The 288,358-nt window shown below is 42.3% G+C and overlaps 4 protein-coding genes, 1 non-coding gene and 3 pseudogenes across 10 annotated transcripts; 3 read left to right on the plus strand and 5 right to left on the minus strand.

Moving 5' to 3' along the window:
* Nucleotides 1–69,496: 69,496 nt before the first annotated feature.
* Nucleotides 69,497–77,355, minus strand: LOC110289841 (ribosome biogenesis protein NSA2 homolog pseudogene; annotated as a pseudogene).
* Nucleotides 77,356–86,697: 9,342 nt separating this feature from the next.
* On the minus strand, nt 86,698–138,014 carry Spag6 (sperm associated antigen 6). Its single transcript, XM_021154982.3, has 11 exons — nt 137,843–138,014; nt 137,674–137,769; nt 125,490–125,656; nt 120,362–120,545; nt 105,102–105,307; nt 104,066–104,239; nt 102,964–103,116; nt 99,108–99,299; nt 93,452–93,568; nt 90,722–90,867; nt 86,698–86,978 (listed from the first exon to the last, which is right to left on the minus strand). The coding sequence occupies exons 1-11, from the start codon at nt 137,865–137,867 to the stop codon at nt 86,909–86,911; spliced, it is 1,530 nt and encodes a 509-aa protein (XP_021010641.1). The 5' UTR covers nt 137,868–138,014; the 3' UTR covers nt 86,698–86,908.
* A 12,273-nt stretch (nt 138,015–150,287) lies between these two features.
* Nucleotides 150,288–159,948, minus strand: Bmi1 (BMI1 proto-oncogene, polycomb ring finger). Of its 3 annotated transcripts, none has more exons than XM_021151002.3 (10): nt 159,454–159,948; nt 155,014–155,144; nt 154,618–154,714; nt 154,043–154,098; nt 153,905–153,955; nt 153,653–153,761; nt 153,530–153,569; nt 153,153–153,251; nt 152,850–152,930; nt 150,288–152,764 (listed from the first exon to the last, which is right to left on the minus strand). In XM_021151002.3, exons 2-10 carry the CDS (start codon nt 155,123–155,125, stop codon nt 152,435–152,437), a joined length of 975 nt encoding a protein of 324 aa, XP_021006661.1. In that variant the 5' UTR covers nt 155,126–155,144; nt 159,454–159,948; the 3' UTR covers nt 150,288–152,434. The 3 variants fall into 3 exon arrangements, with proteins under 3 accessions (XP_021006661.1, XP_021006668.1, XP_085691277.1); XM_021151009.3 differs by lacking the exon at nt 159,454–159,948 and adding an exon at nt 159,092–159,235; XM_085835151.1 differs by lacking the exon at nt 159,454–159,948 and adding an exon at nt 155,859–155,925.
* A 755-nt stretch (nt 159,949–160,703) lies between these two features.
* Nucleotides 160,704–164,510, minus strand: Commd3 (COMM domain containing 3). The gene is made up of 8 exons (XM_021150995.3): nt 164,321–164,510; nt 162,929–163,040; nt 162,749–162,812; nt 162,621–162,655; nt 162,225–162,285; nt 162,082–162,138; nt 161,937–161,996; nt 160,704–161,071 (listed from the first exon to the last, which is right to left on the minus strand). Exons 1-8 carry the CDS (start codon nt 164,457–164,459, stop codon nt 161,012–161,014), a joined length of 588 nt encoding a protein of 195 aa, XP_021006654.2. The 5' UTR covers nt 164,460–164,510; the 3' UTR covers nt 160,704–161,011.
* A 22,468-nt stretch (nt 164,511–186,978) lies between these two features.
* LOC110290551 (ATP synthase F(0) complex subunit f, mitochondrial pseudogene) lies at nt 186,979–187,295 on the plus strand (annotated as a pseudogene).
* Nucleotides 187,296–194,117: 6,822 nt separating this feature from the next.
* Nucleotides 194,118–197,607, plus strand: LOC110289793 (beta-alanine-activating enzyme-like; annotated as a pseudogene).
* A 1,885-nt stretch (nt 197,608–199,492) lies between these two features.
* Nucleotides 199,493–233,826, minus strand: LOC147005964 (uncharacterized). 4 transcript variants are annotated; one of them, XR_015046563.1, is made up of 4 exons: nt 229,815–229,888; nt 215,618–215,675; nt 213,820–213,941; nt 199,493–200,889 (listed from the first exon to the last, which is right to left on the minus strand). XR_015046563.1 is itself a non-coding variant. In XM_085835153.1 (4 exons), the coding sequence occupies exons 1-4, from the start codon at nt 231,018–231,020 to the stop codon at nt 200,817–200,819; spliced, it is 603 nt and encodes a 200-aa protein (XP_085691279.1). In that variant the 5' UTR covers nt 231,021–233,826; the 3' UTR covers nt 199,493–200,816. The 4 variants fall into 4 exon arrangements, 2 of the variants coding, with proteins under 2 accessions (XP_085691279.1, XP_085691280.1); XM_085835153.1 differs by lacking the exon at nt 229,815–229,888 and adding an exon at nt 230,646–233,826 and having other exon boundaries at nt 213,845–213,941; XM_085835154.1 differs by having other exon boundaries at nt 213,845–213,941; nt 229,815–229,882.
* A 19,865-nt stretch (nt 233,827–253,691) lies between these two features.
* Nucleotides 253,692–253,765, plus strand: Trnan-guu (transfer RNA asparagine (anticodon GUU)). Its single transcript has one exon. It is a non-coding gene; the product is annotated as a tRNA-Asn (tRNA).
* The last annotated feature ends 34,593 nt before the right edge of the window (nt 253,766–288,358 follow it).

Raw genomic sequence — 288,358 nt, forward strand, 5'->3', positions numbered from 1 at the left:
ATTAGCTAATGGTTTTAAAAAATATATGCTGTCTGTACACAATGGGAGTTCTATTCCACAGTAATAAAATGAAACTGTCATTTACAGGGAATGCAAGGGAATTGTAGACTACATTAAGTGAGTCAAGTCAGTCTCAGACAATACATCTTCTCATTCGCAGAGTCAGCCTTTGAAAGAATATTATTCTAGAAGAGGGATGGGAAAGGAGACCACTGGGAAGGAAGGGAATGACTCGATGATTGGAGGGTGAATATGACCAAAATATGTGTTATTCTTGAAAACGTCATAATGATTCTGGTTATTTTGTACAGCGAATATGTGCTAGTCAAAAGGAGAGGATAGGGGTTGGCAAGCTGGCTCAGCGGGTGAAGCACTTGCTGCCAAGCCTGTTGACCTGGGTTCAATCCCTGGAAACCACATGTGAGGTAAGAAAACTGACTTTTGCAGGTTGTTGCACAGGGTTGCCCTTGATATGGGTGTGTACCTCAGCCTGCTGGTCTCTGTGCTTCCCAGCCATCAGAAGGTAAACAGGCTTCCTACCAATGACACATAGACCCAAGGTATCAGGGCCCAGTAGCCATGAAACCAGGAGCTGAAATGTACCTTGTCTCATTTTAAGGTGACAGCCTCTGATGTTTGTCCCAGAAATGGGAGCCTGGCCCACACCTCCACAGCTCTTGGCTTAGCCGCTCACCAGCCTGCCTTGGAATCCCTTTGTTCCTTTCTGTGTTATCGTCTGTAGTCAGGTGGGCACAGAGCGAGTGCACCAGGGAGAGAGGAGGCACTCAACCTAGTTCCTTTCTGAAAGAAAACCCCATTGGATACAGTGGGTACCTTTCTATCAGACTGAATGTCCCCCAGAAATTTGTTCTGTCTGTTCATCACATGGGAACTACCAAGGAGCAGTTAAATGCCACCATCTGTAATTTTCTATTTTAAACACTGTTCAGCTAAACTTCATAAATGAGGAAACAAAAGATGATAATTTCACAGTCCGGGCTGCAGTAAATCTGTCTTATAAAATCCCACACTTGTTGCTGGAAGAGGTGTGACAAGTGAAGAACAATAAGGTGCAGCGTGACTTTAGTTAGCTATGGAGGCTTACACCTGGGCTCTGCGGGGAGATCAAGGAAGGGTGAGAAGAGGTTTTGAAAGTTGAAGTCATGTAGATGGTACTTGTTTTGAGATAATTATTTTTGGATAGTGATCCAATGGCAGCACTGGTCCCAGTTGGCTTGGTCGTTATGAGGCAGATGTACTGTGTGTGTACGGTTGTGGTAGGTTGCTAGTGTTGTGGTTAGTCGTTCTCACAGGGGTATATTATGAAAGCCCCTTCTTTATGCTCTCCTCGCTCCAGTTTGCTAGGGTCCACCAGGAGTTTCTCTGTTTTCATACTGCCTTGTTTCACAAAACCTTAGACTGGAGAATCTGAGTGAGTTATTTAAGGTCACTATGGTGGCATAGCCAAGGTTAAAACTCAGCGCTGTTCCCATTCAGACTGGATGTCTGTCTCATGTACGGTGGTAGACTTGGGCCTCTCATAGCCTGGGATCCCACCCTCACTCTAAGGAGAGTACATCTACAGTATCACACATTTCCCTACCGTTTCCCTTTAGTCCAACAGTCAGTAATTTAATTTTTGTTTTTTCTAAATCAGGGAGTCTCATTTTAAGTTTATTTTTCTGCTGCTGTGATTAAAATACTCTCCAAAGCAACTAAGGGGGCGAAGGCTCTTTCTTCTCTGGCTCATGGTTTGAGGCTCCAGTCCGTCATGGAGACGGGAGCCTGACTCATGCACAATCAGGAAGCAGAGTGGTGAATGCGCACGGCGAATCTGGTCCCTTTCTCCACTTATTCAATCCAAGGGGGACACACAGAGTAGGCAGGTCTCCCTGCCTCGATGAACGCAATCGAGATAATATTCCCCTGGCACACCCAAAGGCCCATCTCCCAGATGATTCTGGATCCTGTCACACTGACAACACTCATTAATCATCTTTCTGAAGAATATAAAAATAGTCCTAAGCCTACTGAATGTCAGTGTCTAGAGGCAGAACTTAGATATGGCATAAGTGGTTGGTTGGGCTTGGTAACCACTGACTTACCTACCCCATTCTCACTGACTGCTCTGTGTGTGTGTGTGTGTGTGTGTGTGTGTGTGTGTGTGTGTGTGTGTGTTTTCATGTGTATGTGTGGGTTCACATGCATATGTGGATGTCAGAGGACAACACTGGCTATCATTCCACAGGAGCAGGAGTTAATCACCTTAATGTTTGAGGCAGGGTGTGTTAATGGGATCTCAGGCTCACTTCTTAGGCTACATTACCTAGGCCAACAAACTCTAAGAGCTGTTTCCACTTACCCAGTGCTGGGGCTACAAACAAACCCACCACTCCTGGCAAGAACTTTGCCAACATCTACCCCAGCCCACTCATCACACCTTTCAAACACTTTTTCTAATGTGCATCTTTCTCTTTCCCTTTTTTCTAGACCTTCTCTTAATCTATGAATAAAACAGCTTTTTTGTCGATTATAACAGAAACCAGAAAAGCCCTGGCAGAGGGCTATACCAACCCACTGTTTTTTTTTTAAATCATTAATAAAGTTTTATCAAAACATATTCCTGTCCATTCATACAGTATTTTCTATGGCTTCTCTCAGACTGCAACAACAAAGTTCACGACTGAGGCAGAGACATCGCAGCCACAGTACCTAAAGCATTCATTCCCCATGTGCCCTTGACAGGAGAAGTTTGTTCAGCTCCAAAGCAGAACTCATTTAAGTATTCCAGTGTCATCCCTTCAAAACCAGGGACACAGATGGCCACTCCTTCATTTACTTCTTATCTGTCATATGACAGAAAACAGAGTTTGAAAAAAGCATCAAAGTCTGCCAGCAAGGTTCCACATTAGTAGTTGTTGTGTTTAGTTGTTGTGAATAAGGAGTATGTATTACCACTCTGGCATTAATGTGCATAGTGATTAACTCTGGTGGGTGGCTATTCTGACACCCACTGGCTTTCTCATTGCAGTGATAAAGGAGAATTATTCTTTTTTTAAAAAAAGACAAGAGAAAATGAAACTAACTCCTAATGTTTGGCAAGCCTTCATGCGAGCCACCATCTCTCTCCTGAAACTCCCTTTCATGTCTTTTCCTAACTCACACACCCACTGTAGTTAGATTTCCTGTCTTCAGCACATTCACGATATAAGACTCCATATCCTTACTACATATGTGTATGTCACATCCCAAGATTGCCGGATCTTGCAATCATATATCTCCCTGGCCCCAGAAACCTGCATGGACCATGGAGAACTCAGACTTTCTGTCCAGAGATACAGTTCCTCATGCTTGCACTAACGCTGGCCCAACTTCTTACTGAAGGGATAGGGAAAGTGACTTTGGGGTTCCTATGCTGAAAGCCACTTAGAAAGGATCTTAAATATAAACTGTTCAGTCCATTTGTTAACACACTACAAAAACAGATGGTTATGCTTGTTAACATATATGACATCTTATATTCTTATGAAATAATTTATATATACATATATGTGTGCATATAGAGAGGGAAAAACTAATGCAAATAGAAAAAACTAATATATATCCACTAATCTACATGTCACACACACACACACACACACACACACGTCAGTTTTTTCTTGATGCCCAGGCTTGTTCACCTGCTAGAAAAATGCTGTGCTCCTCTATCACGCAGTCTCTCTTATACTTTATTATTATTATTATTATTATTATTATTATTATTATTATTCCTCAGGAAGTTCTGGTTAAGGCTTTCCTAGCAACTCGTGTGTCCACTTTTCTCCCTAGTTCCGCTGTGATGGTGGGTAGGATGCATTCGGTGAGCACTCCCCCTCCTACTGCACTGGCAGTTAGTCAAGTAACCTGTGAGTCCAGTACACTACACAGCGTCAGAAACACCGCGTTCCAGGCAGCAACTGCTTCCTGATTTGCCACACTTCTGCCTTTTGAACGTGATGTCTGATCCAGCAGGAAGTGGGTTTTCTGCTTAGCTTCTGAGTACGGCCCTCCTAATCCCAGCTCCCTTTTCTAATTGATGAAGATGAGTTCCTGAAAATCAGCAGGTCTATGTTTCTATAAATAGCCACATGGAGTAAACAGAACATATGGCCACCGTGAATACAGACACTCTTCAGGGCTGGCCACGTTGACAACCTTCCTGTTGTCAAGCTCTCGGTTCAGCCAAATTCAGGATAGTCAGTGAACCATACCTTTGTTCTTTTGACGGTTTCTCACTTGGACTTAAATCTGGGAATTAGGACAAATCTAGTCCCACAATCCCAAATGCCGATTCCATGCAACAAGCAAAAAGATAGATATCCCCTACTGTGTTTCCTTGGGAAGTGCTCCAGATGCTTGTCAGGCTGTTCCATAGCAAGAGCAGGAAGCACAGTTGGATGGTGTAGTAAAGACCCGTGAGCTCGCCCCAGGATCCCTGTGTGCCACTGTGGCTGCTGCTGCCACTGTGCTACCTCTATCAACACCAACGGAAAACAGCCTTTGCCATTAGGGACACAGAGCAGCACTACCCTTGGACTTTGTTGAGTAAAGAGGACATCTACCTCAAAGAGGTGGGAGAGGTCATGGAGAACCCATGACAGTATGTGACCTCTGACCGATTCTTGGGACATGAGAAGAGAAAATGCAGTCGGGGCTCAGGTGCATGGCTCACTGGGGTAAAATGCTTGCTGTTCAAGCCTGGTGGCCAGGTTTGACCCCTAGAGTCCACATAGAAAGCCAGCTATAGTGGTGTGCCTCTGTAATCCCAGCACTCCTGTCTGAAAGCTTATGGCCAGCTAATTTACAGTACACAGCACATGGATAGAAACAATAAGAGAGACCTTGCCCCAAAACAAGGTTGGAAGATGAGAAGCAACTCCCAGTTGTCTGACTTCCATATTATAAATGATTTTGATGACTTAAAAAAATGTCAATACTGAGTTGTATATTTTAAAATAAATTTTATTAGTTTAATAAATAAAATAAGCATGTACCCAACAGTCAACATAATTAATTAATTAATTAAAAATAAATAAATGAAAGAAGAATAGAGTCAGATCTTGGCCAATAGTCTAGCCACGCTCTGTGAAGACATAAAAATGTGGAGCCCATATGCAGCTGTACCACTCTGGGGGCTGTGTCTGAGGCCAGCCTGCTAATACACAGGCCAAGATGGCACTGTGAGTGCGTTCAAGAACTCCATGGCTTGCAAATGATGGAGAGTTTGTATATCAAAAGCAAAGATTCTCTGAAAATCCATGTGCCTGTGGAATTATACCACTAAGAACACTTGTCATAATCAACTGTGACAGCACTCTGGACATCAACCAGAAGCTCGCAGCAGTTTATAAGGCTGGGTCAAGGACTGTTGACACCCAAGGAACACTGAGGGCTTTTTGTTTTATTTTCTGTCCTCCATGTTCCCCTCCATACAGCCCACAACACCCCTGAAAACAAACATTCTCACAGCACCAATAACTGAAACCAGAACCCACTGGAGGAGACAAAATAGATTTGCAGCTCTCCAGAGACATGCACACATACACAAGCATATACATGCAAACATGCATATACATGTATGTGTGCTACATATGCATTGAGTCATATGTAGACAGGCGATAGATAGGCAGACAGGTAATCTGTGCGGTGGGGTATCCATTGAGGACTGTGGAAATTCCCACCATTATCCTGAAGAGCTAGAAGGCTACTTATATGCAGTGAGGATAACAAAGTTTCAAGTGGATGGAATATTGAATATATGTGCCAAAAAAACACAGAGCCTTTCAGGAGTCTCAAGGCATGTAAGGGAAAGTTTGTTCAGTCCTTAGCTGGTCATTACTCTAAGTGAGGAAGGGCAGCAGCTGTGCACACGAAGGACAGAGGTTAGAAAAATTAATCCGAGGGACTGTGAGCATAGCTCAGTGGTAGGGCTGGCACTCATCCACCTTGTGCCAAGCCGAGAGTTCTATCCACCACTGCAGAAACAAAAATAGAACCTGAAGTAAAGTCACCATATCTCAGCACTGGGCTGGCAGTCCCAGCCGTGAGGACCAGGCCACAAAGGGAAATGGGGCATCAAATCAGATAAAGGGAAGTTGTTTTCATGGTTGTTTTCTGGGGAACATTTCACTGACTGGATGAGATACTTGGACTGGGAAGTGATGGAATATGGGTCTCTATATACTCTATACTGTATATACTCTAGCGTGTCCATGAGGGCATCCGTTGGAGCATTCGCTCTCTCACCCCTGTTTTAGGAATTTACATCACTAAATTAAAAAGTCAGCATGAGGCTCCAAGATCCAGGAGCATAACTTGCCTTCCCTGCTCATTTCTAACTGCATGGCACTGAGGAATAGGCCAGAATAGTTCCTCATGCCAATCTATGATCATAGCATTGCAGAAGCTAAGGCAGGAGGGTTGTGAGTTCTAGTGCAGCCTGTGCTTAAGTAGGACCCTGTCAGCCTTAGTTAGGGTTTCTATTGCTGCAATAAGACCAAAATGCCATGACCAAAAGCAAGTTGGGGAGGAAAGGATTCATTTGGCTTCCACTTCCACATTGCTGTTCATCACCAAAGGAAGTCAGGACAGGAGCTCACACAGAGCAGGAACCTGGAAGCAGAAGCTGATGCAGATGGAGGGTGCTGCTTACTGACTTACTTCCCATGGCTTGCTCAGCCTGCTTGCTTATAGAACCCAGAACCACCAGCCCAGGGATGGCCCCACCCACAATGGGCTGTGCTCTCCCCCACTGATCACTAATTGAGACAATGCGTTACAGCAGATCCCAAGGAGGCATTTCCTCTCTGGTGACTCCAACTTGTGTCAAGTTGACACAAAACCAGCCAGTAATGTCTTAGAAACAAAACCAAGTATTCCTAGAAACAGTAAAAGTTCCATTTATTGGAGCCTGCTCTAGAGTAGAGAGAAACACTCAGTGCTGACCATTTAAGGGACATGCAAAGGACACAGAGGACATGAAGATGTCCATCCCAGGTCCAAGTTAAGTAAAATTTTCCTTCTTACATATGAACTTCTGCAGGTGTGGGAAGAAGTACAAAAGGCCTTTTAAGCCTCAGTATTTATAGCAGATGTTGTAGCTTCATCTAGAGTAAAAATCTTACCTCTACCTTCTCCGCAACCCAGGCAGATTTCATAAATCTGGCAACACCTGGGCACCAACTGGTTGCTGGTTGGACAGTCTCAGAGCTAGTCTGAATCGCAGGAGTCAGGGGTGGGACCAGATGTCAACCTACCTCCTCATTAGCTTTGTATTGATGTCCCTTCAGCACTTAACAACCTGTGAAAATAAGATGGTGAGACTATCCCCTACAAACCTCCCACCCTCTTCTCCTTCCTCGTTTTTATTTCTCACTTTTTTATTTATTTATTTGTTATTCCTCAACCATAATTCTCACAGGGCCAAGAACAAGCCAGACATGTGAATCAGATGTCAACAGCAGCTCCATGTCCACAGACAGCAGCCATAACAATCAGCAGAGGGATGGGGCTGAGTAGGAGACTGTGTCTAGGCTGTCAGGCAGGTGTCCCAGACACTTGTAAAACCAGAACTAACAGGACATGCTGCCAAGACAGGAGATCTCTAAATAAATGGGAAAGGCCGACCTCAGGACGTGATTAGGCAGCATGTCCATCAGAACCTCATTTAACAAACCTTTATTAGGTTTCTATTATGTGTTAAGCTGTGTATGAATTGGTGACAATGTGGAAGTCAGCAAACCAAGGGAGCTTCCAAGCCAGCATGCTGGGTAACTCCAGCCTTGTGCCATAAGGCTCAGGCCCTCTGCCTGCTGCCTGCATTTACACAACCTTAAGAGGACAGACTTGGGTTCGTTTAAATCTCAGCTTGAATTCCAGCCCTGTGACTGTGGGTGGTCTTCAGAGCTTGAGTTTCATGCTCCTGGAAAGGGACCATTATGTAGATCACATGGTTTTGCTGGCAATGAAATAAGATTGTTGAATGTCAAGCCTTAGCACATGGCGGTGTTCCTGTCTCCCAGATTGTTCAGGACTGTGGGGTTGCACCAGAATCCTTTATTGATGCCTTGAAGATGAGTGACTGCATCCTCACGCCGTCATCTGACATGTCAGGTGGGTGGGATGCTATACAGGCTATCTGGTTCTGACATCTGTTGATGCTCCTTCCTGTTGTGAATGATATTATCAGGAAATTGTCCTTCCTTCTCATCGATCCTTTCTCTCTGACTTATATTTTCACTCTGCTTTGTGAAGATAAAGTTTCACTATAGAGTTGAAGCTAGGCTGGTGCTATGTAACTCAGGATGACTTTGAACTCTCTGCTTCCACATGCTGGGGTTGTAGGCAAGTTCACTGTGTTGAATCTTTACCTTCACATGGTGTCTCTGAGTAAGACTCACTGTGTTTGCCTTAAAATACCAGTTCAGAATTGTAGCCAGACTTTGGCTACATTGTGGGTTATTCTTTCTTCCATCCTTCTCTATCTGTCTTTTCGTACCCTTGGAACTGCCTAACAGTAGATAGGAGAGAAAATGGGATGGAAGAGAAAGGGGACGATGATTACTACTTCCTGCTGAATAGGGAGTGTTGAGTTTCAAGGGGCAAGTTTGAGCTTTTCCTTCAGGATACCTAATTTCTTCTTTTCGTCCCTTCCCACACAACCATTTGACAAACCACAACCAACAGCATCCAACCACCAACCAGTCAAACAGCCCCCACTATCGGAGCTCTAGAATTTATATATCCTTCAAAAAGTCCCCAGAATTCCAACGTCACACATTCACATATTATCTGCAGCTGACAAAAATCACACCCTTGTTAAAGCATGAGGCAAATCATAGTCAGCTGCTGCCCCTTATCCCATACCTGGGATTAAAATGAAAACACAGTCTTTATCATTTATTTATTTATTTATTGTGGTTCCATGTGGGAGAGGTTTATTGTGTAGAGATAGAGGGGCAGCAAAGCAGGTAGAAGGGCAGAGAGGAGGAAAAAGAGAGAAAGAGGGGGAAGAGAAGAAAGAGAGAGAGAGGAGGGGGTGATCCCCTAATTTATACGGAAAATGGTGTCACACCAGTAAGGGTGGGAACTGAGCCAAGTGGATTGTGGGATTGAGGGCTGTTGGCCTGGCAACACAGGTCAAGGGTTACATAGTTAGGCTGGGGCTTGGAGTGTCCTGGTGCTAACATCCCTCCCTTCTTGTTATTATAAAAAGAAGGGGAGAAAAAGAGAGGGGAAACCAATGGTGTAGAGGGAATAAGGGCGTTGTGTCTCTTAAGCTACTTCCCACTGTTTAGGGGCGTCGTCACTTTTCAGGGTATATCTGGTCTTCACCATCAGAATTTGGTAATTGTCTGTGGGCAACAGCTGGTAATCCTGTAACAGGAGCTGATTAACAGTTTGGTTAGAATTTTTTTGTACTCCTTGCTGAAGGAATATAGAGACGAGATTAATAAGACAAGGGGCGATTGAGACATATTTTCTCTGAATGTGGATAGTACTTACTGGAGAACTGGTCTGAGCTTTGCAGTAGAGCTTACCAGCAACTCCTGTTTCCCACCTGGGATCCCATGGGTCTCGAATGTAGAAAAAGAGTATCTTGCAGAATCGATAGAAGAAATGATCAATCCATGTCCCTAGAATGTGTATCTCACAAGACCAATATGGGCAGCCCCATACTCATCTGGCCATTTTCTGCAATAATCTTTTGTCTGGTCAAAGAGAAAACAGGTATAGAGGTCATAATATGCGGATGGAGTAACAGATCTGCCGGAGTGAAGCCTCATTCTCTAGAATGGGAGACAAGACGGGTGGTCTTGATGTCTTCCAGAGCTTAACAGGGCACGGTCCTGTTAGGGTCGATGTGTATGAAGAAGAATCATCTTTAGGTGGGGGAATGAAGGGTTTCGGGTGAGACAGGTGGACCCAATGAGAGAGTCCCTCCAGCTTGGCAGCTGTAGGAGTTACAAGGATTACCTTAAAAGGGCCCTGCCATTTAGGAGAAAGTGGTGAAGGCTGATGACCTGGAGGAGATAAAAGGACTTGGTGTCCAATATTAACAGGTAGTGGGCAGGAAACAAAGTGTGGTTGAGGTAGGTGATGGTCAGCAAAGTTCCATAGGAGCGAACGGAGATGAGAAAGTATTGGGGTAAGCAAATGATCTGGGAGGGGAGAGTGCTTGGGTGAAAGGCCAGGAGTTAGGACTGGACGTCCGTACATGAGTTCGAAAGGTGAGATGAGGAGAGGTCGCTTGGGGAGAGCTCACGGTCTGAAAAGAGCCAGGGGCAGGAGCTTTACCCAATCAAGATGAAGTTCCTGTGACAGTTTAACAAGAGTAGTTCTTAAGGAGCGGTTAGTTCTTTCTACCTTGTCTGAAGATTGAGGGCGGTAAGGGATGTGTAAGTGCCAGGGGATGTCTAGGGCCTTAGAGAGGATCTGAGAAACTTGGGAGGTAAATTCAGGTCGGTTGTCTAATTGGAGAGAGAGCGGGACACCCAATCGAGGTGATGATCTCTCGGAGGAGAAGATCAGAGACTGTCTGAGCCCTTTTGTTAGTTGTGGGAAATGTTTTCAAAGAAACCAAAATTCTCACTACACAAAACCATTGTCTGGAGTTCCCATTTGCTTATAGGTAAACTGGCTTGTGTTCTAGAAGAGAGGTCTTTTCAGACACACATCATAAACAGTGATGAGGTTTGGACATTTTACAACCAATGAAACAGACTTAGAAAGAAGAGCTCTGGAGGAAAATGGGGAAGCAAGGGCAGGTGTTCGTCCCACACCAGCCTTCCAATTGGAAGATTCTAGAAGGTAGATGACACAGAAACTCCCAGCTACAGTGACAGAAGACCAACCTTGAGTACAATGTAGTTATTCATCACCCTGGTGGACTTTCTCTTGAGATAAGAGTTTTGCCTGAAGATTTCACACCACCACCATGTGAGATGTTGTGTGTGTGTGTGTGTGTGTGTATCTTCAAGTTGCCTCATCAACCTAACATCTTTCTGTCATCTCATTAATGGCTTCTAGGGTCACTCTTCTACAAAGGTAAACTGCATGCAGACCCTCTGCCAAAGTTCTCCTCAGTGGATCTACAACATAAATTATTAAAATAAGCTGCATTTGATAGGAATTCAGGAAAGCTCATGGCAACTGTGCCTTGTTTTGGACTGATACGAGAATGAAGGGAGTTCTTGGATGAACTCCCAGCTTCTCGGATGCTGTGACTAAGTAATCCTTAGGCGTAACTATTAAGGACTTCAAGAAGGAAAACATTTTCAAAGGTAAAAGACAAAATAGCACATGGAGGGGCAAAGGCCAATCCGATTGCATTAGGAGTAGAGTCAAGGTCGAAAAGAGGAAGTTCAGGGTCAGAAATTTCACCTTTTTCCTTGTGGCTTAAATTGGGCCATCCTTCTCACCTGCCTAGGGTGTCCTTCCCCAGAGCCTAACCTGTTCACCCACCGTGGAGAATCCCACTAGGCAAACGTCAGGCCTATCAACAAGGTCAGCTCTCTCAACCCACTACAAAATTATCTTCGTCAAAATTCCAAGTGCAAATTAGTTAGGAGCATGTTTTGTAGCCTAAAAGCAAGAGTTAAGATACAAATAAAAGCAGCACGGACACTGAGAATGTGAAGGTATCTGGAACCAAGAGTTTACAGAGGGCTTTGGCTGAACGATGCGGTGAGAAATGCATCTCCTGTGCAGTATCCTCCAGGCTCTGTGGTTCACCAGAGAGTCACATAAATCATGCTTGGCTTGCTCTGTGGGGTGTGAATGCCATTAAGGCCCTTAAAGGCTTTTTTATTTTTTAATTAAGTGATCCTTTTAGGACATATTCATCAACTTAACCAGAAGTCTCCACCTCAGACTCGTTTGGGGAGGGGAGCTTCCTTCAAGAAAAAAACACAGTGAACAACATTTTTGTGATGACAAAACCATTTCCTTAATCTGTCTGTCCAGCCATCCAAACCAGGCACCTTTCCCCATGCCTGCCTAGGTGCTGGGAGCTCCTCCAAGGAACTTCTCTTCCACCCACACCTTCTTTCTTCCCGTGTGTGTGTGTGTGTGTGTGTGTGTTTTGCATACACTTGTTAGTGTGCATGTGTGCAAGTGCCCACCTGCCTAGGCTAGGGGTTGGCAACCTCTGTCTTTTCTCAATCATGTTCCACCTTTATTTTTTGAGATAGAGTCTCTTACGGAGGATGAGGCTCTGAGACTAATTGATTAAAACCTGCCTGTGTGTTCCGAGCTTCAGGGATACCTGTCTCCATCCCTGAGCTTCGGGGGTACCTTCTCCATCCCTGTAGTCCTGGGTTCCAGGCACTCACACACCTCCCATATGTGGGTGCTGGGTATCCAAACTCAGAGTCCAGTGTTTATCTGGTATGGCTTGGCTGACTGGGCCATTTCCCAGCCTCTCCCCCCAGTTCCTAAAGACCTTAAATTGTGTCTCTTATGCACAAAGTTACTACTATGTGCTTTGCACTAATATAGTTGCTCAGCTTACAGCTTTCTCTGAGAAATATCAGAACTTTTAGTGAAACAGCAGTCCATTTATACCCTAATTCTAGAATGTTTTTGCAATGATGTCGTGCTCAGAGCTGAAGCAGACTTCACCTCGCTTGACCGCCAGCTGAGGTTCACCTGTGTGTGAGTCTCCGCTGAAAGCCTCTGCCTGGCCAGGTCTGCTTAGTCTCCCAGCACCTATCACATGCTCTTTCGAAAATGTGCTTACCAGAAAAACCCCACTTTTCTTTCATAATTCCTCAAATTAGGAGAAATAATTCACGATGCATGAAATCTGCCATAATAGGATTACTTCCTAAGCAATGAAACATTTTCCCACTTTAACCCCAGGATGGGAATCCCAGCCAAACGTGGCTTTCAAATGGAGCAGTATTCTAACACAATGATGCCTTAATGTCTCTGGGCAGCCTTCGCTTGGGTGAACTTGAAAACGGCTCTTTATCTGCAAATATTAAAGCAGCCTTCGCAGAGATGGAGTTGCACCTCATGCGTCTGTTTTCCTTTAGCTTTACTTGTAATTAAACAATTAATTTGGCTTCGACTTTTTAATTTTTATCTGTTTGGCCAGTGCGTGCCCATTTGCACATGCTCACACAGGCTCAGGAGCGGCACAGCATTGGGTATGGTGTCTGACCACGCCACAGCCTAGTTAAGGCAGAGTCTCCTGTTGTTTCGCTGTGTGTGGTCCATGCTAGCTGGCCCTGGAGCTTCCAGAGAGTCTCCTGCCTTCACCTCCCATCTCCTTATGGGAATGCTTACGGATGTACTCCAACACACTTTATGTAAATTCTAGAGATTGAACTCAGGTCACCCGGCTGCACAGCTCCATATCCTCAGCCTTTGTTTAGGCTTTTTATGGCATCTCTGAAATCTGAGGTAATTCTCCTGCCTCAGCCTCTCAAGTACCAGAATTGCCACCATGCTCACTGCTCTTTCTTTGTTTTTTCCTCTTTTGTTTGTTTGTGTTTGTATTTGTCTTAAGTTGGAAAGCTCTAGGATGTTGTCTTAGCTGCACAAGCTGGAACCTTCTTCTTCCATTAACAGATTTGTCTATTTTTAATTGACTTAAGTCTTGGAAATTTCAGCCTCACTAAAAACCATCCATCCACACCCCTTCCCATTCCTTGCCAGGGATTTCAAGTTACACATCAGTGTGTGCTCACTTTCTTTCCTCAGTCTGTACACTCTCTCTCCATACTTACTATTCAAGTTGTATTTTTCAGGCATGTTGGAAATGCAAAGCAGTTTGGCCAGTCAGATTAATAACCACGATGAGTTTGGAAAGAGGAATTAATCACAGGAAACATAGTGAGAATTCTGGAATTTTGATGTCTTTAAAATACACACACACACAGAGAGAGAGAGAGAGGGAGGGAGAAATAAGAACACATTTTTTGTTTTAATCCCAGGTGTGGGGACTGGGGGCTGCTTCGAAGCAGCCAACTATAATTTGCCTCCTGCCCTTGCTGAGGCGTAGTTTTGCCAGCTACTGAGAGTTTCTGTGATTTCAAGATGTTTAAAATTCTGAGAACTAAAGCCGGGCGTGGTGGCGCACGCCTTTAGTCCCAGCACTCGGGAGGCAGAGGCAGGCGGATTTCTGAGTTCGAGGCCAGCCTGGTCTACAAAGTGAGTGCCAGGACAGCCAGGGCTACACAGAGAAACCCTGTCTCGAAAAACCAAAAAAAAAAAAAAAAAAAAAAAATCTGAGAACTTTTCAGAAGGTACATAAATGTCCCAATTGGTGGGCTGAGTGGTTGTTGGTCATTTGGGGGGGGGGGTGTAAATAGTTGTGCTCAAAGAAGAAACAAAAATGAATTAGATTTAGACATCTCCCCTTCCCTCTTCCCCTCCCTCCCCTCTATCCTTCTTTCTTTCCTATCTGGTGATGGGGGTAAAAAAGAAGAACCCACAATGTAGCAAAGACAAGATTCCGAAACTCACTGTTTTTAACCTCCTGGTGATGACTTGGAATATCCACACATGGTGAGCATTCCTTTGATAAGAATCTAAACACACCTCCAAGAAAGTTTGTTCTTGTGTTTGTTGTATAGGCTGCAACTTTAGCAAGGACATTCTTGCTAATGAACAATAACTACTACCTGTGTTTAATGTTGATTTTTATCAACACGCATGTCCCTGGCCTCTGGCTTAAATTTTTCTGTGTCCTGTGTGATAACCCTTTATGCTTTGTTAGTACTTTAACAAGCTCTATTACCTTTATGTGTAACTTTTGTTTTGTGTTTTGTTTTGTTTTGTTTTGTTTTGTTTTGAGACAAGGTTTGTCTGCATAGCCCTGGCTGTCCTGGCACTTGCTTTGTAGACCAGTCTGGCTTCAAATTCACAGAGATCCCTCTGCCTCTGCCTCCCAAGTGCTAGGATTAACAGCATGTGCCCCCATGCCCAGGTCTATGTGAAACTATTACTAAAAGTTCCTCATAGCTCTCTTGAATAGGTGAGTTCCCTGATTTACAAGCAAGTGGGACAGACAAAAGTAAAGGGTTTCCTAACTGTGAAAATCCTTTCCCCAGAGGGACAGGTTGCAATTCCCCTGTCCCTGTTTCTACCTCCTGCTAGAACACCCTCCCTTTAGGACAAAGAGTCTTATTAACCCAGGAATTGATGTTGCTATTCCAATATTACCATAAAGGTCACTTTTCTTAATGGGGAAAGGACACATTTGCATAGAGACCTCTAAGTCTACTGTCCTTTGAACAGGGCCAGGAGCTAAACAAAAGCTTTTGTGAGCAGAATAATCTCGAGGGACTTCAGAATCCTTGTCTTTCTTTCCTATCTTATCTATCCTGAATATACAGCCCAGACCACAGGATACAAATGCAGTTGTCAACTCAGGACAGCTTGCTGTTACTCTAAATACCACAGGAGCAGTATGAAGGGGGTGGGGGATGGGAAGCTGGTAAGGAGGCAGAAATACTATTTACTATAAAGCATCCCTTGCATTCCTTTCTTGCACCCCCATTTCTGGAATTCCTGTTTCTGAAGGGGTGGGGGGAGGGAGACAGGATGGCTTGTGTGGTGTATAAAAAGGAGCCAATGTCCATACCATCATTCTGAGCTCCAAGGTTGAGTTTGAGCTTATCCCTGCTGGCAGAAAACAATCCCTTCCGACGATAAACATCACTGGAAAACACCACAAACTTGTCTTTCCAGCAGTAGCCGTCATGCACAGAGGTGCTGTCAACCCCCTGAGAAGCCTAGGAACATTCGTCTCCCCTCAGCTGTCCTCACTCACATTGATTGCCCACCAGCCTCCAGGACAGGCCTGGATTGGCTCCCAGCATTGGAAACTCTTTCCCATGATGGCTCTTTTATGCTCTTGGCAGGCATGTACAATAACCAGCAGAGAGAGAAATTCTGCCTGCAAGGGAAAATTAAAACCCTAACGTGACTGCACTGGCCCAGAATGGGGTTTTACATGTTAAGCTTGCTCAAGACTTATGTTAAAACCAACCTTGCAAAAGAAGCTTAAAGAAAAAAAAAAGTCTATGGAGCTGCCAAAAGGCAGACAACGTCTTTACTGTCCAGGTGACAGTGGGTTTGGACAACTGAAATGACCTGGTACAAACAAACTGGCATTTCCCCATCCAGTTATCCATCTCCTCTCCCTCTTCTCTGTTTACCTTAGTTTATATTCTTTCTGTCTTAAACTTGGGTGCAGTGATCTATCAAAGTGATATTTGTTAATCCAACCAATGTCATTGGAATTACTTTTTTATTAAGTGTGGACTATATGTGTAAGTGTTCTTTCCTCACCGTTTCTCCAGGCCTTTCTGCAAGACCTGACATCGTCACTGATCCCACCAGGACCTCTGACTGCCCTCGTTCGCCTTTGTCATATTTCATGACACCTACTCTGCAGGTCAGGCTTCCCTTCCAGGGCCTTGCTGCTCTCTGCACCTGCCTTGCCCTGGAGTCAACTTCTCAGATCTGGGACTACTTCTGAGGAAATCCCTCTTGCCATGCACAAAAATACTGTCTAACTTTCCCCAAGTGGCTAATTAGCCCACCAGTGTCCACTTTCTCAATCACTTCCTGTCAGGGCAATCGTCAGATTTGCTGAAAAAAGCAATCATTTCCATATAATCTCTCCTGCCCTCCTCTGCCCTGCATGTGCCTCTTTTCTCCTTTAGTTGTACTCATTGCCTTACAGCCCACAGGCCTCCTGCCTCCTGGAAGGCAGGAGGCAGCAGTCATTGTGGCAGTAATGAGTTTTCCTGCTTGCATGGTACCTCAGATGCCTGGTAAGTGACAAAGCACAATGCATACGGAAGGAAAATAAAACCGAAACTGGGCAAAACTCAATAACCACCGTCAAGGAAGATGGAGGCTGGCCAGCTGTTTCACATTCAGGGTGAAGACAGGAGAGAAAGGAAGTCAAGGGAAAGGCAAGACTTTCCAATAAACACCACACAGGGGCTGAGGCCACAGGGGAACCTCAACCCGGGAGGACCCAGGCTGCTCCAAGCACAGGCTTCTGACCAGGGCTCACGGACTCCTTCCTGAACTGTGGCTTCCTCAAGGTCGTCTGAGTTCACGTTTTCTGTTTGTTCTAACAATTTATAAGCAGTGGACAATGGTGACAACCGCTGGGGTCAGAGAGGCTGGGGGCCACTTGGCCTTCACTTCCTTGTCCCCAGCAGCTCCTCGCTGTGTAAGGCTGTGTGAACAAGGAACAAGTGGTAGACTAGCCTTGCTCTTCTTTCCCACAGGTTTTGGACAGAGGAACATGAGGTCGGGATTTCTTGCTATACTATGTGACGGTGATTATTCCCTGCAGATATGGCGGGTTTGAGGAGGAAGGCTGTGTGCACCTTGTGAGGGTGTATCAAAATGCATTAATGTACAAGGCAGCATTCCTGTTCTCAGAAGGACCCAACCTTCGACTCACACCATCTTGGAACCCAGTCCAAAGGGGCTCCCACCACTTCTTTCAAGGAACCTGTGAGCCTCTAAGTGACGCTTTGCTCACAGAGAGTAGCCTTGAATGGGCAGAGCTATATCTTCTAAGCCCTTTGTCCGCTAAGCCTTCCCTAGGTTCCTCCTGGGTCACTGTACTGATTGATTCTTCTTATTCCCATCCCCCAATATTCGTGTGTGTGTGTGTGTGTGTGTGTGTGTGTGTGTGTGTGTGTGTCTGTACACATGCATGTTTGCACGTGTGGGGGCGGTAAATGTTCACATATGTTCACATGGATCTAGAGGCCTGCGGCGGTTCATGTCTAGACTCACCCTCAGTTGCTTTTCCACTTTTTTCTTTGAGGCAGGAAGGTTCCTTCAATCAAACTTGGAGCTCTTGGACATGGCTGGTCCTGCTAGCCAGATTGCTCTCAGGAAGGCCCTGTCTCAACTACAAGAGGCTAAAATTACAGATGGGCCTCCAGACTCACTCAATATTTTCATGGGTTCTGAGGATCTGAGGTCCTCATGCGTGCCAGGCAAGTGCTTTAACCACGAAGCTGCCTCCCCGGCCCTGTGCGGATGTTTCTTTGTCTGTTGGATAACTAGTGCGGTGTGGAGGTTTCTTTGTCTGTTGGATAACTAATGTGGTGCATAAAGCTGGATTTGCTCTGCAACATCTTTGCTCCATCCACTGATGAGGGCCTGGGAGGAGAGAAAGAAGTCAAGTCTGAGAAGACCATACAACATCAGAAATAGAGTCAAGCTATTGACAAACACTCGAGGAAACAATCTTAGGGAGCACAGGTCAGTCAGCTGCTGGAGGAGGTGTGGGACCACAGGCAGCCCACACTGATACTACTGTAGGTGTCTGTGGCAGCTTCAGAGCTGCCATAGTTCCCTGTCGTCACCCGCATTTGTCTGTCAGAATCTTTCCCTACAATGCTGACCTCATCCCCTTTACTACCTCATTAAACAGACATAACTAAATGACTCTGCCCCGACCTCAGAGTCTAGCCAGAGCCCTTGCATATAGTGAGGCTTTGAAGTACTTTGGAAGGAAGGAAGGAAGGAAGAAAGGAAGGAAGGAAGGAAGGAAGAAAGGGCCTTGTCATAGAGAGAGGTGAAGCCCGGACTTCCACAGTTCTGCCATTCCACAGTCTGGAGCAATATGAGCCACTGTTTTTCTTCCAAATGCAAATCAAGGTTCCTTCAGAGAGAGAGAGAGCAATCACACCACTTTGAAGGAAGGCTGAGGCATGTTATAGGAGACCGTGAGCCTCATCAACTGGAAACCATGTCAGGTCTTAAGAGTCATGCCTTCATTTTGCCAGTAAACAATTTTATGCTCAGTGCTGGGTGTTGGGACTCAAACATGTGAACACTTCGTTCTTCTACTTTCTAAACTTGGAGTTGAAAGAAGTCAGAGAAAGAGAGAGGGAGAGAAGAAAATGGAAGGGACCACATAAAAATGGGGACCAGTTTGGCCTGGGGTGGGCAGGAACTCACTGGGAGGCTGCCCCCTTGAGGGAGCAGTGCGAATCCACACAATCAGAACAGGGGCCATCTGGAGCAAAGGTTTCTTGACAGATTCCAAAAATCTTGTGCAATCCACAGAGTGGCTAAAGTTCAACCTTTGGAAACGGCACATGTTGGTGAGGACGCTGCACGGCTGAAATGTTCAATCACTGCAATCACTGGTGGGGAAACTGAGCAATCGTACAGTCACCCTGGGGAACCATTTGCAAGATTCTTATAAAGTCAAATACACATTTGCCTATGACACAGAAGTCCTAGTAGGTGCTTAGCAGAGGATTTAAAACACATGCTCACAGAGAGACATACACAGACGTGTTCTTAGCTTGAAATAGCCAAGGCACAGGAAATAACCCTGCTGCCTGTCACCTGAAGCACAAGAGTTACTTTATGGCCACAGAGTAGAATACTACCAAGCCAAAAAAAAAAAAAAAAGAAAAAGAAAAGAAAGACCAAAAACAACAACAACAACAACAAAACACTTCTCATTAGACAAATCATGCATAATTATCAAAAGATTATGGCAAGACAAAAGAATCCTGGCTTCATACACTGTGGTTCCATTGTATGAAATTCTCTGCCAAAACAATGACAAGATTACAAAGACACAGAGCAGATCAGTAGTCAGCCAGGGCTGGAGACAAGAGAAGAGAGGAGAAATCAAAGGAACATGGGTGAAAATCTCTAAACTCTGAATCTGGGGTGAAAGTTCCATGGATGACCACATCTGCTAGGACTTACTGAAATGTACACCGAACATCAGAGCAGATTTTGTATGGAAATTTGACTCCAAGTAATCAGATTACTAACGGAAGTCTCATGTGTCTGCGGAGAATGCACTTTATCTAGGAGTCTCTGGGAACCAGGAGAAAACATCACAAGCAGGGATGAGATGGGAGGTGTGTGCTGCAGAAGAAGAGTAAACTGACAAGCTGGGTGTGGCAACCCTGGCCTGTAATCCCAGAATGTAGTGGGAGGGCTGAGAGCACACACGCACGCATGCACACATGCACACACATGGATATATAGCTCAGTGGTAAAGGCTCACACAGTATGCACAAGACCCTATGTTCATCTCCTGAAGTTTTGATAGCCCCAACCTAGCCTTGGCTTTTTAGAGTATGAAAGGCCAGTTCATATCCAGTTTGCTTTCTCTCCTTCCCCAGAATACTGAGCCCACAACCAAAGCAGCTCCGTGAACTTCCAGTGCTGACAGGTTGCAGGAAATATCTTCATTTCTTTTTCAGGCCCTTCACTATGTGCTAGGAAAGACATTGTGTCATAGCCTGCCGGTGGTTGTAATGATGGGGAAGACAGAAATTTAAAAACAAATGGTCTGTTTGACAGACAGTTCTGACAGGGGACAGGGAGCATGGGGCACAAGGACTCGTTGCTGTGCTTTGCATGGCTTCAGGGACAGACCTGACTGGGGTGGTGAGGGAATGGAGAAAGACAGACATGGAGATGCACAGGAAAGCTGGGTCAGGGTGGACTGGACTCTGATGGAGAAGCCCCGGCAGCACCCTGGAAGCTCAGAGTGTGTATTACATGAGTGGAGCAGAAGGGCTGGGTTATTGCATACAGATAAACAAGGTGGCAGGATTTATGGTGTAAAGTTGGAGGTAGGATTAGTCAGTCTGGGTAGGAGAATTTCCTACAGTCCATAAATGTTGGGGGGAGAAGACTGTAGTGGAAATCTATTTTCTGTACACACTACCAACATGTACACTGGGGCCACAGAAAGGCTTTGCCATCTGTCCCTTCTTTGAGCCACATCCTGGAAGGTGGGAGAAGGCTTTGCCATTTTCCCATGGGTCTAAGACTGAAGTCTTTAACATGGCTATGTCCATGCCAACAGCACACATCCACTCAGGGCCTCCCCTTGCTCCCCACACCTTGTGGCTAGTGTCTCTTCTTTGTCACCTCACAGTTTCCAAGACAGTCTGAGTGGATCCAGCTACACAATGACTCTTTCGCAATGGAACCAGATGCTACATCTCACAAATCAATCTAAGCCATGGCTGGATAGAATTGAAATTTACATGTCCTTAAGGGGGTGAAGGGAGGGGATGTAAGCATGTCCCTGCTTGTGTTTCTCTGGCTGTTTCTTCCTAATTCAATACCCAACATAAGCGTTTGCTAGAGGCGAGCGCAGTGGATGGGCGGTATAGTACACAGCCCTGGCAGGCATGAGGCGTGAGGACCGAGGTTCTATTTGTAGCATGGCGCACACCCATTGAAATGTTTGCTAGCTTTGCTTTTCATGGTACTGCCTGAACCACTTAATGAAAATCTTGGGGCCTTTGGTTAGATGATACTAAACACATTCTGCTGCTGCTGGGTTTAGACCAGAGGAGGCCAGGTACAGGCTCCATCCACCTGAGATGGCTGATGTGAGTCCAGCAGACCAGGATGCATTCCGGGTGCAATGCTGCAGGTGGAGCCACTGGATAGTGAGTCTTTCTGAACTCATTTTCATAAACCTGTAGATCACTGCTTTCTCTAACACAGGCAGCTGAAAGCTGAAACTTGCTAACTGTGCTCTGACATTTCACAGCACGCTAAGGTTTCTCCACTAATTTGTCATCACAGTCTTACAAGTATATTGACTTCCCAGAGTTTACAACCAAGACTAGCACACTTTTCAGACATGTTTACCCAAACCTACTAAACTTTTCAGAATTTATGCCTACAACTCAGTTAAAGAGACTTTGCTCAGGAGGTGTTGTATAAGGAAAAGCACTTAAGTGCTCATTTCTGGGATGTTCCTTATTTGAGAAGACTGAGTGACCTATAATCCCTGATGATTCTACTTGTCTGCATCTTCAAGGAAGGTTCTCTAACTTTGTTAATGACTTTAGTGTATGAATGACCTTAGTGCTGCTGCTGCTGCTGCTACTGTTCTAGGGTGGTGGGATGATTCTCACTTGCTAAGCAAGCCTCTAAGCCCTGACATGAAGCCACAGTCACATGCTGACATTCCCAATGCCATTCACGATTTGAATGTTTTTTTTTTTTCTTCAAGAACAAATTTGCAGCCTGGAAAGATAGTTCAGTGGTTATGAGCTCTGGCTGCTCTTATAGAGGTCATGCCCCCCCCCCATGGTAGGTACATACTTCTGGCCTATGTGGGGACCAGACATACATATGATACATAGGCATACATTCAGGTAAAACACTCATACACATTTAAAAATATATATATGTTCTAAAGAATCAATTTGCATAAGTTTTTTCTATGGTTTGAATTGTCTGTCAAAAGTTCATGTGCTGGAAACTTAATCCCCAGAGGTAAGAGCCCTTGGGTGGTAATCAGTCCTAGGAGGATGGAGACAGTGTCCTCCAGGCTACATAGGAACAGGAAGAGAAAGTGAGCTGGCTGCTTCCTCTCTCTCACCCTGTCCTGCTGGCAGTGCCTTCTGTTATACTGCACTGAAGCAAAGGCCCAGATGCCAAGTCACGCTCTTAAACTTCTCAGCCTTCAGAACCAAGAGGGAAAAAAAATAAAACAGCAAAACCCTCCATTCTATATACATTACCAGGTCTAAGGTATTTTGTGATAGCAACAGCAAATGGACTAAGATTCTTTTACAGTATGAATTGTCATTTTATTAGTAGTAGATTAAAAATAAGTTGATTTTTCCAGTACCAAACTAGCATTTTTAAAACACCGGGGTTATCACTTCCTTTATAGCTATACTCAAAGGGTCTGAGGTTCAGAAGCTCAATGAGTAGATCAATGGGCTGACAGGCAGAAAATCTCCAGGAACTGCCAGGCAAGCCCCAGAAGCAAAATGGGTCTGATGTCATGCAAGGTTTGCCATCAACCTAGGCAAGTCAGCGCTAGACAACTGCCCTCTGCTCAGCTCATCAGACTGCTAAACTGAGAGTCAAAGCCAAGGAAGAAGCTAGGGCAACAGTGGACCCCAGAGACAGATAAATTCAGATTTCCAATCCAAGCCATGAAAGGTTTTCTGGAAGTTCCCTGACTAGAGACAGGTTTGCTATGGTTTAGACACCTGGCCAATTGCTTAGAATCTAGATGTAATCATTAAATGAATACTTCATGAGCACCCATCAGGTGATGGGTATCATGCCAGGAACCACAGATGAAGAACCAGACAGATGACCTCCTGCCTTCACGTACCTTGAATTATGTAAATTTTGTCTTCTATCTCTGGAACTCGAGTGTGGCTATATTTTGATCAGGTGTGTTTTATTTTTGCATTGGATTTCTGTGGTCTTTGGGTTGGTAATACTTTGGGGCTTGTAGTTAGTAACTGGGACCATTTAGACATACTGGGTATCATTACTAACAGAAAATGGATAGTGTAGCTGGTCTTTGTTACTTTGTGGGTTCATTCTTCCGTCCTTCTCCACTCCTTTTCTTCCACTCTTAACCCCAGATAATAGAGAAAAAATGATAGAGATGAAAGAAAAGAGATCCCTGAATAAGGTCAGGAGTCAGAAATGGGGTGACATTATTGTTAGACAATTTACTGCTGATTAGGGGTGTCGAGTGCCTTGGGATAAGTTTGATCTTCGCTGTCAGGATATCTAATTTCTTTTTGTTTCTTCTTTGTATATAACTGCTTAACAAACAACAAACAAACAAGAACCCACTATTGTGGCTCTAGCATTTATGTAATCTCTCAAAAGTTTCCAGAATTCCAAACGTCACACAGTCTCAAAAACTATCTGCAGCTAGCAAAAGCTTGCCTCTGCCAAAGCATGAAGTAAATGCTAGTCAGCTGCTGTGGACAGTCTGAAGCAGGCCTATAGCCCTACACCTGGGATTAAAATGAAAACATTGTATAATATTTCTGTGATTTTTAAAGAAACCTAAACTCCCAGATTCTTACTACAGATAGCCCTCTCATGTTTGAATTGTACAATGTGTCTTGAGTTGGGGTGAGTTCCTGACCCTCTGTACACTGCTCAAAGGTCTGCCAGATCTATTACAGTCCCTTGGGACAGCAGCTCTGTGTACTGTTCTTCCTGCAGCACACAGTCTCTGTGGACAATGCGTGTCTAGTAAACGTTTGCTGTACGGCTGGCTGAGAGTAGGGCACTCACCCCAGTCAGCTTTCCTTTTCACAAACATCTCTGCTTTACCTCCTCCTTCCTCTCCTGACTCTGCAGCAAATTTAGTGTGGCCATTTCTACTTTCCCATTGTGGTGGTCAGACAGCAGGAGTCAGCACCAGAATGAGCACATCTTTAGAAGAGAGACAGGAGCTGAGTCTTTCCTAGCTGACTTGCAAGCGTCTGTCTGGAGTGGAACCCTTCATTACGTGAATGATGTAATGGGGTGGATTTTCAAGTGCCTGACACTTCCATGATGAGTCTCATAAGCCCAGCTTCTTTCACAGGTGCGATCCCTGACTGACTCAAAACATCCTACAAATCAAAGGGATATTTGGGCGCAGTCTGATGACACATGGCTTTTTGAGATTTCACGGTGCTGCCTCTCTTCTAGTCCCAGGGGACTGGCCTGGGTCTGAATTCTGTGTTCAAACTACTGTTTCTGAAGTGGCTCATGATTTATCTGACAGGCTCTGTCATTTGGCTGTCGGTGACGGGTTTGTGAGGGAAGCTACACAGTGACTTTCCGTGCTTCCTTGGCATTTAGAATTTGACAGTGAATTTGCTCATGTATTTTCCCCTGGAAATATTTGCCCGGTGTTTCTGAACTGGGAGCCTCTGTTCTCTTAGGCCAGACACTTCGGGGATTAACAAGCTGACAGTGATCTTGTGCAGTGCTTTTCCACCTGCCTCAGCCTTGCAAGTCTAAGAGAACTGAACAAGTTCTGAAATTACTGGCACCTTTCCACCTCGTGGTTGTTCCAAAGCAGTTGCAAATATTGACTAAAGATATGTCCTGGGAAAGTATTGAGGCAGGATGCAAAGGTACACGAGGGATGCCCTGCCTCTCACATGACACTGTCAAACAGTTGGTGCCCAAGAAATGTTAGCTATCCCTGTTTCCAAGAGAAAAGCAATGAGGAACAGCATGGAGAGTTGATGGAGGCTGTGCTAAGTCCACAGAGAACTGAGTAACCAAAGGTGCTGCCTAGAGGAGGGGTCAGATGGGGCTGAGCCGTGGGTAGAAGGTGATACAGGCAGGCAAAGACTAGTGATTACAGCCTGCACCAGCCAGTTCACTATCATTTTAAAGAGTGTCAGATTCCTAAATAAACACACAGGAACCAGATAGTAATAATAAAAATCTTCTCTGGGGATGCAGTGCAGTGGTAGAGTGCTTGCCCAGGATTAGTAATGGCCAGAGTTCAAGTCCCAGAACCTGGGCGGTGGCAGGGGGCAGGAAGATCAATAATAAAAATTACATCAGTAGTTTCAATCCACGTGACAATTAAGACCAGATTTTAATTCACACTTGTCCTGTTTTGTTTTTACACTGGATTCCAGTCCCTGCCCCCAACTCTCTTACCTTATTCCAACCTTCGTATTATTTCCATGTAGAAGTTCTCAGGCATCTAACATAAACAAACTTGTATCTGGGCCAACTAGGGACTTGTCTCGGTTCCACTAACACCAATAGAGAAGAGACAAAACCTGTGAGGCTAGGCTAAGTTAAAATGGAGCTAACGAGCTGTGTGGAGTGTCCAGGGAGGAGCGGTGTTTGGTTGTGCCAGCCTGGGGTCCTGAGTTCTGATCTGTGACACCCACTTAAAGTGAGGTAAGTGCCTGTACCCCAGCACTGTGGACACAAACATAGTTCATGGGGCTCACTGGCTAGGCAATCTAATGGAAACACCAAGCTTCAGGTTCGGGGAGAGACCTTGCCTCAAGGGAATAAGACATAGTGTGATGTCCCATGTCCTCCCCTATGGTTCTCTACTATCTGCATAATAATGGTGAGACATGCACACACACATGCTCACTCACACACACATATACACAGACGTGTATACATGCATGCAAGTGCACATGCAGACACAAACACATATACATATGAGCGCACATGCAGATACATTGCACACATGTACACACATACACAAGTACAAGCACATAAGTGTACATGCAGATATACACACATGCACACTCATACATGTGCATAGGCACACATGCACACAGACACATATGCATTCACAGATATACGTAAGCACACATGCGCGTGCACACACACACACACACACACATATGAAAGAGCAAGCTAATAACTCCCACCAAAACAGATTATTCAGAAGATGAACCCCTGGCACAGAGCTGACATGTAGGGTGTGCTCTACTTGATGACAGCCATTTCTGCTTGGATGGCCGATTCCTCGGATTTAGCAAGCATAGAGTGACAGGCAGATGTTTTGTACAGTGGACGCTTATGATAGGCATGTGATAAATGTTCACTGAGTGAATGGCTGGATTAATTAAACAAGGTCTTTTCACTCCATTTAAAAGCTACCATCTATGAAATCAATATGGCATAGTTTTACAGCTTAGAAACACTGGAGGTTTATTATTTGGGGGTGGGGGAAATCCATAGTGCTGGATACTATAATTTACATGGCCTCTAAAAGATGAGCAAATAGTTCTGTTGTTTTATAGCAAAGACTGGCTGGTAAGCTCTTATATGTGAGGAACTCATTCATAATCAAGAGGACAATGGCTATTCAAATGCAACCAACTGAGGCTTCTGGATTCCAATTTGAAGAATTAGGAGTTTAATTGGTTTTCTCCTCCACTAAGGGCTTTTCTGAACCTTTGTTATAAGCAACAGACTCCCACCTCACCCCGTCCAATCCTTCCATTGGAAGGTGGCCAGGTGAAGCTTTAAAAATGGAAACCACAGGTTTGTTTAAAATAAACCCGCTTTCTTAGAAAGATTCACCACCCAGAAGCAAAGGGCTTCCCAGCTCCTCTTCTCCCAAAAAGGAATTTGGAAGCTGGTTTAATATATGCATGTTGTGATTTTTCAAAGACACTTTGAACCCGGGGCATATGGCAACTTGTTTGCACATTATAGGGAGTGTCTCAGGGAAGGCATCAACATTGAAGGGCCAAGGATAAACAGAGTTTATAACACACACACACACACGCAACTCACACAAGCATGCACACACGCACTCACACTCACAGACAGGTGGTAAATGTGCTCCTGGACTGATGTCTTGAATTCTGGGCATATGGATTATATTAATTTCACAGTTCAAGAACTTCCTGTTTTCTGAAGCTACTGTGCTTTGAACTCCATAATAGTATCCACAAAGTATAAAATATAACTAACTCACTTGTGATTATTTTAAGATTTATTTTCATTTTATTTTATGGGTATGAGTGTTTTGCCTGCATATATGTATTCACACCCCATGTTCACGTCCATGAAGGCCAGAGGAGGACATCAAATCCACTGGAACTGGAGTTACAGGTGGTTGTGGGCCACCATGTGGATGCTGGGAACCAAACTCAGGGCCTCTGCAAGGGAATCAGGTGCTCTAACCACTAAGCCATCTTTCAGCACCCTCATGGACTTGCATTGTGAGAAGCTTTGCTCATATCCAGTGAGGACACAAATGATCTGGGTGTAAAGCTGTGGAAAGAACGACGGCCTCTGGGGTCATCAAGGACTTCTGCTGGCCATTTCTTTGCCAGGCCACAAAAGAGTGAACAGAAACGCATGGCTGTGATTTCTGGGCCCCTCACAAGTAGGCCCTGCTCTGAAACCATCTGCTTCTCCTCTACTTCTTTTTATAGATAGAAGCTTTCAAGATGGCCAAAGACACCTTTGTCTAGCATCGGAAAAGAAAGGTCAGGGATTATTTGTGTGGTATGTTGACAACCCCCATCAGTCCATGACATTTCTAACATCGGATGTCACTCTCAGCCGCTCTGGAAAATTCAAGAGAATCTTGGCAGGGATGTGAATGTCTACACACTAAGGAGGGGACAGGAACTCTACATGAGAAACCATTCTCACCAGGCTACTTCTCTAACTCCTGGGCTTTGGGAACTACATAGGGATGGGATGCTGGCTAATTTTAAGTCAACTTGACAGAGACTAGAATCATCTCAGAGGATGGAACTCCAATTGAGAAAATGCCTCCATAAGATTGGCTATAGGCAAGCTTTTAGATCATTTTCTTAATTAATGATTCATGTTAAAAGGCCCAGCCCACCATGAGTAGGGCCACCACTTATTATGTTAGATTCTATAAAATGTTAGGTTGCACAAATAAGTAGCGACCCTCCATGGCCTCCTCATTAGTTCTTGCCTCTAGGTTCCTGTGCTGTTTGAATTCCCATCCTATGGACTATAGATGGATAAATGTAAGCCAAATAAATCCTGTCCTTCCCAAGTCACTTTGGTCATGGCGATGCATCAGAGCAATAGTAACCAAAACCAAGACAAAACATCTGAAACCCCTCTGGAAATGTGTTGTAAAAGACTGGCTAAGGAAACTGAGGAGACAGCCAGTCAGTAAATGCATCCCTACCAGCATGAGGGCTGGACTTTGGCCCTAGCACCCATTTAAAGCCTGAGGTGGGGTTTGGCAGTTGTAGCCCCAGCACCTGGAACACGGAGGTAGGGGGATCATTGCAGCCTGCTAGTGAGCAACCAAGTCCCAGTGAGAGAGCCTGTCTCAAAAAGACGAAGATGTATGGCTTCTGAAGAAAGGCACTCCGGGCCCAACACACACACACACACACACACACACACAGGAGAATCACATGGGAAGATTGTCTCCATAAAAAAATTCAGTGTGTGTGTGTACTAAAATGCCCAACTGCAAGGCATATAGTCAAAAAGTTTCACTTTAAATTTTAAAAGAGCTGGGTGTGTGTCTTAGTCAGGGTTTCTATTCCTGCACAAACATCATGACCAAGAAGCAAGTTGGGGAGGAAAGGGTTTATTCAGCTTACACTTCCATACTGCTGTTCATCACCAAAGGAAGTCAGGACTGGAACTCAAGCAGGTCAGAAAGCAGGAGCTGATGCAGAGGCCATGGAGGGATGTTCTTTACTGGCTTGCCTCCCCTGGCTTACTCAGCCTACTCTCTTATAGAACCAAGACTACCAGCCCAGGGATGGTCCCACCCACAAGGGGCCTTTCCCCCTTGATCACTAATTGAGAAAATGCCTTACAGTTGGATCTCATGGAGGCATTTCCTCAACTGAAGCTCCTTTCTCTGTGATAACTCCAGCTGTGTCAAGTTGACACAAAAATAGCCATTTCAATTGACCCCTTGTCAACTTGACACACAAACACATCACTAGTAAGCCTCAACCCTTACATTCTTATTCATCCCCAAGATCTAAATAACTTTAAAAGTCCCACAGTCTTTACATATTCTTAAAATTTCAACCTCTTTAAAATATCCATCTCTTTTAAAATCCAAAGTCTTTTTACAATTAAAAGTCTCTTAACTGTGGGCTCCACTAAAACAGTTTCTTCCTTCAAGAGGGAAATTATCAGGGCACAGTCACAATCAAAGCAAAAATCAATCTTCAACCGTCCAACATCTGGGATCCAACTCACGATCTTCTGGGCTCCTCCAAGGCCTTGGGTCACTTCTCCAGCCATGCCCTTTGTAGCACACACGTCGTCCTCTGGGCTCCAGATGCCTGTACTCCACTGCTGCTGCTGCTCTTGGTGGTCATCTCATGGTACTGGCATCTCCAAAACACTGCATGACCCCTTCAGTCCTGGGCCTTCAATTACAACTGAGGCTGCACCTTCACCAATGGCCTTCCATGGCCTCTCACAGTGCCGAGCCTCAGCTCCTCTGCATGACCCCTTCATGCCTTCAAAACCAGTACCACCTGGGTGACCCTTACACATTACCAAGTCCCGCTGCAGAAGGAGTAAAACCTTGCCTATCTCTGGAACACAGCCTCTTTGTGCTTTCAGAAAACACTTCCCAGAAGATGTCACCTCAACAATGCTGGTCTCTTCTTAATCACCGCTAATTTCTTAGCTCCAGCTAACCAGCATCAATAGTCCCAGTAATGCAAAGTTTTTGCTTTAGTAGTTCTGGTATCTTGTTAATCACAGCTGATTCTTCAGCCCCAGCTAACCAGAACTACAAAATCTTCACAATCAAAACAGCAATGGCCCTGAAAAGTGTCTTTAATTTTCCCTCTGAAATTTCACAAACCAGACCTCCATCTTCTGCACTGTTCTCAACATTATCTTCCAAGCTCCTACACAACATCTGACAGAGCTCTTAACAACGAATGGCTCTTCAAGCCCAAAGTTCCAAAGTCCTTCCACAGTCCTCCCCAAAACATGGTCAGGTTGTCACAGGAATACCCCACTCTGCTGGTACCAATTTGTCTTAGTCAGGGTTTCTATTCCTGCACAAACATCATGACCAAGAAGCAAGTTGCGGAGGAAAGGGTTTATTCGGCTTACACTTCCATACTGCTGTTCATCACCAAAGGAAGTCAGGACTGGAACTCAAGCAGGTCAGAAAGCAGGAGCTGATGCAGAGGCCATGGAGGGATGTTCTTTACTGGCTTGCCTCCCCTGGCTTACTCAGCCTACTCTCTTATAGAACCAAGACTACCAGCCCAGGGATGGTCCCACCCACAAGGGGCCTTTCCCCCTTGATCACTAATTGAGAAAATGCCTTACAGTTGGATCTCATGGAGGCATTTCCTCAACTGAAGCTCCTTTCTCTGTGATAACTCCAGCTGTGTCAAGTTGACACAAAAATAGCCAGTACAGTGTGGTAGCGCACGCCTTTAATACCAGCACTCTGGAGGCAGAGGCAGGTGGATTTCTGAGTTCGAGGCCAGACTGGTCTACAAAGTGAGTTCCAGGACAGTCAAAGCTATACAGAGAAACCCTGTCTTGAAAAACCAAAAAAAAAAAAAAGGAAAGGAAAAAAGAAATTACTGACACATTTTTTTCACCCTAGTAAACCTTAATAAGTAGGGCATAAAAGATCATGTAAAGTCCCCCAGAGGCTGCCTGGGACACTACCTCACATATCACTTTTTTGTTTCTGTCCATTTTGGGAAAGTATAGACATGATAAATACATTGGAGTTGACAAGAAAATGTATCCTTTCTCCAAGACCCATGAGATGTATCATTACCATGCTTTGCTTTAAAATGCTTTACAACCAAAGACACCAAAACAAAAGGGAGACATGTCTACACTGGGTTCTATTAAATGAAATGTAAACTGCTGTTTCTAGGTGGTGGTGGGGATATTAACACTCTCAAGCTTTAGTTTCATGGTTCTATTTATTTATGACTTCAGTGGTTCAAAAAAAATGACAAAAATATGCACCTGGCTTCAACCAAGTTCAAGCCTGACTTGGTAACATTGAGATAGATTCCTCTCTAAATAATTTCATAATTATCGATTCTAATTAGTTTTGAAAAATAATACCACATAATCAAATTGCCATTGAACTTAGCAACCAGCACTGTAGAACTTATCCTTTAGATTGTGAGTCTACTTTTTTAAGTGGAGCCTACAGGGCTAGAGAGATGCCTTAGCAGTTAAGGGCACTTGCTGCTCTTCCAGAGGTCCTAAGTTCAGTTTGCAGCAACCACAACCATCACAACTCCAGCTCCAGGGGGTCTGTGCCTCTGTGCTCCACCCATGTGCACATCCTCACCTGCAGACATACATCTAATATGTCTGCATAGTAACAAAGCATAATAAATCTTGAAAAAAAATGGAGCCTACAAATATTTCAAGGCCAACTACAAGTGTAAGATACTGTTTTTTAACTACGATAAAGGAGAAATAACATTATACATAAAATATCATGAAATCATTCAAATTCATTCAGAAAACATTGGCACTAACAGATAAACGGTCAGAGTCTGTTCACAACAATTCACATACAAGACAAATTCACAAACATCTGGAAAAAATCATATTGGTTCTTATTTGATCAAAGAAACATTTGTGTAGAACAAGCCCCAGAGGCAATTTTGTGCTTACCACATATCATCTTCTTAAAGTAATGACACAATCCAGTGTGGCAAGGCAACGGTGAAACTAGATTTTCTCCTTATTTTGAGAAAATCTATTCTCCACGGCCATGCCAGCACAAAGCCATGTGGTGGGCACAGGCAGAACCGGAAAGACTTGTTTCTACCCTGGAATTTGGTCAATAAGAACTATGAGTATGTATAACAGGCTCAGTAGCCAAAGGGCACAGTGCCTTGGAGCAGGCTTGCAAGAGAGATTCCTAAATGTAAGCTTGGCCACTTCCTGGGCCTGCCACCACCAGGCTGTGCCTCAGTTTCAGAATTTGTAAAAGGATATTAATAAACCTAACGCCTGTGACCTTTGTTCTCCTTGGGTGAGATCATATGTGCTCTTAAATGTCTTAGCAGAGTGCCGGTGCAGAGGACTTAATGCTTGGCAGCCTCCGTTGTCACTACCCATTAAAGACCAAAAACTGGCTTTTGAAGCAACTTAATTTTTCATTTTCAGGGACATAGCTTATTTACTATATTATGGTAAACCATCAAAAGGGTTGGCACAGCCGTTTTCTTAATAATCTATAGAAATAATGAGATGTTTATATAATAGGGTATTAAATAAAATAGCAAACAATATGCTTATTCTTACAAAAATGATTCACGTTTAAGTGCATTGTTTGAGAGAACAAAAACAGTCATCCGAGAGTAGATGGATTGTGGCTGATTGAACATTATTTTAATAATGGCGTATTTCCATTTAATGAAGTAGTATGCTAACATCAGGCCAGGCAAAAAATGACTGCGCACTCAAGCACACCCTTGGCATTTTAAATAAGTCAAGTGCATTTTATAAAACAGGAAAAAAAAAAAAACCTCAATTGCTTTCTTATTCATTCCCATCTAATTAATTAAGAGTGTTTCTCCCTTAGAAAGCCCTCTACTCTTATCAAACTAGCATTTTAGAAGCCAGATCGTGCTGGGCAGTGGTGGCGCATGCCTTAATCCCAGCACTTGGGAGGCAGAGACAGGCGGATTTCTGAGTTCGAGGCCAGCCTGGTCTACAAAGTGAGTTCCAGGACAGCCAGGGCTACACAGAGAAACCCTGTCTCAAAAAACCAAAAAACAAACAAACAAACAAAAAAGAAGAAGAAAGAAGAAGAAGAAGCCAGAATCGTTCTGTTAGTGGCATAGTGCTCCACTGAGAAGCAAAGAAAAATCCTTGCTCTTGCTTTGAGAGGTATGGAGACATAAGAAGAGTTCTGAACCATCTTAAGGAAATAAACTGGTCTTCTTCTAGTCTTCCTAACAACTGACATCAGGAAACAATGAAACAGATGTACCTTTTAGGAAGTATTATGGAGGAAATGTTACACATAACCAATCGATTCCCCACTGGATCTCTGTTTCTTAACATGTCAAAAAGAGCCAGTCAAGCCGGGAGTGGTGGCTCAAGCCTTTAATCCCAGCACTCGGGAGGCAGAGGCAGGCCTGGTCTACAAAGTGAGTGCCAGGACAGCCAGGGCTACACAGAGAAACCCTGTCTCAGAAAGAAAAAGAGCCAGTCAAATCCGTAGCTCAGGGTTATTGGGGGAAGAAAAGAGAAATGCGCCCAAAGCCCAGTGCTTGGTGCTGTGCATGCGAAAGACAACTTTTCGTTTGTTTTGTTTTTCTGCACCCATTTCCTGGAAAAGATAACATGCTCTATCTAACTTCTTAGGGAGTGGAGGAATTAATGAAGCAATGTGTAAAGAAAAAAGGAGAAAAGAGGGAAAAAAGTAGGTGTTTTGGAATATAAAGCACTCGAAGCTTACAGAATAGTTTACTAAAAACAGCGTGCTGGTTCTGTTGTCATTGTTCATCAAGAGGGAACCTCACTTAAGGAAACTCCTTCACCAGATTGGCCTGTAGACAAGTCTATAATCATGTTCTTGATTACTACTTGCTGTGAGAAGTCCCTGACCACTGTGGGTGGTGTCACCCCTAGGCAGGTGGTCCTCCTGGTTTGTATAAGGAAGATAATTGGGCAAGCCACGAGGAACAAGCCACTGAGCACCATTCCCCCCATGGCGTCTTCTCAAGAGCATGAGTTGAGTTCTATGCTCTGAGTTCCGGTCCTGACTTCTTTTCATGATGAACGTTAAGATGAAATAAACTTTTCTCCTCCATTTTGCTTTTGGTCATGGTGTTTATCACAGCAATGGAAAGCAAGCTTGAATAAGTGGATTCAGAGGATTAAAGACAATACGTATGTGCTTTACAAATATTTTGAACAAAAACGAGGCATATGTCTGAGCAAGAGTCATCCACTCTCAGTGTCTCCATTCCCAATGCCTTTTGTTTTTCTTTTGGTTCCAGGATGCTCTGCTCTACTTTCTCCTTGCTTGTTAAGATATCCTTATCCCTCATCCTTTCCTCTGGTTTAATTAACCCAACTGACGTGAGATATTAAATACTAAATGGGGAGTAGTAAGTAAGCCTTACATTTGGGTCACCCAGCCAGATTCTGCATGGCAACTCTTCCCTGAACTCTGGGACGTGTTTGGGTGACCCTCTGCTCAGGCACCACTCTAGGAATCCCAGATCTCGGCATTGTAGGAAGAAAAAAAGGGGAAAAATGCCTGAAAGGTGTTCTCGTGTTCAGACAAATCAAACCTACGCCACAAGTGAAGTTCCTTGGACGCAGTGGCCACAACTTTGCTGAAACTGGTTTCCTCTATTTGACATCCTGTGCTAGTTCACAAGTGAGAAAACCAATCAAATCCTGACTTACCAATATTAAAGAATATCTCCCAGTCTCAATTTCCCCACCTTTAAAGCAGAGAGTACCAGGACTGAAAGGATGGCTCGCCAGTTAAGAACAGATACTCCTCTTGCAGAGGGCTCCTGTTTGGTTCCCTGTATCCATTACGAGTTATATAGCCTATAACTCCAGCTCCAGGAGATTTGACCTCTGACTTCCAGCTTACCTGTAGTCACACGCACAACAAACTCACATGCACACGCAAATGATTAGAATTAAAAATAAACCTAAAGGTATATTTTTAAAGACTGTCCATAAAAAGCTCCATAGGGTTAAACTGAGTGGCTATGTGTGAGGTGCTCAGCAGAGCGTGTGCAGTAAGCAAGCGCTCAGCAGAGCGTGTGCAGTAAGCAAGCGCTCAGCAGAGTGTGTGCAGTAAGCAAGCGCTCAGCAGAGTGTGTGCAGTAAGCGTTTAGGCTCACTTTGGTGAACAGAAGCTGAAGACTTGCTGTCATGTATATAGAAGTATTTTGCAAAAATGTTCAAACTTCCCATTGCATATACCCACTTCCTTCTTCTACAGTCTCCTCCCTCATCCCACTATTTTTCATGACAGCAGGCTGAGGACCTGGGACACTATAAGCAGCATATAGGAAAACCTAATCAAGAGAGACTATATTAATTCTCTCAGTTCCCAGGCTTGTCGTCTTAAGCCTCCACCAGGTGTGAGGTGTAGATGAGTGTCGGTTCTCAGAGTGTGCATGGAGGGTGTATAAATGCAGGCATTGTGACAAATCCAAGACAAGTGAATATATACATAGCGCACCCTGAAGCTTCACAGTGGAGCCAGGTCCATTGCCCAGGCCTACATTCAGTCAGAGATTCATCTTGGAAAGATGCAGTGTAAAGCCTTCAGTCCTAAAACTGACAGTGATTTCCAGTCAGTCCTTTGCTTTACAGTGTGGCCAGAGCCCACACTCCACCTACCTCTGAAAGCAACCCCTCCCTTCCTGTGGCCTCTGCTTCATCTGTCTGAGTTAAAAGCAGCATTTGCAAGATGCAAAAGTTGGTTCCACCTGAAGTCCTACAACAATGGAGGTAGTGCAAAGGCTGGATAAGGCAGCAAGAGTTCTTGGTTGGTCCAGTTCTCCATGGTACCACAAAGCCAAGCCCAGCCAGGCTCACCCAGCCCATGACAGACATAGCAACTTTCTGGGCCCTGTTCTAGTATTGCATCAACTTGGGGTTAAGTCTGGGATCTCAGAATTCAAAAGACAGCTTTCAGAGCCTTTTACTGCCAGGGAAGATAACTTGTGGGTAGGGTTTCTCAGAGACAAGTGCAAGTTGGTACATGACTTTGATTTTTATCAAGTTAAACTATGCAATACAAAATGCCAAGGGGACAGGCGGATGTGTAAGTATGGATGTGGGTGAGTACGAGAGAGAGAAAAGGTGTATGCGTGAGAGATAGCTAAAGACTATCATTAATGGAGAAATATTCTTTTCTCTCAGCCTTGTGCAACTATTCTTGGTTGAAATAAAAGACCGATCAAGAAAAGCCTAGAAAACTCCCACTGGGTTTCCAGCTGGAGAACAAGAGGCTTTTGTGGCTGCCTGTTCTCATTATTCCCGCCTTCACTCACTGCAGCAGAAAAGGCGGTGGGGAGCAAGAGTCCCTCCAGAAAGGCTCTGTCCTGATTCGGAGCCCAGAACCCCTTCAGAGGAGGCTGAGGCACATTCTCATACTGTTGCTCTGGGTCACTTGACATTGGTATTGAGCATCTGAAAAGTGCGGGATAGTAATTTTTTTAAACCTGCCTGCCCGCCCAAATGCCCATCAACTGCCCCCCCCCCACATCTGTCTTGCTCCACCCACATCTGTCTTGCTCTATGCTCAGTCTGGCTCCTGCTCATCATGTAGCTTCTTTCCCATTCTGGGGGCCTCAGGTTGGGTGGTAGCACAGGTAGGAAGTGACAAAGCCAAAGCTGGTCTGCTGCAGTTCTTCAGACTTCCTGTCTAACCACCCAAGACAGGTTTCCCAGCTCTGGGCCTGGGCCAAATATTTGCTGCTGGTCTAGAGGCTATGTCAGTGGTTCACAACCCTTTGGGCCAACCTCTGTCTCCACAAATGTTTACAGTATGATTAATAACAGTAGCAGAATTACAGTTATGAAGTAGCAACGAAAATAATGTTATGGCTGGGTCACCACATTGTGAGAAACTGGATTAAAGGGGAGGTTGAGAACCACTGGTCTATGTGAATTATATAGGAAATGTTAGTTTTGCCAAAAAGTAAAGCTGATCTTGCCTCTAAAACCCCACCAGAAACTACCTACCTACTGTAGCTAGTCCTGAAGTATCTGAAGTGGATGCCTTTCTGGTGATTTCAGTAGATGGTTGGGCTTTGGGAAACCCCAGTGACTGCCACTTTGACCACTAATCTTTCAGATTGTGAAAGTTTCCTATAATTGGACTTCTGTGACACATCTGCATTTTTAACTAAAATATATTCACTGCTAATTTATCTACTGGGGAATACTACCTAAATTCTTAGTGTTTTGAACATTACTTTTGATGCAACTCAAATCATGTAAATATACAATTATATTTAATATTTTGCTTCATTTTTTTGAAGCAGGGTCGACATAGCCCAGACTGTCCTCTAATTTGCAGTCCTCCTGTCTCACCCAGAGTGCTAGGATTACATGAATATGCATGCTATTGTGCCCCTTTAGCAGTTACATTTGTAAACGATCCTGATCGCATGAGCACAGACGCAATCTATCTGCCTTAGGCAGCTGTTTGTGGGTACCCAGGAGCTAAAATCAACTGAATTACAGCTGCTTCTCATAGACTTTGACAGTGCCTTAGAAATCAAAGTCAGGTCTGCACCAGGACAAAGCAGACCTTCTAAAGCACATCAGGAATACTGTTCTCCGCGGTTTGCTGACCTCCCCTGAATTAGCAAGGCTGGGCGCTGGTGATTAGGGTCCTCCTGAGGTCCCCACCCCCCTAGTCCATAGAGGAAAAACTGCAGAGCTAAGGTGCTAGAGGGACCAATAGACTGCGCTGCAGAAGCCAGGCGCACTCTATAGCCAGGGGACTGAACTAGAGAAGATCTGGGCATTGCCCACCAGTGCAGAACTGGATGTCCAGCTTGTTTATCAAACACCTTGACACCTTGGACCTAAGCTTAAGCTTCAGCATCGTGGATCTCGAGCGCTGGAAGGACAGTGAACTGCAAGCTACCAGGACCTCTCTCTCATCCCACCTGCGGCCCAGGGAAGAAAGCTCAGAGCCCTCAGCTCCAGGTACCCCCCCCCCCTTTCTTGACACAGAATTCTAGAAGCACCCCGAAGAACCCTGGCAAGGAGCGGGCTGCGCAGGTATGGACAAGGGTGGTGTCCCAGTGCAGCCAGATCAAGTAAACCCACGGGAGCCTGCCTGCCACAGTGGAGCGGTGTGGGCTGCTTTCCCGGTGAGGGGATGGAGAGTCCCTTCCTTTGAGTCAGATGTCGTCAAGTCATTTGCTGGGCGAATTCCGTGCCCCACAAGGGCCATCCTTATCTGACAAACCCCTATAGGCTACTGGGAATTTAGGAAAAAGATAGAGGCAGAATCCTTTGGTAGGAGGGAATACCAGGTTCAGGGAAAGGGAACGGAAGACTGCCCCGAACTTAGGCATCCAGTGTAAGGAGAGGCATCATTGCTCTAAGGATGATTTTAAACCGCGCAGAGGCGCAGCATATGGTTTCCAGGTTTGGCGGCACAACACAGACTTTGAGCCGAAGGGGCCTCCAGACAGGGAAACTAAATAATCCCGATTTAGAGAGGCCTGAGTAGCAGGAGGCTGGATTTTTGGGTAAGCTACAATTAAGAGAAGATAATTAAGCCGGGAGCCGTGCAGCTTATTAATATTTATAGCCCGGAGTGCGAGGGCTTTCGCCACCCAGGAGAGGAACCCGAGCCTCCCAGGCCAGGGGCTTCGCAATGACTGGGAATGAGAAAGGGCGACGAGCAAAATGGGGTGAATCTGTCTCTGCGCTTCTCCCTTAATTACCGGAGCAGAAAAGTCAGTCGGGAGAGAAGGTGGTCGAATGACTCTGTCTCAGGGGCTGCGAAGAGAAATGACTATCTCCAGTCCGGGCCCCATCTCTTCCTTCAGGACCCCAACCGTGCCTCCAAGTGTCCCTTACTCCCGGGATTGAGGGCTAGTAAAGGAAACGATTTTGTAACGAAGATTCCGGGAGAATTTTCTTTTCCTCCCAGCCTTAACGTCACGCCGCAGGGGACACGGTGATTAAGTGCTGTCCTGGCTGAGAGATGGCCCTGCAAGCCCACCCTTTGGCCTCGAACTTGCTCAAGTACAGTGTGTGGGATTCAGGGAGGCAGATCCTGCCCGCCCCCCACGGGGCCCGCAGGATCCCGGAGGGTCGCTGCGAGTCAGGTCTTTGATTCCCGTACCGCTGCGGTGGCAGGAGGAGGGGCTTCAACCGGTACTCCGACCTTCCCTGCGGTCTGCTGCCCGCGAGACACCGTGCCACCCACCACTGAGGACGAAGTAGGGAGCTTCAGCAATTTGCACTAAACGTAATTTCTGCTACTCTTGAGCCCGGATGGATGGAGGTGGGTGGAGGAGGGGCGGATGCCCTGAGCCTTTGCTCTCCACCCCCCTCTCCTCCCCTTGCTAGCCTCCAGCGGCCTCCGCAGTAGCAGCCTTGGTGTCTGGTGCAGATCGATTCTCCGTAATAAACGCGGGGTTCCGCGGGGGGCGCCACTGCGGTTCCCATGGCAACCTTTGCTTCACTGCAGTCCAGGACTCCTGGTCACCCGTGCTAAATAATCTGAGGATGGAGCTGTTTGCGGTGACTGCCGTAGCGGCCAGCCTCTTCCTACTCCTGCTTTTCCTGGTCTTCATCTCGGTCTACGTTGGCTCTAATCCTGGCCCACAACCTCTGTCCCAAAGCTGTTAATTGAAGAAGAAAGGGGGTGGCGATTTGTCCTTGTCACGAGGCGTGGTCCTGATGGAGCTGCGTACTGCAAAAGATTCTCCCAAGGAAGACGCATCTCTACCCAGGCCAGATGTGGAGACACCAGACATTCTTGGAGAGATGTGCCCAGCTCGTCCAAGCTGATTAGCATTGAGACCAGCGAAGGATGAGGAAGGATTCCTGTGTGTCCCTGTGTGTCAAGGGGAAGATCGACGGGATTTAATTATGATGATTGTGGGTTATAGCATAAAGGCTTGCTTAACAAAGAGATGTCGATGGCATAAGTGAGTTATTTTTACACATCTGTATACACACACCAGAAAAGGAAATGTTTTGGTAGGCACAAGTTAATTTTCTCTCTATAAAAACGTGCAGTTCACGGATGGTGGATTTTAAGCACGTGTTGGTGATGTTAATTTACAGTAATGATTATTCTGTTCTGAAAATGAAATCATACCATCTCTTTTTTGCCATACCACACCTTTTAACATTAGCCTGGATACATAATAGCGTAGCTCTAGCGACCATCTCAGCTGTTGTATCAAAGGAGAGTGATCCTGGTAGAGGAGTATTTATTCTGCAACAATGACAAATAAAATTTGAAAACAAAAACCCCTTCTCTGGCTACTTCACACTGGCTGAAATAATGTACTCTAGTATTTTATGTTCATTTTCTCGACTTTCATTCAATGTCCTCACAAATGACACATCATCATGGTCCTTCTTATTCATGTTTTTATTTTTAGAAGCAAACCTTTAAAAAATTCAGATTAGTTGTAGACTTAGAGAAAAGTTGCTGAGTCCCCCACTGCCCTGCCTTCAAGGTTTCCCATCCTCAGCATTAGTCATGATTAACTACATTGGTATGGGGGCATTTGTCACCACTAATGAACTAACGTTAACACGTCATTATTAACCACGCTTCATATTTCATTGGATTTCATTAACTTTTCACTTCCTTTTTCTATTTTTGGATCCCATTCAGGCTACATCACATTATGGTTAGTTCTCCTGTCTCCTTCAAGAAGCTGAGAGAGCTTTGTTGTTTATGACCTTGAGAGTCAGAATAATTTCTTGCATCGATAGAAGTATGATTTACATAGTGACATGCAAATGGCTCAAAATACAGTCGCATGACTTTTAACCAGTGAGTCCACCTAAGTTACCCTTGTACAGAGAACATCAAACCCAGTGTTTAGAATATTGTCTCACATATTTGCAGTTGTATTTGTGATGTCTTCCCATTCATAATCACAATCCCATAACTGTTTTCTCAGCCTCTTTCAAGTCCATCCTACTATGCAAAATTGCTCAATTTCCAAGGATGTTAAAAAGCTATTAACCTGATGGTAGCTTAATGAGTATTGATCATTTACTTTGAATAATAATCTTTTGGAAACAATTTTAGGCTACTGACCTCTGTTCTAAAACACCAACCACCCCCCACTCCCAACCCTTACGGATCCCAGACAGGCAGCTTGAAACCAGGAAAATCCAGAAGCCAGTCGGAGAAGCTCACAGGATTGATGGGTGATTTTAACAACAGCCTCCTTGGCTTGTAGTTTTTAATATTGAAGCAATAATTAATGCATTTATTCATGCACAGCTCTTGGGGGACTTGTTTTTAAGTACCACATCTGTAATTTTGTCATAGCTTGCTGGCTTTCCTAATTGTTATAAAAAAAAAAGCACATTTTCTTAACTCTTGAGACTTTGAGGCGTGAGATAAACAGCAAAGATGTATTTTTCAGAGATACAAACCAACAGAACTGGCATTTAACAATGAAGAAAGCAGTCACCATTGCCATAACATCATTGTGAGCACGGCTGCTGGAATCCAGAGTGTGACACACTCTAAGCGGATAATAATGAAAGCCTGCATTAATAGGCTCCGATTGCTCCTCACTACTGTGGTGTCACTACACAGCTTTCCTTGTTGGCAATACAAAGTAGCGGCATCCAAAACCACAAAACAACAAAGCTATGCTTTTACCACTCACCAACAGCTGCTGTTTATGTTGATGTTTTGTTAAAAATTGATAAAATAAAATAAAATAAAAAGAAAGGTAAGAATGCCACCACACACCTGCCCGGGATGTGAGGTGCAGACTCTCTGACCAAATTCAGGTGAAGCTGGTCAGGCCAGGTTTTCCTCAGTAGATTCCAGAAACTTCCCTGTAGAAGGTGATTTATTTCTTCCTACCTTTTTAAGTCAGGTGGTATTTATGCCAACACATTTCTGGCCTACATTTTCTCTCCCATCCCACAGTTAAAAGCAAAACCAGCCAAGGTTACAAAGTTGATACTCTATGGGCTGTCAGGAGAAAAACAGATTAGTATTTTGCTATGACAGAAGCTTTAAAAAAAATCTTTGTAATTTAGCATTAGAGTAGGCATAGTCTGTCTACACCACAAATTTCAGTTCTTATGCAGATCAAATAACATAAATAAATGCCTTCCAGGATGATAGTTTGGGAAGGAAAGAGAAAATAAAATTTTGAGGAGTAATGCTTTCTTAGTGAATTTCCATTTATTTAATCGTGGCTGAAAAGGAGAACATTAAACACTGTAGCATGTGCTATTTTGTTGGTTGTTTGAAATTGGGTAACAATCAGAAATAATAAAGTATCTGTGCATGTGCATGGATATACACATACAGATACATACACCAGAAATAAAATTCTGATTTTGCCCTGCATGCCCCCCAAATCACATATCTTAGCTGTTGTCCCCCATGGTCTGAGATCCAGCTGGAATGTAGATTTGATCACATACACACCAGTACACAACACTGATGAGCAAGTGTGCACCCTGGAGAAAAACAGCCAATCCACATCTGGTACCTCCAACCAACTTGGGAGACCCTAAGCATGTCTGTTCTCATGTAATCAAAGTTTAATTTATTTTATGTGCACGAGTGTTTTGGCAACATGTATATCTGTGTACCAGGTCACACAGAGGTCAGAAGAGTCTGCTAGGATCCTTGGAACTGGAATTACAGATGGTTGTGAGACACCAGGTAGGTACTGGGAATTGCACCTGGTCCTTTGCAAGAGCAACAACTGGTCTTCTGAGAGAGAAACAATTGCTCTAGACCACTCAGCCATCTCTCCAGTCCCTACGCATGTCTTTTAACTGCTCTGTGTCCCAGTATCCTCAACTGTGAAACAGGGTTAATAATACATAAATTTCATACAGTTGTTAGGATCAAATAAAAGATTCAGGGTGAAGCAGCTAACAGCTAAGAAGCTCTACCTAAGCCGGGCGTGGTGGCTCATGCCTTTAATCCCAGCACTTGGAAGGCAGAGGCAGGTGAATTTCTGAGTTTGAGTCCAGCCTGGTTTACAGAGTGAGTTCCAGGTCAGCCAGGACTACACAGAAAAACACTGTCTTGAAAAACAAAAACAGACAAACAGAAGAAGAAGAAGAAGAAGAAGAAGAAGAAGAAGAAGAAGAAGAAGAAGAAGAAGAAGAAGAAGAAGAAGAAGAAGAAGAAGAAGAAGAAAGGAGGAAGGAGGAAGAGGAGGAGCTCTCCCTAAGTTATTCTGTTGTTTAAAATCCCCCCTATAGCCAGACAGCATATCCTATGGTACATCTTACTGGAAAGAGAACAAACAGGCGCTCTATGTTTGAGCTGCCTCATCTGTGCATTTTAACAAGCTCTTATTTCTGGCCACTAATATTCACAACATTACATTAAATGTAAATTTAATTGTAGGCAAACTTGTCCAAAGTCTCATGTGCAAAAACTACCATTACATTCAGGCCCTGAGCAAGGCTACTCCAGGAGCACAGAGCACAAGACCTCAAATTATCTTCTACTCAATTGACTCTACTTCACTCAATTGACTCTACTTCGTGTAAACCATGTGTCAGGCTCTATTGGGAACTGGCTAGTCATAGATAAAACTCAGCCCCTCAAGAAGTTTCCAGTGAATTAGGGGAAGAGATAAAAGTCCATTTTAAGTCAGTGTGCACAGGATAAGCTGGGTCTGCCCACACACAGCATTTAGCTCTGTGACCTTGAGGGGAGCATGTGAACAGAAAGACCTCCCAAGGGAGGAGCATAAGGTGATGTGGAGGCAGAGCCATGGTGCTCATGCAGGTGAGGAGAGAATCTGACCCCAGAAGGGGATGTGGAGAGAGGGCATGTAATTTCAAAGACCAAAGAGGTGAATTCTAATCATAACCAAATGAGAATGAAGGAGACGGGCAGGAAGGCCCAGGTTTCTGATTTAGCGTGCTGGCTGGCTGCTTTGACTGAAGAGAACAGGGTTGGGGGGGAAGATGTTCAATGGGATTTCAGACTCAGGTTTTCAGTGACTGGGGACATACAAGTAGGAGTGCCCAGGGGATGGGAAGGTGCAGGGTTATAAGGTAGGAGAGACCGTACCATTTATGTAGGAGGCTACCAAGAAGGGGCCATTGTGACCATAGGAAACAGGGACAGCAAACCCAAAGAGAGCAGCAGATGTGTGCTCCCAGGTGTCCACTGAGGTCACATGAAACCACAGGCTCCAGAATCGATAAATCAATAGAGAGTACCAAGAATTGTCTATGAGCCAACCAATCTCCCAGGAAAAATCCCAGCAGGTTAAGGAGATTGAAGATATAAAAGTATAGCAGAATGAGAAGCACAAAGGCTGCTGCAAGCCTTTCTAGGATATCTTAGTCAATCCCCGATTCTTGCCTTAATTCTTTTAGGCCAGGATAGTTTCCTATGAAAATAGATCCTTGGTTTCAGTCCCCGGGAAGTCTCAAAGAGAAAGGTCCTCTTCTGACCACCCTGGCACCAGGCACACACGGTGCACATACATACATGTCTGCAGAACACTCATACATGTATAATAATAAAAAATAAAATAATTTAAAGGCTCTCAGTGACTAAAATATTAATACTAAACTTCAAATAATAGAGCTCTGATTTTCTTTCAAGACAAATGTTAAAGAAGACGTCTGTATAAAGTCACTGGAAACCATCTGGGCAAACAGTGGGTAGTATAAAATTGTACCTCACTTTCTGGCGGAATTTTTTTTTTCTGAATTAGGTGGCTGCTCTGATCTATTTTTCAGGTTGCTCATGGACAGATCCACCACAATTTGTATGATTAGAAAAACAAAAAGAACCCAGGCACTCACGTCTAAGCAAACTATTTACTAAGTATGGGTTTTGTGCTGGGCTCAGAGCTCAGTCTGAGAAAAAGCCAAAGGACAAACCAGCAAACAGGGGACTGTATTGTAGCCTCAGGGAGCTGGCTAAGGAAATAAAGACCCAAGCAGACAATGGTGACATCGTGCAGCAAAACTTGGATGGGGACACCTAGCTGTTGACCCTTGTTATCCAGAAAGACAGGGCAAGAGACATCATCCAGTAGGCTCCCTATTGTCACAGCACTGGCTCACAGGGGTCAAACTTTGCAGCTGTTTCCATCAAAGAATATGGCTCAGAATCAAACAGAGTTCACGGGGAACGTGGTTTGTGGATGTGTTATGGTGCTGGCACTGTGTGTCTAGCGTGTGAAAGCCCTGGGCTCAATCTCCAAGTTAGGCACGGTGCACATTCCACAGTTCTAGCACTTGGGTGGCTAAAACAGATCAAAAGTTTCAGGTGAGTGAGAGGCAGACAGACAGACACAGAGACAGAGACAGAGACAGAGACAGAGACAGAGACAGAGACAGAGACAGAGAGAGAAAGACATACAAAGAGGTTAGAAAAGAAAACTAAGGGAAAACTTGTGCTGCTTGACAACAGACATATTGCAAGCTACTTATGCAGTGGTCAGGTTAGGACTGATCTAAAAACAAAACCATTTGCCTGTTCTCTCTCTCTCTCTTTCTCTTTCTCTTTCTCTTTCTCTCTCTCTCTCTCTCTCTCTCTCTCTCCCCTCTCTCTCTCTCTTTCTGTGTGTGTGTGTGTGTGTTGCCAGAGGTAAAAGTATACGCTGGGCAAGCACTCTGCCACTCCGAGCCTCAGTCCCACTTATGGAGGCTAAACCTTTGATGCCATTGATGTAACCAAGTCTCTTTGTCCTTGTGGAGAAAACATTAGAGTTGTTGTCAGAGTTAAATGTTAACCTTTGTAAGTCAGCTACTATAGGGTATGAACGGCTCTTAGGCCAGCATCTAAAGTTTCTGAAGTCAGGGCATAATAAAAAGGAATAGATGCAGTTTGATTTATGTGGAAAGGTAGAATTAGTATCCTGGATTTTTTTTTTTCTTTTAATCTATTATAGATTTCTCATGGAAATCATTTACTAGAAGCCCGACCTTTTAGAAATCTACATCGAAGGGTACGTGGGCAAAATAATATGATATCCAAAACCTGTTTAAAATAATGTAGTGCAGCTGGAATGTAGTTCAGTGCTAGAGCACTTGCCTAGCTCACTCAAAGCCTTGGGTTCAAGTTTTATTGCCACAAACAGAGATAAGTAAAACAGTTCATTGCTGCAGCTCAGTGGAAGGATGTGTGCTTAGCACACTTACAGTACAGTGTCTAGCACCACAGTGACACCAGGCAGTAATAATGATGAAGATCTGAGTGGGCTGGAGAAGGAGAGTACGTACAAACATCTTCATGCTAATTGATGCCGAAGCTAGAATACAGGTAGATGGAGCCTCGCTATAGTGTGCTATTTTTATATATGCATGAACTTGTATAAAAAAATTAAAAGACAAGTTTGGAGAGATGGCTCAGTGGTTAAAAACACTTGACTGCTCTTCCATAAGTCCTGAGTTCAGTTCCCAGCAACCACATGGTGGCTCACAATCATCTGTAATAGAATCTAATTCTGTTTTCTGGTGTGCATGAAGACATAGCACTCATACACATAGAACATATGGAAAAAAACTTAAACAATGTTTACAAGTTAAAAGACAACAATAATAAATTCATTATATATATATATATATATATATATATATATATATATATGTAGTCTGGCAGAGTGTGTATGTCCAATTTTCTTTTCAGAGCTGGAAAGCATGCATGTCTGTCAACCTGAGGCAGAATCCCATCGCTACAGCCACTCTTCACTGTAATAAATGGTTGTGGAGTCAAAATGGTGGCAGCTTGTTATCCTGGAGATGATATGTAAGTGTGAGAGAGAATCAACCCAAGGAAACCTACTAGGCACTCTTGGCCTTGGGGAGAGTCTGCCACGAGGGTCAGGGGTACAGATGACTCCAGAATTTCCAGATTATGTTAAGGATCCTTAGAGACAAAATCTGGGAGAATCATCTTTACTCTGAGTCCAACTATTTACTGGACCTCATGACCCAGGTAGGTGGTGATTGGTAGCTAGGCAATATGATTCTCTTATCAGGAAGACAGACCCTGGGCAAAGGTCTTTCCTGTTAAACCACTTCCCAACAGGTCACAACCCAGAACTAAGCCCAAGCCCCACTTCCTAGACATGGACTCTATTTCTACAGAGGTCCAGTAGCAATTTTAGAGACCAAGAAAACTATCGTGTGGCTGAGAAATCAACCTCTGAGCACCACTAAGTCCATCCCTACCTTCAGAGTGATTTTGGTTAAGTCATTCCATCTGGTGATTTATGTGACAGATGAAGGTTTCTCTGAAAAAGTCCTATGCATTAGCTCCACAGCAGACCCGGCCACTCCTCTTACCCAGTGGGTTTGGCTGTGCTCCCCATTCCTTGATCTGTTTGGTGGGTTGTCCTAGGCAAGCCATTTCACCTATGTATCTTCATTCTCCTTTAAAAACCTGTCTCCTCCTGTTTGAAAAACAGGAGCTGGACAGGTGGCTCAGTGGTTCCGAACTGGCTGTTCATCCAGAGGAATTGGGTTCAATCCCCAGTTCCTACACGGCAGCTCTCAACTGCCTGTAACTCCAGTTCACACCAATGTACATAAAATAAAATTAAATAAATTTTAAATAAATTTTTTTTAAAAAAATTGAAAAGCAGAATAAGACCTGAGGATATCCCCTTCCAGTCGGCACCAGAGCTGGGCCACCTTTGGTGCAAACTTGGCGGAGAGTCCAAAGGTCCCCAGAGAACTCACCATCCCCCCCAGGCGCCCTAGCATGCCCAGGATCTTAGGATCACTGGTGAGTAGAACACAACATCTGTTCCAACACAACCAGGAGAGCCTGGAGCCAGCAGGAGCAGGGACACAAGAACCCAGTCTGACCAGTGGCTCTGGTTCCTTCCAGTTGGCACTGGTCTACTTTGGTTTCGAACTCAGCAGACAGCTCCATGTTCCCCAGAGGAGGTACCACTTCCAGGCTCTCTAACATGCCCAGGAAGCAACAATCACTTTTCCTTAATATCTCTTAATATCAATGGACTCAATTCCCCAATAAAAATACCTAGACTAACAGACTGGATACATAAACAGGACCCATTTTGCTGCATACAGGAAACCCACCTAAGTGACAAAGACAGGCACTACCTCAGAGTCAAAGGCTGGAAAACAATTTTCCAAGCAAATGGTTTCAAGAAACAAGCTGGAGTAGCCATTCTAATATCGAATAAAATCGACTTAAAAACCCAAAGTTATCAAAAAAAGATAATGAGGGACACTTCATACTCAGCAAAGGTAAAATCTACCAAGAAGAACTCTCAATTCTGAACATCTATGCTCCAAATGCAGGAATATCGACCTTCATTAAAGAAACTTTAGTAAAGCTGAAAGCACACACTGCACCTACACAATAATAGTGGGAGACTTCAACACCCGACTTTCATCAATGGATAGATCCTGGAAACAGAAACTAAACAGAAACACATTGAAACAAACAGAAGTTATGAAACAAATGGATTTAACAGATATCTACAGAATGTTTTATCCTAAAACAAGAGGATATACCTTCTTCTCAGCACCTCATGGTACCTTCTCCAAAACTGACCATATAATTGGTCACAAGACAGGCCTCAACAAATACAAAAATACTGAAATTATCCCATGCATCCTATCAGATCACCATGGACTAAGGCTGATCTTCAATTACAACATAAATAATAGAAAGCCAACAACAGAATCTGAGGAAATCCAAAACATCATCAGATCCTACTTTGTAGTAAGGCTATACTCAACAAATCTGGAAAACCTGGATGAAGTGGACAATTTTCTAGACAGATACCAGGTAGCAAAGTTAAATCAGGATCAGATTAATGTTCTAAACAGTCCCATGTCTCCTAAAGAAATAGAAGCAGTCATTAATAGTCTCCCAACTAAAATAAGCCCAGGATCAGATGGGTTCTACCAGACCTTCAAAGAAGACCGAATTCCAAGACTCCTCAAACTATTCCACAAAATAGAAACAGAAGGTACTCTACTCAATTCATTCTATGAAGCCACAATTACTATGATACCTTAACCACACAAAGACCCAACAAAGAAAGAGAACTTCAGGCCAATTTCCCTTATGAATATCAATGCAAAACTACTCAATAAAATTCTGGCAAATTGAATCCAAGAACACATCAAAATGATCATCCATCATGATCAAATAGACTTCATCCCAGGGATGCAGGGATGGTTTAGTATAAGGAAATCCATCAAAGTAATCCACTATATAAACAAATTCAAAGACAAAAACCTCATGATCATCTCATTAGATGCTGAGAAAGCATTTGACAAAATCTAACACCCATTCATGATAAAAGTCTTGGAAAGGTCAGAAATTCAAGGCCCATACCTAAACATGATAAAAGCAATCTACAGCAAACTAGTAGCCAACATCAAAGTAAATGGAGAAAAGCTTGAAGCAATTCCACTAAACTCAGGGACTAGACAAGGTTGTCCACTCTCTCACTCCCTATTCAATATAGTACTTGAAGTCCTAGCCAGAGCAATTAGACAATAAAAGGAGAGCAAGGGGATACAAATTGGAAAGGAAGAAGTCAAAATATCACTATTTGAAGATGATATGGTAGTATATATAAGTGACCCCAAAAATTCCACCAGAGAACTCCTAAACCTGATAAACAACTTCAGTGAAGTAGCTGGATATAAAATTAACTCAAACAAATTAGTGGCCTTTCTCTACACAAAGAATAAACAGGCTGAGAAAGAAATTAGGGAAACAACACCCTTCACAATAGGCACAAATAATATAAAATACCTTGGTGTGACTCTAACCAAACAAGTGAAAGATCTGTATGATAAGAACTTCAAGTCTCTGAAGAAAGAAATTGAAGAAGACCTCAGAAGATGGAAAGATCTCCCATGCTCATTGATTGGCAGGATTAATATAGTAAAAATGGCCATCTTGCTAAAAGCAATCTACAGATTCAATGCAATCCCCATCAAAATTCCAACTCAATTCTTCACAGAGTTAGAAAGGGCAATTTGCAAATTCATCTGGAATAACAAAAAAATCTAGGATAGCAAAAACAATTCTCAACAATAAAAGTATCTCTAGTGGAATCACCATCCCTGACCTCAAGCTGTATTACAGAGCCATAATGATAAAAACTGCATGGTACTGGAACAGTGACAGATAGGTAGATCAATGGAATAGAATTGAAGACCCAGAAATGAACCCACACACCTATGGTCACTTGATCATTGAAAAGGGAGCTAAAACCATCCAGTGGAAAAAAAGACAGCATTTTCAACAAATGGTGCTAGCATGTAGAAGAAATCGAATTTGATCCATTCTTATCTCCTTGTACAATGCTCAAGTATAAGTGGATCAAGGAACTCCACATAAAACCAGAGACACTGAAACTTATAGAGGAGAAAGTTGGGAAGACCCTCTAAGATATGAGCATAGGGGAAAAGTTCCTGAAAAGAGCACCAGTGGCTTGTGCTGTAAGAGCAATAATTGACAAATGAGACTTCATAAAATTGCAAAGCTTTTGTAAGGCAAAGGACACTCTCAATAAGATAAAATGGCAACCAACCGACTGGGAAAAGATCTTTACCAGTCCTAAATCAGATATGGGGCTAATAATCAATATATATAAAGACTCAAGAAGTTGGACTCCAGAAAACCAAATAACCATATTAAAATATTGGGTACAAAGCTAAACAAAGAATTCTCAACTGAGGAATACTGAAGGGCTGAGAAGCACTTGAAAAAATGTTCAACATCCTTAATCATCAGGGAAATGTAAATAAAAACCACCCTGAGATTCAACCTCACACCAGTCAGAATGGCTAAGATGAAAAACTCAGGTGATAGCAGATGCTGGAGAAGATGTGGAGAAAGAGTAACACTCCTCCATTGCTGATGGGATTGCAAGATGGTACAACCACTCTGAAAATCAGTTTGGCAGTTTCTCCGAAAATTGGACATAGTACTACTGGAAGATCCAGCAATTCCACTCCTGGGCATATACCCAGAAGATGTTCCAACATGTAATAAGGAAACATGCTCCACTATGTTCATAGAAGCCTTATTTATAATAGCCAGAAGCTGGAAAGAACCCAGATGTCCCTCAACAGAGGAATGGATACAGAAAATGTGTTACATTAACACAATGGAGTATTACTCAGCTATTAAAAACAATGAATTCATCTAATTCTTGGACAAATGGATAGATCTGGAGGATATCATCCTAAGTGAGGTAGCCCAACCACAAAAGAACACTCACTGCTAAGTGGATATTGGCCCAGAAGCTCAGAATACCCAAGATACAATTTTCAAAACACATGAAACTCAAGGAGAAAGAAGACCAAAGTGTGGATACTTTGATCCTTCTTAGAAGGGGGAAACAAAATACCCATTGAAGGAGTTACAGAGACAAAGTTCAAAGCAGAGACTGAAGGAATGACCATCCAGAGACTGCCCCACCTGGGGATCCATCCCATATACAACCACCAAACCCAGACACTATTGTGGATGCCAACAAAAGCTTACTGACAGGAGCCTGATATAGCTGTCTCCTGTGAGGCTCTTCCAGTGCCTGACAAATACAGAAGTGGATGCTCACAGTCATCAACTGGACATGGAGCACAGGGTCCCTAAGGAAGGAGCTATAGAAAGTACCCAAGGAGCTGAAGGGGTTTACAGCCCCATAGGAGGAACAACAATATGAACTAACTAGTACCCCCAGAGCTCCCAGGGACTAAACCACCAATCAAAGAAACCACATGGTGGGACTCATGGCTCTAATTGCATATGTAGCAGAGCATGGCCTAGTAGGTCATCTATGGGATGAGAGGCCCTTGGTCTTGTGAATGTTCTAAGCCCCAGTATAGGGGAATGCCAGAGCCAGGAAGCAGGAGTGAGGGGAGAGGGGAGAGGATAGGAAATTTTTGGAGGGAAAACTAGGAAAGGGGATAACATTTGAAATGTAAATAAAGAAAATATCTAATTTTTAAAAAAAGAAAAAAATCTCATACAAAGAGATTGTCAGGGCCAATGGAGAAGAGGAGAGTAGAGGATGGATACTCACTGGGCACACTGTTCCAGGGCAAGCTCTACAGATCTGCTGTATAGCACTGTGGCAATAAATGCAACAGTGTGTCAGTTGTCCATGTTAAAGTCTGTCTAGAGGTAAAAATCACTTCAAGTGTTCTTGCTGCAATAAAATAAAAACTAATAGAAGTTTGAATTCTTCTACACAGTATCCAACAAAATAATGTATGCACAAAAATATTAAAGATTTTTATGTCTTGCCTTTGAAAGACGCCCAAGAAAAAAAGAAAATAAATGTGTTAGGCATTTTGATTAGTCTCTATGGAATGATTCTCTCTTTAGAGTTAAAAAAAAATGTAATCATCCAGTTGGTGGTGCTGCATGCCTTTGATCCCAGCATTTCGGAGGCAGAAGCAGGTGGATCTCTGTGAGTTTGAGGCCAGCCTGGTCTACAGAGCTAGTTTCAAAAGAGCCAGAATTAAAACAGAGAATTCCCCCACCCCGCTCTCTCTCTCTGTATATATATAAATATATATATATATATATATATATATATACATATATATACACACATGCATATATACACATGCATATATACAGATATATACATATATACATGCATATATATGCATATATATACATATACATATATATACACATGCATATATATACACATACATATATATGTGTGTGTGTACATGCACATGTGTGTGTAAAAAGTGTTTTTACACATGTCTAAATCTCTATAGACTATATGTGTATATATAAGAATACATATATACATATATATAATCTATCTATATATAATATATATATAATCTATAAAATGGAGGCATGTATAGAAAAAATTTTATTACATTTATTTGCTTATTTTGTGTGTGTGTATGTGTGTGTGTCAAGGAGGTCTTGGGTGGAAGCTCAAGTATAGCTTTGAGAATTTATTCTGTCTTTCCATCATGTGGATCCCAGGCATCTAACTCAGGTTGTCAGCCTTGCTCGAAAGTACCATAACATTGTAACCCATCTCACTAGCCCACTAGGAAAAATATATTTATGAATTCATACAAAATTAATAATGATTTCTCTTAGGTGATTTCTTAAATTTTCTTTATTGTGAAGCTATTTCCATTTAAAATAAAGAACTCATATGCAAAAAAAAACCTGAGGATATATAAAACTTGATGATATATAAAATCTGTGGATATGTAAGACCTGAGGATATGCAACAAAGAATGCCTGGGTGACTCTGGGCATGGGAATAGGAGACTTTCCAAGGCCAACTCCATCCTTGATCTCTGCCACTTATTTCTTTCTCCCTTCATAACTCCTCCTTTTTAAAGAGTGTCACCAGCCAAACTAAGGGTTGGTTTCAGAGAGTCTTATGAAGGCCATCTCCTCAAATTTCCAATAATTAACTCCCTTTTCAGTTTCTGTGTATTAAGTAAATACCTAACATGTACCATAGAGTATGGCTTTTGCCTTTAGCAAATGCCTGAAAGCACACCTACACCACTCTGAGAACTCTCTCTGTCTCTCTCTGTGTCTGTCTGTCTGTCTGTCTGTGTGTTCACTTGAAAATAGTAATGTAAATCTTGCCTTTTGTTTTCAGGATATTTGATGCTTATTAGGTTAACTGGAGTATTAATTATGGAATATGTCTTCTCTGGCACCCACAGCATGTGCTGGCTCTGGAGGGTAATGCGCATTTCTGCTCCTAAGCTTCTCAAAGAGCAGAGGCCACTAAGAACACTGGGGTTGAGTCATGCACACATCATGAGAATCTGTGTGAACATGAGGGTGAGGGATGGGTGGAATCCCCCTTGAGTCCAAAGGGCAATTGGGAGCTATGGGAAGTTCTAGAGAAGTGAGAACATTTTTGGAGTTTTCTAGTTCATGGTTTATTTTTAGTTATTTTGTTGGTCTATAAAAGTAACATCAGAACCGGTATAATGGCTCTTCAGGTAAGGCAACTGCTGCACCATCCTTACCTGAGTTTGATCCCTGAAACTGAGTTCAATTTCCTTCATGGGGAAGAAAGAACCAATTCTACCAAGTTGTCATCTGACCTCCACATGGCACTGTGCCACCCACTCCCAGGAAAATGATGATGATTAGAAATAAAAATTTAAAGGTAATTTTAAAAGTCACATCAGAGTGTGACACAGTATCCTTGATGACTGTGCAGTGACGTGACCAGAGTAGCCTGAAGCCTACTAAAACTATGCTAGCTTTAAACAGAGAAACAAACAAGCTACAGGTGATCTAGCCAATGAACATTAAAAATTACAGTTAGGGATGGCTAGTGGCCCATACCTGTCTTGAGCTACAGAATGACATCAAGTCCAGCCAAAGCAACTTAGTAAGACCCTGTCTTAAAATCAAAAGTGAAAAGAAGGTCGGGATTAACATAGTAGTAAAACACTTGCTTAAAATTTATGAGGCCCTAGGTTCAATTCCAAGTACTAGGAAAAACAAAAATTAAAAACCAGTGTTTTGGTTAGGGGTGTAGCTCAGAGGTGAAATGCTTGCCTAACAAGAGTAAGGTCCTGGGTTCATGCCCTAACACATACACACATACACACACACACACACACACACACACACAATCAGTGGAACATCTTACACACAATCAGTGGGACATCTTGCTCCTTTCCTGAAAACACAGCAAATACTAGTTATGGAGAGGTAACTAGAAGTTCAAGAAATTTGTAAAATAATATATTTCTTTGTAATATTTGCCATCATTTGTAAAATTATTAAAAGAAAACATAATAAGTGTCAAAATTCCAGCAACACTTTGTAGACTCCTATAGAGAAATTCAGAGGAGAGATATGCATAAAAATGTTAGAACCCCCAATCTGAGAATACCTGTGTCAACGAGCCTCACCAGCCAGATTCCTGCTGCTCTGCACATGTAAGCAGTGCTCCCTAGGCCAACCCACAAGTGCTATTAGTGCTCACACAATCCCCTTGCTCTCTCAGCATGAGTTGGGACCCTGCTTATCCCCAATCCCCCCCACCTCCCCCCCTTCACCCCTCCCCACCCCCACACCATCCCAGATTCTTTGAAAAGTTTCTGGGACTTGGTGCGTGATTGGTTCAGGGTATTGGGAGCTGTCTTCTTTGGCTACCATTTTGCTGTGGAATTTTCTTCTCTCCCTTCTTTTAATAGCCTGACCCTTGTGGCCTGAAGGGCACACCTGACCATATATTTCGAGTGTGTGTGTGTGTGTGTATTGTGTTTGATTCTTTAAACATTTTAGAAAATGTCTGTGCCTGTCTTTTCTTGGTTTCATTTTGTTTTGCTTTATATTTTAGTTTGACTTTGGTGTCCATCTACTCCTGAACTGCATCCTGGTCTGATCTTTATGTTTTATCATTCCTCACATTGTCTGGTGAGCAGTAGGAATTGATAGTACTGTGAACCCACAGAAAGAGTGGTCATCTAGAGAGTCAGCTCCACACTGGGCAGATGTCAGTGTCTTAGAGTGCCTGGTCCTCACACGGTCTCATTCTCCCCAGATTGGCCATACTCATAAACAAAGCATTCGAGGGGAGGTGGGAAGCACATTCAACCGGAGTTCACTGACCCTTGGGAATGTGAAGGATTTCTTTAAGCATCTGCCTTTGAAAAATTAAACACAATAGTGTTTTCATTATGAATCTAATATATTTGTATCATAAAACCTGGCAATTTTAATGATAAAATTAAAGTGGAGTACAGAAACTTTTTATTATCATTGTATAATCTCTTGATTGCCTAAAAAGACACTAGCTCTGTGTCTCACTCTTGAATATGTGTTTAATATGAGCTGGGGCCCAGGTTGAATAGACACTGAGCCTGGGCCAAGCTCGGGGAGCCTGGGAAGGGATCTCGTGCAGGCTCAGGAGGCAGTTTCCAGCCTTCCTAGGTTTTTCTCATTTACCACTGCCAAGGCCTGCAAACTCTCCTTTAAGTCATGCACCATGGGTTAACATGCTGGCCAAACACGGTGCATTTCTCTTTTAGTGGGGACACTGATTTTGAGATTCCCTGGGTACTCTTAACAAAAAATCCCAGTGGCTGCAGCTGTAATCTCACATGATACACATCAGAAACATGACCAAATAATCAGGGCTCCTGGGAATGGGATCTTGTTGGGTATGAGGAGTCTTCAGGGACATAAAAGGAGGGTGTGTAGCCTTAAATAACATAGGTGCTCATAGAAGAAAAGACAGAACGGTCATCCTGGCAGGAGACAGCCATGTGCACAGGCCATGACCAGGCAGGATGCACTGGCCAATATGTTGCTCCGACCTCAGTGGTGCAAGAGCAGATGGGGAGCTGAGTCCTCCCTGAAATTGCCCACAGATTTGAGTGCTCTGTCTTAAGACACTGAAGAGCTACCAGAGGAGGAACCCAGGTTACTGCCGGTCTGTGTTAACCCTCTTTCTCTTCCCTCCTCCCCAATCTCCCTTCCACCCTTCTTTCAGTCCCCCTCTTTCTTTTGCTAGCACTGGAGATCAGACCCAGGGCTTCTGTGTGCTGGGAAGCACTGAGTTACATCCCACCCAGCCTTATGCATGACATGATTGGCTCCATGGCATAGCCCCCATGCCTGTTAGCAATGCAGCACAAACATCTTCTTTTATTAGTTTGAGTTATTTTCACTACCAGATGGTCTCACTCAACCCCTTCCTCATAATCAGATATTTCAATTGTTTCTCGTTATGATAAACTAGATTGGGGTCATTTTGTATATATATGTTTTCCCTGCTATATAAAAGTAACCCTATATCAGGACATGTGTCTAGCCACCACACCAGTTTTATGGGACAATATTGGTTCCCTTTACTATTTGATGAGCAAGAAACCGTTATCCTTTATTTCCAGTTTATATCCTTCTAGTGACTTGTAAAATTTAATATGTCGTCATATTTTCCAACAAGCATTCTTAGGGCAATAGATAAAGTTATAAAGTAATTTAGTGAAGAGATTAAAAAAATATCAATTGGTATTTTATACCCCAGTAAATCTGTGGCCTATGGAGACCAGCAGAACAATTATAGACTCAGCAGTTCTTCTATAAAGCCATCTTATTATTTAAAAAATCAATGTGTTTTCTACAGGCTAAATAAATTGTTCTTTGGAAGGAAGACATTAAGAGAAGCCACTAAACTTTATAGACATGTACTGATGGTGACCAAGTACCTATGTGATTTAGACGACACCATCTCTTGTTTATATGGTTCAGGCACAAATCTATGCCTAAGCCACTGTCCTTATATTTCAGAGCTTCCCCGTTCTAAGAACAACCACAACTACATTTGTTTTATTGACCACAGGGAAGTGTAACACGCCCCTGGAGGGATAGCTCAGGGCAGCGCTCCTCTGGCTTTAAAACAATGACTTCTCTGATCAGCTTCTCGCAGGAAAAACGGTGTTTTCCAGTCCATTAGAGTGAACCCCCAAATCAATTTACAACTGTATTGCTGAAAAGCTCTGAGCAAGACTGCTGTCAGACTCCACTTCAAAGCCCAGCTTCTGAGGGGGGATTTCACTCCCTCCAGCTGCCTCCAGGATAGGACCCTCCTCTTAAAAGATTTGTTTGAAATTTACGTAAAATCCATTTGCTTCCCAGGGAAATAACTGCTATCTCCGAGTGAAAGCCAGGCCTTAGGTGGAGCAGCCTCCTCTGGTATGACTGGCACTGCCCCATTTATGGAAAGGTTCATGTGAGGCAATCCAGCCTTCTTCCTGGGGACGGTTACCAGAGGGTCCTGAAGAGGGAATGGAAAACCCTATGGAAAATCACAAAGCTAGTTAGGCACATGCAATAAAGTCAGAATATAGACTCTCCTGTACTCAGAGACTCTCTGACTCAAAGATCCTGTGGAAACTGCTAACTGAACTGCCCACAGAGAAAGCCACTGTAATCCACACTTCAGCATGGTTGGAAAGACTCTTGCTTCCTTGTGGTCTCTTCCCTGGTGTTGGGGACCTCTCCTTCTGAGGTGTAGAGGTCCAGGTAAGCACACACACACACACACACACACACACACACACACACACACTATCCATGTCTCTTTCCTTGGAGTCCTAAGAGCCTGGGGTCACCAGCTCAATGACTGTTTAATACCCTTGTAAAATCTGGTCACTTGGTACCTGAATTTCGGAAGGGTGTCAGAATTCTAGGTAACCCTCCAAACTAAAATCCAAGCACGATTACTAGTTTAAGTCAGTCAGTTCCAAGTTAGCAGAAGCTTTTGGGACATGGCAGAATGTTGTTTTTATCGTGGACTCTCCAGATTTGGGGTAATCTCAAGATGCGTCAGAGTGGAGGAGAAAAGGACAGGTTTCTGGACCCTTCTATATGGAAACACGGTGTGGCCGGTCAGACCCACTTTGAATTTACGATTGTTTTCAACAGGTATGTCACTGAGCAGAGTGGTCGGAGGGGGTGCGAAAGTCTTTTGACATGTGTTCTGCCACAGGACACAGGGATTGTTCATTTAGTGCGTGCTTACTGTTCCATTCTGAGATCCTGAGGCTGGACGCCACTCAGAGGAGGGAGCCGATGGGGCAGGAACAGCACAAAGGAGGGATAATTAATCAGGTCGTTACTTGGCACACGGCCAGAGGTTCCCTGGCAACAGGAATCCTTCAGCTGTCAGCAATCAGAACGCAGGCAGCTTTCAATTACCGCAGCCATTGGAGGGGGCAGTGACGTGGGGAATCTGAACCAGCTGAGAATCCCTCCAAATCAGTTCCCTTACCTTCAGAAGGATTTGTGCGCGCGCGCACAGTTTCCTCCTCCCTCATTGTCTTCACCCAAGGCCAAGGTAAAACCAATCTGCCTTCCTTAGGCACACACCAGTTGATAAGAAGGTTGGCCAAAGGAAACTGGTTCCCACATGAAACACTCCTGAAGGGTCATCTACTCAGGGATTACGGAGAATTTTATAGAAGTAAGTTCATAGACTCACAGAGCTAGAAAGCACCAGCAGATCTTTTACTTTAAACTCTGTTTTTGCAGATGGAGAAATGGCAACTGAGTCAGTTGCCCAAGAACCTGTGGACTCCAGGTCCATTCAGCTCTTACCATTTTGTTGCCAAGAATCTCCCTTCCTGTTCCTTTAACTCCCTCCTGTCTGTTCCTTTAACTAGGTGTGGTGTCAGCTCAAGAGCCACTTACAGGTCTGTGGTCATTCAGCGCACCGAAGGAGCATTAAAAACCTTTTCAATGTGGATATAGTGTTATATACCTATAGCCTGACACTCAGGGGCAGAGGCCGGAGGATCATGACATTGAGACTAGCCTGAGCAACATAATGACACTTTCTCTAAAAATAAAATAGAATAAAATAAAATAAAACAAAACAAAATATTCCAGGCCAACTACAGGTGCAACCTGAGCACCAGAGTTTAAATTTCATTCAAAGGGGACAAAGTTGCGAATCACCATTGAGAATGCTCATCTTTTCTTCCACTAGCTACACAGTCTCAGGCAAACCCTCTCAGGCTCCCATTCCTCGGTTCCTCTGTAATGAAGTGCTGAGGATGACAGCTTCATACTTTACTTGAGCTGTTGAAAGGATTAAATGGTCTAACACAGAGAAAATACCTAAAACGGTTCTTAATGCCTAAACAATATTATATAAAGATGGTCTGTTGCTATTACTGCCAGGCCTGCTAATATTATCATATGAGAGCGCCTGGTGTGGGTGTGTAAAGACTTTGTGCTAAATAGGGAGCCCTTCTGAAATGCTGGCTTCAGACTTCTCGCCCAACAAAAGATCCAAGGTGTGGAAGCAAGCTGGGGGCAGGGGGAACATCAGCTGTTAAAAATAGATTCACTGCTAACTTGATAAAGGAGAAAGGGAACATTTTAATAGGTTGGACTCCAGAACTATGAGAGATACATTTTGATTATATACAAAGCATCTAACATGGAATTCTGTAATAGCAGCCTGAGTCAAGACACCCGTTTTTAAAATTAACAAATAGATACATTAATGGACAGCCTTCAGAAATTAACTTTGTTCTTTTTAACAAAACAGGGACCAGTTTTGTTTTAGGAAGACAGGTATGCCATTTAAAAAGTCAAGTCAAACTCCAGGGATTATTAACAAGCACTTCTTACAAAAATGCCAGCATCTTTTAAGAAAACGTACAGGGGGAAAAAGTGCATTTGGTAAGAACATATAAAGCATAGATTTTAAAATTATACATGCTTAAAGATTCCAGAATTTAGTTCACTTCTACTAGTAACAAAATAATTTCAAATTGATTTGTAATTTTCAGATCTTTCTGTTTTTGACAAGAGTGGCTATGTAGCCCAGGCTGCCCTGGAACTCCCAATGCCCTGGTCATCTTCCTGAATGTTAGGAATATAGGAGTGTATAATCATGCTCTCTAAGTGAGAGACCATAATCGTGAACCCACCAATGAGTTTGTACTTAGCAGATCTCATACTGGAAACTTGCCAGGAGCCTAGGCCCTTGCCCTTAGAGTTTACAGTAACCTCAATGTTCCAGAAAAGTCAACCAGGCTGGGTGCATAAACTGGAACCAGGATAAATGAGCTGGCGAGTCCTACAGAATCCAGACACAGAGAAGCAGATGATAAACAAAGCAGCAATTCCCAAATGTTTTCTCTAGACATGACTAGAGCTGGCTCCTGCAGAACACTCTACACACTTGCCACCTTTATCACCCGAGTGCTGGGGGAAAGATGTGTGGTAGCACTTTCCCAACCCTACTGGCCATCCTCCCCTAGCAAAACCCAGCAAGAGTGCTAAACCTGAGCCTAGAATTTGATAAGTAACCTTGTAACTGCAAAGCCACAGTCTCTGTATCTCGGTCCCTTTGCTTGTGTGTATCAGAATTAAATTAGATAACACATATAATGCTCGTGGGCATGGGATAGCCATCAGCTATGGTTTAGTACATGCTTGTCCAGTTGTTTGGCTGGAACCTCATCACTCTCAATCTGGATAAGACCACACCAGGAAAATGTTCCTCTAAGGCAGTGGAAAGGCAAACAGGTCCCAGCAGGCTGGGTACAGGGGAACAGGGAGAGGTGTGGTTTTTATATCTGGAGAGTCTATCTTCTACAACCATCCCATGTGTGTGTGAGTGTGTGTGTGTGTGTGTGTGTGTGTGTTCCACTTGGTTCCAGTGTTTTGGCTTTTCTCCATTGTTGGTTGGGTTTTCCATTTACTCTAGGGCCCACACAGGGAAACTGCATCAACCTGACCGATTGATTGGTTCTTACATTTCAACCTCAGTTTCCCTCACCTTGCTTACAGGGTTTGGTTTCCTTCCTCTTTCCCTTGTTAAGTGTAATTCTCTGCCTCCAGATGCAGACCTGTTCTCAAACATTTCCCTTAAATAGTTATTGGATAATCACACTTGGTCAGTTCCAAAAAGTGAGCCTGGGAAACACTGGTAAGCAGCATGGCTTGAGAAGGTTAGACAAGTTGCAGGACACCAGCACTTGAACGATTTGTTGAGAGCAACAGTGTTTATATAACTCTACTAGGGTTAAGGAGCCCTGGAGACTAATGAACGAGTTCTCTGATGGGGCTTACAATGTCAACGAGAAAATGACTAATGCTATAGGATAACGGCTGGAGAGATGGCTCAGCCAGAAAAGTGCTTGCCTTGCAAGTGTGGGGACCTGAATCTGGTGCCCAGAACAAATGTGAAAGGAAGGAAGGAAGGAAGGAAGGAAGGAAGGAAGGAAGGAAGGAAGGAAGGAAGGAGGGAGGGGGGAAGAGCATGATGACACGATGGCAAGGTATAATGCCTGTTCAGTGAGAAACCCTACTTCAAGAGAGAGAAAAAGGTGGATAGTGACTAAGGAATGGTACCTGAAGTTTTTGCCCTTCACATGCACACATTTGTATCTATCCACCCATGAACACACACACACACACACACACACATACGTACTTATGCACACACGCACACTAGGAGAAAACAATAAATCCAGACAGCCCACTTCTGACTGCCTGCTCTGCCTGCCACTTACAGGCTGGTGAGCCACCCACTTCTCTGAGCCTTGCTTTCCTCACTAGTGAAGCAGAGAGCGGCCATACTCCTCTTGACAGACATTAGGAATCTCTGGAAAGCACTTAGCTGTTAGCTGGCAAAGCGTCTGGTTACTGGTAAGAAGTGCTTTCCAAATAACTTACAAACGAAACTGTAACATAAAAACACCATTTGGTCATTTAAATCCATGCTTTGTGCCAACCATTCAGAGTCTACACCTGAGGGCTTGGGCTGGAGAACACAGGGCAAAGTGCCTTACCTGGGGTTTCTGAGGGCAAGTCAGATACAAGTAAGGATTGTTCTTTTACACACAATCTTTGGGTTTTGGGAAAACAGTTGTCAGTTACAAGCTTGGACACAGTGTGAGGTTGAGGCAAGTCAATGTTCTAAGTAAGCAACACTGTGCAAAGGGACATAAGTAATTTTTCCCAGAGTGCTGTGCACATTCCGTCACCACGCCTTGTTTAACTGCAGTGATAAGCACCTTAGGACACTCAGCTTAACTTGTAGGACTTTGAACTTTGTAGGCGTGAACAAGCTTCACTACCTATTACAAATGTTGGCGAGTGTGCCAGGAGACCGTTTTCCCAGTTTGCTTTGCACTGAAAGACTGCCTGCAACAACTATCGTTAAAAAACGTTACATCTCCTCAGAGGGTAGGCTACTCTGAAAAAGACATATGTTCCTGATTGGCTTGCTAATTTGAGCACAGGTAAGAAATCACACATATCCTTATGTGAAACGAAAACCTTTTCCCAGTGAGGGGAGAACCCATCCTTTTAGTTGTATAATGTAAACGGTTCCTGTTCCACACCAGGAGCTTTTCAGGGCTTTGCCACATTTTTCTGTTTGCCACACTTCAGTAAGAAGCTCAAAGCACACATTAACTTGCCCACTGTGGTGATGCCTTACGTGTGAGCATGCAACTCCTCTCCAGCCTCAGTCCCTACCTCAGCCCATCCTATTCTTGCCCAAGTCCTCCTCCCGTAGGCCTTTGAGGCAAAGTCTAGATATGATATCATTTTATTTGTAAACATTACAAGCAAAACAATTGATAACTCATGCCACCAAATTGGCAATGTTCAGATTTCTAAATGTCTCATGATATCATAATTTTTTTTTAAAAATCAGAATTCTGGGGCTGGAGAGATAGATGGCTCAGCAGTTGAGAGCACTTTCTGCTCTTGCAGAGCACCCAGGTTAGGGTCCCATAACCATCTGTTACCTCAGTTCTGGGGGATATGAGACCCTCTTCTGACTTTGCCAGCACCAGGCCTCCCATGGTTCATATACATACACACAGGCAAAACACCAATGCACATAAAATAAAATAATCTCAACATACAAAAAAACAAAACAAAAAACAACAACAACAAAACAAACAAACCAGGATCCAAATAAAGTGTACTCTTTGCAACTGATGTCTATGTCTCCTGTGTCTCCTTTGTTCTCCAATCCTCCTCTAGCTCTTGTCCACTTGCAATTAGTTTTGTTCAAGAAAGGTAGTTGCTTGTCTTAAAACATTTTTCCCTTAGGATTTTGCTGACAGTATCCTGATGGATACAGTCACCATCTTCTGTAACCCATCTTCTAGGAATTGGTAGTTGGATGCTTGAGCCACCGGTAAGATTTTTAAGCATTTTCCTTGACTTTTTATTCTCCTTTTATTCATTCAACTTTTGCTCAATATTTACTACCTGTTTATCTCTGCATGTTGCTATGGAAACAAAAGTGAAGCAGAAACTTGGAAGACAGTCAAGGGATACAAACAGAAATACAGTTGATGTATTTGGTGTCTTCCTTTTCCTTTTCTTCCTCTTCCTCCTATTCCTTCTTGATGTTAAAGTTTAAAATCACTGCTAAGGCAGTCTCAAATGGGAGTAGCTTCTAAAATCTTATAAGCCTCCATAAACTGGTGAATTTCTTCATATAAACCTCAGCTCATCTTTCCACAAGAGTGTTTCTCTCACCCATAGTTTCCCTAACTATAATGAGTCTTATAATAGGCCATAACCAAATGCTATGAAAATAGCAAAATCTCTCTCTCTCTCTCTCTCTCTCTCTCTCTCTCTCTCTCTCTCTCTCTCTCTCTCTCTCCCAACAAAAAGTCCTAAGGCAGAAATAGTGTTTCTCTTGACTTCCAAATGATAAGCAAGCTAATCGTATGCAATCAGGCCTACAATAGAGAACCTGACACACATGAGAGACATGCAAGTATTTTTGCGGAGGATCCGTCAGTCATAAAAACGAAGAGTCCTCTTACTTCTGCATGGCTTTCCCATCTGTTTATGACTCATGCTCTGTCATCCAGGAAACGGTTTTATTTTATATGGAGACAGTGAGGCAGGAGGATGTGAAACTGTCACAGATCCACACAGCTCATTACATATGAGGTGAGGACTCTTGGTCCCCAAGCCGGGAATTCTTTATTTAATATTGTACCTCTAATGCCAGAACACTGTGGAAGAGGGAAAGAATTTGATACATTTTTTAAGCCTATAAAGTGGAAGGTAAAAAAGATTCTGTAATGTTCAAACTGAGGAAACAGTTTCAAAATTAAAATTTAGATGAATTTATGGTAACTATAAGGAAACAGTATGAAAAGGAAGCACAGAGATGTGGGAAGACTATCTGAATAATTAGGTAATTTTTCCCTCAAGATGGGATTTCTCTGTGTAACAGCCCTGGAATTTACTTTGTAAATCAGGCTGGCCTCAAAAATCACAGAGAACCACCTGTCTTTGCCTCCCAAGGGCTGGGGTTAAAGACATCTGCCACCACATCCAGTTTATTCCTGTGGTCAGAAAGAAACTCAGTTGGTCCTCAAAGGAAGACGATGCAGGAAACCTCACAGCATTGGCTAACTCCTGCTTTGTACCTGCTATCCCAAGATCCAGTACTAAACCAAGAGCCCTTCATTAGCCCACAGTTCTTAGGGTTAGGAATCAAGGCATGGGGTAGTGAAGATAGCGCTTTTCTGGCCCACATGGTCTTTGACTAAGGTACCTTACCTGTGACTATGCAGCCAAGATGGCTTCAATTACACGCCTAAGGATTTTAGTGCTGTTGAGTAAGACGTCTTTATTCCCCTCTGTTTCTCTTCCTCCTCCCACATCCCTGTGCATACATACCCCTCTTAATTTTGTGATGTAGCTCATTTTTATGTAACAGCTGTGTTCCACATGGGTAGAATACATCATACAGCGTCATTTCCATTGCATTATGTTGGCCAAGCCAGGCTAGAGTGCCTTCCTAGATTCAAGAGTTGGAGAACAGACCCCACTTCTAATGGAAGAATGCAAAAATAGGCACACTGCAAAAAGAATACGTTAGGCAGAGTCAAAGTATCCAGACACCAGAAAGTAGTATATATGAAGGTTTTATGTGCTTAAATATTTGTATGCACGTGTGCATGTGTGTGGAGGACGGAGTTTTATGCCCAGTTTCTTTCTCAATTGCTTCTCCATGGTAGATTTTGAGGCAGGGTCTCTCTTTCAGTAGGTCAGGCTGGATGGCCAGCAAATCCCACGAATGCTCCTGTTGCTGCTTCTCCAGCACTGTGATTTTTATGTGGGTGGTAAGGATCCAGACTCAGTTTCTTGTGTTTGGAACAGCAAGCTTTTTATCTACTGAGTCATCCCCTGCCCCTGGAGCCTTTATATAAATTTCAGAAAAGCAAGCTAATCAATAATGGCAGGAAACAGATCACAGGTTGTTTGAGACTGATGGGTGGGGATCACGAGCAAAGGGGCACGATCGAACTTTGGAAGTGATAAAAATGCTCTGAACATTGATTGCTGTGGTGTCCCCATAGACACACACATTTAATGTGTGCTTTTACAGTAATTTTACATTTTTAAAGCAAGGGGGATTGGTGAAACTATCTTCCTAAATTAACCACTGCACATTAAAACTTAGATCTTAGAGAACTTTAGAAGGTTCTTCCATCGCGTTTTAATTTATGGATAAGCCACCTGTGAGTCCACTAACGACGCGCACCTATAATCCCAGCCCGTGTACCGTAGAGACGGGGGGACTGAGCTTGAGAACGCCTGTTCTAAACGTGCCTCTGAGCTACCCATGGCATGGCTTCCCGAAGTGGCTGTTCCGTGTAGTATTCTAGATGTTTTATAACAAGAACAGCACCAGGACTCTAATTCCACTGATTTGAAATTAACTGGTCCAGAGCAGCCTAGGAACCAGTATTTTTTTAAAGGCCTCCCAAGTGATTCTCCTATGCCAGCCAACACTGAGACTCACCAGCATGGTCAGTAATCCATCTCTGACCTCACTGTTTGGAAAATTGCAAAAGGAAGGTTGGGAAGAGACCACCTGACCTCCTCCTTTTAGTCCAAAGACAATGAGCAGGGAAACAGAGATCGTGCAGAAAAATGTCTCAGCAAATCTGAAATAAAATCCCTGTAAACAGGCAATGGGGGAGGAGGAGAATTGTACTTAATCTATGGTCCTCAGAGAACATTGAGGGCAGCAAGTACTTCAGAGTAAAGGGAGAAAACTTAGAGCAAACAACAAGTGGCAGAAAATCAAGGACAGTGCAGCTAAGATAAATTAAGACTGACCGTTCCTTCCTGCTGAGCGATACACTAGGATCTCCGCACACAACCCAGACCTCTAAGCTAGTATTATTTACTACTTTCTAAAAATTTTCCTAAAAGTCTGTGAAAGTGGTTTATGCCTGCGATCGCAGCACCTGGAGACTAAGGCAGAAGAAGGTTGCTGCGAATTTGAGTCCAGGCTGAGCTGCCCTGTGAGACTCTGTCAAGAGACAGAGACCTGGAGAGGGAGAGGAAGGGAGAATGAGGGAGGAAAGGAAGAAAATCAATAATGAGGGCATCTATTTTACATGCTCTATGTTGCTATTTTCCACATTATGTTTGTAGGGTATTTTAAAGTTGGCTGTGATCAAAGTTTAGGTGAAAAAAAACGTTCTTACAGAAGGATAGAAGTTGACTAGGTAGTAATTTTTTCCATTCACACCACAGCCAACTGAAAGAATATTCAGACTTTATAAAAAAGAAAACTTGAAAAAATAATGCTTTTGCTACAAGTTAGCTTTTTAAATGGCCATTTTCTTTGTTTTATTTCATCACATTTTATTTCATAAATTTATATTCTGAATGAACTGAGAGACAGGAAATAGGAAAGAAAAAAAAAACCTAGTGAAGAGGCCCAGCCAGTCAAGAAGGCAGATGGCAAATTAATGATTAAAATAGAGGAAAAGTACAGTGATAATGCAATGCTGTTGGAGAGCAGGGAGACCTTTGTCTGCTCCCTGCTGTACCTGTGGCACCGGTGACAATCCCTGACACTACTGGATGTTCACTGGTTACATAGTTCACTGGTTAGATACACTTGAAAGCATGACCTCAAAAGATGTCTCTAGTGTTCCATATTAGGGTGCCATAATTACTGGAATGATTGTGACATTAATACATGAAATCTTAAATTTACTTCTTATGGAGAGATCATCTGGTAGGAATTACAAGCCTGTCCAGCCAAGCTGCAGATTTTGCCAAACCAAAACTTCCAAAGAAATACAAATTGATACAGGAGAATTCCTTGTGGGTAGCTGCCTAGTCTGAGATTGGGGGGAGGGGATCCCATTTAAATACTTCATGTCATTTTTCTCTAAACTAAGGAGGTTCGCCCAGTTTCCAACCAATGTTGTCTTCGAAGACTCACAATGGCTGGCCGTGAACACTCCTGGCAGTGCCACAGACTGGAGGGAACTCTCTAACTGCACATCAGTGAAGCACAGTGTGGGCTTCCGTTTTCCTTGTGCACATTGGGTGAGTTCACATCAGAGTCCCGAGACTGAGAAGAAGCAGAGAGGAGAGAGATCTTTTTCTTCCTTTGAAAAATGAAATGGCAAACTGGGCTACCTTTGACTCGAGAACTCATCAGCTTCTCCTTAGACTCATAAGGAGTCAAAAAGTAAAAGCGAGTTAAGAACCATTTCCCTTGTGTCCTGTGGTATTTTTATCCTCAACTCACAGGACCTTTAAGTAATGCTTTTTTTTTTTTTAACTTGCTGATTCAGCAAATATCTGCAATGCTGTATATATTGCCAAATAACATACTAGGCTCCAGGGAAAAAAGTGAACTCCTGGTGTTTGTTTGTTTGTTTGTTTTTGGTTTTGTTTTTTTAGTAGGTTTATAGGAAGGAGAGAACCCAATAAGCAAATACATAAACTGTATGCAAAAGGTTTAAAATGTCATGACTGGCGAAAAGAAGTTCTAAAGCCAACCTTGAGCTCACATTCTGCCTTGCTGGTATTATTTATTTGCTATTACTTACTTGTTTTCTCATTCCTGACAGGTTGTATGCACAAATAGATGATGACTTCTTAGACTTCAATTTCTTCCCACGTTTGCTTTGGATAGTCTTAAATCATAGGACCCCTAAACCTAATTCTAACACAGGTCAATTCCCTCCCCTAGGCTCCAAGGTCACATTGCTTCTGCCAAGGGTTGCACACCAACCCGAGGAGGCCTCATATTCTTTTTTCTTTTCTTTTCTTTTCTTTTCTTTTCTTTTCTTTTCTTTTCTTTTCTTTTCTCTTCTCTTCTCTTCTCTCTTCTTTTTTCCTTTCCTTTTTTTTCTTTTCCCCCTCTCTTTTCTTTTCTTCCCTCCCTCCTTCCCTCCCTTCCCTTTCCTTCCTTCCTTCCTTCCTTCCTTCCTTCCTTCCTTCCTTCCTTCCTTCCTTCCTCCCTTCCCTTCCCTTCCTCTCTTTCTTTCTTTCTTTCTTTCTTTCTTTCTTTCTTTCTTTCTTTCTTTCTTTCTTTCTTTCTTTCTTTCTTTCTTTTCTCCTGACACAAGATGATGCAAAGAGCCAGAAAACTAGCTTCTGTACGCAATTTTGAGCACAAGAAAACAATAAAACCCAAAGATCAAAACCCTAAAGAGGACAACGGCCAGTGGCTCAAAGCTAAAGGAGAAGGTGGTGCACAATCCAAACCCACGCTCCAGCCTTTGGCCTCCTTCCGCCCCGGGAAGGCCGACAGACAAAGCCACCCGGTGAGCCCGTGAGCAGGGGAACAATGCCCTGGCGCTCGGCACAAAACGAAAGTCCGCCGCGGGGCCCGCGAGGGGAGGGCAGGCCGGGGCGCCTTGGGCCCACGCGTCTCGACCGGAACTCCCGACGCTATGCAAGCTGACACCGCGCAGAACAAGGTCAGCTCCGTGCAGCGCGCGGCGGCAGCGCGGCCACCCCTGCTCCCGGGAAGCCCAGCGACGACATCGGGAAAGGCGCCCACGGAGAGCTTACGAGCCCCGAGCCAAGCGCCCGGCCGGGAAGTAGAGCCGTCCGCGCGCGGAGGGAAACGCCGGGTGTAGTGCGGTTGTCCTTGCTCTAATAAGCATGCTGCTCCCGGAACCGCTGCATTAGACCGAGTTCGGGTTATTTTCCGGCCAGGGTTCTGCCTTCTGTGAGCCTGAGAATCCGTCATCTGCGCACTCCAGTGGCCCAGCGGCCGCCCAGCTGGAATCCTTGGTCTTGGAGGAAGTCGCGGGGTGTCCCTAGAGTGTGGTGATTCCAGCTTCGGGACGCTCTGGGTCTGTTCTGGTCAGGATGGTGAGGAGTAGTGAGGATAATGCAGGTAACACTGTCTAAAAGCACATCACACCCTCAAGAAGAGACCTAGCATTAACTCAGTGTTAATACAGGTAACGACTCACACGGATCTGAAAACATAACATGAGAAAAATCACAGAAAAGATCATGACCAACTAGAGTCCATGTTTAAAAGCTGTAAACAAAGCATTTGCCTGGCCAGAAAACGAAAGTAGTACACTGCAGGCTGGACAATAACTTTATAGCTCAAACGCAGTGGTGGTTACATCACAGTTGCCACAATTCACAGAACTGTAATCTAAAGGTATTTAAAGTTTATTCTGCTCAAACTGTAAGTAAAATAATGTCCTCAAAAGTTGGCTGAAGTAGGGTGTGCGTTTTGGGGAGAAGCTGCTGCTAGGGGGTAGGTGACTGAGAGACAAGCTGATAGGAAAAAATATTTACTGCTTAGGAAATGAAATGTGAGCCTTAAAAGCATCCTTCTCAGAACTAAGTCCTCTTAGAGTAGATGCACTCCAACAATAGGAAGCAATTATCCTAAAGAACAATATGGCAATGTTGTTGCCTAAAGAACAACGAGAGCAATTGATGCACTTCTCCAGATTTACTTAGCCCCACCAACCTCACCACCACCTCTGCTTCGGTATCCAGGGCTGGCCTTTCTGCTGAGGGTTCCACTCCTGTTCCCTCCCTGCCAGATAACCCCCAACAAATGAGGGTAAAGATTCAACCCTGCTCCCTTATAGGGGCCCTGATAGTGGAATATTCTGCCTCTATCTGCCCAAGGCCCCAGCGCAAGGTGAGTTAGAACAGTATGAGACAAACCTTCACAGAGGCAGAAAACAAGCACTACCCGGCATATCAGTCTCTACTACGGACACTCCCAAGGCTTGAGCTTTGCCTGAAAGCTGCAGAACGAACAGTCAGCTGTACTTTCTCATAAGTGTTCACTAACGTGCTACTTTGTATCTGTTTTCCTTTCTGTTTCTCCTTGCTCTTGATGCCCTGGGATTCCATCTTCTCGTCAAATCTTAGCACTTAAAATTGCCCTCAAGGTTAGCTTTTCTTTGGCAGTGTTTGGGTGTTACGTATACTTTCCTAAAGATTTCACAACCATGACAAACTATTTTTTTTTCTCTCTCTCTGTTTTGGCTCTGGATTACTGTCTCATTAAAGTGCTAGTTTAGAAGGCAATCGGTTGAGATCATTGCCAAATATTTGGGCTTGGGAGAGAGATAAAAGTTTGGGCTTCTATTTATTTGGTTTCTATTGGTGTTTCCTCATATGAGCTAATTCCTAGATCATAGGCTCTTACATGCTTTCAACATTTGGAAGTATGAAAAGTTGAGATGCATGTTTGTGTAAAACAAAAATACTTTCAATTATGCTTATAAAACTGTTAATCTGGATCTCTAATTATATGTTTTTAGTGCATCTTCACAAAGCTGTTTTGCTTGTTGTAAAATCACTAGGAGAAGATAAATTATGAGCCTTTTACCGCAACCTCTAGCTCACAGTGCTTTGCAAAACAATTTTTCTTGACACTATTTTAAATATAAGAGCATTAGGTTCATGATTTTAATAATAATTGCACTGGTTTGTGGCAACATGTTTATTGAAGATTCATCAGACACATTCTGCCTCCCACCTGGCTTGCCAATCATCTGTAATTTGATCAACAGTAATTCGAGATGGGACTCACTAGGGTCAGATGTTAAATAGAACATTTCCACTTTCTAACCACAAAATCCTCCCTCTCTTGGCCACTTAAAACCTGTTACATAATCTGCAAACACATGAATGTAATGATTTCTGCTGCAGGCCTTGGTAAAGATCACATACCTGCAAACTTGCTTTCATATTGCAGTTTACTGCTTAAAATTCTAGCCTTGAACGCCACTTAAAATACATAATCTGCTTTCATCTACATCTGTAGTTAGTGAATTGGTGTTTGCAATGAAAACTTTTTTCTCTTATTGTGTTTACAATTTTTAATATTTGCACTTGAAAACCATTCCATCTGAATTTAATTATGACAAAAAAATGAAGCAAGGCTGTACAGATAATGTGTTCATTTTCAAAGAAAGAAAAAGACATTTAAGGATATCTTAGGTTATTCATATCTATGCAATATCAAACGTTATTTTAATAAAGGAACCGAAGAGTACCTCCTTAATTTATGGCTGCTAGTTCTTCCCAAATTTATGAGTATAGACAGTGTTCAGCAACCATGCAGTTTTATACTTACAAAATAGGCACTGGCCTCAGTAGTAGGTCAAAAGCTGGCTGCAATTGTGTCCCATTACTCAAACACTTTTAGAATTCTTATGCCTCTAGTGTCTGAGCCACATTATTTTAAATGACATGTTCAGTGTTAACAAATCTCCCCCCACTCGGAGCAGATCAAACTGTTAGAAACATCTGAAGGTCACTTGCAACCACAGCTAGCTTACCGGCATTGTTTAACAGGTGAGATTTCAATGAGAAGGAAGGAAATTGAATGAACTGAGCAGCACATAAAACACAACAACCAAATCATCATCGTCATCGTCATCATCATTATCATCATCAAGAAAGGACTGAAGAATGATTGCATGAGAAATGGATGAATTAGAGGCCAATAAAATGGATCAATTCAAAAAGAAAGGTCAAGAAGGAGAAATCCCTGAAAATTTTTTTAATGAAATATACAGAGCATAAATAAAACTACAAAACACAAAGGAGACAGCAGTGACAAGGAGTATGTTTTTAAATTACATTAATTATAATTAATTATTAATTATAATTACTATGTAATTATATTTTTTAGTACAATTGCATGAATGAATCACAATTTTTCACTCCCTAATTGGTAACCAATTAGACTGTTATCCAGTATTTCTGCCATCACATAGCAGTGGAATGTCTTTGCTCATTATTTAGGAGAAGGCATCATTGAATGTCTTTACCTATTAGTTGGACTGATGCCTAATAATGAAAATAAATTTCAGTATCTGAGTATGTATTTCTAAGCCTTTATCTAGAAGGGTAGAATTTGTATCAATTTGAAAGCATATGTAAAAAACATGTGGAAGGTTTGAAGGTGGTGGATGGACGAGTGCCATTTTATTCTTTCCTCTACTTCTGTTCTCGTCTTAAAATTTTTATACTTAATTAAAGAACCATAGAAGCATTTTCATTAAAATCAAATATGAGGATACCTGTTATCACTGTTATTTGAAATTATGTTGAAATACCTAAAAAGATAGAATGTAAATAACAGGGAGACTATTTCAAAGCGATGGGGAAATGCTTTTATTTGTAGGTCATTCTTTTGCCTATAAAATCTTAGAAACCTAGTTGAAAAGCTACTGTAGAATATTGAAGAGAGGCTTGAGAGACGGTTTTAGTGGATAAAAGTGTTTGCTGTGTAAATATGGGAACCTGCGTCTGAATCTCCAGCACCCAGGTAAAAAAGCCAGGTGTGTGTGTGTGTGTGTGTGTGTGTGTGCTCATGTAACTGCAGCACCGAAAGCAGACACAGGCAGGTCCTAGGAGCATTTTTAGCCAGCCAGCCTATCTAAACGGGCAGGCTTCAGGTTCAGTGAAAGACTCCATGGAAAGAAATAAGGTAGGGTTGTAGAATGGGACAGCGGACCGACATCCTCCTCTAGCCTCTATGGGTGTATACACAGGTGTGTACATCTATACAAATGCACACCCACATAGAATGCGAGCATACACCATATACATAGATACATAGATATCTACGTATATGCATTTATGTATGTGTGTGTATATATATGTTACATATAAAAAGGTTTTCCAGTGATTTACCAATTAACTGCTTAAAAAGATTCTATGCAAAATAATAAAATGATCCTATTCACACATAAATAATGTTGGCAAAAACTGAAAGAGATCTATACCCGCAAAGGAAAGGGAGGCAAAGTTATGAATAGGTTATGATATATATGGTCCTAGGTAAATATTTGCAATTTTAACCAAAAAAATCCAGTGGGACAGGTTTGAATTGAAACAATAACTATCTGAAGGAAAAAAAAACAGAGTAACCAGGATAGATCTGATCATGAAGAATAACAGGGATATTCACTGTACCAGATATTAATACATATTATAAAGCCATAATAATTACAGCAATATTGAATTACTGAAAAAAGGTTGACAAACAGATTGATATTTTGGAGTAGATAGCTCTGAATTCAATATGCCAGTAAATGAAGCATCACTAATGGGGAGGGCATGGATTATCAACAAGCAGTACTAGGAATACTGGCCAGTCACTGGAGGGACTCTGAATGCATCTTCATCCATACTGAAATCCATCTCAGGTTAAAGAGGGAGGTATAAAACAGAAGCTGTCATGGAAGAGAAATACACCACAAAATTATGGAAGAAATAGATGTATACATAGAATTGTTTAGATCAGATCAGCTATGCCAAAAGTCATAAGTAATAAGTTGTAACATGAGTATTTGTGAGGAATATCAAGAGAGGTAGCATTTACATCTTAGAGTCTTCTGGAAAACTTTTTGAACAGTACATCATGTATCTATATATCAGTTTATGAAGGTCACTTAGAAGAGCGTTTATCTGGAAGGTTCGCTCATCCCAGTATTTTTTTTTTTGAATGCTCAAATTTTTGTTGTCTGTAGATTTTGTTTATTTGTATATTTTGTTGTTTGTATACTTTGCTTTTTCTCAACTCATTTCTCTTCTACAGGGTAGCATTTAGGTTGTAAGTGCTTCTTTCTCCAGTTTCTTTTTCAAAAATGTCCCTGAGACGTTGTGCTTTCCTTCACTCTCTGGAAGAGCGTTAAGTTTTTACAGTTATCCTGAGATCTATAAAACGACAATAATGTAAACGATATGGAGACTATTGCATGGCAGTGAAAAACATCTTATATTACGACAATACTTTGGCCTACAAAACTCTACAGGCCCACTTTGTCTTTTTGTAATCCCATCTCCCAGACTAGAAAGGAAGGTTTCTGTGTGTCTGCATGTGCACACATATACTTTTTAAGCACAAATCGATAGCAAAGTGAAAAACCAACATAAACAAGCCATGAAATATGTTCAGTGATGAAGCCAAGGGAGTGAGGATTATTCTAAACCAGTGTGCTCACATCTTGCAGCTCTGGCCCTTACCTGCCACAGACTGCATGCAGGGGCTACAGCTTAACTGTAGCACCATCCAAATAAGAACAGTCCCAGAAGCCTTAGGCAAAACAGACCAGACCGACCCCTAAGAGGAAGTGCCCCGACTTCAGGGGAACCCTCCCTGAGCCCTGCCTTGGTGTTGGCACTTGCAGGGAACTGAGACTGTTGTAAGCATCTTCTGACCATGTGGTCCACAGGATCACCCCGTGTAACCACTGCCAAACACGCCTAGCATTTATGTAGTTTCATTGTCTCTATTTTCTATATTTATGGGACTGAAGTACAGAGAAGCAAAGCACCTCGCTATAGCTCACTCAGATGGAAAATGGTGGATAAGTCTGTGGTTTGAGCTTTTGTAGGAGCTCTTATGATCCTCGAAACTTGGTGAGGGAGTCAAGAAAAATAGCATTCCCAATTTCTACCAAGACAGTGCAGGCAGGAATGGGTTATCGGGATTAATACATTTTTGTTCAGTGATCAGAAAGAAAGAGCAGAACAAGGAAAGACATAAGGAGTGACTGGAGGGAAAACAAGGCTTGCGAAGCCCAGGTCAGAGGGGAAAGTGCTCTGAACTTTTAATAGATGAAAAACTTGCTCCATACAGGGGAAGAGGACGGGCAGATGGGGGTCGGGGGTGGGAAGTGGGAGGATACCCTGAGTTCAGTGAGAACGAAGACCATGCCAGTCCTAGAACTCTCAGGTCCAGAGCAGTGTAGCTCTTAGACAGTACATGATCACACCCACACTGTTTCCCGTTGTTTTTGGGAGTCTACCTTCTTGAAATATTAGCTCCTGTGTGGTATCGCTGCTTATGTATCGCTCCCTCATTGTGTGCAACTGTTTATCTAAGACACTTGTTAATTTATATCTCTGCTTATTTACAGAGGCTGTGTTAGTTTAGTTGAATGGAAACCACCACGATGAAGTTTCAGTTGCGCAGCAGGATTTTTACCTACTTTCGAAATGTAAGTGTGGTACTGAAGCCGCTTTTAGAGTTGTAGAACTAAAGCGGTAACTTTTGGCCTCAGAACTTGCTGCTTGATTTTTAAATCACATTTTGAAAAAAAAGGTTCTGAAATATTCTAGAAGTGACCTTCCAAGAAACATGCATCTGATGACAAATGTATACATTTGATAAAGTCCTTGTGTTAAGATTGTCACTTACTTGATTTTCATCTGGCTAATTTGATAGGTATCTAAACTGATGCATTGTTAAAAAGACTTTAGTTCTTTGTAATTTAAAATTGATGCTTATCTGTCAGATAGAAGGTGAATTTGTATACCTCTTTTATGTTTCAACATTGTCCAAAAGTTTTGCTTAAAAGTATGTCCCTATCAGATTTATCATTACAAATATAGTCTTTTTAGTAGTAACACATTTTTATAAATAACTTCTGTAAATGAATAGAAGTTTTAAATCCTCTCCCAAAGTAGCGAACTCCACATAATAAACTCTCCCCCAACTTGTCCTCTAAACACATGAAAGGTCTTTGGTGACTTACAGCAATCAAACAAGTTCTTAGTATTTCATCTCATACCCCTTTTGGAGGTTTTGTTGTTATGGAGGAGTTGTTTTGTTTTTTATTTTTTGGGTTTTTTTCTGTTTGTTTTTTTTTTAACTGGGCAGTGTTTTATTTTCCTTTACAACTTAATAAATACTTTTTGATGACTGCACAAAGGATACGGCTGCTCGGTAATTCAGAAAGATCCCAGTGACTGTATTTTCCTGACAGTGTGTGGTCTTCAGTGTTGAGTGGAATGAGTTGTGTGAATGACGTCACTGTCAAACCAGCAAGACCAGCATTTATGCACCCATCGCTTTCAGGATTGTTGGTAACTTGGGCAGACTTTCCCCAAATAACCTTGCCTCCTTGTGTCACAAGGCCCATCTCTCTCACATTCACTTCAGTAACTGTGCCTTTGGTGATCATACCCAGGGTTGTATATAATGGGGATGATGGATTCTTTTTCACACCGAGTATAGGCAGGCAAAAGGCAGCTTTCAGCTCAGGGTGTGTGACATGGGATTTTTTGAAATGTAGACCCATTGGCCTAATGAACCTTTCATATTTAGGTGGTTTTCTTGTAAAGCCATCACCAACAGAGCAGACTTTAGTAACCATTCTCTTTCATGCCTCCTTTCTTCTTTCTCCTGTTTGAATAACTTCCAATACTTCTGTTTCTCCTTGGGCACGAACTTTGGGTAGAGGGAACTCCCGTTTTCCCACCTTTTCTTTCCATTTCTTCTTAATCATGTTGGAAAGTACTTTTGCTCTGGACTGCCCCTCTCTGTCCAGCAGATAGGTGGGGACTGCTCCCTGTGGAGTCTTCCCATCATCCTTCGGCTTGGTGTTTTTCTTTTCATGCATCTTAATAGTCTTTTTCATTTGTATTTTCTCGGCATGGCACTGTTTATGGTAGAGCTTAGCCTTCAGGCCAATCTTTTCTTTTTTTTTCCTTCTTTGAATGTTCACTGGCCTCTTGACCTTCTTTCTCTTTTTCTCATGGTAGTTCAGACAATATTCATATCATTTGCAGTGCAATTCAATATATTCATTTTGTGGCATGATGACACCCACAGAGTAGCCATCCACAACCTCCCTGGTCCCAAAAAAACTCTTAATTTCTGGGTGTCACTGGTACATGAGCCTGCCTCTTTTGTTTTGTTTTTTTTTTTGTTGTTGTTGTTGTTTTGTTTTGTTTTGTTTTGTTTGAAGATTTTTAAGACTTAAATATTTGGCTATGTCGGGGGGGGGATGATAAAGGGCACTCTTAATCCATGGATATAACAACCTTGTTAATATTTCTTTTTTTAATTGCTAATCTGGCATGAATGTACACAGATGATTCATTCAGTGAGAATTTGGATGCTGGTGGAAATCCAGGTGAGTTGAAAGAAAGACCTGGAACTTGTGGGGAAATGCTGTCAGCAAAAGAAAAGACTTCACACTTGCAGGAAAACAAACCCAGCCAACTTGAACTATTTTTCAAGTTTCAAGTTGAATATTTAAAACTGCTAAAGGCCAGTAACACATAGCACCAGGGTGGGGAGGCAGGGAAGCCAAGGGTGAAAAGTTTCTAAGCCAACTATTAAATACATGTAACTCGCTGACTAGAGTGCCCATGTGGGATTTTAATTACTAGGACATCTGTTTAGGGAAGTGTACTACTAAATAGGGATCAAATACAGAGATCAAATTACGTGTGGAGGGGAGTGGAGATGACATTCAGATGAGTCAGTTAGGAGCGCTATCAGCCAGGGGAAAATCAGTCCTGGCTTTACATCTCACCAACAGAGAAGCAATTAGTTTAGATTCAGGGCTGGTTAGCATCCTCCGTCATGAATTTAATTAAATAACCCTCAAGTGGCAGAAAACAGAACAAACCACTGTATTTAACCATCAGTAAGACACGCAGCATAGAGATGACCCAAGTCCCTCTTCTTTCTCCTCTCCCTACATAAACTCCTAGTGGTTTTTCTTTCCTTTCCTAACTTAGTCTTTTCTTCCCAAAGGCCTCCAGGGAATTAATTGGAATTGATGGTTTAAAACAGAGAAACAGAATTTAACACTAAAATCTTTGCAAAGAGGTAATTTTAAAAATGGAAGAAAATAAAAAAGATGCAAGGATTGAGTCACCATGAGTGCCTTCCTTACGCTCAATACAAAAGCTGATCAATTCACAGGAATTGTGACTTTTATTGATTTTTTTTTTCGGAGACAGGGTTTCTCTGTATAGCCCTGGCTATCCTGGAACTTACTCTGTAGACCAGGATGGCCTCAAACTCAGAAATCCGCCTGCCTCCGCCTCCCAAGTGCTGGAATAAAAGGTGTGTGCCACCACTGCTGGCAATGATTTTTTTTTAACATAACTCAGACCTACCTGCTTAGGAATGGCACCACCCACAGTGGACTGAATACTTCATCAATCAGTAATTAAGAGAATGCCCTATAGACCTGCCTGCAGGCCAACACGATGGAGACAATTTCTCTGTTGAGATTCACAAACTAAACAGCACAGGCAGCTAAGCTTTAACTCTCCAACCCAGCCATTTTTTATTCTGTTTTAAACGTTTACCCCTCTATACCCTTGTCTTGCCTCTAGAACATGAAGTTTTATTGACTGTCTTCATAAATGTCAGGATAGGACCACTGGATAGTACATTAACCTCATCCTGTTGAGATAATTACATACACTTTTCTTCTGGTATTATCTGACTTCTCTTATTTTGGGATCCTATCCTTATTTCTGTCAAGGAGCCCCCATTCTATAACTACCTCTCTTCCAGTGAGCCCTACATACAGAGACAGTCTCCACTGAGATCCTTGGTAATGTTACCCTTTTGAATGTATTTTATCACCATGGTATGTCCTGGTATATCTCTACAGATCGCACCTGACTGGTCAGTTTTCCATCCTTACATAGTATGACCCTTGGAGCTGTTAGTACCATTTATCACACTACTGTGACAGTTGTAACATTTCAAAAATTTGAACAACAGGCTATTTGTTTCCTCTAGGTTTCCATAACCCACCCTGGCACCCGTGGTCTTTGCCAGCGACAAATCCTTTATCCCGATAAGAGTTCCCGCTGTGAATGAATGTGTATGTAATGCTACCCAATATTCTCTGTGATTGTAGTACTAGCAAGGTATGACAATAAGTCAGAATTTTCCCTTTGTGTGCAATCATCACTACAATAAGGACTTCCTGCAAGAACAGAGACCTGCTCTATCGCAGCCTAGGTAACCTGGGGAATCAGAGCACAGCACAATTGCTTTCCTACCTGCTGGCTCGACCACTAGAAGATGGTGTCAGATCCCCTGGATCTAGAGTTACACATGGTTTTGAGCCCCAGAAGGAGATGCTAGTTTAACGTTGGTCTTCTACACAAGTAACAGCATCCTGCAACTGCTGACTCATCTCTCCAGCCCCTCACTTAGTATCTCAGCAAACTTTAACTATGGGCTTACTATAGAATATTCTTTTTGGTCAAGTGGGAGATGACGGAAAGTGTCAATTCCTTTTATTGAGATTTAATTTGAATTTTTAATTTCTTAGGTTAATTTATTTATACCCAGTGTTGCCTGAAATGCTTTTCTAATTAGCACTTCACGGAAGTCTGAAGAGCAGTGAGCAGACGCTCATGGATGGCTATGAGTCCAGCATTGCAGTTCATTGTTTACACAAAGGCACCGGTATAGCCTGGGTGTCATGGTTAAGCCATGGACATCATAAATTTGCATATTTACAAAGAGAATTTTCCAGCAGATGGCAGTCAAGTGTCTTATTTTAACAAAATAATATTATTACAACAAGGTGTGCCAATGGAAATAAAATGTCTTGAGGATTGGTCAGCCTTTTCAACTCAAAGCCATGTAGACTGATGGTGGCTTCCTGCCCTGCCAAGTCCTGTGTTTCTTCAGCCTCATTTAACCCTCAGAGGTGAATGAAAGAGATGCTGTTGGTAAATTGCCCACAGACTCACTAGGAGGAGCACAGTAGTTTGGGGATTCTCATGTGGACTTGGTCTCCTTAAACCTCTAGTTCCTTCTACACTACACTATTTTAGAAGACGAAAGCGTCAGAACATGAAGATATTTGGCTGGCCATAGTGAGAAAGTTGACTCAGCCTAAATCAGTCAGGCATCAGAGGCCCTGGTGCCTCTCAACCCAGCCTGCTGCTCCTTCTGCATGCTGCATGCTTGCTAGAGTGCTGGCAACACTGGGAGCTGGAGAGAACAGAGCAATAACACAGTTTACATTACTCTATACCTGCCACAGAAATATGTAAAATGAAGAACTCAATATAGGTTGCAGTCATTCACGAGCTGCTGGACATCTTCATATCCAGCAAACTTTGAATACACATTTACCATCAGTAATATATGTTTTATATTTTAGTATAACTTTTTTCCAAAAAAATCTATATTTATACTAGACCATTTTATGGTGGTGGTATAGTAATATTCTTGACCCAGCATTCAGCTAAAATTACTATAGAAAATATGCCAATTGTGAATAAAAAAATTCAGAAATAAATATTTTTTATGCTGATTCCTAGATTAATCACTGAGGATTTCCCTTATGCCCACTTAGAGAAAAATGAAAACTGTGCTCTATAAAACAAAGGAACTGCTGTGCCTCTGGGAATTTTATTTTAAAATTCATGAATAACATGGACACATTTTCCCTGCTTTTTCTAACTGTGCAAGGCTTAGGAAGTACTTGAAGCTCTGCTAACTTCTTAATAGCACACCTCCCTGGGTTCTCAGATGTGGGATGTGTTGCTCCCTTCCTTCCACCTTTCACACCATCAGTGACCTTTACAAACAAAGCCTTGCAGTCTTTAAAGCAGTACCACTGACTGGGTTTAACTTTATAGCCTACGGGACTGATTAAAAACAAAATGATGTCTTCATATTTTACCAAAATCTAATTTTAAAACTCAAAAGGTTTTGAAGCAATTGGAAAATACAACAGCTATAGATACAGAGTTGTAACTTGATCCTGCCAATCTCTGCGAAGGTAACTACAAATGAAGTTTTCTCCACATCAAAGTTAGGGGCCAAATAAGCCCTAACATTGCTAGCATTTCTCTTAAAGGGACTGTTCCAGAAAATTCATCTCTTCAAGGTCGGTTTCTAAATGACTTCTTAGAGAGATGGCCTCACGTTGGGATTTAATGACAGGGTTTATATTAAGAGCTGAATTTCTAGCAAATCTTTGATTCATTGGTTGGTTTGTTGTTGTTGTGTTTGTTGTTGTTGTGTTGTGTTTTGGTTTTGGAGAGGAGACAGTTAGAGAAGCATGCCCTGTGACTGTGGGGCTGTCGTTTGTTTTCACATCTAAGTTAAACAGGACTGCTTTGTGCTCTGTGCTTGATGGATGGTTTGCTCCTTCTGGGAAAGTGTGCACGCCAGAAAACTCCACGACGGCAGGAAAGCAGTTCGGTTCTATCATAAATCATCGGGCTTAAACCCCACACACCTAAGAATGAGGACCGAGAGACACTTCACAACTGTTGGTCACAATGTCTAGCTTTGTCCCACAAATCATACGAAGCCTGTGGAATGAAGAGTTACAACATTGTTACCTGCTTCCGTCTAGGTTGTCTCCTGAACATCTTATGATAGGCTGAATGCATGTGCTTGCTCGTCCTTAGTCTAACCGACTGGTGACTAGAACTCAGGCCTCAGTTTCCCTTTCAGAAAGGTACGACTCAATCTCTTCCCACAACAGGTGAGGGAGCTTTGTCTGCAAAGAGGTCTGGCCAATTCCATCCCTGAAGCTCCAGCAGTAATTAACGCTCACATAAGAGGAATTCTTATAGAAACTTAAAGCTTAAATAAACCACAGGAAGCGAGTGGCAGGAAGGGGTTAGTCTGTACAGACAATTGGCGTTGACCAAACTCAAACCAGCAGTGAAAATGCCCGAGAATATCATCAGTGGCAGAAATTATTTTTGCTTTGACACAAAAAGGCTTTTTAAATGCTATATTTAAAAAAAAAGTTTTACATTGCTTAAAGTGTCTTGTAAAGAAACATTTTATACAGCCAGGTATGGTGGCATATCCCCTAGAGCCAGTACTTCGAAGGCAGAGGCAAGCAGTCCTCTCAAGAGTTGGAGGCCAGCCTGGTCAACACAGTGAGTTCCAGGACAGCCAGGGCTACATGATAGACCCTGCCTCAAACAAAAGAAACATAACTTAAAATGTCCTAATCCCATCTGAGCAAATTAGGAACATCTGGCAGGACAGTTATTATTTTATTCCTACTATAGTACTCCTTGATGAGGGAAAAATGATGTATAAAGTAAAAAGTGCAACGGCAAGGTAGAATGGAGTAACAAGAAATGAGAAGAAACTCACCACCCAATATCTAAAGCCACTGTAGCCGAGGTAACTTAACTTCTGTCACCATCGTGTCTGTCCCAGAGCTGCTGCTGCTGTGCTTGGTTTTGTTGGCTTACTTTGTGTGTGTCACACAGGGCTTTCTCTCTCTCTCTCTCTCTCTCTCTCTCTCTCTCTCTCTCTCTCTCTCTCTCTCTCTCTCTCTCTCTCATTATTTATTTTTATTTTTTAGATATTATCTTTATTTACATTTCAAATGTTATCCCCTCTCCTAGTTTCCTCTCTGAAAATCCTCTATTCCCTCCTCCCTCCCCCTGCTCCCTAACCCACTCACTCCCATTCCTGGTCCTGGCATTCCCCTATACTGGGGCCTAGAGCCTTCACAGGACCAAGGGCCTCTCTTCCCACTGATTACCGAGCACGCCATCCTCTGCTACATATGCAGCTAGAGCCACAAGTTCCACCATGTGTTTTCTTTGATTGGTGGTTTAGTTCCAAGGAGCTCTGGGGGTACATTAGTTCATATTGATGTTCTTCCTATGGGACTTCAAACCCCTTCAGCTCCATGGGTACTTTCTCTGGCTCCTTCATTGGGGACCTCATTTCTGCATTTGCCAGGCACTGGTAGAGCCTCACAGGAGACAGCTATATCAGACTCCTGTCAGTACGCTCTTATTGACATCTGCCTAGTGTCTGGGTTTGGTGGTTGTTTATGGGATAGATCCCCAAGTGGGGCAGTCTCTGGATGGTCATTCCTTCAGTCTCCTGCCATGGGTATTTTGTTCCCCCATTCTAAGAAGAAACGAAGTATCTACACTTTGGTCTTCCTTCTTCTTGAGTTTCATGTGTTTTGGAGATTGTATCTTGGGTATTCTAAGATTCTGGGCTAATATCCACGTATCAGTGAGTGTATATCATGTGTTCTTTTGTGATTGGGTTACCTCATTCAGGATGATATCCTCCAGATCCATATATTTGCCTAAGAATTTCATAAATTCATTGTTTTAATAGCTGAGTAGTACTCCATTGTGTAAATGTACCACAGTTTCTGTGTCCATTCCTTTGTTGAGGGACATCTGGGTTCTTTCCAGCTTCTGGCTATTATAAATAAGGCTGCTATGAACATAGTGGAGCATGTGTCCTTACTACATGTTGGAGCATCTCCTGGGTATATGCCCAGGAGTAGAATTGCTGGATCTGCCAGTAGTACTATGTCCAGTTTTCTGAGGAACCGCCAAACTGATTTACAGAGTGGTTGTACAAGCTTGCACTCCCACCAGCAATAGAGGAATGTTCCTCTTTCTCCACATCCTCGCCAGCATCTGCTGTCACCTGAATTGAACTGCCATTCTGACTAGTGTGAGGTAGAATCTCAGAGTTGTTTTGATTTGCATTTCCCTGATGATTAAGGATGTTGAACATTTTTTAGGTGCTTCTCAGCCATTGGGTATTCCTCAGTTGAGAATTCTTTGTTTAGCTCTGTACCCCATTTTTTAATAGGGTTATTTGACTTTCTGGAGTCCAACTTCTTGAGGTCTTTATATATATTGGATATTAGTCCCCTATCAGATTTAGGATTGGTAAAGATCCTTTCCCAATCTGTTGGTGGCCTTTTTGTCTTACTGACAGTGTCTTTTGCCTTACAGAAGCTTTGCAACTTTATGAAGTCTCATTTGTCGATTCTCAATCTTACAGCACAAGCCATTGCTGTTCTGTTCAGGAATTTTCCCCCTGTGCCCATATCTTTGAGGCTTTCCCCCACTTTCTCCTCTGTTTCAGTGTCTCTGGTTTTTATGTGGAGTTCCTTGATCCACTTAGACTTGAGCTTTGTACAAGAAGATAAGAATGGATCAATTTGCATTCTTCTACATGATAACCACCAGTTGTGCCAGCACCATTTGTTGAAAATACTGTCTTTTTTCTACTGGATGGTTTTAGCTCCTTTTTTCAATGATCAAGTGACCATAGGTGTATGGGTTCATTTCTGGGTCTTCAATTCTATTCCATTGATCTACCTATCTGTCACTGTTCCAGTACCATGCAGTTTTTTTTTTTTATCACAATTTCTCTGTAATACAGCTTGAGGTCAGGCATGGTGATTCCACCAGAGATTCTTTTATTGTTGAGAATAGTTTTTGCTATCCTAGATTTTTTGTTATTCCAGGTGAATTTGCAAATTGCCGTTTCTAATTCGTTGAAGAATTGAGTTGGAATTTTGATGGGGATTGCATTGAATCTGTAGATTGCTTTCAGAAAAACGGCCATTTTTAATATATTAATCCTGCCAATCCATGAGCATGGGAGATCTTTCCATCTTCTGAGATCTTCTTCGATTTCTTTCTTCAGAGACTTGAAGTTCTTATCATACAGATCTTTCACTTCCTTAGAGTCACACCAAGGTATTTTATATTATTTGTCACACAGGTTCTTAATCTGTCACAGAGAACCTGAAATCCTGTGTTGTCAGCTCCCCTGTGTTGAGACATCAGAGTTAAAAATACTCTTAATTAAGAATGATGCAAGCTACTCTTTATTTCCTCGGGTCCTTAAATGGCTTTGTAAGACAAACTAGACAGGGAGGAAAAAAGAAAGGGAAGCTACAAAACCAGGAATAAATATTATATTCTCCTATGTAATGTGTCTAAGAAATTGCTGTAAAGAAACAAAATGGACTAAGAAATATGAATGAAGTCAGGGGTGTACATTGTACATACATAACCATGAGCTCCATCCTCGGTGCCACCACAGAAAGGAAATCACTAGGTATTCTGGTCTGGCCTAAGTTAAAAAAAAAAAAAAAAAAAAAAGGAATAAGAGATGGGAGATTGGTTGCTGGTTGTGAAGAAGTCTTGAAAGATGCAACAAAGCTGTTTGTATGGCAGAGGTAAATACAAGAAATGGGTGCTTTCCCTCTGAGGAAACATAAATGGAGTCCAAGAAGGAAACTTTCAGGTTTTCAGGGACCATCGTATTGTAAGAACTTCCTGGGCTACCCTGTTCCTCTCTGTTCTTCAGGCCTCGAAGAAGTCCTTCTCAAGGAATAAACCTTTAGGGGCTAGTAAAAGATAGCTCAGTGGTTAAGAGCCCTGGCTGCTTGCTCTTCCAGAGGAACCTAGTTCAATTCCCAGAACCTACATGATGCCTTACAACCATCTGTAACTCTAAATCCCGGGCATCTGAAGTCCTCTTCTGCCTCTGTGGGCACCAGGCATGCCCTTGGTACACAGACATACACGAAGATAAAACACTGACACACATAAATTAAAAAGAGATATATCCTGTCATGCCCAAAGATATAGGCATAACAACCAAGATATGTGACTCTAAACAAAGGTTCCTAAGGTGAGAGGGGTATTGGATAGGTAGAGAAAATTTGGGGAAAAAAATGGTTTTGCAATGCTTTCTTTAGTGTTCAATTGGACTCTACTTTGACCCCATTACAATTTCCTAAGTGAAATGTGTTAAGTCTGAGGCTGCTGCTAATATTCTCAAATTATACCTTAAATCCCTGAATACGTAAATTCTGAAAGTTGGGAAAGTGAACCTGGGAAAAGGGAATTCTAAGGACATATTTTCTGTATCTGCAACCTTGAACAGGAATCAAGACACCCCCCACTCCCCTCCGTGGGAATGGAGAGCTGGATTGTCAGGGTGCAGGAAGGCAAGAAACAACGTCATGCAGGGTAAGAAGAAAACAGTTCCAGACCAGGAATAGAGAGGAGGGCTTTCCCAGACTCTCAGGAAAAAGGCAGGTGAACTATCTGCAGATCTCTTGAGCTGATTCAGTGCTCTTAAGTGGCCACACACAACTCCTTTCTCAGGGCCTGGTACCCCCATACCCACCCCATCCCCAGTCATCATTTCTCTCTCCACACTCTTTTCTGTCTTTCTGTGAAACCGGCAAGGTCAGGTTTCCTTACCTATTTGATCTGTGAGGACGTAACTAAAGGTTTTCAAACAGCATGTCTCATTTACATCCAGTCGCAAGGATGTGTGTGTTGTGTTGTGTTTATGTGTTTTGTAGAAAAATAAATACCTTAAAACCCTGTATTGCCTTTTAAGTTTTTCTTTATTCATCCAAATGATTATAACTAGTCTTTTCATACATTGGAGCTAATAATTTCTAAAGGATTACATAAATATAGAGAACATTAAAACATTTCACATCGAAGAAAGCTAGGGTGTACTTGTTTCAGACATTTTAGAAAGATCTTTAACAATTGTTATCCTTACTCTCCTGTGAATCTGAGTATTGTAATATACTCCGTTCAGTTAATAAGCGGCTGATAGCTGTCGATCCTCTGCAGAAGTATGTCTGAGTATCCAGGAGAATAGTACCTGAAAAAGAAAATTTGCTATCAAATATATGAAAATTTTTCATACATTAGGAACCAAAGAGTCTATGTAAAGAACTTATTAAAATAACGTATGGGGCTGGTGAGAAATAACTTATGGTAAGTCCATCCCTGAAGCCCATATGGGTAGTAGAAAGAGAAGCAACCCAACAAGCTGACTTCCACATGCATGCTGTGGTGCACATGCACACACACATGAACAAATGTAACGTGTTTTAAACTAAATCATTGTATGAGTGAAACTTCACATATGTTCCAGTAGTGCTAGTGCATAAAGTTAGAACATGAAGAAAGAGATCCCAGCTGGCAGTGCTATACTAGACACTGAAACCCTTGAGGATTATGACCAAGGACATAGTTCCAAGCATCCCTTCAATCCAGTGGTAATATTTCAGAGACATTCTTGTTATCATATCAGATGAATGCTGGGACTTAAGGATCACAGCTAATAAATGTCTTCTATATATTAGAGTATACAGTCTCTTATTGCTAATCAACTTCTGTATTTCAATTATCTTAGAAATCATGTTTTAATGTATAGTTGGATCAGAACCTGTCATAATTCACATGGAAAACAATTGAACAAACACTCATATAAAATAGAAAATTAACCATCTTCATTGCTTCTTGGGCATACATAATACCGTAATACATTACATTTCCAGATTTCTAAATTGAGCATCTTATAAAATACTTAGTATAAAATATTAAATATATGAATAGTGTATATGAATAGTGATATGTTGTGGAAAGAATTTACATTTACATATAAACAAGCCAAATAAAATCTTATACATGTTAATGCTGGAACTTGTCCTTTGTTAGGTATCTTTATGCCTTTCTCAAGTTTGGAGGGCAAAACAGAGCTGTATTTTCTTTAATAGTGTCCCTTGTTCATAATCAAAGTCAAACAGAACACACACACACACACACAAAGAATGTTCTTCTTCCTGCACTCATGTGTGCACACACATACATATGCACATATTTAAATAAAAATAAAATTTTAGCTATGTGAGGTAGCACATGACTTGACTCCCAGCACTCAGGAGGTAAAGACAGGTGGATCTCTGTGAGTTTAACACCACCCTAGTCTAATAGCAAGTTCCAGATCAGCTAAGGCCACATAGCAAGCCTTGTCTCAAAAAACAATCATCAAAAAGCCACCAAATCTTGAAAAATTAGTTTCAAAGTGGGCTTATTAGTCTGGCATTGAGGAACTGGCCATTGTCTTTCAAAGTCTGAGTTAGTGCAGTTGTTAAAGCTAACCCCACTTTCATTGGCTCCTCATAAATGTGGTGGACACAAGACAGGTAGTTTTAAAATCTTTAAAAATGTGCTCCTTAAAATGATAGCCACTAGTCACATAGGGCTAAAGAACACTAGAAATATAGCTACTAAGCTTAAGAAACTAAATTTTAAATTTTAACTTCAAAACTGACAAATCAACTCTTGGAAAACACAAAACATTTTTGGAATCATTTGTGAGTCTGTTTTTCCCATGTTAGTTTCATATGATCTAAATTGAACCCAAATATTTCCAATGAGATTTACCACCTGGATTAAGATATGCTAGAAGTAACAAAATATTATACAAATGTAAAATAACTAATTTTATATTTATTACAAGTTAAAATTATAAGAGTTAGATAATTGGAGTCTTAAAAAATTATTAAAACATATTTGCCCTTTCATTTTACTTTCTTAAATGTGACCTAACAGAAAATTGGAAATTATACATGTGGCTCATATTATATTTTTACTGGACATTGTTAAACTAAAAGTCGCACTATATTAATCAGGATGTATCTATAATTCTTGAGGCTTTACTAGACTCCTTTCCAAGCTTACTGCCATTGCCAAATGTCCTTCACCAAAGACCTCAGAGACTTCATAGTCGCTAGGACTCCCAGCAACCAAGAAGTGACTAAACATCCCCAGATCATCAACAGAGCAGGCACTTAGAATTGCCCAGCCCCTAATAGCTGCAACCAACTCCATGTGTGTCTCAAAATACAGACCCATAAATAAAGATATCAAGTTATTAATTTACCATGAGAAAGACCTCGTTCCAGCTACTATGGTGGTAAGGAATTTAAAAGTAGTTTCCTATTAGGAAAAGCTATGTAACTCCAGCTTAACAATAAAAGGCATTTTTAATACATTGCAATAATTTTATATTTGTAAATTTGGAATGAGCACTTTGCTTACTATGCATTTATTATTAAAACAAATAGCAAAAGATAAGTGCCCAAGTACTACTATATAATGTCTCTAATATGATTATAAGATTAAATTTGATTTACCTAATAATGCTACTTAATCTCAAGAGGAAAAAAGTGATAACAGAGAGAGCCCAAAAGGGACAATAAGACGTGTTGCCTGCATTGGACTCTAACTCATTTAAGCCCTTTGATTATGATGTCATGTGATTCTAAATAGGTAATAACATTTACAAACACAGAAATTCTAGCTTAAAGAATGAAATAATTGTCTTCAAGGTCACTTAGGAAATAAACTGCGATAGGAACCTAGGTCTGTCTGACACACCACAGGAGCTGAGTTCCTCAAAGAGTAACAACAGCAGCTAAGTGAGAAACTCCTTCCCTGGAGCTGTCACAGTCAGTGCTAAGCTAAGCCATCTCAAATGGCCTTTAGTGTAAGCAGATGAACCCTAGCCCAGACTGGGAGGAAGCTGGGTTCTGAATGGAGTGTTTCCTTCCTGGGGGCCTTTAGCTTGCCCTTTGTTTTCTCCATTCTTATTTTATTTTGTTTTTCAGAACAGTGAATTGAAAGTTATCTTAAGATTACACAAAATAGTATTCTTCCTAAATGCACACACATCCATGTACAATGGCAAACTTTAATAAAATGTTTTGTTGTATAGCTTTTGTTAGTCATGTGTGTTTATATATGTTATGACATACTACTCCTTTGACATCATATACTAATGTACTAATATTTTTAAACTAGCTTATTAGAATTGTTTCAAGTTCTCATAAGCCTCTCAAGAATGTATAACTTGGTCTGGAGAGATGGCTCAGCAGTTAGAAGCACACACTGCTCTTGCAAAGGACCCACGTAGGAACCTGTGTCCAGGGGATCTGTCTGGGGGCACCTGTACTCATGTGCACATACACAGACATAGAATTGTAAGATTCTAAAAAGAACTCAAGCCAGGCTTAGTAGCACATGGCTCTAATCCCAGTACTTGAGAGGAGAGGTTAATAGGGAAGGGTTAGTGAATGTCTAATCTATATATCAAGATCATCTCAAACAACAAAATGTACAGTTGCCTCCCCCTCCTCTTTCTCCTTCTCTTCCTCCTCTTCATCCCCCTCCTTTTTCTTCTTTTGTACGTATGTTATATGCACTGTGTGTGTGTGTGTTCTATGCACATGTGATGTGTATGGACATAAGCACATCACTCACCTCCTTGGTTTTGGGGACAGAATATCTCAGTGAATCAGTCACATTGACATCAGTTATCTGGCTGGCTTTTCAGCTCCCATGTTCTAGCTGTATCTGCCTCTAATACCTTGGCTATGTGTGGCCCAGGTTCTACATGGGTGTAGGGATTCACACTTGAGCCCTCTTGCTTACATACCAAGCATTTATCATTGAGCCATATCTCCAGCCCCCCAAAGTCTACATTTTGACACAGATATGGAAACAAAAAAAAAAGTGGTTTGTAATATGGAGCTGCTTAACATCAATTTTTCTCACCTTACTATTTCCTCTGGGTAGCAGCTGTTGATGTTGTTGATATACTCTTGGAGGATGGAACCAGGTTCTGCTTTTATCTCTTGGATCTTTTTAAGTCCACCACTTGTTACAAAAAGCCTACGAGCTTTGCTGTCATGTGGCAGCACCTTGAGGATAGAAACAGATACAAATGTAATTTTTACTTTTCCAAGTCAGGTTATTTCTCTTCAAAAGTTATATTGTATCAGAATTAATGCAGAAGAGAACTTTTCAGTCAGTACCTATACCTTAAACAGGTGATGATTTGAAGTAAAATACATTATTTTTCAAAGTACATTAACCCTCATATAGTAGAGACCAAATAAAGGTATGTGGTGAGTAATGCTGGTGGAGACCTACTCATACCTAAAGCTGCATGGATCTGAAGTCTCCCTGCTCTCCACAGAAGTGAAAGCAAGCTCGGTAACAAGGAAGAGAAGGGCCCCTCCCATCATCTCCTAAATACATCTCCAAGTTCCAGACTCACGAGGCTTTACCCCAAGCTTTGTCTCCAGAACATCAGAACGTGAAAGCTATGTGATCGTTTGCATTTCCCACTGAGGAAACATCCCTTTACCTGGTTAATTCTTACCCACTGTTTAATACTCAGCTTGAGTAGTATTTCCTTTAAGAAAGTACAGGCTGGGTATGGTGGCATACATCTGTATCTCAGCAGACAAAGGCCAGAGGATCATGAGCTAATCGGATTATGAACTAAAGGTCAATCCAGACCATATAATGACACCCTATCTTTAAAAGACGAAGGTAGTTCAATGATAACATTTGACAAGCATGTACAGGTCCCTGGGTTTGATTCAAAGCACTGGAGATAGAGGTGGGGGGATGAAGGAGGAGAAATGAGAGATAGAGGGGAGAAGGAGGCAGGAATAAAATGACCTTGTTTATAATAAATAGCATTAAAACTGACTACTCGACTGAGTTTGTTTTCTCTCATTAACTGAAGAAACTTTAGTTGGCTTTAACCACACGACGTTTTGTTTGCTTGTTTTCTTATTATTGGGGGTGGGCACACGTGCCACAATGTGCACATGGAATCGGAAAACAACTCTGTCAAATTGGTCCTCTCTCCATCTTCACAGGCTCCAGGGACAGCACTGTGGTGAAGCCTGGGTGGCAAGTGTCTGTGCTTACTCAGACAGCTCACCAGCCCCAACCTGGGCCGTTGTTTTAACATTCTATCCATATTAGAGGGTTGCACAAGCTATAACACATGGATGGAAGCCAGGAGACAACTTGCAGGGATTGGCTCTCTCCAGTCACCAGGTGGGTTCCTGATCACATGCGAATTGGCAGGTGAGATGGGAACACATTTACCTGCTGCGTCATGTCACTAGGCCCAAATGTCCTGCCTTTTAAAAACAGTTTTTGCTTTCATTTGGGGTATTTTTATGTTCCTTAGATTGAGCTAAACTCTTACCATATGCTACTCATTTAATCTCTACAACCATCTATAGAGAAAGTACCCTTAATCTGGTCTAATGTGTAATCAAAGGTTTAGAGGGTCAAGACTTTCCTTAGAACTAGAGGTGTAACTTAGAATATGGTTATAGTTGTATTCCAAGCTAGAGCAGCCGCCATGTGTGTGGCTTTAAGTGCCATCCTCAGTACCAAAAACAAGACAAAAAACGTGAAGCAGCAGAAAGGAGGCTAGGCACTGTAGCACATGATTGTACAGGTCCCAACTCCTTTCATTTGTTTCTTGGGTTTGTTGTTTTTTATTTTTGTTTGTTTGTTTGCTTGCTTGCTTGCTTGCTTATTTTTGAGAGGGTCTCAATTTGCAGCCCTGTCTAGTCTCCAACTCTCTGTGTAGATCAGGCTGGCTTCAAATATACAGAGATCCACCTGCCTCTGCCTCAGTCTACATGGTAATAATTTATTTTTCATAATGTGTGTAGTGTTTTGTACTTAATTCTGTGTACCATGTACATGCGACCATGGAGACCAGAAGAGGCCATGGATTCCCTGGGAATGGAGTTATAGGCAGTTGTGAGCTGCTGTGTGGGTGCTGGGAATTGAAGCCAGGTTGGAGGAACAGGCAGTATTCTTAAAAGCCGAGGCATATCCACAGTCCCTGCTGACTCTGCTTTACGTCAGATGTGCAGAGTATAGTTTGACCATTCTGACTGTTAGTATTGTAGCATGGTCGCTCTCTCCATCCTTTTCTGTCAGATCTGCCTTCTTGGCTCTGCACTCTGGCAGCTCAACCTTCTGCACTACTGTCAATCTGCAATGATCTATAAAGCATGCCAGTTACATTTGGTAAACTGTTCATAAAAAGTCACTGTGTGCCAGATGACTGAAAGCATCTCCAGTACAGAGTTTCTAAAATGTGTTTCAGTGGCTCAAAGACCATTTTCCTTTTCTAAAGAAGTTCCTATGCTAAAAGCGAGACTAAAGGACCCTGAAAACTACTAAAAGGTAGGTTCCAGCATAAACCGTCTAGAGAGTGAGGTTTCCTACATGTCACCTTCTTCTTGCCTTCTATATTGTTTATATTGTACAGAAGTTGAGAACTACATGACAAAGGATGAAGTGGCTCATTTGTCTGTGACCTGTATCAACTGAGATTGGTGAGAACTGAGTCTTAAACAGTAAAGCCCAGAGCCAGCCTTACAGAAGGAATCAAACAAGCAAGCTCACAGATGTTGTTCGTGTTCTTCCCTTTTCCCAGGCTATGAGAGAGCTTCTCACCTTACTGAACTGCCCAGCCACATACTTCAGGATATTGGGAGGCGCGTCATAGAGAAACGGCTCAAGCGCTGGGAGGTAGGTGCATTTTTGGATGATATTCTTTATGGCCTTTTTACTCTGTTGAGATACAAAGCAAAATAAATAAAAATCTTGGCAACTCATGTCTCATGGAATTTGAAAATGAAATCAGTTTCTAACAGTTATTTCATTTTTAAACAATTTTCTGCATAACTTAACAGCTGAGCCATCACCCCAGCCCCTGTAGAACCTTTATAAGGATCTTAAAGTCAGAGAGGCAGGGTACACAGGTCTCCATTTCTCAACACTGAGGGACTATTTTGACTGATACTATCAGTTTTACCAACTGTCTTCTGTTAAACTTTTAACTATGTGGTGAATTATGGAGTTCTTAAATATACATGACATTAAAACTATAAAGCAGGACTGGAGAATGGCTCGAAGTATAAGGGTACTAGTTGCTTCTTCAGAGGTCCTGAGTTCAGTTCCCAGGAACCACATGGTGGCTCACAACCGTCTGTACTGGGACCTGATGCCCTCTTCTGGGTGCATGAAAACAGATCACTCATAGACATAAAAATAAACATTAAAAATCTACAAAGTTAAAAAACTATAAAGTGTACTTATTTACTGTAAACTAACATGTATTAGAATAAATAAATACATATCTATACATTTATGGCTATTAAACAGATAACTAAAGCATTGCATTTGTTTTGATCAACAATATAAGATTATAATTATTACAAAATATATACAATAATATATAATTATTTCTCTATTTAAAGCTATTCATATTGTATAAACAGCCATATATAATATATATATGGTATAGGTACTCTATACTATCTAAACAAGTTCATTTTACATAGACACATTGATAAATGTCTAGTGTGTGAATTACTCAGTGTGCATTTGTAGACACTGCTATAGCTCATGGATAGAAATTGATCCATTTTCAAGTAGAAGCAAAACAGAATCTACTCAACTGTCCAATCAACTGTCAAATGAGAATCACTCCCAAAACCTAAATACCACATGTACCATTCCTACCTCCATTCCCCACTTGGCTTTTCCTGCTTTCAAACTGATACAGTATTGCTGTCACAGCTGTAATCAAGGCTGACGGGCCTCACTGTGACAGAGAGCACTGCTGCAGCCATGGCCAGCTCTGGTGCGGTTTCTTTGCATGACATGTACTTGTTTGCCCATAGCCAATTCTCTCTAGAATCCCACATCTTGGGTGTGGTGAGCATCCAGGCTACCTTAGGTAGCCTTGAGTCCTCTGAAGTCAGAGCACGCCTGCCCTTCTGCTTTTGTTACTGTGTGTCTGACAATGCTCTTGAAATGAAGGACCATTTTGATTTTATGTCATGGCCTTTATACATGACAACTGTAGTCAGCAAAACTTTTGTCCTATTTGTGCTATCATAAATGATCTCTTGGATTTTAGGTTTTCTTTAGTGAAGCCAGAGTAAGGAGTCTTATACAGCCTCCATTGCTGCATAGGTCAACTAAAGAATTGAGAAAGGTAGCCCACAAGCAGTGTGAATTGAAGAGAAACTCCAGTTTCCAACACACCTGATTATACTGCCCCTTTGTAAATCATCTTCAGACCATGGTGACCTTAGCAGACCAAGACATTTAACTTAACTGCTATTGCTAACAAGGCCAAATAGCTGTAATGGCGCAAATTATATCAATCGTAGCTCACAGACAGCCCTGCTCCTACTCAGACCATTCCAAGTGGATGGTGACTGATCAAGTCATTAGTCCAGGGCTCTAAAAAGAAATCTAAGAACCTCAGAAGTTCATCGAGTTTCCTCTCCTTAGTCTGAAAGACATACACGTATTTCATAACTATCCTCTTAGATAGGAATGGATGTTATGAAAATCAACTATATTGTCCTACATGAAAGAACTATTAGTTACTTAAGGTTTTGCTTACCTGCCTACCTCTGACCTGTGAAAATTAACACTCAAATGACCCTATTTAAAAATAGGCAGGACTGGAAGTATAGCTCAGTGACAGGGGCTTGCCTACCATGTAGAAGGCCTTGAGATCGATACCAATTTTCAATTTAAATTGAACATTTAAATTCAAATTTAAATCCACAAACAGCCAGGAAGTATATGAAAATATATTCAACACTATTGGCCATTAAGCAAATGAAAATCAAAAGTACGCACTGGGATAGTTATAGGTGTAGTAAAAGAATAGAATGAATAAATAAAATTTATTATTAGCAAGTATGTGCAAAAATTGGTTATATAAGAAAACAGTTCAGGGGCTGGTGAGATGGCTCAGCAGGTAAGAGCACCTGACTGCTCTTCCAAAGGTCCTGAGTTCAAATCCCAGAAACCACATGGTGGCTCACAACCATCCGTAATGAGATCTGACTCCCTCTTCTGGTGCGGCTGAAGACAGCAACGGTGTACTTACATGTAATAAATAAATAAATCTTAAAAAAAAAAAAAAAGAAAACAGTTCAGTAGTTCCTTAAATTGCACTTCTGGAAATATAACGAAAAGAAATGCAGGCATGCCTCCAGCTCAGAGACATGACAAACATGCCTGATACTCCAGTCCAGCCAGCAGCCTGAGTTTGCTCTCCAGATGGAAGGAGAGAATAGATTCCAACGAGTTGGCCTCTGATCTCCACATACAGCCGTGGCTCATGTGTCCATGCACACACACTACTGGTAAGTTTTTAAAAATTAAAACAAAATACATTCACATGAAAACATGTGCGAATAGATAAAGAGTTTAAGTAGCGCAGTGTCTCATCAACTGGTGAATGATAAACAATGGAATATTATCCAGCAACAGAGAGGATCAAAAGGCTGATATGCACTACAGAGGAGTCTTATAAGTCAGGTTAGGGGCTGGAAAGACAGCTCAGTAGTTAATCGTGGCTGTTCTTCCAGAGGACCCAGGTTCAATTCCCACCACCCACACCACCGTGTGGCTCACAATGATTGCAATTCCAGTTCTAGGGTATCTGAAGCCCTCTCCTGGCCTCCATGGACACCAGGTGCACATGGTACACAGACTACATGCAGGCAAGACAGCCATCCACATTAAACAACAAGCTAACAAAACTCCTTCAGATCAGACACAAAAGGTCGTGGATATTATATCAGCTCATAGGGACAGGAAGAAAATTAACAGTTGCCTGGGAGCAGAAGAGATCTGGAGGGACAATTGATGGAGGGAAAAACTTTTAAAATCAGCTTGTGGTGATGATTTTACAATCTGTAAGTAGACTAAAAACCATCGGATCTTATACTTTAAGTGGGTAAGATATGTAAGTTATATCTCAATAAAGCTACTAAAATGCAATGGGAAGTATGACCATGAGAACAGGAGATCTATATGGGGTTACTGCCTTCGACAGTTTTATAAGGATTCATATGTTAACATAAGCTAAAGCACTTCAGCGGGATGCTCTAAAGAAAACATATTGGATGATGTTGTCAGATAACAGACTTTTCACTCTTCATTAGAATAGCATAGGGGCAGCAAACAGCGACTATACAGGCATCATTCCAAGAGGTTGCTCATTGGCTCTCCCTCATTAGGACCAATTAGCCAATGCTTACTGAAGCTGACATGCCTTTGAGACAAAATGAACCTTGAGCTAGCTTTATTCTTAGAAAGCTGCCACAGAGTAACAAATGGGAAGTGCCACTAGACAGCTGCTAATGCTTTTGGATACACATTTTCTCAGTGAGCTAGTGTTAAATCAAACAGGCTTGAGAGACTTCACTGGACACTCCAAGAGACCCTGGAGAAGAACAAGAGTGACATTCCTACAGTAAGAAGTGATTCAGATGAACAACAAGCATTGGGAAGGTTTTGTTGCCAGGGAAATTACTAAAGGTTCTCTTTTTACATTTAATGCTCTGTGTATTTCCCAAAAGTAAATACTGTATCAAAAGAAACTTCATTTCTATTACTTGGCCTAATAAAACCACCTAGGATGATTTTAAAAGATAATCTTACTTTTAAAATAAGTTTTTTCAATTAATTTTTCTCCATGGATATTTGTACAATTTAATGTCACGGTGGTTCATGTAAAAAAAACACTCTATGGGCAGGGGAGCTGGCTTAGTGACTGAGGGTTTATGTGCTTAGCATGTTCAAGTTCTCCAGTTAACCTCCACACCACTTAGAAGTAAAAACTATACAAGGTGATCTATACATTGTAATCACTGTAAAAACTATCCAATGCTACGTAAGGGCCACTTTGCCAGGTTTTCTCGAGCTCTCAGTACTGTTAATTGCATTATTAATCAGCTAGCCTTGGACAAATCAGACCTCAAATGGGTCTGGGATTTCTCAGCAGAAAGCCGAAGAACCAGACACCTGCTTAACTGGAGAAGACTGGGGAGGGCCCAGTGCGGATCTCCTTCTGTCAGCCAGATATTGATTATGCAGGTTATCTGACTGCGACGGTCATGGGAGGGAAGCCCTGATTCTATGTAAGCATTGCTTTGATCTGGAAAGTCTCACAACTTGAACAATCCATTTGCAGAAAACTAGTATGTAAATATAACCAAATAAAGAAAGTCACTTTGATAAAACTTAGCAAAGGGAATTTTCTACCTTGTTATCCGAAGCTGCATGTCAGCAAATGGGGTTCACTCTTCATTAATTCACTCATTAACTAGATTTCAATGCCCTCTACTATTCATTTGGTTTTGGGTTGTAATTACATTTATCATTTATTTTGTGTGTATGGGAGGGTGCAAGCTTATGCCTGCAGCAAGTGTGTGGGACTCAGTGGACACTTAGCCTGAGCCAGATTCTCTCCTTCCCCCATGTGAGTCCTGAGGATGGCCTTCAGTGTGGATAGATCCCCTTCACCCTCCAAGCCCTGGAGTGGCCATGCTTATCTTACTTACTTTGACTTACTCTCTTTGCTGTAATTAACTTGTCAGTTAAAAGACCGCCATATTTCCCTAATATGTATTCTAGAAAATATTTTTCTTTCCTTGAAATTACAGAATAATTAAACAGTTCACACTACTTAATATGCCAGTTTCATAAATCACCCTCGTAGCCAGTAGTATTTTTTTATAATTTGCCTTTGAAAAGATGCATGACTCAAAAAAATTTAATTTTGTGAATCTTAAACATTTCAAAAAGAAAAAAGACACAGAATTAAAAGATCAGACAATCTTGAAATTAAGAAAAGTAAATTATATCTTCGGTAATATTTTCTAACAAGTTATATCTTTGAAAAACAATTTAAATTCTTTTGAACTCAGTTTTTTTTCTTTCTGTAAAATGTATAGAATGCTCTCTAGCAAACCCAAATTCAAAAAAATTCTGTTTTTCTTCCATTCCTATTTCATAGAAAAGGTCCACAGCAATATAGAATGTAAAAACCAGACATTCACTTTACATCCAAGTATTTGCCTGTACAAAATTTCCTTGAAAAGCTCCCTGACCCTGGTGACAAGGGTGACCAGGTTTCAGAGATAAGATTCTCCATTCTCCTGACAGATTTGTATTGCTTGACTGAGAAAAGTGACACAGTCCATCAGGAAAACCATGCATTAGAACCACATATTTTAAAGAATGAGACAGTGTCTACCCCGTCTTCCTAATCCTGTTAAAAGCAAGCACGTACTTTCACCTGCAGGTCCTCAGAGCTCTCTGGGGACATGTACAAAGCCAGCAGCACTGGCAACGTGTTTGTGATGGCGACAGCCCGAGCATGTTCTGGAGTGTGCCTCCCAACCTGCCCTAGGGCCCAGGCAGCCGCAGCCTTAATATGATCTTCCGGTTCTTCTGACAGGCAGTCTGACAACTGGGGTACACCCTGCAGTGGGGATCAAAAGAGCAAGTGCTATAAATCTAGAGCGGGATTAAAGTCCTCCCTGTGTCTCAGGCATTAAAAGAAATCATTTCAGCCTTGATCTCCTCTCTCCTCCTCTCCTCTCTCCTCCTCTCCTCTCTCCTCCTCTCCTCTCTCCTCCTCTCCCCTCTCCTCTCTCCTCCTCTCCCCTCTCTCCTCTCCCCTCTCCCCCCTCCCCCCTCCCCCTTCCCCCCTCCCCCCTCCCCTCTCCCCTCTCCCCTCTCCCCTCTCCCCTCTCCCCTCTCCCCTCTCCTCTCTCCTCTCTCCTCTCTCTCTTTCTCTCTCTCTCTCTAAATGGTTCAATAAATGCCCCTACCACAAGGGCAGCCATTTCTTAAGTCAATAGAATGATGAGAGCTACAATACCTTAATTACCTGTAACAATCCAACTTAAATAAGAATGTCTCTACTAGCTTCTACCCCCCAAATAGAGGGCCATTTAAGCAAACAACAGAGATGCCTCAGACCAGGCAAAACCAGATTCTACTGGGACAAACTAAAAACTTTCCTTTCCTTTAAAAAGTTAAGGACTGAGGACAGCTCTCAGTTCAACCCTCAGTGACATACATACCCTGAGTACAGTGAATCTAAAAGTAAAATAACTACTGCAAGCTGAACCTCAGATGACTATGAACAAGAATCCACTCTAGGGGGCTGGTGAGATGGCTCAGTGGGTAAGAGCACCCAACTGCTCTTCCGAAGGTCAGGAGTTCAAATCCCAGCAACCACATGGTGGCTCACAACCATCTGTAACAAGATCTGGTGCCCTCTTCTGGAGTGTCTGAAGACAGCTACAGTGTACTTACATATAATAAATAAATAAATCTTTTAAAAAAGAATCCACTCTAAGAGCCTTTACATGGGCCGTACTTCACTAATATCCCCCGAAGCACAACCCACACGTCCAGTCGGCTTGATCTACTTTATAAGGACAGTTCTGCTCATTGTCACAGGCCAGATGTGACCAGATTGCTTTTGTTACACAGGTGGCATGTGTGTGCATTTTGCGTTTTAGACTCCAATTTTGTTTAAATAATAAAAACATCATCAAAAGTCCTCAGAAAATTTTAAAGATCTAGGGAAAAAAAATGAAACATATTAGGGGGCTGGAAAGATGGCTCCGTGGTTAAGATCACTGCCTGCTCTTCCAGAGGATCTGGGTTCAATTCCCAGCACACACAGTAGCTCACAGATGTCTTTAATCCCAATATCTGACACAGACATACTTGTAGGCAAAACACCAATGCACATAAAAATAAGTAAACTTTAAAAATAAAATAAACATATTAATTTTTAATTCTAGATTCTGTATAAGGCATAATTTTATAATTAGAGACAATGTAATTATTTCAAATGTAGTACTGTGAAAACCCGTATCACATGTTAATGCTGCATGGCAAAGGTCAAGACCATCACGCATGCCTTCCACAGAGCCTCTTAATCAGCCTTGCCTTGCCTTGCCTTGCCTTGCCTTGCCTTGCCTTGCCTTTCCTCTTTCCTTCCCTTTCCTCTTTCCTTTCCTTTCTCCTTTCCTCCTTTTTCCTTTCCTTTCCTTTCCTTTCCTTTCCTTTCCTTTCCTTTCCTTTCCTTTCCTTTCCTTTCCTTTCCTTTCCTTTCCTTTCCTTTCTCCTTTCCTTTCCTTTCTCCTTTCTTTTCCTTTTCCACTTTCCCTTTTCCCCTCTCCCCCTTTTTTCCCTTTTTCCCTTTTTCCCTTTTTTCCCTTTTTCCTTTTCCTTTTCTTCCCTCTCCCCTCCCTCTCCCCTCTCTCCCTCTCCCCTCTCTCTCCCCTCTCTCTTCCCTCCCTCTCCCCTCCCTCTCCCCTCCCCTCTCCCCCTCCCCTCTCCCCCCTCCCCTCTCCCCCCTCCCCTCTCCCCCCTCCCCTCTCCCCCCTCCCCTCTTCCCTCCTCTCCCCTCCCCTCCCCTCCTCTCCTCTCCTTTCCTTTCTTTTTCCCCCTTTTCCCCCCTTCCCCCCTTTTTCCCCTCCTTTTCCCTCTTCTCCCTCTTCCCTCTTCTCCCTCCTCCCTCTTCTCTCTCTTCCCTCTTCTCCCTCCCCCCTCCTCTCCCCTCTTCCTCCCCACCTTCCTCCCCTCCCCCTCCCCTCCTCTTCCCCTACCCCTACCTCTACCCCTTCCCCTTCCCTTCCCCTTCCCTTTCCTTTTCCTTTTCCCTTTCCCTTTCCTTTTCTGTCTGTCTGTCTGTCTGTCTGTCTTTTGGCTCAGTTTCCTAAAACTCACCGTGTTTCTATATCCTGTGAGGATGGAGTGACTTGGTAAGCAGCCCACGCTTTTAGGACAAAGATTGAGGAAGAGAGGACCAACAGACAGTCCTTGCCTTCACCCCAAACTCCACATTACCGGCCCCAACTGTGAATGCACAAATGAGGCCAGGAACGTCAATGTGCTTCACAGAGGCAACAGAAAGCCAGAAATCGTAGACATTATCAGCTGTCCCTGAAGCCCCTTGGAGGACAAGGAGGAAATGCCTCTCATTGCTGTGTGATTTGCCTCAGACCTCCGCCTCGACCTTAATGCTCAAAGAACTGAAAGCCAAGCCAGTGAGAGAGAAAGCCAGGCAGCACTCCTCACTGAAGGAGTCCTGGCCAGATTCAGTAGGATACATAGGGTGCACAGATAACTGCAGCCCATCTCTTCATTATGATGAGGCATATTCCTGACAAAGGAGCCAAGGATCAAAACCCCAGGCACATCCCTAATGACTCCTCCAAAAGCACCAGTACTGCCCTGGTCATTCTGCAGTCACAGGAGAACAAAAGAAACTCAGTACAGAGAGGGCTCAGTACAGGGAGCATCCGTGTGGAATGGGTAGAAAATCAAGATCTGGGGCTCCTTTGTGTTCGGAGGATTAGCAAGGAGGGGAAAAAAATCCCCATTTCTGTTTAACCAACAGAGCAGGTTTTCTATGCTGATAAGAGTCCTGCCCCCTAGAGGGCTGCTGCACACAGTGTGAGCTCAACTCAATCTTTGAAGTGGTCTTCAGGAAATCCATATCTGTATTCCAATACATTTTGTGAGTACCTACTAAGGGCCACAGCTACACTATAGAGAGGGTCCATACAAAGCTGTAAATTGAGAAAAAGATAAATTTCTAGAACATAACAAGAAACGTGCTGCTGCTTGCTGTGAGCCTCTGAGAGCCTGGCTGCATCTGAAAAGAGAGCCAGCCAGCACCATCTTCTGACCCAGAAGCTAGCCAGCACCATCTTCTGACCCAGATGACAGCAGTGGAGGGATACACAGACCTCTGGGTGCACGGACGTGACTAATGGAGAAGTCATTTAAAGGAAGTTCTTAGCTAGAGTGTTTTTAAGTATGCACAGTTAGTCCTTCAAGATATACATTTACATTATAATTAAAGAGAGATTACAGTAATACTCAATAAAAATTCAATATTAGATATAGAAAGCTTTACATATTTTACAACTCACACCTTTTGTCAAAGATTCCCCCCCCCCCGAAAACATAGTAATAAACGCTGACATACATAAGCAGTAAAACAACTGAACACATTTAGGCAATTCTTTTACTGTGTCCAGTTATGTTTGCTATCCTGGTGTCAGCCTATGGTTCTACCATGAAATCGAGGAGAAACGAAGCATGCGCCAGCTAACCTTGGAGATGATCACCGCCATGGCCAGGTTCTCAGAATGAGCAGCGACGTAACCCAGCATCATGATGCCAGGCAGCCGTATGTTCCCTTTGCAGGACCCGATGCAGTCGATCACGGCAGCCACACCTCCGGCATTAACAATCAGCTGTGAGAGCTGGGAGAACAGAGCAAGACCCCAGACAGCACAAGATGGCTTTTAGATATGACTCAATCACGCTCTGTTTAGTACTTAAAACTACCTGGTAAAGGTGAATACCACTCTAGGAGGGCATTGCATCTATTAAAGAAATGTTCAAGTATAATAAGTTGCCATTCACAATGTCTAAGTATAAGGATGAATCAATGTCCAAAGACATCAGACTTGACATCTGACCTAATTACCCACACACCGACCGTGATTACTAGCTGAGTGCACTTCAGTTCTGGAAAATCTCAACTATGTAGAGATGTTGGATGAAATTTACTTTAACATGTAATGAAATAAAAAATAGATTAGTCAAAATACACACAGGAAACAGAAACTTCAAAATCAACACAGGCTTGGTTTGTCTCTCTTTTGCACCTAAAAACTCAGAGTAAAAAAATCACATTAGAACAGCTAGCTATCTAGTGCCACAGCAGGCTAGGGAGCCTCTGTGGTTGGTCCCAACCTACAGAGCCAAAATCATTCCCATGCTCCCAGCTGTCATAAAATGATAAGAATGATCGAGGCTTGGAGTCTTCCCACAATCCAGAAATAGAAAGCTAGCAATAATTAGAAACTTTATTTTAAACTCAAATGTCATTAATACAACTCAGTGGATCTCAAATGGAGGTGATTTTGTACTCTACAGAACATTTGACCACATTTGGAGTCAGGTTTCATTGTCTCCTGGGGGGAGGGGTGTCGATGTCATCAAGGAACGCTGGTGAGCATCCACTCTACCACCTACAGTCACATCATCCAAAATGCCTGCAGTGCTGAGGACGAGGAGCAGTGGCCTCATTAGTCTGCACCGAGCAAGCTCAGGCTTCATAGACAAACTGCAGTTAATTTAAAAAACCAAACTGAATTTAACTTCGTCTTGAGGCCTGTGTTTTGTTTGGGTTTGCTTTGCTCTTACCTCTGGTGTATGTTTTGCGATCTCTCTAATCAAAGTACAAGCGTTCTTCTTCACGAAGTCGTCTTTGTCCTTCAGACAGGTGAGAACAACTGGGAAAATCTCTGCCTCCACAACCATCTCTGCCAGGTCCACAGAGTGCTTCGCGATGTGACTCAGAGCTGAGAGGACCTGTTGCTAATAAGCAAAAAATATAAAGTGAAGCAAAATGTTACAGATCCACTAGTCCACCTCAGAGCTCAGATGTACCTTAGCTTTATAATAGTCTAAGTTCTTTATCAGAAAACAAAGCAACATAGATATTTAGCACAAGCTAAGATTTCTGAGCTGTTGGACTTTCATATCTTAGTCACAAACTCCATTTTTTTTTTTTTTTTTTTTTTTTTAGATTTTTCCATTAGGTCTCTGAGTACTTTAAAACCTTTTACATGTAATTAAAATGTAGGGCCTTTAGGTAAATATCCCTTCTTAATCACATACTTAGGTTGCTAATTTGATATGTGTGGTATGTAATACAATAACAAGCAGAATTAATGTCTTTATGGCATGCTGTTGGTACCATCTGAAATAACTTCCCATCTGCTTAGCTAGTGTTAATATTTTAAGAACTATCCATATGTAGCCGTATAACTGGTAAATTTAGAAAGCTACCGGAGGACTGATAAGCATGGCCATTTTCATAAGAAATTCAAATGTTCTAGTGATGGGCTAGAAAACCTTTCGGCCCTGTTTTCAGTCCAAGACTATCCCAACTGAGTTATTTGGGGCAGGCCAATGCCTTATTTTAATTATTAATGTTAATACCAATGCTACCTGGAATCTTCATCATTGCACACAGATTTCTAAATAACATCTTAAATGTGACACCCAAAGCATTATTTCCATGTTAAAAGACCCAAAACATGATATATTCATGTCTGCGTCCCATGGTATTTGCTAATTGTTTTTCCTTATAACACTAGTCTGTTACACATCTTCATTGTCTTGGATTTTTAGAGCACTGGCTTGTCTGTCATCTCTGGACCTCAGTTGTAAATACCTTCAGTTTCTCATCAGGGTTGAGGATCATCTGGGCTAAGTGAGCAATAGCTCCTACATCCACCACCGTCTGTGCTAACTCTGGTGAATGCTTTGAAATATCACTGAGGGCCGAGGCAGCGATCCTTTTCAAAGCAGTCTCCGGCTCCTGGATACAGAGGACTAAAAGAGGAACAGCTCCCGCATCCACCACAGCTTGTGACAGTTCTGTGGGTCCAAGAAAAGTAATTAAGTGAGTATGGGTGACTGACCCTTGTGCAAGCCATCCTTCACCCTGACAGATACAGCAAAGAAAAAAGGGGAGGGTGCACTTCACTCTCTCGACATCTGCATTTCAAATCAGCCTTTCTGGTTTCATAAACCATGCGGGCCAATCCTGAGCTGAAAAGAACACAGGTCAATAGATGGACCTCCATTTACATGAACACATTTGAGGTAGATTAGGCTGAAATGGCTTGTTATTCTTTTTTTTTTTTTTTTTAAGAGAGTAAGCAGATGTCAGCTGTTTAAGCGCTGGCAATTCTGCACTTCTCAATAGGCAAGCATTTTATGCATGGTTTACAATAACAGAGAAAATTAAAGTACCAAAAATTTACCAACCACACTAATGAGGCAGTATTTTGTGCTATTTATGTGAGTATCCATTAGCATGACTCGTGGACCAATAGTGTCTATTGTTAAATTCCTTTCATCTTCTAATACTTTGAAAATATTTTCAAAAATACTTTATACAAAATAAAAGGCTGCCTTTTCATTGTATTCTAAAATACTTTCAAAAATGAAGTTTACAACTTATCAGCATACTTTCGTATTAATACTACTATTAAGATAAAGGGGCATATTTATCTTAACCATGCTATACAGAGAATGAACAAATAGAATGCTGATTTACTTACAAGTCCAAGAATAGCAACAAGAAAATAATAACGTTACACTTCAAAGAATGAAAGATATTAAGCAGAACCTTAAAATGTACCCTCAGCAAGTGCCATCTGAGAAGAGGAAAGCTCCATCCCATGACACATTCTAATTAATCCCAGCACTTGGGAGGCAGAGGCAGGTGGATTTCTGAGTTGTAAGCCAGCCTGGTCCACAGAGTGAGTTCCAGGACAGCCAGGGTTACACAGAGAAATCCTGTCTCAAAAAAATTATCATAATTATCTTAGAAGATTCAATAATGTATAAACATTTTATTTATTCTCTCACTAAACAGGTATTAATGGAAGGTTATTATATGGCAGGCTCATTTAACTCTGGAACCTGTGACATACTTCTACAAATTAATAGTACATTCATTAGCAAATGTTTTAATTTTTAAAAAAAGACCTGGTGTTATATGATATAAATAGGAAGCTTATATACAATCTCAAAAAACCCGAAATAAAAGGATTTTTTTTCAAATATAATATCAGAAAGATTTGGATATCACATGGCAATGTAGTATGTTCCTCAGAAGTGTCTCTGGCCTGCTGTTGCATCAACCAGAAGATGGACAGGGCAGCAGGCACAGAAGCCAATCCCCATTTCTCTCCCATACCCACCCACCCAAGGGAGATGAAGACAATGTAAAGTGCGGTGTGTGTCATTTCTAAACATAACACTCAAATTTCCTGTTAATTAATAGGTTCCTGAGGGATTCAGCCTGACCCAGATTATACGGGTGTTTATGGTAATATCCATTGGTATGTGTCTACCGGAATTTAGTGGGCATGAGGGTAAATCCTGTCAACTTGACACCCAGGAGCAGAGCTCCAAGAGCTGGTGAAGGTTTGTTTAGATTAAGGCTAGCCTCTGAGGATGTCTGAAACGGATTGTCTTGATTAAGTTACTTGGTGTGGGAAGACCTGGTTTGATGGCAGACAGTCCCATTCCCTCAGCACAGGGATCCTGGGCACTATAAGACAACTGAGTCTGCAAAGTGAGCACCACCCCAAATGACCTCATTCATTCCTCTCTGCTCTTGACTGTGGGTGTAACATGGACAGTTCTCTCAAGTTCCTGTCACTGTGACTGCCCTGCTGGGATGCTTGGAACCAGGAACTGGGAGCCTTGAATAAACCCTTTCTCCCTCACATTTTTTCACAGAAACAGAAAAGAAACTAAGGCAACAGGCCAGATGCTTATCTACAGAAGGTGGAAAGATTAATCCACTTCTGAGTTTTCACTCTCACGGTTATAGGAGTAATGAGCATACAGTATAATTCAACTCTTTAATGGAAATATTAAGCAATCCCCAGCTAAGTAAATAAGCCATTGACAGCAAAAACTCAAGGTTCTTTCTACAAAGCATCTATGTTAGATTTATGCCTATTTTCACATTGAAATGTTGGGGTGACAACCCAAACGGTGAACCGTTAGTAATAAAGCAGACTGTCCTAAAAAGCTACCTAGCTCCCCCAAACTGCTCTGCAACCTCTGAAATCAGTGCTGTTAAATATGAGGAGACTGGAAGGTCCCTGGAGAAAGATTTGCAAGATGAGGAAGTTTCCAAGGGCCTGCACTAGGCCTGGCAGACAACAAGTGTGTATATCCCATGGTGCTGGGGTCAAACAAACAAACAAACAAACAAATTCTGGGTTCTCCATGACACCGCCCAGCTTGGAATTGCCCTGACTCTGAACTTTATGTCTTCTGACATAAATTTCTTTTAAAAGTTCTTATTTCTTAAGTCCCCATGGTCAATGCTCAGCAACCAACAGCTAAAACCACCCAGATCTACAATTCTTGCCTCTCCTATGCTTGCAGTATGTGTCAGGTGTTCAGAGAGTGCTTACTGCCAGCTGGAACCCTGGCTGGATTTGGAGGAAGCAGAGCAGAATTCAATCCTTGTTCTAGACTAGAACTTGCTCCAGGTGAATGCAGGAAAAGACCACTACAAGCTCAGAGTCGGGCCAGACCTTGGGTCTGTGGCACATCAAGGGACCCAGAAGCTTCATTCCAGGAAGCACTTCCCACCTACCCCCTCCTCTCCCGCCCCTCCTTTTCCTTTGCTGGTCTACTCTACAAAAGAAAAGCAGTGAGAACCAAACATTCCGAAACTATGTACATCTAGAACTTCTCCTATGAGAAATGCCAGAAAGCTCGTTTTGTTTATTTTGTGTGTGGGTGTCTGGCCTGCATGTATGTCAGTGTACTGTATTCACACCAGGTGCCAAAGGAGACCAGGAAGAAATGTCACATCACTTGGAACTGGAGTTACTAGGACTCAAACCTGGGTCCTTTGAAAGAGCAGTCAGTAACTACTGAGCCATCTCTCCTCAGGGAGCTCATTTCAAAACTATTTTAGAACCCAGCTTTTGGCTTAAGTTAGCATGCTTATGAAGGCAATGATCAGTACAGAGATGCTCACTGAAGATGGTTTCAAAAATAAACAAGTAGTTTGAGTGTGCTAGGGAATGCCTTTAACCCCAGAACTCAACAGGCAAGAGGCAGGCAAAGCTCTGTGCATTCTAGACTAGCCTCATCTACATAGTGAGTTCTAGGTCAGACAGGGCTACATAGTAAAACCTTATCTCAAAAAAAAAAAAATCAATTTTTTAAGAGTAGCCAAGAAGTTTATCTTCAGTACTTGAAAATATCTTAGGCTCATCTTAAATGTTAAATTAATCTTTAAAATTAATTTATAAACAATATTCTATTATATATTACTATATAATTATGATGTAACATATATTATATAACAATTATATAATATGTAACTATATAATATAATAATACATAACAGTATAATAACATTATTATGTATATATCTTATTGGTATGGTGGTGCACTTCTGTGATGCGGATTTGGGAAGGTAGTTAGTCCAAGGTCACCCTCAGCTCTGTAGCAAGTTTGAGGCTAGCCTAGGCTACATGAAATCCTGTGTTTATTGACATTCTATTCATAATAGCTAGGAAATGGAATCAGCCTGGAAGTCCATCAACTGAATAGATAATGAAAATATAATGAATATGCAAAATGTAATTTTATTGGATTTGCAAGTTATTATATGAAATTGAAAAAATATATTCAGTCAGGTAATCAGACAAATGAAAACAAACACTTCCTGCCAAGCCTAGTGGCACATACCTTTCTTTAATCCCAGCTCTTGGAAGGCAGAGGCAAGTGGATCTCTGTGACTTTGAAACCAGCCTGGTCTACACAGTGAGTTCCAGGACAGCCAGGGCTACATAGAGAGACCATGCCTCAAAAACAGAACAAAACAACAAACAAACAAACACTTTATGTTCCTGCTCATCTATGAACTGTCTTAGAGAGGAAAGGATTTATTTTTGCTAATACTTCCATATCATTATTTATCATTAAAGAAAGTCAGGACAGGAACTCAGAGCAGGAACCTGGAGGCAGGAGTTGAGGCCATGAAGGAGTTGTGTTTAAAGGCTTGTCCATCATGGCTTCTTCATCCTGCTTTCTTATAGAACCCAAGACCACAAAACCAAAGATGGTACCACCCACAATGGCCTGGACCCCCTTTAGTTAAGAAAGTGTCCTGTATCTGGATCTTATGGAGGCATTTTCTCAGCTGAGCTTCCCTCCTTTGAGATAACTCTAGCTTGTGTCGAGTTGACATAAAAGCAGCCAGCACAGGACCCTAGCTTCAAATCTCTAATTTTGTGTATTTAACTTAGAAACAAGCTGTTCTTTCCTACCAGTTTTGATGAGCCAGAAGATACACACTCAGCCCTTAATCTCACTTCTTAACTATGCATTAAGACGTTGTCTATTAGCGTGGTGGCTCACACCTTTAATCCCAGCATTTGGGAGCAGAGGCAGGTAGATTTCTGAGTTCAAGGGCAGCCTGGTCTACAGAGTGAGTTCCAGGACAGCCAGGGCTATACAGAGAAACCCTGTCTCAAAAAACCAAAAAAAAAAAAGTTGTCTATTTGGACCAAAGGTGGTAAATGCAATGGCTATAGGACCCAGGCAAAACAACTTGAAAACATAAAGCCCGGAGAAGTATGGAAAGCAGGGCACTTGGGAGCAATGGCGAAGAGGAAGCCACTATCTATGAGGGACGGCAGTTCCCAACCTTAGCTCTGTGTGACTGACTGTGTGAGAATATAGACAGGCTGTTGTCAGGCCATTCTAAACTGGAGTGCCTTGACCTTTAAGTGTGATCATCTTTTTTTAAGGAACGCTGTATGGTACAGCATAATGCTGCCAAATAAAACATCCACCTGAGATTAGGCTTCAAACTGAGCCAGCATTTTACAACCTCAGGCTTAAGTCTTATGCCTTCTTAAATGACCTGGGCAGAGGCTTTCCAGATATGGAAATATGATGTTCTTTCTACCTTTACTTCTTACGTTTATGTTCAGGGGACTCATAAAGGAAGAATCACCACAGTGATGATATAAGAAAAAAACTAAGGAAGAAATCAAGAAATGAGGGAATGTTCGACAACAAAGGGGCGGAGCTGATCTGGAAATGACCACTCACTGGTTTTCCTGCTCACTCGTGGTACATAGAGAAGTATCTGAGCCAAATGAAGTGATTCTGAGAACTCAGACTAAAAAGTACGCTAACTTAAGAGGCTTTCAAAATGAGTAAAGGAAGGGGAAAAAATGTGTGTGTGTGTGTGTGTGTGTGTGTGTGTGTGTGTGCGCACACACACCATTAGCATACAAACTCAGCAACTCCTCTGGAACCCTAATTTCTTTAACTTTGCTTATTTTATTTCCAAGTCCTGTAAAGATATATTTTAACCTGTTTTCTTATAAAAGCACCAGAAGTCACAATCCAATAACTTGCACTATTTCAATTTTAAAATGGGGTGGCTGGATTTTGCTCTAACCATAAAAATAAAATACATAGCTATACCATTTCCAAACTTTCATTTGTTTGTTTGTTTGTTTGAGACAGAGTCTTGTGTATCCCAAGCTCGTGGCCTCATGATGTTGATGACCTTAAACTTCTGATTCTCCTGCTTGAGCCTCAGAGTGCTAGTTAGCGTAGCATCCCGTTTCACAGCACTGCTGGAGATCCACGCTCGGCATATGCTAAGCAAGCCCTCTACTAACTGAATTGTATCTCCATCCCACTTAAAACTTTGAAGAAAGCAATATAGAACATATATTGAGAACATATTCTTACATTAATAATAATCTGACAGCCCACTCAACCAATTTATCATAATTAGGTGAAATTTTAATTTAAAATAAAAACAAGCTTTATTCCCAAAACTTCAGCTCTTCCAAGAAAAATTAATTTAGACTTGGTCTAACCCAGCTGTTTACTTTTTTGTTGTTGTTATCTACTACTATGTAATAGATCTCACCAAACTTAGAAGCCTAAAGCATTTAGGGACTCAAACCTTTTACTAGGCTACAGTTGAGGGGTCAGCTTCACCAGATGACTGCTTCAGTCAACTGAAATTTACTTCCAAGTACACTCATGAGTCTTGGGAGGAACTTGCCCTGGGCTTTCCAATGGGCCATCTAAGGAAGGTATATCTAAAATGATGACCCAGAACACAGGATCCAATACAAACCCTGCACTCTGTCATAACAAAGCTTGAAAGTTACAAAATACCAAGTCTGTTGGGGCAGACCACACAGGATGCGCCCAGTAGGAAACAGACACCACTGGGGTGGCTCCCATGGCAACCTGGTCTTCACCTACACAATTGAGACTTGCCACATCCAGAGCCAACACTCCCTCCATTTGGCTATAACTTTGAGCTGATTGGTTGATATCTCAATTTGCAGATAGAAATGGGAACAGCACAGAGAGGAATTTTCTGTGCATTATGAAAAGGTTTGGTGCGATTTTTCTTTTTCCTCCTACTTACAAATGTTACTGTCTTTCCATCCTTCCCATCTCCCATTCCTCTGCTAGAGCTTCATAGTGATCCGTTCAGCTCTAACATACAGATCGAATGATAGTTTAAGGAACAACATAGATACATACATTTGCTTCCAAGGCAAAATGATTTAGGCTCCTTTAAAAACTCATGAGTCAATCAAGTCATTGATCTGAAGATAATGGGGCATTAGTGAGAAATTATAGTTAGCTGGTTTGGACGGAGCAGGTTAACACTTACATGGGCTTCTATATAAAGTGGCCTGACAACATGGTGTGGGAAAGTTAAGAAATGGAAACCAACTTAGACAAAGAAGAATCCTGGCTAATAGCCTGCAGGACAGTAAGCACCCTCAGCCCCAGCCACCACCACCACCACCCCCCCCCCCCCGCCATCACCACTTTAGCCTCTGACTCTGCAGCTGAGACTAAAGCCAAGCTCCTGCACAGGTCCAGAGTGCCCAAGAGAAAAGGAGCCAGAACGGTAAATTAAGTGAAATCCGATCTTTATAAAATGCATTTTTTTATATCTACAAGTTTTTTCATGTTATCTGCTTGCATGGTTGGGATTTCACTTAGCTTATAATGTTAAGAACAAAATCTTTATTATAGGAAATGCCAATCAGACTTTATTGGTATGCATTTTTGCTTCAGTCCAGTGTTAGGTAGAGTCCAGTCTTATAGAAACCCAGGGGGATGGAGAAGACTGTACAAAGTTTACAAGGTTCTGACGGAACTTTCTATGGAACCAGGGCAAGGCGGAAGGCAGACGAAAGACAAACAGTAAAACACTAGAGATTAGAAAGGTCACACAGATGCCAGGCATGGTGGTGCACACCTTTAATCCCAGCATGAAGAAGGCAGAAGTAGGTGGATCTCTGTGAGTATAAGGTCTGCCTGGTCTACATAATGAATTCCAGGACAGCCAGGACTACATAAAAAGACCCTGTTTAAACAAAAGTCATACCGGCTCTTAGAAAAGAAGACTATTTCTGAGTTTCTCCTGAGCCTCCCTGAGTGGCTCCTAAAAGGGCCCTGCCACCCCCATCACCCAACCACACCCTGGCTGCTACATTGTCTAGTTTTAATTCTAGAGGTGGAGCTAACCCAACAATTTTTTTTTTAATTGTGTGTCTGTGTAACAGGCATCTGTGTGGATACGTGCACATAAGTGCCCATGAAGGTCAAAGGAGCTGGAGTTGCAACAGGTGCAAGCCCCCAACACTGGTGTTGGGAGCTAAACTCAGGTCCTCTGGAAGTAGCCGCTCGTAACCACCAAGCCTCCAAATCCTCACTGAACATTTTTAATGTTCCTCTGAAATCATGCTGGGCATATATTGCTATGATTTCCTCAATCAGGCCCTATGGTAGACATTTGTTTTTGCTTAGCTTGGTTGTTATTTTAACATGCGGTACAATGATTATATTCCGATCACATATATATACTTTATGTGTGGACACACTTCTACATATATGTATGTATGCATGTGTGTGGAGGTCAGAGATGGACGTCAACTGTTCTCACTTTATTTATTGAGACAGGATACCCTGTTGAACCTGACCATTTCGACTATCTTGGCTGGCCAATTACTTTGGGGATTGCTTGCTTAGCTGTGTGTACCTGTGCCTTCTATTTAAGCACAAACTTCCTGCTAAGGCTTCTAAAATGGTGCTGGAGAGGGGTCCTAGGATCACTTGTTCTCCCTCCCAGTGTGACTACACTGAATAAATCTCCTTTCTCTGCTTTCACTATTACTTATTTGCTTAATTGGCCTCCTGAGGATGGGTGGTCGAGCCTAGCTTGTTAGGGCTGCAAGGGCCCAGGCTCTCACCCTAACAACTTTAGAAACACTGTTTGAGTAAATTGCTTTGATGTAATTAACTTATTCTGCACTTTGAAAGCAAGCTGGGCCATTCATCTCAAAGTACATATGAAAACAAAAGGCCCCCCAAATATGCCAACTAACATTTCCTTAAAAAATGGCGTTGAGCTCTCTGGTGAGACTGGGTGCTATGCATATCTTACAGCAGAGCACAATTCTGACGCTGGCGGTCCTAGGCATTCAATAGCCAACTTAGGCTGTGAAATGCCCAACTAGAGTACTTTCAGATTTCAAATGCATTATGCCTAATGGAATCCAAGAAATTCAGCTGCAAATTAAAATGCCACCCCCCCCCCATATTTAAAAGGTGTTATGTGAATTGGAAAATAAATGAAGTTCAAGAAGCAGGGTGGCCCAGACTCTGTGGGACATCATGGCATTGTGATCAAGCACTCCAGACTCTTTTCTTTATCCACCCCACACACAGAGATGTGTCTCCCACAAATACTAACATTAAATCAAAAGTTGAATCCTAGACTATGAGAATTTGGGGTACAATCAAGGAATGGGGTCAGAGGGCTCTTCCTTCTCCTGTGTCTCATGTCACTGCCTTCTTTCTGTATTTCAATTCCCAAAGTCTGGTTAGTGCTCACCTGAATGGTCCTTAAGAAGAAACTGAGATGGGTTCTAGTGACCTTCGCTTTTGATATTGTACCCCATTCCTTATATTTCACTATCCTAGTATATATTATGTGATGTGTTATATGTGATTGTTTTGTTTTGAGACAGTCTCATGTAGTCCAGGCTGGCCTTCAACACAGTATATGGCAAAACATGACCTAGAACTTGTGACTCTCCTGGTTTTTACCTTCTCAGTGCTGAAGTTACATTACGTGTATGTAATATCACACCCATGTTATGTGGTAAGGAGAACCACACATATGTAGTGAGAATTCTGGTTTCTTTAAAGAACACAGGAATAGGACTGTGCTTATTTTATTCCCAGGCGTAGGGGTGCAGGCTGCTGTCAGACAGTTCACAGCAGCTGACTAGGATTTGACTCATGCTCTAGCAGGGATGTGATTTTGCTCGCTAAAGATAGTTTCTGTGATTGCATGACATCTGGAGACAGCTTAAAGGGTATAGAAACACTAGGGCTCCAAGGAGTAGGGTGAGTGGTTGTTGGTTGTTTGTTGTTGGCTGAGGTTTGTTAAGTTAATCATGTGCAAAGAAGAAGAAGAAGAAGAAGAAGAAGAAGAAGAAGAAGAAGAAGAAGAAGAAGAAGAAGAAGAAGAAGAAGAAGAAGAAAGTAGATATTCTGACTGCAAAGATCAAACTTGCCCCAAGGAACTTCATGCCCCTGATCAGCAGAAAGTAGACTAATGATAATATCACTCCCTTTCTGACCCCTGGCTTTATTCAGGGATCTCTTTCCTTTACTCTTTATCCTTTTTCTCTCCTATCTAGTATTAGGGGGTGAAAAATGTACAAGAAAGAAGAACACACAAAGTAGCAAAAGACCAGCTACACACATAGCCAACACTGTGCTAACTGAGCTACATCCCAGCCCGCATCCCTGGCCCTCGTGCATACGTTTTAATACAGTAGTGTAGTTCTGTACATTCCTGTCTGTCTTAGGCAGGGTTTCTATTCCTGAACAAAACATCATGACCAAGAAGCAAGTTGGGGAGGAAAGGATTTATTCGGCTTACACTTCCATACTGCTGTTCATCACCAAAGGAAGTCAGGACTGGAACTCAAGCAGGTCAGGAAGCAGGAGCTGATGCAGAAGCCATGGAGGGATGTTCTTTACTGGCTTGCCTCGCCTGGCTTGCTCAGTCTGCTCTCTTATAGAACCCAAAACTACCAGCCCAGAGATGGTCCCACCCACAAGGGGCCTCTCCCCCTTGATCACTAATTGAGAAAATGCCCCACAGCTGGATCTCATGGAGGCATTTCCCCAACTGAAGCTCCTTATTCTGTAATAACTCCAGCCTGTGTCAAGTTGACACAAAACTAGCCAGTACACTGTCCAATGTTAGCACCATTGTCTGCATGGCCTTTATGCCTGTTTGTAGTTATTTTTCCCCTCAGGGCTGAGATCTTAGTCAATTTATTTTATTCTGTCCACTAAGAAAAATACAATATGAGAATTAAAAGTTTCTTTAAGGCAAAGGAAACAATCAGTAGAGTAAACAGATACCAGCCACCCTTTACCCAAGGAGCTGATCTCCAGAATTTACAAAGGATTACAGCAATTAACTACCAAGCAAACAGAACTGCCAATCAACAAATGGATAAATGAACTAATATTTTTAAAGAGACAAAATGGTCAATAACTATTACTAAAATATCTCTAGTTGTCAGAGAAATAGAAATGTAGTTTGATATTCCAGCCAGAAAGGCTATTGCCAGGAAATCTGATAACCAATATCAATGATAATGTGGAGAGAAAGAAACTCTTATTTACTATTGGTTGTGGTGCAAATTAATATAGTCACTGAAGAAATCAGTTTGAAGATTTCTCAAAAAATTAAAAAGAGAACTACCATATGACTCAGCTATTTAATTCTTGGGCATGTGCCCAAGAACACATACCCTACAGGAAGGATATTTATACCCCCGTATATGGTCACTTTACTTTCTATAGCAAGGGACTGGAAGATATGATGGAATAGTACTTAGCTCTAGAGAAAAATTACTTTTAAGAAATTGCAGGAAAATGGACTTTTATAATACTGAGTGAGGTCAGATAATCTCAGAAATAAAAAAAAATCGTACTCCCTCATATATGGGACCCAGGTATGTATGTAGATAAATGTACACCTGGTGCCACATATCATGTAGAAAGGGGGAAAGACAGGCTAAACATGTGACAAGGAAGAGCTTATGTGTGCACTGGACGGGAGTTGCGGGAAAGAATACAAAGCTAATCACTTTCTAATTCTATTTCATCACAGATTTGTTTGTTTGCAGTGGTAGGTACATGCAGAAGATGTATTCAGTACTCAAAGTGTAAATTTAACGTGAAATTCCATGGCTTCCATTCCAAATGTCTGTTCTAACTGTACCAAAGTCCAAAAGTAGTATAGACCTAGCCTGGTTAATTCTGACGAATGATGCTTTTCTTTTTTTGGAAGATAATTATTGTAAATACTGTTTATGATTAAAATATTTTTAAAGATATGGAAATGCACACTGCAGTCCCCCCGAGTTTTTCATGAGTTCCAAGATGAGAATGTCACTAAGCAAGCCATATAGCCACTGTCACAGGCTGAGTGACAGGAACGTCATAGGCCCGGTGACTCAGGTCGCCAAAGTCATTACATTTCATTGCTCTACACTCTAAATTCTTTTTTGTAATAAAAAAAATCAGATTGTATTTACTGAATGCTTAGTAACAACAACAGGAAAATCCCAGTGAACTTTTTACCTACGTGAACACTGATGACCAGCAAAACAACTGCCCTGGGAAACACGGTTCTAAGTAGAATAATATCATGGGGAGCTTGAACAATATCCTGGACATCCTCTTTCTTACACATAGGTGGGGCTGAGAAGCTATTGGTTATCCATGAGTCCCATCGGAAGCTGCAGGTGACCAGCAGTGCCATCACACCTGTCTCAGCTGGACTCTGGCCCACAATCATGCATGAGATGTAGAATATCTGATCAAATGTACTCATCTTTGTTAGACTAAGTCAACCAAAGCTTACCACATAAAGATAGCCTGAATTTTAACTAAAGCGCTCAACATTTAAAACTTATTTTTGAGCCTAGCTATAGAGAGGTTTCCCTCAAACTATCAAGTCATTTCTGACCTTTGCCTCAGTCCGCACTTCTAGTTAGGCCACCTGAGGCCCTGAGGCTGCAAGCTGGAGTGCTCATGAGGTATCTCTGTGCCTGCTTGTACCATTGCCCAGGGGCTACAGTCCTACTGCCCTTTCTTCCTAATCCTTCATGCTTCTGCTCAGGAACTTTTGTCTCCAAAAGCAAATGAGGCCCTGAAAATTGTGTTAGCTAACCTGTTTGTAACTGACCAATTAGCAGAATGGGAAAGACTAACAAGGAAAGAAGGAAGAAGAAAGCATTCTGGGGGGGGGGCAGAAAAAACGCCGACCTCAGACCTCCGACCTTCCTCTTGCCCTTAAGTAAGGTAAAACTCCCCTGGCGTTTCACCTGACGTCTAAAACATTTTAAAACCCTCTCCTGCCTTAGCATAAATGTCAAGAAGAGAATGATGATGGATGTTCCCAAGTGATCTCAGTATGTTCCATGTTTAGGAAAACACTGAGAAACAGACCAGTTATTTGAGGGCAAATATTCCACTGTCTTTGATTTGGTTGTGACAGGTGACTTCTGTGGGACTACACCGCAGTTCCCTTTACTTCTGAGAATTCGGCAGATCTCTTTGGGGAGCTTCTAGACCTGAGACCTCTACAGTGAAATATTATATTACAGTGGGGATTCCACGTAGGATCCAAGTCATTGAAAGATAGTGGAGTGTGATCCCTCAGCTAGGTCTGACCTATGAACCATGGTAACATCTCTCAGACTGGGCAATCAAGGGAGATGGACAGGACATCCCTGACACCTCCCCACCAATGTGTGTGAGTGGTCGTTCCACAGAGCTCTGTGAACTACTCAGAGAGACTCAGCATAGTGTGGAACATGTCCCCTGACTCATCAGAACCTACTTAACCCAATTGTGAAGTTTTCATCTTCTGACCCGAAACACTGAGTTCTCTCAACACATTATATGACAAACTAACAACTTCTAAACTCCAGATACAATGGGATGGAAATTAATACAAACTTTTCTAAATATAAGAGTTTGCTGTCTCAGCTTAGTTTCCCGCTGTTCTATTTCTATCCTGTCCCCATTAAGAACCAAACATAACAGAGAGTCTCTGCCTGCTTCTGTCGGTTTCCTTCAGCAGCATCAGGAAGTGGTCAGTCCAGCTGTGTGGTACCCAGGCTAACATGGACTTGGGAGTACAGAGATTTGGATTCTCATACCTCCCTTCACATCACCCCAGGCCTCTTCTCTAAGTCAGCTTCTCTCAAGTAGAGAAAGAAGCAGCCAAGGGCAGCTATCGTCTAAAGGAGTCAATGTATCACAGTGACTCCACACAGAGAAGCTGCTGTTCTTTGTACACACTGGAAAATCTAGAAGCAAAAAGACATCTTTAATCTACCAGCTTAGTAATGCAACATGCATCTCATAGTCTACAACCATAGGAAGGCTCCTTTTACAGCATTGGAACTGTATTATACAACTTTCTCCGTTTTAGTATTTTTTTATCTTTTTAAAATTGAATGTAATTTTTTTTTACTTACTCACTTTACATCCTTCTTACTGCCACCGTTTATTATATTTACTTTTCTGCATTACCTTGTAAGGACCATAACAACTTTTTGCTTTGTAGTATGAGACTTTATTAAGCGGATTACTATAATTTAGCCACTCAAGTTTTGTCAAATATTTAAGGCAGTTTGAAACTATAAACAATGTCATAATAACACTTCCACAGATACAGTTTTTTCCTTCCTTAATACTCTTTCCTCAGGACCAGCTTCCCAAGGAGGTGTTTGGGGTAAGCCTCTCCTGGGACTGCTACTAATTTTGACAAACTGGTTTCCATTACTTTATATAATTTGGACTTCCTACTCCAATGTAATAAATTTCATTTCTTTTTTTCTTTTTTCTTTTTTTTTTTTTTTTTTTTTACTTTTTTAAAGATGCAGTCCTACTATGCAGTACAGGCTGGCCTCAGTAGCTGGGCCTATGGGCATATAGCACCACACTTGGCTAAAGTCATGAGTGTTATGGTGTTCTTTCCGATAGTTAATACTATGGACATCTTGCATTCACCAGGTACATGCCAAGTACCGACAAGAGCTCTGTTTGTGATTTTACCACCCTTATCACAAACCTCAGGACTGTCAGCTACCCTCTGTTCAGATGAGGATGGGGCTGAGGTCACACAGCAGCTGAGCACAGTGCCTGCCCTGGAAATCAGATCCTACCATGTGGCTGTCCTGCCCTGCTCAGCATGCAGGATGCCGGTTCCTAGCAAAGCTGATCATTTTCATAAGCCATTTAGCACTTATTCTTTAGCATCCACAGAGAGATGGAGTGGGTCCATCCCTCACCCACCCCACCCCCACCCCCACCCCCACCCCCACGCCATATCATTTCTCAATCTTGTGTCTGTACAGTCTTCTCTCAGGAGAGCCCCACCAATCCTGGTTGACCACACCAGGATTTTAGTTTTGAAAAAAGCGTTGCCCTTATTTTCTTCCTCCTCCTTCCTGCTAGCACAGGGTAATAAAACATTTTCTACAACTGTATATCATCTTACCACACCATTCATTCATCCAGGTGATTTGGCTCCTTGATTGGCTTGAAATGCCAGTCTCACTCTGCCATACCACCGTCCCCTTCAGATTCCCTTCTGTTAGAACTCAAATGTAGAAGTGTTTTGTAATTATGTGATCCAAATCAGTGTGGCTATCCTTCAAGACAGCTCTCCCATAATGTCCAGCAACGTTTAAAACCCCATCAATGGATAAACAAAACTGTTCTTATCCAGTAAAGTTAAACTTGAGTCTATCTTCAAGCACACCCCAGTACCTGCATTATGCCTTGCAATATATGCAAGTGCCCAGGCTGCAGCCTCCTTGACTCCAGGGTCAAAATCTTCCAAGCAGATCACCAGTGAGTCCAGGGCACCACAGTCAACTGTGGCCTGCGCCAGCTGAGGAGAGTGTTTACCAACGGCTCGCAGCACAAACGCAGCTGCCTTCTTGTAGACGCACTACAAGGAAAAAAGACCAAACCTAGAATCTAAAATAGCCTGAAAGCGACACACAACTGGCATTGAAGGAAAGCACAACCGCCTCTGATTGCAGACGGTGGGAACTGCCTGGGATATGCTGAGTCTTTATCGCTCCCATTGCCGCTGGTTAGTAACTAACCTAGAAGCAAGGTCAGTTTCAAACTGTGCTGAAGATGCGTTACTTTAAAGCATGTATTTGGAAATCACATAAAATCAAATATAAACATGGGACTTTCTGCAAATTCATATAATAATTGGATTCTCTATATCTGCTTGATACTAAGAGGTCCTGTTTGACTCAGGGGAACTCTGGAATGTTATTAACCAACTCTGTTGACTGACCACCTCGTTTCTGTTATTTCCTCTCAGCCTCTCAGTATGGCAGACTTTCCTGACCTCAGTGAACTACACTGAATAGCAGCTATGCTCTGATATATACCTAGAAATCATATTAAGGTAAAACATTCACACCATTTCTCAACTTCTCCTGGTTAAAAAAAAAAGGAGATGTTATGATATGTTATTTTTCTATTCTAGAAAAGGCTTTTTAAAAGATAAAAACAAGTCACCTATTGTGTGACTTGTGAATGCTGTTCCTATATATAGTATGCCCAATATATAGATTTCATTTGGTTAAAGAATAAAAAATGAAAGTGAAATACAGGAGTAACATGTTTCTTTCTTCATGGTGCTAAACAAATACACAAGAAATATTTAGCTACAACACAGTTGTTATATGACTATTATAATATAGAGATGATCTCATAATTCTTGTCTAGTTTTGTTGCTTGTTTAAGATAAGGTCTCACTGTGTGTGCTGGGCTAACCCTGAATGTATCACATGGTCCATGCTGGTCTTGAACTCACAGAGATCTGCCTGCCTCTATATATTGATTGCTGACATTAAAGGCATAGACCACCACATTCAGCTGATCCCACAGTCCTCATTAATAAAATCCAATTAGTCTCCTACTTGATATTATCAGTTTTGATTTTTTTATATTAACTACTGTCTAAATTACTTTTCTACTGCTGTGAGGAGATACCATATCCAAGGCAGCAGGTGGCAGGCATGGCTCAGGAGCAGTAACTGAGAGCTTATATCTTATCCACAACCAAGAGGCAGAGAAAACAGTAACTGGAAATGGCTAGCATGGTGTCTTAGTTAGGGTTTTACTGATGTGAACAGACATCATGACCAAGGCAACTTTTTTTTGTTGTTTTTTTTTTGTTTGTTTTTGTTTTTGTTTTTGTTTTTGTTTTTGTTTTTTGAGACAGGGTTTCTCTGTGTATCCCTGGCTGTCTTGGAACTCACTCTGTAGACCAGGCTGGCCTCAAACTCGGAAATCCACCTGCCTCTGCCTTCCAAGTGCTGGGATTAAAGGCGTGCGCCACCACTGCAAGGCAACTTTAATAAGGACAACATTTAATTGGGGCTGGCTTGCAGGTTCAGAGGTCCAGTCCATTATCATCAACACAGGAACATGGTACCATCCAGGCAGGAATGGTGCAGGAAGAAACAAGACTTCTACATCTTCATTTGAAGGCTGCTAACAGAAACTGCCTTCCAGGCAGCTAGGATGAGGATCTTAAAGCCCACACCCACAGTGACACACCCACTCCAACAGGGCTACAACTTCTAATAGTGCTACTTCCTGGGCTGAGCATATACAAGTCATCACACAGGGGCGTTTGAAACCCCAAAGCTCACCTCCAGTGACACATCTCCTCAACACCACATCTCCTAATTCTTCTCAAACAGTTTCACCAACTGGGATCAAGTGCTCACATATATGAGCCTATCACGGCCATTATCATTCAAACCACCATACTAGGAAGGACCAGCCAACTGCAGCACCTTGTCTGAAAGGTTTCTAGTCACTTAGACTAAAAACACAAACAATAAAAATTATAAGAGACAGTAAACACACTAAGTGTATTTTAACATGCTATATCTTAAAAAAAGGGACACATGTCAATGTAAAATATATAGTAAAGAATGCTAGAATATAATGTAAAGAATGCTAGTACAGATCGGGTGCTTTAATGTGACATATTTCCTTTACTTTCTTAAATCATATCAAGGACCCGAACTCTAATTTATTATCAAAATTAAGGTAGAGTATACGCATAAATTTTCCGCAACCTATTTTTTAACAAGGGTCCACCCTCTACTCTAGCCCACCGCCCAGCAGAGGCAGTGGAAGAGAAAAGCTATTAGACTACGGGGGAAGTGGACCTGTTCAGCAATAGTTCTTTGGGGGCAAGCTCAGTCTTCCTTGGCATCAGTTTAGTCCCTGAGCACACACCAAATATGACTCAACAGCTGCAGACCAGTCCTCTAGGCAGACAGACACCAGGCACAAACCAGCAACTACAGTCCAGTCTTCTCAGCAGGGGAACACCAGGCAGCTGTAGTTCATTCCTGAATAAATTTACCAGGCTCACTAAACCAGCCTGAGGTGAGGCAAGCTGTCACAGAAACTTCGCTAGCAGTTCTTGGGCAAGTTGTTCTTAATGGTGGTGTTACCACATGTTAAGCTCAACAATGTTATGTAAGACGAACCAATATATGTCTGTCGTTATCAAAGAACAGCAAGGTGGAGCAAAACAAACCAATGCTCAGTGCTCGTTTCCCACTGTCTGTGGGGTCAGATTTATACTCCTTTATCACAGGTCCTTTCATGTGTTTGCCATATGAAAACATCCTTTCACCTGGGTCTGCTTCAGGGAAAAGTTCTTTCCCATGTCTCCTTTAGCAAGACATCCTTTCACCTGTGTGCTCCAGCAAAACATCATTTACATAACTTACTTTCCAAAGAAACTAAAAGTTTCCACTTCAGTAGAGCTTTAAAATAACTTTCTAAAGATTACTTTATTATAATCATTAAAAATAATGGCACATTTCTTGTCATTACCTTAAACTAATTTGACTTTTTATTCTGTAGAATCATCAAATTTATAATGTAAAGTTATTAATAGCTGTTACCTGCCAGCGCCTATAATTCACACTTTCTGATCACATTCTCCTTCCTAGTTCTAATGTTTCATGTTCTAATTCCTATAGCCAAAGAACTGAACACAAAATGTAAGGTCACAGGGCTTCTTCATTTACAAAGAGGGCATAGGTTACAGCCACAGTAAGGCCAAAGAGCCTCATGGGTAATCCTTGCATCCTTGCTTTCTGTGTAGTCAAGCCCCCCCCCCACCTTCCTTCTGTGTGTAGTGCTTATAACTAGTACACAGTCATACTTAGAAAACTATCAAGATTTTCCACATGGGATACGAAAGCATAGAGCCTGCTCTCCAAGGAAAGGCCGAATTGTCCAGAGAATGAAAGCCTGGTAGCATGTATGAAGCAGGAACTTTCTGTAATTCCTTGGAAAAGCATTAAAAAAAAAAATAAACCTACCAAAGGAGACATTTTGCACAATTAAGATGTTTTTAGTCCGGTGAAATAAATGCATCATAAAATCTCCACGTTCATTGCGATGCATTCCCAGGTTGTGCAGGTGTCGCTGCTAAATCCCCATGTTCACTGATGATTTAAGGCTCATCCACATGGCATTTATCAGGACTCAGGTCCTTTCTGTGACAGAGTAACAGTCCATTGTGTGGGATGCATGTTGTTTTCTTATCGTTGATCCGTTGGTAGTCTTGGTTTGTTCTCTCACCCCATGCTGTGTGCCACGCTGCTCTGAACATTTGTTTATGGCTTTTGAGTGCCATGCTTAGTTCTTTCAGATGCCAGCCCTGCTCACAAACACACCTGCTGGATTACTCCTCACGGCTGTTGTGCTGTTCTCCATCCCCTCTGGCAATTGCTGAGAGTCCCTGCTTTTTTACATCATCACCTCGTTTTCCTTAAGGATGTTTATTATGTTCAAGGTCCTGGTAAGTGTGCAGAGACATCACTCCACGCCTTTGATTTGCACCTCTTACTGATGCTGCCAAGTTTCTCTTGTGTTTTTCACCATTTGGAGATGTTCTTTTAGGGAGTATCTATTCAAGTTCTTTGCCATTCTTCAGTTTTTTATTTATCTTTTTATTATATAAGTAGCAATCTAGTCTTAAGGAAGGTGCATACCTGAATTAGGGTTTGCTAAGAGGGGGATGGGTAATCTAAAACCCTACGTACAGACACCAAATAGCTCATTAGAAACATCTAATAACACCAAAGATCCCCCCCCCCCATGTGTGTGTGTGTGTGTGTAGACTAGAGACCAACTTCAGAGGTCATCCCCAGGAGAGCCTTCCGCTTGAGACACTATCTTTCTTTGGCCTAGATCATCAATTATGGTAGACCAGCTGATCAGTGAACCCCAGAGGCCCTTGTGTTCCTGCCTTGCATCCTGGTGCTGAGATTAGAAGTATATACCACTATGCCTGCCATTTTTACCTGGATTTTAGGAACTGAACACAGGTTCTGGTGTTTATGGGGTAAGCACTGTAAGGACTAGCTCTCTAAACTGCCTTCCCCTGGAGAGTTCTTTAAGAAGAGCTAGAATGCTTGTTTACTTAGAAACAGCTTGATCAAACTTTCACTTTACCACAGGCTCTTTCCCCAGGCTGGCTCTTAGTCTGTCACCTGCATGTGAGGGCTGCTAAAAGCATCTATGTTCTCATCAGGGTGTTGTCCTCTTTCTTGAGGTAGATCTAGAACTTTGAAGTGTAAAGAAACACTGTGTGTGTGTGTCTATCCCCTGAACTTTTTGCATGGTCCTCTTAAATTAGCAGTAGTAAAAAAAAAAAATGCCTTTAAGTCCCAAAGCAAAATTCCCTAAAGATATTCTCATGTACATATAGGGATTCAAGGTTCTACTAGCATTCTGGGATTCTAATGCCTTCCAGTTTACAATTGTGCCAAAGGTATCAATTTGTAAAATCTAAGACAAAAAAAAAAGGTTTTTGAAAAAGTCTTACATTCTGCTCTGCCAATGAATATACAAGCTGTGGAAGAATGTCACCCTTCACGACTGCTTCTGCTAAGTCATCGTTGTAGTTGGCCAGCCTCCCCAGAGCCAAGGCAGCAGTCTGCTGAATGGTTGGGACCACGTCCAGAAGAAGAGGCCTCAGCAAAGACATTACACCTGAGTTAAAGAGTAAGAAACAGAACTCAGCCAAATTTTACTTTAAAAAGCAAAACATGTGATTCTGCACATATTCAGTCAGAAAATGAGATTTAAAAATAAACAAAAAATTAGTAAAACAAGTAAATAGAACAACTGAGAGTTAGGCATAGGGATACATGCCTGTAATGCCCTGCTCTCAGGGGCTGAGGCAGAGGAATCATGACTTCAAATCTCTCTCTCTCTCTCTCTCTCTCTCTCTCTCTCTCTCTCACACACACACACACACACACACACACACACCAAGTACTCACTGAAAACTAACTGACATCCGATGGTCAAGACACAAAATCGTGCAAGCCGCCAAAATTACTAGCACATGCAGAGGGGAGATCCAGCTCTGGAGCTGGGTGAGAACTCACAATTTACTCCTGATGATGTCATCAGGAGGGATGCAGAGAAAGGTTAGAGTATCTGAGGCAAAGCCCAGCCCCCAGCCCTGCCACCTTTGCCAGTCCTGTCTCTCAAAAACAAAGGATCTCCCAGATCCTTTGTTTTATCTGGTCTTTTCTACATTTTCTTACAGAAAAAATTTTCAGGTTCTCTCTCACACTTGAGGGAGCTAGGAGAGTGAGTCATTAGGCATGCGTATCTCTATAATGCTTTCTAATTTTGGTTCTTTAAAAAAAATAGAAATATGATAAGAATATGTTTTTGCTTTAATTCCAGGGCTAGGAGACTGCTTCAGGCTGTCCACAGCAACTGACTATGATTTGTCTTGTGCTGTAGCAGAGGCAGGATTTTTGACAGCTGCCGATGTGTTCTGCAATTGTGTGACATTTTGGATTCTGAGGCTTTTTCAGAGGGTATATAAATGCTATGGGGTGGGTGGGTTGTTGGTTGGATGCTGTTGGTTGCAGTTTGTTAAGTAATGGAGCACAAAAAAGAAGGGAAGAAGGGGGGAGGAGGAGGAGGAGGAAATAATTAGATATCCTGTTGCAAAGAACAAACTTACTCCAAGAAACTTGACACCCCTAATCAGCAGGAATTAGTCTAACAATAGATAATGTCTCTCCCTTTCCCCTTTACCTGTTTTTCTCTCCTATCTAGTGTTAGGAGGTTGAAAGGAAGAAAGGAAGTGGGAAAAAATAGGAGAAACACCCCACACACACACAATGTAGCAATAACCAGCTTCATGGATCTTTAAACGAATCCTTGTTCTAAGGAAACAACGTATCACTAACTCTCTCATATTTGGTTGAATACACAGTGGCCAGCCATATGGCCATCATCACCATCGTAGTAAGTCGTGTATATGGACTGGGAATTTCACGCAAAAGCATTGCTCTAGGAGCCGTGTGCCATATTAATTCACTTAACTCTCATGACAAACCTAGGAACTAGGCCCTCTCTTTCACAAATAAAGGAATTGAAGACGAGCAGGACTACATAAATCATTCACAGTTAAGAACTGATGGAATGAGATTAGAATTCAGACATTATCTGTTGATAATTAGTGAACAAATGTGTGTTGAGAACTGAGGAGGCCAGGGAAGGGAACCCAGTAATAAATACATTACAGTTATCTCACAAGATATTTAACTCCTTGTGCCAGTCCTTTCCAAGTGCTGCTTCTGCTTCCAAGTCACCACTTTAAGTCTAACATTACAAGAAACAATGACAGCATTCAAACTGGAACAAAGTGCCCTTGACTTTCCAAATGTTATTTAATGTACATATATATTAAACTTGACATCTTTACACCCATTCCTTAAAAATATGTCCTGGTAAAGACCAATGAGTCAGCAGAGAAAAGCACTTGTCCCCAGCCAACTACCTAAGTGCCATCCCCAGGACTCACATGGAGAGAACTAACCACTCCAGTTATCTTCTGGCCTCTACATGCAAACTGTGGCACATTCACACCCACACATGACACACAAAACCATAAGTAAAAATATAATTTAAAAAGTTAGAAAGCTGTATATAATGAATATATATGTATATACATGGTGATAGTCAAAAATCAAATATTACCAAATATCCTTACATCACTCTATATTTAGAAACATTTGAAAGAGGAAAAAATAGCATTCACAATAACATGAGATCAGACCAGAAATAGCATAACCTAGAAACAACTGTGTGTCAAGGTGTATTTAATTATACAGCCTGTGAGTCTTCCTAGTTTCAAGTTTCATTTGGTTGTGATTTCTGTGTTTAAACTGGCCAGATTGGACCATGTTCTGTAAGGCGGTTGCCTGTGTGGGAGGTGCTGCCTGCTCACATGTGGCTCAGGATCTGGGTTAGCCAAGCCCTGACGTCTGGGAGTGCTGTTTGTCCTTTTCACTAGACTTTCTAAGAGAGATAACGTCAGAAATCTCGCAACAAAATGTTTAGAATACAAAATAAAGAGTTAGAGTAATTACCAAATTCAGACACAGGTTATTTCTAGAAAGTTTTGGGGTATTAAAAAAAAATAGTTTTCTTTTTAGCACTTCCTTACTTTTGTCCTTGTGCTGTGATAAAATACAAATAACAAACTTACCTTTTCATCCTTTTTAACTGTATGCGGGTGTTGTCTGTTTACAAGTGGTCGTTAACCATCCCCAACTACCTGCTTTCAACAGCAGCTACACCACAAAGGGCCCAGTATTTCTACCCCAAGCAGCACTATCCTAAAGCTGTGCAGAGTACAGCAGCTGCACGGGGCTGATGTGCGTCTCCCAGCTAAGAGTGTCCAGCATCTTCTCTTGTGCCTATTGGCCTACGCCTTTACTGGAGAAATGTATTGAGGGTTTAACCCATCTCTTCCTTTGGGTTGACTTATTTTCAAGTATTGATTGGCATATTTATAATAAATATGACAGTTTTATTAAAAGAGGTCAAAACATACATAGTAAAGTATCACAATGAATGCACTTTTGAGACCATAACCATGTTTTTTAAGAATCACAATGTAATTTTATTTTTTTCCAATGATTCTGATATCTTTTCCTTTTCTTTTTGATATATTTAAGCAAAGGAAGCAGCCTCTTAGCTTTTGAAATACGTAGTTGAGTAAAGTCAATACTGGGTTACTCATATTAGATTGCATTTAAAATTAAACCACAAGAACTCTAAACTGTTAAGACTGTAAAAAAAAAAAAATAGCCATGAATGGCGGAACACATTTTTAATCTCAGCAGTAGAGAGGCAGAGGCAGGAGAATTTCTGTGAGTTTAAAACCAGCTTACTTTCCATAGCAACTTCCAGTCCAGCCAGGGCAACATAGTGAGACCCTGTCTGTAAAACAAATAAATAAGATAAAAAGTTTAAAGTAAATTTTAAAAAAATTTTTATTAGGTATTTTCTTCATTTACATTTCAAATGCTATCCCAAAAGTCCCCCATACCCTCCCCCCGACTCCCCTACCCACCCACTCCCACTTCTTGGCCCTGGTGTTCCCCTGTACTGAGGCATATAAAGTTTGCAAGACCAAGGGGTCTCTCTTTCCAATGATGGCCGACTAGGCCATCTTCTGCTACATATGCAGCTAGAGACACGAGCTCCGGGGGTACTTTAAAGTGAATTATTATGTTATAATATTTAATTATAAGTATTTATTAGTGATGGCTTATTAGTTACAACTAACCAACTACAAGCCTCCTGATTTGGGAAATTTCAGTGTTTATTTCAACAGTTCACATAGTCAGAGGAATTTTTTTCCTTTTATGTTTTCTCCATTTTTTCAAATCCATCTAACTTATAAAATATTAAGGCAGGGCTGGAGAGATAAATCAAAAGTTAAGAGCATTTGCTGTTCTTCCAGAAGACCGAAATTCAATTCCCTGTAACACCAGGCACTTATAACTTCACTAACTCACTTCCAGGGGACCCTCTTCTGACTTCTTCAGGTACCTGCACACACACACACACAAACAGAGAGAGAGAGAGAGAGACAGAGACAGAGACAGAGACAGAGACAGAGACAGAGAGACAGACAGAGAGAAGACAGACAGACAGACAGAGACAGAGACAGAGACTGAAGAGAGAGAGAAGCACACAGGCACACACACCATACATACAGAAAAACACACAAACACACACACCATAATACAGAAACACACACACACACCTTTTTTAAAAATGCAAAGCCAATAGATGACTGTTAATTCTTTTTCTTCTGTCCCAGATCAGTTAACTGATTTTTTTCTGTGTTTCTGCTATGTCATAAACATCATACATTCCTTTAGACAGTAACGCAACACAAATTTTCTAAAATATCTAAAATTACAGAAAATAGAATCTGTTTGAAATACTTTGATTTGAATAACGTCATTAAATAAGTGACCTTGAGAAAGTTAATTTTTTTTTTTTTAGGGAAGCAAACAAATTTTCAAATAGTGCCCCAAATGTCTACCTCCTAAATTACAGCTTGTGTTTTATATGTAGCAATCTTCAGGCACTTTTCTTTACCTAGGAGATGTGTTCTTACCTTTACACTGGCAAGGAGACTTCATTATTCCAGTGATAAGGTTGTACCTCAGTAGAACACTCCCTGCCCTGGCTTCCTTTATGTCAACTAGATAGATACAAGCTAGAATTACCTGAAAGGAGGGAGCCTTAGATGGAAAAAGCAATGCCTCTATAAGATTTGACTGTAAGGCATTTTCTTAACTAGTGGTTGACAGGGAAGGGCCCAGCCTGTTGTAGGTGGTGCCATCTTTGGGCTGGTGGTCTGGGTTCTGTAAGAAAGCAGGCTGGGCAGGCCATAGGGATCATGCCATAAGGCACTACCCTTCCATGGTCTCTGTATCAACTCCTGCCTCCAGGTTCCTGCCCGGTTTGAGTTCCTGTCAGCTTCCTTCAGTGGTGGACTGTGATGAGAAAGTGTGGCCAAATAAACTGCTTCCTTCCCAGCTTGCATTGGGTCACGGCGTCTCATTGCAGCAATAGAAATCCTAGCTAAGACGCGTGCCTACTGTGCCAATAACCCTTGGTCTCATCCACAGAGCCGTGTGATGGACAGGTGACAGAAGATAATAGATTTGTTCTAAAAACACACAGACGTGAGAAGGACGATATAAAAACAAGCGCTCACTAAAGAAGGAAAGTGACAGAGACAGGGAGAAAAGAAGTGGGAAAAGAGAAGAAAAAAGCACAGCAGCTTTCTCTTTACCCAACTGTCTGCTTAGGAGTCCACAGGTCACAATGAGTACTTGAAAACTAAGAGCCCGTCAAGAGGGACTGCCCGTGAGTATCACAGCCTCTGGACTGCCAATGAGTTACTCCTGTTATTCTGGCATTAGCATTGCTGTAGTTATCTTCTATACATTAAGTAAAAGATCCCCTAATTTTCCTAGTGAATCTGTCTCACCCTTGAGTTGATCAGACACTACTATCTGCCCACAAGATTTCATGAGAGAATATACATGTTACTCCAGGGCTGAGCATATAGCTCATAGATGGCGTGAGCTATGCACACCTAGCAAGGATTCAATCCCTAGCACTGCATGAAAAAGTTACTTCCAATTATGTTGTATTATACTGTAGAGAAAGTTATTAGAACACAATTACATGAAAAATATTAAATGGGCTTTTACATAATTTTCAAATAAAGATGTAAGCTCCATGCATCTACCCCTCTTTCCAGCTAAGACCTCCTTTCGAAGCTTCGCTCTGTCTCCAAGCTGCTCGCTGCCTCAGACAGACACTCCTCCCTCCATGTTCCTATAGAGGGAAAGCCAGTCCTTCTGCTTCGATGTGTTCTCCATTTCTGAATGGTGCTGGTGTGTCCAAACAACAAGATTTATGGGAGTTATCTCCCAACTTGTCTTTGTGCTTACCTGACCCCGCCTTCCATTCTAAGTCACTCCATTAGGCAGACTTCACCCACTTGCCAGCTCATATCCATGTGACAGGCACCACCTCATCCTGGTGCTGTTTAAACCTTACCAAGCTATTTTCCACACTAACCCCAAAATCATGTTCCTAAACACAACACTGGCCTGGCTGTTCTCTGGCTGCAGACTTATGATGGCTTTTCTTTTCTTGCAAGACAAATGCAAACTTCATGAGTAGGCCTGCTTTGCCCTCCAGCTTCAACTGACTCTCCTACCCTTGCCCTAGTTCCCAAGCTCCAGCCAGACCTCAGTGCTGGTCTTTTCTGTTCAGTGCCACCTCTTTTCTTTCTTGAGTTTCTGTCTTTACACATAATGTTTTCTCTGCCTAAAAGCAGTTGCATCTGGCTACCTTCTAGACCTTTAACAGAGGTAATACTTACACCAAGATGTATCCCCTGTACAGCACCTCTCATACCCAAATCTTGATTTAGGTGTCTTTCAAATAAATAGTAATATATAGATATATAACAGTTATATACATATAAACATATATAACATTACATATTATATATTGCATGTGTAATATATACTACATATTATACATGTTATGTGTGTGATATATATTACATACAAAAACTACATACATTAGCAAATCAGCCACTGAAGGGCGGGAACTCTCCTTTTAATATTTGCATGATCAGCACATGTGTCTGGTGTCCATTTGGCATGTATGCATGCCATAAATGTTCACTGATGGCAAATGAACCAACCATGCAAATTGATTTCATTTCAAATAAACTTTAGTTAAAAAAAATAAAAATATTTTATGATAGTTATTTTCATGTTATGCATATATTGTTAAGTATAGTAATAATGCAATTACAAATTCAACTTTAAGTTTGGACCATTTAATATGTTATGGACCATTTAAACTGTTCTCTCCCTTTAAATCACACCATAAAGACACAGTTCCATGTGGTTCAAAAGTTGTGTAGACAATTGAAAATCTTGATTTTTTTTTAGCTTGTCTTCTTCTACTGATGATTTTTTATTGATTTTTTTTGCAACATATATGACTATAAAACTGCAGATAATTAAAATATCTAGGGAGAAGTCAGGATGTTAAGTATAAGGGCTGAACCAAAAGACTAGCTGCTGCTTCAGGTTTCAGGGGTAATGTCTGCAGAAAAAATATTTGTAAGGCAATTCATTAGAAAACTGTCTGAGGCTAGCAATATATGTAGTTCAATGGTAGTGTACATGACTTGCATATATGAGACTGAGTTCAATGTCTAGCAAAACACACACACACACACACTCACACACACTCACACACACATACACACACACACACATACACACACACACTCACACACACTCACACACACACACACTCACACACACACACACTCACACACACACACACACTCACACACACACACACACACTCACATACACACACACACACACTCACACACACATACACACACACACACACACACTCACACACACACACACTCACACACACTCACACACACATACACACACACACTCACACACACACACTCACACACACACACACTCACACACACACACACACTCACACACACATACACACACACACTCACACACACATACACACACACACACACACACATACACACAATCTTCACATAGTTAAATCCTTATTGCACACACTCATTCTAAAATATTTAGACTGTTTACAGTATGCACATTACAGAAAGTTTACTTTAAAAGATGTGTATAAATGGCACCTTACACGCTTAGCATGTTAGAGGCCCTGGGTTCAATCCACAGTACACACAGAAGTGATACATTTAAAATGGTAACTTTCAATAGCTACGCATCAGAGGAGGGCATTCATAACTGTATCAGAAATATAGATTAAGATTATTATTGCAGTTGGTGATGGTACACAAGTTTCCTGGTACCAAAAGAAGAGTGAGAATATTTTACTAATTAAAAGGAAATTTTTTCTACAGAAATATCATATATAGTAGCTAACTTGACATATAATAAAAAATTAACAAGTAACTGTGAAATAAATAAGTATATTTTTTGACAGATTCTTTTGGCAAGAGGCCAATGTCTTTATTGACATCTATTTCATTTAAAATTAGATTTCAGGGTTTTTATGAATGCATGTTATAAGTTTGTGTGGTGTGCACACCTGCAATCCCAGCACTCAGGAGGCTGAGGCAGGAAGATCATGAGTTCTAGATGACTTTAGCAAGATGCATGCTGATAATTTAAGTCTGTAATACCAAGCCTATATTTTTTTTAAAAATGGAAAAAACAATGTAGTCTACTGCATTCTTTGACACTGACTGACATGACAGACACAAAGCTTAGAAATGTTTTAAAAACTAGGCAGAGGTTATTCTCTCTAAACATACACAAATATCACTTATTGTCAGCTGGACTTCTGAAATAACCCAAACAAGCCATGAATTTAACATTGAGTGGCTGGAGAGATGGCTCAACAGTCAAGAGCTCAGATTTCTGACAACCATCCAGCCACCCGTAACTCCATTTCCAGGGGATTCTCTTTTGACCTCCATGGGTACCATCCCTACACATGGTGCACATATATGCAGGCAAAATACTCATATGCACAAAGTAAAATAAGCCTTTAAAAATTAATATTGAATGATCATTATGGCAGGAAGTATAAGGCAAAGCCAACATTCCTCTTTGGAAACTAACACAGCCTAACTTGTATCTCACAGGGCAGCCCATTGACTCAGGCATGGCCAACATTCTTCCCAGAATGTAGCCGCGCATTTCTCCTAGGACCAACACAACTGTTGGCAGAAATTCCAGTTTTGCTTCCTAAAATCAACTTACACAAAGAATGATCTAAGCCAAAAACAAACAATAAAGCATTCATTGTGTATTTAAAAACCAACCAACCAATAGCAAATACCACCTCTTGTTCCTCCTCCTTCTCCCAGTCAGTAAATTACTGATCAATTGACAGTCATGGGCTTGAAACTGGTCTCTGCAGACCTGCCTTGATCCAGGCAGATTGTCAGTCCAATCTCAGTTCCTATGGGATCCTGGACTTTTCTCTGTCTACTTTTAAAGACCTTCTGGTTTGATAAGACTGTTTTGTTGTGGTGGTTGTTGTCTGTTTGGACAGAGAAGCCTAAAGCTCCTTATGAAGCCAGCTTAAATTTACAATCAGCCCCTAACCTCCAGGGCTTTATCTGTGAAGGTTTTCCAAGACTGACTTCATTCAAATTGCCATGGTGTTTCCCAAGGAGATCTCATAGGCTGACAACCTTCACTATTATTTGATAACCACCAGTAGTACCTAAAGACAGAGAACTTCTTTAAACAGTTAAGTCAAAGTTTGTAATAACCTTCATTTTTAAAATTCCTTTCACATACAATGATTACAAAATTCTTAGCAAGAGAATTATGCTTTGCTCATTATGCCTATATGGAAAATGTTTTCTTATTATCCTGGACCCATGCTGCATGTTTAATTAAAGAATATGTTTGGAGATGGGGAACAAAAAAATCTTGCCAGATACATAGACCATATATCAAAGTCAACAGTAAAATGTACCAACACCTTACTGTCAAAGCCTGATCGCAATGTTTAAGTCCATGGTGATTTTTTTTTTAAGAATATGTCATTAGAATGGTTAATCTTATTGACTAGGAAGGAAAAAAATGTTTCAGAATAAAACTTGTAAGTTGTTTTGAACTACAGGGATACTCATGATTTTAAACTACTGCTAGAATTATGAGATCTAGATAAACTTAAGTATGTTAAAAATATGTTTCCCCAGAAAAGAAAAAAATCTTAATGTGCCATTAAGTGGATAATTTTGAAAGACTACTATATCTCCCTTGTATTCATTTCTTCACAAACCAGACTTACAGATCTGAGCCACAAGCCTCCTATACTTTGACCATTTAGCCAGCTAGTTTATGTTAAATTCCCCATACACTTGGAGCATTATATCCTGTTCATATCCCTAGCTACTTGGTAGAATTGAGGCAGGAGGGACAGAGAGTTGAAGACCAACCTGGGCACCAAGGCTAAAAACCTTGACTTAAAAATAAAAACAAAACAAAACAAAACAAAACAAAACTGACAATGTATTCTACCTTGTACTCTGATGGGAAGAGGCAACCAGTCATTAAGATTCCTAAAGATACTCTTTATCTTCAGTATTCTGTAGATTTAATTTAATATTTCAGTATTATTCTAAAGTATTTTTTATTTAAAAAGTACTTTTTTTTACTACATATACATAATCCAAGCAGTAATCCTTGTAAGTAGCAAGCACCTATTCACCGAGTACATTGAGGACTGAGAAAAAAATCAGTTTAAAAGTAACTGTGTCTTTAAAATGTAAAATTCCATAACAAAATTTTTGTACATGAGGAAAATTAATATACATGAAACAATTACAGGACAAAATGAGTTCCGAAATGGCAACATTTTTAAACAGATAACTGGTTCAGGGGTTGTACAGGTTAGAGACAGCAGCTGGAAGTGACCTTGATTTAGTAGCACTATACAAGGCAGTTTAGTGGTGGCTCTACTTGTTTGATGGCAAGCTTGACAACCTGGGTTCAATATCCAGAACCCAGGAAGTGCAAGGAGAGAGCTGACCTCCAAATCTGTCCTCTTCTGTCATGGCACCGGGCAAGCACATACACGCTCATTTAAAATTTAAAAGAAAAATACAAGAGATCGTTGTCATAAAGTATCTTGACTATGGCATAGGTTCTAGAGACAAAAGTTTATATAGCCTGAAACAAAACTGAAAAGATGGAAATTAGGATCAAAGAATTTCTCCCACAGTATCCTCCCTGTAATCTGTTCTGAAGTTTTAAAAGATGGCACTGGCAGAGCCCAGATTTACAAGTATTGTAAATTTACAATTAAATATTGAAAACATACTTTATTATAAATGGCTCCCCTTCACAACCAGAGAGCACCTAAGGGACAAACAGTAAAATTCAGCGAGGAAACAAAGAATCTGATCAAGAGAAGGTGCTTCCTCAAAGAAACCCAGAAGTAAGCGCTGTCTAGATGCGCTAGTTTATTTGTCTAGTTTATTTTAATGATGTGTTCATTTAAACTAGTTTTAAATTAGATCTCATCCTGTAAACTGAGGTTTTCTTAAGACCTAGTAAGTGGACGATGCTGGTGGCCCCTTGGTGTGTGTGTGTGTGTGTGTGTGTGTGTGTGTGTGTGTGTGTCCCTCTGTCTCTCTCTGTCTTTCAGCCTCAAGTCATAAGGTGACTACAGACAAAGACATTTAGAGCAGAGGCTTATGAAGTCCGGACCTTCTCCAGGATGTCTAAGTGAGTAAGGTGGCTGACGGGGAAAGGTATTTTCAGAGGTGTAGCCACTGGTAGATTCCACTGGTTCCTGTTAGTAATGCTGAGTAAGCTCATTGGTTCTCCAAACTAGATGTGGATGGAATCCTTTCTGTGGTCTGTGTTTGGTGCCCCATCAGTGTTGTCTCTTCAGAAACACACACACACACACACACACACACACACACACTCACTAGTGGTGGTGGAACAAAGATGGATTTCACTAACTGTGACCTCTCCTCTTTCCCCTCCTTCCTTTCAGACTAAGAGGTGGGAAAAGGATGCCCTGTAAAATTCACAAAACCAGGTCCGTTTTGCCTGCTTCGAATGTCCTGGGGAAAAAAACTCAAGCATACTACTCTTACTGCATTAATGCCTAGAGCAGACCGGTGAAATCAGCCTGGGATCTCTTTGCTTCTAGGAAGTGAATGTGATCAAGGAGTGACGAGAAGGCACCCCGATAGACTAGGTCTGGTTAGGGTACATTCCCATCCAGGAAAATGACTTCTGGCAGTTCATTTGGCAGGGCGATTACAACGAAGATGGAAATAATATCAGGTCTCCTCCATTGCCTCACCCACAAGATACCGCGGAGGGGAGGGAGTCCGGAGGAACTTGGCACCACTTTAGCCTACTTCCTCGGCTCCCCAAAAGCTGAGCTAATAAGGGAGCATGAAGACAATGTGGGCAGCTGGGAAAGAAAGAGGACGGGGACCAAGCGAGGCTAGGGCGCTGGGTGGTGTGAGGATGAAGTGCGGGATGAAGGATGAGGCCAGGGCGATGAAGGAGGAAGATGGATTCAGGATGAGGTGTGGGACCAGGGTCCCCTGAGCTGTGAAGGCTCACCAGCATTCTGCAGTGTCTCGATGTTCTGGGGTCTGGTCGCCTGCTCCGCCACCATCTGCACAAACCGGGTCCGGGCGTTCTGGTACAGCTCAAACACTGCAGAGAGAGGCGAAGTGGAGTAGCCCACCCTAGGAGCCAGCCCGTCGGGGCGCCTTCCCAAGGCTCCTACCTTGCAGCACCTGCCGCTGGCTCATGGTGCCGCAGCGCGTGTCGGGTCCGCTCGCCGCGACCCCTCAACGTCCCTCGGGACTGCTCTGTGTACCCACACTCCGGGGCAACCAGTCGGAATCGGAACGCAGCCGTCCTGTCGCAACAGTGAAGTCCCAGGCATGACGTCACAGTGGTCGATGGAGTGGTGGAGAGAGGACCTGGTAAGCTGGGACTCCAGTGTTGCTCGTGACAGTCCGTCGGTTGTCACTTCCCTGCAGACTGTGCACAGGGAGCAAGAGTCTCCGGAGAGGATTTGGTCTATGCCGACCCATCCACGAGGCAGGGTTTTCCCGACTGCAGCGCGAGCGGGCTAGGGGCTGGAGAGAAGGGGTGTGCTCAGGGACCAGGCGTCAGTCAGATAGACGCGTTAGCGCGGTCGTGTCCCCGGATCAAAGCAACACTGGCAACACAACATTACTCCTTGTTGCTCTTAATGCCTCTCTTCCTTACCTGGCACTTCTGATTTCCGAATTTCTGGAGAGTCACAGCAATCTTGCCCATACACTGAATTACGATATATTAACAACAATTAAAGACACTTAGAGAGTCTGTGGAAAAGCAGAAAAGAAAACAATATGATAAATATCCATCTTGCAGATTTTTCTAATGACAACCAAGTTTGCTGTCTCTATATTTCAATATGACTTCTAAAAAACAATTTCTTTTAAATTCGGGCCTTATTTTGTTGCTCGGTGACATTTCCAAAAGAGACATTTCTTTTTATCTGAAAAGATCAGCTCACATAAATGGAGCTCCGCAGCCTTTTCTTTTTCACCAAATTTAGGCACTACAGTTTACCCTTAGTTCTAGCTCCTCTCTTAAAATTCTGTACCAAATGTTTCAGTGACAGGTGTCAATTTTAAATATTTCTCTCTCTGAAACTACCATTTCACCAGGTGTCAAATGGACAACTAGCCACAGCTGCTGCCTAATCGGGACAGACCGGAAATCTTTCTATCACCAAGAAGCACACACATCTCTAGTTTTCACACTTGGAATCTTCTATTCCAGTCACTTTTAAAGTCTCATCCTGATAGGAGCTCTCTGAAGAAGCCTTAGTATTCCCTGGAGTCCTAGAAGGCTGGGACTAGTGTGTCTATCCTCTTCACAGCCCGGGACAGCCTTTGGCTTCTGTAGGTCAGCAGTCAGTGACACATCCTTTTACTTAACTCTGGAAGTTTCACAGTGGTCATCTACATTCTCCCCAACAGGGCCTCTAAAGCAGTAGTGTCTGCTCCCAGGTACAGATGTAGAAGGAGACCCCGAGTGAATTATTAAAATTGCTAATAGAGTATACTTAATTTATTTTTAGTTCCCTGTAGCATTTTGAAGACAAAAAACAAACAAACAAAAAACCCTCACAACTTAAAGGTCCCGGTGCTTAGTTTCAGTCTTTAGACAATTCAAACTTCTAAATTGCTACACCCTCCATTTTTAGTAAGTGCTTTGCTCTTTATTTTCTATTTCTATGTTCTATTTATTTTCTACTTTAAAATTGTTAGGAATTCAATAACCTCCATATGGGATGCTAGGTTTTAAAAGTCAAGTAGAAAAGATATTTAAAACTATAAAGTCTGTATTCATGAACAATGCCCATTAGTAGAATTTATTATCCTGTTGAAACACATTATAGGATGCCTATTTCATATCTGAAGAAGCTAGATGGAGTAAAGAAGTTATCTTTGTTTTTATCAGTTTTTCCCCCAAGGCCATTTAAAGTTCAATGAAGAAATATAAGATAATGATCATAATGTACCCATAAGTGGAATTGTTGGTAATTTAAATATAACATATAGTGAAGAGATTACTGTAACTGAAAAGAAAGCCATTCTATATTTCCTGACCCATACTCTTTTTTTTTTAAATTGGATATTTTCATTATTTACTTTTCAAATGTTATCCCCTTTCCAGGTCCCCCCAAACCCCTACCCTACCCTCCCTCCCCCTGCTTCTATCAGGGTGTTCCTCCACTCACCCACCACTCCCACCTCCCCACCCTCAGTTCCCCTACACTGGGGCATCTAGCAAGCCTTCATAGGACTAAGGGCCTCTCCTCCCATCGATGCACGACAAGGCCATCCTCTGCAATGTATGCAGCTGGAGCCATGTGTACTCTTTGGTGATGGCTTAGTCCCTAGAAGCTCTTGGGGGACTGGTTGGTTGGTATTGTTGTTCTTCTTTTAGGGTTGCAATCCCCTTCAACTCCTTTGGTTCTGACCCATTTTCAATGTCCTAACTTTAAGACAAAATGTATCTCTATTTTACATAGTTACATGAATGTTCCAAGACCACATGTAAACCTTTAAGCTAATACTTAAATGAAGAACTACTCAAAAGAATACTTAAAGTATTATCAAACTAAGACTATTGTTCTTAAAGCACCAATGGAATTTAAAGGTGTATCATGAAATTGCCAAATAAAACTATGCATTTGACTGGTAGTGAAATATTCACTTGAAAAACTGAAAGTTTGGAAGGCTTTGCTTCCTTTTGGGAAAGGCTAGTAATACAATCTCAAAATTATTCCCTACTTATTTATGAAAATGACACTGAAACCCCAAAAGTATAAAACCAGTTTTTGAATCTTGTTGTTTCTATTTACAAATTTCCTCTGAGAATCCAGAAAATTCCACTATTGTGGGGCTATATGCTACTCATGAATAAAAGGTAGTTTTAACACTTCTCTTTTCTAGTTCCTCGCTGAATTTTACAAGGTAAAGTTCTCTATTTCAGAAGCCTGTTGAGGTACTTAAAGTGTGCAGATAGTCTCCTTTTAAGCTGAACACATAACAATATCCCTGTGTTTCAGACACTTTGCTCTTGAGAGAATGTGCCTGTCTTCCAGAGCATGAAGGAGAAAAATCATTTATTCTCCATGTAATTCAGTCTGTATTAATTCAACATGTGTATGCCTACTATTGATTTCAGGTCTATAATCATTCCAAATTTTGTGTTTGAGGAGCAAGGATGAGAGGGTTTGAGTAAGGTAGGGATTGGCACACTATCCAGACAGTTTAAAACTAGGAAAAACTTATTAACAGAACGGTATCTGCTTCATATAGATATGAAATCTTTTCCATTCAAACATGTTGGCAATTTTTCAAAGGCGTTCTATTGGTAGCTGTTATTTGTCAATTTGTGAACTTCAACGATCCTTTTGCCAACATCGACCGGAAAATCACTGAAGTAGCTTCACTCTAATTGGCAGAAGTACTGTGTGCTCCACGGCGGCCAAATAGGTGGGTTCAGATGTGATCTTAATGAAGAAAGCAAACCCAGGGCTATCTGAATTATAACAGTCCTTGTTTGAAGTGTAAGTATCAGGTCTTTGCAGTCAGGTGAGAGCACACCATTGAGTTGTGCCAGCAAATTTGCCCCCAGAGCAAGATGTAGAACTTCCCTAGAGAGTGGAAGGCTGACATTTCTCAGTGTATGTTGTACTTGTATTTTATTCGTATTTGACTTTACTTCTCAAGTATTTTACGGTCAACCTCATATGTCTTAAGGGTCTAGTAGTGCTTTTCAGGCCAGTACAATGTCAAGGTGACCGTGACTAGTCCGGCAGAGCTAGATCCACCAACACATGGCTTTCCCCATCCCCTCCCCTCACCCTCAAGTGTCTGGGTGAATGCTAAGCTCCAAGGCATCTGGTTCCCTCCCAAGGAAAGTTATGATCCGAGTGATGACTTCACTGCCCTCACCCCACCCCCCGAAAAACCAAGGAGCACAGTGGTGATTACTAAATAAATCTACGTTTTAAATGTAGGAGTCAACCAGCGTAATATGCTGTAACATGCAGAGCAAAACAAATTATTGCTGCGCAGTATATGCATGTAAGCATCCTACTTACAAGAGCTTTCTTTATTAAAACTTGCTCCAAAGCCAGCATGGCTAGAAAGACAACTCCGTGAACGCTCTACATTTAAAATTATCTGCCACCATCTCAAGACACCCCCCGCCATGTCTCCCAAATTTTATTGTTGGGCTTTTTTAAGAAATCATGTGGGAATTTGCACTCCGGTGCTTAAAATTCTCTTATTATTGTTGTACCAAACACAAGAGACAACCCTGGAAGGTGCTTCGCTGCAGACTACCCTGGCATCTATGGACGGATCGCACGCACGGCTCAGGTGCAGGTCCCCCAGACGAGGCTATGCGGTCTAGACCCAAGGTTGATGGGGGGGGGGTGCTGGGGGGCGAGGTGCGGGTGGATCAGTGCCACCGGTGTGCGAGGGTCTCCGAAGAGAGGGGCGCGCCCGTGGTTCGTGACCAGCATCAACGTGCCCGGCTGGGCTGAGGGCAAGGCCCGGGCCTCCTCTGCGTTTTCACTCGCCCAAAGTTTCTCTAGCTCCCAGGAGCATCCTCGGAACCTCAGGCTCAGGAGAGGGCAGCGGGGTGGGGACATGGGGGCAGAGTGGGAAGAACAGCCCACGAGGTCACGGGGACGCGCGCGCGGGGGGGGGTGCAGGGCGGGGAGCGCCTGGGGCCCCGGGAAGGGAGGGAGCGCGCGGGCGGAGTGCGGAAGCGTCTGGTCGCGCACCCGCCTGCCTCCGCGGCCTCCGGTCCCCGCTCTGGCCTCCGGCCGCTCTCGGGCCTTGGAGCCTGCGGGGCTGACCGAAGAGAGGCCTCTCCTTCCCTTTGGGTTAGGCGGCCAGGCCTCCCTCGCAAGTCGCTAGGAGTCTCGGCAGGAGTCGCCGCCTCCCCCCAACCTTTCCGGCGGTGCGCCTGGGAAGAGCGCGGCCAGGACCCGGGCGAGGCCTCGGCTGCCTCGGCTCAGAACCGAACGGCCAGGCCGCAGCCTGGGAGCAACCAAGAGACGCCCCGCGGCCGCTAGGCTGGGCCTGCCCGGCCGGTCTCCTCCCGGGACGCTCCCAAGCGGCGGGCAGGGTTGGGAAGTGCTCCAGATCCCTTTGCCAGGACTGTGTGAGAACCCTGCGAGGTCCCCGGCAGCCAGCTCAGGTCACCCGGGGCGTACACCGGGTCCCAGAGGAAGGGACGAGACTCGTTAGCTTATTTAGGAAGGGAGAGGAGGAGAAGGGTGACGGTGCAGCTGCACCTCAATGCGCATGTGCGAGGTTCCAATTTTTTTTTTTTTTAAACTTTTGCGGTTTTTTTTCTCAGACTAGTCTCAAGCCAAAATGTCCTGAACACTGATTATTTCAGAAACTGATTGTTTGTGTGAGCTGACTCCTGAAAGTCACTGCAAACGTACAGAAAGGTTTTGCGAGGTTTCTGAAACCTTTGAAGTAAAAATAGCATCTCTTGTTTATCAGTTCTGCAGGTCTAGTTCCTCTAACAGAAATGGTCAGACAGTGAACTCCGCTGAAATGTAGAGTGAATCCGAGGACCCTATAGCACATCTCATCCCTACAAAGAACATACAGTGTCATTAATTATTGTTTCAGAAGTAATGCAAATATTCTAAACTGAATTACTTTCTATTCCACTATTAACCCATTTTTAACTTTACAGTGAACAATAAACGTCATTTGTGTAATTCTCATATAAACAACTCAAAAGATCATTCATATGAAGAAAGTATGATTACCTTATCCCATCGATGAGGGAAAAAAACGTAGTCGTAAAGAAGACAATTGCAAGGGAATGCTTCTATTCTTCAAACCTTGCTTTCCTGGTGAAACAATGTGGAATTGCTTATCATTTTATTTATAAAGCAAAGCTACAGTTCTTGAAAGTTTCCAAATAATCTCAGCATTTTTATAGACACATCCCAAGTAGAAGCAGCTGATAAAATCTTGGCCATACCAAGGACATTTGATGTCCAGAGTGGAGAGGAACTTGTAAAAACCATTGGTTTTGTTGTTGTTGTTTTGTTTTGTTTTATTTTGTTTTTTTTTTAAGTGATGTGTAAAATGCAAATGTGGGGCAGAAACTTAGGAAGAGTGCCAAGTGACCAGCATTAGTTCTCTTTCTGGGAAAGGGTATTCCCAGAAACACTGCAAACCAAGATAACAGAGTGAGCTTGGATTGCTCTAGTGTACACCATTAAGTTTAGAAAGACTATATGTGCTATATTAAAGTGCATAAAATACATTTTCCTAAGCCTAGATTAAAGATTCCTCCAAATATCCAGTATAAGGCTGTGATGGGCTAAAATGTGTTCTCTGAAGTGGAGGCATGCTAGTAAATGAATTCTTTGATCAAAAATGATCATTTGGTAAACTAAGCAGATTCCACTGAATCTGATAGCCTCTTTCTCCTCTGAAAAATGATGAGTTTGAGGGAACCCCCAGTGAAGATCCTTTAAGAAAATTGTCATGAGACGCATATAGAAACAGCTGGTAAACACATTTTCTCAAGCTTGCACTGACTTTTGAGTTCTTCAGTTACACTGGGGAACAAATTGTAATGAATCATGATCAGAGCTAAAATCACTCCCATGAACTAATTACTGATAACACTAATTTGTCTGATTTCTGAAAATTAAAGGTTGTGTCATTGTATCTTCACATTAAGATGAAACCCTGAACCTCTGGGAAGTGAACCTGCTGAGCATAGGAGGGTTTTGTTTGTTTGTTATTTTTGTTTTTAATTGGGAAGGCTGGAAAGGAGTCAAAATGTGAATGGCAAGAGTCTATAGAATTGCAATTGCTCCACTTTTTTGAAAGTCCTTTGTGCATACTGTATGGAAGTGGCATGGTTTATCAGTCCTAACTGTTTGGTGTTTGAGTCTCATAGAAGTTCCACAGCAGTAAGAGTGTAGCCTCAAAAGCAATAGTGCTAGGGTTCAGTGTAAATACAACAGTAAAAATCCAGCATTATTCAAATCCAAAGTGATAATTCACATGAATATGAATGCACTTTGATCTCATCCTTCAATTCTCTCAAGACCCAGTTGTGAGGAAAAGGAAAACAATCTCAAGTTGGCACTTTGCTTTCTTGAAAGGGGGCAGAACTTTTCACTACAGTCTTGCCTCCCTATGTTTAAGATGTGACTGGAGTGGCTGGGCAAAACACAGCTTTAGGTTGCCTCTAGGAACCAAGGAGGGCTGACTTCCTTTTTTGAAGTATACTATCTTAAAGAACTTGGCATTTGGAAGGCTTGAATGTGATCACTTTCTCTGCCTGTAAGTCATTTTGGAATATATTGAGTTTACCATCATATATGAATAAGACATTGTAATTTAGTATACCTTAAAGTTTATTGCATAGGTCAAAGTGTCATGTCTTAGAAGATCTAGCTTTTTGAGCATTCTCATAAAACTAGGGACAGCTGGCGAGAAAGTATGAAACCCAATTTTAAAATCCTTTTAATGAACATTTAAGCAAATGTTTAGACATTGAGTGAGAAATGAGTTACAAATTCCTGTGTACAGGGTATCTCAGAATCCTGAAACATTGGTCAGGTGTTTTAAAATACAATCCACAATGTTTGAAATATAATTAAGTTAAAATATGTGTAGATGAGTGTACCTGGTTAATGCCTTTAACTGAGAAAGACGCTGACTTTTTCAGCAAGTCTATTAAATATATTCAACATTGTGCTCATTAATACTAAGTTTTTGTTTTCTACTAAAGATAGTCGATTTCCTCTGGAAATCTGACCAATATTTGTTGTTATAAAATAGATTCCTGAGCGTACAAAGGTTAGTGAGATGGGTGCTTGTTGCCCAGGAATTCTGAACTTAGTCACATCATTTGCAACTTAGGTGAAGTTTAAATCCACAAAACCACGCAGCTAAATGTAATAGTTACTTAAGTCCAGGGCAAGTATTAAGACCCAAAGAAATTTGACAATGTGTATTACACGATTGTAGTTAAATAAAATATTTAGCAGCATACTTTAAAGGTCTTTCCTCAGTAATACCGGTGTGAAACACTAAGATTTTTGTTTTGAAAAGTTAACATCCTAGAAACACACAAACACATATGCAAGCGCTCACACACACACTTACAGGTGGGGCAGGGGAGTGAAACTTTATGCAACCCCTGAGTCTTCACTGATTAAAAGCTGCTATGGTTCATCAAATAAAATCGCGTGGAGGTGAGGTGCCCTATCCATTTAATAAATAACAAGAACCAAGAACCTGCTTGCAGTATTTGAGTCAGTGCACGTAATTAAAGATTTGTGATACACAAAAAAGGAAAACTGTAGGTGTATGTATGCCTCTAAAGAAAGCCACCTCTTACCGAGAGCAAGTACAATGTCAGTTTTGTTAGAAAGGTATTGACCATTTTGGTGTCGCATTATTTGACACCATCCTTGTTCCAATTTACTGGCTTTTGAAAGGGTTTTTTTTTTTTTTTTTTACTTAAATTGGAGAAGAGGGAACTTATGCCTTGTGCTCAGGAAAACGCCCGCAACTCCAAGAAAGTGTAGGTTCTGCCTGTGTGCTGGCAGCTGCCCCTTTTGTTTGCCTTGGGGGCAGGGCTAAGCCCGAGACTCTGGCTTTTTAGCCCAGCCTAGGGTACTGGAGGGTGAGGGCCAGGGTCTGGAAGAGAGCTGTCACCGCAGGCCACCCCCCAGATACAGATGCTCAGTCCCGAAGACGTCCCGGCGGCCAGGGCGGCGAATCGCCGTCGTGTGGTTGCTACTGGCAACCGAGCCTCCGCCGAGCGCAGCCTGCAGCCTCGGGAGGAAGGTGGCGAGGGAAGCGGCTTCGGCGCGGAGGGCGCTCAGTCCCGGCCTCCCACAGGACGGTCGCCCACGCCAGCTCCCCGAGGCCCTCCGCCCCCGTTACCGCAGCTGTGCTCGGCGAGGAGCCGGAGGCCTCTGCGCTCGGCGGCGACGCGGCCTCGCAAGCGTCAAAAACTCCCGGCGCCCTCCGTGAAAGCAACATGGCAGCCTGGACTGCAACCCCTCGGAACCGGGAACGCCAACGGATCGCGCCCGTCCCGGGTGTTCGCGCCTTTGAGCAGGGTGCTGCCCCCGGCCCGCAGCCCACCGTGCTCAGAGTGGCTGAGGAGTCGCCCTTTGTTCTCCTCCCGGTGGCCTACTCTCGCTCCGGGGGTCTCGACCCTGCGACGCCTCCACGGGGGGTGGGGTGGGGATCGGCCGCTGGACGCAAAGTCCTGCGTCCCCCGCGGGCCGCCACTGGCCGTGTGGCTTCTCTCCCCACAGTTTAGGTTCCCCGCTCACATCTCCGAGGTGTGAGGTGGGAGACCGGAGAGGGGATCACGGGCGGGGACCTAGACATGATCCTCAGCAACAGAGAAAGAAGACCTTCAGTAGTGGGCAGAGGACAGCTGGGCTCCATTCTCTGTCACACCGGTCCCTGGGTACAAAGGTTCGAGGAAAGGTCCCTCCCAGGCCCCAGAAGAGGAAAGCCAGGGGGAGAACTTTTACTCGCTAAAATGGTGTGTGTGTGTGTGGGGGGGGGGGTGTTAAAGACCAGAGCCACTTGGGCGAGTCAGTTATGACGTCCCACACAGCGTGCTACAGACACGCCGAAATCCGTCCCCAAATGGCGGTTTCTGCAGCCTGCTGCACTGATTAGCGGGTCGGTTTGTTCGCCTTGCCTGCCGGCAGGCCACTTTCGCTTCTCCCGGATCAGAGAAGCGCTTGCGCCCTTGCGCCCTCGCGCCCTCGCATCCGTGCGCCCCTCTCGCCGGCTCCACGACCCACGTAGAGGATAGGATGGGTGTCCCCTTGGATGACCCTTCGCCCAGAGCCCGAGGTGCCCCGCCTGTGTCGCCCTCGCCCGCTCCACCATCAGGGCGTCCACCCAGGAGATGGACACGCTCAAAGCGAACACGCCATCCTCCTGGTCTTGGTCACCTGCGGGGACCTGGGCAGCTTCCAGTCTGTTAGTATCTTTGCTTCAAATCCGTCCAACAACAACGGGACTCCAAGCTCCAAAGACCCCTCCTTGGTGAAGGGGCAGTGGCTTTGCAACTAAAGCGTGCAGAGAGGAGGGGACAAAGGGGTGACTGTCTTGCAGCCTCGGGGTAAAGAGGTCCACGCGGGACTCCGGTCCGCGCCCTAACGGCCGCGCGGTCCTTGGACGTGGACGGCTTCAGAGAGAAGGCCGCGTTCCGAGGCTGCAGCCCCGCGGCTCTGGCCGCCCGTCCCCCGGAGCTCCGGTTCGGCAAGTCCGCAGGGTCCGTCGGCCTCGGGAGCCCGGCCCGGCCTGATGAGCTCGCATTCAAATTTGGCGGGAGCGGCGTCCGCCGAGCTGGGGGCGGCGCAAGATGAGCGGCGCACGCGCAAAATGGCCTCCCGGGTCCTCGCGGCCTGAGCTCGCTCGCTCGCTCGTGCGGGGAGAGGTAGAGCTTGGACGGACAGAGGGACACTGCCTCTAACCTTCCCCTGACGTGGAACGCGGCGCTGCCGTCCAAGCGAAGCTGTTTCCACAGTCTTCCCGCTGTGAGCTCCATCCTTTAACTGGAGACTTTTTTTTTTTTTTTTTTTTTTTTGGTGGTGGTGGTGGTGGTGGTGGTGGTGAGAAGGGTGTGACAATCATTCTGGTCCCTGGCTTTATTTTCCGCTAGTTTTCTTTTATTGGAATATCTTCCTCGGTTTCTGGGTCCTTTGGACGAAACAGTGCAGCAATCTCTGTTGCTAGTCCCAATTTTCGACGTGTTTCCCTCATACCAAGATCCATAGCCTTCTAAGTCAAGTCACTCCTGTCAGCTTGGCTTTTACCTGATTTAGAACAGAGTTGGAGCTCGTCCACTCGTCCAACTACACAAACCTTAAAATTTAAAGTTTGGGTTTCATGATGGCCCCAAGTTAATACCAACCAGTGATGATTTTTATTGACATGTAGGTAACCAAGGGAACAGAAGCTTTTTTTTAAAAGTTCTTCTGGAAGTAGTTTTTTTTTTTTTTTTTTTTTTTTTTTTTTTGGCAAGGGTCAGAGAGAAGGGAATTTAATTCAGAAGTTTTTATTGGGTGCTTTACTATTTATTCAAGAGGCTAAATGAGATGCCAAGATGAGCTTTCCACTTTGAACGTTTTCAGAAATCCCATAAGGATCCCGGAGTGATAGATGGTGAAGGCAGTTTTAGTGAAGTTCTTCGTGTGACAAATACCTCCAGAAATTACACACTAAGAAAAAGAAACTGATGCAAATAAAGGAAATCCGTTTTAGGAACCAAAAGAAAAAAAAACGTTTTAAAAATTAACTGCGGAAGCAGGAAACACTCGACTGTGTAAACATTTTTCAGAGACTTTCATAATCAAAGCTGGGTGATCTTGCGATTTGCTGGGTGATTCTCTGGTTCAAGGACTCCTCCCGACTGTTTCTCACCAGGCTTACTGGAGGCTGGAATGTGTGATAACTTGTTTGTCTTCCTTACATAAAACCTGATCCTTTGGTCACACTTGGAAATAAGGGATTGGGGGTGGGGGATGCCACTGTTGCAGATGTCGGGATTGGGGGGGGGGGACGGATTTTGGAAACCACCTGTTTATACAAGAAGATAACTTAAGTGCTATATATCTAAGAGCTGTAAATTAGAGCAGGGGGTCCAAGTTCACTTCATTGTGTGTATTAAGGGATATGCACTTTTTGAAAAGGGTTCTAACATGATGGAAAGCTGGTTACTTTAAGTACAATTTGACTATGGCCTTTTGTTGTTTCAGTCTCTCACGTAAGCACTATAAGAACTTCTGTAATCCTGTCATTCCTGGAGCAAGGGAAGGAAAAGTGTCTTAAATCTTTTGAACACAAAGCGAAAACAACGTCTTTCAGCCCAGGATGCTGATTGGGTCCCTGGTGCAACGTGCCAGGTGAATCCTATTCCACCTAAACCTGCGTCATAAACCACACAGACAAGATGATGTCTTCCCTTCTTGCTGACCTTTGCCAGGAGTATTTCCTGTGGGCATTTAAAGGTTTCAGAAGAGAATTTGTCCTTGACAGCCCCACACAACGAGTACAGTGCAATGAAAGAAGTCATCAGTAGCTTAATTCCAACCCTTGGGAAAACAGGAAAAGATGAAGGAAAGCTTTGCTTCTGCTGTACTTTACTTCCAGAGAACCTAACATCTGAACATGCGCATATGGAAATGAGGCAATGTGCTTAACTAGTTAAGTCAACTGAAGGGCAACCCCTTTCTACTCAGGGCAATTAACGGCCGGCAATTTAGGAGGTACAAGTACTTGTAAAGTATTATGCATGTGTAGAGCAAGATAGATCACTATTTACACAACAGCAGTGGGCCCCATTTCCCTTTCTACCTTTAAGCTAAGTATCTGTGAGATCAATTTGGGCGTTTTCTGCAGAAAACTTGGTTATTATCTTTGTATTCTAGGATGCTAGAATACCTTTAGGAGTGAAAGTCAAACTTTAAAGCCAACTCTTCACGAATTTGGTAAATTACAAGGGAGATCCCATAGGGGCTTTCCTAAGGTGCCGATTTTAAAAAGTTGGGAAAGGTTTTAAATCTTAACGGTAAGAGCAGCAATGACTCGTCATTTAAGAAGCAAACCACGATGCATCTTTCTGTTGTTTTATTAAAAGACAAATTTTGACTGAAATATCATTTAAGCTTAAGCAATTTTCAAATTGAGTAAGGGTAAAAAGCCTCATCCCAGATACAATAAATGGAAATGTTTTCAAGTATGGTGACACACCGCTTAGTAAGCCATAAGTGCCTCAAACGCACTCTCAGAAGTAAGTCCATCATAGAGGGTGAGATGTCTTTTGTCTTAAGCAACACCATGAAAACCTCGAGAAAAGCCTAGAAAAATGAGTTAAATTCACCAAAATTGGCAAACATTGGTAACTTTTGCTTCAAAGATTGTAAATAAACAGATACTTCTTTCATTGGGCTTTCCAGCAATATACAACAAAGCATTTACTAACAACATCATTTGAAGACGACAAAGTATTTTCCTTAGGTTTGAGCTCTTACAATCCACTACAGGGTTCCCAAAACTTCTGCACACTGTGCTTTTCATAGCAAAATTTTAATTAAAGAGCATAGTATTTTCTAAATGAATATCCTTTTATTGAATTTTCCAATTAAAAATGAAATTTAATTTTACATCTATAATTAGAAATGACACACACACAATGGGACTGTACAAATTTAGGTCAAAATAAAAATATATTTTGTGGCTTCATAAAACATCATTTACTAAATCTTTAAAGAAAGCAGAAGTTAACAGCAATGTGTGTAAAAGTAATGATTTAATGGCTACAAGCAAGACAAAGCAATACAATTGTGCTTCTTCTGCAGACTGCAGACAATGAAATGCTTAGCTACAGTTTCCCATACAAACATGAAACAATATTCATATGGAATTAACATCCTCACAAATAACTGATGGCTGATAAACACACGCTAAGTTCGACCAAAGCAAAACTGAGACTTGGAGGGGTCATTCATATTTTAAATTCAACATGTTTGCTCTATTAAAAAATCCCTGTAGAAACTCATAACAAATTGCTTCTGTTTCCAGATGTTACATTGAAGGCAGATTCCTTTAACTATGAAAACAACTCTTAAATTTGAAATTACACTTGTGCCACATACACTAAAATAAAATTGTAGATAAAATGCTTTACATCAGCAATTAGCTGGTTGACTTTAAAATCTATTTTAGAATTCCACTGATAAACAGAATTTTAAAACATTAATTCTATTTTAACCAATGGAAAATTAAAACACTATATTTGCCTTGGTTAAAAAGTTTCTTTACTGCAATATTAATTTTGAAAGTTTTATTGGAGAAAAGCCAGAACTATGAAGACCTGCCATTTGCTTCTAAGTGGAAGAGAATTTGAAACTGGTTATCAACATTAAAACAAATTCTGTGCTGGTGGTAAGCCTCAGCATTGGGTGCACTGTGGTATCCGCAAAGGTCGAACCCATTTGGAGAAGTTTACAACTGTTTTTGAATGCATGAAACACAATATTTTCATAGTATTTATAAATATATCATACAATACTGTTTCCTGTTATGTCATATACCAATATGGCATTGTACAACAAGCATAATGCCATCTGATTCTTACAAAAGCGAATCATTTCAACATGTCAGTAAAATAAACGGTAGTACCCGCTTTTTAGGCATACAGATTGTAAAACAAGTTTCCTTTGATCATTTTGCGTAGCAACAGAGAAGTAAAAATCAAACAGGAATTAAAATGGCTAAATATGCAAGAAATTGTTATTCACAGTGACGTGGCTGCACAGAATGCAGTATTCTATGCTTATTCTTTCCATTTGCTGAATTTCAAGATAAAAAGCACTTGTTTTCTACAGGTTCACAGAACAGCATAATAACAAGAACAATCAAAGAGAATGTAATGTAGGCATTAATTGAGATTAACAAACTATGGCCCAATGTCTACCCACTGTAGAACATTTCCAGATCCAAACAGTGGTCACAGAAATCATTTCACATCTTTCCTAACACAGAATCCTTCTCAGAATCCAATTCTTTAGAGAAAGAATCAATCTTTCCACTTAACATCCATATGAAGTATCACATCTAGTCCATCATTTGTGGCCAAATTTAAAGTCACTACAAAAGGAAGCAAACTGGACGACAGTCACATGTATTAAGCATCTATAAAGCTGTAATGAATGAAGGTATCTAAATCAGGGGGTTGAAAAATCTTTTCCTTAACAGTCCTAACCAGATGAAGTTGCTGATGACCCATTTATTGATGATTTTCGAGGTCTACTGGCAAAGGAAGATTGGTGGTTACCACTGGGGCTGTTGCTGGTTCCATTCATGGTACTGGAAATGTGAGGGAACTGTGGGTGAGGAGACTGCACTGGAGTGCTGGGACTGGGCAAACAGGAAGAGGTGGAGGGAACACCTCCTGCTGGGCTGTTGGCCTTGTCACTCCCAGAGTCACTTTCCAGCTCTCCAGCATTCGTCAGTCCATCCCTCTGGTGACTCATCTTCATTCTTTTGCAAGTTGGCCGAACTCTGTATTTCAAAGGTAGTGGGCCATTCTACAACATTAAAAAGAAAAAGAAAAACCACTCAATTCTTTATATGTACTGGGCCAACAGAGCCTCCAGGTAAAGAGCTACTTACTCTTCTCCAGGTATAAATGTAGGCAATGTCCATTAGTGTGTAATAATCCTTTAAAGGTTCCTCTTCATACATGACGTCAATCTATTGAAATATATTTCAGGTATTCAGTGGCAAAAGAACAAAGATAAATATGTACACTTCTGTCGTCTAGATCTAATCCAGAACACTTACAAAGCATCTTCAGCAACCATTTTAAGAGGCGTCTCAAACTTTGCTACCAAATTTAAAATTTCTTAAGGTCCAGAATGAAAAAATAAAAACATTTAAATTTGAAAATCTGCACAAAATGCATGAGGTAGGTACCTGGAAAGTATTAGGTATGTCCATTTTACTCCTGAGAAACTTTCTCAAGTGCATCACAGTCATTGCTGCTGGGCATCGTAAGTACCTTTTATCATTCACCTAGAAGCACATTTACAAAAGTAATTTTCTTCCAATTCCTAACTTTCAGGTAAAACAAAAAAAGTCTGAATTGCCTAAATATGATAAAAAGATACTAATAGTCACACCAAAATGCAACAACTCTCAACTAATTACATTTTGAACTTACTATTAAAAATACTAAGTCAACAAACTCCTAACACAACTTGGCCATTTAATATCATATAACCCCTTAATATTCTAAAGGACAACATAAACTCCCAAGTTTCTCCCTTGTATTTTTGTAATATAGAACATACCTCTTCCTTGGGCTTCTCTTTATTTACTTTCCGATCCAATCTAAGAGAGAAAATACAAATACAAAGTGATACAAAGTACCTAGCAACTACATTAGCATACAGTAGCTTTCTAGGAGCACTCACCGGCTCTGATCAAAGAACTCAATAGACAAGCTTATTATCTCATCATCAGTTATAATCCGCTTCTCCTCATCTGCAACTTCTCCTCTGTCTTCGTTGGAGCCATTGGCAGCTATAAAGACAGTTTGAAAGTCAATTTTAGAAACTGAATATTTTACCTATAAGAGGATAGAAGGGAGAATTTAAACACAATAATTTAAATTACTAAATAATTTTCTTCCTGACATAAAATGTCTTTTGCCCCCAAAAGTTTACCATCAGCTGAAGGGTGAGCTGCATAAAAATCTCTTCTTCTCTTCATCTCATCTGAAATGGGTGAGAAGGGAAATTTAGAATTTGCTATAGTAGGTAAAATCAACACTTTAAAAAACTTCACTGAATCCATTTACTCACTTTTGAAAAGCCCTGGAACTAATTTGTATACAATATCTTGAAGAGTTTTATCTGACCTGAAAAAGTAAGAAACAATTAATATGACAAAACTAGAACTGTTCTAAGTTTTGGGTAGGTAGGTTGGTATTGAGGCATTGTGATGAGGAGTTGTGATGGAGTGTAAGAGTGTCCTGTGAGGAGAGAGGAGAGCTCTGCAGCTGTTCTCCACCCTGCAGATGCCTTGCAATAATTAACTCTTCACATCCAAGAGTAAAGAGAGGTAGGCCTTTCATGTAACAGAATTCTCTCACTAGTAAGAATAAAGAACATGGAAATGTTGGAAAAAAGATCTCTTCTTGCCTGTTATTAAGTCAATAAAGCTATGCACAAAAAAGGGGAAACTAACTCAGTTTTAAAGGACAGATACCTTTTAAATACTTGAACAAAACCAAACTTTGTCTAAACAGGGTCATTAAAATAACAAGAAATTAAAGTTCTACCCCCTATAAAGCACACATATCAGGAATAAACGTCCTGCAAAGCAAAACTAGGAATGCTAGCAACACTTCCCACCAGGGAACAACAGCATTTCCTACCTTATGTTCAGGAGTGGTCTAGTTTTGTGAACTTGGACATCACAAATAGGACAATACTTGCTGGTCTCCAAGTAACGCACAATACATGTTTTACAGACTAGAAATAGGAACATAAAAAAGTTTTTTGAGTTTAGAAAGTAAAGGTTCAAAGGTTAATTGTATCAGAACTGAAAATTCAAGGGTGGGAAATGACAAGGTTTTCTCAAAGTAGAAAAATGAAACCGATTAATAACTTGAAAACTACATACTGCCTAACTGTAACAAATCACTACATATAAAAGAGAGTAAGCCTCACAATTGTGAACTAACATTTTCAAGGAATGTGGAAATGGTGTTGGCTTTAATGGATGAGCTGTGAAATGCACAGACCCAAGAAGGCGAACACTGTGTACTTACAGGAATGTAGACATTCTATTATGGTAGTGGCATCAATGAAGTACCCTCCACACAGGACACACATTAAGTGGGGATTTAGCTCAGTGATCTTGATTCTGGTTGTTCGATGCATTTCTGCTTGATAAATGATCCTGCAAGACACAAAAAAAGTATTGGCTATAATTAAAAAACGAGAATTGAGTTATCTCCACAACTCCAAGTAACTGTATACCCTGAACGCTGAGCAGTTTATAAAACTCGTTTAACACTGGACAGCTGGATTCTCTAAACGTTTTCCACAAAAGGAATTTACTAATGAGATCAGAATAACCTCCACTGTTAAATGGTGTAAAAGGATCCAACTAAATTTACTTCTGGCCTCTCGGGTCATTCCTGGAGTGAGATAAAAAGGGCTGGGGGCTGGGGCTGAGAACTGAGTAGATTCTGCTCTCTCTCTTCAGCTGTCCTCCAGCTCTGCAGACACCACGCAGCTCTGCTGCGGCCACCACGAGGCCGCCGCCACAGATATTCAGTAGCCACTATTGATCTAAGTCTCCGAATTTACTGTGGAATTTCCTGCACTCTAGTCAAAAACTTCGTGATTCTTGTTTCTATGGCTCAAGCAACCAGAACCTGGCAGGACTCAGGCCCCACAAAGGGAAAGTGCTCAGTGAGCCTCCTGCATCCCCGGCATTTCCGGACTGGGTAGGGAGGAGGAAAGAAGCACCTCGTGGGCCTCGACTGAGGCCTGGGCACCGCGGACACGAGCGGGATGTGAGGGGCGGATCCCGAAGTGCCCCGGGCTAGGTCTTGTTCCGGATTCGGAACTCGCCTCTGTTGGGGTTTCCATAGCAACTCACACTTACACTTGGCATCCGGCCACCTCTGCAACTCTGCGCTGAGCTGGCCGAGCCCAGCCTCTGCGGGGCGTGCGGGGTGGCGGACTCGGGGGAGGGGAGGGGAGGGGCGGGGCGGGGACGCAGGGTGCCGATCCTCGAGTGACCACCACCTCAGTCCCAACCCAAAAAAGAGTGCACCGGCCATTCCAGGCACTCTCCGGATCTCTTTCATGACCATTGGGAGGGAAGAATTACTTTCTCATCCTGCCTTTTTCTGACTGTCCTGTTATCAATCGCTATGTCAGAAATTTTACTTAGAGATCTTTTGAGAATTGCCAACTGTGCACTTAGCCCCTGCCCAGCAAGACTGGAGTTGCAGAGACGTTTACTGAACTGAACTTCTAAGGCTCCCTTCTCTAATAAGTCCTCCAGTAGATTGGATGAGCCATGGAAAGTTTTTGGAAGGGCTGAATACTGCACTTCTATTTGAATAAACTATGCTAGAGGCAAGAAAAACTACTTTTGTGGGTGATATAGAAACAAGGTACAAAGAGCCATGAGACCAGCTCATGCCCAAAACTAAATGCAGAGTAAAGATGGGGGGAAGGGCAAATGTCTTTTCTCACCTAACTCCCATACAATATCACAAGATGAAACGATAATCCCAGCAGACACATTTTAGAAACTCACAGTTGAGACCTGTCAGCAATGCCATACCAGAAAGCACTCAGGTGATGTAGCTGTGGGATGTCCCTTTTATTCCTTACAGAATCTAAACCCAGGCTGACCTTCTACACCTGACAAAAGTTAAACCCCAAAGCTGCTGTAAGCAAAATCTAGGAATTTGCATAATTCGCAATAAGATGCACCTGGGAGCTTTATTCTAAGGAAAATTTAATACACAAGAGGGAACTACCAACCAGCATGCCCCAATGGCTGCAATTAACAGGAATGGGTACTAAAGACGGTCCAAACCCAAACCAAGCCTCTCTGAACGTGACTGAGGGGCAACTAGTGACTTCAATCAGAACTGCTCTGGATTACTTGTTCGGAATTCTGTCAACAAGTAGCATCAATCCAAGGAAAGCAGGCTGAGAGTAAATGAAATTACAACTCTAAAAAGGAGCAAGCTGTAAATTCAACCATACTTAGTGATTAAAGGCAACTCTCTTGTGAAACCACAGGCTCTTTCCTAAAAAGAGTGAGGCTGATGCTCTGCATATGAAAGAAACCATATCCAATACTCACACATCATCAAGTTCCCACCAAAGGGCTCTATCTTGCCTCCTCCTCTCCATGTTACATTCTATTATAAAAGTGCAAACACTAACCCAAAGAGCAGTCAAACCTCAATAGAAGGTGACCACTAGTTAGTTCTCTTTGAACATTTCAGTCACATGGACTTGATCAAAGTTTCTCAAATTCACCTTAAATTGGAATTCACACAACTGTCCTCCCTCAGATGAAAATAATCTGGCCCTATTCCTACAACCATTCATAATGCTAATCAATTCTTACTTTGTTATTGATACAAACATCAATTCTTCATTCTTTTATCCTATTGGATAGTACTGACAACCTCATGGAGACTTTCTAGAATGCTTGGTCAGACTTAAGAAACAACCTCTTGCACCACAGAAACTCCCTATAAATCATAAAAATGCAACAAGCATAAAACACTGAAAATACTCAATAGTCAAGCTATAGCTTAGTCAGTTGGAGCTGTCAGTTTCTAGTTGGAGGCCTAATGCCAGTAGTGTCAATATGAAGGAAAACAGAAGCGAGCTCTGACGTTAAACAATCAGCTTGATCCCTGCAACCTAAGAAATGCAAATGATCTCTATAATCCCACTTGGGGCTCACTGCTCAAAGGCAAGCATGGGTGAGGTTGGGGGTGACTTGGCTGATGGGGAGAACTTTGCCTACTTGAACACTTAACATACACTCATGAGCTTAGTGGTAGACTGGACATCAAATATATCCAAATGCTTACATGCCTTGCAAAAGTTTGTATGTGATTATATTTGAGTGTCTACACGTGCATAAACAATCTTTTACATAGTTTTAAAGATATTATTATAAGAGTAAAATTTGCCCTCATAGATTATTGCAAATTATTTCCCTTTCATAGAAGACATGGAAATAAATACAATTTACTATGGATTATAAATACATCATATAATAATTTTACCAAAAAAGTCAACCTCTTGATTAAATCTCCTTTATCTCCCTAGTCTACTTAGGACCCAAATGTTGTACATAGTCTCAGAGCTTGGTTTTACTCATGTGGTCAACAATTTACAATCTCTAGTATCAAGTCTTTACTACGTTTTACAACGTGTCTCTAAAGGTTGGGAGAGTTCCTATAAAAATAGCTTGAACTGCCACCACACATCTGCATTTGGGTAAATATGCCCGGAATTTTGCCTACTTTAAAGCGAAGGGGTTAATGCTCAATTCTCTTTCAGATATTGAACCGTGACCACTAAGCCCACTAAATCCTTTTATTGCAATTGGGAATGATCAAAGTCTCTCTCCTTGTTTATTTCCAATTATTAACTGTAAAGCTCTGGGGAAACGATCATGCTCCAGCGCTGTCAAGTCCAAATGACTACGTAAACATAAGCAATCAACGCGTTAGTGCTCCTTCTCGGAAGCATCCATCCCCTTACTTCATGACCTATTCTGACATTTAGCAAAATCTATAAAATGCAATGGACCTAAGTCTCAGCTCATCCCACAGCAAAGGGGAAAGTTGTAGTGTCTTCGAGAGAAAAGAAGAAAAAAGGAGGGGTGAGAGTGGAGAGAGAAAGGGCGCTCAGCAAGGCTAACGTCCAGTCACCATCTTCACTCCAAAACAAAGCTCAAATTTGAAATGCCCACCTCCTTGAGAGCTCGCCCCAAGTACGTATGGAACCCCTGCCCACGACTCCCAACAAATACCACCTTGAAAACTTTACCCTTTCCAACACAAATGCACAAGACCTTGGAAACAACTGGGAACCGCCATCTTACCAGCCATCCAATTTCACACAAGTGTCCCTCCAACTTAAGTTAATAACATTTTTGTCGGGGCTCCCCCCAGCCTAACACCCACCTCGTCGGGATCGCTGTTCCCCACAGTACCCATCCCTATAAAATGGGGGCGTTCCCTCGAGGTTCAAAGACCTCCAGAGCCCTTTCTTTGGGAGAGGAGGGAAGCCACTGGACCCAGGCAGCGCCCGATCTCCGGATCCCGTCCCCGTTTCAGCAAAGTCTACCTCTCAACAAAGGGCGCAGCGGCCGCGGGAGCCGCGCAGGCTGGAGACACAAGTGCCGCTCTCGGGGACCATGTGCGGCGCGAGGGTGCCGAGGGGCGCTCGGGGGAGCGGGGAACTAAAACGTGGGGCGGCGCGGCGCGGCCGGGCGCGGGCGGCGGCCGGAGCGGCTGGAGCGCGGTCGGGCGGCGCTGGTGCGGGCTGCGGGGCGTCCGGCGCCGCGGGAGGCGGCGGGCGCGCGGGCGCGGGCGCGGGGCGCGGGCCGGTTGCCCACGCTGTCAGCGCCTCCGCCCCCCCCCTTCCACGCCGCCCCGACCCCCACCAGTCCCCGGCCACGGCCCGTCGGCGCCTCGCCTCCTACGTACCCGGAAAGAGCGGCCGGCGCGAGGCGATCTGAGCGGGCGGAAAAGACAATGAAAGTTAAAAGTCGTTCAGCAGAAAATGAATGCGAGCCAAGCGGCCATCTTGGAGCGAGCCGCCGCCGCCGCTGTCAATGGGCACCGAGCGCGGCCGAGAGCAGCCACGGCCGCCGCGCTCCGCTCATGCCGCTCCCCCGCCGGCCTCCTGCTCGCGCGCTGCGGCCTCCTCCTCCCGCGCGGCCTCCTCCGCCTCCGCGCGGCCTCCGCCGCCGCCTCCTCGGGGCCTCTCCTCCTCCTCGGCGCAGCCGCCGCCTCCCGGCCGCGCTCGGGGGAGGGCGCGCAGAGGGGCCGAGCCGTATTATTCTGCGGGGCCGGGAGGTGTTGCTAAGCCTGCGCGGGGCTCCCTCGCCAACCTCCCCATTGTCTCTCCCGGTCTCTGCCTTTAATACTACGATTATGATTTCAGACTCGCGTGGGGGAGGCGGGCTGGCGGGCGGGGGGCGCCGAGTGTGCTTGCGGGCCGGGTGGCGGGGGAGGGGAGGGAGGACCAGGAGGGGGAGGGGAGGGTGGAAAAAAAAAATGCACGGCTGAAGGCAGAGTGGAAACTGACACCGGCTCCAAAATGGCTCGGAGTCCGCCCGCCCCCTCCCCCGCCCCCCGCCGGGTCACGTGCTCCCCTCATTCCTTAAGGGCGGCCTGGGAATTAGTGTCGGTGTAGTCGGGCCCGTGGCCGCCCCCTCCCCTCGCAGCGCGCCGCGAGCCGCGCGCCCAGCCCCCTCCCTCCCCTCCCCGTGCAGCGCGCCGGGGCCGCGACGGAGGCATTTCTCCACAGCGCCACACGCCGCTCTCCCGGCGCGGCCCGCTCGGCCCCGCACGCCGCGCCGCGCCGCCCCGCCCCCCACCATGTCTCCTGCTCCTGGCACACACGTCCGCGGGGCCCGCCGCCGGGGGCGCCCGGCCGCTGCCCCGGCTCGGCCCTGCCGAACCTGCGCCGGATCGGGCCCGCGGAAACAACAGCGGCCGCCCCGCCCGCTGGCGGCCGGGAAGAGGCGCGCGCGGGCAGCGGCCGGGCTGGCTCCGCTCGCGGGGTCGGGCGGGCCGGGCGCAGGTAACGGGCGGGCCGGGCAGCGAGCACGGCCCCTCCGCACACCTTTCCCGAGACACTTAACCCGGGGCAAGGCAGGCGTCCGAGCCGACGCCGGGCAGATGTGCTTTGCACACTCAGTCGTCAAGTCACACACAAACTCCAAACAGAATGCCGCCCTTCTTGTGGGAATACCACCGTATTTATTCAGGGTACGATACTTTAATAGGGCTTGAAGACGCCCAAGATAGAAGGAATGCAAGAGTAATACTGAAAATTCAGATGCTTAAGAGTTTCCCTCTTAACCATTTCACATGTGTAAAAAAGTGTCAAAATTGATGGTTGGCATCAATCACTTCAAAAGAGAGCTAGCTCTTTTTCCACTGAAAATGACATCCAGCTCGCGCGAATGATGGTCCAGCAGGAGACACGGCGAGTCTGGTTTTCCTCTAGGTTCCTGGGGTCATCAGCCTCCCCAAATTACAACTGAGTTGCTCTTTCCAGGCTTTTTGAAGCATCCTTAAGTTTCCCCACCAAGTCCTAAAAGATGTACAATCATGTCACAACTTGGGCATACAAGTAAGGAAGCAGCAACTCCGCAGCAGCTGCAAGAACACAGTCGGAAGGAAGAACACCTAAGGAGTCCACGGGAGCTCAGCACCTCGCAAAGCCCTTTAGAAAAGAAGCGCTTCTGCTGGATCTGGTCCTCCAATCAGGTATTCAAGTTCTAGTTAAAAGGGAATTTCTAACAGAATTTTTGCAGGCTGAGAATATCTAAATTATCTCTCAACTTCTCTAAGGAAGGTTATGATTCACACACATTTTCTGTTTAAAGTTTCGCTTATATTTACTCTAAAATGACGACAGATGTCTTTGGAACATTTAATTTCATCCAAATTTTCAGGGATGATCTTCATTTTATTTAATTGGTAAGAAATTCGTTAGCCTATCCATCAATCAACGAAGACTTTAATTTCTTCAGTTTTACACTGAAAATATTAACAGTTTTAAGAACTTGTGTGAACTTTCCCTTTATAGGGTAATTTAAAACTCCTGCTTAAAACTTTGGAAGTTTAATTTGTGAAAGGCATTCTCCAATCTGTCCTCTTACTTTTGCTCAGTTTTATTGAATCAGATGCATGATGGAATGCAAGAAAGTGTGCTGAACTCAAACTTTAAAGTTATTTTTCAATTAGGGGCGCCAGCCTCCACCAATGCAGGCTACTGGAGATGTTACTGTGTTACTTTTAAAAGTAAAATCTATGTTAAATTTCTGCTTTCCATTCTCCCCTTGCCATTAAACCTAAACCAACCTTCATTACCTGATGATGGGAATATTATCAAGTTTCCATAACAGTTCTCAAATGCCCATTGAAAGAAACATTTAAAGATCCTAATACTGTACCTGTAACTGTTCCATGTTGCAACTAAAATTAATCTCTGGGTAGGACTGGGAATCATTGTTCTATGGAAGAAAAAGTGTTTGTTTATATAAAGGAAATTAAAATTTTTATTACACATATAATTTTTAGACAAAGATCTATACATACCTCTACATTTAAGGTCACCAAATATCCAGGTCGGTACATCTTATGAAGCTGGTTGGTCTAAAACAACACAAAACATCAGTCTTGAACTCTAACCTTGAAAAAAAAAGTTCCTCTCCCTCTACAAAAAAGCTTGTTATCTTTACCTTTATCTGGTACTCCAAGCGCCAAGAAACATCAGTTATATGAGGGAGAGATCTGCCTATACTGAAAGACAATGATAATTTTGTAGTATCTACAGAAAACCTTTCAGGATTTTCTCAATGGTGTCTTTCTCTTAACTCGTTTCCTTCCACTCTGAACTTAAAGACTGTTGAACTTCAAGTTCAAAAGAGTAAAAGCACACCTACTAAGATTATGTCCAGGCTCTATCTTTAAAAAACATTAGTTTAACTTCAATTATTCCACTTGCCCTTTGGCCCTTTATTTTGGGTCAGGATCCCTTTTTTTTTTTTTTGGCTCTGTTTTGTTTCCCATCAGCACACTCCATTCCTTACCCACAAGTGAAAAGCACGCAGCTTGACACCTAATGCAGTACCTACCTTCCCAGTAGGGCTTCTAGAGAATTCTTATTATTCTGGGGAAGGAGAAAGAAAACACAGTTTTGCAAACAGCAGGAAAAAAGGGGGGTGGGTACTAATTGTTAATTTAAAAGTTTAAAGTAAGTAACCTGATACTCGGTGCAAAACAGTTCTATTCGCTCCCGGTCAAATTTACAGTCTTCTAAATAAGTGCTGAAGGGGGGGGGGGGGGGGGAATAAAGCAAGGTTTAGTCTCTATCTTTAAAAACTGAAATTACAATGACAAAGATACCACTTCAAAGTAAGCGGGCATTAGATAAAGTCTGTACCTTAGAGTAGACTTGTCAACTTGGTGCTTTCCTGCCTCCAGGATGCAAGTTGCAGCTGCTGCATGACAATGCTTTAAAACCACTGGGTCGATATGTTTCAAGTATGGGTGATCTACAATAAATTAATTGCTAATGATTACAAATTCTTTAGACCCCTGTTCCTAAGAGGAATATTTGGTTTTGGTAAAACTTCCCCTTTAGAAAATATAACAAAAATTCAATTGTAAGTGGATGAGATGAACAAGGTTAATTGCAAAACAATAAAGAGAATACATCAATAATCTGCTGTCACTCTCTTTTCAATTACCTTCTTTTATTTCGTCTTAGTATTTTTTTTAAAAATAACTCAAAGAAAGGGGGGCAGTGGTTGCTGGATGGACTGAAAGCAAAGGAGAAACTGAAGGTAGTTTACACAGTAAATTTCAAAATGAACAACTTTCAAAAGATGACATGTTAGAGCAATTGACTCCATGAACATAAATACATCAAAGAAGCTTGATAGGAGGGCATACATTAGCATGCACAACAGAAATATCAAAATCCCATTAATATCTTCAAGTCCCCCCTCCTCTCTCTCTCTCTCTCACACACACACCTTCGACATGAACCCAGGTGGTGGATAATTTTTTTTTGGGGGGGGGGCTTTAAGAACAGCTTCCACTTTCATACTTTTTGTCCAAGTATCTAGTATGAAACTGGGGGGGGGGGCCCAAGGAGTTCTGGAATGTGTTGATAGATTTGAGGGAATTATCTAGAAGTGATTTGTCTTAAAGTACGCTCTTAATCCATTATGACAATTGTATTCTGCGATCAGACATTTTAAATAGTCTCTCTTCCTGGTAGCCGCTGCAGAACAAAACATTATGCGCCCTACTTGAAGGTTCTGGACGAATAACCTGGGCTTAACACTCTGAACGCCCGTGCTGGAGTGATCAGAGGATCCGGAGGTGTTCTGTAGGTTGGAAAATGTCAGTGCTGTTTGACCCAGCCATTGCTTCGGAAACAGCCTTTTCAACCCCCTCCAGCCCAGCCGGGGGAGGCTGAATCACAGGACCTCCCCAGTTGAAGTCCAAGTGTCAAAACAGCTGCAGCCTCCGAGGAGGCTGAAAACCCCCACACATTTAGGCCACAAACTAGACTTGAACACGGCTTTACAAAGGAACAAAGAAACAGTCTGGCAGGGAAACCAGGCCAGGAGCGTAGGGCTGGCCGCGTGTAGGTGCCCTGCGGGGACACAGCGGCGCTCAGGGCCCGCTCGGGTCCCCACAGTCGGGCTGAGGGCTGGGCGAAGACCGGGGACTTGCCCGGGCCGGAGCTGTGCCCAAGGCGCCGGGCTGGCGGCTCCGCCGGGCGCCCCTCCGCCCAGGCCGCGGCGGCGGGAGAGCCGCTTACCTAGCGCGGCCTCGTCCGCCCGGGCGTCCAGCAGGCTCTGGAAAGCCGCCCGGAGGAGAAGCGCGAAGGCGTTGGAGTCAAAGGAACCGGGATCCGCCAGCGTCTGGATGCCTCTCTGCACAGACTCCGAGAGCTCCATTGTGAGCGCGCCGTGACCTTCGACACGCGCACCACGTGACTCGGGACGCGCGCCCAGCTGATCGGGCGCGCGCACCGGCGGCGGGGCGGCTCGGGGAGGTTCGGCGATGGCTCGGGACGGTTCGGAGAGGTTCGGGCGGCGCCTCGGGGAGGTTCGGGAGGGTTCGGGTGAAGCTCGGGCGGCGGCTGGGCCTCTCGTCTCAGCCGCCCTGCGGGCCTCGGGCGGGACGCGCCGGCCTCTTCCACAGTCTGGGAGTCGCTGGCCTCGGCCGCGGCAAGCGCGGACGCCCATTGAACCCGCTTGGCGCTCACCTGGGACCGCACCAGCTCTGTCCCCACTGGGCCTGGTGCAGGGAGGCGCGGGAATCCCGCCGCCACGAGTGTGGCCAGAAGCTGGGCTTCGGGACAACGGGAGACTGAGTGCGTGTGTTAACTCGCCAGCCTGACCCGCAGCGCTGCCCTTTTGTGAGGCTGAGGGCATCTTAAATATACCAGTTTTACCTTGTCTTTGTCACTTCAGGAACATGGCAATAGATTTCTGCGTGATGTGCAGGACACAGGCGGAAAGAGCGGGTGTGTGCACGCCAGGTAGTTAACAATTGGGAGATTAATAAATTATTCATTAACATATTTGACAGGATTATTAAAAATTTTTATATGCTGCTGCGAATAAATACCTTCCGAAAGCACTCTGTCATATAAATTCTGTGCTCCTAAACTCACTACGTCCGTGGCTTTAATTACTCAATAGAGTCTTCGTAAATAAATACGAGATACTCATCTAAAGTACAGTTAGGAATAGCAAGATCTTTAGTATAAATTAATTACTTCTTTAGCGACTCATAACTTCAAAGACAAATCCTGTATAAAGTTTAACTTCCTCCTTTTCTTTTTCTTTTTTTCTTTTCTTTTCTTTTTTTTTTTTTTTAATACGAGGTTGGTTTAGAAGGACAAGAATAGTTCTTTGTTAAGAAAACCCCGAAGTAAGTAAGACACATTAGGCATTTTTTTTTAATTAAAAGAATTTGAAAGCTTTTTTTAAAAAAAAATCCAGTTTTGGAAGAATGGAGAAAAGGGCCATAGAGCAAGAATTGTCTTTTACTCTCCCAGAGCAACTGACAGTTTCAACTTGAAACACTTTTGTTTTTCCTAATTTAGATGCTTATTTGTGGGGGAATGGTTGTTATTAATGAATAAAGTCAGCATGTCTGAGTGTCATGTTGCACGTTGTCATGTTGGACAGTACCCCACTTCACAGTAACAGGCACAAATGGAATGCTTGAGCATCTAACAAGTTGAATAGCGCTGCTCAGCCAAGCTTTCAAAAGCACGTGCAGTCCCCTCTAGGTGAGAACTCACCAGCCTGAAAGGCTTAGAAGTCTCCCAAGGGTTTTCATGGAACAAATACCTATTAATTATGCTCTCTTCCTCCCCCCCTTCTACTTCTCTGCTTTTTTTTTTAACCCTCCCCACCCCCCAAAGACAGTTGAAAAAATTGAAGATACTTGATTTGCCCAGGGAATATTTTACAGGAAAGAACAGTGTATATGTTAATATTAACAACACTGAAACATTCTCTTTGTTATATATTTTATGATCACTGAGTGTTACCACTCAGAATTTGAGTTGGTAGCTCTGATCATAGTTTACTATCAAGAAATGAAAAGATAAATGTGTGAGCATGGGCTTTGTAAAGCTGTTTAAATTAAAGAGAAGAGTGAACAAATGGCAGTGAGTTTGTGGGCATAAATCTAGGCAATTTGCAATGCTCAGTTCCCCTCACAGCCCCCACCCACATCAAGCATGCCCATGTGTCAGTATTTACAGGGCACTTGTCTTTTCTGTCCAAATATATCCCCGTGATAGGCCTAAGTAATGGCTACATTTCCAGCTCCCCCAAAAAATTTAAACCATGGTGTTTTTCCCTGCTAAAAATTAGATTTTCTTACAGCCAATAGACTGTATATGACCTCAAAGGACATTTTAAAAGAACAGCTTGAAGAGCTGAAAATAACAATATTTAAGCATCTTCATGTGAATAATGTGCCTTGCCTTTATTGTTACAAATAGTGAAGTATCAGGTAGTGATGAGTTTGTTTTACTTTTTAAGAACCTAGAAGTTATTTCAAGAACTTAAAAGTATCCCTTTAAACAATGTTTTAGAGTTTCTGAGAACACTGCATCCTTTGAATAGGCTGTTTGTTTTAACACCTTAATGTTGGCTACTGTATTGCCATTACAATGACAACTGGCCAGGACTTTAATATGATCCCTGTGGTCAGCCTTCCCCAATGGCCTTATTGCTGTATTGTGTTATATTTATGAATTAAAAACCATGTTTAGGTGAACAAGTACTTTTTGCTTTCATGCAAAGCAAGCTGAGAGAAGTATTTCTTTAATGAGTCCATTGGACATCTGTGGGCAGGAAGTCAAAACAAATATGCATAAATGCCTAGGAGCTATCTAGAAGTTTGGCGAGCATAGTATAGGATCTGTCTGATTCCTTCCCATCAAACAACCTGTTCATCTCCTAGGGATAGAGAAGGCAGCAACAAATAGCTAAAAACTACCCGTACAAAAGGATCCATTTTGCTTATTACTCCCAATATGATTTCTTTGATAATTATAATAAGCTCTTGGAAAATTTGCAAATGAAAATAACATTTTTTTAAAATCATCTTTACCACAACTGGGCAGTTGGAAGGAATATTTAACCAAATTCTACACGACCTTTGGAGAGTTTAGGTCAAAATCATTTCAATAAAGTTTATAGGTCCTATCCATATGCATTTATTTTTATTAGGTGTCCAACTTGGTAAGGCACAGTTAAGACTAGGGATTTGAACGGTCAGGTTCTCACACTCAGGCCTATAGAGTTCCAGTGATCTGGATGTTAAAAGGAGACAGTAAAGCTTTGGGTTTTTTTTTTTCCTGAGTTAAATATAAAAGGAAGTCTCAGCTTCTAAAATGTTCACTGCTACAATAATTCTTTAGATGTATATAACAATTTCCTCAGTGTAGTCTAGCTTAGTCTGTATGTGTGAATTTAAGAACAAAATGCAAATTCAGTTCTGTGGAGTCAGGGTTGGGATGGGAGGGCAAGTAAGACCTGAGAGCCCACAGAGACCAGGACACAGAGGTGGAGAGCCAGGATAAAATGTCCTCTGAAGTGCTCAGGAAAGTCATCTTTATGGCTCTGCATAAGCATTTTGGGTTTTCTCCTTGAAATTTAATTTGAGATATTGAAATTAATACTCAGTGGATCCATTTTCATTTAAATGAGATCTTTTGACATTTCATACCATTTTCTCCTTTTAAATGAATACATATAAAGTATAAAAACTTCATAATTGAACAAAGAGGAAAATTAAATAGTTTAAATCCAAAAAAGCCAAATTATCATGCTGCTGAGATGTTGTTTTTCTTCTTCTTTTAAAGGAAGCATCTCAAGACCTGTCCTGAAGGAAGCACACACTACTTTAGTTAAAACTTTGTAAATAGGGAATTCTATAGTTGAGATAGTGACAAGAAATCTTTGGCAGCTCTGAAGTGAATTGTGAGCGCTACCATCACTGGTGTCTTGCCATGCTTGTATTAGCTGCTAAAGTAAGAACAAGATGATTGAAATTAAAGGGACATGCATGAACATCAAGTTACATTTGTTTGTTTGTTTGTTTTTCAAGACAGGGTTTCTCTGTATAACAGACCTGGCTGTCCTGGACTTACTTTGTAGACTAGGCTGGCCTCGAACTCACAGAGATCTGCCTGCCTCTGCCTCCGGAGTGCTGAGATTTAAGGCACCTGGCCACCAGGAGCAACTGCAAGTTACTTATTTTCAATTATCAAGTCTTCGTAACTAAACAGTCTAGAAAATAAGCAACATCTTTTAGACAAATTCCTTGCATATTAGTAACTAATTTCCTTCCTTTAGGGCTGGCTTCAGGGTAACATCAAAATGAAGGTGTCCAGGCATTTGCTTTGCAGCAAAGTAGTTAAGAGAGATGGGAATGTCGAAGTCACATGTGCCAAAGTTATGAGAGAGGAATGAGGAAATGTTTTGTGAGAAAGAAATGCGAATGAACAACTGTCATTTGTCAAAAGATGAAGACAAAGGTGAGGAAACTAGGAAGAAATGAAAGAGCACCATACAGTGAGAAAAGAATGGGCTGGATCCTGGTTCCTGGTTCTTGGAACTTCAGCACAAAGAGAAAACACTAATGTGTCTTCAAATTCATCAAGTGGCTTACATGACTGCAACTTATATTTTAAAAAACATAGATTGTTAAAAGGAAGTTTACCCTTGAAACAACATTGTTTTTAATCTCCCTCACCGGTGAACAGCTGTGACGGCATGATGGTCAGGAGATGGTCAATCATCTAGCAAATTCTATTAAATAGATTAAATAGACAACTTAGAAAATGAAGATAGGTCCTCAATAGAGCGCTCTCTCTCTCTCTCTCTCTCTCTCTCTCTCTCTCTCTCTCTCTCTCTCTCTCTCTCTCTTCTCTCTCTCTCTCTCTCCTCTGAATTATAAAGATCCCACCTTCAGCATCCAATGGCATTGATTTGGTGTCAGTTTGAATGACCCATGGTTCAGCTGGAAGAGGGTAAAAATGCAGCTCAGACATGTGGAAACAAGTTCATGCTGACAGATGTATCACATTCCTCACGTGTACAGTCTGTCCGTTACATTGTTAGGATATTTTTAGGAAGAGAAAGAAATTAAAAGCAAGGGCGAAGGTGTAGCATCCTTATCCTTGATAAGCAAAGCCTTATCCTTTACCAGGAGGAAAACAAAGAGGTTGCTTCTTTTTTTTCCCCCATGTTCAGTTCAAGATTTCCTTAGCTGTACTGGTTCCAACAGGGCAGCATGGTGACATCCCAGGTGGACCCGTTGGGTCATCAGTTGCCATGTTAAGAAGCCAGTTTCCAGATGTTCGACCTCTCAACAGCAGTAGGGGACTATCTGAAACAAATATCCCTCTTTCCTTCTAGATTTAGAACGGATTCTAACTATATTTTCTCTGGCCTCAGAAATTGGAATTATAGTCAGATCCATGTGTTCCTGCAAACACACAAACACACACATACACACACACACACACAGAGAGAGAGACTATGCCAGGTAATATGATTGTCTATAGCAATTACCTTTAAAGTTTGTATTTTGGGAGCTTGCTTTTCATATATTAAAATTAAAAATTTTTAATGTATAAATAGCCTCCATTTAATCAAAGGAAATTAACTTTCAAAGGCAAATGAAAGCAAAACAAGACGAGAAAAGCGAAAGGAATGTTTTATAGATTAAAACTCAGATAAATGAGAATCTGTCCTTGCTTATAAAATGCAAGAGTTGCCTATTTTCACTTATCAAATGATACATTCTGGCAGGAAAATTACATATAGAAGGCATGGTTTGAATTAAATGCATTATAAACACGAAAAAGACTATGTTAAATGTACTTTGAACTCACTTAAAATAAGCATTTAAACGAAAATTAAATTTTAAAAGAAACTGGGGGTGTAGCTCAGCAACAGAACTTTCGGAGTATGTTTAATGCCCTAGATTCAATCCCGAACACAGCTAAAAGCAAACCCGCAACAATGTAAATGATTTTTAAAGAGCAGAGCAAAGAAAGGTCTAGGAAACAAGGCTTGTTTGCTTTCAGGATAAACGTGAGAGTTATTAATGAGCATGGTTTGGTGGGGTGTAAGACTCAGAAATGGGAGCCTCAGGCATGTAGAGCTGGCCTTTCTAGGAAACCGTGACCAAAGATGGATTTGACCCTGAGAGCCATCAGGGATGAACTTGCTACCATATATTTAAATTAATTTGTATAAAACTTGCTGAAGCCCACTCCCCCTTTTTTCAAGCCAAACTTCTTTGAGATGAATCTGCTGGCATTCACATTACTTGAACTTGGCCCTATGTGGAGCTTCCATCACAAATTCCTTATTCTGCAGCTTGATGAAGATGGACTTGGCCTCACCAAGGCTTCCAGGTGTTTCAAGCAATGTTTAGAAGGAACAGGTTGTGTATGTTACCCTGGAGGCTGCTGTTGGCAGTAGATAAAAGTTTTATAATGTTTTGAAATACATTTATAATTTAAAATTATATTGGTTTAGAATTTAGCATTTTATTTATGATAGTTGATGAATGTTGTGTTTTCAACCAAATACTTATTCTATTTCTCCTTTCAAAAGAAAACATAGACTTGAAACAATTTTATAACAATTCAGCCCAAAAAATAATTTGGAGAAACCTTAAGAGTCCCATTTTCTGACATTGCTTGCATAGATAGAATTTTTCTGAACAATCTTTTCATCCTTATACTAATGTAACAAACTGTTGTTGACTGTTAAAGCAAACACCATGAAAAAAATACAACTTTCCTACACTTCTTCCCATGAACCCATTTTTTTCCTCTTTGTTTTATTAGTTTAAGGTTCAAAATACAATGTTCTAATTTTTTTCAAATGGTTATATTCTAAATTAGAATTATTTTCTTTGTGCTCCTGGGAATTTATCCAGGGCCATGTGCATGCTAAGTAAACACATCCCCAAACCCAGGCTAGAATTCTTTCTGCAAGCGTTTTCATCTGTATTTCAAGGAAAGGGATTGAGTTAAGGCAAATTTTACAAAATCGTTTCTTTTTCTTGGAGCTGGGGATCACACAGAGAGCTCTGCAAGCTGGGCAAGCGCAGGCCACTGAGCTGCTTCAACAGGCCCATAAAATCTGCTTAATGTAATAAAACCCAAGAAAATATAGTCAACTCTGAACTAGGGTGAAACAGGGAATTGTATTATATAGTCAATTTAGTCCATGAAATTAGAAACCTGGACCTCCGTTACCAGTATTCATGTATTTACTCAGCTCCTCAAGCTTGTGTGTGTGTGTGTGTGTGTGTGCACGTGCTGATAGAAATAGGTCAAATTATTTGGAGTACTTTAAATTAGTCAGAAAAATGACAATTTAAATCATATTTACAGCTCTCTATAAAATACAGGTCAAATAAAAAATTCAGAGAATAATAATATGATGACTGGAAACATATGGGAGGGGGGTAAATCCCAAATACTCTGAATTTTTGTAAGATTTTCTTTTCTTTTTTAAAATTCAGTGAAGTATATTTATTTAGTTAGTTTTTTGAGACAGTCTTTATGTAGTCCTAAGTATATATATAAATAAATATACATAGATGGTATATGATATATAAAATGTATATAGGCCTAAGTATAAAAAATAAGTAAATGTATTTCTTAAATAGTGTAAGAAAATTGTTGGTCTTTCTAAAATAATAATTATGTAATACAGTTATTTGTGGATAGAAATGAAAATGAAGAGTAGTTTTATAAGACAACAGGTACCAATGGAAGAAATATTTTTTGTTTCAAGAATTTCTTTAAACACTATACATTCTCCTTTAAAAGTCTTTCTTGGGCCGGAGACATGGGTTCAATTCCCACCACTCACATGGTAGTTCACAGTCATTTACAACTCCAGTTTCAGAGGATTCAGTGGCCTCTTCTGACCATTAGGCATCAGGCATGCATGGAGTGCCCATATACACATATAGGCAGAACACTCGAAGACATAAAGTAAAACAGATAAATCTAAATAAAGAAATTTAAAATAAGTCTTTCTTTTAGTAACATGCACTAGAAATGTTGGGAAATACTTTTTGATTTCTCAGTTATAACCGAAGGAAAAATATATTACACATACATTTCTATATAGTTTGCAAAAGTTACCTTAGATTGTTTTGATAACAAAATGGATGTAAATAAAATATGTGACATAATTTTTTGTGAGACATTTTAATCAATGATTAAAGAGAATCTTCAAACTGATACTGTTAAATTATTTTCATTTCATTTTTTTATTCTTTATTTCTAAGTTGCTATGATCAATATTTGTCTGTTTATAGAGATGGTGGCATTTAATGTTTAAGTTGAGTCATAATAATGGTCTGTTAAATTAAAAGCAAGAGCAACTATAGGAAAGTAGTCATTTCGAAAGCAAACATCCTGCCACGAAAGGAGGGGGTGGCAGGGCATGTGTCATAAGAAACAGATTCAAATATTTACCTCAGCTACAAGTGTCTGTACATTGACATAAGTCGTTTAAAGAGAAGTTAATTGTATTCACTTAAGCCTTTTCTCTTAGTTCCCTTTATTAGAATTTTAGGGAATAGTATTCAATCTTGATCAGGTTTAAACACCCAGTATCAATATGATTCCTACAGTGGTTGGTAGAAAAAGCCACAGTGGGTGAGAGTGGTGTAACTCTTTGCTTTTCTTTCTCTCCACTTAATTTCCAGCAATAACAGCGCCGAGACTAATTATATATTAATAAATGCTTAGGCCATAAACTTCGGCTTGTTCTCTGACTTGCTCTTATTATCTTTTTTATTCTCACCTGGGCTCAGCTATGTGGCTGGTCTCATCTTGTCTTCTTACATCTGTCTCCTTAGCGAATCTCCAGAGTTCTGACTATTTTCCAGAATTCTCTCTCAACCTGACAGATGTCTCACCTCCTATTTCCTGTCTATGCTCATTGGCCATAAGCTTTTATATTGACAGGTGATGCTTATAAGAGATTCTCTCTACAGAGAGGTGGCTCCGTGGTTTTAAGAACACTGCCTGTTCTTCAAGAAGACCCAGGGTTTGATTTCCAGCACCAGCAAGGTGGCTCACAACCTTCTGTAACCCTAGTTCCAGGGTGTCTTAGGGTTTCCATTGCTGAGAAGAGACACCATAACCAAAGTAACTCTTATAAGACACAACATTTAATTGGGGCTGGTTTGCAGGTTCAAAGGTTCAGTCCATTATCATCATGGCAAGAAGCATGACAGCATCCAAGAAGACACAGTGCTGGAGAAAGAGCTAAGAGTTCTTTATCTTGATCCGAAGGTGGTCAGAAGACTGGCATCCTCAGGTAGCTAAAAGGAAGCTCTCAAAGCCCACCCCCACAGTGATACATTTCCTCCAGCAAGGCCACACCTACTCCAACAAGGCCACACCTCCTAATACGGCCACTCTCTGGGCCAAGCATATTCAAACATCACAGGGGATCCAATCCTAGGACAGCTAGGGCTACACAGAGAAACTCTGCCTTGAAAATATAAATAAATAAATAGAATTAATTTTTTAAAGATTTATTTATTGTTAAATATAAGTACACTGTAGCTGTCTACAGACACACCAGAAGAGGGCGTCAGATCTCATTATGGGTGGTTGTGAGCCACCATGTGGTTGCTGGGATGTTTATTATTAGCATGTGAGAGTACAGATGATATGTGTGGAGCATCATGTGCTATGTGCCCAGGTGGAGGTAGAGACGGCCTGTAAACGCAGTTCTCTTGCCCCCCTTTTATGTGGATTCTGGTGCTTGCAGTCGGGTTGCAAGGCTTGTACTACTGAGCAACCGTGTCTGCTGGAATTTTAATATCACATTTGTTTGTTTATTTCTTTATTTGAATGGGGACTGTATAAGTACGTGCATGTGGGCCCAGCATGTCATGTGTAGATACAACCCACTGGTGCACGTTCTCTCCTTCCATCATGTAGAAGCTATGACATATGCAAATGAGGGATGCATATGACAAATGAAGATTGTCGTATGCAAACATCTCTAAATCCCTATTCTAACCATCTAAAACATGAAAACAAGAAGGTGGCCAATACAACTCTATGCATTATAATGCCGCCCCTTTCTGAGGAAAAACAGTTAGCCAATTTCTGTTAATGACAACTGAATAAGTGATTTAATATTAAGGGAAATATTAAGGTTTAAGTGATAATTTTCAGTGTTAGAATTTATTTGCAGTTCTATGTAGAATGTTGTTTTTCTTTTTCTTTTTAAAGATTATTTATTATTATATGCAAGTACACTGTAGCTATCTTCAGACACACCAGAAGAAGGTGTCCGATCTCATTATGGATGGTTGTAATCAACCATGTGGTTGCTGCTATTTGAACTCAGGACCTTCAAAAGAACAGTCAGTGCTCTTAACTGCTGAGCCATCTCTCCAGCCCCCAATGTTGTTTTTCTAATAACATAATCAGTTAGAGCAAAATTTGTCGAAAAGAGATATTTAGAACCTTTTAGACAACATTTATTCAAAGGGATAATCACACTTTTGGGGGTTGTTTGTTTGTTTGGTTGGTTGGTTTTTGAGACAGGGTTTCAAAACCTAGTTGTGGCTGTCCTGGAACTCACTCTTTAGACCAGGTTTGTCTTGAACTCACAGAGATTCTCCTGCGTCTGCCTCCCGAGTGCTGGGTGCTGGGAGGCACCACCTCCCCCATAAGTCATACTTTTTGAAGAAGAAAATTTTCCTAGCTTTCCTTTACAAGTTTATTTTTATGTTGATAATGCTGTGGATCACTACAGTTGCACCAAATAAGCACCAGCTCTTCTCATGGCTGAAGTTGAGGGGATTTCTGACGGGATGTGGACAGTGGCAAGAACCTTCCTGTCTGTATAAAGACCCCTTTCATCAGGGGAGAGCCTGGCAAGTAATAGCCGCATGTAGGAACCTGTCCGATGATTGAAGGCAGAAGAGAGTGAGGAACTCGGGAAACTGAGTCAAACCCCATCCTGCCTGGCTCCTCTTTATGACCTTGGGCTACAGATATTTTCTCTACACCTCATTTCCCTCAAGTGTACCACAGAGATGACAAAGGTTTTCACAGGTTCTTGAGGAACCTTCCGAAATAATGTATCCATAGTAGTTTCAACCCAATGGCAGAATTCTGTGGTCGTGAATCTGATTTTACCGACATGGATGGCTTCTCAGTTAAGTGCATAACTGTTGTGCATGTGATTCACCATTCGGGGATCCCAAGTTCCCAGTTAGAAACTAAAATAAAAACCTTGGTGGCTACCTAGCGTTGCTTTCAGGAACTCAAAAAAAAAAAAAAAAAAAAAAAACCTGAATCATCTAGCGGTCTTATAATAACACTAATCATGTGATATCCTCTAAGGGCTTTTGGTTGGTTGGTTGGTTGGTTGGTTGGTTGGTTTAGTTTTTCGAGACAAGGTTTCTCTGTGTGGTGCTGGCTGTCCTGAAACTTGCTCCGTAGAACAGGCTAGACTCCAACTTGGAAATTCGCCTACCTCTGCCTCCTAAGTGCTGGGATTAAACGGGCACCACCAGTGCCTGGCTCTTCCAAGGTTTGATGATAATAATTTTCCTCCTTTCCCATCTTTTGATACAATCCTCCCCACTACCCCCAGGAGTCAGAGACCACAGTACCATCAGGCCAGCTTCCTCTAAGCCCCTGCCTCTGAAGAAGAGCTACCAGTTTTTACTCCAGAGTTTTAAAACATAGTTTTAGTATTATTTTAAAAGTGTGTGTGTGTGTGTGTGTGTGTGTGTAACTGAAATTACAGGTAGCTATTAGCTGTCCCGTAATGGATCCTGGGAATTGAACATAGGTCCTCTGCAAGAGTAGAATGTGCTCTTAACCACAGAACCATCTCTCCAGCCCCTCCAGGTTTTCTTGAAATCATTCTTTTGGTTAGTGCTCCCTTAGAAAGACTGAGGGGGAGCAAGTAGGTACAGGTTCTTGTTGTCAAGTCAGGCAGCTTGAATTCAATTCCTGAAACTTACATGGCAGAAGGAAGAAGTCAGCTGACTTGCATGTGTACAAGAGAGTACATGCGCAAGCACGTGTGCACACACACACACACACACACTACATAAATAAATAAATAAATATGCTTTATCATTCTTAAGTCTCAGAAAAAAATCAAGATACATTCATATTCTCTTTAGAATGGTCTCTTATCTAATTTCAAAAAATGGTTCTCACCCTTTTTACTGAGTGAAGTGATCTGTAAATTGTGATCCCTTTTAATCTATTTGAAATATCTTCTACAAAGACTCACATGAGTCCATAAGACACTGAGAAAAGAACCCATGGTTGACAACAATGAGAACTCTCATTCCCTGTGACTGAAGAACATGCCGTTGGGATGGAGAGGCTTAAGCTCTACGGCCCCACAATGTGGAGCAGCTCCTTGAGCACAGGCAAAGGAGAGCAGTAAGGTCAGCACGCCACACTCCCACGCTCAGGGTTGTTTCCCTCGTCTAACACACTCCCCAGCTCCCTTTCGCAGGTGTCATGATTGACACACCTGTGAACACAAAGAACCAATGAATGACTCCACCATCACAGCTTCACCATTCTGTACCATCGCTCAGAAGGGAAGGTTCTGTGTCTGGTTTAAACCTCATGGAAGAGGTTGGGGATGTGTCACAGCTGGGGCCTTGACGGGCCCTTCCTTATTTCTAATACCTCACAGAGAGTATATTCCACTCTCTGATTCTATTCACCACCGATGAATACATGGGTGGCTTCCAGGTTTTTGACAAATATGAATAAAGATGCATGGGCTGATTTTGCTAGGCGGGATGTTCTTCTTTTGTTGGATTCAGTTCAAGTGTGGAGTTGCTGGTGTGTATGACGTCTGTTTCCATAGTGGCCAGGCCACACCATTTCTGCCATCATTGTGTGGTAGTAAGTGAAAGTCCAGCTCTTCACATGCCCTTCTGTAGGTGGCTTTAAGTCATTTTGCCTCCTCCCCTTCGCATCTTTCTAGACAGAATCCTGCTATGTTGCCTGTTTTAATAACTATATAGTGGCATGTTCTAACACTAGGATCTTAAAGTGCATTTTCCCAGTGACTAATAATGAGCCTCTTTTCTCAGTGTTATTTGTAATGCACAGTCTTTATTAGTGAAAGTATATTCAAGTCTTTGGTCTTTACATCAGGTCATTTGTATTATTGAATTGTGGGTGTTCTTTATGGAATTTGCATGCATGCCTTTCATTAGAGGCACTGCAAATATTATTGTGGATCCCTCCTGGGTTGTACTTTCATACTTTCATCGTATCTTCCAAATAAAATACATTTTAATTGTGTAAGTCCAATTTTCGTGATGACTTACATTTTGAAGGCGCATCTAAAAATTGTCCTCTAAGTCATTAGGGATTTCTCCTTTGTTTTATTCTTGAAGTTATCTAGTTTTGATCTTACATTCACATTTGGTGATTAATCTTAAGTAGACTTTTATATATGGTAGAAGATGAATTAAGTTGTTGGGGTTTTTTGTTATTGTTTGTTTCCATATGAATATTTATTTGTCTTTTTTAAATGATTTACTTATATTTTTTAATGTGTGTAAGTATTTTGCCTGCATGTATGTGTAATATGTGCGTGTCTGGTGATCCTTGAGGCCAGTAGAAAATTCCAGATATCTGGAAACTAAAGCTATCGATGTTGGTGAGATGCTCTCTGGGTGCAGGCAACTAACCCTGCATCCTCTGCAAAAGAAGCCAGTGCTCTTATAACCACAATAATGGTTTGACTAATAATGGCCCCTACATGCTCATAGATTACAAGGCTTGGTCACCAGAGACTGACACTCATAGGAGGTGTGTCCCTGGGGGTGGGCCTTGAGCATAAAGCCAGGCCCAGTGGCTTCACTCTACCTGCAGATCTGGATGTAGAACTCTCAGATTCTTTTCCAGCACCATGTCTGCCTGCATGTTGCTGTGCTCTCTATCATGATAATGGACTGAACCTCTGAAACTGTAAACAAGCCCCAATTAAATACTCTCTTATAAGAGTTGCCATGGTCATGGTGTCTCTTCAAAGCAATAGAACACTGACTAGGACAACCACTGACCCATTTTTTTCTGGTGCCAATTTTGTTACCTTTAAGACTGATTTGCACTAAATTATTATCACATTTTTGTCAAAAATCAGTTGACATATTGGGCCTCCTATTTTGTTGATCCATATGCCTACCCATTTGCTAATATTACACAATACTGGCTATTACAGATTTATGTTAAGGTCTTAAAATCAGGTAGTGTGAATTTTCTAACATTTTTTTTCTTCAAGTTGTTTTGATAACTTCCTTTTGCTTGCTTTTCCCACATTATAGAGTAACATCATTGATTTATAAACAATAGCAAAAGCCTATTGATATTTTTATCTTACCTATTGGCTTACTTTAAAACAATCTTATAGCCTAGGCTAGATTGGAGCTCAATATATTGCCAAAGCCAGTCTTGGACTCAGCATGCTGTAGTCTCTTAAGTCATGTGATTATAACTATGCACCATGCTGTCTGGCTTTGTATGACCTTATAACCACACCAGAACTCATTCACTACTTCCGGTAGGTTTTACAGACTCTCGGATTTTCCTGTGTAAATAATTCTGTCTTCTGTAAACAGAAGTAGTTTTATTTCTTTTTTCCAACCTCTAAGTCTTTTATCTCCTGCTCATGCCTTAATACACAGGCAAGGATTTTCAGTATGAAAGTTGAATAGGAACAGTTAATGTGAACATAATTATGTTGTTCATGTTGCTTATTTTCAACTGGAGGGTCATAAATATGAATGTTAACTACATTTGTGTTGGGCTCTAAATATTTTTTGTCTTATTTCATAAAATAAGAAAATTAGGCTTCCTCTGATGAATATTATTAGAAGCTATTTATAATCCCAGCACTTGGGAGACTGAAGTAGGAGAATTGCCATGAGTTTGAGGCCAGTCTGTTTACATACTGGGTTGTAGACCAGCCAACCTCAAAAAAAAAAAAAAAAAGCACCCCTTTGTAACTTTACTTTTTTTAATGTCTATTTTAGACGATGGTTTTTAAACACTTTAACCTTCCTTGGAGCCCACCACCCACCAAAGGTAGTGGGAAAGAAAGGATACGGGGGAAGTGGACCTGATTAGAAAGGTTCTTTGGACAACTCCCCCCTGTGTTGTCTGGAACGCAGCAGTTCAGTTCAGAGGTTAGCAGCAGCAGCTTGATCCACTAGCAAACACTTCACAGATACACCAGTTAGGTAGAGTCAGGATAACAAACATGAATCAGCAGAGGTGGCACTACCTAGCAGAGACAGCCAGGCTTTGGCACAAGTCAGCAGGAGGGACCTAGAGGGATGCCAGGAGAAGTTCTGGCTGTGCCTCTCGAAGGGAAGATCAGCAAAGATAAGAGACCAACAAGCATTGCACAGTGAACTGTACCAGCAAGCCAAGCTCTGGCTCTGTCACTCTGTCCAGTCCTACTTATATCCTCCAAACATCATATGTCCTCCACGTGTCTTGCCTCAACACATGCATCTGTCTCAGCTGACGTTACTCTGTCAATCAGCCCAAGACTGTGGAAGCTGCAAGAAGCAACCAGCACACCACCAGAAGTTTTTTGGTGAATTTATCTCTGTGGAGTCCCAACATATGCAGCTCAACTATGAAATGTAAGGTGGATCAATACATGTGTGTTGTTAGCAAAGAATCTTTTTTTTTAAAGATTTATTTATTGTTATACATAAGTACACTGTAGCTGTCTTCAGACACACCAGAAGAGGGCGGCAGATCTCATTACAGGTGGTTGTGAGCCACCATGTGGTTGCTGGGATTTGAACTCAGGACCTTTGGAAGAGCAATCAGTGCTCTTACCCACTGAGCCATCTTGCCAGCCCAGCAAAGAATCTTTCATCACGTGCCTACTTTAGCAGAACATCCTCTCTCCTGTGTCGCTTAAGCAAAATGTTCCTTCATGTGTGTTGTGGTAAATCTCCAACCCAAATATGCCCTGACAATGAAAACAGGACTCAGTTAATATGAATACATGCTGTGCCCCTAGATTGGGCAGATCTACTGCTACACTACCATCTTCCACATCTATGAGACCCCTTAGAGCTTGCAGTTTCTCTAGGCCATGTGCTTCTGCTCTGCTTTTCTTCTTCCTCCTCCTCTACATCCTCTCCCTCTTCCATTTTCTCCTTCTCTCTCCCCACCTTCTGCTCCACCTTCCCTTTTATCTGCTCAATCATCAGTTCTCCTTCATTTTACAAATTAAGGTGGGAAGTAGGTTTCAGGAAATCACCTGAGTACTAACTCATTCCTTGTTTGAAGCCACTCACAAGAGAACAGAATTAACATCAAATAGAATTAGCCCCAGGGCTATCCACAACACATGTGTTTGACCCAGCAAAACACTATCCAACCAACTTTCCGAAGAACCCTTAAGTTTCCACTTCAAGGATCCAGTATTGATGGTGGTGTAGCAGAAGCCAGAGGCCTCAAACCAGACCAATGACTCTTTGCAATAAATATTTACGAATAAAGACATGTAGACAAAAGGGTATACTGTGAGACATACTGTGACACACTACAGCGCCCATAAAGAGATGGCTTTTTATATTTTGTTTTGTTATTCTTAATTGTTTTTAATTTTTATTTTCTTGGGGGGGGGCAGTTGCCAGGGTGCAGAGCAAATACAAAGGAACAGGTGGATGAGTGGGATTGGGATTTGTGGTGTAAAACTCACAAAGAATCAGTAAAAAGTTTTAAAAGAGAAAAAGGAGGAAAGAAAAAACAGAGGAAAGCAACATACCACATTCCAATCATTAAAGAGAAACCTTCTGCTATGCACTGGGGCAATGGGCAGGTACCTAGAAGACATGACCCTACCCACCAATGGTTCCGGGTCATGAAAATGAGAGTTCATTTGCAAGGAGAGAGCATGGATTGGGAAAACTGAAGGAAATGCTCCTGGAAAGGTAAGCCTAAGAACAAGGTTCTTGTGCTTGTGATCTAAGGGCACAGGTGTCACCTCAGCTGGTAGCATTGTTTGCACAGGTGTCCTCTCATCTCAGCTGGTGGACAGGTGTCATCTCAGCTGGTTGCATTGTCCACATGGTAGTGTTCACATGGTATTGGTTTTGCAGACATGAAAGATGCAAGACTAAAGGAGTCATAGAATCTTGCACTTCAGTTCCAGAGAGCTGGAACAATGTGCTGGCAATGTGTGACAGGTTGTGTGAAGCTGTGAAGGTGAAGTCAAGGTTGCAGTGGAGACTCATGTGTGTTGTAGATGCCACTTCCATCTACCAAGAAAATCTGGACTGGAGTTGGTCCAAGACAGAGGCTGTGTGTGCTGCAAACATGGCTGGAGGGATGGACTTATCCACGTCCTTTGGAGTCCAGATGATTCTGTCACCATTCACAAATGCCTAACATGTGGATTCGAGATTCTCTGATGTGTTTCTGTCTCCCTCTGGTCTGATCATTTTTTTCTATGACCCACTTCCTTGGGAAATCCTGCCTCCCTCCCCTGCCACTGTGACTTCCCCATCATGATGGATGATGCCAAACTGTGAGCAGAAGCAAACCCTTTCTTCCTTTGGTTAAGTATCTCATCACAGCAGTGAGACTAGTAGCTAACATAGCCCACATCCTGAAGAAAGGCTTTTGCTTCCTTCCTTTGAATGAAGGCTTATCTGTAGGGATTTTTAAAATGAGTTACTGAAAGGATATTTATCTCATTACAAATGGATCGATGGATGCGATGCAACATGTTTCTTATTCCTAAGAAATAGACTTGGATTTACTACTGTGCAATCCTGGTGGAAACACAGTGTGGTTGTGGCTACTCTAGACAACAATTTGGCATTTCTTTATATGTATTTTTTTATGTCAGCAATTCCACATATTTGAATTTATTCCACCAAAATTAAAATGTACTTCCACTTCAGTGGGAACTTAAGGGGTCTTTGGAAAGTCGTTAGATGGTGTTTTGTTGAGGCACACATATGAAGGAACATTTAGTTAAAGTGGACATAGGTGTGAAAGGCTAAGGCAGACTCATGAAGGAACATTTCACTGAAGCAGACACAGGAGAGAGAATGATCTGCTAAAGCAAGCATGTGAAAGGACACATGATGAAGGATTCTTTGTTAACAACATGCATGCATTGGTCCTCCCTCACTGTGTAGTTGAGCTGCATTTGTCAGGACTCCATAGAAAAAAATGCACCAAAAAACTTGTGATGATGTACTTCGGTTTCTTGCTGCTTTTGAGGACTTGGGATGATTGGATGCACATGCTGAGGCAAGCCAAGGCACATGGAGGACACATGATGTTTGGAGGGTATAAATAGGACTCCACAGAGTGGTAGAGACAGAGCTTGGCTTGCTGGTACAGCTAGCTGTGCGATGCTTGTGGGTCTCAAGTCTTTGCTGATCTTGGCTTCCCTGAGAGACACAGCTGAGAATTTCTCTTAGTGTTCCTCTATGTCCCTCCTGGTGACTCGTGCCAGGGCTTAGGCCTGGCTGTCTCTGCTAGGTAGTGCCACCACAGCTGATTGGGGTTTGCTATCCCAACTCTACCCAACTGTACTGCTGGTGTATCTCTGAAGTGTTTGCTAGTGGATCTAGTTGCTGCTGCCTGATGACCTGTGAACTCAACTGCTGATTTCCAGACAATACAGATGAAAGTTGGTCCAAAAAACCTTTTTAAACAGGTCTACTTCCCCCATATCCTTTTTTTTTCCCACTACCTCTGGCAGGTGGTGGGCTATAAGGGAGGTTAAAGTGTTTAATAATTATCATTAAAAATAGGATTTGAAAAAAATTAAACTACATTTCACAGAAACTCAGCCCGCAAATCTTTATACAGGTTTTACTTATAACTGTCAATAACTAAAAGCCATCCATATGTTCATCAGCGCTGGATGAGGCACAGAGTGGTGTATCATATAGTGGGAAGTAGTAGAGAGCAGAAAGGGACTGCTGATGTGCCGACAGTGGCAAATCCCCAGGTTGTTATATGAGGTAAAACCAGACACAGACTGAACGATTCCGTTTGTGTGATGTTCTAGAAATGGTGGATTGATAAAGAGGCAGAGAAGCTCCGGTGGCTCCCTGAGGCTCTGATACTCAGGTGTGCTTCCGAACCCATCCCTTCTCAGCCCAGCCCAGGGTCTGTGGGCTAACAAAATTCATCACTGGGCTGATTTATATAAAAGTGGGTGGAAATGAGACTTAGGAAAAGGGAAGATTAAGAAGTAATGTGAAGTCACTGTCTTGGGGAGAAAAGCATCAGTCCACAGTTACATCATGAGTCACCAGGTGAATGTACTGACTGTCCTCTACTTTATGGCTCAAGGTGTTTGTCTTCATAGCTCTTCACATGGTTGAGGTTCACAAGCAAAGAAAGAACGCAATCCACCGTTCCAATAACACTGCACGCCTAAAGGTCCTATCTACATAGAGCTTCTGGAATTCTTAAAATGGCTACAGTAGTAATTAGTAAGAGATTACCTCCATGTATGCTCCAGTTTTTCTTGTGGCTGGAGAGACACCTCAGTGATTAAGAGCATGCATTGCTCCTCCCGAGGACCCTAGTCCAATTCCTGGCCCTCATCTGCAATCTCATTGCCATCAGGTTCAGAATATCCAATGCCCTCTTTGGGCTTCCTTGGGCACATAGACTCATGTGCACCTACACACATCTGCATAAATAATAAACACCTTTTTCAAAGAGAATGTTTCCTTAAAGTTTATTTAGTAGCAACTTTTAGTAGCCAATAATATTCATGTCAGAGAACAGTGAGGTAACTTTCTTTCCGTCTTTCTTCCTTTTTTCCTTTCTTTCTTTCTTTCTTTTTTTTTTTTTTTTTTTTGAGACAGGATTTCTCTCTCCTGGAACTCACTCTGTAGACCAGGCTGGCCTCTCCTGAATGCTAGGATTAAAGGCATGCACCACCACTGCCTGGCCAAGGTAACTTTCTTAAACTAATGATGTGAAATCACAGGTTTGAATCGTTTTTTGTTTGTTTGTTTGTTTGGTTGGTTGGTTGGTTTTTGTCATTTATGACTTTTGACTTATTGTTCAGCAGTACTGACTTGTGTGCTCCTGGGGCAGACTCCTTAGCCTCGTTAAGCTCAGTTTCCTAATTCATAAGAATAATGGGCATAATATTTATTTCCTTGTTGGGTAAGGTTATCATGTCAACTCAATATAGTAATCTTTAAAATGCTCAGTGGCACAGGCTCAGAATCTAGGAGCCTCTTAACTTCTATTTCTTAAGCAAAACCTACTAAGAGTTTTAAAAGTACCTGCTGTCATTTGACAAAGGACCATAAAATGCCTCAGCAGGTGTCTAATCTCACCCATTGCAAAATTGTCATTATTAACTAGGAACCCACAGATTGTATCAACAGTGAATCTTCCTCTTTGAATTCTGTTCTCTTTTTCTCGTAGGGCCTTGCTTTGTGCCTCAGGCTGGTCTCAAATCCACAAACCTCCTGCTTCAGCCCCCCAGGTGAACAGTGCACTCAGCTCCTTCAGTGACAAGCACGGTCGTGTTCACCACTGAGTCCCCGTCCCCTTTATACTGCATCCTTTAAAGCATGGCAAATCCTAGGCACTAATGAAATGTTCACTGAATAAATATTGTTTTTTTCTGATCATGCCTCCAAATTTTAGAGTTACCAGTTTTTGTTTGTTTGTTTGTTTGTTTGTTTCTTCTTCAACTTCAAGAGCCCATTGGAATAAGACACTCCCAGTTAAAATCCCAGCAAGTTTCTTTTTCTTCTCTGTAGAAACAGAGAGCTGACTCTAAAATTAATGCAGACCTGCAAAGGATGAGATATACCTTACAAGACCTTGGCAAAGATGGGACTGGGGGACAGTTTTGCAGAAGGCCCAGATTTGATTCCCAGCACCCACATGGTAGCTCATAACCATCCATAAATAACTCTAGTTCCACAGGATCTGGTGCCATTTTCTGACCGTCATCAGCACCAGGCACACATGTGGTGCATAGGTGCAGTCAAAACATTCACACACAGAGTAAAATAAATACATTTAAAACGATTGTGAAGAACATAGTTGGAGGAGATTCGCTGTTGGGAGCCAGGCCTTTTGTGGTGATGAGAATAATGTAATTCTTGTGGGTAGGTAGGCAACCTGCTCATTCAGAACAGACTAGAAAAGCAGTAACTCTCTGTGTGTGTGTGTGTGTGTGTGCGTGTGTGTGCGTGTGTTATCTGATTTATGATTTGGGTGACACTGCAGGCAATGAGAAAAATATTGATATTGGATCAGTTAGATATTAACAAGGAGAAAAAAAGTACCTATGCCCTACACCAAAAATAATCTCCCGATAGCTTGCACACAGACAACAGTGCTTGCCAAGGGAGGAAATCTTTTTGACACTGCCAAGACGGTTTGCCAACCATACAAACAGGTAACCACACCAAAACCATAAAAAGAAGATTTGCCAAGGCTATATTAAAATAAAAAAGTCTGTTCATCAGAAGAAGCCCTTAGGAGAATAAAAAGGAGCTGTGTGGTAGGGTACCTGTATCCTCAGTGCATAGTCAGATGCATGATGCAGGAGAATCAGGAATTGGAGACCCGCCTGGGAGGCATTAGCAAGCCCCTGGCGAGAGACAGGGGGCAGGGGTGGGAAAGAGAATTTACAAAAGAAAAGGCTAACAATACTCTGACAAAGGAAGCATCCAGAATACATAAAAACTACTATAAATCAAGGAAAAGAAACAATACCAACTGGAAAATGGTCAAAAGACTCAGACATTGACAAAGATGATGTAAAAAAGCCCAAAGAGCCTTTAAGAAAATGATTAATTCCATTAAACAATGGAAAACTCAAACTAAAACCATATTACTTTTACCAAATATTTAAAGACTTAGCACCACCCTCTTTAGAATAGAAGAAAACACTAAGCCATTCTGTGTGGCCAGCACAATTCCTGTGGAAACCAGGAGGATGCAGGTGAAGACATCTTCAGACCAGTACTCCCCACGGATAATCAAACAGAAACCCTCAACAAATTGGGCTTCAAACCTAACAGCGTATACCTAAGAGAAGTATACACTCTCTCGTATGGATTGGCTTATTGTTGTTGCTGTTGTTTTTGGTTAGGGTCTCACCACTTGGCTAAGGAAAGCCTCAGACTCTCAATCTTCCTGTCTCCAGCTCATGAGTGCTGGAATTTCAAGAATGTGCCACTATACCTGGTGTGTGAGTTAAGTAGGGGTGCAAAGGTGGTTCAAATCCAAGATAATCAGTGCACTACAACACGGGATGAAGGGAAAACACACACACACACACACACACAGAGAGAGAGAAGAGATACAGAGACAGATGGATACCCACAGAGACAGACACAGACACATACAGAGAGACAGAGACAGACACATACAGAGAGACAGAGACAGACACACAGACACAGAGAGACAGACACAGAGAGAGACAAACGGAGAGACACAGGGTGAGAGGGAGAGAGACGAGACCCACAGTTGTTTCAATTGGTTTAATTAAAAGAAAAAGACCTTTGACAAAACCCTTTTGTAAAACAGAAAGGGTTTGGAAGGATGACAAAGTTAACAAAGTAGGGAGACAAGAGACCTGCTTATTGTGCTAATGGGCACTTTTACGCAGGAGTCCTCCCGCGGTAGAGTATGTGCCTTGCAGGCACAAGGCCCTGGGTTTAATTACTAGCACTGCAAAGAAGGGGAAACATGTTTGTGAATGACTTAAAGCTAAGGTTGTCCTCAATGGTGAAAGATACATTTTCCCAAGATTAGTAACAAGATAGAGGAATTCATTACACTCTCTATTATTCAATGCTTCAGGTTCTAGGAAGAGCGTTAAGGGACATCAGGACTTCAAGATGGGGTTGCTCGTGCCATTAAAGAAGAAGCTCATGGGAGTCAAACTTGGAGAGCTGCCGAGCTGGATCATGATGCGGGATTTGACCCCCAGTGGCATTGCAGGAGCCTTTCGGAGAGGGTATGACCGGTATTACAAGTACATCAACGTTCCGAAAGGCAGCATCTTGGGGATTAGCATGATCCTGGCAGCCTGCATGGTTTTCCAGCTACTGCATTTCTTACAAGGAACTCAAACATGAGCGGCGACACAAGTACCACTGAAGAGGGGTTGCTGGAGGGCATTGCATGGCCGAGCATAACTGCCTGCCCGACTCCGACCTAGGAAGATTTCAACTGGCTGAACCTTCATATTTTGACTGAGAACTACTGTTCAATAAAAGGTGACTGGTTCACGTACAAAAAAAGAAAGAAAGAGAGAGAGAAGGAAAGAAAGAAAGAAAGAAAGAAAGAAAGAGAGAGAGAGAGAGAGAGAGAGAGAGAGAGAGAGAGAGAGAGAGAGAGAGAGAGAGAAAGAGCTAAGGAAAATGTAACAACAAAGCATATCTAATTTGCAAACAAAGAGAAGTAGAAGATTTGTAATGAGAAAGGTCATCAGAAGCAGGGGTATCAAAGATTGCAAAACTAAGCATGGCAACTAGAAGGCAAATTCTCGAAGCTGCAAAGTGAGAGGTTAGCACTCAATAAAACAAGCTTGGTTTTATTCTTTTTTTTTTTTTTTAGATGGGGTCCTGCTATGTTCCCTAAGCTTGTCATGAGCTTCTGGGCTCCACATATCTACTGCCTCAGCTTCATGAGTAGCTGGGATTCCAGATAGCTAGGATTCTCCTGCACCTAGCCGAAGTACTGAAGCCGATCTTCTATAAACCAACAATGAACAGACCAATACAGAACTTAAGAAAATAATTCCAAACTTATGTGTGAAAAGTTGAAAGACAAGATGTTATTTCCATGTGACCTGGTAAAAGAGAGCCAGAATAAAAAAAACACATGGACTGGCGCTGCAAAGATGGATCAGTGGTTAAGAGCACTGACTGCTCTTCCAGAGATCCTGAGTTCCAATTCCAGCAACCATATGGTGGCTCACAACCATCTGTAATGGGATCTGATGCCCTCTTCTGGTGTGACTGAAGACAGCAACAGTGTTCTCACATACATAAAATAAATAAATCTTAAAATTAAAAAAAAAAAGCAGCATAGACTGTTTTCCAGAGAGAGAGAGAGAGAGAGAGAGAGAGAGAGAGAGACAGACAGACACAGAGATAGACAGGAACAAAAACAGACATACAGAGAAAGACAGGGACCGGGCATGGGGGAGAGGGGGCAGGCATCAGAAATTCACAAAGGTGGGATATCTGAGAAGGAAGAAAGCAAGAAAGCTCCAGTGATTGTATCCCCACTGTGTTTAGGGAAAACTGAAGGAGCTTCCAGAATAAAAGATAAGTTAAATAGCCCTAGTGACTAGAGACCAGGAATTCTACCTCCAGGACCAGCCCACAGTCCTGACAAACCTCCAAAGGAGTTGTGGGTTTCAGTGAGAGGATGAGGTCCCAGAGGATAGGTCAGCAGTGAAGAGGAGGCCTGCTTTGTCACTCTGTGTGACTCACAGGGCAGAGGCCTCCTGCAATCTGGAGAGAGAACCTGTTTTTCAAAACTGAGCTGGAAAATGGGAACTGGTCACAAGACAGGAAGCCTGAATTTCATCTGCATGGCTGAAGGTAAGGGACAGCTTTGGGAGGCACTGATGGAGAGTGGCAAGGTCAAATGCTTAAAAGCTCAGAATGCAGATGAGGAGACATTCCATCAGCAACCAAGAATAACCTCGGAATGGAGAGGCCCAGCCTGATCTCAGAGAGAGCAGACTAGAGACTCAAGCCCAAGCAGGTCTCTTCTCAACCTCAGCTGCACCCCTCCGGCGGGGCCTTTAATAGGCTGGAGGCCTTGAAAGGACATAGTGACAAATCCTCTGCCTGTATCGCTGGCAGTGCTGTGCTTGCAGGAGGACCACATTTAGAGCTCTGTGGAGGGCAAGAGGAGTGTGAGGCTAAGCACAGCCAGCAGAGGCTCTTGGAACCCAGAGAAGGGGGGCTAGTAGTGTTGAGCCTCCTTTGGCAAAACTAGGCAGTTGTCCAATACAGGCTCCAAACCAGCATAAGCCATAGGAAAGACACATCTACAAGAACTATTGAAGGGACTGCTCCAAGCCTCCCTCCTTTCCTCCCTTCCTCCCTTCCTTCTTTCCTTTTGTCCCTTCCTTCCTTCCTTCCTTCCTTCCTTCCTTCCTTCCTTCCTTCCTTCCTTTTCTTCCTTCCCTCCCTCCTTTCCTTCCTTCCTTCCTTCCTTCCTTCCTTCCTTCCTTCCTTCCTCCCTCCCTCCCTTCCTTCCTTCCTTTCTTCTTTCCTTCCTTCCTTCCTCCCTCCCTTCCTTCCTTCCTTTTCTTCCTCCCTCCCTTCCTTCCTTCCTTCCTTCCTTCCTTCCTTCCTTCCTTCCTTCCTTCCTTCTTTCCTTCCATCCATCTTTTCCTTCTTTCCTCCCATCCCCACTCCTCCTTTCCTCTATCTTTTGGCTCTTTAGGATTCCTTTTGTCCCTCTTTTATTACATTTTTTTATCAGTGTTTTGACCTCATAGTATCTCCAAAATATATTTTATTTTTATTCTACTTTATGCATATGTTTAATTTTATTTACACCTTTTAATTATTATGTCATTATTTTCCCTTTATACCCCCTTTCCCTCCATTTTAAAAGACTCTACTGTACTTTTAGTAGTAACTGGCTGTTATTGAAAAAAAAACCCTCTGGTTTTTATTCTTTTTTCTATATTTATCTAAATTTGAATTTAAAATTTTTTATTACCAGGAAAACTTTTTTTCCCTTAAATCTTTCTTCTCTTCCTTTTTCTCTTCTCCACTCCTCCTCTATTTCTGCAATACATTCCCTCTTGCTTCTTCTCTATTTTCTTTTTTAACCGGTCTCTTTTTATCTGATTAATTTGTTAGTTCTACATTTATCCTGAATAATTTTAACTCCATAGCACATTCTACATAGGCTTTCCCTTAGCTGGGTTATGGTCATTTGTGATATATTCATGAGCCTTCACTGATTTCAAGTATGTTTCTGTTTTGTTCAGATTGATGTTGCTGCAATTATAATGGTTTCTGCAGTGGTTTGAATAAGAGTGGCCCCCATAGGCTCATAGATTCCAATGCCTCATCATCAGGGAGTGCTACTGTTTGAAAAGGATTAGGGGATGTGTGTGGCCTTGTTGGAGGAAGTGCATCACTGAAGGTGGGCTTTGGGGTTTCAGAAGCCCAAGTCATGCCCAGTGCCTTTCTCTCTTCCTGCTGCCTGCAGATCCAAATGTAGAACTCTCAGCTCCTTCTCCATGTCTGCCTACAGGCCGCCGTTCTCCTCCATGCTGACAATGGACTAAACCTCTGAAACTGTAAGCAAGCCCCAGTTAACTGCTTCCTTTTACAGGAGTTGCTGTGTTCCTGGTGTCTCTCACAGCAATGGAAAACTGGATAAGACAGTTTGTTCTCCTCTCACTGAGTAAACTGAACATAGAGCATATGAAAGCAGGCTGCTCAGTGAGAGAGTCACCAAATAAAACTAGGAGAGGGACCCACACCAGCAGAGGCACAAAAGGCACCATAGAAATCCATATGGCGCTAGCAGACTCCATCCAGGGGAAACAGAATACACACAATTTTGAAGCTTTCTCTAAAACAGATTATAGTCCAGGTTACAAAGGAAGTCTGAGCAAATAAAAACTACAAAAATCAAACTAAGTTCTTCTGCCTTATCAGATCATAGTGGAAAAAAAAACAAGAAATGAGTGTAAGAGAAACTACTGAGATGCTTGGAGACTGAACAAGACACTCCAGAATGGCCAATGAGTCATTGAAAAAAATCAGGGCAGACATTGTAAAGTTTCTAAAATCATGAAGAAGATAGTTGAAGATGGAAAGACCTCATATACCCATGGGCAGCCATAATTATTATAAAATTCTTACCAAAAGAAGATCTACAGATACAATGAAATCTCCATCAAAATTCCTGTTATAACCTCTATGTGACTAGAAAAAATTCCTAAAATGTATATAGAAGGATAAATGCCTTGTTTCCTCCATCTCTTTTTCTTTGTTATTGTTACATATAGGAATAAATAAATAAATACAAATAGATGAGTACAGTTAGTGTTGCTCATATGTGAACATTTTTACTGCTGACTGCTTGATACTGGATAACCAAGTGGAAGCTCGTCCCTGGGAAAGCTGATTGTCCCTTTCTTAGTCACTAATTGTCTATAGCTTATAATATAGAAGTGGGCCCTGGGAGATTTCTCCCTCCATCTTGGCCTGTGAACTGATCCTGTCATGGCTCAGGTCTTGAATAGGTAGTCATATTGGTGAGTTTGTGGATGCAGCTCCCCTGTCACAGCAGACACTTTAGCTCTCTGGCCTTTTTAGTCTTCCCTCCTCCCTCTGCTGTGACATCCCTTGAGGTTTAGGTGTTGAGACTGTGTTCTTGTCACATAGGTTGGGACATCTTACAGTAGGTTGTACTCTGCATTTGGGCCAGTGTGGCATTCTCTGTCTGCTGTAAAAATAGACTTTTTTTTGATGAGGGGAGAGAACTACACTTCTCTGTGGGTAGAATGATAGGTATTTAGAATGCAGTTAGAAATATCATTTGTGGGATTGCAAGCTGGTGCAGCTACTCTGGAAATCAGTGTGTAGAATCCTCAAAGAGCAAAAAATAAATCTGTTGTATAATCCAGCTATACCACTCCTTGGCACATGCTGCAAGGACTCATGACGACTCCACAGATACTTGCTCAGCCACTCTATACACAAGAGTTAGGACACAGAGACAACTTAAGTGTCCTTCAAGTGATGAGTGGATAATGAAAACTCGGTACATATACAATGGAGTACTATTCAACCATAAAGAAAAATGAAATTTCCAGATAAATGGATGGGACTTAGGGAACTCAGACTCAGAAAGGTGAATGCTGCATATTCTCTTTTAGCTGTGTATCTTAGCTCTGAGTCTTTAAATGTAAGGACAACTGGGCATACATGCAGAAACCAGGAAACTAAAGGAAGACTGGGACAACAGTGGCTGTCTTAGTTTCTATTCCTGTTGCTGTAATAAAATGCCCTGACAAAAGCAACTTAGGGGAAAATGAGTGTATTCTGGTTCATTGTTAAAGGCACAGTCCATGCTGGTAGGAAAGTCAGGAGGCAGGAGCTTGAAGCAGCTCCTCACATGGCAGTGTAGTCAACAAACAGGGAGCCAACAATGCAGGCACATTTGCTCAGCCCATGGGCTCTACCTCCTCCACTCCAGGACTCCTGCTGTCCCAGTTTGGGTTTTATTGCTGTGAAGAGACACCATGACTAGGGCAACTCTTATAAAGGACATATTTAATTGGGGCTGGCTTGCCCATTCAGAGGTTCAGTCCAGTATCATCGTGGTGAGAAGCATGGCAGTGCTCAGGCAGACCTGGTGCGAGAGAAGGAGCTGATCTATATCTTGATCTGAAGGCAGCAGATGGAGACTGTGTGCCACACTGGACATAACCTGAGCATGTAAGAGACCACAAAGCACATCCTCACAAGGCCACACTTTCTCCAACAGGCCACACCTCCTAATAGTGCCACTCCCTATGGGCCAAGCATCCAAACACATGAGTCTGTGGGGGCCATTCCTATTCAAACCACTACACTATGCAGGTCCATAGACCTGAGTTCAATCCCCAGTATAGAGTTTAAGAAGCTGGATACAGTGGCTCACATGTGTAAGCAGAGGCAGAAGAGCCACCCAGAGTGAGAGTCAGTTATCTTTGCATATGCAAAGTAGCAGAAAGCAAGAGAGACCTTCCCTCTGCAAGGAGGAAGGAGGAAACATACATGCAAGCATTTCTGTGTTGTGCTGAATTAGTCCTTTGAGATATACCCAGGAGGGCCCTACCTGGGTCACATGATAGTTTATTTATTTATTTATTTATTTAGGATCCACCACACTGAGTTCCACTGTGGCTGATCAAGTTTGTATTCCTACCAGCAGTGAAAATTTTGCAATTTTGATTTCTTTAAAAAATATTATATTATATTATATTATATTATATATTATATTATATTATATTATATTATATTATATTATATTATATGAATGTGCTTTCATTTTAATGTGTGGTATGGGGACATGGGCTGCTTCAGATTGTCCATGGCAGCTGCCTATCATTCATCTCGGGCTCTAGCAGGGGTGTGATTTTTTGCCTGCTGCAGAGAGTTTCTGTGATTTTGTGACCTTTGAGGTCATATATGCTCAGTCTACACCCAGTGTGGCACAGCCTTCTGCTGCTGCCTCTGGATCCAGATGTAGAACTCTGAGGTGCTTCTCCAGTGCCGTGTCTGCCTGCACACTGCCATGCTTCCCACAATAATGATAGTAGACTAAATCTCTGAAACTGTAAGCTAGCCCCAATTAAATATTGTTTTTTGTAAGTGTTATCATGGTCTCGGTGTCTCTTCACAGCAATAAAACAAAAGTGAAGCCATCTTGCTGATCTGCAGGTTAATTTTGAAGGAAAACTGTAAAGTGCCCAATGGAGAACCTTTCTGGGTTATCTGTTATGAATTGAACAGAATGAGAAGCAGACGAGGCATTTTCTAGATTGAACAGATTGTTGAAGTTGGGAAATTTACTTTAATTGATCTGTTCCTTAAGAATAGAAGTGAAGGGGCCTGGCCAACTTCTGGACCCTGGCTTGGAGCAGCTGCGTGGGTCCCCTGGGTCACCTGCTTTGCCACCTCCTATCGTGGTCCTGAGAGCCAATGACAGACTTTTGGGATCCATGAAGTGCATTGTAACTAAAGGTATAGGGGGTGCTTTACCTCCATGTGCATGAGTGTACCATGCTAATGCCTGCTGTCCTCGAAGGCTATCGGATCCCCCAGAACTGCAGCTATGGACTCTACTGATCCCCCAGAACTGCAGCTATGGACTCTACTGAGCTCCCAGTTGGGTTCTGGTGTGGAGTTTGTGTCCTCTGAAAGAACAAGGACAGTTTAACTCTGGAGACACATCCCCAGATTTCTCAGCCACCGATGTTTAGACAAACCTCAATCAAATGACTCTTCAGGAGTTGGTGCTTTGGGCTGCCTCCGTCTATATGAATAGAACAGCTGTATGTTTTGACAAAGGTGACCACCAGCCTCCAGTGTGCTATACTTACAAGGCTCTGTTGAGCAAGGCTTCAGAATTATCCGGTTTTCTGCTAGCACACTGTGACTTTGGAGGAAATTCGGGAAATTGGTCTCTACTGTCAAACTGGGATAAACTTACCCTCCTGGATTTTAGGGAGTCTTCAGGTCCCCACAGCTTATGTGCCCATTGATCCAGATTTCCCACCATCATTATCAGCCCACTTTATGAAAAAAAAAATGTGACCTAAAATATGTTCTCATTGAAAAATGGAAGGTTAGCCGGGCATTGGTGGTGCACACCTTTAATCCCAGCACTCGGGAGGCAGAGGCAGGCAGAGTTCTAGGCCAGCCTGGTCTACAGAGTAAGTTCCAGGACAGCCAGGGCTATAAAGAGAAACCCTGTCTCAAAAAACAAAAACAAAAAACAAAAAAGAAATAAAAATGGCAGGTTAATAAATTCAAATCTTCACATGGAACATTTTTGAGCTATGATGCAGTTTCCGTGGGACAGACACAAGGACCTGGTATTCTTCAGTCTGTGTTGGGAAGATGGTGAGGTGAGCTCAGTGCTGAGTAACAGAACAGATCAGTACAAGGTAAAGAATAGAGAAGACAGAGTGAGTGGTGAGAACAGGATCCCAGAGAAGGAGCATGTGGACATGCAACATGAGGGTTGCTTGGCTTATGTCCTCCATACCTCAGGGACCATAGGGACACCGAAGACTGTCAGAGTGCCTCATGCATGCGTACTACCTAATATCCAGCACTTCCGGTCACTTTTTGACATCATTCGAGAAGACGTTTTGTTTCTGGCTTCTCCTCTGACCTTCTATCCATCTGTTGTGGAGATATTTGTTTCTCTGTCCAGTGGGACCTGCCTGCTTATTGTGCCAACTTCTGTCAAAGTGCTCCCATCAAAATTAGCTGACAATCTCTTTTCCCACCACAGAGTGACTGTTTTACAGGCAACACCAACATTGCTAAGAAAATTTGGATCTGAGCTCATCAAGTCCACTGTCTTGTCAGCACATACTTCTCTAAGAGTCCTAGCCCTCGGTGGGGAAGCTTTCCGCTTGCTGACCATCCTCCAAAGCTGGTGAAGCAAAGGCAACAGAACGCAAATATTTAATGTCTATGGTATCACAGAGGTATCCAGTTGGGCCACTTTTTACAGGATCCCAGAGGAGATTCTTAATTCTACTGTGAAACATGTAGCTGGGGTCTCCACTACTTGGAACGGTGGTTGAAGTGAGAGACAAAAAATGGTTCTCCAATTATCAAAGGCACTGGCCAAGTATTTTTAGGTGGGAAGAACAGAGTATGTTTTCTTGATAATGAAATGACAGTGCCCCCTTGGCACTATCCGAGCCACAGGAGACTTTGTGACTGTGAAAGATGGAGAGATATTTTTCTTGTGAAGAAAGGACAGCCAGATCAAGCACCATGGCAAACGTCTTTTCTTCTTCTTCTTCTTCTTCTTCTTCTTCTTCTTCTTCTTCTTCTTCTTCTTCTTCTTCTTCTTCTTCTTCTCCTTCTCCTTCTCCTTCTCCTTCTCCTTCTCCTTCTCCTTCTCCTTCTCCTTCTCCTTCTCCTCCTCCTCCTCTTCTTCTTCTTCTCCTTCTCCTTTTTCTTCTCCTTCTCCTTCTCCTTCTCCTTCTCCTTCTCCTTCTCCTTCTCCTTCTCCTTCTCCTTCTCCTTCTCCTTCTCCTTCTCCTTCTCCTTCTCCTTCTTCTTCTTCTTCTTCTTCTTCTTCTTCTTCTTCTTCTTCTTCTTCTTCTTCTCCTTCTCTCCTCCTCCTCCTCCTTCTTCTTCGGCCTTTTTTATTAGCATTTTCTTCATTTCCATTTCAAATGCTTTCCCCAAAGCCCCCTATACACTTCCCCCACCCTGCTCTCCAATCCACTCTCTCCTGCTTCCTGGCCCTGGTATTCCCCTGTATTGGGGCATATTATCTTCGCAATATCAAGGGCCTCTCCTCCCATTAATGGCTAACTAGGCCATCCTCTGCTACATATGCAACTAGAGACACAGCTCTGGGGAAGGGGGTACTGGTTAGTTCATATTGTTGTTCCTCCTATAGGGTTGCAGACCCCTTTAGCTCCTTGGGTACTTCCTCTAGCTCCTTCATTAGGGGCCCTGTGTTCCATCCAATAGATGACTGTGAGCATCCACTTCTGTATTTGCCAGGCATTGGCATAGCCTCACAAGAGAGAGCTATGTCAGGGTCCTGTCAGCAAAATCTTTCTGTCATATGCGATAGTGTCTGGGTTTGGTGGCTGATTATGGGATGGATCCCTGGGTGGGGCAGTCTCTGAATGGTCCATCCTTTTGGCTCAGTTCCGAACTTTGTCTCTGTAACTCTTTCCATGGGTATTTTGTTCCCCATTCTAAGAAGGACTGAAGTGTCCACACTTTGGTCTTCCTTCTTCTTGAGTTTTATGTGTTTCATGGCAAACGTCTTAACATTGCACTTGTACAACGGGTAGCTGAAGAATTTTACCAGGTGGAGCCCTATGCAGTTACTTGTTATAATCAGGAAAAATTCATTCTCTTCATGGTATCCAAAGTTGATTTAGTGAAGGACTGCAACTTTAAAGACTTGCAGAAACACCTTTTAGCACACGCCCCGCTTGGTGACGTGGTGCGATTGATAGATAACCTTCCCTTTACATGCCATGGCCATTTTAATGGATTAATTTATGTTCTAAAAAGTAATAGTGGAGGAAAATATAGGACATTTACTACGGAAGATGCTGTCAAAAGCTTGCCAGCTGTGGATCCAACCGCTCGATTCATTATGTTGGCTCTTATGACAAGCATGCATATGCTTTAGACATTTATGAAAAGGACCATGTCTGGAAGCTAAAATGTGAAGGAGCTCTCTTTTCTTCTCTGTGTCTGAGCCTGATTCCACACCGCCTGTACTGTGCTATGCTGGCAAGACTCTTACTGGCTGTAAATCCTGCTGCTGGGAGCACGGTGTGGAAGCACCCCTGTGGAAAGCCACTTCTCTCTTCCCCACAGTGCTACCAGCACTACGTTTGCATCGGCTGTGTGGAGCGCAGTTTGTTCTGCTTCACACACTCAGGAGCGCAGGTCTGGCGCTTTCCTGCTGAAGGTCCAATCTTTTCCTCCCCATGTGTCTCAGGACCAGAACAAGAAATATTTTTGTGTTCCCATGATTGCTTTATCTACTGCTGTAGCGTGGAAGGTCACCTCCGGTGGAAATTTGAGACTACAGCCAGGGTGTACGCAAGGCCTTTACTTTCCATATCCACTTGGGGGAAGTGGACCTGCTCAGCAATATTCTTTGAGGGCAAGCTCAATATTTCTTGTCAGCAGTTCATTCTGGTACTCAACACTAAATGCAAATCATCAGCTTCAGTGCTCTCAGCAGGCAGACACCATGCATGAACCAGCAGCTGTAGTTCAATCCTGAGGAAACTACAAGGCTCACCAACCAGCCTGAGGCACAGAAGTGGCAAGAAGCTTTGAGAACCTCACAAGCAGTTCTTTGTGGTGGTGTTACCACAAGCGCAAGGGGAGCCAATGCATGCATGTCGTTATCGCAGAATAGTGAGGCAGAGCAAAGAAACCAATGCTCTCACCCCCACTGTCGACGGTCACATTTGTATTCCTTCATCATGTGTCTCAAGTGGAAACTCAAGGCTTCTCTGGAAAGTCAGTTGTGTTGGATGGTGTTTGGCTGGGGCAAACATGTGAAGGAACATGATGCTAAGCAGACACAGGTGAAAGGATGTGCAAGCACACGAAGGAACATGTGATGGAGGATTCTTCACTGACAGCACACATGTATTGCTCTGCCTTACATTAAGTAATTGAGCTCCATATGCTGGGACTTCATAGAGAGAAACACACCAAAAAATTTCTGGTGACGTGCTGGCAGCTTCTTGCTGCTTCTGTATACTCTGACTGATTGGCAGAGTGATGTCAGCTGAGACAGACTTACCTGCTGAGGCAAGGTCTGTGGAAGGCACATGATATTTGGCAGGTATAAACAGAACCCAGAAGGCAGTGATGGAGGCTTGCTTTCGTAGCTGGCTTTGCAAAGCTTCTTGGTCTCCAGTCTTCTCTGATTTCACTTTGTGGCAATGAACTTCCCCTGGCATCCCTGGTGGTCCTGGTCCCTCCTGCTGACTTGTGTTGATTTGGCTGAAGCCTGGCTGTTCCTGCTAGGTGGTGCCACTACTGCTTCTATCCAGACATGACCAAACTGGACTGCTGGTGTATCTGTGAAGTGTTTGCTAGCGGGTGGAGCCGCTGCTGCCTGCTGACCTGTGAATTGAACTGCTGGTTTCCACGACAGATGAGAGTTGCTCCAAAGAACCTTTCTAAAGAGGTCCAATCCACCTCTCCAGCCCCCACATCCGTTCTCTTCTACTACCTCTGATGAATGGTGGACTAGAAGGGAAGTTAAAGCGCTTAAGCAACATCATTAAAAGTAGGATTTGAAAATATTAAAGTTAGCCGGGCGTGGTGGCGCACGCCTTTAATCCCAGCACTCAGGAGGCAGAGGCAGGTGGATTTCTGAGTTCGAGGCCAGCCTGGTCTACAAAGTGAGTTCCAGGACAGCCAGGGCTATCAGAGAAACCCTGTCTCGAAAAACCAAAAAAAAAAAAAAAGAAAAGAAAATATTAAAGTTATACACATCCTTTCACTGTTTGCTATATCAAAACATCCCTTCACCTCTGTCTGCTCTAGGAAAACATCCTTTCATGGGTCTGCTTTAACAAGACTTCCTTTCATCTGTGTGACCCAGCAAAACATCATTTGACACAACTGACTTTCCAAAGGAACTAGAATTTCCCACCTAACTAGGGAGGCAGGGCAGGAAGATCTCTGTGAGTTCAAGGCCAGTCTGGTCTACAAAGCAAGTGCAGGACAGCCAGGGCTGGCTCCACTGAGAAACCCTGAGGTATGGTGTGATGGCACATACAACCTAGTACTTGGGAGGCAGAGGCAGGTGGATCTCTATGACTTTGAGGCCAGCCTGGTCTACACAACAAAGTTAGCCAGGACTATAGTGAGACCCTGTCTTTAAAAAAAGAAGAAGAAGAAGAAGAAGTGATAGTAAAATACCAAGTTGAGTACACCTAAGGGTTTTAATAAGAAATGAGAAACAACACTAAGCTGCCAAAGGACCCCTGTCTGTCTCCTTAAGCAAGGCTTTAATAGAGAACCACACAGAACTATTGACACGTTTCACTCAGACCACACCACCAAAGAACTTGATACAAAATGTCTACTTTACATTATTTATTTATTTTATAAAGCGGATTTCTGAGTTTGAGACCAGCCTGGGCTACAAAGTGAGTTCCAGGACAGCCAGGGCTACACAGAGAAACCCTGTCTCAAAAACAAACAAACAAAAAAAGATAAATTTAAGATTCTGTTGACACCTGTCAATTCTGTGGAACCCCGTCCTGTGGATAGGAGACAAGGCAGGAGCTGACAGGCCGTTAGCCTAAGCTGGAGTCAGAGTCTGATGCTCTCAGCTGGAGCTCCTGTTCTGCACTCCTATGCTGGATGCATACACATGCTTCCTTGGCCGCTTTCCCTGTGCCCATCTGCTGGCATGGCTGGCTGCCCATCTACAAGTTTGGACTCCTGCCTCAGTGTGTAGGTGCCAGAAGAGTAACAGTTTACTCCAGCAACCTGGGCAGTCGTGACGGTGTGTTCTCGGCCTTTCGTCCAGACACGAGTCAGCAGAACTTGGGCACCTTTATCATAGTGCAACCATGTTTCACCAGATGCTCTCTACAGAGAAAATCAAAAAGGCAGTAGTGGGGAGAAGATGGAAGGTACCCCGGATTTAAGTAGAACGATTTCGCTGAAGCAGCCGTGAAGAAAAGCATTGTCAGGAGCCCTGACTGCGAGGATGTCCCACCTTAATAGACAACTGTGCCACAAAAGGCAGCACAGGGAGAGTCAAAGGGATGAAGTGTGTTTCCAGAAGAAAAAAAAAATTGGGGTGAGGGTGGGAAGGGCTTTGGGGGATTAAATCCAGAGCACTGTGCAGGTGCTTTACTTGTGAGCTAGGTGTGCCCAGAGCCCCTGGCGCTTCTTCATAGAGGTCTTGGGAGAATAAGGTTTTCTGGGATTTAGAGAAACTAAGAGCTCACTGAGAGTGAGCAAATAACCAAGATAAAAGTGTGTTCTACAGAATCTGCTTCTAGCCCAGTTACTAACATAAGATCCTTGAACATAGAAATTATCTACTTCCTAGATTTCATTAAACCTACAAAATGGTAGGGGTGAGTAACAGCGTGCAAGGCAAATGGGTTTCCGTTTGGTTTGTCTTGAGCCAGAGTCTCATTATATTGCTCAGGCTGACCCTACATCTCTGGACTCAAGCTACCATTGCAACCCCAGGCTCCCAGGTATCTGGGAGCAGAGACCCGCTCCACAGGCAGCTCAAGCATGAGGTTTCACACTTCTGGAAAAGACAGCTTAAGGTCAAATTTCTCTGATGCTTCAAATGCAGGAGAAGGGTTTCAAATGCAGAAGTAGAATCGCACATTTCAGAAGGACGAACAAGATCTTATAGTCAGATGATTGATTTTCCGGTTCGGAAGAAAATAAGTTACGAAGCTCTTTACTCATCAATCTTGCAGGACTCCCGGAAGATGAATAAGGTGTCTTTCTTTCGGAAGGACAAAGGGTGAATACGAGCATCTGTGAAAACCACGACCCATTAGAGTAACCTGTGCATCTTTAAAAAGTATTTAAACAACGATGGCTAGCAAGACCTAGAGGTGCGATTTCTTCTCCCCTCCCCCTCATCTCCCCCTGCCCTTCCACTCCCCTCTCTCTCCCCACTTCTTCCAGAGTCTCACATATCCCAGGCTGGCCTTGAACTATTTAGCTGAAGATGACCTTGAACTTCTGACTCTCCTGCCTCTGCCTCCTACGTGCTGGGGTTGCAGGGGTGCCCCAGCATGCCTAGTTCATGCAGTGCAGAGAATGGAACTCAGAAGAGGCCGGGCAAGCATCTATTCATTGAGCTTGCCCTCAGCCATGATGTTAGCTTATTGTCTGCCAACTGATATGAATTGTCTTTACTGCTGTTACTACTCTGACGAGTCAGAACAAAAAATAAATAAATAAATAAAGTTATCGTGTTACCTTAAGCAATGAAATAGTGTGTGTGTAGCGCTCATCCTATCCTAGAATCTGCCAAACACTACAAGGGATTGAAACCCATTCAGTAGATTTAGTCTTTATCAAAAGAAGTTTATAATAAATGCTGTCATGACTTAGATATTAGGAAAAAAAATCAGTTTTCTGAACTTGATTCACCAGTTGTTAGTTATGGAACCTCAGACAGGAGCTGAATTGTATGAGACACAGGAGCTAAAGTATTTATCCAGCATATGTGAGACTGTTACTCTGAGAATGTAGTGGGGGAGGAAGGGAGGGAAGGAGGGGAGGAAGGGAAAAGGAAGGAAGAAAGGAAGGAAGGAAGGAAGGAAGGAAGGAAGGAAGGAAGGAAGGAAGGGAGGGAGGAAGGCAGGCAGGCAGGCAACATGGTTCAGTAGGTGAAGGTGCCTGCCACCAAGCATGACCTGTGTTTGATCCCTGGAGCCCACATGGTAGGAGAGAACAAACTCCCTTATGTTGTTCTGAGGTTGCCACACATATCCCATGGCTAAAATGTCCCCATATTTGTACCCACAAATAAATAAATAAATAGATAAATAAATAAGTGTAATTTTAACCCTTTTTGAGAAAGAATAGAACACATAAAAATTTTTAAGTAAATCATTTATTCTCTTTGAATCTTACTTTTCTTTGAAGTGGAGTGGCAGTGCTTGCTTGTCCTAGTATCCTTAATGTGATTAGTCCTGTAAACGACTTGACAACATAAAAGCTCTCTGTGAATTATATAGTACTGTTTAAAAAAAAAACTAGGAAGCATTTTTATATCTCTAGAAAAAGCCACCATTATATAACATTTCTGGGAATGTACAATGCTGGAAAGTAACTTTTCATGAACATTTTTTCATTCAGTCTGGGGATGAAACCAAGGGCCTTTTACATGTTATGTAACCTTTCTTTTAAAAAAAATTATTTTACTTCAACGATGTGTATCTGTGTTTGTAAGTCTGGGTGTGTGCATATGAGTATAGGCATATAGTTTTGTTTGTTTTTTGTTTTTTTCGAGACAGGGTTTCTCTGTGTAGCCCTGGCTGTCCTGAAACTCACTCTGTAGACCAGGCTGGCCTCGAACTCAGAAATCCACCTGCCTCTGCCTCCCGAGTGCTGGGATTAAAGGTGTGCACCACCACGCCCGGCTAGGCATATACTTTTAATCCCAGCACTGGGGAGGTCGAGACAGAAGGATTTGGGTGGCTCACTTGTCACCCTAACAAAAACCTCCAGGCCAATAAAGGACCCTATCATAAAGAAATCAGATGACACTGCTGAGGATGGCGCCTGAGGTTGGCCTCTGGCCTCTGAGTTTATATATACACATAAGCGCACACATGCACACACTTACATATGTACATATAGAAAGATAGATGAGTAAATAATTTTTAAAGGAAGATCAACCATCACAGGACCCCTTTATGTAAAGTCTACTATGTAGCATTCCTAGCTTAGAACGACACTAGTCACAGAGAAAGTAAATGCCTTCCCATAGTTTACACAACTAGGAAGTGCAACAGCTAGGGTTTGCACTTATGATTCAGCATATGGTCTCTCTCAAAAGCCAATTAAACTCAGTGAGTATATTCTGAATGCCAAGGTGCAGGTACCATGTGGGATGCTAGGGTGCAGGGAGGAGTTGGGCACAGCGGCTGCTCTTGAGCAGCCTCTCCTTCTGGAGAGCATGCGTGCTCACTGCACTGTCCATGTGCTAATCAGAAACCATCAGTGTTCACTGGCTCATTCAACATGTATCTATTGGGTACGCACTATGCTGTCTGGGGATGAAACCAAGGGCCTAAATGAGTACGTGAACAAAAGCTACAAAGCTCCCAGCTTTCATATACCTTACATGCCAGTAAGGGAAGAAAGACAGACAGATAAATAAAATATACATCAGAAGGTAAGACATGCTTGGGCCCATGCCTGGGTCATACAGCTGTAATCTCAGCACAAGGGAGGATATTAAGTTAGAAGTCAGTATTAGTTATGTACTGAGAACTTGTCATAAAAAAAGGTGCTCCTTTGGAAGGTGCTGAGAACAGGAGGCAGTAGGGAGGAGCTGGGGGAAGTGGCCACTGAGAGTCAGTCCTGAGCTGCCTGCTCCCTGGCCCCTTCCCATTCCTTAACTTTGCTTTCCATCTACTGTAAAGTGAACAACTCCCTCTCTCACACGTACTCCCACCACCATTGAAGCCCGTGGAGCCAGTTTGCGTGGACCGAGACTTCTGAAGACATAGCCAAAAGAGATCTCGTTTATATCAGACATTCTCTCATTGTGACAAGAAAAGCTAATGAACACAGTGAGCACTATGATTTTTCAAAAGTTAGTCCAGGGACAGGAAGATGGCTTGGTTGGTAAAAGTGGTAATACTGGCTAGTTTTACGACAACTTGACACAGGCTAGAGTCATCAGAGAGGAGGGAGCCTTGATAGAGAAATCTTCTCCATAAGATCAGGCTGTGACAAAGAATAAACAGGCTGAGAAAGAAATTAGGGAAACAACACCCTTCTCAATAGTCACAAATAATATAAAATATCTTGGCGTGACTCTAACTAAGGAAGTGAAAGATCTGTATAATAAAAACTTCAAGTCTCTGAAGAAAGAAATTATAGAAGATCTCAGAAGATGGAAAGATCTCCCATGCTCATGGATTGGCAGGATCAACATTGTAAAAATGGCTATCTTGCCAAAAGCAATCTACAGATTCAATGCAATCCCCATCAAAATTCCAACTCAATTCTTCAACGAATTAGAAAGTGCAATCTGCAAATTCATCTGGAATAACAAAAAACCTAGGATAGCAAAAACTCTTCTCAAGGATAAAAGAACCTCTGGTGGAATCACCATGCCAGACGTAAAGCTCTACTACAGAGCAATTGTGATAAAAACTGCATGGTACTGGTATAGTGACAGACAAATAGACCAATGGAATAGAATTGAAGACCCAGAAATGAACCCACACACCTACGGTCACTTGATCTTCGACAAGGGAGCTAAAAACATCCAGTGGAAGAAAGACAGCATTTTCAACAAATGGTGCTGGCACAACTGGTTGTTAACATGTAGAAGAATGCGAATTGATCCATTCCTATCTCCTTGTACTAAGGTCAAGTCTAAGTGGATCAAGGAACTTCACATAAAACCAGAGACACTGAAACTTATAGAGGAGAAAGTGGGGAAAAGCCTTGAAGATATGGGCACAGGGGGAAAATTCCTGAATAGAACAGTAATGGCTTGTGCTGTAAGATCAAGAATTGACAAGTGGGACCTTGTGAAACTACAAAGCTTCTGCAAGGCTAAAGACACCATCAATAAGACAAAAAAACCACGAACACATTGGGAAAGGATCTTCACCTATCCTAAATCAGATAAGGGACTAATATCCAATATATATAAAGAGCTCAAGAAGCTGGACTCTAGAAATTCAAATAACCCCATTAAAAATGGGGCTCAGAACTGAACAAAGAATTCTCACCTGAGGAATACCGAATGGCAGAGAAGCACCTGAAAAAATGTTCAACATCCTTAATCATCAGGGAAATGCAAATCAAAACAACCCTGAGATTCCACCTCACACCAGTCAGAATGGCTAAGATCAAAAATTCAGGTGACAGCAGATGCTGGCGAGGATGTGGAGAAAGAGGAACACTCCTCCATTGTTGGTGGGATTGCAAGCTTGTACAACCACTCTGGAAATCAGTCTGGCGGTTCCTCAGAAAATTGGACATAGTACTACCGGAGGATCCAGCAATACCTCTCCTGGGCATATATCCAGAAGATGTCCCAACCGGTAAAAAGGACACATGCTCCACTATGTTCATAGCAGCCCTATTTATAATAGCCAGAAGCTGGAAAGAACCCAGATGTCCCTCAACAGAGGAATGGATACAGAAATTATGGTACATTTACACAATGGAGTACTACTCAGCTATTAAAAAGAATGAATTTATGAAATTCCTAGCCAAATGGATGGACCTGGAGGGCATCATCTTGAGTGAAGTAACACAATCACAAAAGAACTCACACAATATGTATTCATTGATAAGTGGATATTAGCCCAAAACTTAGGATACCCAAGATATAAGATACAATTTGATAAACGCATGAAACTCAAGAAGAATGAAGACCAAAGTGTGGACACTGTGCACCTTCTTAGAATTGGGAACAAAACACCCAGGGAAGGAGTTACAGAGACAAAGTTCGTAGCTGTGATGAAAGGATGGACCATTTAGAGACTGCTGTATCCAGGGATCCGTCCCATAATCAGCTTCTAAACGCTGACACCATTGCATACACTAGCAAGATTTTGCTGAAAGGACCCAAATATAGCTGTCTCTTGTGAGACGATGCTGGGGCCTAGCAAACACAGGAGTGGATGTTCACAGTCAGCTATTGGATGTATCACAGGGCTCCCAATGGAGAAGCTAGAGAAAGTACCCAAGGAGCTAAAGGGATCTGCAACCCTATTGTTGGAACAACATGATGTACTAACCAGAACCCCGGAGCTCTTGTCTCTAGCTGCATATGTATCGAAAGATGGCCTAGTCGGCCATCAATGGAAAGAGAGGCCCATTGGACTTGCAAACTTTATATGCCCCAATATAGGGGAATGCCAGGGCCAAAAGAATGGGAATGGGTGGGTAGGGAAGTGGGGGGCGCTATGGGGGACTTTGGGGATAGTATTGGAAATGTAATTGAGGAAAATATGTAATAAAAATATTAAAAAAAAAAAAAAAAAGATCAGGCTGTGAGCAAACCTGGAGGGCTTATTCTTAATTAGTGGTTGATGTGGGAGGACCCAGCCCATTGTGGGTGGTGCCATCCCTAGGCTGGTGGTCCTGGATGCTATAAGAAAGCAGGCTGTACACCCATGAGGAGCACGCCAGCAAGCAGCACTCCTCCATGGCCTCTGCATCAGCTCCTGCCTCCAGATTCCTGCCCTGACCTCCCTCAGTTTTAGAGGATGTGACCCATGGTCTGTGGCTCTGGGAACTTGGGGAGACGACATCATGGCAGTGGACGTGTGTGGCAAGGCTGGTTGCTTATTTCATGACTAACCAGGAAGCAGAGAACAAGACCAGACGTAGCCAAGGATATCCTAACGCCAAGAACCTGATCCCAGGCGCTTCCTTTATCTTTATCTTTGTCCAACCTCCGAAACCTCTACAACTTCCTAAAATGGGGCCACCATCTGGGGACCAGGCAAGCATTGAGGTGATGAACCATCAGTGGCTTCTGACTACAGCAAAGATCTCGTGTTGTCTTTAAGCTGGAATGATCACTATCCCCAGGCAACACTATGCTTGGTGTGGTATGCAAAAAGGTATTATTTTTACAAGCTAGAGCCCAGTCAATATCATGGTCGGGTGCTATTAAATATTTAGATAACCAGTTGCAAACTAATTGACCTTTGGGGGATGTCTCTGTAGGCCATTCTAGAATGTCAACTGCTTTGTCTTTTAAATGTTGATTTTTTTTTAAAATATGGCTTGTGAGTATGCAAATTAAGGTTTCAGCCCAACTAATTAGCTATTGATATTTTGTTAAGTAAATATGCTTGAGGAGAAAGCGCACTTGGTCAGTTTCAGTGAGGAGCGGGCTGATCGTGGGGTTACAGGAGGTCTTTAATGCAGGAATAATGGCCGCCGAGGGAAATGTGGGTGAATGATAAGAGTTGTCAGCTCTCTGTGCGTTGAGGTTTTCCAGCTAATCGACCTCATTACTTGCCACATTAAAGGAGATTAAGTGTGTCAACACTTGCTGCGTTATAGAAGATTTGCAGCAGAAGTATGGCCAACCTCATCCAAGGGCAGTTTCCACAGAATAAGAAGGGAAAAGAGGCGAAAGGAGGAAAGGAAGGAGACAATGAGGTCTCCAGCACCAGGGCTGCCCATGGACAGAGGCTCGGGAGGAGGAAATGCTGGAGCTGGGAGCTGGGGGAAGTCACACCAGGTTTTCAGTCCTTCATGTTTACCCTCTGCTAAATAAATTTCATTTCTCCTGCCCCACCCCCACACCATGGTAACCTTATGACTCTATCTTCCCTGGAAAATTCTTGTATTTCATTACCTGAAATTTTCCAGCGATTCCAAGCTGGAATGGGCAGAGGACACACACATACTTATTAGCTGCCAGGCCCCATGTGGTCAGCGTTGCTATTGCCCACTCCCCCGAGCCTGAATCTCCTCTCCCTCTTATTTCCCTGTGGGAACCCCAGATTTTACTCAGATTACTGAAGAAATATCATTTTGGATGGACCTCCTCACTAGTCCTCCTGACCAGGCACCAATTGTAAGATCTGTAAAAAAGGAAAGAAAAACTCTCTTCCATGAAACCCACCCTATTCACATCCCTGAAGGAAGTCTTCATACCTCTTGCTTTTGTATTAATAACATTTTTTTAATCTAATGAACCAAGCAGTGGTGGCTCACGCCTTTAATCCCAGCTCTTGGGAGGTTGAAGCAGGTGGATCTCTGAGTTGGAGCCCAGCCTGATCTACAGAGTGAGTTCCAGGACAACCAGGGCTACATTGAAAAAACCCTATTTCAAAAAAACAAAAAAAAAAAACAAAAACAAAACAAAAAACCAATATAATAAAAATATCTAATGAATACTCCTTAACATTTCTATATACTTATTTTATAAGCTGTCTGGACACATGAATTGGATTGTGTTTCTTTCAATTGTCTTATTTCAAACATTTTGCAAACAAAAGGCAATCCATCTATATGCATGGATGTATGTATGTATTACTACTACTACTATTATCATTGTTTTATCTGAATTGTGCAAGCAATTTCTTCTTACCTGTTTTGAATTTCACTTTCCTGCCAATGTTGTTTCACTTCCTAATTTTTATTTTTTTAGGTGACAATGATCTTTTACTTGAGCAAAGATAACACAGTGGAACTCCGAGGCTCTGGCTTTGTTTTGTTTAGTTTTTCCTTACTGTTACCATTTCCTATCATAATTACTTAGTCAGTTATATTTTCATTTAAGTCATTGAACAAGGTTTCTTTTAAAGTATACTCAGAGACTGGGGACATGGCTCAGCAGTTAAGAGCACTGACTTCACAACCAAGCCTGAGTTCTGGTCCCCAGAATGCACATAGAGTCCTGTGTGTGCTCCTGTAACCCAGGGTGCTAGGTGGTGGAGACAGGAAGATTGCCGAGGCTCCAGCATTAGCCAACTCAGTTGGAAAACAATTTGTGTCCCAGGCTCAGCGAGAGATCCTGTCTTGACACGAGGGAATAAAATGTCATGTAATGAAGCAGGATTCACACCATGTTCTCCTTTGTCTTCTGTGCAAGTGCATAAGGGCATGTGCACCTGAGCACACACACAGAGACACACACACACAGAGACACACACAGAGACACACACACACAGACACACACAGAGACACACAGAGACACACAGACACACACACACAGACACACACAGAGACACACATACACACACACAGACACACACACACAGTCACACATACACAGAGACACACATACACACGCACACACACATTCTTTCAAAGTCAAACTATGAAGACCCTATCTCAAACAAAATAAAAATGCACTTTAAAGATACCCTGTTGCTCATTAGTAGAAAAGGCATTCCAAATTTGCTATAATTTTGTTGCTTGTGCCTTTGGCAGGCTCTCCTGTAACCTAGCCTGACCTTGAACTCCTCAACCTCTTGCTTCGGTCTCTCAAATGCTGGAACACTAGGTGGTATGCCACTATGTCTGGCAGATTTAACATGATATATGTCAACTATACAAAGTGTTATGGAACATTTTACATGACTCTGTTCTCACATGTAAACGGAATTCCCCGAGGATAAAGGATTAAGTCTGTTGTTTATAATGGGGTCACGGAGGACTAAAAGGAGCTTCTAAGTAGCTTCGCCTTGTGTGAATATGAACTTTCCATAGCATCCGGTCACTGATTTCATACGGGAATAATTACTAAGGAAATCACGAATCTTTGTGGAAATGGACAATCGTTCCCATGGCATGCCTGCTTCAGAGTTTATAGTGGGTTGCTGGTCCCTGCTATGGACATTCTGGGTTCTTCTGCCTTGGTTTTTGGGGAATTCCTCCCTCTGACCAGATGTGCCTCCCATTACTCCCAAAGCAAAGCCTCAATTCCCGTGGGGTTAGCACTAAGAACCCCACTAACTGTCCCTCTTGCTCTCTCCTTCCTTTTGAGAAGACTCTGCTCAGCATCTCTCCATGAAACAGCCTGCTGCCTGCTGGTTAAACCCATCCTTCACTTCTCATTCACTCGGACACAGTCGCTATCACTTGCTTCCTTTTCTTCTACTCTATTTATAATTTTTATTTTTCTTAACTTCATTTCAAAATTTCACAGTTTAATGAAACATCATTTAAGACATGTCTTCAATTAACTAAATTATAATCTCTTCACAGGAGCATACACATATGTATATATTGTACAACCATAACTTATACCTGTATAACAGAACTATAAACAGGAGTAAAGGGATAATGGATATCCCATAGTCCTTTGTTGGTTGGCAGATTGGTTCAACAGAGTTGTTATATCCTATAACCCTGAGTGAAATACAAACGAATCTCTTTCCTTTTTAAAAACAAAATGCTTTGATCCAGCGAGGCACCTTAGCAAAGAGGGTTGGTTCTAAGCCTGATGACTTGAGTCCAATCCCCAGAAGGAAGGAAGGAAGGAGAAAACAGACTCCTTGAAAGTTTTGACATGAACCAAATGCCTACTGTGTGCCATTATTGATACATTTAAAATGATTTCCAAGGATTTGCTCTCTCTCTCTCTACAACAACCAGAAGAGAGGAGAGAGACAGAGACAGAGAGACAGAGAAGAAAGCACACCAAGATAGCTCTTTCTCTTGAAAATTCAGCTGATACACAAAACTAACTTGGACTTGGGCATGAGGGGTGCCTGAGAAACATGCAGATTTTCACCATTTAGGAAGGCCTAACGATCTACTTTTGCCTGAAATGGGGATTTGTTTTGGAAGTATAGATTTTGGCAGCCTATTCTATTAGATAATAAAACCAGATAAGTTGAATTGATGGCGAGACAGGCTTTGTACAAGCAAATTTTTCCTTTCAAACCACCTCCTTCACCTGAGAATGCAGAGGTGATTTGTTTTGTTTTGTTTTTGAGACAGAGTTTTTCTGTGTAGCCCTGGGCTGTCCTGGAACTCACTTTGTAGACCAGGCTGGCCTCGAACTCAGAAATCTGCCTGCCTCTGCCTCCCGAGTGCTGGGATTAAAGGCATGCCCAGCCTGGCTGTAAATGTCTGTGCTGAGTTGGAAAGCATTGGTGGGTGTGATTCCTTCGCGAGCACGAGCACGAGCACGGTGGTGATTGGTATATTTTCCTTCAGTTTCTTTCTGGAACTGGTACTTTTTATTCTCAGGCTTTTCAGTACAACACTATTAAATGTTCTGTTCTTCTTTAACATTTTATCATGTTTATTGATTTTGATTTTTTGTGTGGATGCTTTGCCTGCATGTATGTATATGTACCACATATAAGCTTGGTGCCCCCTGGAACCATGGTTACAGATGGTTGTGAACCATGTGAGCGCTGGGAACTGAACCCAGATCCTGTGCAAGAGCAAGAAGTGCTCCTGACCACTGAGCCATCTCCCAGGCCCTATTGCTAGTATTTTAACTTTATGTATCTTGCTGTATTGCCTACACGTGTGTACCCCATGTGTGCGGGGCCTTCAGAGGCCAGGAGGGAGCAGCAGATGCCATGGCACTGGAATTATAAAGGCTCGTGAGGTGCGGAGGATCACTGAAATCTTCTCTCTGGCTCCAAAGTTTATTATTTTAAATATGAAAACATCATTCTGTGTTACGTAATTTACACTTCATATAGTTATGAATCCCTTTGGTAAAACATATATAATCACAATAAGGTGAATGACAAAATCAAAATCCGTAGCATGGACATTAAGGCAGTTTCACACAGCTGTCTCATGTCATGCTAGCAACAGAGTGCAGGCCTTTGGCAAGGCAGGAGCGCACTCTGCCACTGAGTTAGCTCTCAGCCCTTTGCTTTTCAGCTCTCAAAATATGATCGTAAAGCTTCCATAGGTTAACGGGAGCCATTAATTGACATAAGGAAGGTAGTTTTCTTTAAGAAAACTGCCCATACTTGTGTCATTGTTATAGAAGAATTAGATTACAAAAATGTTAATTTGTATCATCAGCCTAGAATAATTGTGACCTCTGGAGGCCAGAGGTCACAGGTTAGCCCACTGCATTCTGGGTGCTATGTTAGCTTTTGGAGTGGGAAAGTGCAGATAATGTTCTGAGATATTAAGTTTCATAGTTACCAGGTGTGGTGTGCAGGCCTCTCATCCTAGCACTGGGGAGGCTGAGGCAGGAGATCAGAAAGTTCAAGCCCAAGTCCACCTATAGGGAGATGAAATAAGAATTCCTCTTTTGACTTTAGAATTTATGGTTCAAACTTGTCAGTTGGTGATAATAAGTTATTGGTTAATTAGAAAAAAAATTAAGAAGCATATATAATCTTTCAGCCAAGAGCAAACATCTGGAGGCCAAGGAGATGGCTTGGCAGTGAGTTTGTAGTAAGATTGCATAGACTTTGAGTTTGGTTCCAGTAACCATATTGGGAGGCTCAAATTAGCCTGTAGCGTCATCCCAGAGGGAATCCTCTGGTCTCCTCAGACACCGATATGCTGGTGTGCATGCCAATACATGCAGACAAATACACATACCAAAAACAAAAAAACAAAAAAAAACTTAAAACAAAGAACAAGCAACTTATAGTTCCTCAGGATCACGAAGTCACATGTCGGATTAACACCCAGGGATATTTCAAATTGAATATTAATATTTGGGGGCACAGGAGACATAAGGACATGAATTGTGTCCATGAATGGTTTCTAAACACAACAAAACTACTACCACGAGTTAGGTAGTTTTGGAATTGGTTCCAAAGGGACCTGTATTCCTTAGGCATTCTGTTTGTTATTCATTTAGCACAGCTGTGTCTAATGCCTCTGATGCACTTTGTGAGAGTCATGGTGGTGAGCCCGGACATAGGCCCCGCCCAAAATGCTCAATGGTGGAGACAGAACAGTGCGTGGGCAATCTGAAGGCGGTGTAAGGTAGGGTAGGGCAATCATGCTCATGCGAGCAGGTTCCCAAGTGAGGTGATGAGAGAGGCAGGTCTTAGAAGGTTCACCAGTCTCCAGACAAGAGGAGTGGTCAGGGAAGGACAGTTACTTTCCCATCCTTACAGACAGCTAGAGGCAAAAAAGCCAGGGGCCTGCTTATGAGGTGACACCTCACCCAACGGCTTAATTTTGCAGGGCTGAGGGCAATGACACTAAGCACACGCAGGAGTCTTGTCACCCAGAATCCGGCCTTTGGTTCTCTATTTTGAGGAAACTAGGAAGCCAAGAAGGGCTGTAATGAGAATTTTGGTTTCTTAAAAAACCCAGTGAAGCGGATATGTTTTTGTTTTAATCCCAGGTGTGGGATCTGCAGCTGCTTCAGGTTGTCCACAGACGTTAGCTATGATTGTCTCATGCTCTAGGAAGAACATGGTTTTTGCCAGCTGCAGATGGTTTAATCTGTGGACTCTGGAGAGGGAATAAAGTGGGAGGCCCCCGAGAGGGCCCGTGGCAGCTGCTGCTCCCCCTGCTGCTGCTTTCTGTGTTGCTGGATTGCTGTTTTGCTATTTTGCTGGATTGCTGGTTGACCTTGACCCTGGAAACCTAACCCCTCTAATCAGCAGGAAGTAATCCAAAGAGCTCTATGACCCCTTTCCCCTCTAACCTTCTTTCCTACTCAATGGGTGGGGATGGGGGGCGTGGAGAGGATTAGAGTGGAACAGGGGTTGGAAGGATGGTAGGTATAAGAACCTAAAAAAGAAGCTCAAAAAGATATGCCAACAGGGGGCTGCTCTCCCAGGTACATCATGATGCTCTTATCTGCCAGGATGGTAAAGGATGCCTCCAGACATGATTCAGACTCCCATGGAATAAGCTCAGGGCAGAGAGAGGGGTACCCCACAGAGGGTGATGGGAATTGGCAACTGTGCTTAAGGAAATTGATTTAGAAAATAATGTTGGTGATTATTACATGAGACATTTACTAACTATAAGGCCATGAAGCTTACGTTTTTCCCTGAGTTCTGCGGATGGTTCTACTTGCATGGTAGGCAAGTGCTCCACCATTGAGCCAAACCCTTTCTTCTTATTGCATATCATAACACAAACACTTATAACTGACACAACAGCTGCAGAACCATGCAATTGCTCTAAAGATAGCCCAGGTCTTTATGGACCTGAAGGGCAGGTTCGGGAGCCTCCAGGTAAAGAGGACTCTCGAGGCAGAGCAGAGAGAAGCAGCAGCCACTGACAGCATCCTCTGCAGCCTACGTGGCTGCCTGAATTCCCAATCATCTTTACCATCTGTGTACGGCTCTCTCCTCACCGTCTGTCAGTGTTTAAAGTTTTCGTGTGCGTGGTTCTTATGTAAATGTTGGTGAAAAACATTGCCGCTGGCTCCTGTGCCCGTGCCTTCTTTATCACTGTAGAGAGAGGATGGAGCATCAGCACTGAGTGTCTGTCTCTCACCTTCATCCCTTTCATAAATCTGTGGCAACTATGGTGGAAAGTCTGAAGTGGAGATTCTGATCTGGGAATGTGTAACACGTTAAGTCTTTCCTCCCGCTGTCCACTTAATTCCCAGAAATAACATGTCTGAGACTAATTATTTATTAATAAATGCCTAGCCAATAGTTTTGGCTTGTTCTCTGATTTGCTCTTATTATCTCTTTTATTCTAACCTGGGTTCTGCTACATGGCCAGTCTCCTCAGAGTTCAGGGCAAATTTCTCCTTTAATCTATCCTGAGTTCAGCTACCTGCTGGTTTACTTCTCTCTCCTCAGCATCCTGACCCTTTCCGAGAATTCTCTCCTAAATGTCCCACCTACTATTTGCTGCCTCAGTTCTTTGGCCATAAGCTTTTTTATTGACAGGTGATACTTGTAAGAGATAACAACCTAGTTATTCTACTGCCTTCATCTTCCATGTGCTGAGATCACAGGCATATGCCATCACACCTAGATAAACTAGGAGTACTGGGGACCAAACTCAGGACTTTGTGAATGCTAGGCAGGCATTCTACTAACTGAGCTATATTATCAGCCCAATATTAACCATTTTTACCTTGATAGCTAGTGTATTGATAGTTTAACTGGCTTTATGCCATCTTTTTCTCTGCCAACATACTTTGTCATTCTACCTACTCCTAAAAGGAGAATCCAGGCAAGGGAAGGAAGAGGAGAAAGGACAGGATCCAAGTAAGGTTCACACTGTGTTTAATGAAGATCTGCTTTCGGGAAGCAAGCCATCCATTAGCCTTAAACGTAGGCATCAAGCAGAGAATGAAAATATTGCTACAATCCCCAGCATCCAGGTTATTCAGATGAATCTCACTACTCTCTATCAATAGCCTGCTGTTGAGGTGCTGAGAACAGAGAGTTTTCTTGTTTGAAGCACCACTCCCCAGCCAAGAATTCTGTAAAACACTTTATTGTGGTTGTGTACTGTTGCACAGCAGTCCTTACTGAAACACCTGGAGCCCCAGGCCCAAAATGATTGAAATCTAACCTAATGATTGAAATCACATCACAAGGAAGGGAGTGATCAAAGAAGCACCCGTTTAATCACCTCAGAATGATCCTATCTCCACATGAAACCAATGGTGTGGGCAGTTTACCTGCCTCTCTCCTGACACCTCTGTATTTCCTAGCTGCAAGGGAGTCTGAGAAATACTGTTACCTTTTCTGCCTCAGATGGACAGGGACACAGCTTAAAAAGTTAGGAGAGGGGGCTGGTGAGATGGCTCAGTGGGTAAGAGCACCCGACTGCTCTTCCGAAGGTCCAGAGTTCAAATCCCAGCAACCACATGGTGGCTCACAACCATCCGTAATGAGACCTGACGCCCTCTTCTGGTGTGTCTGAAGACAGCTACAGTGTACTTACATATAATAATAAATAAATAAATATTAAAAAAAAAAAGTTAGGAGAGGCACCACATAAACAACCTACCATATCACCTCAGGAATGTCAGTTGTTTAGATATTGAGTGATCTGAACATACGGCTGGGCCCAGTTCTGACTAATAAAATATATCTCCAGTCAGTGCTTTCCTGAGGAATGAACAGGTAAACCTTTGCAGGGAATTCTCCTTTGCTCTTACCCTTTCTCGTCTCTGAAGAACACATGCAATGGCTGTCCACTAAGCAGCCATCTGGAGGCTGTGAAATAACAAGTGTGACATGAAAGTCAGTACATTAGGGATGGTGATAGGAAACAGTGGCAGAACCTAGGCTCCCGAGCATCCCTGGGCTTGCAGAGACCTGGGCTGCTGACCCTCAGGACACTGTTTTAACTTTCTCTTTGTATAAAGTTTCCCTTTGGTTTTCTGTTATTCCCTACTGGGTACATTCCTAATACAGGATCCATTACAGTGTCCAGTCTAGGGGAGGGGGTATCCCCACACAATTCACCTTGGAAATAGAAACACCAGGACTTGGTGATGGGTCACTGCCTACAAGGATGAAGGGATGTGGGGAATCAGAGATGGCGGCTAGCTTTGCGGTTAGGAACAGCTGATAGGAGTATATAATCTTTCCCTTTCATTAACAATGGGAAACCTTCACTCTCTGGAGCAGAAGAGCTATGAAAGCCAAAAAGAAAAGAAAAAAAAATCTTAGTTTTGTTCTCTTGACACCTGTTTCCCATTGAGCCTTAGGGAAAATTTAAATTAATCTCACATTTAATATTGCTGAAATAGATCAGAAGTAACTACTGTCTACTTTGAACATCGCATCTGGAGCACATGAGAGCTCCCCCAAGCCCCCTCTCCCACCAGAGTGCAGGTGTACAAAGCACAACTCTCTTGCTCCCATCCTGTCCTGTTCTCTATTGCTCACAGGACTAGAATATGCATATATTCATATACGTATGAATATACTAAGTTCTTCAATCAGCAAATAACACTACACAGCTGGATCAAATAAACATTTCATAGCAGGGCTTTTTTTTTCTTTTTAAAAGATGTATTTTCTAAAAATATCTACCGTGTGTACATAATGGTAGTAGGTATATAAAGACACAGAATGAAAAGGAAGGTTATTCCGGATATTCTATTCAACCATATGTTGTGGCTTGCATCCCTCAGTGACTCTCAGACACCATGTTCCAAAGTCTTTGTTGCCAGCTTGTGGCACAATTTCTAAGTGGTGGGGCCTGGCTAGAGAAAATCAAGTCCTTGGTGGCATGCCCTTGAAGGGGATACTAGGACCTCCAGCCATAGGCCCAAAGCAATATATCCAGCTGGCCATGGGCTGGAACCTTTAAAACCATGAACCAGAATAAGTCTTCTTCCTTTTAAGTTGATTGTGTCTAGCCTTTTGTCATAGTACTTGAAAGTTAGCTAATGCCACCGTCACTTTCGACTGTACTGCCTCTGATAAGCACAGTGCATCTCAAGAACCACAAAACTGACACATTTCCAGAAAGTGCAGCCTTAGGCTACAAAGACTCCCTTCACCTCATGTTCCAGCTCCCGTGGAAAGGCTAGTGTTCTCATAGGGTATCCTGAGCAGGCTTGGAAGGCAGAATAATAACTCACAAACCTCCCACCCTTTAATGGAAAATCTTAAGTGCATATATGGTAGCAGGTAAAGCTTGGAAGCTGTGAGGTAGGGATGTTGAGAGAGAGACCAGGTAGGTGATGAGAGAAAAACTACAAGTTAAGTTGCTGGCTTGATCACTGAGATCCAGGCCACCATCTCCAGTGGTGAGAGGCTCCCCCCTCCCCCAACTCTTTGGAGGCAGAAAGGAAGAGCCTAGACTGTAGCAATGGCTAAAAGCACCTTTAAAGCTAATACCAGAGGCAGCCAGGGTGTAAACAGCTCTGGACCAGGCTCACAGGACACAGCTGGAGGCAGTCTAGCTCTCCCATGCTCTGTCTCCCACCTCCAACAACACATCTGGAGCTGTTCCCTGCCTCTACAGTGGATAAGGTTCAGCAATATAGTAACACATTCTGCTATGTTTTACACTAAGTAACCAGTTACAGAGCTTCTATGTTAATACCCAGACAAAGCAAGCATTTAGGAACATGGAACATGGGGCATCTCTAAGACAAAATCCAAATCCCAATTAAAATATTCATTTCTCCTCTATAAGTTTCAGTGTCTCTGGTTTTATGTGAAGTTCCTTGATCCACTTAGACTTGACCTTAGTACAAGGAGATAGGAATGGATCGATTCGCATTCTTCTACATGTTAACAACCAGTTGTGCCAGCACCATTTGTTGAAAATGCTGTCTTTCTTCCACTGGATGTTTTTAGCTCCCTTGTCGAAGATCAAGTGACCATAGGTGTGTGGGTTCATTTCTGGGTCTTCAATTCTATTCCATTGGTCTATTTGTCTGTCACTATACCAGTACCATGCAGTTTTTATCACAATTGAAACTTATAGAGGAGAAAGTGGGGAAAAGCCTTGAAGATATGGGCACAGGGGAAAAATTCCTGAATAGAACAGTAATGGCTTGTGCTGTAAGATCGAGAATTGACAAGTGGGACCTCATGAAACTACAAAGCTTCTGCAAGGCTAAAGACACCATCAATAAGACAAAAAAACCACCAACAGATTGGGAAAGGATCTTCACCTATCCTAAATCAGATAAGGGACTAATATCCAATATATATAAAGAACTCAAGAAGGTGGACTCCAGAAAGTCAAATAACCCCATTAAAAAATGGGGCTCAGAACTGAACAAAGAATTCTCACCTGAGGAATACCGAATGGCAGAGAAGCACCTGAAAAAATGTTCAACATCCTTAATCATCAGGGAAATGCAAATCAAAACAACCCTGAGATTCCACCTCACACCAGTCAGAATGGCTAAGATCAAAAATTCAGGTGACAGCAGATGCTGGCGAGGATGTGGAGAAAGAGGAACACTCCTCCATTGTTGGTGGGATTGCAAGCTTGTACAACCACTCTGGAAATCAGTCTGGCGGTTCCTCAGAAAATTGGACATAGTACTACCGGAGGATCCAGCAATACCTCTCCTGGGCATATATCCAGAAGATGTCCCAACTGGTAAAAAGGACACATGCTCCACTATGTTCATAGCAGCCCTATTTATAATAGCCAGAAGCTGGAAAGAACCCAGATGTCCCTCAACAGAGGAATGGATACAGAAATTATGGTACATTTACACAATGGAGTACTACTCAGCTATTAAAAAGAATGAATTTATGAAATTCCTAGCCAAATGGATGGACCTGGAGGGCATCATCTTGAGTGAAGTAACACAATCACAAAAGAACTCACACAATATGTATTCATTGATAAGTGGATATTAGCCCAAAACTTAGGATACCCAAGATATAAGATACAATTTGCTAAACGCATGAAACTCAAGAAGAATGAAGACCAAAGTGTGGACACTGTGCACCTTCTTAGAATTGGGAACAAAACACCCAGGGAAGGAGCTACAGAGACAAAGTTCGTAGCTGTGATGAAAGGATGGACCATTTAGAGACTGCTGTATCCAGGGATCCGTCCCATAATCAGCTTCTAAACGCTGACACCATTGCATACACTAGCAAGATCTTGCTGAAAGGACCCAAATATAGCTGTCTCTTGTGAGACGATGCCGGGGCCTAGCAAACACAGGAGTGGATGTTCACAGTCAGCTATTGGATGTATCACAGGGCTCCCAATGGAGAAGCTAGAGAAAGTACCCAAGGAGCTAAAGGGATCTGCAACCCTATTGTTGGAACAACATGATGTACTAACCGGAACCCTGGAGCTCTTGTCTCTAGCTGCATATGTATCGAAAGATGGTCTAGTCGGCCATCAATGGAAAGAGAGGCCCATTGGACTTGCAAACTTTATATGCCCCAATATAGGGGAATGCCAGGGCCAAAAGAATGGGAATGGGTGGGTAGGGAAGTGGGGGGAGCTATGGGGGACTTTTGGGATAGTATTGGAAATGTAATTGAGGAAATTATGTAATAAAAATATTAAAAAAAAAAAAAAAAAAAAAAAAAAGCTGCTGAGGCATGAAAGTGTAGCTCAGTGCTACAGTTATCTGTCCTCCACATTCTTTCCCATACGAATTTTTAGGAATAAGAAACTAATTAACACAGCTATCTACTCTGGTCCAATCGGTGGTGGCTTGAGAATAAGGCCCGTTTCCCACGGAGTGGGAATTCTTGAGAAGCCTGTGTGAGAAGTGAACAAAGGGGCGATTGGAAACAATGGATTGTCTATCCAATGCAGCTTTACATATTGGATTTAACAATGTAATATACCACAATATAATCAATACTTAATGAAACTTACAATATCCAGTCTTTACTATTAATAAATGAGTCTTATGGGAAAATTAAAAAAAAAAAAAAAAAAATATTCATTTCATTCAAAAATCCTATTCTGGAGCTGGCAAGATGGCACAGTGGGTAAAGGTGCTTGGCCCCTGGGATCAATTCCTGAAACCTATGTGTCTTGGTTAGGGTTTCTATTGCTGTGAAGAGACACCACACCCAAGACAACTATTATAAAAAACAACAACAGCAAAACCATTTAACTGGGGCTGTCTTACAGTTTGACAGGTTTAGTCTGTTCTCTTCATGGCAAGAAGCATGCCAGTGTGCAGGCGAACATGGTGCTAGAGAAGGATCTGAGAGTTCTATAAGTTTGATCTGAAGGCAGCAGAAGGAGACTGAGCTACACTAGGGATTGCTTGAGCATATGAGACCTCAAAGCTTGCTCCCCACAGTGACACATTGATCCACCAAGGCCACACCAGTACCACTCCCTAATGACCAAGCATTCAAACACATGAGTCTATGGAGCCTATTCAGATCACCACACTATATAAAGGAGGAATAGGAGAACCAATTTCACAAAATTGACCTTTGGCCTCCATGGGATTGCACTATGGCACTCCCATCTCTCTTCTGCACCCCCCCCCCTCCACTTTTAAAAACAGATCCTCCCTAGGAGGTATGGGTGAAAAGGTCAGCTTAGGAACTTTGGGAAGGTCATGGAACACTTGCCCCTCCAGAAGGGAGAGGCCAATTAGCATTCCTCAGACCACAGTGGGGAACCGACCTGTAGGACACACCATTGCCCACCTTCAGACAAGGGAAGTCCTTGCCACCTCATTCCCTAAAGACCAATCAGTTTAAAGGGTGCACTGTTCTGCCAATCATATTGTGCCTAGTTGCTGATGCTCTGTTCTGACCCTGGAAACAATCTAAAAATTCACTGAATGGGTGCTGGGGGCCACTGCCTCTCCTCTGGGTCTGGGACAACTCCAGTGCACTGGAACAATAAATTCCTTTTGCTTTTGCATTGATCCTGGCTCCACGTGGCTCACTCAGGGGGTCCCCGGTAAGCTAAAGCCCCCCTCCCCCCTTAGAGTCTTACATGGAGAGACAACTCAGCTAGTCAAATGCTTTGCTTGAAACCACGGAGACCTAAAATCAATTCCCAGAACCCAAGTATAAAAAAGAAAAAAGAAAAACAGACTCAGTAGCTGGAGATGCAGAGATAGCAGGATCCTGGGGCCTTCATGTCTGGAGCATCAGGTGTGTACCTTTGATCTGTGGGCCTAGGCCTATGTTATGGAGGAGAAGGCAGCTAAACTTATGCTCAGCATGGCTCTGGGTAGCTGGGGCCATGGCATCTCAGAGGACCACCTTGCTCCCCAAGGGCCTGTGTTGCTGTTCTTTACCAGTGCTCCAGCATCTCCCCTTTCCCCCAACTCTCCCTCTTAAGTCCCCTTAGTCGGTGGGTCTGCTTCAGTACTGAGCAAATGTAACATTTATAACTATTTGATCACAGTGTGAGCAAACTCCAGGAATTGTGGTAAAATGGAGTCCCAAGTCATTCAGGTTCAGTCACACATGTTGAGATATGCACACTTTATACAGGGTAGGGAGAGTTTATATAGCATGGAGAGTGTTTAACTTACATAGAGAATGCTCTACACCAGGAACCTGTCACCTGGGTGCTGAGGAAACAGCTAAACTTTCAAAAGGCCACTTCTCTCTCCTACAAATGTCTCTGCTTGCCAAGTACCGAGCTCTCAGGATCAAATAAAGCAGTTCTTCACAGGATTTCGTATTTGCATTTAAAACAAAAGGTGTCAGCTCCCCTCCCCCACCAGTGGATCTGCAAGGAGAGATGAGTTGACGCTAAATAAGCAGCTTGGTCTGCATTTTCTTTGCTTTCCCTTGCCCACCCCCTCCCCCCAACCACTCCCCCAAGACAACTGCACAGAGCTTCCATATTCTGCTGCCTCTGTCCATTCGATGCTTTTCTAATCCTTCCGATCTCCTTCTAAAGCAAACTGAACACATCTGACTCCTTCCCATAAATTATATGTGAGCACAGCTACCAAAGGAAAGAAAAACAAAATACCATGCTCTCTCTTTCTTTTGTTTGCCAAGTTCAGGAGAGCCCAGCCATCCCTGACTTACAGCAGTCTTCAGGAGCACTGCTTGTCCTCAGCAGGAGGTGGAGGAATGTACCAGACACACTGGTGGGGGGGGGGGAGGGGGGAAGAGAGGGAACCTTCCCCCTAGCCGTGATCCCTGGGAAGCAGCAGCCCCCTTGGAGTAGAAGAAGCCCCCAGTCAAGCTTCCACAGTGGATAAAGACGAACAACTTGACGTTAACCCCTAAGACCCATGAAATGGTAGGGGAGAACAAACTCAGAGCTGTTCTCTGTCCCGCACATGCGCTAGTAAGCACATGCATACTGGTCTCCTGTTTTATTTTGTTTTTCAGTTTCAGATGTATAGATGTTTTGCCTGCATGTATGTCTGTGCACCACGTGTGCCTGGTGCTGAAGGAGGCCAGAAGCCAGTGTTTGGAAGTGGAATTGTGAGCCACCATAGGGATGCTGGGAATTGAACCCTGGTCTTTTCGAAGAGCAGTCAAGTGCTCTTAACCATTGAGCCATCTCTCTAGCCCATTTACCTTAATTTTCAAGATGTTTCTTAAGACTGGTTTTTTTCTCCATCTCTTTTTTGACCTCTACCCTTTTCCCCCAAGTGACTCTAAACATTTCTATTCTGTCCTGACCAGTAGGTGGACAACACTGTGGCTCACACCACTGTCATAGGTCCCTCTGAGCAGCCATTTATCTGTTGTCAGCTCCATGCCAGTCCTTGAACACCTTGGGCACCTAAGCCCAAGTGTTTCCTAATCAGAATCTTTTTACCTATGCTCAGTCTGCAGTATGCCCTTTGCCTAGTTGCTCGGGTCGGAAACCTAGACATTTTTACTATGACTTGGATGTGTCCCCAGAAAGCCACACACCATTCTGCTTAGTGCCCAGCTCACCACGCTTTTGGAAGATGGTTGTAGTTAAGAGGTGAGGTCTCGAGGAAAGTCTTAGGTCTTGAAGTACACGCCATCCTGAAGTATGACGTGCCCCACCCTAAGGCCAGCACTTTCTCCCCTCACCCACTGCTGTCGGGATGTGCTCCTTGCTACAGGCACAAAGGCATCAAGACTCGATGAATATATACTGAAACCTTCAGAACTGTGAACCAAGCCTAGCCTTTTCTCCTTTTAAATAGTTTCAGGCATTTTGTTATAGTAATAGAGAGCCAGTGCGCTTGTCCTTCTCTTTGAAATTCATATCTCCCATCCATTAACAACTTCTGGCAGTTTCACAAGAAAACATTCCCTCTCTTTCAGTGTTTCTCATTTCCCTGGCTTCTACATCATTTCAAGCTCCCATCAGCTAAAGGGTTCCCACTCCCAGCCGTGTCCCCAAAATCTGCTTCACATCCAACTGCCATAAACATTGCAACTGGTTTGCAGTAAAGGTTTTACATAAATATCTCAGGAAAAAAGTTATTTACAGAAAAGTGCAAATACATAGTTGGATGCTATTTTGAAACCCATCTGCATACCCAGCCCTTCAGTCAAAACGCATAAATTAGTTTTGCCCATTTTCCAACATGTAACCAGCATAGCCAGTTCTGCAAGAAAGTCAGTTACAGCACAACTGCCTGACCCTCTCAAAGGCTTCCTTTACGTTTAGACTGAGATGTATGCACATTGCTGTGGTCTACGACTCGGAGCACTGTTTGGCCTCTGCATCTGTCCCCAAGTTCATGTCTTGCCATTTCCCACCTGATCATTATAGTCCAGATCTCTTGATCTTTTTTGTTTTGTTTTGCTTTGTTTTCGAGACAGGGTTTCTCTGTATAGCCTTGGCTGTCCTGGAACTCACTTTGTAGACCAGACTGGCCTCAAACTCAGAAATCCGCCTGCCTCTGCCTCTGCCTCTGCCTCTGCCTCCCAAGTGCTGGGATTAAAGGCATGCACCACCACTGCCAAGCTAATTATTACATTCTTAAATGCATTATTTTATTTATTTGTATGTGTGTGTGCACATTCAGTGGTTCACTGGCTTACAGCTCCTCTCCCTGTAAAACATATCAATGTCATCAGAGGTTTGTGCATGGGCCACCTTGCATGCCCAGTATAGCAGCTGACTATGTGCATCCTTATGTCTCAGAGCACACACTTAGGAAAATAAGTTTGATAATACCCTCTTCGTAAACCTGATAGAAGTAAATGGGCTAATATACATTTTAGAAAATGGACTTCAAAAATAACTGTAAGTGTAACCTCAGTGTTCACTAACTAAGTTGAGTATGGCTGGGTGCACCTGTCAGTAAGAGGATCTAACCAAATCTCCAAGGAAGTAAATGGCCGAGGAGCAGGATTTGGCCCTGCCACCGATGGATATTATTTTGTCAGAATCCTTTGGAGAAGTAGATATGTGTCAGTAAAAACTGTGGTCTGTGCTGCAGAAACAACATTAAGCTAAAACTCCAACCTTTAGAATATAGTCTAAATAAAACCTAAGATTAAGTCCCTTTTGCTGGATTATTGACATGCTTCAAAGACATGTTATGACTCAGCAAGATACCACAGGACCAGAACTGCCCTGGAGTGGAGGATCCAATGCCAATAAAGAGAACCACGGTGTGCCTTGCAGTTTATTAACTTGAAGACCAAGACAATGCCAAGGATGCTGGGATCTTGCTTGAGGCCATCCTATTATTTGAGTTCCATCACTGGAGATCTGGTCTCAGAGTGACTATGGGGTAACCCAGAACAGAGATATTACGGCCCTGACTTTCTGTGTCCTTTCAACTAAGGGTAGACTAGTTAGTCAAGTTCCCAAAAGAACTGGTCAAACATAGTCTTTGGCAACCAACATACTGGAGAGATGTTCCTGGACGATTTAATTAACCCAGGGAATGGAAGTTGGGGCACAGCCCTGAAGAACTGCAACAATGTTTCTCTGCAGGTCTGTGCTGTAGGAAACTTGTAGCTAGTTACTCTGGCATGAGCAGTCTGGTGTCCAGCATAGCTGAGAGGGAAACACCTAACAAGCCCCTAGTCTCTACAAAAAGTCAGGTAGTAAGAGGAGGTCAGGCTTCTGGGAGGGGTAGCACTGGATTAGCCTTCTGTAGGATAGTAGACTGCATGTTTGCTAACATGGGCAGACAGCAGGGACCAAATCTGTTTGCTTGTGCACACTAAGTCAGAAATGTAGACGGGAAAAAGTAAATCTCCAGTCACAAAATAAGAACTGTGGGTCACATCAGATCACAGTGCAGATGCTCACAGGCTAATAATAATAATAATAATAATAATAATAATAATACCAGGAAGCAGAAAGCCAGGAAGGAACCATTCGGAATCTCAGATTGCCTGAAGCTCCAGTTCACCAGGGCCTAGGGTAAATCAGCACAAACCAGCCTCCAAAATCAGCAAAATGTCTATACATCTTGTAAATTGATGTACCGTTGGGAAAATGGCTCCAGTGGTCTGAGGATTAACATATCTTTGATTACAGATAACTTATTGGGTTGCAGAGAATAACAATTATGAGTGATAAATTAACTAAAGACTATATCTTTTTTGGAGGGTGTCAAATTGAACAATTAGTTGATATTTATTTCGTAACTAAGAACAAAGGACACATATAAGTCGCACATTTACGACATTAGCTTTTTTTTAAACCAACAATTCATTTTTCACTTAAATGCATGAATGTAAATGTAATTACTGATCCTCCATTAATCTTCATTTGTTTGGAATTAGCCTGAAAGTGATAACAATTGCGTTTAGGATAGTTTCTTGAATGGGTTGAAACAAGCTCATTAGAGAAGAAAGCATCTGAGTGTGGTGAGTTTTGTCAGAATAACCACACTACTACATGATGAACTGAGGAATTTCCACACAACGTGGATATCTGTTCATAATAAAACCAAGGTGAAAACATCAAGGTGGACTCTAAAATGATTTAAGAGGTGTTATCTAGCTGTGATATTTATTCATATCATTTGCATAACACCGAAATTATGGTTAATTTGATTTCTGTAGACAGATAAGTTATCTGGTTGCCAAACTCACAAGCAAACTAATATTTCACTTTTTATTTAATGACCTATTTTACATTTAAGTTTGTGCCTGAAATCTTTAATTAATTCATTTTTTTCCATTATACTTTGTGCTAACATCTTTATTGCCCATAAAAAAGAAAGAAACTGAACCAAATGGGCTGATTATAGATCATTTAAGTGTTAATTTTTCACAAGGCATTATCTGGTGAGTTGATTTTGACCATGCAAAACAGTAAACAAATTTGATGCCTCCCTTACTCAATAATTCAGTCCCTGTCTGTGGCTCCCCATCGCTTCTCTCTCTCCTTTCCCACCCATGTTAAGGACTCCATGCCTGCACGTGTTCTACCCTCTTTTCACCCATATTTACTGTGACGCCCAATGATATAGACAGTAACAGTGTATGAGCTTTCTCCTGAATGTCTGAATTTCACCTAGGTTCACACTTTCAAATTACACAATTATTGTAGCCAACTGCCCTTAAAATTACTGATCCCACTTGTGAAGAAGGCAGAGAATTCTGCACCACTGCTAGGCTTCTAGAATTTTCTTTTCTTTTATCTAACTCCCTCTCAAAATTTAAAAAGTATCTGTATATAATTTTGCATATTTTGTGTTTCATTTTGCATATTTCTGTATCTCTGTAAGAATTGGCATGGTAAAAGGCAAGACAAAACTGTAGTACTTGGTGTTCAGTATTCTAAATAAGAGTCCAAATCACAGTTTCAAGATGCTATTTCAAGGGGTTCATTTTATATCATAGCATTCATAAGGATGATTAGGACTTCTGTAACTGTGTGTGTGTTTAACCAGGTTGTTCAGTTTTTAAAGTAGGTAATCATTAATCCCTCATTAGAGAAGCAATTATAAAAGTAAGCCAAATCTACTTAGAAGACAATTGGAGCTCCTCCTGTCTGTGTTCAGTGCAGAGTAACGTGCAAACACCACATTTGTTCCTTGTTTCTGGAGGCTAGGATTTTAGAACAGCAGTTGAAAACAGTTTATCATCTGCTATGTGAGGAGACTTTGCTGTGCTGGGCCAATGAGCTAACTGCTACACATCTTCTAACAGAGCACAAAATTGACATAGGAAGCTGAGCTATCATTGTGTTTGGATTCAGTAACTTCTTATTCACAACAGGCAAAGTCAGCTATTCTATGTGCTTAAAAAGAAGTCAGTTCAGGAGCTTTGTGCTTTAATGAAGAGAATTTAAAATAACACAGGACAATGTAAGGAAACCACTGTAAAAATTCCCTGGTTTTTACAAACAGAACATTATGGTCTGAAAATTTTGCCATTCAGCAACATGACCAGGATATTGTCCTGTAATTTTCTGTAAACTTTTCACTCATATAGCATAAGATCAATGGCTTATGGGTAATTATTTTTATAACATGAGAAACTAATATTTTGGCTGAGTATTAATCTTGTGCTTTAAAAAATGTTTAGGTCTTTAAACTACATTATTTTTGTGGAAGCATTGAATTGAACATATCACAGTTTTATGTGAAAACAAACAAAAATTCCTTGCAAAGAAACATGTAGACAATAAACATTATCACTTCAATGCCTCCTCCTCCCTCCTCACCACCTCTGCTGAATATAGTTTTCCCCTTAGAATATTTTGTGTCCTATTTAGCTCGCCTAAAGCAAGAACCATGCATGACAAACATTAAGAGATTACTATTTCTAAATTGCCAGGCATCATAAAGAGTTACAATGACTAGTTTCCTACAGGACAGAAAATACTTTGAGGATATTCAGTGCTCAGATGCTACTAGACCTCAAAAATTCTATAAATTTAATAAGTGAATATCAGTGCTTGTATAGTTTTAGTTGTAAAACCATTCATCAATGGTATCAATTTCTCATAAAAACAAGAATCAGCATGGAATGTAAGGAAGGGAGATGATAATATCTCAATTCATTTAAACTGTTTGATAGTCTTTGCTGTGAAGCAGACACAACCAGGAGATCTAATAAAACAGTAGACTGGGAGAGTCTGGGAGAACAAAGTTATCTCAGTAAGACTTTGTTACATGAAATGCCTGAATTATTTTGTGTGCTGATCCATGAGCATCTGCCACTTAAGGAAATGTTACTTCAAAGAGTGTAGATACTTGAAGTTTGAAGTCTACAGGATGTAAGTAAGGACCATTGAAAGTACACACTCAGTATTACATACATCAATGGTCAAAGCAGTTATGACTTGCAACATTAACAAAGCACTTAATTGTAAATAAATGTCTTCCATGTAGGTAATATTATAACATGAAGCTTTTGAAAGACATATAGACCAACAGATAATGTTAGAAACAAATAAAAAAAAAAAACCCACAGCTGTTTGTAAAGAATGTATTATGAGAAATTGACTGTCACATGCTGGGCATTTGTGAATCTATGTTTTTGCATTCCTAAAGATTACCTTGCTCAAAAATTGTCCTGATGGCAATACCTACTTGTCTAGATGGATTTTGAAAAGATGTAAGGGATCTATTTAAAATTCTGCTTCAGTGAATTCTGGGACAGAGATCATGCACTTTCTTTTACATGATAAATCTATCAAATAAAGACACTTTCTTGTGTATTAGTCAGCAATCCTTAGCGCATTAAGTGTTAGAAATAGCATGCATAAATGTGGTGATTTGTTTTACATTGAACGTTCACCAGTACCTGCCTCCTGACATGAAACCCTCCTTTCTCATAATAATTTCATAAATATTTTGCAATGGTTTTAAAGAAAAAGTAGGCCTCAGAATCTAATCTGTTAGATTTAGTGACTGGATCCAAGAGTGGCTAGATTATCAATCAAAACTACAACTTCCAGCTTTAACTTTAGAAGGAGGTTATCCGGAGAGGGGAGAGAGCAACTTACTTTAAGCATCAATCCCATAAAGCACTCTTTTCTAGGTGGCTTTAGAAATTTGATTTTTACAAAACTCCTGACTAAATAGAACTGTGGAGCCAGGAAAGGCTTCTATAAAGAAGGAAGCACTAAAGACTACATACGAACTTCCAAGAAGTCAAAAACAAGAGCACAAACCAGGAGTCTAAAGTGTTGACTATGGTCAAGTTATAAACATCTACACAGTGATGAATTATTTAATTTAAAAAAATCTTACAGTCTTAAAAGCAACAACAAAAGACCCTTTCTCAGCAACAGAAGCTAAACTGATTTCTAAGCAGGCCTTTCAGCTTGCCGAGGTTTTCAGTTCTGAATTCTGTGGACTATCTCCAAGTGAGCACAAGGTTATTTCATTTTGAAATTTGGTTTTAGGATTTTACAAAAACACAGGGAAGGAATCTCCTGAAACTAACCGGTCCTCACCGTGGGACTCAAGCCACTCCCTTCTCTTCCCTCCTCTAGAAATTTGCAGCTTGCATTATAATGCAACTTTTCAAGCAGAATTTCATGAAAGAGAGGGAGAAAGAAAGAAAGAAAGAAAGAAAGAAAGAAAGAAAGAAAGAAAGAAAGAGGAAGGGAAGGGAAGGGAAGGGAAGGGAAGGGAAGGGAAGGGAAGGGAAGGGAAGGGAAGGGAAGGGAAGGGAAGGGAAGGGAAGGGAAGGGAAGGGAAGGGAAGGGAAGGGAAGGGAAGGGAAGGGAAGGGAAGGGAAGGGAAGGGAAGGGAAGGGAAGGGAAGGGAGAAATAAATAAACCTGTATTTTCTGCCTGAGAAAGAAATCTTTTTCTGAAAACCTAAACTCTATGAAAGTAGGAAAATAGATCTGTGAAAGAAGAACTATTCAATGTAACAGAAAAGTTTCAAAAGTCAAAATCCGGTTAAGAGTGCAGAGATAAAAGTAGCCGCTACCGCGGGATGGATGACAAGCACCTGGGGTGGGGGGGGGCGGATGACAGGTACCAGTGGCCTCCGGAAGGGAGACGACAGGCAGCGCTCTCTGTTGGAAAGGAGGACAACCAACCTGAAGAAGTTTTCTTCCAGGCATAAAGTCAGAACAGAGGCCACGGAACCGCCGCTGGGCGATGTGGGTATCGGTCACCCCGGCGGCGATCGCGAGTGGCTAGCTGTTTTTTGCTTTGGTCCTGAGGGAGCGGTCGCCTCCTCCCTTCCAGCCTGAGTCCTTCCCACCTGGGAGGGACGAAGCCAGAGGCTCCGGCCTGGTCGACAACATAGCTCCGGGCGGGCGCGGGGCTCTGGCCTCAGGGTTCTCCGGCTTGGAGTGTCGGGGCCCTATGGCTCCCCGAGTCCTTGGAAAAGGGAGGGGACACCAGGCACCCAGGGCCTTCCTTAGCTCCGGCGAGGATGGGATTTGGAGGAAAGGACAACGCTGGTCATGAAAAGAGGGGAGAATTGTGAAGAAGACGTGCGTGAGGTTCAGGGTGACACTATGTCAGAGCGACATAGGGTGGGACGAGTGGCGGACGCGGCTTCTATCTGGGGGTGCCTCCAGCTACCCCAAGATCTACCATGGGAGCTTTGATATATTGGACGTAGGGGTGGGGTGGAGCGACCCGCGGACCTGGAGGTCCGGGCAGCCGGCCCGACAGTCGACCCTGTAAGAGCTCTGGAAGGAGAGCAACTAGGGTAGAGACTTGGTGGCTGACCGCCCGCCCCAGGTGGGATGGGGAGGGGGGCGGGAGGCCCGAAATCCCTTCCAGAAAGGCTCGGATCTTGGGGCGCTGTGCTCCGCTATTTTCAGCTAGCGCCCTTCTCTTTAAGGGCGTCCTTCCTCTTTTTCTTTCTTTGATCAATCTAGTAACGCCTCCTTCCTGCACTAGCGTCTGCTACTCACCGTTCCAACGTCAAGGACATGGGCTCCGAGGAGTGCAGCGCCCCAGAGCCACTTGCAACCGGGTTCCGCACCCCTCAGCCCTGAAGGGCAGTAAGGTCCTCCAGCTAACCCTGCAGCCCTGCGAGGCACGTATGAGAAGGGCCTCCAGCTAGGTCCTGTCCCCTGCAGCCCTGCAAGGGCAAAAACAGGCACTGGGGTTCCCAGCTGGAGCCTGCACCCTACAGCCCTACCAGGAAGACAGGCCTGAGGCTCCCCCTGTGCTCTGTACCCTGAAGCCCTGTGAGGCAGGCACGATGGTTCCCAGCTGGGCCCAGCACACTGAAGCCCCGCAAGGTATATAGGTGGGCACGAAGGTCCCCCAACTGAGCCCTGCATCCTGCCCTGCCGCCAAGCCCTCGGCCCAAGCGGCAGAAACCCACTGGCACAAGTCCCCAGCCGCCGGGGAAAAATCAACCACGACAAAGGGCTGCACGAATATGGCGCTGTTGGAAATGGAGCCTGGACACCGGAGCAGCCTGGCCCGAGCACTGCCTTGGCCTCCTCGCTCTTCCTGGCTTTCCACTCCTGAGTTCTCCATCTGGCATCCTCTAACCCACGGACCCTGGACAGTTTTTATCCTACTGTCCCTTCCCGTGCCTCCCTCCTTCCTGTCCCTCTCGGTTCCTCTTTCTCCATTTTGTGTCTGTGACCGGCGCGTTTCTTGCCTGCCGGGCTCACAGGTGGGCCATTCTCTTTTCTGTCTGTCTTTCTGTCTGCCGTGTTCTCTCTCTCTCTCTCTCTCTCTCTCTCTCTCTCTCTCTCTCTCTCTCTCTCTCTCCTCTTGAGTGTGGGCTAGAAGGGGCGTCCAGGTGCGAGCCTAGGCTGCCAAGGGCCAGGGTGACAAGCTGGCGACCTCAGAAGCCACTGTGTGCCCAGCGCTCCCCAGCAGCGGAGGGGGACTTCTTGGGGGTGGGGTGCTGTTGTCTCCTGCTGCAAGGAGATTAGCTCGCTCTCTCTCTCTCTCTCTCTCTCTCTCTCTCTCTCTCTCTCTCTCTCTCTCTCTGTATCTGTCTGTCTGTCTGTCTAGCTCCCTCTCTGTCTCCTCTCTCTTTGTGTCTCTGTCTGCCCCGTCCCTGTCTCTGTCTCTTTCCCTCCCTCCTTCCTTCTCTCTTTCTTGTTTTCTGTTTTTGCTTAGCTAGTTGGCTTCCTCCCGTGCTTTCTTTTCTTTTATTGCAACTGGGAGTTTTGCACTGTATTTCAATAAACTAGGAATCGGAACCGTCTTTCCGGACAGACTTCCAGAGATGAGTTGTAGAGAGACCTGCAAAGAAGACAGAGATATTAATTCGTGTTTGTTTTCCCGCTGAACACGGGGACTCCCGAGCAGTAAGGTGGTTACCTGTTCCTTTTTAAACTATTCACTTTTTATACTTATCGCCCTCTCTCTCTCCCTCTCCTTCTCCCCCACCCCTCCTTATCTGAACTCAAGAATGCTGATTTTGAATTCAAATTACTCCTAAATGGTGGTCCGTGGGGAGTTCGCTGAGAAGCAGTGTGATTTTGAAGTCTCTGGGCTGCGGGACTAGCGACAAGTGTCTTCCTGAAAAGTCTCATTGAGGAGGTGTTTCTCTGTGATTCTTGGATTCTTTGTTTTCTTTCAAGCAGATGATAGAAGCATTTCAAGTCAAGGGAAGCAATGACATCATTTGCTGTCTGAGACATTTCTTTCAGTCATAATGGGGGAAGTTGGTCTATATATAGAAACTGAAAATAAAATAATTCACCTTCCCAACTATGTTTTAACCTTCTAGATTCATATTTTCAAGAACATTCTATTCTGTCCCCCTCACTCCAGAACAAAACGAAGGTGTTCCTCCTTTGTGTGATAGACTTTGGAATTCCTAGAAATATTTGAAAGATCAAATTTCTGAGACTCTTAAGAAAAAAAAAACCCAAGGGGAATTGTTCTTAGCAGAACTTACAGGCTGTCTCCTTTAAAACAAAACAGTTTCCTTGGTTTACATTGATTGCCTTCAATTAAAATCAGGTTTTAAGTACTTCTTTTCAGGCTACTTACAAAAGGGGAGAGAGCTCACAGGTCTTGGCATGAGACTTAGCAATGCAGCCAGGCCTTGCTAAACTTACAGTGGTAACTTCAAATCATAGATGTGAAAGTTGGCAGCAAGCATTCTTTTGATTTGAGAACCTGACTTCCAGGATCATTGAAAGTAGATTAAAATGTCTTGTATGCATTTCTTCTGGTAGAAGGTAAATGTACTTGCCTAGGAGTACAGAGAGTTCCCAGATGAGCTTTCTAAAAATGGGCATCATTGGAGAAGTCATTTTTGTTTTCCAACTTAATTGGAATAATTCCATACTTAAATAAAGTTAATCCTATTAAGATATTGTTTCCTGCTCAAAGCAGTAAAAATTAAGCACAACTCATATGACTTTAAAAGGCCAACTTTATACATAGTCTAAGCAATCCACATTGCTGGAAAAAAGTGGCCAGAACATGTTTTCTGAGTATTAAATGTATTCAAGGTAGTATGCAGACAAGGATAGTTTAAACCAGCATTTACAGATTACAAGCAATATTTAGTCTTCCTCATTTATTCTCATTTAAAAACACTCACTAAAATTTTTTTCCTTTACATTCAAATTAAATTTCAGATACATTAAATATCAACTGGAGAAAAAGAAAACGTTTTAAAAATGTTGATTATGCAGCTGGAGAGATAGTTAGGCGTGCTGGTTGCTATTCCCAAGGACCCTTCCCAGCACCCCATCCACCTGTGATCCAACCGCAGGGGATCTGATACCCTCTCTGGCTTCTGCACACATGTGCAGATACCAACACAGAAACATATGGATATAAATAAGAATTTTTTAGGATATTGATTATGAACATAGAATTTCTTCATAAGCATGGCTTAGGGGATTCTTTCTTTCCTTCTTTCCTTCTTTCCTTCTTTCCTTCTTTCCTTCTTTCCTTCTTTCCTTCTTTCCTTCTTTCCTTCTTTCCTTCTTTCCTTCCTTCCTTCCTTCCTTCCTTCCTTCCTTCCTTCCTTCCTTCCTTCCTTTTGTCACACTGGGGGTCTAACTCAGGGGCCTGTGTATGCCGAGCAAATGCGCTACCACTGAGCTACAACTCAATCCTGGGACGTATGTCTTAAACAAAGCATTAAAATGCACAACCCATAGGGGAAATGACAAAATGAATCATATTTAATTTTTTTTTTTTTTTTTTTTTTGGTTTTTTGAGACAGGGTTTCTCTGTGTAGCCCTGGCTGTCCTGGAACTCACTCTGTAGACCAGGCTGGCCTCGAACTCAGAAATCCTCCTGCCTCTGCCTCCCAAGTGCTGGGATTAAAGGCGTGTGCCACCACGCCCAGCTTATATTTAAAATTTAAAAATACTTTTAATATGACGGGAGACAGCATACAAATTAAAAGATAAGCTGAGATGGTCTTTTCAAGACATGTACTTGACAAGGGATTAATGTATAGAGTATATAAATAACTCATGCAGAAAAATTAATAATTTATAAAGATTTCCTAAGCGAAAGATGTGGGTAAGGACAGACACACATGCAGTAAAAGTGTAGGGCAGCTAAGCAGGAACGACTTCCCTTGGAGAAATGGAAAGATGGAAGAGGGAAAACAGAGAGGCAACAGCTCCTGTAACATCAATGCCCATTCAGATAACAAACAAATGCCACACTTCCTCTTCCTAGTGACAATGCCCCTGTGTGGTGAGTTCACAAGTAACATGCCAAAGCACACAGTAGCCCCCAGTGTCTGCCTTGTAAGAACTAGTAGATACTCCTCTGTGGTAGTGTCTCCATGTGGTAAGCTTGCTTGTTTTCTCAGTACATTTAATGAGAAAGAAAATGTCTTTAAAACTGATTTACAGTTAGAATATTTATTCTTATTCAGAGAAAAAAAATTAAGTGCTACATACAGTTGGATCCTAATTTTTCTCAAAGGTCCATGCCTTAGTCCCCATCTTATTGTGGTCGGGATGGGTGGGAACTCTTAGACGTGAAGACTACCAGGTATCTTTGGTGAGTGGATATGTCAAGGCAAAGGCAGGCATATCTCTGTGAGTTCAAGGCTTGCCTGATCTACAGAGCGAGTTCCAGAACAGCCAGCTCTATCCAGAGAAACCATGTTTAAACAAACAAACAAACAAAATTTGCATATGTTGTGTGAGAACAGTCTAGATTCGTGTTTTAGAAGAATACAGGGACTTGCTCTCAAACATTTCAATAATAAAATTAAAGTCGAGTAACATTAATTAAAAAGTAATTAGCTCAAATGAATTATAACTTTAAAAACCATTTACTTTACTTATGATGTAATTACATCTTTGCCCCTTCCTTCCCTTCCTCCCTTTAAGCCCTCCCAGATACCCTTGCTGGCTCTCAGGAACAAAGAAGGCTCCACAGAAATCAAGGCTTCATCTCTCAGTTTGCTCAACACCTGCCAGCCAGCTTTCCCCAGGGCTGCCCAGTGACATCTTTAACTAATATCTTGAGTCACTAACTCCTTCACAAAGTGAGAGATGCTTAGCTTCCACCTTAATTGACCTCTTTGTGGGGTGTAACAGCCTCCATGCTGTGTTCCCACCCATCACGGACCTACTGACCTACTTGTGAGTCATGGCGGATCAGATTGGTAGAAAGAAGACAGCCTCAGCCCTCCACAGGCTAAGGGCTTAGAGAGGAGATGGGAGAGAGAGTATGCATGAAAAAACATCAAAGATGATGCTGTAGAATTGTGACTGAGATAGAATGCAGCAGGGAGAAAGAAGCCATTTCTGGCAAACAGCGCCTTAGCTGTTGCTGGGAAGGAAGGCAGGGTGGACAGTTACAGAGACAGTGGAGCTTGTCTGGGTGGTTTCCATCCTAAGGCATTGTCTTGTTGTTGATGAGTTCTATTTGGCGCTTTCCTTGTATCTCTCCCAAGTGACCACCCCTAACTATGATTTTCTTACTTCCCACTAAACCTTCGACCAACACTCCAGCCCACTAAAAAGGAGATTTTCCTAAAATAAAAATCCTTGACATCATATTGACTTCTGTGAGACAAGATGAGAATGGACATGGCCTTGTCCCTTCCATCCTTTAGCGTGACAACACAGGGATTCCCAAAGAATCATTTTAAAAAATAATGGTTATTATTATTGTGTTTATATATACATGCACCCTCCCTTTTCCCTCCACCTCCCACATGTGTGCTCTAGAGAGCATGTGATGCATGCATGTGTGAGTGAATGTGTGTGTGTGTGTGTGTGTGTGTGTGTGTGTGTGTGTGTGTGTGCAGTGCCATAGCATGTTTAAGGAGGTCAGAGGACGTCTTTGTGGAGCAGATTCTTTCCTTCCATCGTTGCTGGATTCTGGAAATTAAACTCAGGTCTCCTGGTTTGCCTAGCAAGCATCTTTAGCCATTGAGTCATCTTACCAGCCCAATTAATTATTTTCTGTTTGTTTATTTGTTTCGGGCAGGTTCTTCTGTAGCCCAGCCTGGCCTGGAGTTCTATGCACACAGAGAGGATGAGCGTGAATTACTAACCTTCCTGTCTCCATCTCCCAAGTGCTGGGATGCAGACATGCATTTCTATGCGTGTTATTGTGCACTACTGGGAATTGAACAGGCAAAAGTTTCATTTTGAGATTTGGGCTAGAGGTAGCTCTTTGCAACGTAGAAAAACAAACTGGAAATATATTTGTAAATCTGAATGCAGCTACCTTAGCCAGTCTTGCACAATTCACCTGATTCTCCTTATCTTCATTTCCATGCTGGTGAATCACTCAAAGATAAAGATTGATTTTTGTTCTTATTTATTTGTTGTTATTAAGTTGTCATTCATATAACACAAAGTTGACTCTTTTATTTTTGCTTTCTTGCTTGTTTTGGTTTGTTGTTGTTTTGAGACAGGATCTCACTAGGTAGCTCAGGCTGTCTTGGAACTCACTAGGTAGAACAGGCTAGTCTCCAACTCAGAGATCTACCTGCCTCCGCCTTCCCAGTGCTAGGATTAATGGTGTGTGCTACCACACCTGTCAAAGTTCATCCTTTTCAACTTCTTCAGATGTATGAAGTTTTACAAGGAGCTCCTTACCAATTCCAGAACATTTTATCACCCACAAAGGAACCACACTCCAGATAACAGTCCATACCCACTCTCACTCTATATCCCTGGCTTCGTTTTTCTGTATGTACCAAGCTCACTGTTCTGGATATACCATGTATGTGTGATCATACAGTATGTTGTCTGTATTTGGTTTCCTTCTCATGCCATAAAAAGTGTGAGCATGAAAATTTTGGGGTTTGTCCAAGTTCTAACATGTTTCAGTAATTCTTTCCTTTTAATAACTAAATAATATCAACTCATTGGGCACGCCACACTGAATATTCATTAAGTGATAGACATTTGAATTTATATCAATTTTCTGTGTTTTCATGTGGCTGTATGCTTTTTGTGCTTAGGAATGGTTTTAGGAGTTTTGCTTTTAGGAGCAGAATTGATGGACTGAATGGTAACCCTGTGTTCAGCAACTGTCATGTCTGGGGATTCCAGCCTCTCCACTCCCTTGCCAGCTCTGGTCCAGCTCTGTGGTTATGCCGCCTTCTCAGTAGTAAAGTGCTATCTTGTTATCATTTACCTTGCATTTCTTTCATTGCTATGGCGCATATCTCTTTTCTGTCGTTTCTATATATTATTGGGAGAAATGTCTACATATTCTCTTCTCATTTTAAATTGGATTATTTTCTTTTTATACTTCTATTGTACTTTTATATATTCTGGACTCATTCCTTTAGCAGGCAAAGCCTGCACACACTTTCTCCTCTCCTAGGTTTAGTTTTCCTTATTTTGGCAGTGTCTCGTGAAGCATAGATGCAGCTGATATTTCCTATCACTAATAGGAAAGAAGGGACAGAGGGGAGAGTGAGAGAGAGATCCCTGAGCCTAATTTCTCCCCTTTTGTTTCTTCTTTGCGCATGGGTACTAACAAATGCAACCACCACCACTCCCCACATGACCAATAACCACCAACCCCCCTATATTTGGCTCTAGCCCTTTTTACCCTCTGAGAAGTTCCCAGAATTCCAAATGTCACACAATCACAGAGACCATATGCATCTGGCAAACCCATGCCTCTGCTAGAGCATGAGGCAAATCATAGTCAGCTATGAAGCAGTCCCATATCCCCACACCTGGGATTAAAACCAAAATACTTTCTTATATTTCTGTGTGTGTGTGTGTTTTTTTTAAAAGAAAGAAAATTTCCAGAATTCTCACTACAATAGACTTTTCTTTTCTTTTTTGTTTTTTTTTTGTTTGTTTGTTTGGTTTTTTTGTTTTTTGTTTTTGTGTTTGTTTTTCGAGACAGGGTTTCTCTATATAGCCCTGGCTGTCCTGGAACTCACTTTGTAGACCAGGTTGGCCTCAAACTCAGAAATCCGCCTGCCTCTGCCTCCTGAGTGCTGGGATTAAACAATAGACGTTTCTAATTTTGATGTTATTCCCTTGTTATCTACTGTGTGTGTGTGTGTTTGTGTGTGTGTGGGGGGCAGGCATGCACATTGTGTATAGATATTCATACCATATGGGTGCTACAGTGTTCATGTGGCCATGAGAGGATGATCGAGTGTCAGTCCTCACCCGCCACTTAGTTTGAGACAAGGTTGCACTGCTTCACGTGCTAGGCTACCTGTTCTATGAACTTCCTGTCTCTGTGACCATGGGTTCTGGGGATCTGAACTCAGGCCACTACATCTGTGACATAAGCGCTCTTACAAACCATTCCCCTCACCTAGTGTCTAGTTTTTTTATTGTAGCTGTACTCTTCAGATCATGTCTAAGAAACCATTGCCTGACTAAAGGTCTCTCCCCCCCCTCTCTCTCTCTCACACACACACACACATGAATACATACACACATGCCCAAGCACATATTCACATGTATACACTCATATACACACAAAATAACACACATATACACATGAACATGAACAAATGTATACACACACATGAACTCTGTGCCTTCTCTGAAGTAACTCATATTTTGAGATTTTCTGGTGCCAGTTTACCTTGGGAGCAAACTCTGCAGCCAGTCCCACAGCTCCCAAAAGAGGCTTCATTCCCAGGAGCACTAACACAGCCAGGATTACAGGATCACAGGATCACAGGATCACAGGATCACAGGATCACAGGATCACAGGATCACAGGATCACAGGATCACAGGATCACAGATGCTTGGTCACACCAGGATGTCAGGATCCCAGAGGCGGCTTGAATCCCCAGAACTCTGACATACCCAGAATCTCAGGATCACAGAGACAGTTGGACTATGAGGAGTTCTGACACAACCAGGATTACAGGAAGGACAGAACCAGTCAGATAGCAAGGGCAGGTAGTACTAGAGATATCCAGATGGCAGGAGGCAACAGAAACCAAGGATACTTGGCATCAGAACCCAATTCTCCCACCATAACAAGTCCTGGATATACCAATACACCACGAAAGCAAAGACTCAAATCTAAAATCACTTCTCATGATGATGAAGGAAGACTTTAAGAAGGACATAAATAACTCCCTTAAAGGAGCTAGGCAGTGGTGGTGCACACCTTTAATCCCAGCACTCGGGAGGCAGAGGCAGGCAGATTTCTGAGTTCGAGGCTAGCCTGGTCTACAAAGTGAGCTCCAGGACAGCCAGGGCTATACAGAGAAACCTTGTCTCAAAAAAAACAAACAAACAAAAAAACAAAACAAAACAAAACAAAACAAAAAAAAAAAAGAAAGAAAGGAGAACTCAGGTTAAAAAGGTAGAAGCCCTTAAAGAGGAAATACAAAAATCACTTAAAGAGTTACAGAAAAACAAATAAAATAGGCAAAGGAAATGAACAAAACCATCCAAGACCTAAAATGGAAAATAGAAACAATAAAGAAATCCCAAAGGAGACAACCCTGGAGTTAGAAAATCTAGGAAAGAGATTAGGAGTCATTTATGCAAGCATCACCAACAGAATACAAGCGATAGAAGAGAAAATCTCAGGGGCAGAAGATACCATAGAAAACATTGACACAAAAGTCAGAGAAAATGTAAAATGAAAAAAACTCCTAACCCAAAATGTCCAGGAACTCCAGGACATAATGAGAAAACTAAACATAAGGATAATAGGTATAGAAGAGAATGAAGATTCCCAACTTAAAGGACCAATGAATATCTCGAACAAAATTATAGAAGAAAACTTCCCTAACCTAAAGAAAGAGATGCCCATGAACAAACAAGAAGCCTACAGAACTCCAAATAGACTGGACCAGAAAAGAAATTCCTCCTGACACATAATAATCAAAACACCAAATGCACCAAACAAAGAAAGAATATTAAAAGCAGTAAGGGATAAAGGATAAGTAACATATAAAGGCAGACCTATCAGAATTATACCTGACTTCTAACCTATGAAAGCCAGAAGATCCTGGGCAGATGTCATACACACCCTAAGAGAACATAAATGCCAGCCAAGACTACTATACCCAGCAAAACTCTCAGCTCCCATACAGAGAGAAACCAAGATATTTCATGACAAAACCAAATTCACACACTATCTTTCCACAAATACAGCCCTACAAAGGATAATAGATGGAAAACACCAGCACAAAAAGGAAACTACACCCTAGAAAAAAGCAAGAAAGTAATCTTTCAACAAACCCAAATGGACTCAATTCCCCCAATGAAAAGGCATAGACTAACAGACTGGATATGTAAACAGGACCTAGTATTTGCTACATGCAGGAAACACACCTCAGTGACAAAGACAGACGCTGCCTCAGAGTAAAAGGCTGGGGGAAACAATTTTCCAAACAAAAGGTCCCAAGATACAAGTTGGAGTAGTCATTCTAATATTGAATAAAATTGACTTTCAAGCAAAAGTTATCAAAAAGGATAATGAAGGACACTCATACTGGTCAAAGGAAAAATCTACCAAGATGAACTCTCAATTCTGAACATCTATGCTCCAAATGCAAGGGCACCCACATTCCTGAAAGAAACTTTATTAAAGTTTAAAGCATACATCACACCGACACAATAATAGCGGGAGATTTCAACACCCCACTCTCAGCAATGGACAGATAATGGAAACAGAAACAAAACCGAGACACAGTGAAACTACCACAAGTCATGAACCAAATGGATCTAAGAGATATTTATAGAACATTTCATCCTAAAGCAAAAGGATATACCTTCTTCTCAGCACCTAATGGTACCTTGTCCAAAACTGATCATATACTTGGTCACAAAACAGGCCTCAACAGGTACAAGAAGATTGAAATAATCCCATGTACCCAATCAGATCACCATGGACTAAGGCTGGTCTTAAATTCCAACAAAAACAACAGAAAGCACACATACACATGGAAGCTGAACAACTCTATTCAATGATAACTTGGTCAAGGAAGAAATAAAGAAAGAAATTAAAGACTTTCTAGAATTTAAATGAAAATGAAGACACATCATACCAAAACCCATGGGACACAATGAAAGCAGTCCTAAGAGGAAAGTTCATAGCTCTGAGTGCCTCCAAAAAGAAACTGCAGAGAGCATACATTAACAGCTTGACAGCACATCTGAAAGCTCTAGAACAAAAAGAAACAAATACACCCAAGAGGAGTAGACAGCAGGAAATAATCAAACTCGGGGCTGAAATCAACCAAATAGAAACAAAAAGAAGTATACAAAGAATCAACAAAACCTGGAGCTGGTTCTTTGAGAAAATCAACAAGATAGATAAACCCTTAGCCAGACTAATCAGAGGGCACAGAGACAGTATCCAAATTAATAAAATCAGAAATGAAAAGGGAGATATAACAATGGGAACCATGAAAATCCAAAAAAGCATCAGATCCTACTACAAAAGTTTATACTCAACTAAATTGGAAAATCTGGATGAAATGGACAAATGTCTAGAAATATACCAGGTGTCAAAGTTAAAACAGGATGAGATAAACCATTTAAACACACCCATAGCCCATAAAGAAATAGAAGTAGTCATTAATAGTCTCCCAACAAAAAAAGCCCAGGACCAGATGGCTTGAGTGGAGAATTCTATCAGACCTTTAAAGAAGACCTAATACCAATACTCTTCAAATTATTCCACAAAATAGAAACAGAAGGAACACTACCCAATTCGTACTATGAAGCCACAATTAAGTTTATACCTAAACCACACAAAGAACTAATAAAGAAAGAGAATTTCAGACCACTCTCCCTTATGAATATCAATGCAAAAATACTCAATAAAATTCTCACAAACTGAATTCAAGAACACATCAAAATGATCATCCATCATGATCAAATAGGCTTCATCCCAGGGATGGTTCAGTATATGGGAATCCATCAACGTAATCCACTATATAAACAAACTAAAAGACAAAAATCACATGATTAGATGCTGAGAAAGCATTTGACAAAATCTAACACCCGTTCATGATAAAAGTCTTGGAAAGATCAGGAATTCAAGGCCCATACCTAAACATAATAAAGGCAATATACAGCAAACCAGTAGCCAACATCAAACTAAATGGAGAGAAACTTGAAGCAATCCCACTAAAATCAGGGACTAGACAAGGCTGCCCACTCTCTCACTCCCTATTCAATATAGTGCTTGAAGTTCTAGCTAGAGAAATTAGACAACAAAAGGCAGTCAAAGGGATACAAATTGAAAGGCAGAAGTCAAAACATCACTATTTGCAGATGATATGATCTTCTACTTAAATTAAGTGACCCCAAAAATTCTACTAGAGAACTCCTAAAGCTGATTTTAAAAAATCAGCAAAGTGGCTGAATATAAAATTAACTCAAACAAATCAGAGGCCTTCCTCTACTCAAAGGATAAACAGGCTGAGAAAGAAATTAGGGAAACAACACCCTTCGCAATAGTCACAATTAATATAGCATATCTTGGCGTGACTCTCACTAATCAAGTGAAAGATCTGTATGATAAGAAATTCAAGTCTCTGAAGAGAGAAATCAAAGAAGATCTCAGAAAATGGAAAGATCCTATGCTCATCAATTGGCAGGATTAACATAGTAAAAATGGCCATCCTGTGGAAAGCAATCTACAGATTCAAAGCAATCCACATCAAAATTCCAAATCAATTCTCCATAGAGTTAGAAAGAGTAATTTGCAAATTCATTTGGAATAACTAGAAACCCAGGATAGTGAAAACTATTCTCAACAATAAAGAGCTTGTGGGGGAATCACCATCCCTGATCTCAAGCTGTACTACAGAGCAATAGTGATTAACAAACAAACAAACAACTGTGTGGTATTGGTACAGAGACAGGCAGGTAGATCAATGGAATAGAATTGAAGACCCTAAATGAACCCACACACATATGGTCACTTAATCTTTGACAAAGGAGCTAAAACCATCCACTGGAAAAAAAAGACAGCATTTTCAACAGATTGTGCATGTTCAACTCGTGGTCAGCACATAGAAAAATGCAAATCGACCCATTTTTATCTCTTTGTACAAAGCTCAAGTCCAAGTGGATCAAGGACCTCCACATAAAACCAGAGACACTGAAACTCATAGAGAAGAAAGTGGGGCAGAGCCTCAAACACATGGGCACAGGGGAAAATTCCTGAACAGAACACCAATGGCTTATGCTGTAAGATCAAGAATTGACAAATGGGCCGGGCGGTGGTGGCACACGCCTTTAATCCCAGCACTTGGGAGGCAGAGGCAGGAGGATTTCTGAGTTCAAGGCCAGCCTGGTCTACAAAGTGAGTTCCAGGACAGCCAGGGCTATACAGAGAAACCCTGTCTCGAAAAATCAAAAAAAAAAAAAAAAAAAAAAAAAAAAAAAAAAAAAAAAGAATTGACAAATGGGACCTCAAAGTTGCAATGCTTTTGTAAGGCAACGGACACTGTCAATAGGACAAAAAGGCAACCAACAGATTGGGAAAAGATCTTTACCAATCCTACATCCCAGAGAGTGGGAATATCCAATATATACAAAGAACTCAAGAAGTTAGACTCCAGAGAACCAAATTACCCTATTAAAAAATGGAGTACAGAGCTAAACAAATAATTTTCAACTGAGGAATATCAAACGGCCAAGAAGTACCTAAAGAAATGTTTAATATCCTTACTCATCAGGGAAATGCAAGTCAAAACAACCCTGAGATTCCACCTCACACCAGTCAGAATGGCTAAAATAAAAAACTCAGGAGACAGCAGATGCTGGTGAGAATGTGGAGAAAGAGAAACATTCCTCTATTGCTGATGGGATTGCAAGCTGGTACAACCACTCTGGAAATCAGTTTGGTGGTTCCTCAGAAAATTGGACACAGTACTACCTGAGGACCCATCTATACCATTCTTGAACATATAACCAGAAGATGTTCCAACATGTAATAAGGACACATGCTCCACTACATTTATAGCAGCCTTATTTATGATAGCCAGAAGCTGGAAAGAACCCAGATGTCCCTCAACAGAGGAATGGATACAGAAAATGTGGTACATTTACACAATGGAGTACTACTCAGCTATTAAAAATGATAAGTTCATGAAAATCTTAGGCAAATGTATATAACTAGAAAATATCATCCTGAGTGAGGTAACTCAATAGTAAAACAAAACAAAACAAAACAAAAACAAACAAACAAAAAGCACATATAGTGTGCACTCACTGATAAGTGGATATTAGCCCAATAGCTCCAAATAACCAACATACAATTCACAGACCACATGAAGCTCAAGAAAAAGGAAGTCCAATGTGTGGGTGCTTCAGTCCTTCTTAGAAGGAGAACAAAATACTTACACAGGAGCAAATATGGAGATAAAGTGTTGAGCAGAGACTGAAGAAAAGGCCATCTAGAGACTGTACCACCTGGGGATTCATCCCATATACAGTCACCAAACACAGACACTATTGTGGATGACAAGAAGTGCATGCTTAAAGGAGCCTGATATGGCTGTCTCCTGAGAGGCCCTGCCTTACAAATACAGAGATCAAAGCCAAACATTGGACTGAGTTTGGGGTCTCCAATAGAGGAGTTAGAGAAAGGACTGAAGGAATTGAAGGGGTTTGCAACCCCATGGGAAGAACAGCAATATCAACCAACCAGTCCCCCAAGAGCTCCCAGGGACTAAGCCATCCACAAAGGAGTACACATGGCTCCAGCTACATGTGTAGCAGAGGATGGCCTTGTCATGCATTAATGGGAGGAGAAGACCTTGGTCCTATGAAAGCTCAATAGATGCCCCAGTATAGGGTAACTTAGGGTAATGACGTAGACATAGGTGGGTGGGTAGAGGAACATCCTCATAGAAGCAGGGGAAGGGAGTATGGAATAGGGGAGTTGGGGGGGGGCAACGAGAAAGGGGGGAACATTTGAAATGTAAATAAAGAAAATATCCAATTAAACACACACACATACACACACACATACACACACACACGCACACTCTGAAGAAAAGAGTTTCTTCTTTGGTCTTTAGTGCAGTTGGAGTTAATATTTGTGCTTGGTGTAAGTCGGGAATTCACCTTCATTCTTTCCCATGTGGGTTTGTAGCTGTTCTAGTGCTGTTAGTGAAGTGCATGCTCCATCCCTGCTGAATGATCTCAGCACATCCATGACTGTCCTCTGTATGTCTATCAGTCTATCAGCCCATGACCTCCATGTCCACTCCAGAGCAAGCACTCAAGCCCATAAGTAGCCCAGTAAGCAGCACATGAGAAATTCTTATTCTCCAGTGAAGCCTGGATAATTCAAGAGACATGTGATTATAGATTTTCTTTCACACTTCTTAGAAAATCAATCCTATCTAAAGTAAATGACATGCACAAATCCAAATTTAAATGCCCACCTGCAGGGCCCTTTTATGCAACCCACCTTATGCTAATGATGTAGGCTTTGGCAATCTCTTCTTCTGCATGCTATATGAAACCCTCTTTAAAACAATTCATTATGCTGGGCATGTTGGCACAGCTGAACTGGAATGCTGTGCAGGGGTGAGGTTCACTGAGATTTAGCATCAATCTGTAGCTGTCAGCCTCAGAAACAAAAGCACCAGCTCTGAATCAAGGCATTCAGTGAAGAATGTGCAATGTTACTGTAACTTGGAAGCTGTTCTTCAACTCCAAGAAAAACCCTTCGGATCATTAATTTATTAATTCTGTCTGTAGACTTGGGCTAAGGATTTAAGCATAATGGAAGGATTCTTGGAAATGAATTCAAAAATTTTCAGCAGGTTGGCCACAGAATCTCTGAATTCAATTTGTAGTCTTTGCAACTCTTATTTTTCGTTTTGACCAAAGTTTTTTGTCCATGTGTGTGTAATAGGGTTTCACTGTATCTCTTCATATTTATCCCATGTGTGTCAGGAAAATACCTCATTTTGAGAGACAGTAAAAGAGAGTTAGAGGAAGACAGCAGAGTAATGTATTATCACTTGCAAAATCTGGTACAATTCTTCATACTATTTCCTGCTATTCTTAACTTCAAAACCATGTTAAACTCAAACCTTTGTAAATTAATGTAATATATTTAAAAGTTCCAAATTGTTAATGCGTGTTTGTCTGTAACGTTGTGGTGATTTGAATAGGATTGGCCCCCATAGACTCGTGTGCTTGAATACTTGGCCCATGGGGAGTGGTACTATTAGGAGGTGTGGCCTTGTTGGAGGAAGTGTGTCACTGTGGGGGGTGGATTTTGAGGTGTCCTATGCTCAAGCTCCACCCTGTGTGGGACATAGTCTCTCCTTGCTGCCTGCAGATCAAGATGTAGAACTCCTGGCTCCTCTCCAGCACCATGTCTGCCTGAGTGCAGACATGCTTCCCACCATGATGATAATGGACTGAACTTCTGAGAATGTAAGCCATTCCCAGTTAAATGTTTTCTTTTATAGGAGTTACCTTGGTCATGATGTCTCTTCATAGCAATGGAAACCCTAACTAAGACAACAGTACATGAGGACCATTCTGTAGGGGTTTTTTTGTTTTGTTTTGTTTTGTTTTTGTTTTAAAGAGAGGTCTGGAGATATGGATCAGAGGTGGAGTGCTTCTATAGCAGGGAAAGACCTGGATCTCGTCACCAACACACACACACACACACACACACACACACACCATACATGTGCATGTGTGCACACATATACACATGGCAATGCAGCCTAGTAGCCTGGAGCCACCTAGAGAAGCATGGCTGGCCTTGACTTCTTGCTCTGCCACCAGCTTTATGACCTTCAGTGAGTTGCTTAACCCTTACATTTTAAACATCTGTTAAACAGGCATGTTATAATGGAAAAGCCTCACGATGTTGTTATAGCACTTGACATGGGACCTAGGGCCCAGGCATGCTAGGCAAGCACTCACTCACTGAGCTATACCCCAGCCTTTAACATCTCAGCGAGTAAATAGTAAATATTTGCAAAGCGTCACTGCCAGTGTTGTAGAAAGCGTTGAGTGAATGAATCAGACACGTTAGCTTTGACAATGTCAAAACCAACTCCAGGAACAGTAGGACCTTAAGCTCTAAACAATTTTTAAAGTTTAAAAAGTCTTTGTACAAGTAACTTATTTTGGGTTTTGGGTTTTGTTAAGTCCTTGCCAATTGAAAAGTATTTATCATTTGTGTGAGAGTGTGTGTAGGATGCGTGTGGAGCTGAGCGTGCATGGCTCGTGTGGAGCTCCCCAGGACAACCTGTGGAGTTACTTCTCTTCTTCCATTGTTAGGTGGGTTCAGAGACAGGACGCAGGCTGTCAGGCCCATGAAGCAATCACGCTACCCTCCAATTCCTCTTGCCTGCACTGACTTGGACTCTTAGTAGATTTTTACTTTTGTTTTTTGAGACAAGATCTGGCCTAGAGCCAGACTAGACCAGCTGTGAACTTAGGACCCTCTTAAATCCTACAATTCTAAGTATTTGCACTATACCTGGCCTATGTCTCCCTGATAATGTCTTACACTAATTTTTATGGTATGTTTCATATTAGGAACTCAGAAAACGTGTTGGTTTTCCATGAAAAAAAAAAGTGTTTAAGATAGTTGTCTTATTTTTATTACTGCTTGAAATTACCCAGCACACTTAGTGAAGCGCAGGCGCAGAGGAAGGGACGAAGTGAGGCCACAGAAGATCACACCATAGTGTGAAGTCTGCGGAAGTAAGAGCCACACAGAGGGCCACAGGAAGGAAGTGTTACCCAGATGCAAAACTGAAGAGCTTTCACAGGAGTAGGGCCACCACTGCAGACTGAAGGACTTAAGACTGGGAAGGGAGAAGAGAAAGGCAGGCATTTTAAACCCAAGACTGATCACATGGTAGGCAGAGCAGATGGTTACTGAGAGCCTTGGACGAATTATTTGAAGCTTAAGTTAAGGATATTTTTATTGTTTTTGTTTTGTTTTGTTGGTTTTTTTTTTCTTTTGGTAAAATTTTGCTATGCAACCCCGAATTGCCTCAATCCTCTGGCCTCAGCCTCCCAAGTGCTGGAATTACAGTATTCTCAGCCACTGTAGATTAAAATTTTAGATTCTAAACTGTCGTCAGCCCTGTGTATAAACAGGCATCATGTTTTGGTGTGTGACTCATGATAAAGTGTTTGCCTAGCATAGTGAGGCCTAACACTCATAAAAGAAAATAAAAGGGGTCCTAATGCATACTTAGGGCTTGCTTATTACACATGTGCAATGCAATGGTACAGCGTATTGCATATAATAGTATAGTATTTCACATACAATGGTACGGCATATCACATATGTTCATACAGTGTATCAGTTTTTACTATATATCTACTAGGGTTTAGGCTCTAGTAGGGAAATTTATACATGAAATTTATTGGCCTAGTACAAAGTGACTGGGACAGTAGTGGAACGGAGGCACGGAGGCGACTGGGCCAAAGTTGAGACACATTGGTAAGGATGTGACCTACTAACCAAGATAAGAAATAAAAGGAGCTTGAGAGAATGCCAGGGTTTCAACCTGGGTTTCTATCCTAGGAGTATGACTGTTTGAATGAATCCCAAGAAAACTAACACTGTGTGTGTGTGTGTTTGTGTGTGTGTGTGTGTGTGTGTGTACTGGGGATTGGAATTAGTCTCACAAGTGCTGAACATATACTGAACCTTGTGTTATACCCTCCAGCCCCCAGAATGTAATTTCAACCAAATCCCCCAAACTATAAGCAACAGGAAAATGTTTTATTCCTGTTACCTCATCTTCAAAGATGCCTTTTTGGTGAGATAGCACACAAGTACACGAGGGCATTCAATAGTCACACCAGCCTACCATCTTGTAGTCCTATAAAATCTACTCTGTCACCTACAGGTTTTACGTCAAGTACCCTTTAAAGGTAGACTGTACCTCTGCTCCAAATCCCATGATGCTGCTCATCTGTTTTCAGACATTATAGACACAGTGTGGTCAGCTAGGCACAGCTGCTTTCATAACTTACTGACTTTGACTCAGGCTTCCTGCCCACTTTATAGGAAATGTCTTCAAGGAGGGAAGCCTTCTTTCTGCACAGCTTTCGTCTGAATTTTTCACACCTGAAATTTTTGTTGGATCTGTAGGTCTTGGGGACACTGGTCTTCCATGACATCCTCTGTGCCCAGCCAGAGGCCACCAGGATTGCATGGTGATATACCTAGAGCATTTCTCAACAACTTGAGACTTAGATTTGGTTTGTGTTTTTGTTTGTTTGTTTGTTTGTTTTGTTTTGTTTTGTTTTGTTTTGTTTTTGAGACAGTTTCTCTGTGTAGCCCTGGCTGTCCAGAGACTTACTCTCTAGACTGCTGGCCTTAGACTCACAGTGATCCTCCTGCCTCTGCCTCCTGAGTGCTGGGATTAAGGGCATCCACCTGGCAGATTTGGGGTTTCATTGAAAGAACACCCTCTAATTAAATCAAAGCTTTATTTTTTCTTTGTTTTTTAAAGCAGAACTATTGATCTTTAAATTTTAAGTGACATATTTGTTTAACAGTTTAGGCAAAAACATGTATTTCCCCAAAGACTTCTGAACTAGACAAAACAACATTTATTCCCTGGCACTGGAGTAAGCAGAAGGATTGAGTCAAAGAGCTTACTCCCCACCCGCACCATGCTGGAACCATGCTCTCCTCTGGTTTCTGCATGACACCTACCCTCATCCTTACGGAAGTTTCTTTCTTTGGCATCTGCTTTCTTGATTTCATAGAAACAAATAAAAAATAGTTTACCTATTCTAATTTTTAAAAGGGTAATTAGTTTTGTTTTTGTGTGTTGAGTCAGGGTCTCTTCTAGCTTAGGGTGAACTTGAACTCACTGTAGCTGAGGGTGACTCGGAGCCTGGCTCTCTTGCCTCTGCCTCCCAAAGGTTGGAGTCATAGGTGTGTACCAGTACAATGGGTTTAATGCTTAATAGACTAACTTTAAAGAGTTCGGCAGGAAACTTGAACAGTTCTCTTGTTAGTGACCATCCCTTGCAGCATGCTAAATAAGGTGGTTTTTTGTTTTGTTTTGTTTTTGTGGGCTTTTTCTTTTTCTCTTTCTTTCTTTCTTTCTTTCTTTCTTTCTTTCTTTCTTTCTTTCTTTCTTCCTTCCTTCCTTCCTTCCTTCCTTCCTTCCTTCCTTCCTTCCTTTCGTGTGTGTGTGTGTGTGTGTGTGTGTGTGTTGCATGGTCAAAAAAGAGAGGAGAGGGAAGGTCAGAAGAAAAGGACAAAAATTAAGAAGAAAAGGAAAATAGCGAGCTTGGCAGCCTGCTGGCAGGTTGGTACTTTTCCAGTGTCGATGGATAAATGAAGGACTTTTGTCTGAGGCTGCCTCTTCTTGTAGGTGGCAGAGGAGGCTATGGCTTCCTTGCTGAATGACAGTGAATAGATGGAGTTAGGGGAGAACCAGTCAGGCCTACCGAGCTGACCACAATGTCTCCCAGGAGAGATCCCTTGACCCCTTGTGCAGAAGCAAGTTAGAGGTCCCCATCCCATTTCCAGATGTGACCCTGGATACAGTTAAGATGCAGACTACTGGGGGTGACACTTCAGTGCTAGAACTAACAGGTGATTAGAGTTTCTGTTTATTATTTGGTAAAAAAAAATAATAATTTGAGATTTTCTCATTTGAGAAGAGAAAGAGAGAGAATGTCTAAGCAGTCTGGCCAGTGTATTACTGTATTTTCCTTTGTTTATCGTTTCTCATATATCATCCTTTATTAATAATAAAATGAAGACAACCATCTGAATAATTTCATGGAAAGTTCCAAGTGATAGGATTTTTAAAGTGAATTTAAAAAATGATATCCAAAGACCTTTCTGAAATGTCTTGAGTCTTTTAGGTGTTCTGGACCTAACAGTTACCTACAGACCCCTCTTTCTCATTTGCAGCTAGCTGCCTGCCAAACTGATCAACTGACCCCGTCCGAGGGTGAGCTTTCACAGGAAGGAAGGGTTTGGCAAGTGGAAAACATGACTTGTGTCACAGAGCTCCTTAGCATCTCCATAAATCAGGTATAAAATGTGACTCACACAGGTCTCCATCCTTTCTTGCTCTGAGTGAGGTCTGGCTACCATCCTCCTTTAACGGTGTCTTATGGCTACCATCCTCCTTTAACGGTGTCTTAGAGCACAAGAGTCCTATTAGTGTTTAAACTTGCTGTTAGAACACAGCTCCAACTCAATTGCTCCTTTTAAACAGCTTAGTTGTACTGCTTCCCAAGTTCAGTAACTGAAAATGCTAATGCCTCTAATGCACATGGAGTTAGAAGAGATCCTGGGAGCTGCTACCTGTCTTGGAATGAAGTTGGAGTCTTTCCTGAACGCCCTGCTACCTCCAAGGTGGCCTGGGCTCTGTAAATCCTCTTGGTCTGGTTTGCCTTGTCTGGTAAGACACATGGGGCCATTTGCACAGATGTTCTTTCTGTTTCTCTCCCAGGAGAAAATTAAATATATAGTTCCATTAATCTGTACAAGCCAGCCTCCACTGATAGGCAAGTTCCTGGGAAAGATAAATCTGTAGTTGAGTGATGTACAATATACAGAAAGGTACAAAATGCCCAGTCCTGTTCAGTTTCAGTAATTTAAAAATCTGAGTGCTAATGCAACAATGAGAATTGCTTTTCTTAGGTTGCCCTAAAATTTAAGGGGAAAATGTTTCTAAAATTAATTTAATAGATTTAGTTGTACCTTCAAAGTTGTATGTAAATATTAAGGCCTAAGATCACAAACATTCAGGTGGCAGCTTATGCTGTCATTTTAGCATCTTAGTTAAGTAGGCATATTTTACAAAGCAGGGATGTCAACAGGTTAAGGTAAGATGTAGTGGTTTCATTCAGTATTTTTAAAAAATTATATATATATATATATATATATATGTGTGTGTGTGTGTGTGTGTGTGTGTGTGTGTGTGTGTGTACACTCTCTTTTAAAAGTATTTTCAAATGTGGCAACACACAAAAACTAAACTGAACTAACCATTATTTAAAATGTTAACAAGAGGCTGGAAGGCAGTTTTCAAAAGCACAGCAATTCTCAACACGGACATCCCCCCCCCCCCCCAATTAGTTTTTCTCTTGGATGGCTCCTGTCTCATTTTAGAAGTGAAAATGTTAGTGCTGTGATGTTTGAACCAGGAAGAGAAATGGGCAAGAAAGATGTAGATATGAACAGGATCCCTGTTAATATTCTCAGCAGGAGAGTAAATATTTAATGACGGGGCTATGAAGTCCAAGGTTGCAAGCTGTTCAAACTAAATAGTCCGGAGGACAATAGCAGAGGAAAACCCCTCAATTTGAGTTTGAAGAGAAAGAGCCAGCATTTTCACGACTTTAGCATAGATGAATAGCTATTTTAAAATAAGGTTTGAAGTCAACACCATGCAGTTATATATGCCGTCAGTATGCTCCTAGTTTGTTTCAAATTCAGGATTTTTTCTTTTTTCATGTGCACATTTAAAAGTGCGTTGAAAGCTGAGAGGTCCAGTTGGGCGTGAGTTCCCAGCTGTCTAACATTTCAGGCTACTTCGCTGTTGAATGGCTCTAAAGCCAATTTAAGTTGTCATCACGCAATTGGCGGGCTCGAAATGTTGCTTGAACCCAAGCACTCCGTTCACAACTTCTTTAAGATCCGATATCGACCGGTTTTTTTTCCTCCCCGAAGGCTTGAGGCCAGAGTAATTTGTGACAAAACCGGAAATATCAAGTTCTTCAGGGGAAACTATAATTTCTTGGAAGCGGGAACAGTGGGAACAAAAATACGATTCTGAACAGTATTGAAAAGGCACCAAGTAAACTTTCACAAAAGGGAAAGGTTTTCCTGCGGAATATTTCCAGGGACAGAGTATGCTTGCAAGCCGTGATTCTGAGCTAAAATGTGCCCAGTTAATCATAAGTCCTATCTTTTTTTTTAGTTCTGTAATTTCTTTTTTTCAAAAAGCCGGCGAGGAGCGTGTTCAATGGCGAGGCTTAAATGCAGGTGAAGAGGTCTCAGCAGAGAGAATCGAGGACCCATTCAGCAATTGGCCGCAAGCCTCGCGGGACACGTCGTAACGAAATGTTACTGGGACAATCGCACTGAATAAAATCGCAACGCAAACAGGGTTTGAATACGTGTTTTAATAAAACCTGAATCTAAAAAACAAAAGGCACGCATACAATCAGACAGCCTCGAAGAGCCTTAGTAAGTAACGTAAGGTCAGCGGGAAAACCGCAAAAACACAAACAAAAGGAAAACTCAGCCTGCAAGCTGACCATTACAAGTCCTTACAAAAGGTAATTAATTAGAAACTGTCATCTTACTGCAGCAGAACCTTCCAAGCTGGGGTTGGGAGGAGGGGAGAGCCACAGTGTTTTAATCCACGCAGTGACCTGTAATTCTCCTCCATCTTGAGGCATAATTTTCCAGTATGCTTCAGAAGTAGAGGGGGAACTCGAAAGGATTAAGAACCTTTAGTAACATTTCTGTTTCTAATAAGAGTCAGGCAGGAGAAAAAAAAGGGGGTGGGGGTGGGGGTGTCAAGGAACCTTTATTATTCTTCATAAGAGCCTTTCCTGGAGCCGCCAGAAGCGCCAAAGTCTCTGTGGCGCAATCGGTTAGCGCGTTCGGCTGTTAACCGAAAGGTTGGTGGTTCGAGCCCACCCAGGGACGCCTTAGCTTTTTTTTTTTTCCTGTATCTTTATTTTTATTTTTTTAATATTTTTATTACATATTTTCCTCAATTACATTTCCAATGCTATCCCAAAAGTCCCCCATAGCGCCCCCCACTTCCCTACCCACCCATTCCCATTCTTATGGCCCTGGCATTCCCCTATATTGGGGCATATAAAGTTTGCACGTCCAATGGGCCTCTCTTTCCAGTGATGGCCGACTAGGCCATCTTTCGATACATATGCAGCTAGAGACAAGAGCTCCGGGGTTCTGGTTAGTACATCATGTTGTTCCAACAATAGGGTTACAGGTCCCTTTAGCTCCTTGGGTACTTTCTCTAGCTTCTCCATTGGGAGCCCTGTGATACATCCAATAGCTGACTGTGAACATTCACTCCTGTTTTTTTTTTTTTTTTTTTTTTTTTTTTTTTTTTTTTTTTTTTTTTTTAAACAAAGCTTGTCTGCGGCCTTTTCTACCCTGTATACTTCCACTGTCAAATTCAAACAAACTGAAGTCTAACCTTCCACATCGATTCCAAGCTATCTTTCAGAAATCAAATTTGTTACAATGAAGCCCAGCTTCAGCGCTTTTGGTTTTTCTGCACTAAAGTCTTACATATTTATAGAAAATGGAATAAACCTGAAAAGAAAACCTATTATATGGTCTCATAACTAAATTTCTAAAAAACGAAAGAACTTAAAGCAAGAAAAATTAAAAGGAAAGTTACTTTCATATTTTGCTCACACATTACGAGTGCACAAAGTGCCCCCCCCCAAATAGATACTTTAGGAAAATAACCATAGTTACATCATAATAATTCAGTCTTGAGTACAGATTATAGAAATCTAAAGCCAGTTTTAAGAAAAAGGTAAAGATTGGGGTATCAGCTATCAGTAGGTACTTGTCTACAGCACAGGTTCCTTGAGAAGCTGAAGCAATGGAGTAACCCTAACCCAAGAGTTTGAGGTCACCTGTCTATTTAAAACAAGGAAGAAAAAGGAACCAGTAACTTTGAGTAGGATTAACAATATTTTAATTGGGAGATTAATTCTTTAAAATTTTATTTCTGCATATACACGCACATACATATATATTCTCTATTTGTCCTGGGTTTACATGCCAATTCTTTTTGCGTATATGTATACGTATGCAATATTAATTTATACTTTTAAAAGACAATTTATTCTACGTGGATTGGCGCTTTGCCTGCATATATATCATTGTGAGTGTGCCAGATATCTTAGAATTAGAGTTGCAGACAGTGGTGAACTGTCTTGTGGGTTCTGGGAATTGAACCCAGGTCTTCTGGAAGAACAGCCAGTGCTCTTAACTGCTAAGTCATCTCTCCAGACCCTGTATTTTTATTCTTATCAGCTTATGATGCTACAACTAAATTCTATAGGCTGTGTAACTTACAAAAAATAAAGATTAGCTTACACTTGTGAAGGATAGGCAGATAGGGCTACAGCCTGTCAGGGGTATTCTTCTAGTGGGAACTGCAGAAATGCAAGAAGCATGGCATGGACCGCTCAGGTCTCTCTTCTTTGGCTTACAAAGGCACCAGTGTCCTCGTGGGAGGGGGAAGGGAAGTCACCCTCCTGACTTGTGGTTCTCATTACCTCCCAAGGGTTCCACCTCCAAATATTCCCATAAGACTTAAGTTCCCATAGTGCTTAAGTTTCCAAGGCATGACTGCCAGGGACATGCTCAAACAGTAGCATTAGCAAAGTCTGTTGGCTGTTGAGTGCCACCTACTTGCCAGGCATTGTAGCAATCAGCCCTAGGTCAGTGTCACTGAGGTTACAGAGAAGAGCTCAGTACAGCAGAGCCTCGTGCCTGAAGTCACAGTTAGCTTTGAACTCAGCTCAGGCACAAAGCCCATGTTCCACTGTCACACTGCCCACCTCCAAGGTACTGACTTGATTACTTAATGTAAAACCAAAATAGATACTTTAATTTTTTTACATGAAGTTTCATTAATATCTTGCTCCCCATGTCATGCAGGGAGTTTAGAAACTTTGTAGAATGTAAAAGGGCATTATTAGATTATGTATTAAATTATGTGTTCGCCGTATTGCTCGATTTGATTCAAAATGAAATTCGTGTGGGGATGTGGAATCTTCACATGAACTGGGGTCTCTAGGTTCAGGAACAGTTTGTTGGCATTTAATCGGAAGGGGGCAAGACTGAAGATTGGAACAGGCCAGGCAAAATACGCAGGAAAAGCCAAAGGGCTAGAGTCAGGCCATGAATCCTGGCGTTCAGGGACTCTGTCCCCAAGGCTGGTGTTTGGGAATCACCCACATAAACTCTCATCCAGACGGTTTTGTGAGATGTGCTCTGGGTCACCTCTCCTAAGCGGTAGTTTTCAGTTTGATCTGAAGTTTCTAAGGATCCTCCTCTTGCTGTGGGGTGGTTAACGGGATCTGGAGGCCAGGAAATAAAGAGGGAAGGCTGAACATTGAGAACAAAGTTTCCCTCTTATGGAAGTAGATGATCGAATTGTGTGGGTGAGGGCTGAGCACACTGCCTTTCTTAGGGCCATTGCATACAGATGGGAAAGACAAGAAACATTCTGGAAAAATGGCAGACATGTTTACGGATGAATTGTCTTTGCAAACCTTTATGTGTGTGTGTGTGTGTGTGTGTGTGTGCGCGCGCGCGCGCGCGCGCGCGCGTGCGTGTGGTTATAAATGAAGGGGCCCTTGGAGTCATCACAGGACACAACCAGACATCAAATTCTCAGCATAAGGGAGATTTGGGGACAGGGGTGCCTCTGGAATTGTAAGAGCCAGCATCAGGTATGTCTGCAGGAGTGGGTGTTTGTTTTGTTTTGTTTTGCTTTTGTTGTTTTTAAGGCGTTTCCTTGGACCTGTTAGCCAATGTAGTCAAATAATGAGTTTCGGTAGCTGGACCTTAGCTGAGCATAAGGAAGTGGTCAAATAAGGGAATAGACCCTGGGGCTAGCTTTAGGAATGCAATTGAACAGTTTAGCAAGGGATAACAAAGGGAGGAGTTACAGACACCCTCTTTAATAGATATGGAAACAAACACTACACTTGGATAACTTAATTTGATTCTTACTTCTTTTGGTAGTGCTAACCATGCCCAGGTGATGCTCAGACCACACACACACAGCACTGACTAAAGGCGGAACATACCTGAAAGACTACGCTGGGTGTCTGGAGAAGTAAACGTACTCCTAATATTGCTAACAAATAGTTATCTATTTAAGCTGCATATGTAAAATCAGAGGGAAACTCACCATAATAGCATTATAAACTCCTTAAGGAATATCATGCAGGAAAGAAAAAAAAAACCACATAAGTAAAATCACAGGTCTGTCATAAAAAAAAATCACTCACTTACAATATTTTTGTATTGCAAGTGCCTCTGTAGCAGAAGGTTGGGAAAAGCCATATGGCTAATTTGTTTTCCTTTTTATCTGTAAACCTGAACCTGATGTCCTATGATGCAAGATTTAAGGGGAGGGAGACCTGAAGAAACACATTTTCCTCATTTCTGAACACAGTACATTATAGTGAATAATATAATCAGTATAATCCACTGAATTTTCGTTTAATTTTCTCCAAGTTTTGTTAGACACTGTGTTGACCATTCTTTTTTTTTTATTTGATAATTTCTTTATTTACAATTCAAATGTTATCCCCTTTCCTAGTTTCCCCTCCAAAAATCCCCTCTCTCCTCCCCCTGCCTCCCTGCCAACCCCCCCCACCCCCCTCACCCCCCCCCCACCCCCGCTTCCTGGCCCTGGCATTGCCCTATACTGGGGCATATAACCTTCACAGGACCAAGGGCCTCTCCCTCCATTGATTGCCGACTAGGCTATCCTCTGCTACATATGCAGCTAGAGCCATGAGTCCCTCTGTGTGTACTCTTTGGTTGGTGGTTTAGTCCCAGGGAGCTCTGGGGTTACTGGTTAGTTCATATTGCTGTTCCTCATAGGAGGCTACAAACCCCTTCAGCTCCTTGGGTACTTTCTCTAGCTCCTTCATTGGGGACCCGTGTTGACCATTCTTGGTTGTCAACTTGATTACAGCTGTAGTTGACTCAACCCAAGTTTGGAGCTCATCAGTTAAGACCTGACTGTTCTTCCAGAGGTCCTGAGTTCAATTCCTAGCATATGCGTGGCAACTCACAACCATGTCTGACCGTAGTCACATGGTATCTAATGCTCTACTCTGGTGGGCATACATGCAGACAAAACATCCACATACATAAGATGCATTACTAAATTAATTTTAAAACGTGAGTACTCCCATGAGGGATTTTCTTAATTAAATCATTTGAAGTGAAAATACCCATCTTAAATCCAGATCTTCTGAGGTGGGAAGATCCACCTTAGGTCTGGGCCCCAGTTCCTTGTGGCAGGCTATATAATGGGCACACGATTTGCATGCTTGCCCTTACTGGCAAGTTCATTCCTTCACTGACATTACAGCCTACTTCTTTGAGATTTCAACATGTGCTGAGACATCTAACCTCACGGACTGAACTACTGGATTCTTGGACTTTCCACTGGGAGACAGCCATTGTTAGACTAGGTGGACCACAGCCTGTAAGCCCTTCTAGTAAATCGCCTTTATATATATATTTATTCTACCATTTCCATGGCTCTAGAAAACCCTGACTAATGTAGACACTAATGCAACCTGGAAGATTTATCAGGGGATCATGGGCAATGTCATGGTAATAGACTGCACCTTAATTTCATGCTAGCACTTCATTGTTCACAGCTGTCGTTCCCTGTACCCATAAACAACCCTGCTCTTTTCTCAATGAAAAACCAGGCAAAGTCCAGAAGAAGTTCATCCTACAAGATATTTGACCAGTACTACTTAGATTGTCACATTCCTCAATGGCAAGGAGATCTGGGAAACTGTCATGGCTAAGAGGAGTCTTGGGATATGTGACAGAGAGCTTCTTCTGTCTTCTTGTCCCATTTCTCTTTAGGAACACGGGGGCTGTAGATTCACACTATGACAGGATTACAGGTATATCCTACAGTGTCTGGCTTTGAGTGGATTCTGGGGGGACCTGAACAGAGGTCTACCCAGTGATCTTTCCAGCCCAGTTTCTGATTCTTAGAAGCAGTTTTCTGTTTTGTGAGGGGTGGTATAAGGCACATACCTGAGAGGCAGAGAAATTTCTGTTTAGCTGAGAGGCTCTGTGATTGTTACTGAGTTTTCAATGGTCCCACCCTGGATCTGGACTTCATGCTGAAACATGTTCATAACCAAATGAGATCTGTCTTCCGTGGCTTCTGCCTTCCATGGGGGAGGCAAGAGAAATTGCTTCTAACTCAATGAGTCCTTGGTCCTTTACATTTCTCTAGATTCCACATATTTGGGGGTGAGGGCGGGGAGTCCTTATTTTACTCCTTATGTAGTTTTTCATAGGCAGCTAAGAAGAGTAAAACCATTTGATGGTTTCAACACTCTGCCAATAAACAGCCTTTCCAGACCTCGGAGGGACACTAGAATCTTCTCTGTTTCCTACGTCCTACAGATAACAGCTTTCCCCATAGCCATCTGTGTGTGTTCACACCATGTACACACTAGCACTGCCCCCCACCCTTCCTTCAGCCTCTGAGAGCAACTTCATCTCTGCCTTTCAAGAGCCTGCTATGATCTCTGTAAGGATTTTCATTTTAGCCCCTCTCCTGAGTCTAAGACAAATGTCACAGTTTCCATTCTCCGGTTCCAAGTTCTGTTCTAATGGTCTCTAGTTGCAGAAGAAAACACTATAAAACCAGAGGCTTAAAAAGAACTTTCATGGGAGTGGGGGTGAGGGTATGGGGGACTTTTGGGATAGCATTGGAAATGTAATTGAGGAAAATACGTAATAAAAAAATATTAAAAAAAAAAAAGAACTTTCATTATGTCTGCAGCTCCACGGGTTGGCTAGACTCATCCAGAACAACAATTGTTACCTCTCCTTTGTGGGATCTCTCAGATGCTGCAATGAGACTGGACCATTCAACATCTCAGTGTCCCTTTCAGTTGCCTTTGTCCTTTGAACATCTCATTCCAGGGGGTTGTCTCTCTAATGATGTAACCTATTTGTTTACTTTCTTTTTTTTTATTGGATATTTTCTTCATTTACATTTCAAATGCTATCCTGAAAGTCCCCTATACCCTTCCCCCGCCCTGCTCCCCTACCCACCCACTCCCACTTCTTGGCCCTGGCGTTCCCCTGTACTGTCGTATATAAAGTTTGCAAGAACAAGGGGCCTCTCTTCCCAATGATGGCCAACTAGGCCATCTTCTGCTACATATGCAGCTAGAGACATGAGCTCTGGGGTACTGATTTGTTTACTTTCTTCTCCTGTGCTCTCCCTCCCTTCCTTCCTCCTTCCCTCTCTTCTCTTCTCTTCTTCTCTCCTCTCCTCTCCTTTCCTCTCCTCCCCTCCCCCCTCCTTCCCTCCCTCTCTTTCTTTCTTTCTTTCTTTCTTTCTTTCTTTCTTTCTTTCTCTTTCTTTCTCTCTTTCCTTCCTCTTTTTTCTTTCTTTATTTCTATCTTTCCTTTTCTTCTAATTTCTTTCTTTCGTACTTGCTTTCTTACTTTCTTGCTTTCTTTGTTTCTTTCTTTCTCTATTCCTTCCTTCTTTCTTTCTAAGATGGCTTCAGGACTCCAAAAAGTTCAATAGGAAGATACCCAAAGGATAGCAGAATGTAAGACAATACATTTTTGCTCTTCCGCTGTCTCTTATATCAAAGTTTGGAGTACATAAGGAATGAATAAGAAAACACTTTAATAGAGAAATGATGCTCTCAGCTCTCAGTCTTTACACAATGACTGGGAAAGCAACCAGGACAGCGAATTTCCTGTGCTTTAGAGTGGGTTTCATCGTTTTCACGCTAGCACAGCCTTGTCCTTGAACACTGTCCAGGACACAATGCAGGCGTTGGAGTCTTGAAACCAGAGCAACTTTGATCATGCAGATATGATCTATTAATATGATCTATTAATTTTCCCTCCTAGTCGGGATGGCGATGGCAGGGAGCTCCTCTGACCCTCTGTCCTAAGACTCAGCCACTCTGTTCTCCTGCTTTCTGCCAACATACCTCTGAGGATGACCTGGAAGTGACATCAATGAAGCTCACTGGCCCACTAAGCTAGGCTTGGATAGAATTGTTTCTTAGGTCTCTGCTAGCCATGTGAATTGGTATGCATCCTGTCTTCCATCTCTTCTGTCTCCCTCCCTGTTCTGATTAAGTTAGCTATTTTCCTATTTATTTATTTATAGACAAGGTTGCTCTGTCCTCGCTGTCCTGGAACTTGCTCTGTAGACCAGGCTAACCTCAACTCTGCCTGCCTCCTCCCCCTTCCCCCAGCCTAGTGCCCCATGGGATTAAGGGTGTGGGCCACCATGTCCGGCACCACTAGATTTAAAAAATGCTTTTGAAAAGCAGCTTCCTCTTGCAGGAGATGGGAACTAACACAGAGACCCACAACTAGACAGCGTGCAGAGTGGGAGAGACTTTGGAATTTAGTCCTAAGTGAGGTTCATTCACTAACCCCTCCCCTCAAGGCTCAGGGAGTTGTGTGAAAGAGGAGGAAGAAGGATTTTAAGACCAAGTGATGGATGACTCTAAGCAAGCAGTGTTTTCCAGACACAACAGGACTGATGCACGTATGAATAATCCACAGAGATTGTGGCAGCATTCACATGGCCTACAAAGGTTCAAGCCAGACAGGGTTCCAGTGAAGAGAGGGAGAAGAACAGAGCTGTCCATCCTTAACCAAGAAGCCATCTCCAGCTGACACCTACAAAGGAAAACGTAGTTTTTTTCAGTGGTATCTCACTGGACTTATTAACCAATCTTAAGGGTAGATCCCATGACTAGCGGTAGATGATAGACAGAAAACTTGTATTTTGTCTTCACATTGCTTTATTTGTACATTTTCTGTTGACTTCTCTTTTGCTTGTATATCATAGTTTCCAATTTTGTGTTTTTATGACTTTTGTTTTTGTGTGCATGTGTCAGTGTTTTTTTGGTATGCTTTTTCTTTTTAAAATTATTCTGGCTCTTTTGTTGCTGTTTTATTCTGTTTGCCTGTTTGTTTGTTTTCAGAAAGAGAGACATAAAGTATAGGCAGCCGCACGCCTAAAAGATGGCGCTGGCCTCCGGTACACCGGCGCAGTAAACAACGCCATTGAGCAGGTGCTAGCCCGAATCTTTGCACCAACCCCTCCCGAGCAGGTGCCGACAGACTGACCAATCCCAGGAGGACACATAGCTCTCTCCAGTGCTGGGGTGTATATAAGCAGTCCTCCCGGGGTTTCCGGGGGTTCCCCCGTAGCATGGAGGTGTTCCTAAAATAAAAAATGCTGTTGAGAAGAATCTGACCATGTTGCGTTTTTTCTTGCTGGACGAGGTGAGCACAACAATAAAGCATACTGTTATGTGGCCGGGAGGTGAGGAGGGCCTGGGAGGAGCTGGGGAGGGCAGACCGTGATCAGAATAGATTGTATGAAAAAATATGCTGGATATAAAGGACCACAAAGATGCTGGATATAAAGGACCACAAAGAAAGATGCAGAGGGTTCTGTTGGTTTTGAGCATAAGCTTTGAGGTGATAAGTTACAGGTGCTTGAGGTGAGAAAAACCAATCAGTTCAGAGTCTCACTTTGAGACTTGGTCTGAAAAAAGAAAAGAAAAGAAGAGAGGAGGGGAGGAGGGGAGGGGAGGGGAGGGGAGGGGAGGGGAGGGGAGGGGAGGGGAGGGGAGGGGAGGGGAGGGGAGGGGAGGGGAGGGGAGGGGAGGGGAGGGGAGAGGAGAGGAGAGGAGAGGAGAGGAGAGGAGAGGAGAGGAGAGGAGAGGAGAGGAGAGGAGAGGAGAGGAGAGGGGAGGAGAGGAGAGGAGAGGGGAGGAAAGGAAAGGAAGAGCAAAGCAAAGCAAAGCCTGGAGAAGAGTAACCAGGGGGACTTCGATGGAGGGAAGGCCAGAGGCGTGTTATACACAGAGGTGACTTTGTCCTAACTGGCAGTGTTTGGAAATCTAATTAAGCCTTGTGTTTGAGGCCAGGCTGGACTGTATAGTAAAACCCTGCCAGAATACAGCAAACAAACAGACAAACAAACAAACATAAAACCCAACCAACAAACAAATCTGTTTAAAACTTTATAAGCTCACATAGGATCACACGTTGTAAATTACATCTTTTGTTAAAATCTTTTGTTTTTGCCCTTCCCAGGCCTTCATCCATCTTGTTTCCTGATTAGTTTATGCTAGATTCCTGTCATGAAGGTGTTACGGCCATTTGACTATTATGCTCCAAAGAAATATTGTATTTGAATGTAACAAAAACAAAATCTCTCGTGCACAGCAATGTTGCCACCCAGATACTTTCATAGTCATGGGAGGTGATCTCTTCTGGAGGTGAAAGTTTTCCTCCAGGAGGCTGCCTACTGAACTGATGTTATTGTGGTGATAATGAAATCGGTCATCTACTACCTTTATTTTAAAATATATTTAAGGAAATTAGATTTGCAATTGTTTGGAGAGCAACTACTTTCCCTGTAGCCCAGGCTGGCCTTGAATTCTGAATTGACTTGGTTGGGGAAGTTGGAGATGTGAGCTGCCTGATTTGTTCTAACATTTTAAAGCAATGCTTTATGTAACAGTCTTTGCTAGTGTTTTGTCTTCTTAGACTTTTTTTTTCTAAAAAATCTCGAAAGATAACTTACTAAAGATAATTTTACAATACAAACAGAAGGGAGTAGGGAGAACCAGAATTGGAGACACAAGTACAGTCCCTGCCAGCACATGGGAGGTGAAGGCAGGGAAGCTAGAGTTCAAGTTCAGCCTGGATTATACAGTGAGACCCCACACACTCACACACGCACACACACACACACACAAATACACACACACACACACACACAAACACGAGAGAGAGAGAGACAGAGACAGAGACAGACAGAGACAGAGAGACAGAGAGCTTGGTCCTAATGACACTGCATATAATTTGAACTGCCATTTATATCATGTAATAATAATTTTCCCATAGGAATATGCAACCTATTTTAGTTGCTATATTCCATCTTGTATGCATGCTACAACATGCCACAACATGTCACAACATGCTACAACATGCTTACCCAGTCTGCTATCACTAAATTTGTAGGTCGATTCATTTCTTCACTGTTACATATAAAGCTGAGATGAGTGATTATAGAGATACTTTTCTTCTTTATATTCAGGGTGAAGTTCTTGGATGATGTTTTAATAAGCAGTACTTGTGGGGAACAACATGTAGAATTCTTGATAGGCATTGCTAAGTTGACTCCCAAAAGGACCATGTCGATTTTTACAGCGTGTTACTTCCTTGCCACCAGTATTCCATTCCATGTGCCTGCTAATATTTAACTTGTTTCTGCTTTTTTTATTTCTATGAGTCAAGCAGCTAGAAACATTCATGTACAGCGATATCTGAGAATGTTTCTTTGGCCATACTTCCAGCCAGTGAGAAATGTATTTAAAAGCTAGCTCTTTGTTATTTTGCTTAGTAAACATTCTTAGGGGTCGAATGTTAAGGCTCAGCCTCTACTGCTGTGAGAGATGGGTGAACCTTTAAGAACTTCCTGGTGGAAGGAAAGCAGTCCATGGGGCCTGCCAGTGAAGGGTTTTCATTCTACCTCTGCCTGCGAGTCTCTGCTTTCTTATGCCTTACTCTGCTTCTCTCACACAAAGCAGCTGTATACCTGGATACAGCTGGGACCAACGGAAACCACGGGCCAAAAATAAACCTTTCTTCCTTCACGTTCTTTATCTTATTTTGTCACAGTGACAAAAAGATTCTTAACCCAGCCCCTGGCTCCTTGTTTACCTTGTGTTGCCTTGACTACTGAAAATGCAGATGGTCTTCCTTATGTTTATAAACCTCCACCTGTAATTCAGCCTGCTGCTTGAAAACCTCGGCTGAGCCAAGTGTGGTGATGTAAGCCTGTGATGCCCAGCACTGAGCAGGAGCGGATTGTGGCAGGAGGATCATGAGTTTGAGGCCAGCCGGGTCCACACAGGTGACCTCGCCCTAAGTGTCTCCTGAAGAAACAAAACCAATCATTAAAACGAAGCCGCTGATATTGTAAGGTTAGTTATGATATAGATGGTGTCTTGGTTTGGGTTTTATTGCTGTGAAGAGACACCATGACCATGGCAACTCTTATAACAAAAAAAATTTTATTGGGGCTGGCTTACAGTTTCAGAGATTCAGTCCATTATCATGGTGGGAAGCATGGCTGTGTGCTGGAGGAGCCGAGAATTGATCTGAAGGCAGCAGAAGGGGACTATGTGCCATGTTGAGGCATAGCTTGGGCACAGGAAAGCTTAAAGCCCATGCCCCCCCTCAAACAGTGACACACTTCCTCCATCAAGACCACACCTCATACTAGTGCCACTCCCTATGGGCCAAGCATTCAAACACATGAGTCTATGGGGGCCACACCTATTCAAATCACCAAGACAGCATGGTGATATTTTATATACCATCAAAGATGCTAGAATCATGTTCATTTAATTCATGCTCCATGCAGTTCACTCGTGTACAGCATGTCACAGTAGTCAGTGGATTTTAGTATATTTGGAGTTGTGTAACCATTACCACAATCAGTTCTAGACCATGTCCAGAATGCCAAGTAGGGACCTCCAAACCCACTAACGCAATCTACACACAGCATCCAGTCTTCATCACCTGCCTCTCCTCCCCCAGCTCAGTCACCTAAGCAACATTATTTGCTGGCTTTGCACACGTGGTTTATTCTGGATATCTCATACAAATGAAATCACATGCTATAGAGCCTTTGGGGGCAGCCTTCTGCAAGCATAAGCTGTCAGGTGAGCAGTGTTATAACAGTTGAGCACTTCCCCAGTTCCTTGCCTAGCTATACCGTCGTGTGGACAGAGCCTATTTTGTTTGCCCATTAGTCTTGATATTTAGGTGGGTTTACTTCTGAGTCCTGCTTCTCTGGGCATTCATGTGCGAGTTTGTGAGGAAACTTGTATTTTATCTGTCTCTGTGTATCTGAGGGAGCACCATTGCTCAGTGGTAACTTGATACTGAAAATTTCGCAGAACTGCCAGACTGTACACACGCATGCACGCACGCGCGTGCACACACACACACACACACGTATATATACACATACATTAATTCCTTGGTGTCTTGGGAATTTCTTGTAGGTTTGTGTAAGATTTTTAGATTTTTTATATAAGGTCATCATTAATGTTTATATATTTTATCTCCATATATTGTTTGCCTTTAACTTAGGTAATGAGGGATTTCTTAATATACAAATGCTTAATATTTATATTTATATTTGCAGTTAATACTTTGTACCTTCTCTCGTTTTAAGCTTTAAAAACATCCCAGAGGTAACGCTATGGTTCAGAGAGTAACAGCACTGGCTGTTTTTCCAGAAAAACTAGGATGGATTTGCATCACCCGCAAGGCAGTTCACAACTATCTGTAATTCCAGTTTCCAGGGATTCACTGTCTTGTTCTGGCCTCCATAGGCACGGGCATACAATTAGTATACAGACATAGAACAGGGAAAACACCCATACACATTTAAAAATAATTCAATTCTTATGTAGAATTTTAAATCTTAATTGAAATATTGATGTTAATTTTAAATAATTTTTCTATATTGTGAGTTTTTAAAATATTTTATTCGTTTGAGTTACTATAGATCTAACACTCAATTCAGTCTATATTACCTAACCAACTTCCATTTTCTTTCTTTTCTTTTTTTCCTCAATTATCATGTTCTCAACCATTTCCTTTCCCTGTTGAAGTGATATGCTTCTTTTATATGATGATGACAACGACGACAATGACAATGATGATTTGCGGTGCAATTGAACCCAGTACTTGTACACAGTAGGTGCCTTACATCTTCACTCCTTATAGCTTATACACCCTAATGTGTGTCTGGGTCAGCACATCTATTTTTGCACCTGGACCAAATTGTTTAAATTAGTGAAGGGTCACAATATGTTTTATATGTTAAAATAAAAACAAACAAACAAACAAACAAAACCAACTATTTTTGTTGCAACCAAGCACTTCATATTCAATTAATTATTGCTTCCAAAAATTTCTTAGTGACTCTTATTTTTCTTCCAGGTGTTTCCCAGATTTTTTCAAAGTTTTGTTGTTTATTCTAAATATAGTTGGGGTATTTACTGCATTTGCTATTTAACTTTGAGAGATTTGACATATTGATATATTGAATTTTTTTGCAAAAAATATCTCTAAGAATAATTATGATGAACATTAACATTTAAATTAGCAAAATCTACAGAGGAATGCTTTAAAGCTTATGCATAATGAAATATTAAAAATAAAACCTTAAACAATTTTGGAGGCTCTTTAAGGGAAAAAAATACAAAATTAAAATTACAAAATTAAGTCCTGCGCGCTCATGCAGATCCCTGGTCACCCACTTTTTGCAAGTGGTCCATTTCTTACATGTGTGTGGTTGTGGCTCTTGCAGATGACACCTTATATTATTTTACATGTTAATGTGTTTGTGCTGCTTAGGTTTTTTGTCAACTTGACAGAAATTCAGAAACTTCATGTGAGGGATTGCTCCCATCAGATTGGCCCTCACAGGAAAACAGGAGGCGTTTTCCTCATTAATGACTGATGTGAGGGGGCCCAGTCCACTGTTGGCAGTGCCATCTTTGGGCAGGTGGTCCTGAGTTATACAGAAAAGCAGATTGGGCAAGAGAGCAAGCCAGGTCTTCCATGGCCTCTACTTCAGTTCCTGCCTCCAGATTACTGCCTTCAGTTCCTCTTTCTTCCCTCAGTGACAAGTGTGGCCCTAACCCAGACGAACCTTTCCTCCCCAAGTTGCGTTTGGTCAATAATGTCTTTTGTTCCTTTTCTTTTCTTTTCTTTTCTTTTCTTTTCTTTTCTTTTCTTTTCTTTTCTCTTCTCTTCTCTTCTCTTCTCTTCTCTTCTCTTCTCTTCTCTTCTCTTCTCTTCTCTTCTCTTCTCTTCTTTTCTTTTCTTTTCTGAAAGCAAACTAGGAATTTCTTGAAGGAATGTAAGAAAATATTCACTGGAGTTAGGAACTACTTAAAACTTTTGTCTGCTTTTCTGCTTTGTAGCTCCTCTGGAAACCACCGTCCTGCTAGATGTAATTAGCAGTGACTGTGTAACTGCATGTGTAGTTTTTCATACCAATCCACCGATCTAAACAAAGGAGCTGTATTTAGGTGGCCCCTGGCCAAGGGCTTCAAGAGGACTTTGCCTTTCCTTAGAGAAATAGGGATGGAAGCAGCTAATGAGACACTTAATTTCATTATTTTTAATGGAGATAATGAGTTGTAGTATAGCGGGGTTTGCTTTCCATTTTGTATGTGCTGACTGGGATCGGAACCCAGGGCGTTGTGCATGTTAAACAGATTGCTTTAAATTGAGTTACACTCACAGCCCTAGGTCAAAGTGTTAATAGAAGTTTTATGCTAGGAACACAAGCCATATTTATTTTTTAAAAAATTCAGAAACTTTTATCCCGGAAAGGATTCAAGAAGCTTTGTGTTTGGCCTAGATTCTGTACCAAAAATAGACTGTCGAATGGGCTGGGCAGCTTCTGAGGGAACAGTCGTGAGACCATACATCAATAACTAGGTTAAAAACGCCCCACTAGGGATTTACTCTCCTTACTAAACAAATGGAAAAGACTGGGAAGGTAATTCGGGCTCTGTCTCCTGCTATCAAATTTTATAAGAACAAGGATCAGATTTTTATAGGCCATTAAAAACTTCATGTGTTAGAAGGATGAGTCAGCTTAATTTCCGCTTTACTCTGATGACTTGGAGTTCATGATAAGATAGTATAAAGAAATATACAAGTCCATTTATTAATCTAGCTGTGGTCTATGTGTCTGGCAGAACATTTAGAAAAGTCACGGAGCCACAGGGAACTCAAATGTTATGCCGTAGGATGTTCTGTAGACATGTGACAAGCGGTATTTCCTCATGGAAATGCCAGCTGTCGTTTTTAATGATCTAAATAATCGAGTTATCAGGATTGTTTTATTTAGGCTTTTGTTTTCAATAATCTAGGATATGTACTCACAGTTGAAAAATTCTCAAACTGGGCTGCGGATAGAGCTGAGTTTGTAAACTGCCTCACATGCATGAGGGCCCACAACTTTCAGAACCCACGTTGAAACTAGACCTGAGAATATGGTTTTCACCCCAAAACTGAACTGAGGAAACACTGGTGGGCAAATACATGGGTCTCACTGCCCCCCTAGCCTAGCCTTTGGGAAGATCCAGGCCAGTGAGAGACTGAGAGGTCCACTCAAAATCAAAAATAGAAAAGCAAAACAGAACAGCAAAAGAACCAGTATGTGACACCCGAGGAGCATACGCACACGCACGCATGCGCTCATTCATGCACATGCGCAGTCACACACAGATGCACACAGGATGTTGCCCTTTACAACTAGAACTGCTAATTACATATAGGTTAAGTCTTTGAGACATAAAATTGACAAGTGACACGAGTGTTCTGAGGCCAAGCCTGATGACCTAAGTTGGATCCCTGGGATTCAGGTGGTAGAAATGAAGACCAGACCAAAGGAGGAGGTCTCAGAGGTGTCCTTGGACCTCCTAGTGTGTGCTATGGTATATGTGCTCACACAATACACGAAATAAATAAATGCAAACTAGCTAAATAACTATAATAAAATAAAAATAATAAAATTAATATGGTCAAACACACAAACTATTAAGGAACATTAGTCAGCCTACCTTTCTGTGCTAAAGTCAAAGATGCCTTTAAATTGTCTTTTTTTTTTTTTTTTTTTTTGTCATTGCCTCAATATAACAAACAACCCTGCAGTCTCAATGTACTGTCAGAGTTGGGAGCCACAGCAAAATTCCTGAGTTTTTTTTTTTAAGTTGTTTTTAAATTATTATTATTCTTTTAACTATTTTGAAAGGTTAGGATATTTCTTTATCTGAATCCCACCCTTTCTCTTCTCCATGTGGACCCTCTAGGAAGAAAGAGTAGTTGTTGTAAAACAATTCCCAGGCAGGCTGCAGAACTTATTACCAAGAGAAAAGCCAGAACCAGTGCTGGGGGTGGTGATGCACAGCCTTAGTCCAAGCTGGAGCACAAGGCAGGAAGATTGCTTGAGCTCATGAGTGCGAGGCTAGGCTGGGCAACACAGTCAGACCCTTACCTCAAAAAAAAAAAAAAAATATATATATATATATATATATATATACTGGGTTTCTTTTTTACAATATATATATATATATATATATATATATATATATATATATATATATATATAGTGTGTGTGTGTGTGTGTGTGTTTTATAAAAAAAAAAAGAAGAAGAAAGAAAAGAAAAAAGCCTGAGTTTGGAACAAAAACAGTTAAAACCTCAATTAAGCTAAACAATACCCCCTTGCCTTTTTTTAGTGTTGAGACAGGGTTTCTCTGTGTAGCCCTGCTTGTCCTGGAACTCACTCTGTAGACCAGGCTGGCCTCAAACTCAGAAACCCACCTGCCTCTGCCTCCCAAGTGCTGGAACTAAAGGTGTGCGCCACCACCATCCCACAGTAACTCTTAACTGTATCAGGAAATAAGTGAATAGTATCTTTGCTGTGGGACTCTCTAAGCTTTCTTCATTGTCTGCTTTTCAAAGAAGGGCACATAGTATTTTGTTTAAAGCACTTTAAAATTTAAAAATGCCAGAGAGCCTTTTAAGAGTGGCTTAATTAAAATCCAAATAAACTTCGATGTTTATACAAGGCAGACCCCACAAGCCTGCCCATATTTAGAACTTTCACTGTGCCAGGTTATCACCTTCTGGAATTCTCAACATGTTCCACACCTTCTTGGCCAGTACGTTTGAGAGTATGTGGTCGTTCAGGTTTTGTGGGATTATGTGCATGGGGTACTACTGGTACTCCAGGTGTGCTGGAACCGCAAAGCTCAATTCAGTTCTGCACAAAGAAGAAATTGCCCATCACACTAGAGTTTCAGATGGTGGAATGACCAGAGGTTTGCACGGCAAGCACCTTTACCTACCAAGCCACCTCTCCAATTCTGTAGATCTGCTTATTTTAGCCATCACCAGAGGATGTTAATTTGTTATTTTAACAGATTACACCAGCTGAGGGTTTAGCTCAGTGGTAGAGTACTTACCCTAGTGTGGACTAAGCCCTGGCTTTGCCCTGCCAGTACGACAAAAGGATGTATTCTGCATGTTGAAATATAAGGTGCTTGCTGATATTGGACTGGTATGAAGATTGTTAACAATGTTTTAGCCTAACTGTACAGCTGCTGTCTCACATGAGCTCAATTGTGAGTTGTAATTAGGAAGGTTTGGGATCCTGTGCTAGACCAAAGAACCATGTATTACTAAGAGGTACATCAAAAATAAAAGCTACATGATATTTAATGATAAATATTATTTTAAGAGTTCTATTATTTCCATTCTATACACTTAATTTTCGTGGTAAGAAATTAATGATGTGGAAATCAGTTCTCCAATTTTTTATGAGTCTCTACAGCTATCATGTCCCTAGAATCTCCTTTACTTGTTCTAAGACCTCACATGCTGTCTGGCTATTGGAAGATGTGATGTCCATGGTCTTCCAAACTCTAAGGGGTTAAAAATATGCTTTGACAGAGATGAAGGTTGAAGTTAGTGGTACATTTTCCAAAGTTACACCAGGAATCATTTTGATTTTATACTTCCTTTACCAGGCCCAGGTCACTTGGGGAATATTATATTTCCTCTTAATTTGTCTTTTCTTATTATGCACAAGTACCTGATATGTCGTCACCACTTGTTCTGGTGTGTCTGTTTACTTCATGATGTAGCTTATGAAGTGGGTTCTAATGTCTCCATAAATCAGGATGTTGCCCTGACTCAGAGCACTTTACTGGCTCTGTTATTAGACTTCGTGTGGCGTGTGATCATTTGCACATTGAAGTATGTATTGGTTCTTAATTCTCTATTAAATTATAGTTGGACTGTTACATCATTTTCACATTTTAAAACATTGTTTTTGCAGTCTCCTTAAGATATATGACAGGTTGTTTCTAAGATGGCCACAGCATTATTCCCAGTCTTTTTTCTTTTCTCATAATATAATTCACTATTCCAGTGTCAAGAGGTGGAACTTATTTCCTCTTTCTTTGCCTGTAGGGTAGCCTCATGACCTGTTCTGGCCAATAGCTACAGCCCAAGTAATGCCCTGACACTTGAGGGGCTATAACTTGAGAGCCTTGAAGTTTCTAGCTTTGCCTCAGAGACTCTTCACTCCCCCAGCAGACAGGATTCATCCTGAATGCTAGCCATAGAGCTTCCACTAATAACCTAGCCCCAACACTTCTCCCCTCCCAGCCCAGCTGCCCTGATACTAATAAGCCAGGAAGTCACATGGGGAGGCCACCCTGAAAGAGAAGAGAAGCCTCAGGCCAACAGCTCTAGCTCACCTCCCAGCCCAGAACCAAGAGGCTGTTTCAGGGAGGGCCCTTGACTTCCAAGGGCCTGGAGCCAACCCACACCTCCCCAGGCAGGACTTCCCAGCCAATGAATTCACAGAAGAGCATGAAGGAACAGATTACTCTCTGGGATGGTTTACTTCATTGCAATAAACAAATCAGGTTATCAAAGGGAGGTTGTGGGGTTGGAGAAAGATTAGTGGGCTAATAGAACTTGCTCAGCAAGCAGCAGGACCTGAGTTTGAATCCCCAACATCCACACAGTGAACTTCTGGTTCAACGGGACACCTAGTCTCAAGGCAAGAAGCTAGACAGGAACACAGAAGAGCACCTTATGTTCTGCTTTAACCTCTGTACACCAATGGAGGGCCAGGTACCTACACAATCATGTGCATGCACTATATACTACACACACACACACACACACACACACACACACACACACTTACACATTGAGTTGCTATTGAATATTTATTATAAAAAGGATTATTAAATATGATATATTTCAAGTCAACTGTTAAACACTTTACAGTTGGGACTTTTAGTTTTAGTTTTTTGTTTGTTTGTTTTTCAAGATAGTGTTTCTCTGTGTAGCCCTGGAACTTGCTCTGTAGATCAGGCTGATTGAACTCACAGAGGTCTGTCTGACTCAGCCTCCTGAGTGCTGGGATTAAAGGCATGCACCACCACTACCTAGCTTTTGTTTGTTTGTTTGTTTTTTTGTTTTTCGAGACAGGGTTTCTCTGTGTAGCCCTGGCTGTCCTGGAGCTCACGCTGTAGACCAGGCTGGCCTTGAACTCAGAAATCCTCCTGCCTCTGCCTCCCAAGTGCTGGGATTAAAGGCATGTGCCACCACTGCCCGGTGCTTTTTTTTTTTTTTTTTTTTTAACTTTTATTATTTTAACAATTTGTAAAGTTGTTTTATTTTTATTTCCTGATGGGAAATAATTTAGATTAAAAACTAATTGTTTCTCAGATTTTATTTAAAAAATAAATAAATAGAAGGAGAAATGTGCTAACTTGATTCTAAATGTTAAGAAGGTCCTCCCCATTCTTTAAAGTAAAAATGTGTTCTTCTCAAATGGCAGACACACACATGACTAAAGCTCACTAACAGGCAGTATGTCCCATGAGTCCAAAGCTGGTGAGAGCACATGGCAGCAGCTCAGCTGGTAGAGCCCTTGCCTAGTATGAATAAAACCCTGCATTTAATTCAAGCAAGGTACAAACTGGGTGTGCTCCCACAAGCCTATAATCCCAGCACTTTGGAGGTGGAGGCAGGAGGATGTGAAATTCAGGAACATCCACAGCCATGTAACAAGTTCAAGGCCAGGTGGGAATAGATAAAATCTTGTCTTTTTCTTTTTTCACCTAGAAATTTAAATTTAAATTTCTTTATGTATGTGTGTGCATGTATGTGTGTTAGCTCTTTTCTTCCACCATGTGGGTTCTGGGGATCAAATTCAGGTCCCCTGGACTTGGCAGCCAGCACCTTAACCCATCAGACATCACCAACACACATAGGGATCCAGCCACCATTTTTGACCTTCAGCTAAGTCCTTGTTAACTTTTTGTAAAACCCATAACTTACACACAGGCCAACGAACGGAGTGCTACAACTGCATAAGAAGAAGACCATTTGGAAAGAATCCTGTAAATGTTCTCTGATACAAGAAAAATTCATGAGGATTTTAAATTAATTTGCATCCATTGTTTTCCCCTACATTTTATTTTTTTCAAAGTAATTTTTTCTTCTGTTCTTATGAAGTCACCTCTTTACCTGGCTTTGGTGGGGGTCATGGTGCAGTACCAGCAGGTCTCAGTCTGGTACTTCACGAGGTTGATTCCTGGCTGCCTTGCTATGGATGGCACAGCTCACTCAGAAGTTCAACTTGGCCAGGCGGTGGTGGTGCACACCTTTAATCCCAGCACTTGGGAGGCAGAGGCAGGCGAATTTCTGAGTTCAAGGCCAGCCTGGTCTATAGAGTGAGTTCCAGGACAGCCAGAGCTATACAGAGAAATCCTGTCTCAAAAAAAAAAAAAAAAAAAAAGTTCAGCTTGATGTGGAACTTGGGAAGCACGTAAGTATCGAAGATACTTGCTTTGGATATAGTAGGGGCCTCTACCATGTTCCAAATGATGAACTTTTCCTGGCCTTGTTCCTGTGCATGCAATCGGTGCTGTTCCTGCATCAAACTGGCTGCACACAGCCATGGCTACTTTTTGGCATGGCCATTGTTTCTTCTTTTTTGGGTCATCTTGGAGCCAAAACTCCAAGGCTAATTTGCATTCATCTTAAAGATGCATTAGAGGTCCTTGATCCATTGTTGCTTTTCATGCTTCAAACATTGTTGATGGAATCGATGTTAATTGAATCTTTTTACCTTTGTTAAGTAAGAATAAGCCAGACAGAAGTCAGGAAGAGATAAGCAAGAAAACATGGTCCATTATCACCACTGTTTCCTCAAAGGGGGTTCAATCCAGGGGAAAGCACAACAGTTGACTCTGAAAGCTGGCTTCATCGATTGCTCCCTCCCTCCCCCTCTTTCTTGCTCTGCTGCAGACTAATTGAAAATTGATGATAGGCATTATAGTTTCACACACCTGCAGTGAGAGCAACAGTTCTGGGTCACGTTCTTCCACAGATGAGTAAATTAAAGTCTTAAAGGGCCCTCTCCTCCTTCCATAGCAAGAATATTTCATGTTCGTAGAGACCAGTGCACCATAGGGACCATGTATTTGCAAAAGTTTACTATCCATGTCTGGTAGTCACAGGAGTTCTTTGCTGATTGAAAAACAATACTGTCTTTCTAATCAATAGTGACCTTTCATCCTTTATTTTTGTGCTAGAGCAGTCCATATCGTATTTCTGTCCCTAAATCAGGAGTGATACTACAGCCCTGTAATCCTAGCACATCGGAGCCTAAAGCAGGCTAGTTGGGAATTTGAAACCAGCCTAGCTACATAATGAGACCCAGCTCAACAATAACATAAATTTATTTACAGATTGTTGCTAAAGCCATTATCCTGAAAAGTCAGGTTGCCAGTGTTAGCTAGGCAGTGATCAATAAGTTCCAAACTTTTTCTAAAGGATTTTTTATTTATAAGTGTGTGTATTTGTGAGTGTGTGTACCCACACAGGCCAGAAGAGGGTGCTGGACCTTGGGAGCTAGTCTTAATGCAGCTGTGAACAACACGGTGTGGGTGCTGGGACCCTCTGCAAGAGCAGCAAGCACCCTTAACTGCCAAGTCCTACAAACATTTATTTTATAATTTTGTTCCTAATTCATAAAAGCTATGTTCATAGCATCTGAAGTCGATAAGATTTTCTTTTCTTGGTGTTTTCACTGTGGTATCTTTGTGGTTTGCGTGTGTAGAAAGGAGTATAAATCAGACGTCATCTATCTTGACTCCTCCACTTTAATTTCCTTTGTTTCTTTTTTATTTCCCCTCCCCCATTTCACTGTCTCAAGCTTACTTTCATTTTAACACAGGTTTCATTGTATCACTATCCCAAGAAACTGGTGTCAGGCACCGATCTTCTCTTGTGAAGGAGTTCTCAGTCTTTTGCATCCCTTTTCTCCTAAGTGAGGTGCCATCAAGTTGAGAAAATGGCTAACAGAATGGGAGGTTGAGCGCTCTGAAGGAGGGTTTCATTTATCTTAAAATGTTGCTTAGGTCTGATATTGTTCTACTTTTAAAAACACTGTTCCAAACAGTCAGTCAGACTTGCCTGTAGAAAAATTTGAGAGGTCAAACAAGAAATGTGTGTGATTATGGTTTTTAAAAATCCTATAGAAAACCGAGCTTTAGCTGTCTCTTTCGAGACAATGCCGGGGCCTAGCAAACACAGAAGTGGGTGCTCACAGTCAGCTATTGAATGGATCACAGGGCCCCCAATGGAGGAGCTAGAGAAAGTACCCAAGGAGCTAAAGGGAACTGCAACCCTATAGGTGGAACAACATTATGAACTAACCAGTACCCCAGAGCTCTTGACTCTAGCTGCATATGTATCAAAAGATGGTCATCACTGGAAAGAGAGGCCCATAGGACTTGCAAACTTTATATGCCCCAATACAGGGGAATGCCAGGGCCAAAATGTGGGAGTGGGTGGGTAGGGGAGTGGGGGGGGAGTGTACTGGGGACTTTTTGGATAGCATTGGAAATGTAAATGAGGAAAATACCTAATAAAAAAAATTAATTCAAAAAAAAAAAAAAGAAAAGAAAAGAAAAGAAAATCGAGCTTTAGAAGGAACCCGCACAAAGACTTCCAGCTACTCACCATGGATTGAAAGGGTGTGGTCTTTCTTTCTTTCTTTCTTTCTTTCTTTCTTTCTTTCTTTCTTTCTTTCTTTCTTTCTTTCTCTCTTTCTTAATGATTTTTTATTAGATGTTTTCTTCATTTACATTTCAAATGCTATCCCCTTTCCTAGTTTCCTCTCCAAAACCCCCCTATACCCTCCTCCCCTCCCCCTGCTCCCCAACCCACCCACTCCCACTTCCTTGCCCTGGCATTCCCCTATACTGTGGCATAGAACCTTCACAGGATCAAGGGCCTCTCCTCCAATTGATGACCAACTAGGCCATCCTCTGCTACATATGGAACTAGAGACATGAGCTTTGGGAGTACTGGTTAGTTCATATTGTTGTTCTTCCTATCGCGCTGTAGACCCCTTCAGCTCCTTGGGTATTTTCTCTAGCTCCTTCATTGGGGATCCTGGGTTCCATCCAATAGATGGCTGTGAGCATCCACTTCTGTATTTACCAGGCACTGGCATAACCTCACAGGAGACAGCCATATCAGGGTCCTGTCAGGAAAATCTTGTTGGTATATGCAATAGTGTCTGGGTTTGGTGGTGGTTTATGGAATGGATCCCTGGGTGGGGCAGTCTCTGGATGGTCCTTCCTTCTGTCTCAGCTCTGAACTTTGTCTCTGTAACTCCTTCCATGGGTATTTTGTTCCTCCTTCTAAGAAGGAATGAAGTATCCACATTTTGGTCTTCCTTCTTCTTGAGTTTCATAAGTTTTGCAAATTGTATCTTGGGTATTCTAACCAGAGACACTGAAACTTATAGAAAAGAAAGTGGGGAAGAGCCTTGAAGATATGGGCACAGGGGAAATTTTCCTGAACAGAACAGCAATGGCTTGTGCTGCAAGATCAAGAATCGACAAATGGGACCTCATAAAATTGCAAAGCTTCTGTAAAACAAAGGACACTATCAATAAGACAAAAAGGCCACCAACAGATTGGGAAAAGATCTTTACCAGTCCTAAATCTGATAGAGGACTAATATCCAATATATACAAAGAGCTCAAGAAGCTGGACTCCAGAAATTTGAATAACCCCATTTAAAAATGGGGTACAGAGCTAAACAAAGAATTCTCAACTGAGGAATATCCAATGGCTGAGAAGCACCTAATAAAATGTTCAACATCCTTAATCATCAGGGAAATGCAAATCAAAACAACCCTGAGATTCCACCTCACACCAGTCAGAATGGCTAAGATCAAAAACTCAGCTGACAGCAGATGCTGGCAAGGATGTGGAGAAAGAGGAACACTCCTCCATTGCTGGTGGGATTACAAGCTGGTACAACCACTCTGAAAATCAGTTTGGCAATCCCTCAGAAAATTGGACATAGTACTACAGGAAGATCCAGCAATACCTCTCCTGGGCATATACCCAGAAGATGTTCCAACCGGTAAGAAGGACCAGGCCATCTTAAACTATATAGCCAACCAAAAAAGCCTTCAATTTAAGATTCCCCTTCCTCAGGCTTTGAGTGCTGGGAGTATAGGCTGGGCCACCAGGTTTGGTTGACAGTACACAATTGACTGGAAACTCTTTGTGTAGGTTCAGCTAGCTGCTGTGTCACTGGTACTGCAGAGACCCTGGCCAGGTATGGTTAGAAGCCCTGTAAGTGGAAACTTAAGACTTCTTTGGAAAGTCAGTTGGATGATGTTTTGCTGGAGCAAACATGTGGAGGGTGTTTTCCTGAAGTAGACACAGGAGAAAAGATGTTCTGCTAAAACAAGCACATTAACGGACACGTGATGAAGGATTCTTCACTAAAATTGTCAACTATTGCGTAGTTGAGATGCATTTGTTGGGAGTCCAAAGAGGGAAAAGTATCAAAAAATCTTCTGGTGGTATGCTGCAGTTTCTTGCCACTTTCTTGGACTTGGGCTGAGTGATGTCAGCTGAGACAGATGTACATGCTGAGGCAAGACCCATGGAGGACACGTGATGTTTGGTGGGATATAAAAAGGAATCGATGGGCAGTGACAGAGGCTGAACTTCATTTGCTTGCATAGCTAAACACTTGTTGGTCTTGAGCCTTTGCTGATCTTTGATTCCATGAGAGAGGCACAGACAAGAACTTTTCCTGGCATTCCTTGGGGTCTCTTCTGCTGAATCTTGCCGAGGCTGAAGCCTGACTATCTGTGCTAGGTAGTGCTAACTGCTGTTGATTTGTCTTTGCTATGCCAACTCTACCAAACAGGGCTGCTGGTGTATCTGTGAGGTGTTGGCGAGTGGATGGAGCTGCCACTGCTGACCTGTGAACTGAACTGCTGATTTCCAGACAACACAGACAGGAGTTGTCCAAAGAACCTTTCCAAACAGGTTCACTTCCCCCACATCCTTTCTTTTCCACTACCTCTGGTGAGTGGTGGGATAAACAGGAGGTTAAAGCATTTAAGAACCATCATTAAAACAGACATTAAAAAAAAATGTAAAATTGTCCTTCCAGTCTGAGCCTCTACCCTGAGCAGACCTTGGGCATGAACTCCGCAGCCAGTTCAACAACACCCAGAAGAAGCTTCACTCCCAGGCAATCTAACACAACCAGAATCACGGGATCCCAGGGGCTTGGTCACACCAGGATCTCAGGGTCTGAGAGGCAGCTTGACTCCCACGAACTCTGACACACCCAGGATATCAGGATCCTAGAATCACAGGATCCCTGAGACAGCTAGACTCTGAGGAGTCCTGATACAACCAGGATTACAAGAAGGACAGGCTCCAGTCAGATATAGCCAGGGCAAGTAGCTCTAGAGATAACCAGATGGCAGGAGACAAGTGTAAGAACAGAAGCAACAGAAACCAAGGTTACTTGGCATCATCAGAACCCAATTCTCCCACCATAGCAAGTCCTGGATACACCATCACACTGGAAAAGCAAGATTTGGATCTAAAATCACTTCTCATTATGATGATAGAGGACTTTAAGAAGGTCATAAATAATTCCCTTGAAGAAGTACAGAAGAACACAAAAAGTCCTTAAAGTCCTTAAAGAGGAAACACAAAAATCCCTAAAAAAAAATTATAGGAAAACACAATCAAACAGGTGAAGGAAATGAACAAGACCATCCAAGATCTAAAAAATGAAAATAGAAACAATAAAGAAATCACAAAGGGAGACAACTCTGGAGTTAGAAAATCTAGGAAAGAAATCAGGAGTCATAGAAGCAAGTAAGCATCAGCAACAGGATACAAGAGATAGAAAAGAGAATCTCAGGTGCAGAATATACCATAGAAAACATTGACACAACAGTCAAAGAAAATGCAAACAGCTGCTAACACAAAACATCCAGGAAATCCAGGATACAATGAGAAGACCAAGCCTAAGAATAGTAGGTATAGAAGAGAATGAAGATTCCCAACTTAAAGGGCCAGTAAATATCTTCAACAAAATTATAGAAGAAAATGTCACTAACCTAAAGAAAGAGAGTCCCATGAACATACAAGAAGCCTACAGAACTCCAAATAGACTGGACCAGAAAAGAAATTCCTCCCCCAGGGCAGTTGTGGCACATGCCGTTAATCCTAGCATTTGGGAAGCAGAGGCAGGAGAATTTCTGAGTTCCGGGCCAGTCTGGTCTATAGAATGAGTTCCAGGACAGCCAGGGCTATACAGAGAAGCCCTGTCTCAAACAAACAAACAAACAAACAAACAACCCAAAAAACAAAAAACAAAAAGAAATTCCTCCCGTCACACAATAATCAAAACACCAAATGCAGTAAACAAAGAAAGAATATTAAAAGCAGTAAGGGAAAAAGGTCAAATAACATATAAAGTCAGACCTATCCGAATTACACCTGACTTCTCACCATAGACTATGAAAGCTAGAAGATCCTGGGCAGATGTTATACAGACCCTAAGAGAACACAAGTGCCAGCCCAGGCTACTATACCCAGCAAAACTCTCAATTACCATAACGGAGAAACCAAGATATTCCATGACAAAATCAAATTTACAATATCTTTCCATAAATCCATCCCTATGAAGGATAATAGATGGAAAACACCAACACAAGGAAGGAAACTACATCCTAGAAAAAAGCAAGAATGTAATCTTTCAACAAACCCAAAAGAAGATAGCCACACAAACATAATTCCACTTCTAACAACAAAAATAACAGGAAGCAACAATCACTTTTCCTTAATATCTCTTAACATCAATGGGCTCAATTCCCCAATAAAAATACATAGACTAACAGACTGGATACATAAACAGGACCCAGCATTTTGCTGCATACAGGAAATACATCTCAGGGACAAAGACAGACACTACCTTGGAGTAAAAGGTTGGAAAACAATTTTCCAAGCAAATGGTCCCAGAAACAAACTGGAATAGCCATTCCAAATCGAATAAGATCAACTTTCAACCAAAATTTATCAAAAAAGATAAGGAAGGACACTTCATACTGGTCAAAGGAAAAATCTACCAAGATGAACTCTCAATTCTGAACATCTATGTTCCAAATGCAAGGGCACCCACTTTCATAAAAGAAACTTTACTAAAGCTCAAAGCATACATTGAACCCCACACAATAATAGTGGGAGACTTCAACACCCCACTCTCAGCAATGTACATATCATGGAAATACAAACTAAACAGAGACACAATGAAACTAACAGAAGTTATAAAAACAAATGGATATGACAGATATTTGTAGAACATTTCATCCTAAAACAAAAGAATATGCCTCTTCTCAGCACCTCATGGTACCTTCTCCAAAACTGACCATATAATTGATCACAAAACAGGCCTCAACAGATGCAAGAAGATTGAAATAATCCCATGCATCCTATCAGATCATCACAGACTAAGGCTGGACTTCAAAAACAACATAAATAATAGCCCACATACACCTGGAAGCTGAACAATGCTCTACTTAATGAAAACTGGGTCAAGGAAGAAATAAAGAAATTAAAGGCTTTCTAGAATTCAATGAAAATGAAGACACATCAAACAAAAACTTATGGGACACAATGAAAGCAGTGGAAAGGAGAAAACTCATAGCTCTGAGTGCCTCCAAAAAGAAACTGGAGAGAGCTTACACTAGCAGCTTGACAGCACATCTGAAAGCTCTAGAACAAAAAGAAGCAAATATACTTAAGAGGAGTAGACAGTGGTAAATAATCAAACTCAGGGCTGAAATTAACCAAATAGAAATAAAAAGAAGTGTACAAAGAATCAACAAAACCAAGAGCTGGTTCTTTGAGAAAATCAACAAGATAGCTAAACCCTTAGCCAGACTAACCAGAGGGCACAGAGACAGTATTCAAATTAATAAAATCAGAAATGAAAAGGGAGACATAACAATAAAATATATCTTAAAATAATTATCCTGTTTGTTGACTATTAACAGTTGAAAATATTAAAATCATGTTCTGCAAAAAAAAAAAATTAAAGTTATATCCCTCAGCCAATATGATTCAAGGAGTGACTTTGATACCTCTCTTGACTGTCCTGTGCCAGCCAAGCTTATCACTTTCAGTTCTAAACATACCTGATAATTAGTAGCAAAAGTGTTAGTTAGAAATTATGGCAGGTTGTTGGTTATCCTGCATTGAAAAATAAAGTGTTTGAAGAAATTTCTGAGCCTGTGGCATGGGTGAGGAAGCCTAGCATTAGAACTGGGGATATTTCCTGTACGATGGACTCTGCCTAGAACTCAAGCTCTTCCCACTTTAGTCACAAGTTTTACAGGTGTGTGCCACCATCTGGCCTGCTGTGCTTCATCAGAGCCTGACTGACCCAAGGGGAGGGAAATCACCTCCAGCCCATGCCACCTGCATTGCCTTATTCTCCCTCAGAACAAAAACAGAGACACCAGGGGAAGTTCCCAGATCCAAATGGAGACAAGAGGAAACTAGCCAAGAACTAAGAACCCTTCTTCCCACCCCTGCACCAACATGGATCACAGCCCGAATGGCCTGTTAACTGAACTCTTTCCTATCAAGCATATCATGACTTGCTATCAGAAAAAAACAACAGAAAACACAACAGTTTAAAGAGACAGAATAAACAGAAGCAGACAAAGCTGGGATGTTCAAGTGGCCAGACTCACTTAAAACACAATCATGTTTAATATGCAAAGGGCTTGAGGCAGGACACAGGAGCAGATGGCCTTGTAGGCAGAACTATGGAAACCGTGAGACAGAAACCAGGAAACTGCAGAGGTCAAAACGGTGTAGGAGAAATGAGTGATGGCTTTGACAGCTTTATTAGTAACAGGTCACAGCTGAGAACAACATCCCCAAGCTTCAGGCTGTCTCAACAGACGCTTCAAAAACGGAAAAAACACAAAAGAACCAATGGGAAGGCAGAGCAGTGTACCCAAGAACTGTGGGATGGTACAAATGGTAGCATAAAAGGAATATTATAGGGAGGGAAGGAGGAAGAAGGCAGGGAGGAAGGGAGCCAGGGAGCCAGGGAGGGAGGGAGGGAGGGAGGGAGGGAGGGAAAGATGAACTATAATAATGATGACTGAGGCCAAACTGAATCTGCAGGGAGTTCAGAGAGCATTCAGTTGAGTAAATACCAAAAGTTACCCTGGGGCAGAAGGCAACCGATAAAGAATCATTCATTCTAAGGGCTGGAGAGATGGCTCCGTGATTAAGACCTAGGCTCAGCTCTCAGCACACACAGGGATGGGAGGTGTGCACATCTTCCTGTAAGTCCAGCTCCAGGGTTCCAACACTCCTCCTGGCCTTCACCTGTATGCTCACATGTGTGTGTGTGTGTGAGTGTGTGCGTGTGTGTGAGTGTGTGCGCGCACACACTCACACACACAAATAAGTAAATTTCAGGGAAAGACAAACACTGAAAGCTGTCAGAGGAAAAACCGTACCGGGAGAAGAGCAAGGAAAAGAACTGCATGCATTATATTTCTCTTCAGAAACACACACACTGGAAGAGAAAAGTGCTAAGGACACAGGCCTATAATACCAACTCTTAAGAGGCTAAGGCAGTGGGATGGTAAGTTGAGGCCAGCCAAGGCCACATAGTAAGACCCATAACGTTGTAAGAGAAAATAAACACACACTTAAGATAGGGCACCCTGCAGAGATACCCTTAAGGTAAAAGAGAAATGAAGACTTCCTCACACACAGACCTCCCTTGCTTGAAGAGTTACAAAGATGCTCACTAGAGAGGAGAGAAAACACCGCTTGTTAGAGATTTGAATCTGTACAGAGATGAGAAGAGTATCAAGGAGGGATTAAGAGGAAAGGAAGTTTTTCTTATTCTTAATTGATCTAGCAGATCAATTATTTGTTCAAAATAGCAAGAACTGCGAATGTGATCGTGTGCACTTGTGTCTGTCTGTCATTTATCATATCTATCTATCTATCTATCTATCTATCTATCTATCTATCTATCTATCTATTTATCTGCCTCGCTTATGTAGACCATATTATGTGAAGGAGAATGAATGTCCACATTGGTTCAGTACAGGATGACAGAACATGGCCTGTTTTGCTAGTATAAGGTATCTGTGAGATGGAATGGTGCTATTCAAAAGCAAGCTTAGATTTGTTGCAATATATCTTGCAAACCATAAGCCAACCACTAGGAAAAGAAATCAGAGCAAAATACAACAAAGAAAGAAGAGTAAGTGGCATCATAAAAAGCTCAGCTAAGCCTTGGTGGTGGTGCACACCTTTAATACCAGCACTCGGGAGGCAGAGGCAAGTAGATCTTTGTGAGTGGACAATGAAATGGAAATGCAGAATAAAGAACAAATAAAACACCATGACAAATATAGCCAACATTGATTCAGTTGTATCAACAATCAATCCGAGTGCCAATGATCACAGAGACATAGCTACCTGCTGCATATGCCCCTACCAACAGAACGTCTGGCGATGTGAAGCACAAAGAAATGAACCTTCTTAAAGTCAGAGACTTTAGTGCTCCATGTCAGAGAAGAACATGCCCAGCAGACAGAAAGAACACAAACTCCATACCACCCATGACCAAGGTATAACCAAGCCCTGTGGACCCTGCTACTCCACTCCACAACAGCAGCACACTCATCTCACAAGACCACACAGAGGCTTCATCCATGAGCACCAAGTGCCTCCTACCATATCCAGGTGGCTTTGTTTTTAAAGAATTATTTTATTTTTATTTATATGAATGTTTCTGGGCCTCTCTGTCTTTGTCTCTCTGTCTCTCTCTGTCTCTGTCTGTCTCTCTCTCTCCATCTCTCTCTCCCCCTGTGTGTCTGTGTGTATGCAAGACATGTATGTCATGTATGTGGATACCCTCAGAGGCCGGAAGAGGCTATTGGATTCACTGAACCTGGAGCTTCAAGCAATTGTGAGCCACCTGAGATGGATGAGAGCTAGAAATTAACTTTAGTTCTCTGCCAGAGCCCTTAACAGAAAGCCATTTCCCCAAGTCTTTTCCCAGCAGAATGTATATTCCTATTGTTGTTATGCAAGTTACACTAACAGCAGCTGTAGTTCTTTGTCATTTCTGGAGACCCCTTGAGATTTCTGCACTGGGAAAAATAAATATCAACTTCTACATCTTTGTTTTGTATCCTGTCAGTGTCTCCTGCTAGAATTTTCACAGTGATCTTGTTATTCTTTAGTTTGTCTGATACTCTCTAGCCCAATATAATACATAGTTTAAGATAAATAAGTCATATTTTTACTCGCCATGAAATAAAGTCACAGTAGCTAAGACCCTATTTTTTATGTACCTTGAATCGACAAAATAAAATAATGAGAGTTGTGCTTAGTTTCCACAACTTATAAGTAAAAAGTTCTACTTATTCAAATTTTAGTAATTAAAACTTATTCTATATTGGGGATGATGTAATGCCAGTACTGTACTACCAGTACTCAGGAGGCTGAAGCAGGATTATGTATTCAAATCCAGCCTGGTTAGATAGGGTAGCCCTGTCCAAAATACAAAGGCAAACACAAATTACCATGAAATTTTGAGGCAGTGCCATGTATTTTATTTTATTTATTAGTGTGTGTGTGTGTGTGTGTGTGCGCGTGTGTGCCATAGCACACGTGTGGGGGTCAGAGAGCTCTCATGAGTAGCTTTTCACCTTCTGCCATGTGTGTGCATTTATCAAACTCAGATTTTCAGGCTTGGCTGGAAGTGTCTATCTCCACTAAGCCAGCTCACCAGCCAGGGATAGTAACTTATAAGTAATATACTTCTACAATGCTTTACTTTGTTCTTTTTTTTTTTTTTTTTTTTTTTGGTTTTTTGAGACAGGGTTTCTCTGTGTAGCCCTGGCTGTCCTGGCACTCACTTTGTAGACCAGGCTGGCCTCGAACTCAGAAATCCGCCTGCCTCTGCCTCCCGAGTGCTGGGATTAAAGGCGTGCGCCACCACGCCCGGCTTTTACTTTGTTCTTAACTGAAAGAAAATGTTTCTTAGAAAACTGAAGGCTTCTTAGCATCTGATTTGTTCCTTTCTTTTCTCTTTTCTCTTTTTTCTTTTTCTTCCTTCCTCTCTCCCTCTCGCTCTCGCTTTTCCTCTCCCTCCCCCCTCCCCTTCCCTCTCTCTCCTTTTTTCCAGTGAGGATTCTTCTTTCTCAGTAGTTGTCAGATGTCTGCATACATCTGCACACAGAGAGAATGCAGACTGCATGGCCTTTCCCTGAGACTGTTGATGGGAATCCCATCAGGTTTAAGCTGCTGGTGGCTGGAGCATACCCCACCCAGGAGTATGACCCCACCCAGGAGCATGGCTCCCTGGACTTGCACACACTTCCCTCCACACATGCAGGTGGTGACTCGAATTGTTGACTTTTCTGGAAATCTTCCTTGTTCTAAAACCATCTGGAAGAACAGTTCTATCTGCCATGATATTTCAGTCAGGGAATTTATGCTAACAGTCTTGGTGGCTGACCTACCTCCCTTTGATTCTGAACCGACAATGAGGTAGCCATGATCACCACCTCAGTGCCATCCACTAATACCAGCGGCTGTAACCATGGAGACAGTGTGTTTGGGTAAACTACTACTGTTCGGTGGGTGACTGCTTTATATGTCATAACACTTTGTCCTGCTGTGTTTTCCAACTTGGTTGTATGACGACAGTGTCTGTTTTTGTTGTTGTTGTTTGTTTGATTGATTTTGTTTTTAGATATTTGTTTTTCTGAGGGCTTGGTAGCTTGGTTATATGATGGCAGTGTCTGGTTTTTTGTTTTTGTTTTTTATATATTTGTTTTTCTGAGGGCTTGCTGGGTCCATTTCTGGCTAAGAAGCTTGCTTTAGCCAGCTAACACAGAAACATTTCCTGGATTCATTATGAGTAACTAATAAATTAATATAGGTGAGAGGAGTAGTTAATTAGTTCTAATTTTGGCAGGAAGGATCATTAGCGTTTAATGAGAATGAATAATTTCATAAGACATGGAAATATATTGCCCTAAGCCAAATAGTTTATAACCATAGTATTGCAAATTACTACTTGAAATTAATGAGTGACATTTTCACATATTGTTAGACGATCTATAATATTTTTTATGTTATACCTCTAGGTCTAATAGCATGTATCCAAGGGTCATGTAATGTCATTGTAAATTATTATAGGTGATCAAGTGTGAGCTTCTGTCTTACTGTAAATTGCTGTTCTTCTTTTCCTAAGTACCTTCAATTCCAGTTTAAATATTGTTTTTTCAGAGAAGTTTTTTCAGAGATCCATTCTCTCTCTCTCTCTCTCTCTCTCTCTCTCTCTCTCTCTCTCTCTCTCTCTCTCTCTCTCTCTCTCAGAGCTAATGATTGAAACCAACGCCTCCCACATGCTAAGCAAACACTCTACTACTACCAGCCTCAGACTCTCTGAGTACCTCATAGTTCTTCCTCTTTCTTGGCATTATCTGTAATCTGGGATCCTATATTTGCTTGTGTGTGTTTATATGGTTAACATTTATCTGCTATTTGAATCATGAAGGACAGAGAACCAGGGCGCATGGCTTACTGAGTGAAGCCTGCAAGTGTGAAGGGCAGGAGGCAGCCCGTTTTCAGTTTTTCTTCCCAGTCATAAATCTGTCAAAGATTAGTTGGAAGCATCAGGTTAAACCAACTTGAAAATGTTAACTGCCGGCCTTGGAGGCCTCTTTAAAGTCAGGCTGCGCAACCTAACGTTACTACAAAGGCTGACTTGAGAAAATACTTGATAACAGCAATTACCAGCTAACATCATCTACTTTTGATCATCATCTTGAACAAAGATCACCTACGATGGTTTTCCTCTCTTAGCTGACATTCTTATGAAGATGATGGAAAAGTTAAAAATTCTTAGCAGGCTGTGTAGAGTGGCACACATCTTTAATCCCAGCACTCTGGAGGCAGAGGCAGACAGATCTCTCTGAGTTCAAGACCAGCCTGGTCTACATTGTGAGATCCAGGACAGCCAGGGCCACTTAGTGAGACTGTCTCAAGCAAAACAAACAAGCAAACAAAATCTTAGCAGTTATTCCAAAAATCAGTTTCTTTTCAAGCAGAGTAACTCTCACAGAATATGCACAGGCTCAGTCTGTCAGGACTTGGAGGTGCCTGTGTCTTATCCTACTTTCTATAAGGCATGGCCACATCATGAAACATAGACATTGGTACCTAGTGTGACATACAGACCATAACCTACGAGACAAGCCTGTTTTCCTCACCTCCAGTTCTCCTCAGCCAACACTGCCAATGCAGACATCCTCCAGTTCAAAACATGTCCTCATCCTCATCTGCCACCAGCCACATTTCCCCCGAACATGTCTGGATATTCCAGACCCTACTACCTTCACTCCGGTTGTCTGCCTTCCAT

This window comes from Mus caroli, unplaced genomic scaffold (assembly GCF_978045245.1).
Source record: "Mus caroli unplaced genomic scaffold, Mus_caroli_1 scaffold_2, whole genome shotgun sequence".
NCBI lineage: Eukaryota > Metazoa > Chordata > Mammalia > Rodentia > Muridae > Mus > Mus caroli.

What these genes read in the sequence shown, in the direction of transcription:
- Spag6 (XM_021154982.3), bottom strand. Translation starts at nt 137,867, where the DNA reads ATGAGCCAGCGGCAGGTGCTGCAAG. An exon ending in TGGCGGTGATCATCTCCAAG is followed by an intron (nt 99,300 to 102,963) that starts GTTAGCTGGCGC and finishes TCCCCACTGCAG; the next exon opens with GGTGTACCCCAGTTGTCAGA. An exon ending in TGGCTGGGCAGTTCAGTAAG is followed by an intron (nt 90,868 to 93,451) that starts GTGAGAAGCTCT and finishes TCTATCCTCAAG; the next exon opens with GTGCTGCCACATGACAGCAA.
- Bmi1 (XM_021151002.3), bottom strand. Translation starts at nt 155,125, where the DNA reads ATGCATCGAACAACCAGAATCAAGATCACTGAGCTAAATCCCCACTTA. An exon ending in AGCTCACCCTTCAGCTGATG is followed by an intron (nt 153,762 to 153,904) that starts GTAAACTTTTGG and finishes CTGTCTTTATAG; the next exon opens with CTGCCAATGGCTCCAACGAA. An exon ending in ACATACCTAATACTTTCCAG is followed by an intron (nt 152,931 to 153,152) that starts GTACCTACCTCA and finishes ATATTTCAATAG; the next exon opens with ATTGACGTCATGTATGAAGA.
- Commd3 (XM_021150995.3), bottom strand. Translation starts at nt 164,459, where the DNA reads ATGGAGCTCTCGGAGTCTGTGCAGAGAGGCATCCAGACGCTGGCGGAT. An exon ending in GGCGGACGAGGCCGCGCTAG is followed by an intron (nt 163,041 to 164,320) that starts GTAAGCGGCTCT and finishes AATTTATTGTAG; the next exon opens with ATCACCCATACTTGAAACAT. An exon ending in GTTGACAAGTCTACTCTAAG is followed by an intron (nt 162,813 to 162,928) that starts GTACAGACTTTA and finishes CCCCCCCTTCAG; the next exon opens with CACTTATTTAGAAGACTGTA.
- LOC147005964 (XM_085835153.1), bottom strand. Translation starts at nt 231,020, where the DNA reads ATGCAGGGCTCAGTTGGGGGACCTTCGTGCCCACCTATATACCTTGCG. An exon ending in ATGTCCTTGACGTTGGAACG is followed by an intron (nt 215,676 to 230,645) that starts GTGAGTAGCAGA and finishes GTTATTTCACAG; the next exon opens with CCTCCAGATGGCTGCTTAGT. An exon ending in TTCTTCAGAGACGAGAAAGG is followed by an intron (nt 213,942 to 215,617) that starts GTAAGAGCAAAG and finishes CTCTCTCTACAG; the next exon opens with TGATAAAGAAGGCACGGGCA.